At 35.2% G+C, this 266,796-nt stretch overlaps 2 protein-coding genes across 5 annotated transcripts; both read left to right on the forward strand.

The window, feature by feature from the left end:
- The first annotated feature begins 24,258 nt into the window (after window positions 1–24,258).
- On the forward strand, window positions 24,259–237,712 carry LOC126968705 (collagen alpha chain CG42342). The gene is made up of 24 exons (XM_050813833.1): window positions 24,259–24,726; window positions 202,096–202,166; window positions 202,790–202,825; window positions 203,165–203,200; window positions 203,720–203,755; window positions 204,604–204,675; window positions 204,853–204,918; window positions 205,895–205,948; window positions 208,802–208,981; window positions 209,519–209,624; window positions 214,357–214,445; window positions 214,923–215,057; window positions 215,638–215,664; window positions 216,759–216,806; window positions 218,328–218,432; window positions 220,035–220,079; window positions 221,197–221,259; window positions 226,937–226,963; window positions 227,041–227,094; window positions 228,089–228,115; window positions 228,188–228,223; window positions 229,817–229,951; window positions 231,512–231,791; window positions 234,103–237,712. Exons 1-23 carry the CDS (start codon window positions 24,384–24,386, stop codon window positions 231,749–231,751), a joined length of 2,031 nt encoding a protein of 676 aa, XP_050669790.1. The 5' UTR covers window positions 24,259–24,383; the 3' UTR covers window positions 231,752–231,791; window positions 234,103–237,712.
- A 3,771-nt stretch (window positions 237,713–241,483) lies between these two features.
- LOC126967846 (protein toll-like) lies at window positions 241,484–264,900 on the forward strand. 4 transcript variants are annotated; one of them, XM_050812567.1, is made up of 9 exons: window positions 241,529–241,933; window positions 251,310–252,204; window positions 252,863–253,053; window positions 255,261–255,406; window positions 255,897–256,031; window positions 257,324–257,692; window positions 259,675–259,989; window positions 260,717–260,952; window positions 262,339–264,900. In XM_050812567.1, the coding sequence occupies exons 1-9, from the start codon at window positions 241,762–241,764 to the stop codon at window positions 262,604–262,606; spliced, it is 2,727 nt and encodes a 908-aa protein (XP_050668524.1). In that variant the 5' UTR covers window positions 241,529–241,761; the 3' UTR covers window positions 262,607–264,900. The 4 variants fall into 4 exon arrangements, 3 of the variants coding, with proteins under 3 accessions (XP_050668524.1, XP_050668594.1, XP_050668725.1); XM_050812637.1 differs by having other exon boundaries at window positions 251,765–252,204; XR_007730101.1 differs by lacking the exon at window positions 262,339–264,900 and having other exon boundaries at window positions 241,484–241,933; window positions 255,897–257,692; window positions 260,717–260,866.
- Window positions 264,901–266,796: the final 1,896 nt, after the last annotated feature.

Raw genomic sequence — 266,796 nt, forward strand, 5'->3', positions numbered from 1 at the left:
ACATAGATACGGCAGATATTTTCATAGTATTATGTCCTTTTGAATATTGCTATGGAACAAAGCTACCGATATTAATACAATCTTTGTGCTGCAGAAGAGGGCTGTTCTCGCAATTCATGGCATATACATATGCTATACATGTTATACATTCACTATATATGTTAAATAAATCAATATATATTATTATATTATAAATTAGTGAAATGAAAAAAGTACTTTGAAACCGCGGTTTTAAGATTTCCTTGCGCACACATTTACTATTACAGCTGGCCCATAGTTCTATACGGGTGTGAGGCGTGGACTATTAAAGAAGACCTCAGAAAACGTATAGAAGCTTTAGAAATGTGGGCATATAGACGTATATAAGGACTGCGGAGCGTCAATCGAAAACTCGAATTCATGCAAATCTTCAAGATGAGAAAATTTGCGCCACGTGCTTAGGCACGAGAAGTACGAATTCCTACAACTCATCACTATGGAAAAAATTGCCGGAAGAAGAGGCGTAGATTGCAGAAAAAGTCTTGGCTGCGCAACATCCGAGAGTTGACAGGAATCGCGAGTGCCGCAAGTCTATTTCACCTCGCGAAGAACAAAGTTGAATTTAGAAATGTTTAAAAACGTCTGACTGCCAACCTTTGCTAGTCGGAAAGGCATACGAAGAAGAAAAAGATATTATAAATATTAAATAACCTCTTATATATACCTCATAACCTCTATGAAAATTCATACAAGTACGCCTTTACTTCATGGCCCTATCACACATATTAAGCATATATCTTCGTGCCAGACACAAAAATAGTCGGTAAAATTACGAAAAGTCCACATGAGAATTTATGAGGCAGTTATATTTTCGTTAACCGACGCACTCGCACGAGGAAACAGAATGGAGAATAATTTATGAACGTCTAAAAGTTTCCTTTCACCGTGATGAAGCCACAGCTTGAGTAACTCGTATCGCCTTATGTACATTACACGCGGCTCGCAGGGATTCGATCAAACGCAAATGTTTGTCCTACATTACTAAGCCCTGTTTCAGTAAAGGAGTACTCACACATACTGCATCTTAAACATTTTTCACCTAATACTATGTTTCCTTTCTACAGAATTATTGTCGGAAAAATTATATCCATATTGTGTAGACTATAATTAGTAGCTACAAATCTAATCTAGTAAATGGAGAGCCGTTCCTTCGGTTTTACTGCGAAAACTACTAAAACGATTGGAATAATACTAATACCATAAGATACAGCGCGTTTCGGAGAAGGTTTTAGTATAATTATATAAGTATAAGTATTAGAGTTCTGTGCATTGGCATGACAGTCAGTTTTATTTAGAAAAATGCAAATAAAATTGTGAAGTATTTTAAAAGCAATGCATGGCTAATTATTTCAAGGTTTCATGGTTTTAGCAATAACAAATTCACTACAAGTGACGCTGCGAACTGAACAGATTGACCTACTAACAACGATAGCGATGGCAAAACAGAATCGTTTCAGATAACAGGAGAGTGTGTGAGGATACCTTTGTTGTCAGCTTGAGTTATGAAGACAGTTGTTTTAACAACAGATGCCTTAGAAGCCTTGGCTGGGGTCAGGCTCTCAAATTTTAACTCTGCATTCATTAATTATTCCTGATGAGCCACGTCACATCGATCCTGTGCTTAAAATAATACAAAAATGATGATTTGCTAGCACTTGTTCTAAATTTAATGGTCTCCTTTAGCACCAAGGATTGAATTCAAATTCAAGTAAAAATTAATGAAAGTAACATAAACATGAGACGTGTGTACCGTTGTAATGATCTTGGCACCAAGTACACCCTAAAACACGATGTTATTGGAATCAATGTGAATTCATCAATTTTAAACGAAGCAAATCCATACTGTTATAATAGTCATTCATTTAAAATGGCAATCAAGTCCAGCAGATTATTAAAAATGAATAATTGAGAGAACCAAAGCATCCAGCATTTTCCAATAGCATTATTCAAGATTAAAAGCAATATATCATAGTCCGCATTGCTAGGAAGTGCATCGGAAGCAATAGGACCGAGATTCATCCATTAATATCTGTTCAAATCATCTTTTTCGCGGTCGGTTGGAAGCTTGGTAATAAATTGCGACCTTCAGTGGACGCACATGAATGAAGCCTGATAAAAGAAATACCTTCGCAGATCAAACAGAGGGTAATAAATGGTCGCAACTCGCAGCCCCCAGTCAATTTCTGTTTTATCTGGACGAGAGACTAGTTATACCTGTTCGTATCTATTCGATGTATTATTTATTTTACCACATATACGCTTCTATAGTAAACTGTTGACCATACTTTGCGACATTTTTGTATAAAAAGCATTCACAGATTCGATGATATAAAGTCATGATTCTAACATTTATTTAAGCAGATTTTAATTCATTAGGAAGAAATAAATAAACATTTTTCATTAGTAATTTAAGAGATGCACAATAATCAGCAAATCCATCATAATGAATGTATTGTTCGGTAGCTCTATGTAGCTATGATTCTCTGGTGCTGCAAGAGATGGTAGGAAGTGATCACCTACCATCATGATATGATACCTCTGATTTGTCTCCCTATACCGTAAAATGATATTCTTAAAACAGTAAATATTGAGCTTTTTACTCCCTTCTAAATGGACGTTCCTAGCTTGGATTAAATATTATAATAAAAACACTTTGTTGAAATCATGAATGTACAAAAAGTCATGGCTTACAAAAAGGATTATTTTACGTTAATAGTTTCTTACCTTTACCTTGACTTAATAATGATTGAAATGTCATTTATAAATACTAATTATACGGTCGCGGTCAGATGTAGCGAGTACCCCGCAGCAGAGTTCTGTTGGTTCGATTATCTGCGGAAACGTCTCACGAGCCAGTGCTACCTTTTCAGATTTATCCGTCATTGTCATTTCTTTTCTACTCGATAACTTACGGATTTATCTGCTTTCACCACGCGCCGTGGTCGCCTCAAAATATTAACAATAATCAAATTGACTGAATATTTACTATATTGATAGGAAAGTAAGTCACAAAGGAAATCTAAAGAGAATAAATTTCTTAACAAGAATACTCCAACTGTTTTTACTAAAATACAAGTTGGCCCGACAGACGTTGTTCTGTACATAACAAATAGAATACTATTTTTTTATGAATTTGTCAATAATATTTTATAACATCAAGAATTTAGATTAAGGATTGGTCACCGCTGCGCTCCAAAAACATAGATACCGCAGGCGTAGTCGCAAAAAGTGGCCTAATACTACGCTCAAGTGGGCGTACTCGAGCCAGTCTCGAACAATTTAGCCGAATGGTTGACGCTGGAGTGAGGCTGACTACTAAGATAAAGGTCCCGGGTTCGTATCCCGCTAGGTGCAATCATTTATATGATGAATATGGATGTTTGTTTGCGAGTCATTGTTGTAAAATATAATATGTATTTATGTATGCATAAGTAAGTATATTGTATTTCTATGCCTAGTTTTGTGCAAGATAAAATGTGTGTCAATAATAAAAAAAAAATGAGACGTTGACACATATTCCGTTAAACTTTGCTAATAATTGAAACTGAACCACGGGGTTGCGTAGTAAACCTTTGTAAAAATAATACTACAAGAAATAAAAAAGACATTTGGGTTCACATAATATCAACAGTAAGTATTTTATTAATTTCAATGTAAAATAACACGAAGCGTATGTTACAAAATTTGAAAGATGCCCTTGAGTGTCGAGATGCCACACAAAAAAGCATCTAATAGTTGCCGTAATAAAAAAGCAATTGTTTTAGGTAGTGCGGTTCTTAATCTAAGATCAAGAATTATTTCGTTAAATATTATGCTCTCTGTTATTATAATGAAATTGTTTCACAGCAGAAGTGTCAAACCGTGCGGCAATAAAATCTCGTAGAAGTATGTCCAAAGAAAGCAAACATTGGATATAAAAATATTATTATAGATCCCAAATCGAAATAAAAACTATCCTATCTCTCAAGTTGGACTTAACTGAACTCCACCAAATAATAATCCTAAAGAATAATAGAATAGTAGTGTTCGTACGAAAAAGTGAGTCAAAGCAGTAAGGGAAAGAATTCGATTAAATCCTGTCCGAAAGCATAAGATTTTTTTCGGGAGATTAAGATAGCACCCATAAAAAATGACTTAGGACTTGCAACCTGTAATAGACGTACTGGTCATTTCTTAACTGATACCTAATTTAAAAAAGATGGTACAAAGTGAAGAGAAATCTTATGAGCAGCTTTTTAACAAACCAAATGACCGCATTTATGCACAAAGCTCTAAGGAAGCTTCCGAATTAGTCGACAGAGTGCAATAGGAGCACTATCCGACTTCAGTGATGAAGGAGTGACTGAGCCATACTTTTGTGAAAAATGTATATTTTTGAGAAGGTAGTGTACCTTCCTTCTTCTCACTATCGTAGTCAAGCCCCTTAACAAAACCATGTTCAATAACCAAGAATGGTCCTTCCAGCAAGACTCGGTGCTGGGTCATAAAGCTCGGTCTACGCAGTCTTGGTTGTAAACGAACGTTTTGGACTTCATCAGAGCTTAAGACTGGCCGTCGCTTAGTCCCGATCTTAATCCGTTGGATTATGATTTATGATCAGTTTTAGAGAGTACGGCTAGCTCTAAAAGCCATGATAATTTTCCCATGGAAAGAGTGCGTGCTTTGCTATTGATAATTGGCCTCAACGTTTTAAGGACTGTATTACAGCCAATGGAGACCACTTCGAATAAGGATTTTATATTTTAAATCAATACTAATATTATAAAGCTGCAGTGTTTGTTTGTTTGTTTGAACGCGCTAATCTCTGGTACTACTGGTCCGATTTGAATGATTCTTTCAGTGTTGGGTAGTCCATTTATCGAGGAAGGCTATAGGCTATGTTTTTTTTTTTCAAAATAAGGGATCCGTAATAAAATTGCTATTTTGTAACACAAGGTGTAAAATCGAAAACCTATTTTTGCATGCGCTGCAAAAACAATTGACAATAGAACAAAATGATGTACAGGCTATAATATAGGCAATATTTTATTACTTATAAAACTATCGCGTGAATTATACTTTATATGGCAAAACAACGTTTGCCGGGTCAGCTAGTTGTTTTATATTTATGTATTAAACTAACATACATGATACACAAAATAATAAATACTGATACTGTAAAAGTAATAAATGTTATTTGCAATAGAATTTTTTGATTGTTTTAGTATTTATGACAAGACTATGTAATATGTACATAGGTATTTTGAAGTTTATGTGAATATTCGCTAAACCGGGTTGTAAACAACGTTTGAATTAAAATTACTGTTAGTAAATACATAATTTCTGAAAAAAAATAATACATACGTAATTGATAAGTAATTATTATAGTTAAAGTACTAATCGGGAATTTATGACAAGTATTTTACCAAAACTACGATTACTATGATTTTAGTCTATGCATTATGAGAAATTAGCGATTTGGATGTACTTAACAATAACGTATGTGGCTTGTTTTAACATTCATTTTACACTTCTCAGAATTAAGTCGGTAATAAAGAACATTTTAATTAAAGAGGCTTATTACACTGTAAATGATTGCATGACATAAGCGCGTGGATGCTTAGCGAAACACAAAGAGTAATTAATACATATATGTCACTGTCACAATAACATAAATATATACAATTTTTGACAAGTACAAGTATATGTAAATACCCAAGAGCTGGATGAATATGATTGTTTCAATCAGTATTCTTTTAGAAGGAACATTATTTATATATAAGTAATCGAATCTTAAAAATTACAATAGAACACAATTTCATGTGACCCCGACTCCAGAGAGGGACAACAAACATAAAAAAGGGTTGACATTGAATGCTCATCCGATTTTAATCTAAATGTGGCGAGGATGAATAAGGGCTGGTGGGGGATGTTATCACAACACGCACCAGCGAGCCCGTACAAGGCCCTTGTAACCTCCACCGCGGGACCTGACCCTTCTTGTAGTGTTTTTTGTCGCGAGGCACAGCTATCAATTCTGCTTGCTTTTTAACCACATCAAACATACAATAAAGACTGCTGTATTAATTTTTTTAATGGCTTAGGAGGAGAAGCGAACGTATGGGTCAACTGATGTTGAGTGATCACCGCCGCCCAATTTCTCTTGCAATAAATACCAGATGAATCAAGCGTTACTGACCTTTGAGGAAGGTGTACGCGCTTTTTTTGAAGGTACCCATACCGTGTCGTCCCGGAAACACCGCACAAGGAAGCTCATTCCACAGCTTTGTTGTACGTTGAAGAAAGTTCCTTAAAAACTACACTGTGGAGGAACGCAACACATTCAGATGGTGAGATGATATCCTAATTTGTTGCGTGTCATGCGAAGGTGCAATTCAGCGGCAGGTCAACAGAAATCTTTTTATATGTGCGCAAATTTTAAACCTCGTTTTTGAATCAAAAGCGTAAACTCCAAAGTCAAGAAAGAGCCTAATCTTTACTTACATTCTTTATAAAATTTACAATAAATATAATACAAATTAATGTTTATTGTAACTTTTATAAAAAACTAGTAGCTTTACAATAAGAAGATTTGGCGAGAATGTAATGTGCGACAAAAGTACACAAATAAATGAAAAATATTATTATAATTATACTTTTTCAACAATTACATAATAATTAATATGTATGCCTATGAATAAATAAGTTTACAATGTAATTTTATCATTTAGAGCAACTGTAAGTTTATAAGCTCTCAAAAATTCTATAATTTGATGATATGAGACAATGAGATGTATCCTTACGGTCTTACAAATAAACTTGGTATTAATTTATGCCTGAAAATAATAAACGACTAACCACATTGATAACTGATATTACAATTCTGAAGTTTTTCAAATGTCAAGCAGCCTTGCAAACAAAAGTGGGAAACGTTATACGTCCGACTAAACAAAAGCAAAATGTCTATTTGTAAACATTTAGTATATTCTTGGTATAACTTCAAGTATAACTTTATTCCAAGTTTGTTTTTAAGGCCTAATAGGTTTTAGGTTTCTACAACTCAAATATTTATACTCAATACAAATATAAATAGAGTATAAAAAACTAAAAAGTCTTATTTATAAAAGCATTAATATAAAGTTACTCCGATTATAAAATTTAAAACTTCTCTATGTTATATCATTCTGTAGCGACAAAGGTAAGATAAAGATAAACATTTTTAAATTTGCAGTTCCTTTACTTGGCGTTTTTATATAACACAGAAAAGGTTTATCCAAAATTATAGCTAAACCAACAAACATTGTAAAAGATAGAAAATATTGCATAACAACTTATTAACCATATCATAACGATTGCAGAGAGTCAATATATTATAAATGAGATCATTTAACAGTATTCAGTATTGTAACACAGTCGATTAGTTCCGTGTTATTAGTATGCAATTTTCGAAGTCGTGACACTTAAATATCAACTACGACTATCGAAGTGATATCGGTATAATATCTGTAGTGATAATAGTTGACATACAATATTATTGCGTGCGGTATGGCGGGCCGGCGTGGGGAACACCCACTCTAACTGTTGCATTTATCTATATAGAAAATGAATATTAAAATATTTTGAAGTGAAAACTTCTTTAGAGGCGGTGAACACTTTTATTGGGATTTATTGGGACTCGCGTACGTGGAAGACAGCTCCTTGAAAATCTCACTGAGGAGGAAACCACACATGTAGATGGTGGGGATGAAATTCTAATCTGTGGCATGAATCTGGTTAAAATGCTCTTCGAATACAGTAGAAGACACTCCATGAAGTAACGTCTCTACGCATCGCCAATTAGTGATCTAGCCGTTCGCAGAGTACTGGGTTCCCGACAATTTGAGCAGCTCTGCGTTGAATGCGGTCAAATGATTCGAGTTGTCTTATCTATAAAAGTAGGGAACAGAGATAGTTTTTCTTTCACAAGGAAGTGTAATCGAGTGGACAATGAACTCGGAGGACGAAGGTAGACTAAGATTAAAAGTATATGACCACAGATAGTTGGGTAGCTACTTAGTACTAAGATATATATCAATCAAAAATATTTCGTTTCGTAGGTAAATTGCATTACACTTGAAATATCTCAATCTTTCACACAGCTTGTTCGGAAGGCAGATTTCCTTAGAGAAGATCGAGCAGGTAACTCTAAGGTTGCTCTTTTATAAACAAAATGGTATTACAAGTTCTTATTTTCAATTAAATTTACATGATTTCAATTACAATACAGCGTGTTGCAAAACTACCCGTAAAGCCTTAAAGGGGGGCCTTATAACGAGTCCATTCACAATATTTAGGAACCGTAGTAACGCTCTATAACGTATCCCAAAAAATATTATTATTTTCACTGATGTGCAAATCTTATATCAGTAAAATTAAACAGTAAACTACACAGAATCTTATACCTTTAAAGGAGCAATTTTTGTATATGGTATATAGTATATAATCAGTGGCTCGGAAACGGCTCCAACGATTTTAATGAAATTTAGATAGTTTCGGGGGCGAGAAATCGATCTAGCTAGGTTTCAATTTTAAAAAATATAGTTTTATCCGTGTTTTAATGAGAAACTGCTACAATAACATTAGAATACAAAGGAAAATTTTGCCACTGTATACAAGATTATAATAGCTCAGATATGGCATTGGGTGATCCGGAAAGCAGAAGACTATTAGTTTTTTTTGTTCATTTTTTTTACATTCTTAAAAATCTGAGCAAGGCTCGGTCATCCAGATTGTATAATAGACTGCCGTATAATCAGTTCTAATTATAGAATTATCAGCAATACTTTGAGTGTAGTAGAACAGAAGGAGTATCAGTGAGGACACGAAACACAACGTTGTGTCAGCTAGTTAGCGACTTAGCGGAAATTCGTGACTGAATCAACATTGATATCGCTACTACCCGCAAAACCGCCGCCCGATCCAACACATACATCATGAAACATATTTCTATTATATTTGCTATAAACTGACCCGGGGTCGATTCGTGACTGTCGTTCTAATGCTATCCAATATTATTAACATATCCCATTCAGCACATTAATGACAATATTGTCAATTTGAGTCACATTATCTTTATGTATATAAGAGGGGCAATCGGGCAAGAGGATCGCGTGATCCCATCACGCGTGCGATCGAGTTGAGGTAACTGCTCATGGACATCCGCAAAACCAGGATCAAGAGATGCGTTTACGGCCTAAGTCGGGAGTGTGCTCTAAGCTTAGCACCCTTAGTTCCCCGTAGTTATCCGTAGAATCAGTGCGGAAAATTTTCAGCCGGTAATTGATTCCACGAAGTGGCCGCGCGAGGCAAGAAGTTTCTCTTTCGCGCGGTTTTAGAATGCCAGATATTAACATGATGCAGTTGGTATTTCGCATTTTGGTATCAACCTGAACAACTCTGAGTAATCCCCGTGATGAATGCAGTGGAAGATGCAGAGAGAACCTAATTTGGTGGTGGAAATGTATCACAATTATACTCGTATACTCTCGGGGACATCATTGGAGATAGGATGTATTGCTTGTGACGTAGTGTCTTAATCGTTACAGCGGGCCGCTCTATAACCGCCGCACGATCACTTTACTCAATGATTACTTAAACTTAAACAGCTTCAAAATATTCCTACCTATTAACAATAACAGGCCTTATTCTTTTTGAGGGTACTTTATTTACCATTGGGAGGCTCCTTTGCCCAGGTTGCCGTCTAGATTATTGGTACCACAACGGCGCCTATTTCTGCCGTGGAGCAGTAATGTTTAAGTATTATTGTGTTTCGGTCTGAGGGTGCCGTAGCTAGTGAAATTACTGGCATCTTATGTCTCAAGGTGACAAGCGCAATTGTAGTGCTGCTAATAAAATAATGGGTTTTTCAAGAATCCTGAGTGGCACTACATTGTAATGGGCGTATTAATTACCATCCGCTGAACATCCTGCTGCTCTCGTCTCTTACTGTCATACAAAAATATTCTATAGTATCTCATTCATACCTACTAGGCAAGACCCTTTATATTTTAATATCTAATTATAAATTTATCGCAAAGGCTCAATAAATCTTTTCTCTTTCTCGATTTTCCAGAGAAGTTTAACGCCATTTTGTTAATTTCATCTGAGATAAGACTATGGACTATTTATTAAATTCAGAATAGTGAGGTAAAGGAATGGGAAAGGGCAAATCTCAGAAGACTCGTTAGTATGTTCATTCATTAATTATGTATTTATTAGTTCCATAGTGTTAAATTCAGTTTCCAACTTAAATATTTTTATTCAAACTTAATTTTTGATTAAAACAGAATCTAAACATTTGAAATTGTGCTAGAAACTCAGCAGGCATCTTTATTTTTAACAAAATTTATTATAGCCTAGGGGAGGTTGCTTTTATCCCAAGGTGATAAAGTTATTAAAGTCATCTTTACCACCCATACGTTTATTATCAAATGTTTTGAAATTTGTAACACATATTTTGCTTTATACATTTTCTGGGATCATATTAATAATAATAATAAATTTATTTATTGAGGCAACAAAGGCTTATGACTGGGACTTCGCTATACTTTTTTTTGCCCCGACGGAGCACATGACAAATTCCCTATTCATATATCACAATGACAGTTAATACGTAGCTTGGCTTACTTTAACTTTGAATATATTAATTGACGACCCGTATAGCCGAGTGGTTAGCGATCCTACCTACTTAGCTAGAGGACCCGGGTTCGAATCCCGATAGGTGCAAGTATTTATATGATGAATATTTGTTTCCGAGTCATGGATCTTCAAATGTATTTATGTATGTTTATATGAATTTATGTATATTTAAGTAAGTATATTGTATTAAATATATCATTGTCTTGTAACCCATAACACCGACTATATATGCTTAACTTGGGGCAAGATAATTTGTGTAAAAAGTGTGTCAATATTATTATTATTATATAAGCGAATTATCATCCTAAAACAATTATCCTACTTTATGTTTATATAACCATAAAGTGGTATAGAAATATCAACTCACTGGGATTAAAGCGAAAAAGAGAGTGAAATTATGAAACATGAATAACTGTTATGAGTGAACAATTTTTAATGCAATCTATTTCAGATTTCAATTGCGAGGTGTAACTATTGTGTAAATTGTTAAGTTACTCGATGTTGCAAAAGTTACAACGACTTATTAAGTGAAGTAAATCTATTTATATTTTCTATGTTTCTAGCACTTAACTGAAAAGAAAGCTACCTAATAAGATACTCTAGTTAAGTTAGTTTTAAAGCGTATAGTTACACCATAACAAATAGTAATAAGCATATGTGGAAAGTTTCAAGTAGCCATCATTAACTTTAAGTATCTCATGAGTTATCATTGTAAGCTAGCTTTCCCAAATAATTAAGACAAAATAAGTTACTCTAATATACCAGTGGGAGGCTTATTTGCACAATTAACGTATTTAATATTTTAACACACACACATACTCACGCCTTGTTCCCGTCAGGGTAGGCAGAGACAATAGTATGCCATTTGCTTCTATCCTTACAAACCTCACGCGCTTCCTCCACATTCATTACTTTTTTCATACATGCTCGCCGGTTGCGGGTGCTTCGGACCTCTCCTTTTCTCAAAACGTCTCCAATTTGATCGACGAATATTCTACGAGGTCTCCCACGACCGACTTGCCCACACACACTTGCCTTATATATTTCATGCGTCATTCATTCTTCACTCATTCGCTCCACGTGTCCAAACCATTTAAGCATTCCTTTTTCAGTCCTTGTCACAACATCCTCTTTAATATTTTTAACATTATTTTATTTGATTTTGTAGGGCGCGTTAGCTACTAAAATTACTGTGCTAGCGATAATCAACATCTTATATCTCAAAGGGACGAAAGTAATTGTGACACCGCTCAGAAATTTGGGTTCTGTTAAAAATCAATTTTAGTACAATAAAGTAAATTAATTTAATAATTTGACGAGGCACTTGTAAGTTGTACCGTGTGTAGAGTGTAGCCGTTTGCTAATGATATGAAGCATCTTGTACCATACAAGTTGTGTACAAGTGACAAGCTACAAGCGACGACGACGACAAGAGGAACAAGTTGAGGCGGGCCATGATTTATGACAGCTTCTTGACTTTCCCAGACGCAATGTGTGTCGTTCTCTGTAGAATGTAAATGCAGCAGCTAAACCGTTAATTATTATTGCGGTTTTGGCTATTTGGAAGGCGCTTAACCTAACTTTAACACAAAATTTGGCTTCGAGTAAGGCTACGTGCTAGGGGATAAAGTAAAAAACAGCGATGTCTTTTTTTCTTCCGCATATCAATGATATGCTAAAAGTTTGTCGCATTCATTATACAGGATTGCATCAATACATTTCGTGATAACGTTACCGAATAACACTTCAATGACTTTGCTGACGTGCATGTACCGCTGCTCTCCATCAGGCGATCTACTTACAATTTGTCTTGAATGTATCTTTAAAATACGCTGTTTCGTTCATGTAATGGAACCAGCGATAATCTGGTTATTGCAGGGTTCTCGTCGCGGACCAGTTGGACTCAGTACTTATTATTTTTAATTTTTAACCGACTTCAAAAAAGGAGGAGGTTCTCAATTCGTCGGTATGTTATTTTTTTATATTTTAATAATATTTATTACATTATTTAATTTACTATTTTAGGATTTTAATTAATAATGGTATTAAATGTTAATTGTTTTGTTGTGTGTTTTTTGTGTTGCTAATAAAGTGTATACTATTTTTTTTATTCTTATTAAAGTATATGTTTTGTAAAATATATTCTATAGTATTGTTAATATGAGCATTAATTTTTTTTTGTTTATAAGTAATTATAAGATTAATTTAACTGACTTTGTATATCTAATTTAGTGTTTGTTTTACGATTAAGTACTGCATCAAGATTTGTAATATAAAACATAAGGTGTCTGAAAGTATTATGAGATTAACTTGCCTTTACAACGTAAAATGATTAATTATAAATAAGTTCATTCAAGCGAACGTCAGACGATGCCGCGGTGGTTGGCGACAGGAGAATACCAGCTCATTCACTTTCAATTTCATTAGTCTTTTCATACAAGCTTGCTGACCGAGGGACCGACTAATAATTATCTTTATATATAACCTTAGTTAAAAACAATTTGTAATTTTTTAAAGTGATCACTTCTGGTAATAATTACACAAACTAAATTTAAGCTTTAAAAAATAACAAATTGTGTAGATTTGAAAGAGCGACATCTTGAGTAAATTTCCTAACTTTCGATCAAGACATACAAGACTTATCAACGATACATCACTCCAACGGTTGACTCAGTGGATAGAGCGCTCGCACTTGAGTGGTCGCGGGTTCGAGTCCCGCATCGTTCATTTTTTTTTTTCAAATTTAATTTGTATTTATAACTTTTTTGTGATAATATAAAATTTATTTTAAGCATATTTGTCAAAATATCTAGATGTATTATATTATATTAGAGTTAAAAATACATAATATATTTAAAATAATATCCTATAGTAAGTAGTTTTTATCAATGCATTCAGTGTTGGTGGACATATTTAATAAATAAGTAAATAAATATATATTTCTGTAATTATTATAATTTCCTGTATATTTTTTTACAATATTATGCACTATGCCATCGTAGCGGGAATTAAAGTTTAGTCAAAGTTCAAAAATGTTCACATAAAAATTATAAATGTAGAAAACTTTCAGCAAAGTTGGTTCATGTTAAACCTCACTGCAAAAGAATCTTTTGACTCCAGCTGAAATATTCAAATACTGCAGTACAAGTAAATTATGAGCTCAAACTTTTAAAGAGAGGATCTCTTTAGTACAGCAGACACTTTTGCCAACAACTTCATCAAAATATACCAAGTAATAATATTTAAATTTGATACTGTTTCTGAAGTTTTGTTTCCGATACAATTTTGAAAATGACTTTGAGCGTGGGGTCACCTCGTGACCAGTTACATACTGATTGGGTAACAGCCGTTCTCATCATACTATCAACAGATAGAGATAAATTACTACCTTCTACTGTCAGTAATTAGTTGTCAATAATCTGAAGCTGTCCCAATATACCCGATAAGTCATTCTTATCGCCTTATATTGGGATGCGTGAATTACAATTTCCATACAAACTTCTATCCGGCCATTGACAGACAGCGTGTACGGATAAGGTTTGTTACCATAGATAAGTTTATTGGGACGGAAAAGTCAACCATAGTCACGATTTTTATCTCAAGTAGGCCACAACCGGAGATAGACTGAATATTGGGTACAGCTGTAAGTGAGTGAGATTTCTATGTAAGTCAAGTGGTATAAAATTGCGACAGTGTAATATATTTAATACACAGCATAGTACGGATTCGTAGAAATTTGTATAAGCTATAGGAGAACCAAAGTCACCAACATAGCCCAAATGATTTCGAAGCTGAAATGGCAGCTGGCAGGGCACATTTTAACACAGCTTCAACGGATAGATGGCCATTGGGGCAAGAAACTCCTGTCCTCGAATAGCGATCGCGTACCGGAGGAACCGATCATCTGGTCGCCGGAATACATTGAATGAGGGTAGCGAAGGAACGATCGTCATCGAACGTGGTGGAGATCTTTGGGGTAGACGTATGTCCAGCAGTCGACGTATTCCGGTTGATATAATATGATAGAGGCCTATAGCAACTACACGTATATCTACTGCAAAACAGCGTTGCAAGTAGTAAATAGTAATACAACTGTCAATGAGATATTCCATCCTATGTTTTTGGGGGACGGACGCAAATTTTGTAAAATGACGTATTATACTTACTACTAAAATAAAATTATTATACGATAAAATAGCTACTATGATACTGATTGGTTGAAGTTGTTCTTTATTCAATAAGTATATCGCATAATATCTGGCCATTTTTGTTACAATGTTCAACTTCTTGATCTCGCGACTTACTGACAACACAACATTACTTACTGAGGCTAGTAGGCTCACTAGGTGACTAGCGGAGTTTTTGGTTAATTAATTCATCCAAGTTAAGTCCATCTATAGAAATACTTATATGATCTGTAGATACACGGTCCGATGCTACAAATATTTAATTTACAAATATAATAATTTCAACATATTTTCCCGTTGTTGGGATCGTGGTCTCAATTAAAAATCTTAATAATAAAGCAGCTTGGTACGTGACACGTTTTGTCAGTAAGTAACTGTGATTGCTAACTGCCTCCATTTGTCAGCTCATCTCCGGGCTGCTATAAAGTGGCGGGACTCCGTCGCTTTGCATTTAAATGTTTTAAAGATAGGGTGTGGTTGTACTACGAGCGAGCGTAAATATACGTCAAACCGGGGTGCAGCTGCGGTATTCGAGGGCGGGGGTTCACATTTTTCCAATTCGCACGATTCTATTCAAAATGTATGAAACCCTTCCTGTATAATATCTTTGATTAAGTTAAGTAGTATGTGAATCTGTGACTCAAATTTATAAATCAGTCTTTAAACCCGAACGGCCTTACAAATAAACTTGGTATAAAGTTATAACTGATGATAAACAAAGAAAATGCAAAATTTTTACAATATTGTTGACAACACTGTCAATACAATGATAATTCTGAAGTTTTCGGAATGACAGGCTGCCTTGCAAAAAACCATTCGTAAGCAAAATGTCTATTTGTAAACATTTTACATATTCTTGGTTTATGCTTATTTATAACTTTATGCCAATTTTATTTGTAAGGCCGTATTTTTTATATAAACACATATAGTATCTATGTAATATTAAGACACAATAAGTTTCCATGGTTTGAAAGTCGTTAATTAATTGAATGCTCAAGTATATTGCAACCTTGCCTTAAAATGTATTAATGTGTAAGAATACCTTAATTTTCAACGGCTGTACCTGGCAAATATATAAAAAAGCAGATAGGAGCAGAATGATTGGTGACATTTAAAAATGAAAAATTAGCTTAAATTTAGTTGTAGTTAGTTTAGTATTTCCTATATATGTTTTTTTTAACTCTTATATTTCCTGCAATCTGTCAATAATAACAATTAGCTGGACTTCAGGTATTTGTATGAAGGTTCGTGTTTGGAGCAGAATCCTGTGATTTGCCCAAATATTATTCATAATCTCCTTGTCCATCAGATCTTGTGGAAATCGTCTTTTCAATCTTATAAATGTTGTGCCGGGTTTCTTTTTCATTAAGTTCCTTGCAAGTTGGTTTGGGTACTACTTCCTTCTTTATAGTTTTTATATTTAACTCTCGATGTAGACGTTCGTTTTTAATGCACCATTCAAATTCAAATTCAAATATTTTTATTCAAAATAGGATGTGAAATCACTTATTGAAAGTCAAAAAAACTACCACCCATTCCAAAATGAATGCCTCAGGCCTGAGAAGAATGGGCGCAACAAACTCAAAGTAACATTGTACAATTAAACTTATTATTTAATAGCCTGAGGGCAATCGCTCCATTCCCAATCTGTGGTATCATTAAGAAAGTCATTCATGTTATAGTAACCTTTACCACACAAACTTTTTTTAACAATTCTTTTGAATAACGTAACAACTTTGTTTTGAACATTTTCTGGGATCTTGTTGTAAAAGCATATACATCGCCCCACAAAAGACTTACTAACTCGACTTAGCCGAGTAGTAGGCATCATCAGTTTATGTCTTAGTTCATGGAGCATTAGTGATCATTCGAAGCATTTTGGATTGGAACCGTTGCAGTATTTCAATATTCGAGTTTCAGGCTGTGCCCCATAGTTGTATTCCGTATGTCCATATCAGTTTAATTATGACTTTGTATAGAAGAAGCTATATATTTAGCTTTAGGTCGGGCGTGGCGATGGCTGGTCCATGCGTCATGTACGTAAGCGGGCGCTTATTATGGTTGCTGGATGATCCTATCATCGGGAACTGTGCTTCATGTTGTTAAAATTTAAAGTTATATTATATGTTTTCATACGTATTCGTCTGATAGCGGAACGGCAAAAGTGTGCTTAAAGACAATGTAAGCAAACATTTTTCCTTAGTCATGTGTCAACTGTCACTCAAACTTGAACTTAATAAATATTGTACATTGCTGCTTATTGACCAAGTATTTTAAACAGTTGAAATATAGATATAGCAGTCGAAGCGTACAATGGTATCTATAGTTTGTGGTATGTTCCATATTCCAGCTTTGTTTTTGTATGATTTGTGATTTGTATAATACGTGATTTGTCTATATTATGTAGAGAACGTCATTGACTGTACTCAATAAATTAATGTTTTTTGAAGTGAAAACGTGTTTAGCGGCGTTGAGCACTTTTCTTGGGATGGATAGAAAATGTTAAACGAGCGTCAGGACACGTGACCTGATCGAAAATTCGTAATACATTGGAATTATGGATGATAGTTGATTTTTCTGAGAGATAAACTTTTTTATGTAATATAAATTGTCATTTTTGTGCACGATAGCGCAATAAATGAATATTGTATTTAACCACATAAGTGCAAGTACATTTATACTAATAAATAAGGCAATTCGTGCGAAATTATTCCTTAACCATTCCAAAATATTCAAAAATGCACAACGTTAATGTTCAAGTTTTCATTTACTTCCGGCACTCCCGGAGTGCAACCCGTTATTTTTTTAAAACCTTACAAAGCCTACAGTTAAAGTTACAGAGTCTCGTGCTAGATTTTGCCGAGTCAACATGTCTTGAGGATGCCTCGTGTAAAGGCGAAACACGTGTCAAATTTTTTAAAGATAAATATTGGCGGATTTAACACTAAAGAAAACTCAAAACATTTGGATAATTATGGATTTCCACAAAGTAACGCCTACTTTAATATTTTTTTTTACCTTACAAAGTACCTTATATCTAATAATAAATAAGTGTACAGAGTCTGGCGTTTAATCATATCCTCCTTTAAAACGCGAGATAAATCGGCGATCAAAACGGCAGGAGTATTTCTTAAAGAACATTGATGAGTTGCATGCTTATGGTTTTATTTTATAGTAATTTGTTTTTTTTATTTAATAGTAAGTCATAGTGAAGCTGCTATTAAGTAACCGATAGCCCCAACATTATTAAACATACCATAAGAATATCCATTAAGATAATGACCGAGGATCGAATGACGTGGGCCGCTTGAAGGTGCTAGCTTTATGTTTTTAATTTTATTACCTAATCAATATATCTTTATGATTATTGCTCTTTACCATAATGGGTATATTTTATATATCCTTTACATTATAATATGCTATGTATTATCTCTATAAGATAAGTATAATATTTTTAGATGCAAAAATATCATGGCGGAAACAGTAAGAAGATATTTTATACTTTTTTGGAAGAGGCCAGGACAAGCGAGCGTACGGGTTATCTGATGTTAAGTGATCACTGTCCCCTAAATTCTCTTGTAACACCAGAGGAAGCGGTTTTAAGAAAAGTGTACGCGTTTCTTAATGTACCCATGTCGTAGGAAATGCCGTATCGTCCTGGGAACACCGCACAGGGCAGCTCATTTACCAGTGGGAGGCTCCTTTGCAAACGATACTGGCTAGATTATGAGTACCACAACGGTGCCTATTTCTGCCATGAAGCAGCAATGTGTAAGCATTATTGTATTTCGGTCTGAAGGGCTCCGTAGCTAGTGAAATTACTGAGCAAATGTAACTTGATATCTTATGTCTCAAGGTGACGAGTGCAGTTGTAGTGCCTCTCATAATTTTTGGGTTTTTCAATAATCCTGAGCGGCACTGCATTGTAATAGACAGGGCGTATCAACTTAAATCAGTTGAACATCCTGCTCGTCTCGTCCCTGATTTTCATTAAAAAAAATCGACAGCTGTGATGTACGTGGGAGAAAGATGCTTTCACAACACAATTTCATACAATTAAGTGTTTTAAAACCTATATAATAATTACCTAAGTTAAATACGAGCCATAAAACAGTTTGATGATGATACCTCTCCCACTTATATATACGATATGTCCAATGAATTCGACATTAATATTATACTACTCACATCCAGTAGAGTTGTATCCGTGGGCGTCTGGTATACAGTAATATATAAAAACGCTGAACGTATTTCTGGCTGTTTAGAGACAGCGGCTGCCTCTTGGTTTTTAATGACTCTATTAAAAAGATTAATAGGCGCGATCGTTGAAAAAAATATCTAATCTTTTTTCATTCCGTACAAATTTAATTAATTATTGAGAGTAAGGAGCTACGCTCAACCCTTGAGGGTTTTTGTGGCCAGTGCTGTCTTGTGGATGTTAAGATGTTATGTGACTTAATTATAGTTACTTTCTCACGCGTTGCCTCAATTTAAATGATTGGTAAAAGCTTATGAATTGAAATTCTTTCTAGAGAAGAGGCGTCGCTTCGATGTGTGTCTTCTACCGCATTTATCACGGGGAGTGTTCCGAAGAGCTATTTCACTCGATTCTTGCCACTGAATTCTACCTTCGCACGACACGCCACGAATAAGGATATCATTCCCATCATCTGGATGTGTGGCGGTCCTCCACAGTGCGCTTTTCACAGAGCTTCCTTCCACGTACTTCAAAGCTGTGGAATGAGCTTCCATGTGCGGTGATACGACATGGGTACCTTTCAAAAAAAGCGCGTACTCCTTCCTTAAGGGCCGGCAACGCTCCTGTGATTCCGCCTGTGTTGCAAGAGAATGTGGGTGGCGATGATCACTGTACACCAGGTGACGCGTACGCTCGTTTGTCCTCCTTTTTCCATAAAAAAAATGAAACATTTTCTATTGCTGTTTTTGCTAATAAAACTCACGTTATGTAATTTACAGAATTACTCATACATTTAACTCGAACGATACGTTTACATATGAAATATGTAGATACAGAAAGACTTACACTTTTACGAGATAATCCGGGCACGCAGTAGAGTATCGAGACCTAACAGACTTAATGTTAATACGGAGAACATCATTTTAATGTTCATATTATGTAAAGTGTGTTATAGAATAAAATCAAATCAAAATCAACAAAAAAACACTTATGAATGTCAAAACACCTGCACATTCCGGGATTACATGAGTAATCGTTTAGTAGAACGTGTAAAACAATTTATGATTGTTTGTTCCTTAAAATAATATCGACTTCAAACAGGGTTTCATGGTATAAAACAAAATAAGTAAAAACTATAAGGGGGGGAGGCTTGTTTGCACAGGAGGCCAGTACCTAAGTTCTGTATATCTAAGTGATTGGACAGCCTGGGATTATGATTAGTTTATAGCGATAGAAATGACTGTACAATATTTTTTTTTTGAAAATAGCTCAAAAAAAAGAATGCTGGGAGAGTTTGTTGCGCCGCACCTTCTCTCTCAGAGCGCCATTTGTTTCCGAGGCGGCAGTAGTATCTAGTTAATTAGAAATGACATCAAAAAGATTTCTAAAGGACTAAATTTTGAGAAAATATATTCCTTTTATGCCTTTTTACCAAATATCGATATTGAGACCAATTTAAACATAACAATAACGATACTACATATATTACATACCGAAATATGTCTCTAGTAGAAATTAGTCATGACATCAACTACAATATTACGTACAGACGTATTATATTGTTGTATTTTCTTTGAATAACGCGAGTGTTACACATTGAAATACGACAATTTTTAACGGATTAAAACGAGTGTCATTGTAACTTTGCCTTTACATTCGATTTTATGTAAAAGTTACATTTGATTCTTACTATGATTGGTAAGACACATCATCCATTACTCTTGTAACTATAACTGCTTTTGACTTTATCTTACAAAGTGACATATATATCGCGAATGTAATACGTAGCTTGCACACTAAAGTAATAAACCTGGCCTTTTATCATCGGTTGTCTAGCATCTAGAGGCTGTATCTCTAGACCTATATACTATCTATGCCCACTGTTTACTGTGATGTAGTTAATAATGATTGTATATTTACTGTTGATTTTTAATAACTGTAATTTTAATAATACACTAGTTGACCCGACAGACTTCATACTACCTTAATCGATAAATAAAAGACCTAAACTTTTGTGTAAAATAAACTTAAAACAAACAAAAGGACTCCTTTTTTTAAGTGTTACCCGTGTTTGCAGTGAGAGTAGTAGTAAGAAAAATATAAAAATTCTAATTAGTTATTCATTTTAAACTATTATTTTTATTCGATTTCTCAACGACGGGGGACACGTCAAAGGAAAATCAAAATTGTTGTTTTTATTTAAATCCGAGAATTTTCATGTTTATTCAAACCTTTTAAACCTTCCCTGGACTTCCACAAATAATTCAAGACCAAAATTAGCCGAATCGGTCCAGCCGTTTTCGAGTGTTTTTTTTTTATATATATATAGATAGGCTAAGCCTTGTAGGTACCAGTTTATCTCACCCTCACAAACTCGGAGCCATTTGATTTGCTTATAAATGTTCCGCAGTCGTATCTCGACACAGTGCGACTCTGTCGAATAGTACATTGGCGGACCATTCCTGAACAAACACACATTTATCCCTCCATTTATTTTATAAGGTTATCGCAACTAATGCTCATTGATGCATTTGTACTAATTATTTTAAAGTAGAACTTAGTAGAACTAAAGTAGAACGGATATGGCCGGACCAAATCCGAACTTGTGTTTAGGCTATTTATTACATCGCCTCATTTTGTTTGTCTATCACGTGTCGCATTACAGCCGGCCGCGTAGCAGGGGTGAAGTTGAATCATTAATTTCAACTACCTTTGGCCGAGAAGACTAAGGTGCCAGATTAAAGCTTTCTTTACCGAGAGGGAACCCCGCGCCACGGAAAAGGTTATTTTTTGTTAACTTACTTTTTTATTTTTTAAATAAGTGAAGCATAATTTCGTTTTATTTATTTTTTTCGATTATTTTGCTGATATTTATACGTTACTTTGTGACAAAAAGTTTCGTTTACATGTTTTCGTAAAACGAAAATTATCAATACTATGTTTTCTTGTGATATGACATAAAATTATTTACCTTGTTCATAAATTTCTGAGAGCTTAAAGTGACGGTCACGAGATTTTTTTATAGTATTATTAACACACTTGTACACAATTATCTAGCCCCAAACTAGGCGAAGCCTATACTGCATATGGGTGCAAGAAAACGATAATATATTCAATACAATATACTTACTTAAACATACATAAAGTACATATAAACATCCCATGAATCCTAAGTATAAGAGCTAGGTAAATTTTTCTGTAAAATACATGTTAAGTGAAACTTAAACAATAATAATATTGACACACTTTTTACACTTTTTGCACCAAATTAGGCATATAATAGCCTGTGTTATGGGTTGCAAGACAACGTTATATTTAATACAATATACTTACTTAAACATACATAAATACATATACACATCCATGACTCGGAATCAAACATCCATATTCATCATATAAATGCTTGTACCTACGGGGATTCGAGCCCGGGACCTCTAGCTTAGTAGGTAGGATCGCTAACCACTCGGCTATACAGGTCGTCGTAATAAGTAGTTACGTTTCCTTCGTTAGTCAAAATAATTGAATTACCAACATCTAATAACAGCAATATACAAATGCCACTTGCCTTTGATACCATCAAAAATCTAACTCACTATATCATAACATCTCTATCATTATAAATGGAGAGCTGGTTTTTACCTTCGGCTATACTTCGAAAACTACTGAACCAATCGAAATAATACTTATACCATAAGATGGTGATTACTTATCAGGAACCTATATTTTTTTGACATAGAATATTAATTATAGCATATTCGCAATACTAACAATAAGTAAATGACATTTCATTAGATATGACAGTTCATACAATAAGCAGGCGAGGGATATTTAATTTATATGGCATAACAACGTTTGCCGGGTCAGTACTTGTAATTATTATGTCACTCGTAAAATATCTTGATACTCTTAAAAATGTTCCCGACCACCGTATAAAAAATTTCTATTTTATCCAATTAAAAAATAAAATATTAAGGCAACAACAACTGAAGCATCAAATTCATTAAACAAAAACTTCCAAATTTTATTTGTATACAATTTTCTGAGCCTTAAATAATCTTCAAAGGTTTGAAGTGAAATGAAAAATAAGTAATCTTCTAAATATCCGACCCTTGTCGTAGCTAACTAGACGCGCCCCCCGGGTTGTTCCACGTGGATACCCTTGCAATTTACCAAGGAGCCGACCCGCCACTATCGCCCGGCGGCGTTTTGTCTAACGAAGTTTTTAGATTTCGAGAGACAAAATTACTTTAATAAATTTATATACTATTAAGGCACGTATACATTTTTCCCTTCAATTTTTATGTTAACTCCTCGCACTCACATACTAGCATTATTTCATATTAAGCTATAAAATTCTTCAATTGATTCTCTAATAATTCCAGTCATGTGTCTATATAATTATGAGAGATACGATCTTTTGGTATTTTTTAAGGTTAATGAATTCCTTCTCAATCTGTCCCTTAATATCTTTTAATTTTCTTATCTTCTTATCCTTGTTGTATTTGTTCTAAGTATTAAAGAGAGATGAGATATTTTTTCAGTGTCAACAACAGTAAATTTTCAAAGTGTTTTAATTACTTGTACACCGCTCAGAAATCGGGCATTGATACCTCGTTCGGTCGTTTTTATTCAAACTATTCTAAGTGTCAGACGACAATCACTCAAATTTTCTTATCCATGCATTTACTTAATCTTCTCTAAGTTCCGTAAGTTAGCACTATTAAACAACTTGAAATGGTGAGTCCATTTGATAGACCCGTACTTTATCTTACATATATTTTGTCCAATATATGAACGAATGAAATATACTGGAATTATGTGCAGTTAGAGATGCTATAAATTAGTTTACAGTAATTATTACGAATTAAAAGCCTATGCTCGCAATTAAACATGTTTTTTTTTATTATATCGAAAGTATTAATACTGAGTTAATCGTAGTTGTAATTAAAAGAAAACATAATATAAACATACATATAGTATATAATACGTAATCTTGCACAGAAGCGGCATAGTTGTAACTAGAATCTACACGATGCGAAATAAAGACACTAGACATTTAAATTTAGTCATAGAGTGAAAAAGCTGCGTGGTAAAAAGTTCGCAGAAAGCTCGCGTCTAAGTTGATACGAGCGCGGCAACGGGCATGTCGCTTTAAAGTTGACTCAGTGAGTATAGAGCCGCGAGCGAGAACACGCGTGTCCGTCGTTCAGTTGAGCGAGAGTTGATCGCGATACGTGTCGCGTAGCGAACTGATGTCGCGAATTGTGATGATGAGGGATCCGCGGTAGCCTCATGACAGCGACATGATATTCAAAGCGGGCGGGAAGCCTCCGGGCAAGAGCCCCCCGGAGAAGAGTGAACAGACAAAAGAAGTGGAAAAGTCGGATGAGAGCGCGAAGGTCGAGCGATGCTCGGAGGTGTGTGGGGCAGCGTGGGCAGGCTGGGTGCAGTGTGCGGTTGTGTGTGCGTGCGCTATGAGCCTGCTGTGCAGCGGCTATGGCGCGGTGCGGCAACGGGCACTTCGGGAGCGCCTGCTAGTGCTGGAAGAGCAGACACGAGCGCTTCGTTCTGCGCTGCTGGAGCCGCAGCAACCGCTCGCCCGCTTACGTCGTGATCTGCATTATTCTGACTGCATGTGCCCCCCAGGTACGTGCCTGCTACTTAATGACAGTGTGTTGCTCACCATGAAACTGCTAGTGCTGGAAGAGCAGACGCATGCGTTGGCTTCCAACCTACTGGAGCTGCAACGGTCATACGCGCTTATTATAAACAGTGTGTCGTTCATCATAAGCCTGCTTGTGCTCTAAATAAATAATAATAATAATAAATCATAGGACACCAATCAAATCATAATGTCATCCAGGGCAGATTATTTCAGTTCATGGAGATACTCTTACCGTCCCTATATCCGATTTAACTAATTCTTTAATCATAATAAGCATTCTCCAACTCTACCTTAGTTACGGAAGTTATTTTTCAAAAACGCATTGTAACATACATATTACACAGGTATCGATATTTTCGATCACCAGACTATGGAGATAACTTAGAAATAAATAAATATCACCAAACGCATAATTGTGATGTTACTAGAACATTAGAACGTGTGTTGGGTTGAAAAGAAATCATTTTTGTTTCCAATTTCCAACTCGTCATGTACAAAAATAAAAGTGTGAATAGTGGTGGTGGTGAATATCTCAACATCATTTGTTACAAACATCAACATATTTATGACGAGGTTTTTACAACGAATTGGGGACAAACCTAAACTATATTGTAATAATTTAACGGATCGATACCAAATAGCTCATTAATATGATTAAAGTCTACTTAAAAATACTTTTTGGAAACTCGGATCAACCAAAATAAAGCAAAAAGCCTCAGATTATATATATGTCTAGATAGACAGTGACATCTATGAAAACGTCAAAAAAAATTGAGTTCAGAATTAACCTCTATTTTGAGCAATGCACGCACACTAGCACAAAGTGACATACAAATCGCGAGTGTAAGACGTAGCTTAACACGCACACAAAAATAATAAACCTCGTCTGTTTTCATCGGCTGTCAAGCAGCAAGTGGCACTATCTAGACCTATAAATTATCTAAGCAAAAAACTAAATCCAACATACAACAACATAGTCAATACATGAATGAAACCACAAATTATAAAATACAATCAAAAAGTTATAAAAATATTAAAAACAATCAAGTGAAAGTGACTAGTATATAGATTGACTTTGTATGAAAGCTGTAATCAACCCAAATTATAAATCGAAAATTTTCAAAAGTAAATAAGATATTTTTGAATTTTATTAAAAATAATATACTGCACTAATTTATTTTAAATTTAAGTACGGTCCACGTATAATTTTTGATATGTACAATTTTTCGTGGCCTTACCCAAGTGCCATGTAGCACCTGGACCCAATAATCACGAGTTAATTAACCTTGACGTGAACGCTGATGCACCAGAACCATAATGAAGTAATCATCGTAAAATGAACCACAATTATGAGAAACCACACAATTTGACAGTTTGCTGATTGATTGACCTGAATGATTTATCAAAATTATTTTGTTTTACGTACATATTGTACACTAAAACCAGGCCGTCAAATTGTAAGAAATACAGTCTATTGACAATCTTCAGTTTTATTATAATATGACAAGTGAAATTTTAATATCACGGATTTAACAATAATATATCTATGACATATAATATTTATGTCTCCATGCTAACTTCATAATGATTAATAATTAAAAGGTTTTAATTTGGTTCAAAAAGTTGACAGAAATCTTATAACTAACTGGCCGTTCCGCCCGCTTTGCTGGGCGTATTTTAAAAGGAAATAAATTCATGAAGGAACGTTGAAATTCAAAAAATAATTAAGTAGCCATAACCCATCAAGGGTAAACAGTGGTAGTTTCATTTCGATACGATCAGTGGTTTAGGTGTGAAAGAGCCTCAAACAACGACCATTTTCAATATACATATATTTAGATAGAAGATAACAATATGTACATAAAAGAACCAAAATGGTGTCTAGTCCGCATTATGTTAGGAATTCTACTTCTCAACGCTGGTATTCTCTAGACACCGTAGAAGCCAGACTTCGAGAATTAAATGTTATCGGAGACAAATAATATTAAATTTACACGCAACGAAGTTTGTTCTTTATTGATAATGATACTTTTAAATCGTATTAATTCTATTCTATAATAAAAGATAGATAGATAAACACTTTATTACATACCACAGACTAAAAATTTATAACAAAGATCTTAAGCTAATTACATTCATAGGTATGCTATGGGTGGTCTTATCGCTTGAGCGATCTCTTCCAGATAACCCAAAATGGTACAGGATACAATAAGTTATTAAAACTGGTATATTGAAAATATCGTCTGTAACTATTCATTTATTTAATTTAAGTTTAATTATAATTTCAATAATATAACATATAAACTTATAATTAATCTAAAATTATGATGATTAAGGGATACAAATATAATCAAGTATTAGTTATTAAAGTTAGCACGTATCCATTGCGTTTTTTTTAAAAACACAAAACATGAAAACAAATAATCAATTACTATGGTATGATAAAAAGTACCCAAGCCAGTGTAATGTCCACAAGTTATGCTGAGTCAGTTACAGCCTCAACGATTCCAATTTATAAATTGAATTCATTTGAATATGTTTGCCTCCATTATAAAAGCTATGACATTTTTTATTAGATTCCATACAAAAATTGTTATTAATGCGACTAGTTTAGTAAGTTGGTAGTTACGTAAATAGCGCCACTTGACGTGGTGATAATTAGAACTATAGTTTTTATCTCTTCTTCTCATTAGTATTAAAGTGTGAGAAATGTATTGATTTTTATTAAGTAAAATCCCTTATTTCTGGGATAAAATATAGGCATTTAATTTTTACCAAATTTGAACAAGATATACCAAGATTCACGATCTATGCGTCACTCGGACGGTTGGCTCAAATGGTAAGAGCGCTCGGACGGAACCTGCGAGTTTCGAGTACGACGTCGTCATTAATTTTGGTTTAAATATTGTTTATTTGTATTGATTAAAAGCTTTTCGAAGTTAGTTCGCTCATTGAGTCTTTTTGTTCTTTTTAATCTGATGGCTTTGAGAAATTCCTATATCCAAAACTTTAGAGGATATGCAGGTTTTCTTATAGGTTTCGAAGAAAGTATACAAGTTTTTGAAGAATCGGTTGCGTTTGTTCGACACTATAAGGTTGCAGCGCTGTGATATCGCTGGTATAACATGAGTGTAAGGGCCGCTTTAACCATAAACCATCAAGGTATATATGTATATGTACGATCGATAGATTTCCCCGTTGATTAAAATAAATATATAAATACTAGCTGACCCAGCAAACGTTGTATTGCCATATAAAGTAATAAATAAAAAATCCATTGCCACCTCGTAACCCTATTGCGGATCTGTGGATGTAACAGAATAATATAAAAATCGCTATAGAAAAATAGGTGTTTATCGTAGACAGGTGAAAATTAGAAGTTCTGTGTATTTTTAAAGTTGTATCATAAAAAATAAATAATTTATCTAAAAATAAAAAAAAAACTTTGTGGTGGACTACCCTTAACATTTAGGGGGATGAAAAACAGATGTTGTCCGATTCTCAGACCTACCCTCTATGTACACAAAATTCCAAGAGAATCGGTCAAGCCGTTTCGGAGGAGTTTAACTACAAACACCGCGACACGAGAATTTTATATATTAGATTGACACACTTTTACACAAATTATCTTGTCCCAAACTAGGCATAGCCTGTACAAGGGTACAAGACAACGATATATTTAATGCAATATACTAACTTAAACATGCATAAAAATATATTAACATCCATAACTAAAAAAACAATTATCCATATTATTCATAACAAAAAGCTTCGTAATAGCATTCTTGAAAAAAAAGATTGTTAAAAATGTATCTCGTTTTCATTAAATATTATTTATTTGATAATTTAATTGCATTTACAATTATATGTTATTGTAACAGCGTTGTAGGGTAACAATACGTTTATAAATATTTAAATGTTTCATGTTAATTGACGCAAACAGTTCCGAACGCAGACCGAATGACAAATATTGGATAACATTTATCCGATCGGCGCAACAATTAAGGTTTGGTAAATATGAGTTATAGTTTGTAGCCGCTATTCGAGTGATAACACGTGGACAAGCCACCATGCGAGCCTCATGCAAAGATATTCGGGATGTATATAGTGAAATTACTGGGCAAATGAGACTTAACATCTTATGCCTCAAGGTAACGAGCGCAATTGTAGTACCGCTCAGAATTTTTGGGGTTTTTCAAGAATTCTGAGCGGCATTGCATTGTAATTGTCAGGGCGTGACCTTCAACTGAACGTTCTGCTCATCTCGTCCCTTGTTTTCATAAAAAAAACGCAAACTAACAATACTAAATTATACAAATCGCGAGTGTAAGACGTAGCTTGTCACACACACTAAACTAATATTCCTGGCCTGTTTTAATCGGCTGTCTAACAGCAAGAGACTCTATCTAGACGTATATATTATCTAAGACTTACTTGGTTACTTTTATTTTGTAAGATACAGGCTGTAATCGCTAAGTGTGTCCAATCGATTATTCTGTTACTATTACAGATCAAATATTTTTAACTGATATCGAAAAACGTTACCAAATCAGTAAAATGATATTAATATGTATTTAAAAATCAAACGAGACATATCCTAAATTTTGATATTAAATACTCCCATACATTTTGTATGAGATTAATAGAAAGGTCATTGTATCGCACAACAAGAATGTCACTTCGAACATCTGCTTTGAATACAAATTGTAATACTTACTAAGAAATAAATATTATTCAATTAAAAGATAGTTTTTTTACTCTGTCAGGTTAATGAGTAGTTTCTATTAATATCAGTACTAAGCCAAAATAACCTTTTCAAATAAGGAATCTATATTATTGAAAAGAGCGCAAAAAAAGAATGCTGGGAGAGTTTCTTGCGCCGCTTCTTCTCTCTCAGAGCGCCATTTGTTTCCGAAGCGGTAGAAGTCTCTAGTAGTATAAGAAATGACATCAATAAGATTTCTTAAGGAATCAATTTTGAGAAAATAAATGCCTTTTATGCCTTTTTATAAACTTTCGTATCAAAATTTTGGATACATCTCGTATGATTTTAAAGAAGTCATAGATATCATTTAACTGATTAGATTTACACAATAATTTAAAGTTTTTTGATATCCGAAATAGTTAAGAAATACTAGCCTGGTCGCACTAAACTTAACCAGGGGATCTTTTGCACAAGATGCTGGCTAGATTATGGGTACCACAACGGCGCGGCAGTAATGTGTAAGCATTACTGTGTTTTGAAGGGCGCCGTAACTATTGAAATTACTGGGCAAATGAGACATAACTTCTTATGTCTCAAGGTGACGAGAGCAATTGTAGTGCCGCTCAGAATTTTTGGGTTTTTTCAAGAATCCTGAGCAGTACTGCATTGTAATGGGCAGGGCGTATCAATTACCATCAGCTGAACGTCTTGCTCGTCTCGTCCCTTATTATCATAAAAAAAACGATAACATCTGTATATGACCCGGCAAACGTTGTTTTGCCATATAAATTTAGTAACCCACGCCTGTTCATTGTACGAGTTGTCATATGTAATGAAATCTGATTTATTTGTATTGAGAATATGAATATTTCTAAAGAAATCTACTTCTCCGTAACCCACTGCATCCTTTGGTATTATTATTCCGATCGGTACAGTAGTTATCGCAGTATAACCGAAAAAATTAAACCGCCTTCCATTTATTTGTATAGATTTTTTTGCTACCCGTTGTTATTTGACATCCGACTTTAAAACATATATGACTTCAAATAAAAGTGTCTTAATTTTAAAATAAACATGTTTTGTTAAAACTTAGAAGGTGGTGCGAATTTAAGGATACGATAGATTACGTGATGCAGTACTTATGCGATATTGTTACAATACTCAAGTTACCATCAAGTAAATGTTTACCATCAATCTCAAAATATTGTAGAGAATGTGTAATTCATTTAAATTAATATTACATAATAGCTTTAAGGGTAAATGTATACACTTCTATAATAAAGTCCCAGCCACTGTTTAGCCATTATCTATAAATAAATTTAAATGTTTTATAAAAAAATGGCTCTGTCGTAAATCCTATTACTCCACTGCTGAGTATCTAAATGATCGGACAGCCTGGGAATAGATTGTGATTATTTTTATAGCGATAGAAATTACTGTACAATAATGTATTTTTTATTGGAAAGAGGTGCTTCTTCTCTCTCAGACCGCCATTTGTTTCCGAACCGGTAGTAGTATCTAGTACATATCAGATATGACATCAAAAAGAATTCTAAAGGAATCAATTTTGAGAAAATAAATGCCTTTTATGCCTTTTAAAGTCGCTTAGGTTTTATATTCTTATGTACCGGTGCAATACAATATGTATTTCCGGTACAATAAAATGATAATAATAGTATAAAAATTTTTGAATAATTATGGTGTAAGTCACATGTTCATCCATTCAGGGGAGGATTTCGACATTGTCCTTTCGTCAGTCATTCTGTTGTACATTTAAATTTATCAGTCAGTAATAGATAATTTTAACAGCCCACCAATTTAATTAAGATTTGTATTCAAATTCGAATATTTTAATTCAAAATAGGACACATCCTATGTCACAACATCAATTATTGAAAGTCAAAAACTACTACCCATTCCAAAACGAATGCATCAGACCTGAGAAGAATATTTAAACTTGAAACTTTTTATTCTTCATCAAAAAATATGTTTATAAAGTAATATTGTACAATAACTAATTCTTATTATTTAATAGCTTGAGGCCGGTCGCTCCATTCCCAATCTTTAAGAAAGTCATTTATGTTATAGTAACCTTTACCACACGAACGTTTTTTAACAATTCTTTTGAATGTCGTAATACTTTTGTTTTGAACATTTTCTGGGTCCCTGGTGGCTTGGGCACGGGGAAGGGCGCTGGTGTGGGATGCGACTTACGTCGACACTCTGGCTCCTTCTCATGTCCAAGTTACATCAGGTGGTGCTGGGGCTGCTGCTTCGACTGCCGAAGACAGCAAGCGTCGCAAATATGTTGGTCTCAGTGAGTCATACATCTTTGTGCGGTTTGGTGTCGAGACACTTGGCCCAGAGGCGCGGAGAATGTTCAAAATACTATCTTCGCGCCTCAATAAGGCTACTGGAAACCCAAGCACTGGCAGCTATCTCGGTCAACGGATCAGCCTAGCTATCCAACGCGGAAATGCTGCCAGTATTCTTGGTACGCTTCCACGTAATGATAGTTTTAATTTTATGTAGTCATAGTATTGTAAATATAGTTATAAGATTTGTTTTGTTTGAATAAAAGTACTTTTCTGGGATCTTATTGCAAAAGCATATACATAATCATTTTCATCATTTATTCACAAACTCAATTGTGTATCACTTATAAGGCGCAGTAAGTTAGATATTCCGTAATTCTACTTATTTCTTCAACTTTAATAGTGCAATAAGGCAAAAAGTTATGCCTTTTCACACGGTACGCCTCTAACAAGAATGGGTCATATGCTCTATATTATTAGGTGCTGAATCGAATATCAAATGATTATCAACTACCTAATAGATGTTGGGTTATTTGTATATTACTAATTTTAGATCATTTATACGTCTAGATAGAGTCTCTTGCGCTAGACAACCGATGAAAACAGGCCAGGTTTATTAATTTAGTGTGCGTGACAAGTTACGTCTTACACTCGCGATAAGTATGTCACTTTATGTTAGTGTGCGTGCATTGCACAGAATAGAGGCTAATTGTCAACCTCAATTTTTTTTTCCGTCTTTACGACTGTCACTGTTTATTAGACGTTTAAATCATCTAAGGTCCTATTTACATTTAAGTATTTAAAATTATTATTTTTAATTTCCTTACCAAAAAAATAGTTCAAAATTTTCAGCCCTATGCTCCAGCCTACCTCAGTTAATATAGAGCAAATGGGTATATTGATTATTGTTACAGTAACATGTCGATAACAAATGTTAGATGATAAAATTGTATGTATTATGACAGTGTTAATAAATGCGGGTACTTATGTAATTTAACAGACACGTGTCTCTTGTAAGCGGTAATGGCTTATTTATTATTTCCCATGCTTGTCTTAATAGTTCGAGACTTATGTGGTTTGATAGAATATATAATTGGACTGCATGTGCAATTCTGAACTCCAGTTTTTCTAACTAAACTTAGAACTAGAACCATTCCCTTTGTAACAGGAAAATGTGGATCATATTTTATTCTTCCGTTGTCCTTTAATGCATTCTTCTTTGTATAATTTTATACCCCCTGAAATTTACCTATAAAATGTAAATACTTTATGTAAATATATTAAAACAAATACGCTATTAATATCATAAACTACTTATATTGAATAATTTAAGTATTTTTTTCTGTGTATAACCTATATAGTATAACTGCATGTATATTATTTGTTTCAGATATGATAAGAAAATAAAACTTTGTTAAATCTTAGCACCGATCATTACTCATAAACTTAGAAAACATACTCCAAGTTTGGTAGTCTACTTTAAGGTGATACATTATGTAGATAAATTTGAAAACAGAATTTTATGAACGATGCGGGACTCGAACCTACGACCTCTCGCGTCCCGTGCGAGTGCTCTGCCAACTGAGCTAACCGGTCGAGTGACTTATCGTCATAAAATCTTGTATGCTTTGTTCAACTTAAAAACATAACAAATTGTTTAGATTTACAAGACCGACATCTCAAGTCAATTTTCTAATATGCAAATATTGGGGTTCAGCAGGTTATCGACTGTAAACTAGATACTGTAGATGAAGTTGAACCAACCAAGAGTTGCACAAATCATACAAGATTTTATCAACGATACATCACTCGAACGGTTGGCACAGTTGGAAGTGCGCTCGCACGGAACGCGAGAGGTCGTGGGTCGAGTCCCGCATCGTTCATAAAATTTTGTTTTCAAATTTTATTTGTGTATTAATCCTAGAAGTGAGGGTTATCACTTTAAAAACATGACAAATTATTTACATTATGTAGAGTTTCCTTACAGCTAAACATATAATCGAGCTGTTATTATAGAATTACTAGTGGGAGGCTCCTTTGCGCAGGAAGCCGGCTAGATTATGGGTACCACAACTGCGCCTATTTCTGCCGTGAAGCAGTAATGTGTACGCATTACTGTATTTCGGTCTGAAGGGCGCCGCACCGTAGTTAGTGAAAATACAGGGCAAATGAGACTTAACATATTATGTCTCAAGGTGACAAGCGCAGTTGTAGTGCCATTCAGAATTTTTGGGGTTTTTCAAGAATCCTGAGCGGTATTGCATTTTAATGGGCAGGCGTAGCAATTACAATCAGCTGAACGTCCTGCTCGTCTAGTCCCTAATTTAAAAAAAAAAAAGATTATATTTTTAACACTAAATACTTTCAACGAATAAATAACCTCATCAAAAGCAATTAATATCCCGATAAAATACCTCGAGCATTCCGAGTTAACCCCTCCAGCAAAAACAACCCCTTATTCGAATCCGTTGGGTCTGGTCTCTTCAAAGAGGCTATTAAATTTTTTCCACTACAAAGTTAATCCCGGATCGAAAGCTGTCAACCAACCCATACTTATCAGGTCCACAGCCGCTGATCGAAAAAATGATAAACGGCCTCGTTCGCTGCGAAATGGGGGCGACAGTTTTATTTAAGGCGGAAGATAAGTCGTTAATACTAGAGTTTTATCGCTTAAATGTGCTAATGGACTCCTATTTTTTAAGTCTTAATGTCCCTTGAAAGGTGTAACGGTCTGCTATTTATATTAAACAAGGCAGACTTAAAAAATATTTTTGATATAATAGTATATGCAATGTTCCTTGGAGTTATTAAATATCAAGGCTTCAATGTAATCTAATATATAAAATTCTCGTGTCATGTGTTAAACTTTGAACTCCTCTGAAACGGCTTGACTAATGCTCATGAAATTTTGAGTGCATATTGGGTAGGTCTGAGAATCGGACAACATCTATTTTTCATCCCCCTAAATGTTAAGGGTGGGCCACACGATTTTTTTTTTAATTTTTTTGACATTTTTTTTAAATTTGTTTGATTATGAGTCAGCATTAAATACAAACAACTTCAATTACTTTTGTATCGCGATTTTAATATCAGCAATACAACGTTTGCTGGGTCAGCTAGTTCTATATATCAATTCTTCACACTCCTCAAACTAATAAAAGCTTAGAGTAACTACCTACAGGAAAGCATTTATAATGATATTATCTCATAGAACAATTCTTTCTTTCTTAAGGCGACACTAAATGCCGGCGACCTTGAGCGATATGAGTTCACGGCTCCTATGTAACAAAGTCAATATTTTCAAAATTCTTGGGTCGAAAATGTAACATTTTAACAGGCGCAAACTGCTTAATTGCTTACAATCCTCATTATTGATTACTAATCTGAATAAATGTACTTACATAAAAATATAAAATCTATAAGAACAACTTTTATGATAGTAGTATACTAAACAAATGCATGATGCCGACAAAAAACTTGTTTAACTGCAAAGAAAACTGGAAGTTCATAATAGCTCTGGAGTGCTAACTTTAACCAACAATAAGTATTAGCAACCTACAAGTAAGACTTAAGGGTATGTGTAACAGGATATAGTAGTGTTCATAGCTCCAAATCCTATATTTTCACCACAAAACTTGTCTAAAAACACATTGTTTACATGTTTTCTGTTTACCCTTCGCCTTAAGGCTGGGGACCGACTCGATGGCCTTGAGGATTCAGCGGAGCTACTAGGTTACATCTCTCTAAGAAGATCGCCATAGATTTAACCCAGAATTAGAAGCATTTTTAATTTATTACAAATATAGTACAAATTTTCTTTATAAAACTTACAAAAATATGTCATGTTAAATAGTATTGGTGTACAATTAATACATTTTCAAACAATTATTTCTAGATTGAATGATTAGCATTGTAAAAGTTGCACTTTAACTGTCCAAGTTAAGTATTTTTTTCAACAATTAAATTTAAAGATACAAATGTAAATTAAAAGTGAATTTTCATCTCATATTCTGTAGACATATAATAATTTTTTGTAAAAAGCCTTATATAAACCGTTAAGAAATGACTTCAATTATGGGCTATTTTGGTGACTTAGTGTGATAGCGGCTTAATTGCATACCTATTTTTCAGTATAATCTGATTTTATAATATCAATATATTTAAACGGTTTGTAATTTTTAATTGCTATCCCTCACCTCTGGGATTTAATATACACACAGCGACGACTTGAGAGTTGAACAACATTACAAGATTTGCGGTGGATGCGTCACTCGGACGGTTAGCCCGGTTGGTAGAGCGCTCAGACGAAACGTGAAAAGCGCGTGTTCGAATCCCGCACACATTTTAAATTTGTATTATTATAATTAACAATTTATATTGTTATAATTTGAAAACGCCACACGCGTTACAAATTTACTTAAAGTTAAAAGAAGACAAAGTAGAACGAGAAGGGTGATAGTTAATTTAGTATATTACAAGGCGTGTCAATACAAAATCCGTAATCAAGTATATTTTGTCTCTTTTGTGCACAGTTATGATGAGGAGAGAACATAATTGATCACGTATTAAGAACTTAAAAGAATTCTAGAATACGGACGGATGTGTAGGATTAATATGACGTCACATCATGTGTATAATTAATTAGAATGGCTAGTCTTGTGTGTGTGTGTTCAGTACACAACACGTCGATATAACATTGCAGAACAAGATGAGGCATTTGGGGTTTCATCGTAAACTTAGCAGGCTTCACCCTTTCATTATTTATGGGCTCGCTTCCGGGACAAACTTCGATCATTTTCGGTTGAACAAAAGGACAGAACATTCACCACATCACTACTTATATATATCCTTATGTGTGTGTACTACATAACTCGTTTTCTGCAACAGGAAGAGCAAGTAAATGTTCTTAAACATACTTACTCGTAGTAACATTGTAATGACAATGTTACTACGAGTATGTTTAAAGTCATAATATTGCATAATAATTTAGAAAAAATCATTATATTTAAAGAAATTTGTTAGCATAGGTGTTAAAATATAGGCCGAAATATGAATTGGCGACAATGTTATAGTACAAGAAATGAATTAAACACAAATTCTAAAAACAATTCATTATAACATTGTGTCGATTCATCTCGTTTCCCAACCTTTATAACTATTGTAACAAAAATAGGGCACTTATCCCGGAGTACAAATTAGCGCACCTCACGGTCAGTCACATCGCAGCCAGAGATATATGCAAAAACACAAAGTTATACTCACATAGCCTGTGTTAGTAAACGCTGTCAAACACGTGGGGATGAATCATGGTGTCAGTACTTACAAAGAGAACATTCGGTAAAACGAATTCATGTCAACAGACTTCGCTGTCTACGCAAGTGACATCGTCCACTATTTTATTAAGTAAAACTAAATGATATGTTGGCTATAGTTACGAAATCTTATATTGTATAAATTCATCTTATAACTTACTTTACTTACTTTATTATACTCAAGACTTTTGCTTCTAAATGTTTCGAGAGAATTTTATTCTATTATGAGTAATCGCCAGATTTTGGTATGAAGTATGGCTAACTCTTGCCTATGTTTGTATTGACGTTTGTAACCACATTTGATTGATACATATCGTCTTTGAGGAGTACGTCATTGCAAAACAAAGCAAGCAAGTCTACGTTATTTTTAAACACTGTCAAATAAGCTGGCGCGCTGTGATTGGTCGGCTACTGTAACCTACCTCAGAAGAAATACGAAACAACGGTGCGAGAGACCAAATTTGTTTGTTCATTTAACAGTGTAAGCATGTTATTTATGTATTTTATTATTTTCAATTGTATCGGTATCCATTTTCAAATGATGTATTTACCTAAATATGAAAACTATTATTGTTTCTGAGTGAATGGTCAGTGTGAATTAAATTTGCGAAATATGATTTGTCGGAGGATATTTGGAATACTAATTTACTATTCAATCTTGTCACAGTTTAATCGTAAAAGTTCAGAAAACGTTTAATTCTTATTCCAATTTTTAACTATATATTTGCGTAGATGTAGTTTATTTTATTAAAAAGATCAATTTGGCATTAGGTGCCCATCCAACAACGAAAAACTCACAGAAATTTTATATATTTTATCTTTGACATTAATATTATATATATCCTTAGATTAAGGATTGGTCTTTGCTGCGCTCCAACTAGATACCGCATTACCTGAGAATAATAGCTTTTTTATTACGGCAACTATTAGATGCTTGTGTCCGTGGCATCTTGACACTCACTAGCATCTTTCAAATCTTGTAACATACGCTTCGTGTTCACTTTGAAATTAATAAAATACAAAATACTTACTGATAATAACTGATCCCAGTATCTTTCTTATTTCTTGTAGTACTTTTACAAAGTTTTCCAACGCAACCCAGCATTTTAGTTTCAATTATTAGCAAAGTTTAACAGAACATGTGGCACGTCAACGTCACACATTGATCGAGACTAGCTCGAGTACCCCTTTGGGCATAGTATTAGGGACTAGGGACTCTTTTGAATGGGTGGTAGATTTTGACGTTCAATAAGTGATTTTAAATCCTATTTTGAATAAAAATATTTGAATTTGAATTTGAATTTACGCGAACTTATTCAGCTCCATTCGCGTTTCGCTGAACGATTTTGGTCACACTTATACAGATCTGCTTCTATCAGCCGCGTACGGCGTCGTAAAATGAGAATAATAACTTTAAATCACGTCTGCACTCTTTAATCTTTGCGTGCATAATGATTACGTCAAATCAATGCAGGAACAATACAGGTCGCAACTTATCGACAAGAGTCGCGAACCATCCCTGTAAAGAGCTATTCCGCCCCATTCGACGGCGAACAGCGCTGTACGCGGCGGAACAGCGCCGAACGCTCTCTATAGCATTTGCATAATAAAAACACATTTATCCTCATTTTATGCTGGTTTGCCGCGAAAGCAGAATGGACGCGGAAAGCTGAATCGACGCGTACACGTCTCCATACAAAATTGTTGTTTTCTATGGACAAAAGCTGAAAAGAGCTGAATAAGTGCGCGTAGTCCCTTAGTTGCCGCACTTTGCAACTACGCCTGCGGTACCTATAAAATTGAAGCGCAGCGGAGACCAATCATTTATACAATATTGTACCATCTGAAAGATTTTTAAGCTATTGCATAGCTTCTATCGCGGGCCTTGAGCGTGGAGACCGAATCCAGAAATTCCGTAACGAAAATAACCTAACACTTAGTTACTAGATCTATATAGATATTTCTATGTCTTTTTGTGCAGAAGGTCTCAGGTTCGAGCCTGGGGTACGTCTTGATGTTTTTTAATTTTTTTTTATCACGTTTTTTAATTTTTATTATTATGACAGGCATTTTAATTTAATTTCACCTGTCCCGTTGTCTGTCTGTAATCAAATCTTGCAAGTTAAATTTTACTCACTTCCCGTTTGCTTTTTTTTATATTAATTTTATCAAAAGAAAATACTGAATAAATAAAATAAATAATTATAATTGCATAAGTATATAAGATAAAAAATGCTATGCAATAGCTTTACCGCGGCAGTTCCCGGAGTGCCACGTCTTTGTTTTTATTATTTTTCTGGTACTTAATGCAGATGATGCCAAAAACTCTTCATTTTAACACGTCTTTAGAGCATTGTAGGCGAACACATGAACAGATATTTCTATATAATAATATCTTTATGGAATGTTAGTGATAACCGGATCTATTAAATGGATAAATATTCAAATGCCAGCCATAAAACTTCAACTTGGAAATTATAAAACATTTATTCCAGATACTTAAATTTAGTATATAAATCCCCACTTAATAGGCTGTTACATTAACAAAAAAAACTAATTTTCGGATAAACTAACTAAACAGACTAGTGAAGAGTGAAGACAAAAGATGGATTACGATCCGGAGCTTGGCGGCGGTCGAGGCGTAAAATGTATTGCGCTCGTTTCTAATTAAAAATCTAAGTTTCATTCAACGTGTGAAATGAAACCTATAGATTCAATTTGTAACGCTCTAAATTAGTTTTATTCAATCCTTTTAAGCGTGTAAAAGCATCATACAAGCAATATATAATTATAATTGAAGTGAAACTTGTTTGCGCGCATGAGGGTACAATTTTTACGGATGAAACGCAATAAAATGACACAAAATGTGGGACGTTTTTAGTCCAAGAAGCCAGAGAGAGCGTTTGAGACCGATCGGGAGAGAGTGAGAAAGGATGAACGTAACTTGTAAGTAGAACATCTTCCCTACTAGCGTTGTATCGTGCAGGTTTAGTGTGCGGCCATGAGTACTTAGAACATCTTCCTTACTAGCGTTGTATCGTGCAGGTTTGGCACGTGGCCGTCAGTAATTTAGGATACAACGCTAGTAGGGAAGATGTTCTGCTTACTAGCGGCCTTGAAGAACTTAGAAGTATATATATAAAAAGCAAACTATATTTTAATTGATGCCCACTTGGATAAAGAGTAAAAAAAATTTTAGAATGTCAGTGACGTTTCAGATAAATATGGTAGAGTATTTTACTATAAACTATTATTACTTATGAAATGGTCAGATATATATATATATAGGGCTATATATAGGGCTATATTGCACCGGGACACCCGTAACCACCACCACCATACAGACACCAGAATCATGAAGCGTCCGAGCGACATGGTGGCGCAACCAACCGGACACCAGTTAGTTGGTTCGAAAACTGAAAACATGGCAAGAATAGAAGTGTCTAACATAGATAAATATAGAAACAGTATTATTGAAAACAGGTCACTTTTACAAGACTAAAAAAAAACACAAAAACAACCGACTTCATATAAAACTATATTAATTATAAACATAAGTTATAATAAGCACTTAAAACTTAAAAAATAAGTGCGTATTTTATTTATATATTCTAATTAATTAATCTAATTCTAGTTACAATAGTTATTGTAATGTTTTAAATCGGTGTCCTTCCGCCGCGGCCAAAACCCTCGTCTCTCGCCTTGTCACGTTACGCGTGCGCCACAAGCACATCTCACTTACCACTTTGTATATAGTTACAAACCTACCTTGGCTGAAATCGACTATACCGACACTTACAATGGCACCACACGGGAAGCACCAGCTTTCAAATAATAAGAGAATTATCAAAATCGGTTCACCCAGGCACCAGCATAAAAAAAGCCTCTTCCTCTTTTGAAGTCGGTTAAAAATATATTATCGTGCAGTTTACAAATACAGCATATAATTTGTTGTCTGTGAATTAGCTTTAAGAATAGTTTATTCCAGTTTAATGCCTTTAGCAAAGTTTCTCACAAAGCTGCCGAGTTTTCGTTGCGGCTCGGATTGCCCTGTTTAGTAATTACCACCACTCCTACGTGTGACTACTTACTTAATTGTTCTGGCCATGTTCATAGAAGATAACAATAATTATAACGTTACGATAAATTACCTATATATAGTTTTTATATATAAGTTATTTGCGTAAAAGTTACATTTTATCCCCCCAAGAAAATGTGTTCTGCAAGGTCCCGAAACGTCGGATTATATAAATTAGGAATAAGAATGTATCTTCTACGCAAAATGAATTAATATGTAAAAATACAGTTACAATTACACGCGTTTAAATCCTTTAAAAGTAATTTTCTTTAAGGGTGTAACACTCGCGTTAATCAAAGGAAATATTACTATATACAAATATTTATTAAATTCACCGTTTATAATCAACTCAATAGATGAATTCATCTACTTAAAACTCCGTTATTAAAGTGAAACTTTTAAAACACTGCCTAAATTTTTTCGTACATCTATCGCATGTCGCTGGAGTTTCAACTACTTTCACCTCTCGGGTTTGCCTGGCTCCTACGTGTGCTAGTCATAGTTGACCTGACAAAGTTTTTCTAGTAAATATAATTTATAAATTTGTTTTTTTTTTTTATTCGCTGCTACTCATATTTCACTTTGTGAAAGAAAGTTTCACTTTCATCGTAGTTCCATAAAACCACACGATTGCTTTGTTTGACTGTCGTACTAAAACGTGTTTTTATCTACATTTACATTACATACATCAAGATCCAACAATCCATTGAAAAATTATGACGTTTTCAGACTTGGCGTTTCAACCGAATACATTAAACCTTGTCTAATACCTTCTTCTAATCTTTTTAAAAACCATTATTAATGCTACTGCATTGGTTGTTCTGTGATTTATCTAATCGGCCTTATTTTAACCGTGGCAGCCTGGCAGGCCTCCAAAATTCTGACAACGATCATATTTTCAACCTCAAACGTGGTATTTGATGGGTTAGAAAATATGAAAATTGCTGCCTAAAATTGACAAATATCATTATTCATCTGAGTCATTTGAAGTCAGATATGAGCTTATTTTATTAACAACTAACATATATAATTAATTCATTCAAAGGGCTTGGAAAGATGATTTTTATTCGATTATACAGTATGTTACAAAATTACCCTTAAAACCGAAAGTAGGTTAAATAACATACACACACACACACACAAATAACATACCCCAAAAAAATAAAAAAATATATTTTCACTGATGTGTAAACCCTATTTCAGTAAAATTAAATAGTAAACTACGCAGAATATACATTAATACCTAATTCGCGAAATGACAAAATTTTTAAAAGACCTAACCTAACGTAACAACCTTACGAACTTACTTTTTCATAATAAACGTCTAATTTACAAAAAGTGTGCTCCACCTTACTCAATACACAACCTCGCTAGTTGGTTTGGTTGGTTTATTGATGCGGAAACCGATCCAACACGCTGTTCCATCTTGGAAACCATACGGCGATCGGAGAAATACACTATTAATATTGTTTCTTATTGAATTTACCGCTACTTCGTAAAGGGTTGAGCTAATGAGAAGAAGTAGCAAGAAACTCATTGCCACTCTTTTAAGTCAAGTTTATTTACATTTTAGTTGTTTCACAAATCATTTCAATTACATTGCAAAGTGACGCAACAAAAATACTCAAATATCAAAAACTGAAAGGCTTACATGAGTAAGTCAAAAAAAGAAAAAAAAGTAAATTAATACTTATAAACACTAGAGTTATTGAGTATAGTAGATGCATCAATCCACACATACCGTAAATAAAAAGAGGCATTGTGTGAGCATTTCATAAAATAAAATTTATAATAACTTCCTTTAATGACATCCTTGTATTGAGGTAGCAAACATTTATGATTGAAAAATATACAAACTCTAAAAGTAGACAATTATTTGGTAAAATAGGTACGTAGGCCTTTCTGTTTAATAATCTAGTTCCCTTTCATGACAGCTTACTAGCTAGGTTTTACAAAATTTTTGGCTTTGATAATTAATTATATTTTTTACGGGGTATTTTGTATCCCGTTGTATTAACGGTAATATCTGAATACTCACTAACATCAAAACACAATTCACTGTATCGTCGCCTTCTGACGCTCATCAGCTTGAAATTTTGTTTAAAAAGGCTCCATGCTAGTTATGATAAATTATTATAGCATTTGTCTTTCTGCCGTTACAAAATGTATTGCAAATTGAAAACTTTTTCTTAATAACCTTTAATTTTATAATGTAGGTGTACGAAGTGACATCGAAGTGAAGTCGAATAAACAACATACATGAAAGCTCATCCCATATGCACATTCAAACGTTATTGTATTTCATAGAATCACAAGAGACTATTTATCTTCTATTGAGCTCAAATTTCATGTTACTTGAAGTTCAATTTCACGTTAAAATTATTGGACAGGTTCGCGAGATAAAGTCGTGAATAAATACTACAAATAATGGAGTTATCTAAGATGTATTGTGTTAGCTTTGTGACAAGTTTATGAACATTTGTATTGTGTAATAACATTGCATCCGACAGATCATTCTCTTTAAATTAAGGTGGTTACATTTTTTGTGAAAAAATTTACAAAAATACAACCGACTTCAAGAAAACTATTCCAAAACAAAATAATATGCACTAAATAGTAAAAAAAAATATTTTCGTAATCGTAATCAATATAATCTAGTTTCAATTATTGTTATTTTTGGAATCGGTGTCCTCTCGCCGCGACCCTGCTCTCGCCTCTCGCCTCGTCACGTCGCGCGTACGACACAAGCACATCCAACCTATAACTATGTACATGTAGTTACAAACCTACCTTGGCTGACACTTGGCTTAAAGGCTCTTTTCTTTCTTCAATCACCTAGTTTTTGGCCTACACCTTTATTATGTATTTTTTCTGTATTTCGCTGATTAGTGGAGATTGCGCGACAAAATTTTTCCGAAACAGCCACACAATAAACTCACTTGTACGAATTATCGGCTTCCATTCAACTTAGTTGAATGCTTACGATAACAGAGTCGGTTTTCTAATAGGCCCTGGTAATTTTATTTAATATAATTTGATCCTATTTAACATGCTACTTAATAATAATACTACAATTTTTTTTAGAAGAGAGAACAAAGTCATAATGGGCCTTACAAATAAAATTGGTATGAAGTTAAGTATGTTAGGTAAGCAAAATGTCTATTTGTAAACATTATACATGTGATTGGTTTATAATTCGGACGTACTTATAACGTTTCCGCGTTTGTTTGCAAGGCTTCAAAATTATCATTGTTTTTGAAAGCAATATAGAGAACATTTAGCTTATTACCGGCTTATATTAAGTTTATTTGCAAGACCGAATGTGTTTATGTACTTTATGACAGTAGACGATTAAAAAGTAGATTAACCAATAACATTGTCTATAAGTCCGTTCAAACATCCAATCTTCAGTTTCACTGTACGAGTTTCTGTATATCATTTGCCTGACATTGTAAAAGGTGACCAGCTCCAATCAATTTACTTTTATTGCAAAACCAAACCCTTCATCGAAAGGGGTTTTTAACGTTTTAATGTCTCCCAGCTAATTGAAATGGTTTTATTCTTTTAAATGTTAATTTATTGGTGGCATTTCGTTAACCCTCGCTTTACGACATATTAGTAGGACCTGGTTATAGCCTTGTTATTGCTGTTCTTTATTTTATGAGTTCCTTTTTATGTATCCACATGTTTATACCTACGTTGGTACCTATGTAGTACGTGCACAGTGGCCCATAATTACCGCTGCTATTTATTGCTAATTTGGAGGACCTACAAGTATTAAATAAGAAACATATTTTCTACTTTTGATTTTTTTATTTTATGGAAAAGGGGTAAACCACCACCACCGATCACTGCCGCCCACATTCTCTTTCAACACCAGAGGAACCACAGGAGCATTGCCAGCATTTAAGGAAGGTTTACGCGCTTGTTTTGAAGGTTCCCATGTCGTATCGTCCGGGAAGCACATCAAAAGGAAGTTTATTCCACAGCATTGTAGTGCGTGTAAGGAAGCTCCTTGAAAACCGCACTGTATAGGACTACCACACATCCAGATGGTTGGGATGATATCCTAACTTGTGCGTGTCGTAAGTAGGTGGAATTCAGTGGAATCAGGTGAAACAGCTCTTCGTAACACTCCCCGTGATGTAGAAGACACGCATTGAAGCGACGTTTCTACGCAACGCCAAGTGATCCAGCCATTCACAGAGCACTGAGTCACCAACAATTCGAACTGCTCCACGTTGCACGCGGTCAAATGGATCAAGCTGATACTGGGATACGCCAGGCTATTATAAATAGCACTTGAAACGCTACTGCTACCAATAGCACTAATAGTAATGGTTAGTAAAGTGAAATGCAAATAGGGTTGTTAGTGAGGTATTGAGGTTCAATCCTTGGGATAGCCACTCTGGAGAACCGACGGCCCTGTACTACAGAGACAATGACCCCTCGCGCCCTTCATGTAGGGGTGCGGTCAATCAACCCTTTGTGAGCATTTCATTATAATTTGTTTGTACAATCATTTATGCAATCATATTTAACGACCCGGAAATGATTGCATTTAAATGTTTATATTCGTTTGACACACTTATTTCAATAATAAAAAAAAAGTCGAAATTGTAAAATATAAAAATATTACAACTATGCTCAGATAATCTGTTGGGATGTTAAAGATACCGTGAAAATCTCTACTAACAGTATAAATGTGAATGTGTGTTTCACGCCTAAACCACCGAACCGATATTGATAAAATAAGTACAGATATAGACTAGAGCTTGAAAAAGGACATGGGCTACCTTTTATTTCAAAAAAATAAATGGAGGGGTCGAAATAGGGGATGGCAGTTTGTATGGAAATTCGTCACTATCGAAGAAAGGCATTGATAAGAAATAATTTATAAACATTTGTTTGAGCATTTTTGAAACTTTGACCTATATTATCCCAATGATGAAATAGGAGATTAAAGTTCACAGGGAAATACTATTAAAGAGACTGTCAACAATAGCAAGGGATATGCGGTGTATCATAGAAGATCGCTGCCAGCAGCGGAAAGAGCAGTTTAAATGTGTATTAATTGAAAAGTATCCAAAAAAATAAAAATATAATGCCCATAGTAACTATTCAACGCGGACGAAGTCGTGAATAAAAGCTAGTGATCAATAAAAGTGATTTGAGGTGGCTTTTGAACACGTGGGTAACATTGACAATTAATCTTAGTCAGTAAAAGACTGAATAATACATTGAAATGACGTCAAAAGTCAATTTTGCTGCCATCTGTTCAAGAGACTACCAGAAGGACTTGTTTTGAGAAGAACCGTTTTATTCAGTTGCTTTACTGTCTTTCGACAAATTTTTCATTCCTTTTTAATTAAGTTAATGGAACCACTGAGAAAAGCAGTGAACCCACTCTTCCTTAGTAATCTGTTTCACCTCCATTTCGATCACATTCACTGCATCTTCAGGGTTTATAGCAAATGCCTCGAAGTTTACCTTTGATTTTTGGGAATAAATAATGTAGCGAGGTACCGAGGTAGGAGATGTTGACTTGCCAAAATCTGGCAAGAGACTGAGGAATTGGCAAGTAAACATCTGCTGAGGATGCCTAGGAGGAGATGCAAAACATATGTCGAATTGATTGAAGACAAATATTAGCGAAATTTACACTATGGACACAATTATGGATTCCGCAAAAAAATCAATAAAACCGCCTAATTCTGTTTTTTTTTTTATGGAATAAGAGGACAAACGAGCGTACGGGTCACCTGGTGTTAAGTGATCACCGCCGCCCACATTCTCTTGCAACACCAGAGGAATCACAAGAGCGTTGCCGGCCTTTTCGATAAAAAAGTGATATTTAAACAATTTAAATTACTCCAAATACTTACATAAATTTAGTCTAAATAATTAAAAATATTTATTCCCTATGTGATATATTCTCCGGTTGGTAAAAGTGTTTCTCAACTTCCAGAGCTCAGCAATGACCTGATTGGGTTGTTTTGTCCGAACATTGGCAAGCGTGAGCTGGCAAGTTTTGTTTTATTTGAACTATAAAGGAACAAACAGCTATTTTCGATCCAACATCACTGTGAGAACACCCTTCTATATAAAACGTTGGTTGATTCTAAGTAGATTGTTGCGAGCGGAGGGGCGTACGGGGGGAGGAGGGGGGGGGGGGTATGGGAGTAGTGTTTATTATTGATGTGCGAAGTTAACTACTGCTACTTACGAGCCGTAGTTCAAACAAACTATTATTAGGCTTTCTTTTAATACTCTGTACTTAACGTACCGTTGTTCATTGTGATTATATAAATATTATATATGTGATTGAGGAATTGTTGCGTCTGTGAATACAATATTATACGAGACGCATGTATTTATGTTTTAATGCATGTATTTAAACACAATCGGTGTTATTACTAAATCATACATAGACACATGTTTTGTTAGACAGTGATACGAGTATAACTTTAACAACGTCAGTGACCTAACTGTAACGAATTCTAAAAACAGTCAAAAAAACTTAAAAGAGTAAAAAGTATCATACGTGTACACACAATTCTATTAGTAGATTCGTTTTTAAAATCTCGAAACAAGTTCAAGCAATTTGAAAAAAGTTTTTACGCCCAATCCAACCCAATACAATAATTCCGTTGCTATTTATAAGGACTAATTATATGTAGTACGTTGTGTGTAGTGACTGTAGATGAGACTGAAATAAACAAATCTGAATTGAATTCATTGGAGGAGGATTTTGCCCAATAGGGGTCCATTCAAACCAGAGATAGTAACATTGAAGAAAGATTAAAGTTATTTTAATTTTTTGCATGGAATCAAATAATCCAATGCACCTTATTTTCACCGTCTACGATGCAACAGTTAACATCTATTCAACCGCCACTCCTCCTGGTCCCAACAATACCAGGTTCACCTCTCGCCGCAGCTGCCTCGCTTTGTTTGCATGTATATCTGCGTGTTTATACAACACAGCATTATTCTATCGCTACAATACACGTTAAGGGTCACTGCGTTTCAATTCAAACTGCTTTTTGATTGTTAATAAATTGACTGTCGGATTGAGTGCGACAGATGCTGAATCAAATGCTGATCTCCCGATAACTTATGACAGTGTTCTATCTATCGTAGCTGCAGCTGACGGCAAACCCCGTTGTCCTTAGTACTAATCAATAAGTTAATTTTTATTTACATTTAACATCTCTTAAATAGTGTAATATCCGAACGACCGAGCCTTGCTTGGATTTTTAAGAATGTACAAAAACAAACAAAAACTAATAGGACATCTGTATTCAAACCGGGGTCTTCTGCTTTCCGGATCACCCAATGTCCCATCTGAGCTATTATAGTCTTGTATATAGTGGCGAGATTAACCTTTGTTTTCTAATGTTATTATAGCTGTTTCTCATTAAAACACAGATAAAACTACATTTTATTAAAATTTAAACCTAGCTAGATTGATTTATCGCCCCCGAAATCCCCGGTATATACTAAATTTTATGAAAATCGTTGGAACCGTTTCCGAGATTCAGATTATATATATACAAGAATTGCTCGTTTAAAGTAAAACATAATAAAATAAAATAAGCCTTTATTGCTGTTCTCAAATATTATAAATGATGCTTAACTAAATATAAACTTAAATCTAAATTATATGTTAGGTTAAACAGCTTGTCTTTCGACAAAGGCCTCTTCTAAAGATTTCCATGCCTCTCTGTCTTTCGCTATTTGGATCCATTTAGGCCCAGCTACTCTTTTTACTTCATCTTGCTAGCGTTTAGTTTGTCGCCCTTTTCTTCTACTACCATCTCTTGGATACCAGTAGGTTATTATTTTAATCCATTTTTCTTGTTTTTCTCTTAACATATGTCCTACCCATCGCCATTTTAGTGTTCTGCAAGTAAAACATAAGTGTGTAGTTAAAAAAATCCACAGTGTGTGTTCCGTGTTTAAAATTTACTTTAAGATCGTCTCTCCTAAAAGATATTGATTTTACTCAATAAACGAATATTATCAAACGAAGTGGTAACTGGTACCAATACTATTTTTACCAATAATATTATATTTTGTTGTGATTATTTTTACTACATTATCTCTTAGTATTTCATTTGTTATTGTAATTTTGTATTGTAGAGTCTTTTAGTAGGCTTTACGTTGGACAAATTAAATGTAACAGTAATTATTGATTGTGTTAGGTTTATAATATTGTGAAGTGAAACCACAAAAATATTTGCATGACTGTCAAGACAAAACATGTCCCTGCTCTTAAATTTGTAACAACTTTACTTGTGAATGTTTCTGGCCAGTAAAGAACTCTGACTTTTGACTTGGACTTCCTGTTTGCTTTACCTACATGTCGAACTAATGTAGAAGATCTATTGGAAGAATGTGCTGTGTTAAACTGTATTTTAATTGGCTTAGGTTTATTTAATACAAGTAGAAACTCTTTTTAAGGTGAGTATAAGGCAACTTACCAAAATAGATTTACGTCGGACAGGTACGGAACCTATCTTTTATTGATTTTTTCTTTATTTATCCAGTAATTTGTATGTTTTCTTACATATTTTATATTTATGTAATGTTAACTTTGTTTACAAACGTCTCGTTTTTATAATTTTATTGATAAGTATAATATTATGGTCGTTGTGTGAAATAGTTAAGGTTATATAATTGCATATCTTTTATATTACAGTATTTCTATAATTAATTGCAACCGCTTTTTCTCCAAATAAATAATTAGATTTTAATAGGTATTTACAGCGGTCACGAAACAATAATAAAATATTTGTGATTTAAAAAAAAATAATTAAGATCAATTGAAAGAAGCTATCCTATAGAAGATGATCTTCTCTCCTTAGAAAAGTGATATTCCATTGCTAATTTGATGCAAGTTAATGTGATCGTGGACATAAACAGAACGTTAATGGAAACATAACAGCAATTAGCGACGCACTAACGATGCGATAATATTACAGCAATACTATTATATCATATTGTATATTGGCCTTAGTGTAGACGGAATAGAGTCGAGTTTTGAATGCGTGTGGCGGCACAATATGACGGCATGGCCCATTGATCACATCTGCGGAACAAACGGAATTCGTCACACGTAGCAGTCGGAACATTGAGGCCTCGCACGCGATCTGATTCGCAACTACAACAGATACTTCCTAAGGGTTTTGGAAACGCTTTAAATTTTTTTTTATGACAATATGGGACGAGACGAACAGGAACATGCAGGAACAATGCAGTTTCGCTCAGGCTTCTTGAAAAACCCAAAAATTCTGAGCGGAACTACAATTGCGCTCGTCACTTTGAGACATAAGATGTTAAGTTAAGTTCAGACCGAAACACAGCAATGTTTATACATTCATGCTTCAAGGCAGAAATAGGCGCCGTTGTGGTACCCATAAACTAGCCGGCATCCTGTGCAAAGGAGCCTCCCACTGGTATTGTATATTTACGGCCTTACAAATAAACTTGGCATAACAAGTAGATATCGTTGACAACACTGTCAATACAATTATATTTCTAATGTTTTCTGAACGTCAAGCAGTCATACAAATAAACGCGGAAAACGTTAAACGTCCGGAAAAACCAGTCATAAGTAAAAGTGTCTATTTGTATACATTTTGCATATTCTCAGGTATAACTTTAATCCAATTTTATTTGTAAGGCCGTAAAGTTGATATCATCAGTTAGACACACGTATCTCATCATTATGTATTATATTCGAAATTATTAATACCTGTAGCATTAATAATATCAAATAAAAAAGTTATCAATAGTTTAAATGGGTTTTACAGGCTGTTGGTGGATATACAATTGAGTATCGATTATGAAATAAGATGACTTTTAAACAATTCATTATTGTATTACATTTGTGATAAGTAGCGCTGACACTTCGACAGAATAAATAGTAGTTAAAAAAAACTAAGAAACACGCTTTCAATAGAAAAGCGAACTGTAATATACAAAATATTTCCTACTTTTTAGATTGGTTTATATAGGAGAGCATGTATTTTTAGTTTTTTTAAACTATCATTTGCATGGTTGCATTACAAATTCTTTTTGGTATTCGAAAATTTCCATAATTAGATAAATCGGTAGAAGATTTAATATTAACATAATTTCCTGCCATATTGACGATAGATGAATATTATAAATACTAACAAAAAACTTATTTTCAAAATTTAAAAATGTAATCATTTTATCAAATTAATCGGACTTCGATAAATCTACGAAGTTTGAAGGAAATCTGGCCGTATAAAGTGGGTCAAAATCGCGCCCAAATGAGTTGGATACAAATGAATAAACATACATAAGCTAATAAATAGCATGTTAAAAAAATGAAATAACCTTGTGCTATCAAAAATATATTGTTTTATTTATAGTGTATTTGAGATAAAGTAAACGATAATTTAACTCTTAAACACACAAAGGACCGAGGATCTTTCCTCAATAACTCTCTTTAGATTATGACGATAAAACCTCTCATCCAACGTCCCTTTCCCTTAATAAAGCAATATTTCATCCCCATATGCCTTCATAAATGGAGAGCGGCTTACCCTCCGTCCCTGACTTCGACACGACAATGGCCTCGGGCGAGCCTGATGCACTACACAATGTACTCCAAACACAATACTCACGACAATACACAGCACTGCGTCATTCTTACTGTCCGATGTCCACTGTCCGACATCCCACACTTCACTCTATCTTACAATATAATATTTTTTTTCTATTATAATCTTTTTTTTGAAGTTAAACTTCTTTAGACGCGTTATGAAAAAATGATGAGAGTGAAATTTTAAGATACGCGCGCATCACTATAACACAAAATTATTTTTCTTTCCATTTCGTCCATTAAGACAGATAAAGGGTTCAAGCCCATACTAATATTATTATATTATTAATTATTATTAATCATTTTATTGATTTTTGCTTCGTTAGGCCAAAGAAGTGTGACTTCTTGCGTGCATACATAATTACAAACACTTTTTTTATTTCTGTGACAGTATTATGTTCAAAGTTTCACATGTCTAACTAGTAACGAACTTTATATTATACAGAGTAAAGAAATATTATTTTAAATTAAAAATATCTAAAGTGAAAATCTTATGGGTTCGCGTCATCAACATGTTCATGACTGGCACACACGGTAAATAAATAATTAAAAAATTAATATAAATAAATATAGTTCCACACTTTTTAGATGGGTGAAATCTCGTGAGTTCGCGTCACCGAAATGCTTATAGCAGTATATCTGTAGCTATACGGCCGACGTATTGTGCAACATTAGTACTGTGCTGTGTATATAAAGTTAATAATAATATATAAGTTATAAGTGAAATTTAATGGATTTAGTGAAATGTTATACACACGTATTTAAAAATAATATATTCAAAAAGGTCGGCAACACTCTATTGTTTTCTCTGGTGTTAAAAGAGAGTATGGGAAGAGCTTGTTTGTTTTCTATTTCCGTAAAAAAATAACTTGAAAAAATTATGAATTTTTGTCAATTTTGTCAATTTGTCAAAACCTTTCGTAAAAGTGCTAAAGAAAGGAGTTCTACACGTTATCAATAATAAAAAAAAAATTAATGATAACTATTTTTTTAATTTTTATTATAATATATTATGAATGTAATAGAATGAACTATTTGTGCCGTGAAGCAGTAATCTATAATCATTACTGTCTTTCGGTCTGAACGGCGCCGTAGCTGTAACTGGCGAAATAACTGAGCAAATGAGACTTATCATCTTATGTCTCAAGGTGACGAGCGCAGTTGTAGTGCCGCTCAGAATTTTTGGGTCTTCCAAGAATCCTGATCGTCACTGCATTGTATTGGGCAATCAATTACCATTAGCTGAACGTCCTGCTCGTCTCGTCTCTTATTTTCATTAAAAAGAAAAACTTTCAAATTCTAAGATTTCTGTAATATATTTATAAAAGTTATATATTTGCGGAAAGTGGGTAACAATTTCGTTAATTTGACTGGCAAGATTCTAATTTTTGTAGGATCTCTTGGCATAAAAATCCCAGAATGTGGAAATAGGTCAAGGAGCCCGCGAAACTTTCCCGCTAATGTGATTTATTCATGAATATTTCACGTGCTGTGACATTTTCTCGAACCAAACTCACTTTTATGTCGTTCCGCAATCAATTATGATAATTCTGTTTTCTGAAAATGCTGTTGTTCATTTTGACAAACGTTCAAATCGATTTAACAAATTAGATTATCTAGAAAAATTTCTCTTACTTTATCATGAACTTACTTCACTTATTAAGAATTATTGACACTATTACATCTCATTAGAATTTATTGTATTAAATATTCCAGAACAAAAATAAATATTATGAAAATTTGAAATCTTATCTAGTTTATTAAGGCTGTGATCTGTGAAGCATGCTTAGTTACATGTACTATGGGCACAAGGCAACGATATATTTAATACAATTTACTTACTGAAACATACATATAAACATCCATGACTAGGAAACAAACATTTATTTATAGTTACCCCTAGCTCAGTAGGCAGGGTCACTAACCACTGGGATATAGGGGTCGTCATGTCTGAGCAAAGTGTAAGAACGCGTAAGTATAGATCTCTGCTATCAGATTCTCACGAGGAACATTATAAATGTAAAAAGTGCATGTGTAAGCGGACACACATACACTTATTTAAGTAAGTACTACTCAGCTTCCATTTTCAGACGATATCGTAATCCTGGCAGAATCGCAGAAGGACTTTAAAGACATACTTGGTGGTTTATCAAGCAAGTAACATAATATAAAAGTTTTATAGAAAGGAAAGTTATATTAAAATTATTTAATTGGAAACGGTGAAAAATCTTGCTCAAAAGTCCATACAGTGCAAATAAGCTATCATCAATTACTTTATAATTAATTACGTATTAAAAAGAAACAACTTACTAGAATTAGATTCAGTAGTAGTAAATCATATATTTTTTACAGTTTTATCATTCTCTTATTTTAGAAGATACAGTTGGGGGGACACTCATTTTCCACTTTAGAAGTGTTTCTCGCGAAAACTATTCAGTTTAGAATAAAATGATATTAGAAACCTCAATATCATTTTTGAAGACCTATTCATAAATAATCCCACACGTATGGGTTTGATGAAAAAAATTCAGTTCTAGTTCTATAATTATAGAACTAAAACTGAAAACTATTGTTTTAAGTTATTATTTGATTGGTACCTATACACTTATTTTTATTTTATATTATATAATTGAATTATAACTATGTAATGTGTATTACTGACGCATATATATAAAAAATAATAAAGACAATAAAATATTTGTATGCCGATATATTGGCGATTTATGCTATGCATCTACCAATTGTTAAGAACTGTGTTACCACGATTCATACAATTAAATTCATTTCATTTCAAATAATTAGATTATTATATGATATTATAAAATTAATTAATTATTGCAGACAAAGATAAATCTAATAAATATGAATAATTGTAATGCAAAACGCGATTTCCTCTAGTACTTACATTAATTACTTAACGGAAACCATTCGAGCAAAATAATTATGTTTATGTCTCTCAAGATTAATAAAATACTTTTTTTTTTTAATTTAAATCACACAAAGCTTTAGAAAGGTGTGAATTCATTCTCATAATATTTTTCCAAACACGCAAAAAGTGCTACATCAAATATTTATGACGTGATGTGCGAAATACCAAAGAATATGTAATAGTTACAGTAGGATATTATGTACATTAAAATACATATTATAACTTTGTCACTTGGAGTGATCCCGTCTGTGAAATTGGTAGATACTCCGTGAACAATAAAGTGACCCCTTTATTCCCTCATTTAAGATATCAAAATTAGATTTGAACACTATTAGGAAGGGGAGATTGGAAATGAGAACTAAATTGGATTTTGTCTTCAATCTCCGAAATAATTCTATTTTAAATTCACTGTAATTGTGCCTCTATTTAAAATATCAAGTTACCCACTTAAAGTTTTTGACTGTATCAATAACAAGTACAACTACATTTTGTAAGAGTTTTTATTTATTTATTTATTTGTATAAAGAAACTAACAGCTATTTATATTACATAAAGGTATGATAATCGATAAATATTGTACTAGCCTAAATAGTTCTTAACGATGCTTATTACATAGTGAAGTTTTAAGACTTATTAAAAATAATTACAAAAAAAAATACAAAAGTTTAAAGAGCCAATAAATTCACTGATACAAATATAACCTTTAGATACCAATTTTTTTAACAAAAGTTACAAAATTGTACTTATTACATCGAAATATGTCTATGTGGTTATAGCAGTCATTGTGTGTTCTGCAAGCTCTGATAAGAAATCTATTAGCTATATATATTTGAAATTACATTGTTTAATTTTAATATTATGATTTATTTAAAAAAATCCTTATTTTTATAAAATGTTATATCGTATAATAGAATCGTTTAACGTCTTTTTGTATAAACAGTTCAAATAAGCAGCTCTTGAAAGAATAACGTTTTGTCAAATAAAGGAATACAATTTTTTGTGATGTCTTGTGAGATCTATCGTCAATCATTATCCTTATTGTGAACGAAATGATGTACAAAATAACATTTTGTCCGTTCGCAAGATAATATCAAGTTATAACTCATTTCATTTTAAGAACGATTCGCCTGTGACACAGTTGAGATAAAATACACATAAGTTAGATAGTATAGAAATTATTTAAAATAAAATGGTATTTCTCTAAAGGCTGCATTTATGTTACTTCCAATGAATTTAAACGAATATATTATGTGATTATATGCTGATCCAAAAATATAGTTATTTACTAGTTATCGTTATTAACATACTCAAAATAAAATCCCTAAAACAGAAAGAGCAATAGTTTACAATCATCTTTAACCGACTTTTAATTATTTCACACATCTTGTAATATATTTATATAAATATGTAATTATTGATTCAATCAATACCATGCTAAACACTCATTGCAGTATTTGATTTGTTTTCAGAAGGTAATTCAAATTTAAATATTTTTCTTCAAAATCGGATGTGATATCACTCATTGAAAGTCAAAAACTACCACTCATTCCAAATCGAATGCCTCAGACCTAAGAAGAATGACCGCAACAAACTCAGCGGGCTTTTATTCCATTAAAAAAATATGTTTACAATTAACTTTATTATTTAATAGCCTGAAGGTCGCTCCATTCCCAATCTGTGGTATCATTGAGAAAGTCATTTATGATTTGTAACCTTTACCAATTCTATTGAATAACGTAACACTTTTGTTTTGAACACACTTCTCATTATCAAGAATATATTGAGAAGCAACAGTCAAGCTGTTAATTTCATTAATTTTTGCTCTCAAGGATTCTTTAGGACTTAGGTTATAAATAGCGCGAATAGCCTTCTTCTGATGCTATGTCATATGTATCAAAGTGACAAGCGCGCTATGCCGTTCAACGGCACTGCTTTGTAACGTACAGGGCATATAGGCCCGTTCATCGCAGGTCTGAGGCACACTTATTCGAATGGGTGGTAGTTTTTGATCCATCTCCCATTGTGGCAATGGCCTCTTACTCTAGAAGGATGTCTTTAGGATCTTCGTAGGCCTCTTGGTAAAATATGCATAGGCTAGATTCACTCAAGCCTATTTTCCTAATGAAATAATACCTAATGCCTTCCCCATATATATCACCACTTTTATTTGCTACAAATCACTTACGGCCTTCAAATCGATGACTTGATTTAATTTTAAATGCTGCGTATTATTTTTAATATGAATATAACATCTAAATCTAACACTTAACCAGTCTTAGCTCTGTTCTTATCAAAATAATTGTATATACAGTATCATAAATCCTGATGATGGAGCGCTTCCTCAGAGGTCGAAGCTCGTAAAACTCCAATATCCGTTTTGTCGCGTTTAATCTGGGATAAATTTGTCTTGTCCCCTCATCGAGTTACGCCCCTCCCGTCTCTCCCCGCGCCCGGTACAACTCCCCGCTGGGTCCACTATTTACTCCGGATGGTGCTGATGTTCTACCAACATAAATATTTTCTAAAATTTGAAGCTGAGGTATATCACAAATCAAATCAAATCAGAAATATTTACTTTAGATTATTGATGTAAGTGCGATATAAATAAATAAAATCAGTTTCGAGTGAACTGATTTTTAACCTACTTCAAAAAGGTTTCGATTGGTATTTTTTTTTTATGTATGTGCACCGATTACTCTGAGATTTATAATAAGATTTACATAATTTTTCTTTAGTTCGATGCAGAATATATGCCATTTGGTCCCATAAAAATTTTACATAGTTTGGCCTCGTAGTTTTTATTTATGAACATATTTTTATGAAAATTTTTGTTTACCTCGATGGTAAAATTGTTTTTTGTGTACGGCTTTTTTAGGAGTTTTTATTCGGGTTGATTATATATTATAATTATTAACTGACACTTAAGAATATAAAATTAAATAAGAAACTACTACGTTTAATAAAACCGACTTCAAAAACTGAAAAGTATCAAATAACTAAATATTTAATTGTATTTCATTACCTTTACCTTTAACATTAATAAAATACTATTATTTGTATGTGCTACATATTGATAGCTTAAAAGTCGGTGCCAAGCCAAATGTAATAGTAAGTACCTACACTCGCCACGCGTGACTTTGAGCGGGATGGCTTCGTCTAGAACAAAACAACCCAAGCGTACAGACACGGGTGGCCAGTCAACCATAAAAATTGGGACCGACTTAAAACCTATCAATAGGTAGCACATATCAATAATTGCATTTTAATAATATTAAACGCAAAGTTGTATTAAATTTAATTTTTAGTTATTTGATACTTTTCAGTATTTGAAGTCGGTTTTATCAAACGTAGTTTTTTTTTATTTGTATCGAGAGTAGAGCACTATGAGGCTTACAATAAAAAATATTTCCAAGAGCTCGTCGAAGGCCAATGAAAAAAATATCAGATGTAATATAATAAGAGGCTGGAAATAGTCGAAACAAGCTTAACCAATATCCAGAGAACAACCTACATTAATAATCCACAATTGTTGAGCAATTACGAACAACGATAAGTATAATTACTAAATGGAAGTAGCAATTTTGATATCCATTGATGTTTTAATTACAGATTCACTTTAGGGAAGTGTTACTTGAGTCGTAATGAATATATAATTAGATTTTGTTATCTTTGAGTTTCCGGGATGTTGTTTTGCGGTGAAGGTATCTGATCTACACTGCTCCCCAAGTTGATTGAAACAATAAATAAAACTCAATTTTGGAATTCAAATTCAAATATTTATATTTATATATATATATATATTTATATATAAAGTCAAAAGCAACCACGCATTCAAAAATAGTATCAAATCTGAGAAGAACGAGTGCAAGTTGCTCAACGCGCTTATTTATTTTTCATAAAAATATAGTTATAATATAATGTGTAAATGTACAATAAAATTTATAATTTAAGTCATAAGGCGGTCGCTCCATTCCCAATCTGTGGTATAATATAAGAAATTCATTTATGTTATAGTAATCATTACCACAGAAACGTTTTTTATAATTTCTTATGAATTTCGTAACATTTATTTGAACATTTTCTGGTTTATTGTTGTAAAAGCATATACATCGACCCACAAAAGACTTACTAACTAACTACTAACGACTTAGCCGAGTAGTAGGAATAATAAGTTTATGTTTGTTCCTGTTGTAAAATTTTGGTTACAACAATATCCATCAATATCACTTATCTATTAACATACTTACATAATATTGTCAAGAATAAATTGAGAGGCGAATGTAAGATGTTTATTTCTTTGAATTTTTTTTATGGAATAGGAGCGTACGGGTCACCTGTTGTTAAGTGATCACCGCCGCCCACAATCTCTTACAACACCAGAGGAATCACAGGAGCGTTGCCGGCCTTTAAGGAAGGTGTACACGCTTTTTTTGAAGGTACCCAAGTCGTATCGTCCCGGAAACACCGCACAAGGAAGTTCATTCCACACCTTTGTAGTACGTGGAAGAAAGCTCCTTGAAACCCGCACGGTGGAGGATCCAGATTTTAAAGAATTATTCTTTGAATATGCGTGTGTTGATTACAATTTTAGTAAAAGTTTGTAACTCTGTCATGTGTAACCACAATGGTTTATAATATATAAGTTTGATGTCGACAGTAAGTAATGTCCAACATCAAATTCAAATATTTCATTCAAAATAGTATTTAAAATCATTGAATCTGAGTAACTAAAGCTGTGTTGAGTGAGAGCATAGGCATAGGTGATCACTTACGATCTATTGTACCGTCCGATCATTTTTGTTCTCTTGTATTGTGAAAAAATAATTTGAGTTAATTTTGCTTATAAATATCATTGAATCTCATAAGGACGCGTCGTTGAAATAACTTGTATGACCAATTTCGAATGTTCAATATTGTTCCATCGCGAACACTGGTACTCAAAACACAAGTTAGATTTTGTCATGGGTATCAGGGTTTCAATTCAACACTGTATTTTATTTAAGATAATTTAAGTTTTTAGACGTAGTATATAATATATATTTAAGTGTTGTGAACCTCTGTTTTAGTGAAATAAAGTTTATTATTATTATCTATAGTTTGTCATACGTGAATAATTAACTGGAGGTAATTATTCATTGTTGCGTGTTCTAAAAATATAAGTTCAAACTGGCCATTTATATAAATTCATAAGCTTTGTAAACGGCTTTATTACGCTTTTATCCGCAACCGTTTGCTGTTGTGTTACTCGCCATAGAAGCTTTCCACAATAAATTATTGCTAATAATTTTTCCACAGTTCGTTGCAGATTTTCTTAAGTTGCACAGAACGTAGCCAAATTCTCAAGACTTAAGACTCAAAATACCTAAAGAATCCTGGTCTCATTTTTCATTAATTACAAAAATATTGGCTAAATAAGTGTTTGCACCTGCAAAGCTCGTCTAGGCACACCTTTTAGCCTTTTCTATTAAAAAAAAATAGCAAAGTAACATAGAAATAACGTGAACAAAATAATAACAAAATATAACTAGTTTTCAAATCAAATCAAATCAAATCACTTTATTCATAAAGGGGATAACTGACCGTACCTACGGGTCACTTAATGCTAAGTGATCACCGCCGCCCACATTCTCCTGCAATACCAGAGGAAGAGCATTGCCGGCCCTTTAAAAAAGTGTACATAGGTCAAGAAAATGACACTCATGAATGGCAAAACTTTTTTTTCCTCTTACATTTACCACCACTTCGGAAACACTTGAGCTTTAATGAGAATAAGTGGCAAGAAACCAATCGCCACTCTTTTAAATCTACATTTCTTCATCGTTTTATCAATCATTTCAAAATTAATGTTTGTAACTTGGGTGTAGTTTCTTATATGTGCTCACTTCAAACCGTGTTTTAGGGAATTGCTAGCTGTTGGATTGTTTTGTTTTTGATAATCGTATACTAGTATAATTATTATTATATTACTAGCTGACCCAGCAAACGTTGTATTGCCATATAAAGTAATTAATAAAAAAATATTATTATTAAAATTATTATAATTAAAACTTTTGGGTTATAAAAAAATCGATAACGAATTCACAGACCTACCAAATATATCGTACATAAAATGTATCGTACTACAATAATTATTATATTCGATTGCCATCTTGCAACCCAATTGCGGATCTGTGGATGGGACAGAATAAAATAAAAATCGCTATACATTAATCGTAGACGGGTGGAAATTTGAAAAAATAATTTGAGTTAATTTTGCTTATAAATATCATTGAATCTCATAAGGAGCGTCGCTGAAATAACTTGTATGACCAATTTCGAATGTTCAATATTGTTCCATCGCGAACACTGGTACTCAAAACACAAGTTAGATCTTGTCATGGGTATCAGGGTTTCAATTCAACACTGTATTTTATTTAAGATAATATAAGTTTTTAGACGTAGTATATAATATATATTTAAGTGTTGTGAACCTCTGTTTTAGTGAAATAAAGTTTATTATTATTATCTATAGTTTGTCATACGTGAATAATTAACTGGAGGTAATCATTCATTGTTGCGTGTTCTAAAAATATAAGTTCAAACTGGCTTTTTGTTATATAAATTCATAAGCTTTGTAAACGGCTTTATTACGCTTTTATCCGCAACCGTTTGCTGTTGTGTTACTCGCCATAGAAGCTTTCCACAATAAATTATTGCTAATAATTTTTCCACAGTTCGTTGCAGATTTTCTTAAGTTGCACAGAACGTAGCCAAATTCTCAAGACTTAAGACTCGAAATACCTAAAGAATCCTGGTCTCATTTTTCATTAATTACAAAAATATTAGCTAAATAAGTGTTTGCACCTGCAAAGCTCGTCTAGGCACACCTTTTAGCCTTTTCTATTAAAAAAAAAATAGCAAAGTAACATAGAAATAACGTGAACAAAATAATAACAAAATATAACTAGTTTTCAAATCAAATCAAATCAAATCACTTTATTCATAAAGGGGATAACTGACCGTACCTACGGGTCACTTAATGCTAAGTGATCACCGCCGCCCACATTCTCCTGCAATACCAGAGGAAGAGCATTGCCGGCCCTTTAAAAAAGTGTACATAGGTCAAGAAAATGACACTCATGAATGGCAAAACTTTTTTTTCCTCTTACATTTACCACCACTTCGGAAACACTTGAGCTTTAATGAGAATAAGTGGCAAGAAACCAATCGCCACTCTTTTAAATCTACATTTCTTCATCGTTTTATCAATCATTTCAAAATTAATGTTTGTAACTTGGGTGTAGTTTCTTATATGTGCTCACTTCAAACCGTGTTTTAGGGAATTGCTAGCTGTTGGATTGTTTTGTTTTTGATAATCGTATACTAGTATAATTATTATTATATTACTAGCTGACCCAGCAAACGTTGTATTGCCATATAAAGTAATTAATAAAAAAATATTATTATTAAAATTATTATAATTAAAACTTTTGGGTTATAAAAAAATCGATAACGAATTCACAGACCTACCAAATATATCGTACATAAAATGTATCGTACTACAATAATTATTATATTCGATTGCCATCTTGCAACCCAATTGCGGATCTGTGGATGGGACAGAATAAAATAAAAATCGCTATACATTAATCGTAGACGGGTGGAAATTTGAAAAAATAATTTGAGTTAATTTTGCTTATAAATATCATTGAATCTCATAAGGAGCGTCGCTGAAATAACTTGTATGACCAATTTCGAATGTTCAATATTGTTCCATCGCGAACACTGGTACTCAAAACACAAGTTAGATCTTGTCATGGGTATCAGGGTTTCAATTCAACACTGTATTTTATTTAAGATAATATAAGTTTTTAGACGTAGTATATAATATATATTTAAGTGTTGTGAACCTCTGTTTTAGTGAAATAAAGTTTATTATTATTATCTATAGTTTGTCATACGTGAATAATTAACTGGAGGTAATCATTCATTGTTGCGTGTTCTAAAAATATAAGTTCAAACTGGCTTTTTGTTATATAAATTCATAAGCTTTGTAAACGGCTTTATTACGCTTTTATCCGCAACCGTTTGCTGTTGTGTTACTCGCCATAGAAGCTTTCCACAATAAATTATTGCTAATAATTTTTCCACAGTTCGTTGCAGATTTTCTTAAGTTGCACAGAACGTAGCCAAATTCTCAAGACTTAAGACTCGAAATACCTAAAGAATCCTGGTCTCATTTTTCATTAATTACAAAAATATTAGCTAAATAAGTGTTTGCACCTGCAAAGCTCGTCTAGGCACACCTTTTAGCCTTTTCTATTAAAAAAAAAATAGCAAAGTAACATAGAAATAACGTGAACAAAATAATAACAAAATATAACTAGTTTTCAAATCAAATCAAATCAAATCACTTTATTCATAAAGGGGATAACTGACCGTACCTACGGGTCACTTAATGCTAAGTGATCACCGCCGCCCACATTCTCCTGCAATACCAGAGGAAGAGCATTGCCGGCCCTTTAAAAAAGTGTACATAGGTCAAGAAAATGACACTCATGAATGGCAAAACTTTTTTTTCCTCTTACATTTACCACCACTTCGGAAACACTTGAGCTTTAATCAGAATAAGTGGCAAGAAACCCATTGCCACTCTTTTAAATCTACATTTCTTCATCGTTTTATCAATCATTTCAAAATTAATGTTTGTAACTTGGGTGTAGTTTCTTATATGTGCTCACTTCAAACCGTGTTTTAGGGAATTGCTAGCTGTTGGATTGTTTTGTTTTTGATAATCGTATACTAGTATAATTATTATTATATTACTAGCTGACCCAGCAAACGTTGTATTGCCATATAAAGTAATTAATAAAAAAATATTATTATTAAAATTATTATAATTAAAATTTTTGGGTTATAAAAAAATCGATAACGAATTCTCAGACCTACCAAATATATCGTACATAAAATGTATCGTACTACAATAATTATTATATTCGATTGCCATCTTGCAACCCAATTGCGGATCTGTGGATGGGACAGAATAAAATAAAAATCGCTATACATTAATCGTAGACGGGTGGAAATTTGAAGTTGTATGTATTTTTTAATGCTGAATCATAATAAAATTTAAAATTTGGCCAAAAATAAAAAATAAAAGTATATTTAGGGGTGAGTCACCCTTATCATTAAGGGGTATGAAAAATAGATGGTGGCCAATTCTCAGACCTATCCGATATGCACACAAAATTTCCTACAAATCGCTTAAGCCGTTTCGGAGGAGTTTGGTAACAAACACGAGAATTTAATTTATAAGATATCACAACTCTCTGATTAATAATAAGTCAATATCAGTGAGCCGAGCTAGAATCTTCTCATAACCTCTATGTAACTTGCCTGTAGTATCCAAGCTTTAGTATCAGAATAGATATTATTAATGGATACAAAAGGCTGACATCATCAAGTGCTCTGTATAAAATGCATAAAACCACCGAGTACTCTCCCTACGAGAGCTCTCCAGTGCCGGGCCTCCTCTCATCACAAAGGCCTCTCCAACAGAAACCGTTTGGCCGTCGCTGCTCAGTCTAGACTGCGACACGCAACACCGAAACACGTTTCACATGTGACACCCACTCTACAACATAGATCACGTAACAGTGCAGCCTTAACGATCTCTTAAAATTTTATGAGAGGGAATTTAAACTCTACTTAATGAACGGAACGCCACTTAAAATATTTAAATTCATAGATAAATTAAACAGTTTTTTTTAAATAAGGAACGAGACGAGCAGGACGTTTAGCTGATGGTAACTGAAACGCCCTGCCCATTACAATGCAGTGCCGCTCAAGATTCTTGAAAAACCCAAAAACTCTGAGCGGCACCACAATTACGCTCGATACCTTGAGACATAGATGTTAAGTCTCCTTTGCCCAGTAATTTCACAAGCTACGGCGCCCTTCAAACCGAAACACAGTAATGATTACACATTACTGCTTCACGGCAGAAATAGGCGCCGTTGTGGTACCCATAATCTAGCCGGCATCCTGTGCAAAGGAGCCTCCCACAGTATCAAAACTAAACTAACAATTAATGTGCAAAGTTGTATACAGTATGTACCATTTATCACTTCGGAAAAGCTTGAGTTTTAATGAGATGAAGTCACATCACCTTTTCACTTGTTTTCATTCTTGTAGATCAACATTTGTAGCATCATTGTTTTACAAATTATTTCAATAATTACACCAGTATTTAAAAAATAAATGTCAATTAAAAAGAAGCACAAGTGTTATTATATACAGTAGATTTAATAGGTCAAAATATACACGCTACCAATGCTAGTTTTACTAATTACGAAACACCTGATGATCAATCTATTATGTTGTTGCAGTATATTAATAAAATTACGCAGTGTTTCTCTAGTGAGCATGACATTCCTTTTACACGAGTAATATGTTCATCAAAAATCGCGTGTGTACAAAGTACACATGTCAGAAGTGAAACCTGCATTGTCCATGAACCTCTAAACTGCATATGAAGTCCTGGTACATGTTGCTAGGATGACACATGATTTCAACCGCTATGAAAGACATTACTAACACCGCTACCATATTTATGTTCTCCTTGTGTCTATGCAGTTATAAGTCGTGCATATGACATAAGAATATATCAAGGTATACCTACTCGCGTCATACATAAAAGTAAAATTGTATTCATATTTCTGTCTTATTCTTTGCCGGCTTCATCCTACATATTTTTGTATTTGCGTCTCTTACCTGTCATTTTTTCCGTTGCAAGTTGCTGTTGGTTTGAAATCACAACGATTCAAACAAGTTTCACTTCAAAAATAAAACGTGCAAATTAATCTTCACTTCAGCCAAATAATTTTATTATTATTAACTCAATTTAAAAATAGCGAACGTGAACGAAGCTCTAAACGTGAGAATACATGTAGCGAGTACATGCTGCCATTGACTTAGCGCGCGCATTTGATACCTTAAATCATAACAGACTCTTATATTAAACAACTGGTTAAAGTTGTTCCACTGCTAAAATGATGTAAAAATTGCCAACTTGAATAGATCTTACCGTGACAAAATAAATAAAAGTACAGGTACATAAAAGATCGTGGCAGCTGTTATCGAATAGGATGCGTATCTGTATTCGGTCCCATTTTACTTTTTTGCCACATAGGCCCATATTGACGACACGAATAATGTTATAAATTACTGTACTTTACTGTACTAGTCTACACTTGTATATTTATGATAAAGATCTGTTTGAAGCGTATATAAAAATGTACGTTGACCTTAATAACCTGAACAAACATGATAACAACGAATTATATGTTTCTAAACTTTTATCATCGCTAAAATTTAACACAGTAATTATTATGACGGATACTCACGATATATATAATATTAATTTGGTGCCGATATTTCAATCCAATAGAGAATCCGACCACGATTCACCATAAAAATATATGTATCAGTTCTAAACGCTTGTAAAACCAAACTTTTATGTATGTTCTCTCTACCTGGTTGGAGGTTGGTGAGAGTATGTTTCAATACTTCACTACTGAATTACTTGAGAGTGATTCATATCTTAGCCTGGACAGCAAATTTAACTCGCTACCTCAAAGTAAAGATCAGAGAGCCTATTTTATTGGAAGCGTTACATGCGTGCCATCAACCAGAAAAAATATTTCAGCTTAGATCGAAATATACTTTAACTGCCATAATAGGATCTATAGTATTTTATTACTGTACAGATACCGTACATAGAGCTTGGTGTCAATTTTCATTAAATACTTCAAATACAAGTTTATACTACACTGGCCTGCTAAAGTAAGTATCACACTTTTCAAATTATTTTTTTTCTTAACTATAGAAGGTAGAGATTTAAGATTAAAAACGTTTTGTTGCAAATTTTTAATATAATAAATAAAAAAGGCTTTAATTCTTAGAAACTAAAATTATACATTAGTAACATTTTTAACTTAAAAAAGATAAATCAATGAAAATAGACATTTTTAGTTTAGTGTAAAAAAATTCAACTAAAATGTATTACATGTTATTTAATTTTTAATAACTGGTATTGCCTACTCGAGCTCTGATTACAGCTTCGAGCTGGTTTGGCATACTGAACACTAGGTTTCGGAGCCGATGTTGGGGAATATTCTCCCATTCTTCTACCAGGGCCTGCTTTAGTGCCCTGAGGGTAGTAGGTGGTGGTCTGCGATTTCTGACTAGCCTCCCAAGCTCATCCCAGGCGTGTTCAATCGGGTTGAGATCAGGACTTCTTGATGGCCAAGCCATCACGCTGATACCGACCTCCTGAATATACTCTTGTACGATATGAGCCGTGTGTGGCCGGGCATTATCATGCATCAGCATCGATCCATCACCCATATTTGCTAAATACGGCCCTGCATACTCATTGAGAATCTCTTGAGCATATCTTTGCCCAGTGAGGGTGCCATTTTCTATGGCTTCTAGCTCTGTCCGACCTTCTGAAGATATGCCAGCCCATACATGTACACTGCCTCCACCGTATTGGACTCTTTTTGAGATGTAGGCTTGAAGGTATCGCCCACCAGGTTGCCTGTAAACACTTCGCCTTCCATCAGAAGTGTAAAGGGAGAATCGAGACTCACCTGCAAACAAAATTCTTGACCATTCTTCTTCATCCCACTGCATGTGTTCACGGGCGTATCGCAGTCTCGCTACTCGATGCTGTCTCTCGAGTTTTGGGCCACTCGCTGGTCTTCGGGGTTTCAAATTTGCTTTAGCAAGTCTTCTTCTCACTGTACTGTCACTAATGTAGTCCCTCCGGGTCTGAAGTAGCTGGTGCTGGACTTCAACTGCATTTTGGTGGCGATTTCTTAACACAGTGGAAATAATATAACGATCTTCTCGGGCACTGGTACACCTGGGTCTGCCATTACAAGATCTCCTCAGATGGTGTCCAGTCTCTTCGTATCTTCGCTTTACCTTCTGGACCGTTCGTACCGTCACACCCACCGTTCTTGCAGTGCGACGCATACTGATGCCTAATTCCAGAAAAGCCATGATCCGAGCACATTCTTCAACTGAAAGAGGCATGATAAATAAATGATTTGTGCCTTTTAGCATAAATTTTTAAAACAAGACCCATCGATCTTAAAAAAAATTTAAAACAGAAAGAAAAATGTAAATGGTAAAATTGTAATTCGGAAACGTCACTTTGAAAAAGGAATGGTTTTGTTTTTGAAGTTTTTTTTCAGCCAATTTTTAAAAGAAGGTTACCGGCTATAAAGTTTTTATGTACAAAATTAAATTCCCTTTGGAGTCCATTTTATTTCGAAAGTATATCTTGTGAACTTAAAACGTTATCCCAATTTTAAAAGTGTGATACTTACTTTTGAAGGCCAGTGTAGTTGAAAACCGCAAAAGCTGTAATATCAACTATAGCATGACTTGTACATTCCAGGATACGCGCAATGCGTTCAGACAGATACATGCGTAACAATAACAATAATGCGCTGCGAATATCGCAACGTCACGACCCCGACACGTGCATCTAACGACCGCGATCTGATGTCGTTTGGACACTCGCCAGCACATCGCGCCTTGTCAAAGTGAACGAGAAATGTGTTAAGTTATAGATATTAAAATATAATCAAAATAAAATATCGCAAAAGTATCTCCCTAAAACTTCTTACAAAAAAATAAGTTTTCATTTAAATAAACTACTTTGTAGAGGAATAACACCTTATTTGACTTGACCTTGACTTTGAGTGTCCCTTAAAATGTGCTCTGCAAACGACACGAAACGTAAAAAAAAATAATTGAAAAATAAAATTTTTACGCAAAACCAAATATGAAATACAGTTTTTTTTATGAAACTAAGGGACGAGACGAGCAGGACGTTGATGTTAATTGATGCGCCCTGCCCATTACAATGCAGTGCCGCTCAGGATTCTTGAAAAACCCCAAAAATTCTGTGGGGCATTACAACTGCGCTCGTCACCTTGAGACATAAGATGTTAAGTCTCATTTGCCCAGTAATTTCACTAGCTACGGCGCCCTTCAAACCGAAACACAGTAATGCTTACACATTACTGCTTCACGGCAGAAATAGGCGCCGTTGTGGTACCTATAATCTAGCCGGCATCCTGTGCAAAGGATCCTCCCACTGGTTCCGGTCCCGGTGGTGGTTCCACTCGCAGTTACAAGTACACGCGCTTTAATCCTTTAAAAAGTATTTTTTTTAAATGTGACACACTCGCTTTAATCAAAGAAGATACTTTTATGAAACTTAAACAAAAAAAAAATTAAAAACTTAAACACTATAATAAATACGTCCATTCATGTCTCATTTTATTAAATATTTATAATATAAGTAAAAGTAGGAATTATGAAGAAATTAATAGGATTTTTAAGTTTGATTTTTATCATATTATTTAACTGTTATTATACTCAGGACTCCGCGAATTCTTAATAAATAAAAACAGAAAAGACATTGAAGTGCTTTAAAAAAATACAAACTTAATGATGTTTTCAATTAAATGAATATTTGTAGTCGGTATTGCGGCAAGACTGCATTCAATTCCCTGAGCGCTTTCTTCTGCATATAAATAATTTGATGCAAATCAACGGCATTCATTGAAATACGGTGTATGGTTCTTGCAGTATGCCAGTATCTCTCGGGATAGCGCCGGCGAGAACCGGAACAAACTAGTATCTGAAATCGAGACACAAGTTTGTTCCAGTTTTATGCTATGGAAGCTTGGAATGGGGTCAGCAAAATTTAATCCAGTTAAATCTTAAGAAGACACAGGTTTGTGTTTCCATTGCCAAACGCATCTATTAGACTTTACTCAGACTTTATTACGTAAAACTTAGCTGAGTGTTAGGTTATACTATTTTATCTACACCCATGCTTTAAATCCTCTATTAAAGATTCTGAAACCTATTACCAACATTAAAACACCCAATGATGTAATAACCATTACATCATCCAAAGGAGTGTTGTAATGTTGTTCTGAATTTCATAACAACACTCCTTGTTTTTTTTTTCCGATCTCTTCATGCACAAAGAGTATCAACAAACAGCCACATTCTTATTGCTCGATGCGTGGTATCTGAATGAATTTCAAAAAAAGAACATTTATGTTTACGCGCGTTCCACACTACCAGAACATGGCGCGCCGTAAATGAGCGATTCAAGTTTTGACAGTACACCGCCGGATATTTTAAATACTGCAAAATAACCTAATATTCAAGTGAATTTTAATAATTGCACTATACAAAATGTAAATTACTACAAAAATTAATAATTCTTTCATTAATACTTAGTTTATTTGTATATAATCAGTAAGGGATTATATTAGGTTACTACTAGGGCTGGCTGTTTTAATGTTAGCAGTAAGCTGTTTCAGAATCTTTTAGTGGATTCATATTCTGGGTGTAAATAAAGTCTTGTATGCAGCTGTTGATAATTAGGTATTAAAACACTCATGTGATACTATTATCACAAAAATAAATAATATAATATAATAGATAAACCCACATTCGTGTTTTAATACCCCTTATTACACAACAGTTGCATAAATAACTATTATTTTATGTTTATAGTCATTTGACAGAGAGAATAACAGCCCAATGCATAGTCAAGTTTGCGTTTTATCACACTTAGCTAAAGAATTTGTTATTTTTTTAAAGTGATAACCCTCACTTCTATGATAAATACACAAAAAAAATTTGAAGACAAAACTTTTATGAACGATGCGGGACTCGAACCCACGACCTCTCGCGTTCCGTGCGAGTGCTCTTCCGGCTGAGCTAACCGTTCGAGTGACGTATCGTCATAAAATCTTGTATGCTTTGTTCAACTCTCAGGTTGTGGCTTCATCTACACCTACAGGATCTACTTAACAGTTGATAACCACAGTATTTGCATATTCGGAAATTGACTTGAGATGTCCGTCTCGCAAATCTAAATAATTTGTTATGTTTTTAAAGTGATAACCCTTATTTATAGGATTAATACACAAATAAAATTTGAAAACAAAAGTTCCTGGGTTCGAGTTCCGCATCGTTGATAAAAAATTTAATTTTAAATCTCACCTTTAATCTCTACTATTGCTAGTGTCCATGGTTGGTTGGTCTTATTTATTAGGTAAATCACTTGCCTCCTCGAATATAAAAAAAGTATTTTTTACTCACTTACGTGAGTATGAACACACTCTGTAGGACTTTTCGCTACTTATTGGTTGCTTACACGACAGGCTTCGCATAGTGGACATAACATAGGGTCCAAATATTCTTTAAAAGGGGATGAGTGTTTATGACTTTGCAGAAATCAATAATTATCCAAATTGATCTAGACTGACTTTGAGTCTCGTGCCATAATGTCACGTCAACGTCTCCTGAGGATGCTTCGTGTAGAGGCGAAACACGTGTCAAATTGATTGAATTCTAATATTAGCGTACTTCACACTCAAGATAACTCAAAAAATTTGGATAATTGTATCTATTTGAATGAATAAATAAATTATTTCAAATGAAATTTACTAATCTTAATGAAATGAGACATGGAAACCTAGTATATAACATATTGGATCAAGCAAACATAAATTAAAAAAACCATTGAATTATTATTTATTGTAGCAGTAACATTTGTAAAATAAGTTTTAAGATTTATTTTATGAGAGTCGCTCTATCCTGTAGCAAACTGTGTAAACAGTTTTACAGGAAAGTCCTGTCTAGTTTTACAAGAAGAAACTGTATGTTTATAATAAATAATGCAGTTTTAAAAGTATATTCATAAATATTATTATGCCGTTAATGTGAGTGTTACAAGTGCAACAGTGCTGCGTCCGCCGGAAATGATGCAGGCGAGGCACTCGTAGCGAGAAGCAAGTAGCGACTGTAGCGACACTTAACGATGATATTCAAATATATTATATGTGTCGCAACAATATAGGATTGATGTTATAATAATATATTATTGTGAAGCAACTTTTAATTACAAGAGACGCTAAGATTTTATGTTTTAGTCCTAGTTGCCGGAAGTCCGGATGAAGACATAATTCTTGTGTAAGGGTCTTGACGCGAGGTTATACATTTTACGGGGATTTTATTAATAATAATAATAAATAATTTATTTTCAGGCATTTCACCCATAGATTTACAAACAATATTAACTTAAATTACTTTACATTGTTGAGTTTGATTTCATTTTAATTAAATTACAGATAAAATTACAGATAAAAATTTAAGATAATCTATTAATGTAAGTGTAGCAAAACCAAAATACGATTCGGATATTTTATAAATATAATTTTTGAAGTAAAAGCTTCTTTAGCCGCGTTGGACATTTTTTGGTTTGGGAAAATCTTATGGTCAGCGACATGCTCATGACAGCGCATGCGATAAATAAGTAATTAAGCAATATTAATAATAAATATACATAGTTAGACACTATCTGGAAGAGCGCTCGCACGAACGCGAGAGGTCGCGGGTTCGAGTCCCGCATCGTTCATAAATTTTGTTTTCAAATTTAATTTTTGTAATTAATCACAGGACCGAGGATTATCACTTTAAAAAATAACAAATTGTTTATATCTCACTTGTTGAAATAATTATTTGTATCAAATAATTTTCGGTGGAAATAAAAATGTGGTTTACTCTGGTACAGACAGTCAACAGACAGTGCGATCAGTGTGGACGCACACATGTATACTCTGCGGAGGACATAGTATAGTAAAGTAGTATCAAGTAGTGCAGCGCAGGCGTTCTTCGTGTAGCTTCTCAGACTGATATTAGTCGCCAACGATGCAATACTGTATAAAGCAGGGGTGCTCAAGCTTGGACTGCTGGCGATCTACCTCAAAACTGTTAGACTACAATCGATCGCCACTGAGAGGCTTCAAGTATGTGTGATGAAGGATTGTCGTCTAGGCCACGATGACATAGATATTAGTTTTGATCACAATAATATACATTTTTTTAGTCAATGTATGTGTAGGCGATCAGTGAAAAACAAAGATATATGCGGTTGGAAACGATCGCTGGTCCATGTGCGATGTTTGATATATGACAATATACCATTAAATTATTATACAAATGATTTGAGTTTTTATTAGTTTTTTTAAGTATATATTTGTCTTCAAACAATTCGACACGTGTTCGCCTCTACACGAGGCATCCTCAGGACGTTTTGTCTCGCCAAAATCTTGCACGAGACTGAATCAAATAAGTTAAGACGTTTGAGTCATTTTGATACATTACATTGTATAAAATGTAATGTAAAATGCTGAAACTATAAATACAGATTAAAAAAGAGGCAATGATTTTCTAGCCACTTCTTCACATCAAAGCTCTACTTTTCTGAAGTCATAGTTAAATCTTCGATATTCACATAATATTATGTAATTTTTACCTCAGTACATAAATGTTTCGTGTGGACCACCCTTAACATTTAGGGGGATGAAAAATAGATGTTGTCCTATTCTCAGACCCACCCAATATGCACTCAAAATTTCATGAGAATCGGTCAAGCAGCTTCGGAGAAGTTCAATGTTTAACACCATGAAACGACAATTTTATATAATAGAAAAATATATAAATATATGTGTGTATGTGTGTGTGTGTTCTTTCTCAATACAACTGCGTCCCACAGCACACCTACAATATATTGTGTTTATGGCCCATTTAAATATTTATCGCTTACACATATTTTATCAACAACTATAAAATATGTATTTCGTTTATAACTAACTTCCACATGAGTATGAGATAGTGTGCTATCCATGGTGATGACAAATAATTTAATTTCAAAAACTAAATATATTATCAGCCATTATTTTTAAACTTTTATTTTAAAATATATAGTTTTTTGCATACTAATTATTAAATGTATGGCAATCATAAGTAACTGGATTCATTAATAACATAGCAGCCGTGCAATTTGAAGAACTCATCGAGAAGTTGGAGGCGCCAGAGAAAAAAATTGATGGAAATAATATGTTCATAGAATTTTCGGCGAATATTGACGTATTTGAAAAGAAATCTATATATATATATATATATATATATATATATATATATATATATATATATATATATATATATATATATATATGAATTGCTGTTCGTTAGTCTCGCTAAGACTCGGTAGCGGCTAGACCGATTTGGCTAAATTTGGTCTTCAAGACCTTATTTGTGGAAGTCCAGAGAAGGCTTAAAAGGTGAATAAATATGAAAATGTTCGGAATTAAATTAAAACATAAGTATTTTAATTCCTTTGGTGTGTCCCCCGTTCAGAAATCGAATTGAATGAATAGTTTAAAATGAATAAACAATTAGATCTTCTTTGTCTTTGTATCTTTCTTTCTCAGGAGGTAAAAACCAAACTTAATTTTAGCTACCTATAGTTGGTAGATTAACTACAGTTGTTAACTATGATGGCAATACAACGTTTGCTGGGTCAGCTAGTAATTAATAGAAGTGACAAAAAAATTGTACAAGCAAACTAGTGATGAATATTGTTTTATCTCTCATTTTGGTCCTATATAAGTTAAAATATCCGATCGACCGAGCCTTGCTCGGATCTTTAAAAATGTACAAAACTTGAACAAAAAAAAATACTAATTGGACATCTGGATTCGAACCGGGGTCTTCTACTTTCCGGATCACCCAATGTCCCATCTGAGCTATTATAGCCTTGCATATAGTGGCGAAATTTACCTTTGTATTCTAATGTTATTATAGCTGTTTCTCATTTTTAAAATTGTAACCTAGCTAGATCGATTTCTCGCCCCCGAAACTACCTGTATACTAAATTTCATTAAAATCGTTGGAGTCGTTTCCGAGATTCAGAATATAAATATACAAGAATTGCTCGTTTAAAGGCATAATTATATGATGTTTATGTTCACTTAAATTAGACTGGTTGCAATTGCAATAATTTTATGTTGTATTACAGTAGGTATGTTAAATTAATTCACATTTTTCATTATTCATTACTTCAATAATATAAGTAATTCTGGTGCGTCATATTGGATATATTGTTTAAAACAATTTGTAAAATATAAAAATTATGAAAGCATAATATTAAAGTTAAAATAATTAAGTTAAATACATCAGTATTTTGTTCGCATGAGTTCTACTTATGCTCAGTACAATCATCATTTCGACAATCAAAAGTGTCATAAATAAAATAAGTAAATCCAAGGTTTTTATATTAAAACTAGCGGACCATGTCCAATATAGTTATACAGCCGTTTTCAATAACCTATCTATCCTTAGTTTAACTTACTAGACGTAGACAAATCTATCCTTTTACGCTTACTTACATTTCAATAACCTATTGACAGATAGCAATGGACTATTACTAAATTGGCCATTACTATGGATAGATAAGATTTTGTCATTAAACTGTGACAGCAATGTATCCGTAAGTTAAACTAAGGGTAGAAAGGTTATTGAAAACGGTCGAAAGTCCAATGCTATCTGTCAATAAGTTATTGAAATGTAAGTAAGCGTAAAAGGATAGATTTGTCTACGTCTAGTAAGTTAAACTAAGATTACATAGGTTATTGAAAACGGCTGTAAAGTGTACAACGCAACTTTTGTTTTTAAATGTTGATACATTTGTAAATAGTTTATTGCATGCCAGTCTGTTGGCAACATAACTAGTGATCGCTACGTAATAAATTTAACGTCTCAAATGATTTAATGTTTGATCAATTTTAATGTTTTACGCAGAAGAGATTCGCTCAGACAATAACTATGCATGATCATAAATCTCGTTTTCTGTTATTCTTAATTAGGTTTCATTATAATTTATAGTTATTTCGTGTTCAGTTTTACTACTTTATTTTTATGTGAATGTTATTTTGCTTATAAATCTACAATGGGTATAAAATTGTGTAATTAATAATCTTTATCTCTTTTCTTCCCTGAGAAAATAATATACGCTTTAATTAAGGTTAGTGTGTTAACCAACAAGAACCAATATTAGTGGTTAAAGCAGGGGCGTGCATATCATATTATAAACATTTAGGCAGTGCCTACTTCATTGAAAACCGAAAGTTTTACCGAATCTTTAAGCAACCGACGATCTGGTCAAAATCGCCGGATGGATGAGGGCAGCGCATGACCGATCGTCATGGCGATATTTTGGGGGAGGCCTTTGTCCAGCAGTGGATGCCTTCCGGCTGAAATGATGATTATGAAGCAATCGCTGCATATTCCAAAGCTCAACACCGACTAGTTAGATCTACAGTGCCTACCTTGCTAGAAAACCAATGCACGCCCCTGGGTTAAAGCAAGATTTTTCTTCAACTTTACTGTACTTAAAGCTGCGAGTAAAGTAGGCCATATTAAATTACCACAGACGCTAACTTAACCATAAACTACTTCTAAACTACTACTAAAAATACTTCCCTATTAGCGATTATTCATGCAAATTTAACGCGACACGTATGTAGCGCATATGCGAATCGATCTTCGATCTATCTTATTTGATCGCCTTCTCCAAAATCAAATCTATTAGACATACCTAAACTCCAGTGAATAAGTACCTTTTAATTAAAAATGTCACTAACTAAAATTATAGAAGATTATTAAATTGCTATGTTTCACGATGAGCTTCAATAAATAAAAACGTCAATTATACTCACTTCTTAAACTTTTTACTTTCGTGATTCATCGCTTCTTTTGAGACATTCTAATATGGATGACAAAAAGTAAACATAGTCGACTTATTTAAATGTTTATGAAGAAACAAATTTTGTATCTAAACATTACACGTGGGTAAGTGTAACCATTCTGTAGTCTTCACAAAACAATATGCTACGATTTATTGAAACGAATTGGCACGAGACTGAATCAAATAAGTTAAGACGTTTGAGTCATTTTGATACATTACATTGTATAAAATGTAATGTAAAATGCTGAAACTATAAATACAGATTAAAAAAGAGGCAATGATTTTCTAGCCACTTCTTCACATCAAAGCTCTACTTTTCTGAAGTCATAGTTAAATCTTCGATATTCACATAATATTATGTAATTTTTACCTCAGTACATAAATGTTTCGTGTGGACCACCCTTAACATTTAGGGGGATGAAAAATAGACTTATTTAAATGTTTATAAAGAAACACATTTTGTATCTAAATATTACACGTGGGTAAGTGTAACCATTCTGTAGTCTTCACAAAACAATATGCTACCATTTATTGAAATTAACGGAGGCCACACGCGATTGGATTATTCTGATATGGATGACAATAAGTAAACATAATCGACTTATGTAAACGTTTATATACAAACAAATTTTGTATTTAAATATTACAGGTTACCCACCTGTGTAGTCTTAGTACACCTGTCTAGTGTAACCATTCTGTAGTCTTCACAAAACAATATGTCTCCATTTATGGAAATTAACGGGGGCCACACACGATTGGATTATTCTGACATGGATGACAATAAGAAAACATAATCAAGTTACCTGAACGTTTATATAGAAACAAATTTTGTATCTTAATATTACAGCCGGGTAAGTGTAACCATTCTGTAGTCTTCACAAAACAATGTACCGCCATTTATTTAAATTAACGGGGGCCACACACGATTGGATTATTCTGACATGGATGACAATAAGTAAACATAATCAAGATATTTGAACGTTGTTATATAAACAAATTTTGGTTTTAAATATTACAGGTGGGTAAGTGTAACCATTCTGTAGTCTTCACAAAACAATATACCGCCATTTATTGAAAGTAACGGAGGCCACACACGATTGCAATACATCAATCGCGGCGTAAATTGACCAATATTAACCATAATTTGATGTGTCCGGAACATTCAATTAGGGCTGCGATCACCTCCTACGATCAACCGCACCGAACACAATAATTAACTTGGGCTAGTAGAAGGCAGCATTGAGTATTAAATTATTCATGAGGAGTAAGTCTTATGAGCGTCCGCGGCGTCGGCCATTGGAAACTATTAACATTTTAATTATCCGCGCTATTAGAAGACAACGGACGACGCACAAGTGACGTATCGTCATAAAATCTTGTATGCTTTGTTCAACTCTCAGGTTGTAGCTTCATCTACAGGATCTACTTTACAGTTGATAACCTGCTCAACCTCAATATCAGTCTGAAGATCTATTGTTAGTGTAACCGTAGTGATCACTTAACAACAGGTGACCCGTACGCTCGTTTGTCCTCCTATTCGATAAAAAAAAAAACCGTTGATCGACAAGTTGTCAACTGTCAGCCACACTTGGCTTTAGCTCCTTAGTATGTTAAATATTATGCCGCTAGTTAAAGTATACATTGATAAATAAAAATTGATCACGAATTATCGGCCTGCAGGTCGTCGATATCATAATAATTCTATATTCAAATTCAATTTTTTTTTCAAAATAGGATATGTAATCACATAATGAAAGTCAAAAACTACCACCCATTCCAAAAAAGTATGCCTCAGACCCGAGAAGAAGAAGACCGCAACAAACTCAGCGGGCTTTTTTTAACATGACTTTTTACCCCCTTTAAAACGTCGCGTCGGACTAACTCGAAATTTGGCATACTTATTAAGAACCGATGACAATTCAATATAACAAAAAAATTACTTTATTGTAAAAAGAAGCGTAGGGTGCTTTTCAGGATATTATCAAAATAACCCTTCTACTCATATCTGTTCATAAAATATTTCTAACTATTGGTATTATGCACCCCGCCCTTTTTGTACAATAAAATAAATTTATCTTACACTAATTTTAATTAAAAATTTATAAAGTTTAATTTCTTTTTAGTGCGATTTTCTAGAAAAGCGTATTTTTTTAGTTTTGTTTTAAACTCTTATTGATTTTTTTCATAAAAAATATGGTTACAAAGTAATATCGTAGAATTAAACTTATTATTTAATAGTTGCTAGGGCAGTCGCTCGATTGCCAATCTGTGGTATCATTTAGAAAGTCATTTATGGTATAGTTACCTAATTTACCAAGCACACGTCTTTTAATAATTCTTTTGAATTTCGTAATACATTTGTTTTAAACATTTCATGGGATCTTATTGTAAAAGCATATACATCGCCCTACAAAAGGCTTATTAACTCGACTTAGCCGAGTAGTATTATAAATTTATATCAATTCCTGGTGTTAGCATTATGGTTATGACAGTTTCTAGCAAATTCACTGGAGTTTCACATTCAGTTAATTTGCTAGAAACTGTACATAGGTACATACATAATATCAAGAATATATTGAGAAGCAACATTCAAGATGTTAATTTCTTTAAATTCTGCTCGCAATGAGTTTTTTAGGCTCAAGGTTATAAATAGCGCGAATAGCCCTCTTCTGCAGTACAATTATTGTATTAATATCGGCAGCGTTGCCCCATAACAATATACCATAGAACATAATACTATGCTTATAACTAACGTAAACTAGTCGCGCAGTATCTATATCAGTTTATTTATATTTCTTAAAACATAGGTACATATAAATTTATAGATTCTTGAAACTCGACCGAGAACATAATATTATGTCACCAGTGGTAGTCGTTCCTACGTCAAGAAACTCTCATCCTATTATCGTTATTCAGTCTAAGCCTCCTAAATTCGACAATGCTTTGGCATACACGTTCAGTAAATATCACGTTATAGAATAAATAGTCTCGTATCACGATATTGAACGTGTAAGCGTCCCCTAAATCCATTAGTAATATTTAGTGGGTCACCGCGACCGAGACAGTCAACTCAGGCTCAACATAAAGCTCTTGTTAAGTAGGTCTCGTTACGTGAACACTGCTACCGTAAGTTACTGAACTTAGTTGTTGATGTTGTTAAGGCACACGACTCGGACTTCCATAATAGCCTAAACACATAATCGGACTTGATATGGCTGAACCATCGGACGCGGTCTGGTAGCGGACCATATTATGTGGTTTGTCGCATTGTAAATCGCACAAAATTATTATTATTACCGTACGGACCATACCGAGTGCGACGCCGGACCAATTCATGCGAGGCGCACGCCGCACCGTCCAATGGTTCGGCCGTACCAAATTCGACCATGTTTTTATTTATGAAAAAAAACGAGCAGGACGTTCAGCTGATGGTAATTGATACGCTCAGGATTCTTGAAAAACCCAAAAATTCTGAGCAGCACTACAATTGCGCTCGTCATTTTGAGACGTAAGATGTTAAGTATCATTTGGCCAGTAATTTAACTAGCTACGGTGCCCTGCAGACCGAAACACAGCAATGTTTATACATAACTGCTTCACGGCAGAAATAGACGCCGTTGTGGTACCCATAATCTAGACGGCATCCTGTGTAAAGGAGCCTCCCATGTGCATAGGATATAAGCACGCCCTAAATACTGAAGAACTTGCATTTTTGTGTAGTAACATGTTCATTATTGTTACATATTTGATTTAACCTTAAACTTTAACATTGAAGAATTAAATATTATATTTTATGTTGTAATACTTGACATATATCATATGCTACAACTATCTGGTGAACCCACCGGGGGTTTCACTTCACCTATACAAATGCACATGTACAAAATTATATACTCAAAAAAAAAAATTTGTCTTTCACGAAATTAGTAGAAGTTTAATCATTAAAATTTTGATTATTTCGTTTGTTCCTATTATTGTAATGTAATAATGTAAAAACAGAACTATTAATACAGAAATAAAAAAATAATCTCTCAAGTTGCAGTGCAAACAAACTGCAGTGTCCGAAATTTGGTTAAAATCAATTCACTAGTTTGGGAGTTCATCGCGGACAAACAACGCCACAAGATTTTTTGTCTTAGTTTGAAAGGTAAAAAAATAACCAAGAGATTAACATTCAAAGTCATATACTATTCCATCATAATAATGTACAATTAACAACTCTATATTTATTTAATGCCAGCCCTTGTGTAGCACCAGAATTCCCGCCTATGGACCGCCACACGGCTCTAATTAAAAAGTATTTCAATTCGTATATTAATCACAGTCATATAAAACATTTTAAGCTACCCGTTAATCCTGATTTATGTGTTATTATATTTGGTGTAAGGGATAGTAACGAATTAAAAGCGGTGAGAAAAACATGACTGTTATAAAAATAAATATTTAGGCAGAGAGCAATAAAATACGGAATACTTTAATAGAAGAACAGGTTCTTCTAAACGAACGTTACTCGTGTAGGGCTGTCAACAGCACAGTGTATAGCTACACTAGGTTTATTAATCCTTGTGTAAAAATAGAGTTACAGAAATCGATTGCATTGATTGCAATCAACTTTTATTATTATAATAGTTTAATAAATTATTATATACAAATTTTCAAATGATCACAGTTATTAAATTAAATCAAATCAAACTCAAGTCTTTATTCATGTAAGCCAAAGTAATGACACTAAGGAATGTCGTAAAAAAAATTGTTTCTTATTGAATTTACCGCTACTTCGTAAAGGGTTAAACTAATGAGAAGAATCCGCAAGAAACTCATTGCTACTCTTTTATATCAGCATTTACATTTTCATCGTTTTACAAATCATTTTAATTACAATATAATATGTAAAGTGATACACTAAAAAACACTCAAACGTCACATAGTATGTACATACTATTTGACGTTTGAGTATTATACCTTGCATGAGAAAGCCAAAAAAGTCAATGTAAATTAATACAAACCATGAGTAATTGAGTACAATTTTAGCAGCATTTTATAAAGCGAATATAAAAAAAATTATAATAACTTTTAAGAATCTGAATAAAAATAAGGATCTATAACTAATTGAAAGCATACTTACTTTGACCTGATTTATAATATTAAATTAGATTGTTTCTTCGTGAGCAATATTCATTACTCTTGAAAAATCTACAATATTATAGAAATAATATTATATGATATAATAAATTCTCCGTTGCAAACGTTAGATTTAATTGCGATATCACATTTCATTTTAATTATTGCTTGAATTTTGTTTTACAAGTCAGCAGGAATTTGTGACTGCATTATTTTCTAACTACTTAACTGTTATGGAATGAAAGAAAAATATATATGAAACACAATTTTATAAGTCGTGGAAAGTCATTGGTGTGGGATGCAACTTGTGTGGACACGCTAGCCCCCTCTCATATTGAACATTCATCTAGAGCGGGAGGTGCAGCGGCGGAAACTGCAGAAAACCTAAAGCGGAGGAAATATGCATCACTCGGTGATGGATACATATTTGTTCCCTTTGGGATGGAGACGATGGGTCCTTGGGGTTCATCGGCACAAAAACTCATAAAAGAGATATCCAGGCGTCTAACCGATTTAACAGGTGACCCAAGATCTGGTAAGTACCTCTGTCAAAGGATAAGTTTGGCTATACAAAGAGGTAACGTTGCCAGCTTCATGGGCACCTTACCTGCCGATAGCGATCTTAATGATATTTTCTATTTGTAAGTAATTAATTTTATTAGATTATTTAAGTTTTATTTTGTTATTTTTTATATAAATAGCGTTATTAATTATAAAGTCATATTATTATTAGTATAATATTATTTTTTAATAATTAAATTATAAATAAAATGTATATATATGTTAAGAGTGTATATATAATAAATAAATTTTATAATATATATCCAGTTGTTTGATATTGGCAGCCCTGAGCGATGATACCATAGGTAAGGACATTATCGTCCACTTACCAATATTAAGTGTTGTGAGGGTGTCGAGGTGTTGATGTCGGTGGGGTTGGAATTGGTGGCGACTCTCGTGCAATCCATCATCATAAGTTCTCGACTCAGCTTGCTCTAGTAAGCGTAACCGTATGATATGTCAAATTCACCACACCCACGTTGATAGAATGAGCTAAGAATAGGTATACTTTTTTTTTGCAAAGGAGGAAAATACAATTACGTATTGAAGGCCCATTTGTCGGACTCATGTAATCTCCTACCGACTAAAAACCTCCTTTATGCTGTCAGCCCTGAAGGCTTTTACAGCGGCTCAGGACGTGGGCTGTGGAGGCCGGAAATACTACGCAACAATATTCGCAGAGCGTCTCTTACAGACTCGATCCTCGGACCGGCTGTGTGCGAGCTATAAAGCTATAAAGAAGCTATAAAGCAACAAAACTAATATGCGTGTATTGATCGTGATAATATTATGTAGATATATGCTATTCCGAAGTTTTGATAATTTTCATGTAAAATTTGAATCAAACATATTCAGTTTACTAGTGGGAGGCTCCTTTGCACAGGATGCCGGCTAGATTATAGATACCACGACGACGCCTATTTCTGCCGTGAAGCAGTAATGAGTAAGCATTACTTAGTTTCGGTCTAAAAGGCGACGTAGCTAGTGCAATTACTGTGCAAATGAGACATAACATCTTATGTCTCAAGGTGACAAGCACAATTGTACATACAGATATTGTTTATAGAAAGCAAGTATTTATTTAAAAAAAACAACAATGTTTTGTCGTTGATACGAATTTACTTGATATAATATATCACACCACACACAATAGACATCCTCGTCATCACAAAAAACACACACAAAAAGTGGGCCCGATCCCTTTTTGTTTTGGTAAACAAAACAAACACTTCATTCGAATCACAAATGGCTTCGTTTTTGCATAATGTCTTCATAAGGTTTAAAGTTATGGAAATATGTTACAAGCTACGATCCTGCACGTATACTTTATTAATAGACGAGGGTGCTGTATGCTGTATGTACGTAATATGTACGTCATATATTATTATAATGTTTTTTTTTTATGAAAGAGGAGGACATACGAGCGTACGGGTCACCTGGTGGTTAGTGATCACATCCGACAACATTCTCTTGCAACACCAGAGGAATCACAGGAACGTTGCCGGCCTTTAAGGAAGGCGTACGCGCTTTTCTTGAAAGTACCCATGTCGTATCGTCCCGGAAACACCGCAAATGGAAGTTCCTTCCACAGCTTTTTAGTACGTGGAAGAAAGCTCTGTGGAGGACCGCCGCCACACATCCAGATGGTGGGGATGATATCATAACTTGTGGCGTGTCGTGCGAAGGTGGAATTAAATAGATAAAAGATGTTAACTTGAGGTATTTTGATTAATAATCTTGTGAATAGTGAATTAGTACAAGCCAAACACCACACAATGTTAATAAACTGTAAAAACATTTCTAAGTAAGACCTTACTGCAAACGTTGAGCACGTTATATTCAGAACTATTGAAATGAATGAACTCAATCATATTATATGTTAACACAATTTTATTACTAAATCATATATAAGTTATTCTAAAAATTGTACTCCTGTGAAAATAATAGTGTGGTTATGACAATAAATTAGCACGGCAAAAATCTGTCAGGTCATTTTAATCTTGTGTATAGTTATTTTGTACATGCGAAACGCCACACAGAGCTAATAAACTTTAAAAATACTTGAAAGTAAGACCTTACTTAAAATATTGAGGACATCATACTTACAACAAAAAATACCAATTCATATGTACATTTTATTTCATTTAATTAACACACGTTCATACAAAAAATTATTGTTTGTGTGTTTTGGGCATAGCTAGCATAATTCATTATAACACATATAAATGATGTTAACTTGTGGCATTTTGTATCACCACGACAAGTATCTGTCATCTTATTATAATCTTGTCAATAGTGTATTTGCACAAGCGGAACGCCACACACAGCTAATATAACAATAAAAATATTTGTAAGTAAGACGTTAGGTCAAACATTGAGAAAATCATGTTTAGAACTATTTATATTATATCATACATATATAATACCAAATTATATAGATATAAGTAAAGTGTGAAAACTCTGAGCACTACACTTATATCATTAATTACAATAAAGATAAATGATGTTCACTCGAGGTCTTTTGTTTAAAATAATAAATCACCACGACAAAAATCTGTCATCTTATTATAATCTTGTGAATAGTGTATTTGTACAAGCGGAACGCCACACAGAGCTAATAAACTATAAAAATATTTGAGATGTTTTGTCGTCAGGCCGGGTGGCGGCTCCATTGTCGAGTCAAGCGATATTTTAGTAACGCCCGTCATAGCGTTGTCAAAGCAAATAAAAACACTCGAGTCCCGGAAGCTGGGACAAAGAGTTCCATAAATCACGCTCGGTAGTGCGCCGCGATACGTCATGGGAACAGTTTTTAGGGTTCCCTATCCCTAAAACTTAGAAACACTCCTCATTAGTTCTGTCAAGAGCTCACACTAAAAATTTTTTTACTATAAGGCGGATAACAAAATGAATAGATACGGTGTTACAAATAAATTTGGTATAAAGTTATACCTGAGAATAAACATTGTCAATACAATGATAATTGTGAAGTTTTCCGAATGTCAAGCAGCCTCGCAAATAAACGCGGGAAACTTTATGCGTCCGAATAAACCAATCATAAGCAAAATGTCTATTTCTAAACATTTTATAATAAATCTTGGTTTATCCTTAGGTATAACATTATACCAATATTATTTGTAAGGCTTTTAATGTTTTTAACTTTATTAATCACACAAAAAGCTTTATCATATAAATTTTATATTAAATAACCAGTAAAGTTTTTTAAAGTAGCAACTAGCAAGATAAGAGAGCAAATAATAGCCTGGCAAAAGCATAGGAGCTCAGTAAAATAGGATACAATAATATATGCATTCAATTCGACTGACAGATTTATAAAACAGTTCTTGAGATTATTTTAGTTTTGTTATTTTTTTTGTAATTGTAGTTATTAGTATTGCTAATTTAATAATTTTTACTATTTTATTACATGCCAAATTGAGCGTATACAAAAATATAAATGATTTATTTTAGTAAATAAACAGCTTTAAGTAGTTGCGAGATTAAGCCTGAGCATGGAAATAGCGAGCGGCGCCCGCGGGTGGTCAGGTCATAATTATGGGGCCCTGGTACAAATGGACCTCATGCCAACCTCCATTATTAACGTCACATTTTTTTCTCAACCACTTTCACTATAATATTGTTTGGATTTATTTTTCTATAACATGTATTAAGAATAGAACAGTTATTCGGTATACTTACATAATATTATCATATGTTTTTGTTTCAAATAAAAATCTCGGTACTTGAAAGTTTCCACATTTTAAATATTATGTTTGTCATTTTTTGTCGCATATTCATTCAACCAATCGATGAAACGATTTTTTAATGGATACCACATATTAAACTGACGCAACTCGCCTTCGTAACAGGTACTCAATCTAAATAGACTCTTTAATGTTGAGCTTGGCCAGATTTCGCCTTACCAAGACTACTTCTATCAATGTCCAAATACCAATAAAACTCCCAACTGTGTACCAATGATTTGGATAGGATCAGCATGTAATCGAAATGAATATTGACTTATATGACTTTAAAGGAAAAGCCAGTGGCTCATATCGTACTGCGTTTCTTGGAGTTATCTTGAATAACAATGATAAGGAATGGAGACGGAGGAATAGCATATAAAAATATAACATTTTTTTTACGACAGTAAGGAACGAGACGTGCAGGACGTTTCGCTGATGATAAATGACACACCCTGCCCATTATAATGCAGTGCCGCTCAGGATTCTTGAATAACCGAAAAATTCTGAATGGCGCTACAATTACGCTCGTCTTCTTGAGACATAAGGTGTTAAGTCTCATTTGCCCAATATTTTCACTAGCGGCGTCCTTCAGACTGAAGACAGTAATGCTTACACATTGCTGCTTCACGGCAGAAATAGGTGCCGTTATGATACCCATAATCTAGCCGGGATCCTGTGCAAAGCGAGAGAGCCTCCCACTAGTCGCCCTAAATCAACACTACAACTTGACATAGCCACTCGGGGACTTACTTGAATTGCGGTGTTCAGCTGGTTGTACTCCAAATTGCACCTCTACTGCACACAACAAACCCCAGGACATAAAGCAGTTGCAGCACAAAACTGAACTTACTAATTAGATTGAGGCGGTTCTGCCAATGTTCATTTAATCGTGCGAATTGGCACGCGAAGACTCACGAATCATTTTTAATAATGGCCGACGTGAAGTGGTTCTGTGATTCTTCACCCCAGATGTAGGGTGGTCACGATTATTATTAGGAAGTAAAGGTAAATGTCGCAAGCACTAGTATTAACGCCAAAACATCGTCCAACAAGTAAGCCCAATTCTTATTATGACACCAACAACATCCATGCAAACGGAAAGTTTATCGTCAATGGTTCGATTGGTTCATCCGTGTGAGTAGACTAATTTTTTTTCATCTGTGTGATGCTTGTAGCAAAAATACAATAAAATATAAACTATTATAATTAATTTTATAGCTACAAATTACAATGAAACGTACATTAAGGGTAACTTAAGTGTATTCAAATTCTTACATTTTTTAAATTGTTCGTGAAAATTAGCTTCGCGCCTTCAATCCAAAAAGTCAACAGTTGCGAGGGTATTTATAAAACAGGATAGTGTGTTTAAGTACACTAGCACTATCGCAGAGATCATGAACCAGAAAATAGAAGACATTCCTGCCACCTTATATCACACCAACCGTTTGTCAAACACAAATTGTTCTTTCATGGCACATGACGTCTCAATTAGCGCCAATAACATCATTATAAAGGAATCCCAATCTTACTTAAGCAGTCATGTGGGATCCATTATAGTTCGTATCTTCTACACAACAGGGGCTATTATTCGATGAATATGACCACTAATAAAATACGACGTAGATCATATAATAGTTGTAGTCATAGTTCACAAAATGTCAGGTTCATTAAAAAATGTGACCCATTATTACGTCCTTTATTACGTTAATACCTTAAAATGACTATTGTGATCATACATTTATAAATTTTTTTTAGACATACAAACAAAAATATCATGCATGACCACGTATGAATATTAAAATATCATGGTTCATACCGCCACTACAGAAAAGTTGAGCTTTAATGAGAAGTAGTGGCAGAAAAGTGCTTCAACATTTTACATTTTACATATATTTATAATGTATGCAAAGTGGTGCATTTTAAATACTCCAACTATTTCAACTGAACTTGCTTTTGTTTCTCCCAGAAATGGGCATTAACAGTTACTTCTTTTTTCCGCTATAAATATTATGCTCGTTAAGCATTATCTTCTTGACATTTTTATGGAACAAACAGTAAACACAATAGCTATAGAACATTTAATTTAAAGTTAAATCAACTGGATTTAACAGATGAATACCTTGGTCCTCAGCTGTATATTATAGCTCAATCAGCTCATTTTTGGAGCACAGATAGGATCAATATCAACACCTCACTATAAAATACCATACGACAAAATTTAAAGTATTATTTCAAAAATTGAGTCTATTAACGATCAAATATTTTTAATAGCGGATTGCAAAAGAATTTCTACTCGATAAAAAGTCCTAAAATTGAACCCTGTAGAACTCCCATTTAACAGCTTAGCATTAAGTTTACTTTGCATTCACTAGTACTTTTTGTGTGCTAAAGTTTAGATAGGAAATCATCATATTCAAAACTGTATTCCCTATTTTGTAATGGTGAAGCTTTCTGACCAATTTTTCATGTGCAACATAATCGAAAGCGTTGGGTAAATCAAAAATTGCCAAGTATATCCTGAGACTCCATCTAGGCCACAAACATAATTTATTTTAAAATTTATTAAATACTGATGTTTATTTACTCATTTTTTCTTATGTATATTTATTCTGTCATAATAAGTGGCATACCAATGAATGATAGTTTGTGCAAGTGCCATATAGACACGTCAATACTAAATACTAATTGGTTGGTCACCACGTAGAGAACTTTGCGATCACAATTAACTGATTGTTGCGAGCTATGTGTCCGGCCGTGTGGTGTGCTCTGTGTTTTGGCCCGCTTCGGGTCGCTACTGTTTGTTCAGTCGGCTTTCGGCACGTTTGTTTTGTCATCAACTCATCAGCTATGTTTACCGTAGGGTCGCTGTCGCTGCCACAGCCGCACACATCGCCTTTGATACCCTCTGTGTTAACTTTGTAACATTAAACTATACATTATACTGCAGTCAGTAATGAATCGAACAGACAATTGTTAACGTTCTGGTAGTCCCATTTATTTTTGTATACAATTTAAAATATCTATTTAATAATATTTCTTCAAGGATTTTTTTGTGAAACGTCTACCATATGCATCTTTATGCATATATGGCTTAACATTATTTTTTTATGAAAATAAGGGACGAGATGATCAGGACGTTCAGCTGATGGTAATTGTTACGCCCTACCCATTACAATGCAGTGCCACACAGGATTCTTGAAAAACGTAAAATTTTAAGTGGCACTACAATTGCGCTCGTCACCTTGAGACATAAGATGTTGAGTCTCATTTGCACAGAAATTTCACTAGCTACGTTCAGACCGAAAAACAGTAATGTTCACACATTACTGCTTCACCGCAGAAATAGGCGCCGTTATGGTACCCTTAATCTAGCCGGCATCCTGTGCAAAGGAGCCACTGGTGCACTGTCCACATATTAAATGATTTAAATACAATTCTTAAACGTTTGCCGCTGTCGGCAAAAAATAGACAAGTGTTATTATTGATGTTCAATGAAAGCGATAAAAATTAATAGTGCATAGCATGCATAGTTGGCAGTAAAATACACTAATTTAGAAATACAAATTTAGGATGCGCCAACTATTATCATTTTATCTTTCTTCCCATTTACTTGCCTCGCCGCTTTTCTCTTTCGTTACATAGTCTGACCATTGATTAGGTACGTGCAAAGTAGGTCATATCTTAGCCTCGATAACCTAAATGCGTTCACTAAACCCAGAGATATTTTTTGCCACTAGCTAATTAAATTGTTAAATAAAAAAATTATGCAAAAAAGATCGAACAAAGATTTTACCCTATTTCATTAGTGGAACACGGAAACTCTAATCGGTATTTCACAACTATATTTAGAGATTTTTCACTGTAGTAGGTTCTGATTTATCTACAGAAGAAAATTCTGTACGTAGGTACTAATTACGTAGGTACTTTAAACATATCTACATTCATTATGTAGATTCAAAAATATCTTACATATTTGGTTCATTGTAGTCAATCTCGAATAATGAATGAATACTCCATCACACAGCATGATGTATGAATGACGATAATCCGATGTATTTCACATTAAGTGATCGTGGCTCGAGAACGCATCAATCAAATATGAACGTCTCGCATCTACATAATGCGTTTATTGAAATTTATAATATTTGCCGTCGTTACTCGGTATTAGAGGTGATTATCTGTCGATTGTCTTTTATGCTTCTATGGGACTGTGTTAACGTAGAAATTTTGTATAATGTTATTAAGATTTAGATGTGTAATTGAAGTGCATACCAAGGAAATGCCGGATGATCATTCATGCCTTGTTTGTCTGTGTGTAAGAAATAGGTTCCTTGACACCCAAAATAAATTCAACCTTGGTCATTAGAATCGGTTCAAGCTCAAATGACCAATCTATGACTGACACGACTATCTAAAATTCGAATGTTTCGCGATATCAATGCGGGCGATTTTTTCTCTCCGCAGTTTTAAGTAGAATAGGTACTCTTTACATTTTAAAGCGACAGAAATATTTTCTGATAACTACACTATTTTCTCGATAGGTTATTGGTAACAATGTAGTAATGTGAACCTTCTTCCGAAAGTACCCTTTTCTAGTGAATCATCAATTGTTTTTTTTAGTGGATTTAATAGTTTCAAAAGACATGCAACGGCCGTTCGCTGTACAAAAAATTTCTTAGAGGCTTCATAACATAATATGATCTTTTTGTCTTATTGTATTAATTAATAAGTTTGTGGTCAAATTAAATAAAATTTAAAAAAAATCTGAAAGAAGATTTTATAAAAAGAAAAATTGTGTTTTAAATCGGTTAACCAGTGAATCGGGTTGCACCGCACTACCAACAACCAAACAGAAAAACCCGGTACCCGCAATATAATTCATATCACACGCCGACGCGCGCAATTTGAACAATGCGACACTAATAATTACTGTAGCACTCACCAACACTAGCACGTGGGTGTGTGATGATTTACGTCGTGGCCGTGTCAATTATTCTTGAGGTAACAACACACGTAGGTAGATAGGTAAGCAAAACATAATTGCATGCCTTAAGCGCGAAGCACGTCTGTATGTTCTACTAGGTATGTCCTAAAAATCAAAACTCCCACGTTTTGTCGCATAAAATATAAAAGCACATAGTTAGAAAAATAAATGATTTTACTTTAAAAATATCGATTAATTGCTATTTTTTAATAAAACAATGGTATTAGTGGCTTATGGTGTGGATTTATAGAGTTCGCTTGGGGGTGGGGTAAACACTTCTGAAAATATAATTTTGTAACTCAATCTTTTTTTCAATCTCTTTATTGGTTGGTGATAATATCATCATGGTTTAATATCATTAGTAATGTGTTTATTTTTGTACGTCTACGTTAACCCTATAAAACTATCAAGGCCCACAGTATATTTATTATTATAATAATAAATCACCTCATTCACTGAACAATATTTAAGTCTTTGGGTTTGACTTGACACAAATTATTTTAACTTTTGAAAAATATAGAATTTCAAGTAAACGGTGTGATTTGATATGTTGTTTTTGAGACAACCATCTCCATATTTCACCATTGGTTCATCCACTCACCTTTTGATTTCACGTCCCTTCCGTCGTTTTTCATTTCTTGGACTTCATTACGGCGTTCTCCTATGTAGGTACATTCCTTTTTTAAACTTCGAAAAAGGGGAGGTTCTCAATTTAATCGGATTTTTTTATGTATGTACACCGATTATTCTGAGATTTATGATACGATTACAAGCCAAATCTCATAGCAGGTACCTACACTTGCCACGCGTGACTTTGAGCGGGACAGCTTCGTCTAGATCCACATCCAAATAATAGTATAATATAAATATATAATAATAATATCGCCTGCAATTACATTTGCGCCCCTTTGGACAACATACCTAATACATAAAAAAGATAAATGGAAAAAATAGCAATTTGCATTGAACTTATTTTAATCAAATAAAACGCCGCAAGTATTACATGGTGTATGTTATACAAAAGTAACAGGGCCGCAGCAAGTTCGAGGAGATTAGAGTGATGGTGTTCAGTAGCCGGAAGCGGATGTCACATGAATAATTCCGCTTCACCAATCAATCTTCGCTCAGCTAGGTTCACTCCCGCAGCGCGTTGCTAATCCGTGTCGTCCAATCTGCACAAACGATAAACCTTATCTACTAGGAGTTGTAATACTTAAGTTGTTTGGGTTTCAAGATTCCGATTTCAAGGTTAAATGAAGTCAAAAGGTGAAAATTATTAATAAAATATGCAAAAAAAATCTATTTTATGCTAAAACTAAATAGATTTTAAAAGCAATTCTTTAAACTGAGAAGGCGTTCTTTTTTTTTATGCAATAGGAGGACAAACGAGCGTACGGGTCACCTGGTGTTAAGTGATCACCGCCGCCCACATTCTCTTGCAACACCAGAGGAATCACAAGAGCGTTGCCGGCCTTTAAGGAATGTGTACACGCTTTTTTTGAAGGTACCCATGTCGTATCATCCCGGAAACACCGCACAAGGAAGCTCATTCCACAGCATTGTAGTACGTGGAAGAAAGCTCCTTAAAAACCGCACTGTGGAGGACTTCTGTTAATATAATAAAAATAAACACCGAATTATTGTACTAATTTTTATTCTATTATGCATAAAACATGACAAATTAATGTATAGTTGTTTAGGATCCATTACATGTACTATGCTACCGTAAGTATTAATATTATAACGTTAACATAATTAAATTATTAATAAGCTCTACAAAATGAAAACTTCTATTTAGAATGTTTTTTTACATTAGTTGATGTAAAAAAGAGTAATTACTAGAATTTTCGCAAAAGCCAATTGACTCTTTCTAGCAACAAATAAAAAGATCTACTTATTGAGCGAATTGATTGACGGACGGCTTGACAGTTCTGCTGTGATACAATTTCATTATAACAACAAGGAGCATATTTTACGAAATAATTCTTGATGTTATGAAATATTATTAACACATTAATAAAAAACAGTATTTTATTTATGACGTAGAGAACAACGTTTGTCGGGTCAGCTAGTTCTGTTATAGATAGTAAGCTTTCTTTGTCAAAGAAGCTTTAATATATGTCTTGAATTTGTGCTCAGTGAGTCCTATCATAGTCTCGTTCTTGTATTTGTGGTCAGTGAGTCCTAGCATAGAGTCTCAATAGTAGATATATCTTGCACGTTGTTATTTGCCATCTTGTAAGTCATAATAAGTAAATCTTCATATAATATGGCCACACCATGTTCTACACTATTATAGCATGATGATAGATACCGTAATGCGGCGAGCTATATCATTATAATTAGTCACGGCCTCACATACTCATTATAAACTCGCCTAGATGTTACTTCAGACTATCGGTCGACAGGTTGGTACTTAATTAAATTAATTTTCAAATCATTATCATGACAACACTATAATTATTATTTTCGTACTAGCTATTACCCGTAACTTTCTCCGCGTGGAATAGTGGCGCTCTTCTCTGATACAGCGCATATCTCTTGTCATTGTGGACAGTCTCTTTAATAGTATTTCCCTGTGAAATTTAATCTCCTATTTTATCCCCATGCAGGTCAAAGTTTCGAAAATGCTCGAACAAATACTTTTAAATTACTTCTTATCAAATGCCTAAATACAAAGTTTATGGTGTCATCTTCGATAATGACGAACTTCGATACAAACTTCCAACCCCCCATTTATTTTTTCACAATAAAAAGTAGCCTGTGTCCTTTTCCACGTTCTAGTCTACCTCTGTAATAAATTCATCAAAATCGTTTGAGTGGTTTAGGCATGAAAGTGTAAAAAACAAACATACATTCAAATATTATAAATTTGGTAGTGTGGATTAGGGATTCATGCATCATGTAGGTGTTCAATGGTATCTCGTGATGTCATCATAAGACCTCAAGCATTTTGTTATGGACGAAGAAAGCTATTGTTTGTCAAGCTCACTAAAATAAACGAACGATGACTAGTCGATGCGTCAACTCGTGAACGAGACGTCACAGTAATCACCGCCCTCATGTTCACGACGCATCCTTACACATACAATGAATTCAAGATCTAAGGGTTATCCATTTAACATATGATAATTCATATTTTTACAGTTAATTTTTTATTAATTTTTATGATATATAGATATTCAAAACACTTTTCAGCTCTGAACATGATTCATATCTTACACGCGGCACCTACAAACTAATTTATTATATATTACAGCTATTGTAAATTATTCATTGACTTAAAAGAGTTTAGTTTCTCGAATGTTCTTCTCACGAGCTCTCCTTTCCGGATATTTGTAAGATAGTATTAATTATAAACTGAATATTTATAATGAATGTTAAAAAACGCTTAGCTTAAGTCTCTCTCTCTCTAGTCGTTCCCTCATGACTGATGGTGGTCATCAACAAGGGCCCACACTTGGAGTGAACTATTTTCTACTGCAGACCAGAACAATCACAATTGCGTTGTCCGCCTTTTAGGAAAGTGATTATTTTGAAGGTATCTATGTCATATCGTCCTGGAAACACCGAAGAAGGAAACTCATTCCACAGTTTGGTAGTATATGGGAGAAAAGTCATTGAAAATCATCGTCAGAACCATTTATTTAAAAAAACCATTGAATTAAATCCTCGTTCCACCCGATAACCGGATAGACTGGTTTATGGTCACTGTCCCAGAAAAACATTATACTTAAATAGCAGCTACGCAATGTGTTTAAAATTATTCAATCATCTACCGCTAGAAGAAAAAAACTTACCACAAAAATGACTTTCTGGACTCCTGTTTAAATGATTAATGGACATTATTAAGAATTTTAAGTAATATTTTTGGCTGCTTGTTTAAATTAGCCGAATAGAAGTCACTAATGCAGTAATTTGAAGATCTATAATGTATACTGTAGGTATTCGACGCAATATATAAAATTTATTTCATTTTAAAACCGCACTGTGAAGGAATGCCACTGTATATAACTCATGCGGACTTGGAATTTGAAGATTGATCGTTAAACTAACATGGCGTCCGGCAATGCTCATTTCGCAGTAAATATAGCACAATACTTTTTCCTGTCCTCCAAGTTGACAGCACTTCGAGTGACGAATATCGTACAGTCGCAAAGTAAATTCCCGTCTGGTCCGACCTGGGACGTGAAGATGAAATACAATTCTTTTTTTATGGAAATAAGGGACGAGATGAGCAGGACAATATTTTATGGTAATTGATTCGCCCAACCCATAACATTGCAGTACCGCTCAGGATACTTGAAAGACCCAAAAATTCTGAGCGGCACTACAACTGCGCACGTCACCTTGAGACATAAGATGTTAAGTCTCACTTGCCCAGTAATTTCACTAGCTACGGCGCCCTTCAGACCGAAACACAGAAATGTTTAAACATTACTGCTTCACTGCAGGGACCTGCAAAGGAACCTCCCACTGGTAAATGCTCTTGGTGTAAATTCATAGATAAAGAAATAGAAATATAATTTAAATATTAGTTAAATAGAGAAGCTTGCTATTTCAAAGTCAAATTCAAATAAAATTTATTCAATTAGGCTTTTAAGCTAAGCGCTTTTGAATCGTCACTATAAATATTTCTATACTACCCTATAAATTACTGAATTTACCATATACTCGCAAAAAGTTGAGCTTGTGAGAAGAATATACAAGAAACTTATTGGTCACTCCTTTATATTAATGAGTATTTTACAATAGCAGCTGTAATAAATATAATGATTTGTACACAGCGTGTTAAAAATCAAATATTTTATAAAAACGAATAAAAACAATCTGTATAAATATTTATAATCGTATATTGTATGCACCAACCCATAGAGTTTGAATTCATTGCTTGTGTAAGGATGCTTCGTGAATATGATGGTCGTGATTACTGTCATAATTAGTAATCGCATCCAACAAATACATAATATAATATTACTATATCATTTAATCAAATGAAAATGATGGAGTGTTTTAAATATACAATTAATATTATTTAAAATATTTTAATTCGTAAAATGAAACTTAATTAGGTACTAGCTTTTACCCGCGACGTAGTCCGCGTGGAATAGATGCTTTGGGCAGTTGTATTTTTTTTATTTTTGGGGATACTTTGCAAATATGATCTGATAACAAATAACTGAAACAGCGGATATCTCTTGTCGATGTGCAGAGTATCTTTATTATAATTTTCCCTGTGAACTTTAATCTCCTATTTCATCCCCATATATAGCAGGTCAAAGTTTCAAAATTGCTCGAACAAATATTTATAAATTACATCTTATCAAGTGCCTAAATACAAAGTTTCATGGTGTCATCTTCGATAATGACGTACTTCCATACAAACTTCCATACCCTATCTAATTTATTTTTCGCAATAAAAAGTAGCCTATGTCCATTTCCAAGCTCTAGTCTATCTCTGTACTAAATTTCATCAAAATCGGTTCAGTGGCTTAGGCGTGAAAGCGTAACAAACAAACTTACATTCACATTTATAATATTAGTAGGGATAGCGCCTCATACTTTACGTCCATCTATCGCATGTCGTATTATTTATTTATGTTAGGAAACATAATTCCTAATACTAAGCGGATACAAATAGACTATAAAATACAAATTAGCACCAACAATACAAATCACAAAAAATATAAGTTGTATCGCATTGAGCCCAGATACTTACATAATCGATCTTAACTTCGTACGAATCAGCTGAAATTGCGTGCAAACATCGCGGATCCGATCCAACAGTATTGGTAACGTTTGTTTGCTCTAGCGAGGATTGAGAAGGGTGCCGTGTCACCCCGCCCGCAGCCCTCGACACCTCTCCGCTTGACACGTTAACAGTTCACGAAATCTGGAAGCGTGTCTCCCGCACCTCGTCCCCTACACTCTGCACGAGGCAATCACAGACAAGTAGATATTGAACACTATCAATAAGGTATAGCGAGCCCCGTGCATTGCATAGTTAAGTATACTGACTATAGAGTCAGTCGAGAATAGCTCGACGCTGCAACTGACATGTATAGACGAGGCCATTCATTTGGTGATTCTTTTCTGATTATAAAATAGCAACACTTACAGCTTAACAAATTAAGTTGGCATAATGAAGTTATAACTAATCATAAACGAAGAAAATGCAAAATGTTTACAATGTTGCTTACGATTGGTTATGTCGGACGTATAACGTTTCCCGCGTTTATTTGCAAGGCACCTTGTCATTCGGAAAACTTCATAATTATCATTGTATTGACAGTGTTGTCAACGATATTGTAAACATTTTGCATATTCTTTGTTTATGCTTAGTTATAACTTTATACCAAGTGTACTTGTAAGGCCGTTAAAGTTTTTGAAGTATTACTTCTTTTGGCACGTTATGAAAAAAATAATGAGAGTGAAATTTTAAGATACGCGCGCGGTGCGCATCACTGTAACACAAAAGTGAAGTTGGTTCCTAAAATTTTCTGACGTTTGCGACATTCGTATTTTTTTTTGGTTTCTTCGTCCATTATTAGGACAGGCAAAGGGTTGAAACCCATACAGCCGTATTCTTTACTTAATAATTAATTGTCAAAGCCAACTTTGCTAGATTTTAACAATATTGTTCTTTCTACAAACGTAGAATAGCAGGAGGAATGAATAATTTTAAGGATTTTTGCTTTGTTACCCCAAAGAGTAATAATTTCTTGCGTGTATACATAAGTACGCACATACACTTTTATACACGGCTTATGCGATTATAGTGAAAGTGCAAACTGAACTGTTTTTGCTTTTGTTTGCCAAAAATTTCACGAAACCCTAATCTACTATTGACGACCTGTATAGCCGAGTGGTTAGCGATCCTACCTACTAGAGAGTATTAGCGGTCCCGGCTTTGAATCCCGGTAAGTGCAAGCATTTATATGATGAATATGGATGTTTGTTTCCGAGTCATGTATGTTTAAATGTATTAATGTGTGTTTATATGAATTTATGTATGTTTAAGTAAGTATATTGTACTAGCTGACCCGGCAAACGTTGTTTTGCTATATAAACTGTATTGATCTTTTTCTTGCTAGTCGATAAGAGATGGCGCTAGTTGTATTTAGTAGTAACAATCACACTTCTTTTATATTTTGTATAATTCACACTATAGTTTTATAAATTATACCCTATTTGTTATTCTGGTGTGTAAGCTATATTATTGTAAAGTTTCATCAAAATCTATTCAGTAGATTTTGCGTTAAAGAAGTTCAAACATACATCCAGACATACAAACTTTCACATTTATAATATTAGTAGGATTTAATATATCATTGTATCGTAGCCCATAACACAGGCTATATATGCCTAACTTGGGGCAAGATAATTTGTGTTAAAAGTGTGTCAATATTATTATTATATTATATTATAGTACAGTAATTCACCGAAATCGCGTAGGCTTTGTTAGATAAATTCATTCTAACATTGAAGCAACAAATAGTATTCATTTTCATAACGATATTTACCGATCGTCAGTTTCTATGTAGAAATCACGTCTGATTGTTATTTGTAGGTCCCTAACAATTACGTGAAATGGGCATCAAGCCTACTAGAGAACAAGGCCTGATTCGGCTCTTTAATGACTACGTTTTGTTCGTTTTATGTTTAAAAATATAGCGGCGAAATAACAAAAGCATATTTATTTGTGTGCACGACAATCATAAATTGCTAAAATTTTGTTAAGTTATATTATATCGAATATTAAAGTATTTGAATCGAGTGGACGTGGACGGTGCGCGGCTCAAGCGATAGGTAGATGAGCGAACGGTTTGAAGAAGAATCGCGGGGGGCATTCACGAGATCGACCACGGAGGACGGACGTGTCGGGTTGAATCGCTGATCGCTTGCGCTGCTCACAGTCCACAGCCACCAGACCACTTTTATTAGAATAAAAAAAGAAGCAACAATAATTTGAGTGAATAAGTATTATATACAATTATTAGACTTTATCCGAGCATTTTCTTTGATTCTCTTATATCTATATTCTTTTATCTATTTATAGCTTTCTGTATTTAATTTGCGCATTTCATTTAAAATCTAAATAATTTGTTATATTAACTCGTAGGTGTTCATCACTTAGGGAAGTTATGTTCCACTACTTTAATACAAAACAGTTTTCAGGCTCTCGACTCTGTGTCGTGGCTAAAAATTGCACCCTTGTAAGGAATCGCTTACATGGTGATCAATATATTGTTGTTCTTTCATTTTTACCTCCATTTGTACACAATTACTTATATTATGCTGTGGCTTGACAAATTCATAAATGGCAGGACCATTCTTTATTGGTGACAGAACAAAGTATTTCGTATCAGATAGTATAAGATAAACATCACTAACCTCGTTGATAGATATATTTTATTGTGTTGTGTATGGACCCATACATCCTGTTAACTGTTTAGATAACATTAAGATAATACATGACATTAACAACATTATTATGTGCATTGACAAGATAAGTCACTTAAAGTTATTTATTTGTTTCCAGGTAAGTCGCGCTGCGTTTGTTTTCGGCTTCACGTCATTCTGATGCTAATGTAAGTAATATTTCAATGGCTTCATCGTCTTAGTAATTTTTTTACACGTTTTTATTACCTTTACCTGTATGTATATTCGTTTGTAACTGACTCATTTAGGCGCGATTTTGACCCACTTTAAACGGCCAGATTTCGTTTAAACTTCGTAGATTTATCAAAGACTGATGACAATACATTAATTTCATCTATCGTCTATATGGCAGGAATTGATGTTAATTTTAAATTTGAACCATTAATTTTAACTGATTTATCTAATGTTAAGGAAATTTACGAATACAATGCAAATAAAGTGCAAGTAAAAAAAAACAAAAAAAAACACGCTTTTATAAATAAACATATCAAAAATTCCATAAAAAGCGTGTTTTTTAGTTTCTTTTTAAACTAATATTTATTATCGTTTCAAAACGTTTCTCAGGTTGTGATTCTGCTTCAATCTGTTACATTTGACACAAATTGTAATGAATCGATCATGATTAGGAGATCATTGAAAATGGGATTAGAGTAAAGTGGAGTGGGTGTCTGGTTATGTGAGTAATATATCGTTAATACAATACAAGTGATAGGCATATATATATGCCGGCTGAATTACGGGTACCACAACGGCACCTATTTCTGCCGTGAAGCAGTAATGTGTAAACATTACTGTGTTTCAATCTGAAGGACGCCGCCGCAAGTGAAATTACTGGGCAAATGAGACTTAACGTCTTATGTCTCAAGGTGACGAGCGCAATTGTAGTGCCGCTCAGAAATTTTGGATTTTTCAAAAATCCCGAGTGGCACTGTATTGTAATGCGCATGGCGTATCAATTACCATCAGCTAGCTGAACGTCAAAAAAAATTAATATTTATGTATGTTATATAATTCAAACCTTATCTGCCTATTAATACATTCGTCCTAGATTACGTTTTATTTAGTTCCATCTTGTAAAATGCTTTGATCCTTATATTACTTTCCAAAAATTGAAGGTATTATATTAAAAAAATATCATACATGTTTAGTAATTTAGTGCTTACCTATAATTCAAGTACATTTAGACTATTTTTAACCGACTTCAAAAAGGAGGAGGGTCTCAATTTGATCGGTTTTTTTTATGTATGTACACCGACACGTACGTAATACTTCTTTAGTTCGATGCAGAATAGATGCCATTTGGTCCCATAAAAATTTTACATAGTTTGACCTAGTAGTTTTCATTTTATGAACATTTTTTATGATTTTTTTTTAATTGTTTGCTTTAGTTAATATATAAATTAGTGAATATGTTAATAAAATTTATTTAGTTGATAAGACTTTTTGAATGAAATAAAGTAAATTGTTTTGTGGTTAAAAGACGGATACTATTTCAGTCTACATTGTAAACCCTATAGTATTTACTTTGAAATATAGTGTGCGATGCAACTATTGAACAGCAAGGATCATTTAAAGGAACAACCACGTCGAGTCTCATTCAACTGTCCACTGCTGATAAATCTTTGGTTTTACGCGTCCCTAACAGCCTTCGGACAAAGCGACATTAAACTAACAGCACGCTGTAAACTTTTACTGCATTATACCAGCGAGATAGCCGCAGGGATGAATCGCCTCTACTCTCCAGATAATAGAGCTTTGTATCGCCGGACCGAGGTGTCGCCAGTCATTTTATCTCGTATGCAGTATTTACTCAATCGGATACGTTATTCTTGAGAGTAAGTTTTTAAGAGCAATGTTGCGAGTTCTGTTTGAGATGCTCTCTGAAGAACTGTTGTTTCGTGTAAACTTGTTGTGTTGAACTAACAAAGTAGCTACTTGAAGTGGCCCCTCTTCTAACGAAATTTCGATCAATTTTAAAGACTGAAGTGTGGGAAATACTTGGAGACGCTCTCAGGGCTTTCGTCATCACTTAACATTCCTAACACTTTCATCGCGTCATCAGCGTTAATTACTTTTCATACAATAATTGTGAATAGTGCCTGGTTTATTTTCATTGTTTATAGATTGATTTTATAGAATTTTAAGTCAATGAAAATCCAGTTATAACAAACTGTAAGGAGGACAACAGGTGGTGGATATATTATGCATCTAGTCGAACCATAAGGCAATGATTTCTCTAGAGATTCTAGAGAAACTCAATATCCTTACAATCTAACCATTATTTGAAGAATACGGCATTGAGAAATGAGCTAGATGAAAGCTATCAATAGTCAGTCCAGAGGTTTCAAAACACCATTTTATCTTTTTTTATGAAAATAAGAAAATAACTGAAGAGACGAGCACGACGATGAATTTATGGTAAATGGTACGCCCTGCCCATTACAATGCAGTATCACTCAGGATTATTAAAAAACCCTAAAATTCTGAGCGACACTACAACTGCGCTCTTCACTTTGAGACATAAGCTGTTGAGTCTCAATTGCCCAGTACTTTTTACTAGCTACGGCGCCCTTCGGACCGAAATGCAGTCCTGCTTCACGTCCGTTCTGGTACCCATAATCTAGCCGGCATCCTGTGCAAAGGAACCTCTCACTGGTTTATATAGAATAAAATAAAAATCCGTATGTTAATTTCTTTTAATTATTTAATCGCTATTTTACTGACTGACTAGATAATTTTGCAGATTAAATTATGGTGTAATATGTAGTACAAATATTAGTTGTTTGTATGTATGTGTGTGAATTAAACATATTCGATACTGAAACAAAGCTGTTCCATCTTAAGTTATCAGTTGTCGCTCGTTATTTCTCATTATCCATTCAAAAAATAACATTGCGTGGGTGTGCCCTGTGCGTGGGAGCAAACATTCCGACACTCCGAGGCGATTTTTAAGTTGAACTCAAAAGATTAATGTTATTAATGAGTATTCCATTCTGCAGATGAAGTGTCGGCTTGTCATTCACTCAGGTGCGTGTGGGTTAGATTGGCGTGATTTAATTAACGATTTATGTTTCACGGAATGTGTCTGAGTGTGTTTTCGTTGCATTATGTTTATATTGCGTTTTAACATCTTCAGATCTTCACCAGTGGGAGGCTTCTTTATACAGGAAGCTGGCTAGATTAGAGGTACCACTACGGCGCCTATTTCTGCCGTGAAGCAGTAATGTGTAAGCATTACTGTGTTTCCGTCTGAAGGGCGCCGTAGCTAGTGAAATTACTGGACAAATAAGACTTAACATCTCATGTCTAGCGCAATTCTAGTGCCGCTCAGAATTTTTGGGTTTTTCAAGACTCCTCTGAGAGTGGCATTGCAGTAACGTTGTAACGGATAGGGCGTATCAATTACCATCAGCTGAAAGTCCTGCTCGTCTCGTCCCTTATTTTTATAAAAAAAAGATAGTCTTAGTCTGAGTTGCACCAAGTAACCTTAGCAATAACAAACATGTTAAAGTATCGTTTAAGCAATAAATGAGTTGCACAATTTGACAATTTTTAGATAGCGTCATAACTTTAACCGTTAACCGTAGCCGTCCAATCTTCGCCGGTTAACGGCCTTTTTCAATAACCTATCTATCCGTAGTTTAACTTAAAAATCTATCCTTTTACGCTTACTTACATTTGAATAACCTATCGACAGCTAGAATTGGACTATAACTAATAATATAACTATATTGGGCATAACTATGGATAGATAGATTGATCTTGTCATTAACGGTGATGTTTCCGTAACTAGAGATAAATAATTGAAAATCGCCGCAAAGCTATTGTTAATATTAAATAATTAAATAGCGACTTGATATTTCACTTTTTAACTTTAACTATTCCAACGAATATGATGTTGCAACACCTTTCGCAGTCTATGTTATAGTCAGCGTTACTGTTAACGTTAGATTTGACTTAAACCTTAACTATAACAGCTAATATGATTTCTTGCGCCGCTTCTTCTTTCTCATGGTGCCATTTGTTTCCGAAGCGGTATTAGTGTCTAGTATATTAGAAATAACATCAAAAAAAATTCTAAAGGAATCAATTTTGAGAAAATAAATGCCTTTCATGCCTTTTGTAGGGTGCCGTAAGACCATAATAGTAATTAGTATTAAAATAATTTACGAAAACTCAAAATTTATCTTAGATTTACTTCTTTATATTACAATAATTATTATTCTCTGTACTATATGCTATGACATCCTTTTAAAGTGGTCTTTATATAATTTTAAGAAAGGACATTTTAAAATGTAAGTCCTTCTAGGTTAAGTTGTATTTATGTTTTTAGCTGCAAGGAGCTGAACTATTTGTTACTTTTCAAAGTAATTTCCACTTCTGGGATTAATTACACAAATCAAATTTGAAAACAAGGTTTACCAACGACGCTGGACTTGAACCCGCGACCGTGCGAGGATGCACGTACGGAACGCGAAAGGTCGCTTAGAGGTTAGAAGTTTCGTTAAAGGTTCGAATCCCGCATCGTTCAATTTTGGTTTTAAATTTAATTTGTTCATGGGCAAACTTAAGTGACAAATGACACAAATGAAATGACATGTATGTATGTATCAATGTATGAAATGTATCAAATGGATGAAGTTATTATAAAAGTAATTTTTATCCTTTCGTGTTGCTATCTATATATATAAAAATGAATTGCTGTTCGTTAGTCTCGCTAAAACTCGAGAACGGCTGGACCGATTTGGCTAATTTTGGTCTTGAATTCTTTGTGGAAGTCCAGCGAAGGTTTAAAAGGTGAATAAATAGGAAAATGCTGCTAAATTAAATAAAAACAACAAATTTGTTTTTCCTTTGATGTGTCCATACATAATTTCTATGAGAGAATTTATTGACGCACGGTTTGACAGTTCTGCTGTGAAACAATTTCATTACGACAGCAGGGTGCATATTTTACGAAGTAATTTTTGATGTTATGATATATTATTGACAAATTCATATAAAAACATTATCTTATTTATTACATAGAGAACAACGTCTGTCGGGTCAGCTAGTACAATATAATTATCTAATATAAACAGAACATTGTGCGTTATTCAATGATATTTTATACGTTATTTCATACGCAAGTGTATCAATGGCTCACAGGTGAATGAAGTCAATAACGTAATGACGTAATTCAATTACTTGTAAAGTGATTGAATTATGTCCGGAAATTAACCCGTATTGAACTTCACGATTGTTTAGATATTTTCCAACAAACTGCTTCATCTTTTAAAAGAAAATTCAAATAATATTCACCATTTAGAAATGCCGTGTTTTTTTATTTATTCTCTTTTGCAAGTATTTCTATTTTTGGTAACATTTTTAGTAATATATGTTTTTAAAATTATTATTTGCAAAGAATGTATTAACTTTATCCAAAGAAAACATATCTTATAACTATATTTACAATACTACGACTACATAAAATTAAAACTATCATTAAGTGGAAGCGTACCAAGAATACTGGCAGCATTACCGCGTTGGATAGCAAGGCTGATCCGTTGACCGAAATAGCTGCCAGCACTTGGGTTTCCAGTAGCCTTATTGAGGCGCGAAGATAGTATTTTGAACATTCTCCGCGCCTCTGGGCCCCACGGGCCAAGTGTCTCGACACCAAATGGCACAAAGATGTATGACTCACTGAGACCAACATATTTGCGACGCTTGCTGTCTTCGGCAGTCGAAGCAGCAGCCCCAGCACCAACTGACGTAACTTGGACATGAGAAGGAGCCAGAGTGTCAACGCAAGTAGCGTCCCACACCAGCGCGCTTCCCCGTGCCCAAGCCACCAGCGTCATTCCATCAGGACGCTTGCCATCGCGGCGGGTAATACCTTTTGGCTCTAAAACAGCTGGTATACTAAGAGCGGCAAATGCCCTGCGGATGACTTCATTAATGCTGGCGTGACGACTGATACGGCCTGCCGATTTTAGACAGGATAATCCGTGGCGTCCAAGAGCTTCTACCTGAACGCCACATCTACATTGATGTGGTTCATCCAGTTTTATACCTAGCCGGAGTGATACGAATACGCAAGAATGTATTATATTGATTTTCAGTTCTAATCTTATATTTTCATTAAATGCATGCTCAGTTAGTCTGTACTGTTACAATCTATCATAGATAATAAAGAGTGTGCTCCAGAATAAGGATTAATATTGTAAACAACGTTGGTTTCCTTTCGTAATAATTAATTAAATTCTACTATAAAAACTACTAACTACAAAAAACTACTAAGTACTCCGCCATGATAAGAGCTATCAGAAAGTACAACGCTACGAAAACTTTCGGAGGAAATTCTACCCTAAACTATTTAGAATATCCTGCACAGTATCATTGTAATCGAATCTTGAAAGATACTCTAATATGGAAAGGGTCTGACTTATTAGATATATTTCATGGCCGGGTATCCTATCAGGAAGGACAAACTCGGGGCGGATATGATTGCAATCACGAAGGGCCCTTCGTGTTGTCGTTTGATGGTACACAGCGCTGCCCTTTTATAATACACGAGATGAACCGACAGAAGCTGTTCTGTCAATAATAAAAAAATATGTAGGTATTCGGGAGTAATGTAGTCTAACGGCCGTTGCCAATATACTATCTACAGATAAATTACTACTTTCTACTGACAGTAATTAGCTGTCAATAATCTGAAACTGTCCCAATATACCCGATAAGTCATTCTTATCGCCTTATATTGGGACGCGGGAATTGCAATTTCCATACAAACTTTATATCGCTGGTAAACTATACGTCGTCCTATTCACAGACAGCATGCACGGATAAGGTGAGTTACCGTCGATAAGTTTATTGGGACAGAAAAGTCAACGATAGTTACGATTTTTTTCTCAAGTAAGAGATAGACTGAATATTGGGAACGGCCGTAAAGCCATCGGAAATGTGAAATTAAAGTTAATAAGTTTAAAAAATGAAACAAAAACGGAATTCTGAAGTATTTTATAGTAATACTAGCTGACCCAGCAAACGTTGTATTGCCGATATAAAAATCGCGATACAAAAGTAACTGCTGATCGTAGATGGGTGAAAATTTGAAGTTGTATGTTGTTTTTAATGCTGACTCATAATCAAACAAATTTAAAAAAAAATGTCAAAAAAATTAAAAAAAAAATCGTGTGGACCACCCTTAACATTTAGGGGGATGAAAAATAGATGTTGTCCGATTCTCAGACCTACCCAATATGCACTCAAAATTTTATGAGATTCGGTCAAGCCGTTTCGGAGGAGTTCAAAGTTTAACACCATGACACGAGAATTTTATATATTAGATAGGAAAATGATAAGGATTAATATCGTATTTGTGTGAACAGCTTTTACATTACCACTTTATAATTGCATATTTTAAAGTATTAAAATGGATATTGTATTTAAATCCTTAATAGATTAGAGACATATGCCATTGCGGACTTTTCTATAGACCTATATAAGATACATAATTCCACTATACATTATTTTGTTATATATTATCAAAGGGTTTCCGTAGACAGCTACCAGACTGCTTATTTTTTTCCGACACCTCCAACAGATATCGTTAATGTATACAAAATATATATATATAAAAACTTTACAAATTATAAACTAAAACCTTCCTCTAGAACCACGCTATCCATTGGTGAAATCAATATGAAAATCGGTGCAGTAGTTTTTGAGTTTATCGCGAACAGACAGACAGACGCGGCGGAGGGCTTTGTTTTTTTTATATGTAGTGATAGTGATTCAGAGATAGCTACAATGCATACGTTAACACTCAGCAAAAAGAACAACCGTATCATTTAAATCCTTTGAGATATTTCACCGCTTCAGTTCACAGGTGCCTTTTTTCTCCAGCCTCTATGCGGAAAATTTTATTTCACACTTCAAGGTATAACGACACGTATGTCGGGCAGTAAGAGTTCATAATCGTCTGGGTAATGTGAGGTGTGTATTTGAATAGTTTTCAAAGGATTACCGAAAGCGAATAGTGATAATTTACAACTTAGGTTTAGCCCGCTCTGAATATTCGACGATTCGGTTTTCTCATTGCAAATGTCGGCACAGTTGGGCTTACTGCTCGTGGGGTGTCGATTGAAAGTCGGCGCTCATGATAAATCAAACTACGGGAGTGACTTCCGCCGGCGATTCGTAATGGTGAACAAAATAATCGTTGCATAGCTAGTGGTGTGCGGTATCAGAGTGTGATATAGATAGGTACTTCCTACTACGTAAACATTATGTAATAAGTAAAATATACAAAAAGAGGTACGTAACACGAAACCCAAAATCATTAATTTCTTTATGATAATAAGGGACGAGACGAGCATGACATGATAATTTATACGCCCTGCCCACTACAATCCTGAACAGTCAGGATTCTTGAAAAACCCCAAAATTCTGAGTGTCACCACAAATGCGCTCGTCACCTTGAGATATAAGATGTTAAGTCTCATTTCCCCAGTAATTTCACTAGCTACGACGCCTTTCAGACCGAAACACAGTAATGTTTATTGTGTAAATATACTGCTTCATCTTCTTCAAATAGGCGCCGTTGTGCTACCCCTAATCTAGCCAGCATCATGTACAAAGCTTTTATTTAAATAAAGATTCAAATTCAAATAATTGGACACGTGGACCTAATGAGTGAAGTAAGAATGACTATATATAAAGCAACTGTCTGTGGGCAAATTTGTCGCGGGAAACGTCGAAGAACATTCGTCGAGCAAATTGAGGATGTTTTGAGAAAAGAAAAGGTCCGAAGCACCCGGAACCGGCGAGCATGTATGAAAAGAGTAATGGATATAGAGGAAGCGCGTGAGGTTTGTAAACATAGAAGCAAGTGGCATTCTATTGTCTCTGCCTACCCCGACGGGTACAAGGCGTGAGTGAGTGTGTGTGTGTCAAATAATTCCATCCAGAATAGGATTTAAAAACAAATTGCCAAAAAAATCTACTAAATTTATAATTTAAAATAAAAGGAAAAATATACAAGCTTTCTGAAAAAAAAATATATTTAGAACAACATCTATATAGATTTAGATAGATAGATTATTCTAGATCTTAAAATACAATGATAATAATATTAGAAGAGCGTATTTAATTATGTTACTTTTATTGTATATTTTATACAATCATCTCTTGAGATTGCAGCCTAAAGCTGTGCCGTCAACAAACCTTTACGAGCTGTAAATAGTGACGGGCAAAGGCGACGAGCATAACCTGACAAACGGTCGATAAAAACTTGAATCAAGTTGTTATGGCAACAAGTAACTCAGCTTATAAAAATGTCATTCAAAAGTTGCCGTGTTCTATGTCGGAACTCGGAACACAAACAAAACACACAATATTAAAGTAAGATGCTGGTGAATTTTATTTGTATTGTTTCTGATGCGTATCTCTGAATGGGGCAGCTGGTACAATGGACTGGTATGTTTTTTTTATGAAAATAAGGGACGAGACGAGCAGGATGTTCAGCTGATGGTAATAGATACGCCCTGCTCATTAAAATGCAGTGCCGTTCAGGATTCTTCAACCCAAAATTCTGAGCGGCAGTACAATTGCGCTCGTCACCTTGAGACATAAGATGTTAAGTCTCATTTGCCCGGTAATTTCACTAGCTACGGCGCCCTTCAGGCCGGAACACAGTAATGTTTACACATGACTGCTTCACGGCAGAAATAGGCGCCGTTGTGGTATAATTAATCTAGCCAGCACCTTGTGCAAAGGAGCCTCCCACTGGTGTGTGTGTATTTTTCACAATTATTGTCACTTCATGTTGTGTATTTTTTTATTCAACTTATAAAATAATATACTGTCATTTTGTTACTTGAAAGTGATATTAGTCACTTCTTGGATTAATTATACAAATTAAATTTGAACCTGAAATTTATGAACGATGCGGGGCCACCTGACCTGAGAGTTGAACAAGACATACCAAGATTTACGATCCATGCGTCACTCGAACGGCTGGCACAGTTGGTAAGAAAGCTCGGAGGGAACCCGAGATTTTTTTTAAATAAAAATAAGGGACGAGACGAGCAGGACGTTCAGCTGATGTTAATTGACACGCTCTACCAATTACAATGCAGTGCCGCTCATGATTCTTGAAAAACCCAAAAATTCTGAGCGGCACTACAATTGCGCTCGTCACCTTGAAACAAAAGGTGTTGTCTCATTTGCCCAGTAATTTCACTAGCTACGACGCCCTTCAGACTGAAACACAGTAAAGTTTAGACATTACTGCTTCACGGCAGAAATAGGCGGCGTTATGGTACCCATAATCTAGCCAGCTTCGTGTACAAAGCTTTTATTTAAATAAAGATTCAAATTCAAATAATTGGACAACACAATGGAGCCTCCCACTGGTATATTGGCGCGGGTTTGAGTCCCGCATTATTGATAAATTTAAGTTACAAATTTAATATACTTGAACAATTCACTCTCTTACTTTTATAATAGATGACGATTATCTTTGTAAATATACTCAAAAAACTATCAAAACACTCTATAGATATAGATTACGAATTTAAGTTCTTTTTTAAATCCAATATGGCCGCTGCGCAGTAAATAAATACACAGGCTGATGGTTATATCATTTGGAAGTTTAAGTGACTTGTTTTATTAGGCTCAACAAAAACAACATTTGCATAAGGTCTTAAAATAATAACAGATTAGCATCGACAATATTTTGAATCTTTCGTATCTCCCAAAATATTCATGAAATCATTGCACCCTATATTTTTTATACCCTCTGAGTAGATAGCTTAGTGATCTAATGACTGGCACGTGCCGCGGTGCGGGGCTAGGTCGTGCGAGACGTGCAAGTATGACAGAGAAATAACTACGTCACAGTTCCAACGACACGCCGAATTAAAAAAATAGAAATGAAATGAAATTATTTAATTTCCAAGTTATCTTTCTTTGTCTGTGTGAATTGTGTTCTTGATTTTCTTGATTTGTATTTCAAGTTATATAGAGTTCTGTAATAGGCATTGAATGGGTGTGTTGTTTTTTGACATGTGGTTTATTTAAATATTCATTAATACAATAAAAATAATTTTCAACCAGTCATATGAAGAGTCTTGGTATAAACATTTTATTTGACAGTATTTTCAAGTTCTCAGGTAATTTGTTATATATTTTTATACACATGTTAAGGCTATTTTTGAAAACTTGTTGTTTTAGGACAATGTTTCAAAACCAGTCTATTTATCTTGTCTATATATGTCTTGCTACTCTACCATTCACCTCAACAGCTGACGTGAAAAGATATATCTATGGTTACGCACAAATTTGCAAAGTAGTTTGCGCACTAATTTGGAAAAATAATATACTATTAAATAAAAAAAAGAATATATATTAAGAATATACTATTTATATTACTGGTATTTATATTCTATTTATTTTGCTATAATTCTTCTCGAATTACAAGTTTTCATAACATAAGTTGTAAGGGTTGTTTTATCTTTTTGCCTAACATTGTATTGCATTATATTCAAACTAAAATCATTGTTTGTAAGCTGTATCTAATTTAAAGTAGGTATTTTATTGTTAAAATGTGAATTTCTCATCTCAGGTCTTAATGAGAATAAAGTTTATTTAAACCTAAGTCAGAATCCCTAGTCTTTACCGTTATTTTGTTTCAGCAGAATAAAATCGAACTTTCCCCAGTTGATGTGCGTTCTACCGTACATTCATAGGGTCGGCATTCATGTTATAAGTGATTGCTAGTAAAGGCATCCAATCAAGACTACGACCAGTGAGTCTACTAAGACTACAGAATCCATAACAATATTTTCTTTATTAAAACTAAAGTCTCAGTTATATTAAAGGCATAAAGGCATAAAGGCATTTATTTTCTCAAAATTGATTCCTTTAGAATTCTTTTTGATGTCATTTCTTATACTACTAGATACTACTACCGCTTCGGAAACAAATGGCGCTCTGAGAGAGAAGAAGCGGCGCAAGAAACTCTCCCAGCATTCTTTTTTTTTGCGCTCTTTTCAATAAAAATATACAATATTGTACAGTTGCTATAAAATAATCACAATCTAGTCCCAGGCGGTCCGATCATTTAGATATTCAGCAGTGGAGTAATAGGATTTACGACAGAGCCATTTTTTTGTAAAACATTTAAATTTATTTATAGACAATGCCTGAACAGTGGCTGGGACTTTATTGTAGAAGTGTATACATTTACCCTTAAAGCTATTATGTATCTTATGAAGCCTACTAGAATTAGTTACAAGCAATCCCTTATTTCTAGTGTTATAATAATGAAAATCACTATTAAGAGCAAAAAGGTGACGATTTTTGTGAACATATATTAAATTTTCATAAATGTACTGACAATAAACAGTCATAATATTTATTTCTTTAAATTTTTCTTTGAGAGACTGTCTATAACCAAGCTGATATATAGCACGAACAGCTCTCTTTTGCAGAGCAAACACTATATCAATGTCAGCAGCATGACCCCATAGTAATATACCGTACGTCATGATGCTGTGAAAATAACTAAAGTACACTAATCTAGCGGTCGCAACATTCGTGTACTCTCTAATCTTTCTAACTGCATATGCCGCAGAGCTGAGTCTATCTGCTAGATGGGTAATATGTGGACCCCACTGAAGCTTTTTATCTAACGTGATACCCAGGAAGACCGTAGTGTCCACAAGTTCCAATCTCTGGTCATTTATAAGTACGTTGGTTTGTACCTCCGCTGTGTTTGGTGTAATGAACCGTAACCGTATTTTAACTCTATCTTCGAAGTGCCAATTGTTTTTGTTTATTCGGTTTCCTCGACAAAGTATTTTATCTTCTTCTTCGCGTTCCTCTCTAACTAGCTAAGGTTGGCAGTCAGCTTTGTAAATGAAACTTTTTGTTCTTCGGGAGGCGAAATAGTTCTGCCGCACTCGCGTCCTGTCCACTCTCGGATGTTGCGCAGCCATGGTTTATTTCTGCGACCTACGCCTCTTCTTCTGGCAACTTTTCCCATCATCACGAGTTATGGAATTTCGTACCTCTCCTGCCTAAGTACCAGCACCAAATATTTAAAGTATTTTATCTACACCCATGCTTTAAATCCGCTATAAAAGATTCTAAAACAGTTAGCTTATTGCCAACATTGAAACACCCAATGTCCTATTAATCATTACATCATCCAAACGAGTGTTGTAATGAAATTCAGTACAACATTATATCATCCGTTTTCATAATAACACTCCATTGGATGATATTATAATTACTAGGACTGGTTTTTTTAATGTTAGCAGTGAGCTAACTGTTTCAGAATCTTTTATAGAGGATTGATATTGTGGGTGTAGATAAAGTCTTGTATGCAACTGTTGATAATTAGGTATTAAAACACTCATGTGATACTATTATCAATAAACCCGCATTCGTGTTTTAATACCCCTTATACACAACAGTTTCATAAATAACTATTATACCATTATCATATCGTACATAATTCTATCTCAAATACCTTAATTTATCAAAATCTGCTATTGCTAATAAGTCAGAATTCACGATTTACAAGAACAATATGACATACACATTGCCCTAGCTCTTATTGACTAATTATCTGAAAGGATTCATGGTTAAGGTTTCAACCGCATCGAAGCGAGACTTATGCCGCTCAAGCCGCTGCCAGACATTATGTCAGCTGTGGGGCGACACCTAGTCCAGGAGGCTTCCAAATCAATTGTCTGAACGCTCTAGCCATGTGTTAAGCTGAATACGAGGAATAATATAAACGTAGTTGATCAAATTCAATCTTCACTTAAAATCGAAGAAGTATAAAAAACTTCATTTACTTTAGCTAAGTGATACAGGAATTTGGAGAATTAATGATAAATCATTAAATATAAATGTTGTAACACATACATAAGGCTGATGACTGCTACTATCACACAGATAATTATTTTATTATTAAATAATTACAGCGTGGTTTATTATCATATTTGTGAGCATTGTAACGTGATTCCAAGAGTTTTGTCCAGTTTAAATAAATTGAGTTGCCTCCTGGAGTAATGCATCGAGTACGTTAATAGCTGTTAGTGGAACAGACAGACAGTAAAATCCGTTTAACTCCCTTCGGATATCAATTTACTTCCGCAGTTAATGACGTCACTGCATTATCCTTAGCTGTGTCTATCCGGCGATTCCATGTCAAGTTACCAATAATATTAAGGGTTGGTAAATATAACAGTCTCTATCACAAGGGTGTTTTTCCGCGTTGTTTAGGAAATATTTCCTTTCAAGGAGTAGATTACTCCTATGATGTTTAAGAGAAGTTATTTACAAATGTGTACGGATAGGATGATTGCGCGGCTAAGTTGGCAGTGGGTAGGGCACACTGCTCTAAAGATAGATGGCCGTTGGTGCAGTAAAGCTACTACTAGAAGACGCTGTGTTGGTGGATCTCTTACAAGATAGACCGATGATCTGGTCAAGATCGGCGGAATAGGTTGAATGACGACAGCGCAGGGCCGTCGTGAAGATTTTTTGGCCTTTGTCCAGCAGTGGACGTCTTTTAACTGAAATAATGATGATAATATATAGAATGTCTAGATACGTCACATTTTTAATGACTATGAAACAAATATTTATTAATATCTAAGCATATAGATATTATTAACCGACTTCAAAAAAGGGGGAGGTTCTCAATTCGTCGATATTTTTTTTATGTTTGTTACATCAAAACTTTCGACTGGGTGAACCAATTTTGATAATTCTCTTTTTTATTTTTGAAAGCTGGTGCATCCCGTGTGGTCCCATTGTAAATTGGTCCAGATCTGACGATGGCATCCATGAGAAAACCATAAAAGTCTTAATATATACTTATAGCAAAGTGGATGATAAATTTACGAATAACTCAATATATACATACATACATACATACATAAAATCATGCCTGTTTCCCGTAGGGGTAGGCAGAGACCACTTCTTTCCACTTGCTACGATCCTTACATACTTCGTTCACTTTCATTATTCCTTTCATACATGCTCTCCGGTTTAGGGTACTCTTGACCTGGCCTTTTTTCAAGACGTCCCTAATTTGATCTTGAAACGTCCGCCTAGGTCTACCCCTTCCAACACTTTCATTCACACTGGCCTCATACACTTTCTTCGTCAATCGTTCTTCATTCATTCTCTCGACATGTCCAAACCATCTCATCATACCTTTCTCAATTTTTGTCACAACATCTTCTTTCAGACCACAACGTTTCCTTATCTCACTATTTCTTATCTTATCACTCAGTTTAACTCCTATCATACTTCTCAACGCTCTCATTTCAACTGCATTTATTCTGCTTTCATGTTTCTTCTGCCATACCCAACTTTCACTTCCGTATATGAGTGTTGGAACCAAGACCCTCTCATGCACAGCTGAACGAGCCTTATTAGACACCTTCTGCCTATTAATAAAGGACTGCAAAGCTCCATTCACCATGTTTCCTGCATTTACTTTTCTTTCAATATCACTCTTATACTTTCCATCTCTTGTAAATTTAGAACCCAGATACACAAACTCATTCACCTGTTCAATTTTTTCATCTCCAATCACGATATTGCAGTCTGTCACTACCTCATCTCTTTCAAACACCATCACTTTCGTCTTCTTTACATTCCCTTTCTACCAAAAGCTCCATTCATAGCAGTTACCATCTCCTTCAACTCCTCGGCCGAAGATGCAAGTAATACTTGGTCATCAGCATAAAGAAAAAATTTGAGGAGTAACTCATTCATTCTCAAACCACTTTCTGTTTCTCTTTTTTCACTTTCTCTTTCAAATCTGTCAAGCAATTGTTCATGAACAGATTAAACAGCCACGGTGACGCTACACATCCCTGTCTTACACCTTTTTCGATATTAAACCATTCAGTGTGTGCCCCGTTTATCCTTATACAAACACTAGAATCCCTATAAAGAGATTGCAATGCTCGTATGAGGACACTGCTCACACCGTTCGCGGACAATGCTGACCACAATTCATTCCTTACCACTCACCTCACCACAGTTATAGGTGGGATGTGCTTGAGTCGTGAGGAGGCGAGAGGCCAGAGGCGAGAGCTGGTCGCGGCGGAAGGACACCGATTCCAAAAATAACAATAATCGTAACTAGAATTAGATTAATTAATTAGATTGTATAAAAATACGCAATTATTTTTATACTTTTTAGTGTATATAATATCTATTGTTTTGGAATAGTGTTTTTGAAGTCCGTTGTTTTTTTGTTAAAATATTTTTTTTTTCTTAACATAATTAAAAAAGGTATACGTTTACTAAGCCCAAAACATATCTGTATTTTCACATGATAAAACATTCGAATTTTCATTACACGAGTACCTAATACCTATACTGCCAGGAGGTATTGTCTATGACTGATCATCTAGTATCCCAGGTTAGCGCAGAAGGTGAAAATATTTGTATGACGAATGTGAAGTCATGAGTATTTTTAGAAAATTTATGCGTATTTGTGTACGCATATTTATGCATATTTATTAAATATATTACATAGTAAATATATACTATAACAATTGTATTCAATATATCGTTGTGTGACAACCATAGTACGGGGTATGGCTAGTCTTGTGGTCGATAATTTGCAAGAAAATGTACCAATAATTATAATTATTGGTACCTTTTTACAGGCGTAGACATATTGAAAATTCTTGTATTTGTAAAGTAGATGCCTGAGTGGTGATGGTGCTACTTATATTATGATTTTTACAAAATTACAATAGGAAAATAATAAATTAAAAAAGGACATATAATTCAGGACATAAATAAGCCAGGTACACAAGCAACTTCTCATAATTTACTGTAAATACCGCAGCTTATGATTATTGTACCTAGTGCAATCTCAGAAGAAATAAAAAAGTTAATACGGAAGGGCAACCGGTGAAGTGAAGCAGCATGCCTAAACATAGTGTCGGTATTAGGTACTATAATAATTGGAATTACCCCAAATTAAAAAAAAGAACTAACATCTGATAATGATATTATATTACAACAGGATTGCGCTGTAAGGTGTGTAAAAAGTAGTGGCAAGAAAATAGATAAATCGTTATAGAATAAATTTATTTGGAGTCCTTTAAGCAAATTTGCTAAACTGTAACATGAAATTAGTAAAGTAACTTTACGTATCAGATTACCCAATTATAGGGTAAACAAAATGGCTTCATACTGGCAACACTAGGTGTGCTACAAGCATTATCCTCAAATTTAATTTTGATTTACTGAAAATATTGGTTTCCAAGAAAATCACATGGTGAAAAAAATACCATCTTGCTTATTATCTTAAGATTAACACCTTTTCACAACACTATGTGTGACTTTATTACACGTTTTTTATTAGCTTCACCTGTATGTGTGTTTGTTTGTAACCGACTCATTTGGGCGCGCTTTTGACCCATTTTCAACAGCCAGATTTCCACTTTGAACGAAACTTCAAACTTCGTAAATTTATCGAAGACCAATGACAATATACATTAATTTGATAAAATTATTCCATTTTTCAATTTGAAAATAAGATTTTTGTTAATTTTGTATATCTATCGTCTACAAGCCAGGAATTGACGTTAATTTTAAATTTCAACCATCTTTAACCGATTTATCTAATACTAGGGAATTGTCGAATATTTAAGATATCAAATGTTTCTTCAGCATATCAATTATATTTTGGACACCTCCAACATACATTGCTATGCAGACGACAGCACTGGTGATACCGTATACATGGGCCATGCAAGTCTCTCTCGGAAAAACGTCGACCAGTGCCGGGAGAAACTTGTGCCCTCTATCGAGTCCTCTCTCGAGAAGGTCGCGAATTGGGGTAAATTGAATCTTGTGCAATGTAACCCCCAGAAGAATCAAGTTTGCGCGTTTACCACTAAAAAAAGCCCATTTGTCGTATCACCACTCTTCGACAACACTTCCCTTAAAGCCTCGCCTAGTATCGGATTACTGGGTCTCGAAATCTCGAGCGATTGCCAATTCCGTGGCCATCTGGAGGGCAAGGCCAAATTGGTTTCGAAGAAACTGGGCGTCACCAATAGAGCACGACAATACTTCAAGCCGGCCCACATTCTAGCGCTCTACAAAGCGCAGGTCCGGCCACACATGGAGTATTGCTGTCATCTCTGGTCTTGCGCACCCCAGTATCAGCTCGATCCATTTGATTTTAATTTTCGAAATTGGTCCAGTAGATTTTATGTGACATAATATTACAAACATACATATATATTATTCAAAGGCTGGCAACCGCAGGTTATACACGAATTGATGTCGCTCGTCCCCGTCAAAAACAAAACAAAAGTTTTATCGACACCGACTCTCGTCCCTCACTATTTAGATTTTAATGGGGCAAATAAGGAACGATAGAGATACGAACCTAATGGCCGGAATTTTGATTGGAGGATATAAAAGTTGTTGAAAACATGAGATGTGTGTTAGTGGGATGGAATGTGTGGAAGGAGTGGTAGGAAGTAGCATGTACTTGTTGTTCTGTCTAAAAGACATAAAAGGTATAACTTTTCTCAAAATTGATTTCTTTTAGAATTCTTTTTGATTATTTCTATACTACGACCGCTTCGGAAACAAATGGTGCTCTAAGAGAGAAGAAGCGGCGTAAAAAAACTCTCCCAGCATTCTTTTTTTGTGTTCTTTACAATAAAATATAACAATATTGTACTGTCAACTTGTAACTTTCACTAAGACAAAGACGTCACTTGATACTTTTTTTATGAAAATAAGGGACAAGACGAGCTGGACGTTCAGCTGATGGTAATTGATACGCTTGCCCATTACAATACAGTGCTACTCAGGATTATTGAAAATCCCAAAAATTCTCTGCGGCACTACAATAAATTCACTCGTCACCTTGAGACATAAGATTTTAAGTCTCATTTGCCCAGTAATTTCACAAGCTACGGCGCCCTTCAGACCGAAACACGATAACGTTTAAACATTACAGCTTCACGGTGGAAGTATCCGCCGTTGTGGTACCCATAATCTAGCCTGCAACCTGTGTAAAGGAGCCTCCCACTGAGAGATTGTGTCACCTTAAGAAAAATATGTGTGTATGAACTAAATTGTCCCGAACTTCTTGAGCTATTTCCATTCAACGTTCCTGCCAGGTCTCTACACACGCACAGAACTTTCAACCTACCTACTCCTAGAACCAATGTTCTTGCGCGCCTCTTCACAGAATGTATTCTTCATTGGATTCTCACATTAATGTCGACCTGCTTTCGCACTCCTCTACTGCGTCATTTAAGAAAAAATTAAAACCACAATTATAGTCCTTACCTTAAGCCTTGTATCTTTATTCATTATTATATCCACTAGTATGTCTGGCGGTTTCTTGATTTATATATTGTGTATTCGCCTAAATATTCTTTTGTTTACTTATCTTAACGTTCCGTTGTCATGTCTGTATATTTGTATTATAACACTATATATAAGGGATTGCCTGTAACTAATTCAAGTAGGCTTCATAAGATACATAATACGTTTAAGGGTAAATATATACACTTTTAAAATAAAGTCCACTTTTCAGGCATTATCTAACTATAAATAAATTTAAATGTTTTATTAAAAAATGGCCCAGCCGTAAATCCTATTACTCCACAGCTGAATATCTAAGTGATCGGACAGCCTGGGACTAGATTATGATTATTTTATAGCAATAGCAATGACAGCATAATATTGTATATTTTTATTAAATAGAGCGCAAAAAAAGAATGCTGCGATAGTTTCATGCGCCGCTTCTTCTCTCCCAGAGCGCCATTTGTCTCCGAAGCGGTAGTGGTATCTAGTATATTAGAAATGACATCAAAAAGAATTCTAAAGGAATCAATTGAGAAAAAATAAAATGCCTTTTATGCCTTTTGTATTATTTTGTGTTATCTGAGAAACTATTCTAGGATATATCCAATATTGTAATTATTAATATTAAATTTAACTTCATTTTTTACTCTAACTAACACTTGGTAGATACTTGGGTTTGAAGAAGCGTATACTTGTCAGTTAGTCAAAATTTCAATACCCGTTAACTCTCTAAATAAGATATAACAATAATAAATATTATATTTATTAAGAGTACAGATTACATGTTTTTATGTGTTAGTAACGTAAAAAATTTTACCTGAAAGTAATGACGTTATTACTTAAATTATAATCTTGATCCCATCCGGGTATATGCCTCCTCCATCTTCTTCCACAACTAAATTTTTTGCTGTCTCCAGCCAGTTTTTACCTGCCACTGTAAGAAGGTCATCACTCCACCTTATTTTGGGTCTACCTCGGTCATCTGTTACCTGAGGGACCACTCCATCTTGTCGCTTTTAAAGTCTATCTTTGGTTTGGGACCCTAGCCTAAATATTTATAGTACCACAAAAATATCGTGTATATGGATCAGGGACATGTATTATATAATCTAATATAAATTAAATCGAAAATATTAATATTTTTTACCTATTCGCTTCACGTGGAATACCCCTAATAGTCAAAAATGCCTTTGTAAGGCTGTATAAGTATAGATTACAAAAATAAAGCAAGTTAATTTAAAATCTACGCGCCGATGTCGAGTTTCTTATAGACGGACACGGTAGCAGACGTGTCCACAGAATCGATTACAATTCATATGAAATATTCAATAGTGTCGTTTGAGTCGTGGAGTCCAGCGAGCGCGAACGGTAAGTCGCTTATATTCATCCCGACGTCACAAAAACACTTTGTTACGGCTCTCGCCTCGTTGTTAGGATTCCGTTGCCAAATGGCAAAAAACGGAACCCTTATAGATTTGTCATGTCTGTCTCTATCACATCACAGCCACTTTTATCCGAAACTATAAGAACTATACCGTTGAAACTTGGTACCTAAGTAGATGTATTCTGTGAATCACACTAAGATTTTTACATAAAAATAGAAAACCAATAAATTTTGTGGGTAAATATTTAGAACTGAAACCTTAAAGTTTTTTTTTCATCAAACCGATACGTATCTATGGATTAACACCCCAACTTAACTTCTAAAATAAGAGAATGATCAAATTTAAAAAAAGAACGAGATCTAGTAATACACTATTACCTATTAAAACATCGATCAAAGTTACAACGAACTTTAAGAACTTTTATATTGTGTTACTTGCTGCTACGGAACCCTTCATGGGCGAGTCCGACTCGCACATGGCCGTTTTTTATAGTATCTGAGCCAATGAACTCACATGAGTATTGTTGTGGACAGCAGACACTTCAAGATACCTTTAAGGTTGGGGACCGAGCCAACGGCCTTGAGTAATCGAGCTAGTTTACCTCTCTCGCACTCTGCCAGTGGGAGACTCCTTTGCACAGGATGCCGGCTAGATTTTGGATAGCACAACGGCGTCAATTTCTGCCGTGAAGCAGTAATGTGTAAGAATTATTGTGTTACGGTCTTCAGGGCGCCGTAGCTAGTGAAATTACTGAACTAACGAGACATATTATGTCTTAATACTGAGCTAACGAGACTTAACATATTATGTCTCAAGGTGACAAGTGCAATTGTAGTACCCCTCAGAATTTTTGGGTTTTTCAATAATCCTGAGTGGCACTGCATTGTAATAAGCAGGACGTATCAATTACCATCAGCTGGAAGTCCTGCCCGTCCAGTTTTCAAATACGTAGGATAGTAACAATAGTACATCAATACTTATTTTTAAAATGTTCAACTACAGTTGGGAAACAGGAGCTCAGACTTGGTAGAACCTGTGCATATGTCCATATAATTGCATTTTATTGTCTTTATTATTAAGACTAAATATAAAATATGTTTGTGTGTGATTATGAATGCGGCCAAGAGAGCATAGTTTTAATTCAGAATAATAAGTATTTTTAATTTTAATTTATTACAAACATAAAACAATTTTCTTAACAAAACTATCTCATGTGAAATAATATTGGTGTACAATTAATAAATAATAAAATATTTAACTATGGTTATGGCTCCAACTGTAAATGTCATATTCTGTAGATATATAATTATTTTTTCTAAAAATATTAGCTTTATATAAACCGTCATGAAATTGTTTTAATTATGCGCTATTTTGGCGACTTTTTGGGATAGCGGCCTTAAAAAGCTTCCATATGAGATTCGTTTGAAGTCCCACCCAATTACTAAGCATTGTAATTACCAAAAAAAGTCGAACAGTGTAAATGTAGTGTACAAAAAAGCGTTTATTCACGAATATGTAATGTATTTCAGAAAAGTCGTCTGATCTGTATTGTGAGTTTTGGACATATTGCTTACAACCATATAGTTGAGATATCTAAGAAAGTAAGCGTATAAAAAGACTAATAAATACATTTAGATGTTAAGTGTGGACAGTAACCGGGATTTATATGACTACAATAAAAGGAGAAAGGTTTTATGTTTCCATACAATGGGAATGGCTCGCTATAAAGCATTCCTCTTGAGGGACCCACGGACAGACGAACAAATAGCATCGATCAGGCGGCGACCGCTGAGAAACCGACGCAATCTGTCACGTCACTTGTTTTGATGTCTCCAGGAAGGTGACCCTTCGCTGGTGACAACATTTCAACTAAACAACTCGAATTAACCAACTTCATTTGTTACGTTCTCCGACGTGACCTTTACTTATATTTCAACCGTTTACGTACCTACTTATACTCAAATTCAAATATTTTTATTCAAAATAGGATGTGACATCACTTTTTGAAGCCTGAGGGCGGTTGCTCCATTCCCAATCTGTGGTATCATTAAGAAAGTCATTGATGTAATAATTCTTTTGAATAACGTTATACTTTTGTTTTGAACATTTTCTGGGATCTTGTTGTAAAAGCATATACATCGCCCCGCAAAAGACATACTAACTCGACTTAGCCGAGTAGTAGGCGTTATAAGTTTATGTCTGTTCGTGGTATAAGTACGCTATCAATGTCAAATCATTAAACATCTCAGAATACTTTAATAACGGTTGGCGGCTTCCTTTTTAACTTCAAGCTAAGAAAATTTAAAATTTTCAAGGAAGTTATTAGTTTTGCTCCGTTTTGCAAAAGTCAGATTGTCACCAGATCTCGTTGTTCTGAGGTCTTAGGAAGCTTCCCTGACTACTATCGCGAGGATGTCACTATGTCTGTATGTGTGTGTGTAAGAATTTAAACTATGTATAACTTTTGAACGGTTTGACCGATTTCATTGCGGTTGTCACCATTCAAAAGGGGTTGGCCAAACTTGCCCCAAATGCCATCTGTCCGTCGAGCTATCAGCCCTGCAAACTGCATCTTCAGTTTCGCACTCATCTGTGTTATGTCGGTGACTTTGATTCTCCTACGGATCTCCTCATATCTGATTCGATTTCGTAGGAATGCTTCGGCAATAGCCCTCACTATTGCCCTTTGAGCGACCATGAGCTTCGCCAAAAGGCTCTAATTTACCAACCACGTGTGCATTCCGTATGTCATCACTGGCAACACACACAGATTAAAAACCTGCGTCTTCAGACACTGTTGCTCTCTATGTGAGATATATTAAAACGTTTGGCATGTTCTTATTACTTTAGATCGATATTTTTATACTATAAATTCGCACATTAATTAATAAGGCATTCAAAGTGATGACTTTTTCACCACTTAGAGAAATAAGACCCAGGAATCAAATACGGAATAGTGGTACTCTCTCATCAAAAAAAGAAAATTACTATAACGGCTAGAAACGCATAGACAAATGTATGCTTTTTCATGCTTTACTTTATTCAATCGATTTTATATAATATGAGCAGCGTTCTCTGTTTTACTATAATTTTAAGTTTAAAACGAGATATGTGACTTAAAATGATTAAAAAAATCTTGAATACTGTAGGAAATCAATTAACTTTCTGTTCTGATGAAGATTTGTTTGACTCACGCGATATTAAGCATTCAAAATTTTGATTTCTCTCATATAACAGCAATACTTCCGCATAATACCTTAAGACGCACATTGAAAGCTTTTATTAGTCAAGATAACATCTCCCTTTTAATAAAATATTTAAAAGCGAGAAACATCAGCTCCCCCATGACTCAGTGTGAATAGTCTGAAATGACTTACGTCAACGCTTTCAATGGGGCGTCTAAATGCGTTTCCCCACCGACTGCCTGGCTCTTAAGTGTCTACCCTCACTAAGCTATCTTGATGACAACACATGTGAAAGACACATACAATCGTAAATAGTGTAAACGTAGTTAAAGATTCTGTATGAAAATGTATGTGGACAAAAACCAAGCTTTTTCTGTTCCTTGGATAAAACTACAAGTAAAAGTAGATAAGCGAAATATGAAAATACTCGTAGGTGAAGTGCCTGCTAAAATCACCAATAGCAACTTTATTTAACGAAATGGTAGTATACGTTGTGATCTTAAAATATATCTTTGACATTCAAAGGTATTTTTTTTTATTTGATTTGAAACAAAACGACATTAGAAGTGACATTATCATTCACTTAAAAATTGAAATTTCAGACATAATAAAAATTTGTATTCAAAATTCTTTATTAAGATTCCGTAGCCGAATGGCAAAAAATGGAACCCTTATAGATTCGTCATGTCTGTCTGTATGTCCGTGTACGTCACAGCCACTTTTTTACAAAACTATAAAAACTATACTGTTGAAACTTAGTAAATAGATGTATTCTGTGAACCGTATTAACCTTTTCTCACAAAAATAGAATTGAATTGGGAATATGATTAAAATATCTAAATGGGTCTCCGACATTTTGACGTTGTTTGCATGAAGTAATTATTATATTTACTTCAATTTAGGTTTTTTTTATTGTTATGTAGGGCATGTACCTCACATGTTTAAAAGGCATAAAAAGGCATTTATTTTCTCAAAATCGATTCCTTTAGAATTCTTTTTGATGTCATTTCTAATAACTACTAAATACTACTACCGCTTCGGAAAGAAATGGCGCTCTGAGAGAGAAGAAGCGGTGCAAGAAACTCTCCCATATATACATAATATATGTTTCATAACATACATGTAATATAATAAAGTATAATTAACTTTTGTTTTTTATAAATTACTGTACCGAAATACATAATAATATGGAGTATGTCGTGTTTTCCAAAATTCTGACACAATTTTTGTTTATTTATTGCACCAACAAAGTATACATTAATGCAGACAAAATAAGATCAACAAAAACACAAGCTAAGTGCTACTTAAATTATAGGCGCATTCATAATTATTAATCAAGAAGCAAATAAGTATAATAAAAAGGAAAATATTGATGTTTAAAAACATTAATTATGTTATAAGCTGTTAAAAGTTGACTCACACTTAAATTGAATTATATTAATTATTATTAATTATAACTAATATAACATGTTTGGTATCGTTGTATTAATATATATTTTGTTTCACTAAAATTACCACATATTAATTTTCCATATGTGAGGCCGAAGTGTGTATATAAAGAGTTGCTGACTTGCCATCCGTTACTCTTTTTGATTGGTAAAGAGCATAAATAATTAATTTTGCGAATACAATTGCCAGGTATGTAGCAGTGTTAATTGTTTCGCTTTGTCAGTGTTTATAGTAATTGCGGGAGCTTTTGATATGATTTTGTTCATTTAACTTTCCTTCTTATTATTTTATATTTGAGTAACATCTCAAGAAATATCAACTGCAACAAGAATATAATAATCGTCTATTCTATTAAGTACACCAGTAACATACATGAGAAACAATATAGGACCCAATACATTGCCCTGTGGAAGCCATCTTGATAACTGAGCTATAATGGATTTGGTATGATCTATCTTGCCGGTCTCAAATTTCTGTTTCAAAATACTGAAAAAGAATATTCAGGTAAAATTCTATCAGTTCTCTAACAAAGATCAGATGAGAGATTAGCTTAGGCCTTACTAATCATAGGCATTGGATAGATTCGTATAAAAAAAAATCTGAAGGTGGTTATAATAAATTAAATCTTTTTGTAGAGATAAATTGTAATCCCTAAGCAAACAGTAAAATATAAAGCTAAGCTGTTTATTGTAGACTGCCAGGTGATGCACGTTTCTCGCTCGCATTACAACAGGCGGATAATCTCATTTAGCAGTTGTCACTTGTCAACTAGGAGTTGTTAACACGATACGCGTCAACTGCGCGTCGCTCAGGATTTGTGTGGAACGAGCAACCACTTTTGTGCAGGCATACTAACTAGTTGACACTGTATGGCATTATCCCAGGATTGATATCGTGCCGTTTGCCTTGGTTGGCGAGGCATGGACGCGGCGATATGGAATAATCCTGTTGCTAACCGACACGTGCAGATATTACTTAAATAAAAAAAAGCCCTATCGTCTTATAAAATATCTATACTAATATTATAAATAGGTAGAGTTTTGTGAGTTTGTGAGGTTGTAGGGGGTAATCTACTGAACCGATTTTGAAAAAATTCTGTAACCAACATTATTGTAGAAACCAACATTTATTGTGAGTGTTATAGGTTGTAAGTTAACCCAAAAAAAGAAAAGACACTTACGTCGTAGTCAGATTTAAAATTTAAGTAAGTGGAAAACCTTTTTCTTAAACCTAGTAGTAGCCTAATATATACTGTCCCCATCTATTATAATTTTAATTTACTTTTTTTAATTTACACCCCGCTACCCCTTTCGGGTGAAATTTCGAAAATGTTTAGCTGACCTCTATTCGATGAAAGAAATATTTCTACCAAATTTAGTTGTCGAGATGAGTTATATTTGCTTCCTATTTGACAGAAGCTTGAATATTATATTTTAATAACGACTTTCATGTAGTGGAAGCGAAACAAATCAGTGCCACAGAGATTTGTCAGGTGTGTGCAGCGTGAGTGTGTGTGAGTGAGCTACAGTGTCACGGTGTCACGGTGTCACCCGTCGAACTCGCCCGATTTATGAGAGCACTTCGCTTGACACCACACATGTGCCGCATGCAATAAGAGAGAGCCTTAAAATAACAATAAATGTTTCAGGGAAGTGTTGACATCCGCAGAGATGTGGGGAGACATTACTTTTATTTAAGGAAGACTCACACTAGAACTCGTATGTTTAACGTGTTGTAAAATATATTGACTGGCTAGTTGACAATCTTTGAATAATATTACAACAGTAAATTATGATACAGCTGTTTTAAATGTGTATAAATATTTTAAAAAGATATAAAACCCGATGTGTAAATATACAAGAGCTGACTCGGCAAATGTTGTTTTGCCATATATGTTAAGTACCACGCACCCGCTCATTGTATGAATTATCATATGTAATGAAATGTAATTGACTGAATTATTTGTATTGTGAGTATCTTATATCTTTAAACGAACAATTCTTGTACATATATATATATAATCTGAATCTCGGAAACGGCTCCAACGATTTTCATAATATAATTGAGTATACAGGGGATTTCAGGGGCGATAAATCGATCTAGCTAGGTTTTAATTCGAAAAATGTAGTTTTATCTGTGTTTTAATGAAAAACAGCTACAATAACATTAGAATACAAATTAAGGTAAATTTCGGTACTATATACAAGACTGTAATTGCTCAGATGGGACATTGGGTGATCTGCAAAGCAATCATAGTGACTATTCCGAAACTGAACTTTTTAAACATTGCAAAATTTTACCGGTGCAGGTACTGATGAAATATTCAATGTTAAAAGAAAACTTTTTCAATACTAAATACTGGGATAAAGTACAACATCCTGTATGCACGCGGGCCGTCACTCGGGGCTGTTTATGCGCTCCGAGCGCGCTCAATAGATATGGCGAACGAACGAATGCTTACCTAGTTCCTCGCCTAATTAATGAATTACCCACTGATGTACGGAACTGTATAAATCCTTGTAATATTAAGAAAAAACTGAAGTCATACTTTTTAAGTCACTTAAAATAAATATATTTACACAATTTATCTAACTGGCACTAATGTTCTGTAGATAATAGTTATATAATAGCTAACAAAGAGTTAAATCTAGGTAGATTTAACTCTTTGTTAGCATATATTACAAACCCGTGTGGTTTTCTGATGCTAGCTTTAAGTATTTTCTTTTGTAAACTTTAATGTAAATAAATAAATAAATAAAAAAAGAAAAAAAAAGATCCTGGTTCGAATCCAGATGTCCTATTAGTTTTTTTTTGTTCAAGTTTTGTACATTCTATGTCAAATTTCATGATTCGAAAGGCGAGCAAGGCTCGGTCGTCCGGATATTATTGGTATTTCTTAGTAAAAAAACACAGGTTTCGGATAAGTAATCCAAAACACGCTGCATCTTCTGGTATGAAGATTTAAGGATTTATGGAATAGTCAGACAAATGAGCCTCGAGGCAAGTGATCACTGCTGCTCAATCTCTTTTCCAACGCCAGAACAGTCACACTAGGCCAGGAGGTCGATCGACCTACCTGGAAATACAGCGCAAGGAAGCCCAATCCCCAGATGATTTGAACGTGGAAGAAAGTTCCTTGAAAATCACACTTTGGTGGTAGAGGAGGAACCACTCATCTATCTAGATGATGAATGAATACTACCACCAGGTGATAATCATATTCAAGTTCTTGGCATGTTGTGTGAGACAAATATAATGTAACTCCTTGTAATAAATGCAGTATGGGACAGCCGTTCACAGAGTCTGGATTCCCAACTGTTCCAGCACCTCTGTGGTGAATGTTTTGTTTTTGTTATCGGACAGGATACCACTAGTAGTCAGACCTGCGTGTTCAAAGTCAGAATAAAAAAAACATTATTCAATTAGGCTTAAACTAAGCTCTTTTGGATCGTCACTACAAATATGTCTTTTAAATTACTGAGCTTACCATATGTTCATAAAAAGTTGAACTCGTGAACTTTTCAATCAAATAGAGTAATTTACAATGGCCGTAATATAAATAACAAATTATTTTGTAAGGTGCTGCATCCAATATATGAGTTATCTTTAAGTGATATATGCTGTTTCATAAAAAGTTATAAATAATCAACTTAGACGTTAGAGCTTGAATTCATTGTTTGTGTAGGGATGCTTCGCGAACATGATGGTTGTGATTACTGTCACAACTAGTTATTGCATCCAACAAATACACTCATTTATTAACTATAAGAGGTCGACCTAGCACCACAAGCAGCACCCGTTCACGAGTTGACGTATGGACCAGCCATCGTTCCCCTCGCACATATTTGAGAAAAGGAGACTTTAGCTTTGCCTTCCAAATGACGGCGGAGTTAGTGAATCGTTCAACATTTGGAGACCAAGTATATTAATTTCATATATACTTCTCCATCCATTTTGTGTCTTGCAGTCTTTATTAAACTCCTAACCATAAAGAACATGAGACCGATCATCGGATCAGCATCACCGCTGCTCGTTGCTGAGAAGATCTGGCTATGGAGACTACCAGAAATTGTGATTATATACGCTGTGAGTTGTGGCGGTCTGGCTTTAATGTGAACATGACAGCATCTGACATCATCTTGCAACGTTGTCGTTAGTATTTTTTTTGAAAATATTCTTCTTCTTCTTTCTTTCTTTCTTCTTGAAAAATCCCCAAAAATTCTGAGCGGCACTATAACTGCGCTCGTCACCTTAAATCTCATTTTTGCCCAATAATTTTCCTAGTTACGGCGTCCTCCGGACCGAAACACAGTAATACTTACACATTGCTGCATTACGGCAGAAATCGGCGCCGTTGTGGTACCCATAATCTAGCCGGCATCCTGTGCAAAGACTATTCGACAAATTTCTCACGCAAATTTTTCAAATTGCACTTAATACGTCAAAAATGGCTACATAATTAAACTCCCTTTTTAATGAGAAAGCTTAACATGAACTGATAATATCTTCTTTCATGTGACTAATTCTCATTGTTGACGATATATTCACTCAGGACTTTTGAAGACTGGGTGCTTCACTCCTGTGACTCTTGTCACATTTCATAATGACAAAAGAGGTGTAAAAATCATTCAAATCTACGAATCCGTGATAATAACACCCAATGGAAATTATGTCCCTGCAAGGTACTGGTTTAGTTGTGTAGCTGTGGACGCTTCGTGAGATAATCACATGTTCATTGTATACAACTTGAAATGCCACTATTTGACACCTGTGTATCATTTGTGGCTGTTGCGATGACATTATCCTAAGCTACAGCATGTCAAGGCAGAAACCACTCACACAATTCCGTTTGACAAAGCTTCAGTGACAAAGAAGTCTCGCCAGTCCGGCCTACGCGGTCCGCGGTAATGATATTAGATATTGTGACATTTATCTATTGCGGCTGAGTTTATGGTATTTCTACACAAATAGTTTTATGTTTATTATAAATGTTATATAGGCAATATATTTCCTGAGAAATATTTTTGAAATATATTTCTTATACTTAAATTTATTTTACAAATGCTGAATACGGTCTCCACAAGGAATATTCTTTTAACTTGTTTGTTAGATTTCTATATAATACAATATTATATATTAACAATAAAATATGGTTTATTTACCGGATGCCTGTCAGTTTTATATTTTGAATAGAGCAATTGTAACGGATCTGTTAGACAGAATAATTGATATAATTAAGAAGACTTTGTGTATAGTTGTATAAAACAATTCTCCTATCATTTCTTAACGACATTTGAACGATAAGCTCGCACGCAGTTACCAATATTGTTTTAGTTCAAAATATTTCTACCGCTATTAAAAGTGCTATCTATGCTTTATTAAAAGTGAAAACTTCTTTAGCATCGTTGTGATTTGAATGTCGATGAAAAGAAAACAGTAAAAAGATTTAAGCCCAGTAGATACTATCTTTAGTCTACGTTTTGTAATAAGACAAATAATATTTTAACGTGGGAGAAATTGAGATAGGAAGCATTATACGGTATTTTGGTACCAGGCGATCATATTTTAAGAAGAGATTGTCTTATGTATGACGCGAGTATACCTTCATATATTCTGACGTCATGCGCACGACGTACTACTACATAGACACCAGGAGAACATAAATATGGTGGCGGTGATAATAAAGTCTTTCATAGCGGTTGAAATTATGTGTCATCCTAGCAACATGTACCAGAACTTCATATGTAGCTTAGAGGTTATTGCTCAATGCAACTTTCACTTCTGGTATTTTTCTTTTTCAGTTATCAACTCAACCAAACGTCAAAATTTTGCAGAATACGCTTCACTCAACAATCAGAAAAAACTTATCGTTTTTGTTTTTAGTATCTTCATCACAATCGGAACTGAATACTTTTTGACATAAGGTCGTTTCGATAATATTCATGTTTTATTACGAGAATAGGGCTACTGCAGTGACACAGTGAGCTTTAGGTACGATGACTTTCCTAGAGTCGCACGGAATCCTCGAGATAGCTAAGCGGTCGGTTGTCAGTCGCTCCCCTCAACGCGTGTGTTGCGTTTATACCAGCCATAGATACATAATTTCCTTTCCCTGTTTTTTTTTCAGCATAAAAGTCCCCTCAAACACGGAAGTATAAAAAAGTGTTAGATAAACGAAACTAAGGTAAACATTATACCTAGGTACCTAAAAATTCTGCCATCGTGCGATTTCTAAGGAATTTGGGTTTTTCATATTGAACCATACTTACCTTGCTATCTTATTCATGCGTCTCAGTCCTGTGTCAGCAAGAGTAGATAGTACTTAGTAGACACGTAGTGTGCATAAGCTAAGTTATCAATGTGTTACGAACCCAAAGCAGCTACGTACTGAGTACGGTTTAAAATTTATCTTTATTACGGGCAGTAGCTAGCAATCTTCTTTAAAAGGTATAACTTAGTGAGACTCCGGTTACTCGAGTATTTCGGAATCATTTTTAAGCATGTTCGGCTCTGGAGTGAAAACCACTGTTGGCATTAATGTAATATTGATTTAAAGTGTTCTGAGGATTCCTCCAACGTTGCTGCCATTATTTCACGGGCCATTTCTAACTTTTGTTATTCATCCAATAAAGCAAATCTTTACTTCTTGAGCTCGAAATGACTGAAAAATTCAAATTTCCGTCATATATTTAGTTTGCGGATAGTTTATTCATTATGTCGGCCTGTTACTGTTTTATTTCCGCTGTGCCTGTTTTTCAATACAGCTGACAGCCCAGAGGTTGTCGGGGCTTTGTATTCATTGCATTCAATGACCAAACTAGCCTGTTTTAGCTTCCGGTGAAGACTCGCAAAATGTTGCGTACTTCCGGTTTATTGATAGTGACATAAATATTGTTGTAAGAATGTATTTTTCGATCATAACTTTTTCACTTTTATATATTTATTATTTGGTCTTTTGTCAAGTTGAAATAGAGTACCACTAACCTAAATATATCAGGCAACAAACGTTTGCGTTTGCTTTACAATAAAATGCTACATTAATATTACGGTTTAAACAATGAAGTTGCCCATTTGTATTATTATTTTTTTTAATTTAACATATTTATTTGATCAATATAATAACCATTATTATCGAAACATTGCTGCTATCGAATAGGAAGGTAATTTATGCCTTTGAGATAGGTCTGTCCAAATCACGAAAAAGATGGTAGTCCGTTGGAGCAAAGTTTGGCGAATACGGAGGGTAACGAATGGTTTATAAGTGCAGTCTTCCACGTGGTTCATTCTTCAAATCAAAGTTTCCATCACGAAAACGTTTAAACCAAAACCGCACGGTGTGTTCATTAGCAGTCCCCTCTCCAAGCGCAACATTAATACTGCGAGCTGTTTCTGCCCTGTTAGTTCCGTGTCGGAACTGGTATTCAAAAATCATTCAAATTTTCAAAGTATCCACCTTTCTTGTCTCAGCTGAATAAAAACAACTGAAAGTCGATAATTGAATTTTAAGGAAGAACTACATAGGTATCATGTGAAAAGAGTTTCACTCAAAAATCTCAAACTATGAAGGTTCTATGATAATTCGAAGTATCTATTACAATAAAACAGAAATTTCATACTTTAACCCCTATTACTTCTGTAAACTTGTAATATCTTTACTTGATATTTAAGGTAACTAGTATCCCCCCACTTTTCCTTCTAAGGTCGGGCTAGTCACTCAATTGAAACTTAACTTGGAGAGCAATTGACTTCAAACTCCCAACATACATTAATCCTCATTACTCCAATTAATTATTTGCCTGCCTCAAGTGAAGTGATCCCTTGTAAAGCCCTAAATGTTACATCGACTCAAACGGCTCACTTACAAACATACATTAAATATTCACTCGCGGCCGCCTTCTGGGAAAATCTTTGAACTCTTAAACCCGCCATGAATATATAAACAAAGTGAATTTGTTCTCTATTACTTTCGTAAGAGTTAATTTTGAGATTTAATGTTCACCTTTAGCCTGCTCCCTGATTAAGATACATGGCTTCTATTGAAGTTGAAATTAATAATAAATCTGGGAACGTCCAAGTTCGTTATGAACCAAGAAGTTCAGAACTTTTTAGATAAACTTTAACATGAACTTGTTACACTGGTGTAATCCAAGAAAAACAATTAGAATATCGATGTCATCTTTATTAATATAAATGTTGTGATATTATACGTTAAGAATACATAAATAAAGAATAAATAAATAAAGACATAAAAAAACATCATTTATTTTATACTAGCTAGCCCGACAGACGCTGCTCTGTTAATAGAAAAAAATGTACCTAAGTATTCGGGAAAAATGTAGTCTTTAGCCATCGGAAATAAATGATTTTAAAACATGTAGTAATAAACTGATAAGGATTAATATCGTATTTATGAAAACAGCTTTTACATTACCGCTTTATAATTGTCAATTTTTAAAGTATTAAAATGGATATAGTATGTTATTCTTAAGAAAAAGAAATTTTGCACTTTTCTGTAGAACTATATAAGTAACTATGTAAGACTTTCAAACCCACCGTAAATTATTTTGTTGTATCTCAATGGGCTTTAGACAGCTTTTTCATTGAAGTCTCCCAGATGGCTTATTTCTTTTCCAACAGTTCCAATAAATATCATTAATGTATACAAAATATATCCAAAAAACTCAACAAATTATATTCCTCGAGAATCACATAATCCATTGGTGAAAAAATCATGACAATCGGTACAGTAGTTTTTGAGTTTATCGCGACAGACGCAGCGTAGAACTTTGTTTTATACTATGTAGTGATAAAACACTCATAACATAATTAATGACGCTATCTCCAGGTAGATAAAATAATGTCATGAAAACAAAAAAACAACCGACCTCAAAAACACTATATCAAAACAATAGATATAATATGCACAAAAAAGTATAAAAATAATTGCGTCTGCGTCGCATTACAATCTAATTAATTAATCTACTTCTAGTTACGATTATTGTCATTTTTGGAATCGGTGTCCTTCCGCCGCCAATCACTCTCGCCTCCTCACAACTCAAGCACATCTCACTTTTAACTATGTATGTAATTACAAACCTATTTGGATGACACCGACTCCAAAAATTACAATAATCGTAACTAGAATTAGATTTATTCATTAAATTGTATAAAATACGCAATTATTTTTATAAATAATTGCGTATTGCATAAAAAAGATTCGGCCGAGTATCGTTAATTTGCTCCTAAGAATTGAAAAGCAGAAGAACCTAACCAAACTCTCACCAAACTATCTTTGAAGTATATCCTTTCCAATAAAAAAATTATTATCGAAAACGGTTGGCGCGATATTGAGTTATTCGTAAATTTATCATCCACTTTGCTATACGTATGTATAGCAAATTTAAGACTTTTATGATTTTCTCATGGATGTCAAGGTCAGATCTGGACCAAATTACAAAAGAACCACACGGGAAGCACCAGCTTTCAAATAAAAAAAGAATTATCAAATACGGTTCACCCAGTCGAAAGCTTAGAGGTAACAAACATAACCTCGAGGCTGAATCTATATTGGATCAATATTCAAAACTAAAAAAAGGCTACAGCCTACACTTGGCATGTGTATGGAGATTGTTTTCATATTCTGTGACAGCTGTAAAAGTCGACCCGGCTTAACAGAGGTATGTACCAGACCGCGTGTTTCACCTGTCAAATCGGTAAGATGCCTGGATAAATCAGTTATTTGTTTTAGCGCTGATGAACCCCAAGGACCCATTGTCTCCACCCCTAAAGGAACAACGAATCCATCACCGAGTGATTCATATTCCCTCCGCTTTTCGATATTTCGCAGTTCCGCCGTTGCACCTGCCGCCTTTAAGGCATAAAAGGCATTTATTTTCTCAAAATTGATTCCTTTAGAATTCTTAGTGATGTCATTTCTAATAAACTAGATACTACTACCCCTTCGGAAACAAATGGCGCTCTGAGAGATAAGAAGCGGCGCAAGAAACTCTCCTAGCATTCTTTTTTTGCCCTCTTTTTAATAAAATATACAATATTGAACTGTCATTACTATTGCTATAAAATAATGATAATCTAATCTCAGGCTGTCCGTTCACTTAGGTATTCAGCTGTGAAGTAGTAGGATTTAGGACAGAACAATTTTTTAATAAAACATTTAAATTTATTTATTGATAATGCCTAAACAGTGGCTGGGACTTTATTATAAAAGTGTATACATTAGATGTGCTTACAATAGACGTATACATACAGTCTGGTTCGCTGTGTAAGTGATTTCCATTAAAATGTAAAAATCTATATTAATTGTAGTACATAATTTTGTATTATTAGTTAAATTGAGCTCACCCTCGGATGTAGAAGGTTAACGGAATACTAGATTTCATACGTTCGATCTGAGTTGCAACGTAGTGTAAAATTATCAGGAATACATGATCCCGGGCCACGCCATAAAGTACGCTTCATTCATTGAATGCTGCGGATGTAGAACCCAATGGAGCTGACAGATCGGAAAATGAAAGTTAAATGAGCCGTGGTCTCTCCATACTGCCCGCTCCCCGCAGCTCCCGCAAACTCCCCACGCACGTGTCACAGCGGAGCACCAAAGTCTGTTGAGGTCAAGCTAATAAGTCAAGTTTCGCGAATCTGGTCATTTGTAGCGGAGGGTAAAAACATATACTTACTTTTTTATGGAAGAGGAGGACAAACGAGCTACACCTGATGTTAAGTGATCAACTCCGCAAAAATTCTCTTGCAACACCAGAGCAATTACAGGAGCATTTCCGAGTCATATAAAGAAATAAACCATTTTCAATTAGGCTTTTTTTATGAACATAAGGGACGGGAGACGAGCAGGACGTTGAGCTCATGGTAATTGATACGCGCTACCCATTACAAATGCAGTGCCGCTCAGGATTCTTGAAAAACCCAAAAATTCTGAGCGGCACTACAATTGCGAACCTTGAGACATAAGTTGTCAAGTCTCATTTACCCAGTAATTTCACTAGCTACGCCGCCCTTCAGAATAAGGACCGATCGTCGTGGAAATCTTTGAGGGAGGCCTTTGTCCAGCAGTTCACGTCTTCCAGCTGATGATGATGATGATGATCCTTTCCATACAGTCCCCTTTTTGGTGTTACTTTTAGTTAGTTTTACTAAATAATCTATTAGAACAATCTAAAAATCACAATTTTCCGATAAACAAAAGTGTGTGCTTATTTAAAATTTTATCAGGATCCGACTGTCCCAGCATTCTATTAAGATAATATTAACTGGAAGTTAGCACATGGAACAACAGCGAGTGGACGCAAAGTTACTATTGTTGTGATGTTCTTTTGTTGGTTCCTGTATTAGTATACCTCATTGTGGCATATCTGTGTTCTCTTTACATGGGCACTGGCGGCCATTGTCTACGCTCAGCTTGAGTGTAATACATATACTGCGTCATAAGCGCGGACAATGAGAATTGAGATAGAAATGATTTAATTTCGAGATGCAATTTTACCAGTGGGAGGCTCCTTTGCACCTGATGCCGGCTAGATTATTGGTACCACAACGGCGCCTATTTCTGCCGTGAAACAGTAATGTGTTAAGCATTATTGTGTTTCGGTCTGAAGGGCGGCGTAGCTAGTGAAATTACTGGGCAAATAAGACTTGACAACTTATGTCTCAAGGTGAGCGCAGTTGTAGTGCAGCTCATATTTTTTGGGTTTTTCAAGAATCCTGAGCGACACTGCATTGTAATGGGCAGGGCGTATCAATTACCATAAACTGAACGTCCTGTTCTTGTTGTTCTGTCTTGTCCCTTATTTTCATAAAAAAATACTATTTATAATTAATTTTTATGATTTTGAATGTTATTAAGGTATCATTTTTATAAAGTTGTTATTTATAAAAATGATACCTTAATAATTATTATTTAGACACGCCACAAATTAGAATATCATCCCCACCATCTGGATGCGTGGCGTTCCTCCACAGTGCGGCTTTCGAGGAACTTTCTTCCACATACAACCAAGCTGTGAAACGAGCTTCCTAGTGCGTTGTTTCCGGGACGATACGACATGGCTACCTTCAAAAAAACGCGTCCACCTTCCAAAAGGCTGGCTAAGCTATTGTGATTCCTCTGGTGTTGCAAGAGTATGTGGGCGCCGTTGACCACTTAACACCAGCTCCTTTTTCATTAAAATAAATATATGTCATGTAATACAAACCAATTTATTACAATTACATATTGTTGAAGAATGTCAGATATGTTTGAAGCATTTAAGCAATAAGCAATCATATATCGTGTACTCAGAACTTTTATAACGTCAAGTCTGACTGTGAATCGACAAGCACCAACGATACATAGTATATTCTAGTTATGTCGTTATAACCCACTCTAACTCCGGCAAAGCCGCATTGAAAACAATAAATACACCAAGTAATCCATTATAAATTCAATTAAGGGCCTACGACGTAGACAATTTGAGTTTGGGGAGTGTCGGGTGCGGTGTCTTAACTCTTAACAATATATTCGGAGCTGTGCGGAGAGCCGTTCCTCCACCCTCCGGTCGTCCTGGAAATCAACGGGCACCGTTCCCTTAGCCACGTCCTATAGCCTCTGTTTGCCTTTTCGAGTGCGTGATATTGCGACACTTCATCTATGAACGTCTCATTATTAAACTGTTATCGAATGTAAAACTTTATTGCAACGAAAAACGAGCAATCGTTTTAGAATTATCTAATATTATGATTTTACAACATAAGTATGGGTGTAATATTGGAGAATCACTTACCCAATGAGTTATTAATTTATTGGAGAAATAACATAACAGATAATGTTGAACATTAGTATTTTAGATTAAATTAAACAAACTCAATAATTAGTAAAATATTCCTCGTTAAAACATTTTGCAGAAAACGATATTAGTGTAACAATAATATTAACAACACAGGATTTTGTTTCGTATTTTTTTTCTTCGAATACTGTTCTGTTGTATCGAATTTAAATTTAGTTTGAAAGAAATACCTACAATTAACCAGGAATATACAGTTCGATAGCTGAAATTTGTTTCATAAGCAGGAGAAGTTAAATAAGGTATCGTTGATAGAAATTCTTTCATAGTGGTGGAAATCATGTGTCATCCTAGGAACATAAACCAGGACTTCATATACAGTTTAGAGGTTCATACACAATGCAGGTTTCACTTCTGACGTATGAGTACTTGTACGCACGCTATTTTTTGATTGAGAAATATCTATACATTCGTAATACAAATAATTCAGTCAATGACAATCCATGCAATGAGCGGATACTTAATTATGGCAAAACATCGTTTGCCGGGTAAGAGCTTATATGTGAATAAATACCGAAGGAATCCGGCAAGATTATGGGTACCACAAGGGCGCCTATACATTCTGCCGTAAAGCAGTAATGTGTATGCATTCCTGTGTTTCGGTCTGAACTGCTACAGCGCCGTAGATAGCGAAATTCCTGGACAAATGAGACTTATGTCTCAAGGTGACGAGCGCAGTTGTAGTGCTGCTCAGAATTTTGATCTTTTCAAGTATCCTGAGCGGCACTGCATTTTAATGATCAGGGTGTATCAGTTGCTATCAGCTGAACGTCCTGCTCGTCTCATCCCTTAAAAATACCATCGTGAAATCTTACCATCTACACTGGCGATCTAGGAAGCGTGGCGGCATTGGGAGAGACTAGTACTATGTAATGTACGTAAAAATAAATTTGTTAGTAATAAATCAAATCAATCATTATGTTGTTAATCGTGAACTTATCAAAGCAGCGTAATTGTGTTTCACGTTCAAAAGAAACCAAACAATGTGTAATAACGCTAAGAGGAAAACTGTTGCGAATAATATCAGTAATTCACGAGACGCTCGGCCGCTTATTAGATACTAATGTATTGCATTGTGTAATATTGTGTGCGCGTGTTCCACGCCTCCAAACTGCTCTTGTTGTTCGAAAGTACGCATACTTCCCGAACTGTTGGTAAATTGTGTTCTTCCGACAGTTATATTAATGGCGCTCATTTTGATTGTTTCCAACTTTTGTGCTTCTGTTTTTTCTTTGGTCGTAAAAGAAGATCATTCCAATTGAAATTATCCTAAGTAATAACAATAAAATGTTTGACTTGGGGAGTGAAATGGGTAATGCGTGATTGGAGCGTAACAAACAAACGCTTGCGTTACGCGAACGGTTATTTCTTGATTTTTTTCATAATTTAATTTCTTTCTTAAACTATTTTATAAATTAATATTTTTGTTTTTCTTCAGGCGTGTGGTCTAAAGTGCCCTCATATTTTTTTGGAACAGGACAAACTAGCATATGGGTCACCTGATGTTGAGTGATCCCATCCGCCCACATTCTCTTGCAACACTAGAGGAATCACAGGAGCGTTGTTGGCCTTTTAGAAAGGCGTACACGCTTTTTTTTAAAGTTGTTATAATAAGATGTAGTCTATAATATATGTTGTCATTACGTCATAATTAAATCTATTCACAGTAGTATAGCGTTTTGACTGTCTGGTCAACATCAGAAATCGATATTTTCAACGATAATTCAAAAAAGTTTGTAAAAATTCTCGCACATCAAGCTAACCTGTGAACTTTTTTTTTTCCAAGTAGTATGTACCTATATCCTCTTCATTATAAAACCATATAAATTATATCCTTACTTTATATACATTTTTGTACTTAGACATTTTTGACTGTATAAATCACACTGTTCACTGTTACCATTGAATGATGTGTTCATCTTTAATTGTTACATATATCAGAATAATTGTACCTAGCATAAGTTTATATAAATGTGTAATATATGTAATGTTGATGATCCAAAAAAAAAAAAAAAAAAAAAAAAAAAAAAAAAACATACATACAGATAAATAGACAAACAGAGAAACCGACAAAAAATATGAATTATCGGTATTGCTTGCAATTAAATACACATAAATTACATCTGATTTTTTGTAATCACTGCCCATATTCTTTTGCAACACCAGAGGAATCAAAGGAGCGTTGCCGGCCTTTAAGGAAGGAGTACGGGCTTGTGGATGTACGCATGTCGTTTCGTCTCGCAAACACCGCACAAGGAAACTCATGCAACAGCTAAACTATTGCAGTTTCATATAAATTCTAGCGCATACATTATGTCAGTGATATTGCATATTTTTAAATCTGCTTTTCGCGTATTTATCTATTTAGTAAATACATAGATACTTTAAACTTTCGTGAGACGTTATAAACTTTATTTATTAAAAAGGCTTTACGAGTTTTTTTTTTTAATTCTGTGCACTCACGGGTGACGACTCACAACAATAGTGACGCAATAGTGCTTCCGTGCTCGTCATCACCGCCGCAGCTGGAGACCGGACATCACCGCGAACTTAATACTCACCCTGATGAAGGAGCTCTCCAAACGGTCCGAAACTAGTCGGTACCAACGCCGACAAACCGTGTTAAGCCGTTTTAAAAAAAATAACGTCAGATTTAGGTAGAGGGTTATAAAGTATGGCTTCTTGTGCGAGTACCTACCGTTACCGTAACTCTACACTAAAGGTGTAGATTGTGTCGCTAATTCGGCTCAGGCTACCTGCCGCCTTTCCGCCCGCCCATTACCCGAGACCCGAGACCCGGCGCTTGATCAAGCTGACACCTGCGTGATATTATATTATTCGAATTTAGCAAGATGGCGGGTTTAGTTCACGGAACTTGTTAACTATGCTACCTTTTAAATTTAGGTACTTAGCTCATTTTTGAAGTGAAAACTTCTTGAACCGTGTTGGGCACTTTTTGGTAGGGAAAAATCTTATGGGTTCGCGTCACCGACATGCTCATGACTCGCATATATTATAATGTGAAATTATAATAAATATTTTATATTATAATATATGCCATTCAATATATTATTAAAAAAATATTAATTTATATAGTTAGACACCTTTTGGATAGGGGAAATCTCGTAAGTTCGCGTCACCGAAATTCTTATAGCAGTATATCTGTAGCTATACAACTGACGTATTCTGCAACATTAGTGCTGCATATAACTTATAAATGAAATTGAATGGATTTAGTGAAAAGTTCAATGTGTGTATACTGTGCTTGCTATAAGCAGCAAAAATATTTACAATGATATTATATTTATTTTTTTATAATATTTATATAAAAATTTTTATGGAAGAGATAGACAAACGAGCACACGGGCCACCTGATCTTATTTGATCCCATCCACCCACATTCTTTTGCAACACCAGAGGAATCGCAGGAGCGTTGCTGGCTTTTTAGATAAATAAAGTTATGTACAACTATTGTCTTAATTGTCTTTTTACGACAGCGCAATTATAATACTGGTCCTGTTTCTTGCTTTTCTCCTTTCTCATTGCTGGAAGTAATTACACTGCAACGAAATAGAATACATAAGTGATCAATTTATGAGAATATTAATGGCATTTACGAAACACGATGAAGTCACACGGACACGGAGAGCCGATGTAGCCTTTAGCCGGCTCAAAGGCAGCGGCTCAATAGCGCTCTCTAATCGTGTTATTTCATAGGAGCTATTGGCAATGAAGCGATTCGGTAATCGATCCCTTCTCACTCTAGCTCAAATCAAGCGCTCCAGAATACAATGGTTGTACTGAAAGCGTTTATCAATTAAGGGTGCACAAAAGCAGAAGACCCCGGTTCGAATCAAGATGTTCCGGAAAGCAGAAGATCCCGGTTCGAATCCGGATGTCCTATTAGTTAGTTTTTTGTTCAAGTTTAGTACATTGTTTAATATACGAGCAAGGCTCGGTCGTCCAGATATTAAGTATATATTGGGAGAAAAAATACTTTTCATATTTAGATACACATAGTCAATGTCGGTGAAAATTGCAGTGATTGCTAAACATTCCTACCTAACCCACACAACATAATTAGGTGTCCGCTTGAACACAATATAATTAAGCGTTCACTTGGATGTAGAGTTAATTTAATCTCGTCACTAATAAATCAGTTATAAGTCGGCGGGCTCGCGATCTCGTTTATATAATTATATAATATAAATTATATTGTTATCATAATTGAATCATAACGTATAAAGTTTCAATAACTCCTTGCGGGTTTCCATCGAGTGGATTGCTGTTATTATGTATTGCGTGATTGATAGAGTTGTTCAGTAAATGTGCGGGTTCTTGAAAACCTGATTCAAGTACCTAGTCAACCGAAGGAATCCTTCTAAATCTATATAATTCTTTTTTGCTTCAATTACGTAATTAATCGGACTGAATTCAGTTAATTTTATTAGCTCAGTGCTGGAGTAAGCAAGCGCGGGGCCCGTAATAGATTCTAATGAAAAACTAAATACTGAATACTTCGTGTATTTGCCATTTTCGGATTTTTGAAGTTATACTTCTTCAGGCGCATTATGAAAAAAAATGAGAGTGAAATTTTAAGATGTGTGTGCATCATAATAACACAAAAGTAACAAGGTGAAGTTGGTTCCTAAAATTTTCTGACGTTTGCGACATTCGTTATTTCTTTTTGGTTGTTTCGTCCATTAATTAGGACAGGCAAAGGGTCCAAGATATGCACCCGTATTTAATAATTAATTGTCAAAGCCATCATTGCAAGATTTTTACAATATGGCTCTTTCTACAACCGTAGAATAGCTGGAGCAATAAATAATTTTACAGATTTTTGCTTTGTTACGTCAAAGAAGTATAACTTCATGCGTGCATACATAAGTGCACACACACTTTTTTTTAGTTAATTATCTGAAGCGCGTACACCTTCCTTATAGGCTGGCAACGCTCTTGTGATTCCTCTGGTGTTGCAAGAGAATGTGGGCGGCGGTGATCACTTAACACCAGGTGGCCGTACGCTCGTTTGTCCTCCTATTCCATAAAAAAATTAGACAAGCAATATCTACATTATAAGTATCATAAAAATGAACAATTAAATAGAGTGAGAGAAGAGTAGCCTACCTACCGCTGCTGTATGCGAGAGAGAAAGGGAAGCAAGACAGATTGGCGCCGTAACGCGTTACGTTATGAAGCGGTTTAACCTCCCATAAGAAATTACCACTTCAAAAGTCATTCATTAGTAATAAGTAATCATAGCTGATCTAGTTTTGTTCTCGTTTGTTTTAGTTCTTACAAAACATTAACATGTTAGTTATAATTAAAACAAGCAATCGAACACTTGTATTGAGACGTAACATTAATATCTACCCGCATTTAAATTACAGCTTGCTTAAGATATACCTTATGGTGTATCGTGTTATCATATGATCTATATACCGGTGCTATGAGAGCGGGCAGTGAGCAGCCAGTCTCGCTCATGGTATTGACATCTTGATTGCCGGGTGCTACTCATTTCGAGACCAAAGATTCAGGCATAAGTAAAACTCTGCTGAGTTCAATCTTAGCGCAATCTTTTAATCATTTACCAATGGGAGGCTCCTTTGCACAAGATGGCGGCTGAATTACGAGTGCAACAACGGTGCCTATTTCTGCCGTGAAGCAGTATTGTGTAAATATTATTGTGTTCCGGTCTGAAGGGCGCCGTAGCTTGTGAAATTACTGGGAAAATGAGACTTAACATCTTATGTCTCAAGGTGACGAGCTCAAATGTAATGGCGCTCAGAATTTTTGGGCTTTTCAAGAATCATGAGTGACACTGCATTGTAATGGGCAGGGTGTCTCAACTACCTATATGCATTTTCTCAAAAAAAAATATTTGATTTGGTATTTATAATCATTGAGAGCTAAGATTATGCTGATTCAGCTAAGGCAGCCCAATAGAAAGGTCAAGCGCGCGTTTTATTTTACACAGTACATTGTAGAATATTTAACAAACTTTTTCGATGGAAAGTATACCAAATTATAACAATATCCCAAACTCATTTGATTATTAGTTATATTGAAATAAGTGGAAATCTTTGAATGATTTATGCGTAATGCGGCCTTATTAACCTATTTGATATGAGAAAAGGAACTCAGTTTTAAATGCATGACATGGGTCACCGCAAAAGACAACTCTGTGAAAAAAAAAACAATTTAGAATAAGAGACATGACTATATCTGTTTACTGTTTGTCATATTTTTAATCGTGTACGTTGCGGAATCGAGTGATGCAGAATATGAGTCGCACATTGAAGGATTGGCTAAGCACCCGCATCTAAATTAATGTATAAGTTGGTTATGGGAAGTTTCATCCGCAAATATGCTATCCAATGTTTTATTTTACAAGATTAGGTAGATATTTAATGAAAATAAGGAAGAAGAAAGTCCTAGAATTGAACCTTGTGGTACCCCCATACTGAAAGGACTCATAGGAGATCTCCTGCCATTTACATAAACTTTCTGAATTATATTATTTAACTAAGATATCAAAAGAGCGAGCTCAAGTCCTTCAAGGCCATAGCGTATAAACCACTGAATTAAGTACATTCTGTTATTCCTCCTAGGCTTCAAAGATATTCTTGAATAGCTCAATTCGGTCATCAAAAGTTAAATTAATTATTATTAGATGTCTGGTTAACTATAATTTTTCTGATTTCATGTAGAACGTCCATCATTAAATATGAATACAAAGATACTCAAAGACACTTACTTTTGTAACGAAAGCAAAGAAAACATCAGTCAATCATTATTTCATTAAGCTGCAGTCCAAAGCAAGTGTAGTAGTGTGTTTAGTATTTCCGTTGACTCAGTAAACTCGAGCAGTGCCAGCTGTAAGCTAATAAAGTCGTCAACACTTCCAACCTGTGAAAATTGCCGGCGTGACATCTGTGAACTGATGCGCGCTGCAGCCGTCCCACACTGGATCACCCTCGCGACACGTCATGTCACGTAATGTAAATCATTCATCACGGTCATCGCAGGGCTGTCGCTCAAGATAAAAGAATATCGAGCTCCTTGAGCTTACACACATTGCCTTAAAATTCAGTTGTAATAAATTTGATTTCTATTCTTAAAACTCGCAACGTACAGGTCCCTCAAACCCTAATCCCGTAAAAATGCTATATTCATATTTTTTTTTTCATTTATGCGCGGAAAAACTACGGGATGGATTTCAATTTACCCCTCGTTTTCTGTGGCTCTCTGATTTTTTATGTCCCTTGAATAACGGGTGATTTTAGCGTGCAAGTTTCTCGCGTGCGCAAAAGTATCGACGTGTAAAGTGTGCGAATTTATCTGAAATCTATTTATTTTACACAGATCTTTCTTTCGAAAAAGTTGGTAAACAGTTATATTTTAGAGTAAATGAGTATTTTCAATGAGAACAATTAGTTTTTTTTAAAAGTGTTTAAGGTTTTATTATCAACTTTATTTGTTCTTTCTTTCTACAAAACTAAAATACACATACCAAAAGTAATAATTTTTCAATATTCATTCAGAAAGACCCACGAAATTGGCGATGAAAAGAGATCTAAACAATTTGTTATATTTTAAACTGATAACCCTCACTTCTGGGATTAATTACACAAAGCCACAACCTGAGTGTTGAACAAAGCATATAAAATAGATTTATGATCTCTACTTCACTCAAACGGTTGGCAACAATTCCATTGGAAAGAGCGCTCACACGGAACGTGAGAGGTCGCGGGTTCGAGTCCCGCATCGTTTATAAATTTTGTTTTCAAATTTTATTTGTGTAATGAACAGAGATTGCACGAGTTGGTGCCCGTACTTCCATAATCCTTTAATGATAGATGTTTAGTACCTAGACTTTAATTATTACATTTAAATACTGAATGACAGAAAATTTAATCTAGATTTTATTACATAATATAATGCCTTCTTCGAAGATTTATTCCTTAGCGTGTCTAAGGCCCCTACCAAAAAACAAAAACTTATTGTGATATTTTAATTTAATATAATGTTATTTAAGTTTTAAGAGAGCACTACGTTACTACAAATACATTAACTAATACCAAATTAGTTAATATTTATTACCAAGTTCAAAAGTTTATTAAATAGAAAATAATTACTTTCTTTTCATAAAGAAGCCGTGATAGATGTTTCTTTTTTTATGTATTGTTCAAAATAGACAAGAATCAAACTACAAAACCAATTTAAGCCATCCTCATAAAACTTAAGTGTTGTGAGGAAAGGCGAATTCACTTATGCTAAACTTAAAATATTTTAATATTTAATAATTATTATTAAAAAAAAAATCCAATAAAGGCGAAAAAATATTCGTAAAAAACATATCTGATTTAATTTGCAAAGCGGAGACAAACAAAATTCAAACTAAAAAAAAAAACAAAAGAAATAATGAACAAATCAGACACCCAACCTACGCTTGCCAATATACACTATTGGCAAGTTACACCTTACTTGGTTACGTGTGTTGGATATGAACGTAACTATAAGTAATGTAATTATGTCGTAGAGAAGAGGGTGGACAGTAGGCAGTGATAACACAGTGATAGATTGTCGTTGTCCACCCTCTACTGCCCCAGGCCAGTGAGATGGAGAGTGCTATAGTGTTATAATAATGTTTTTTTTTTTTCATTATTATAACACTAGAAATAAGGCATTGTTTGTAACTAATTCTAGTAGGCTTCATAAGATACATAATAGCTTTAAGGGTAAATGTATACACTTTTCTAATAAAGTCTCAGCCACTATTCAGGCATTATCTATAAATACATTGAAATGTTTTATTAAAAAATGGCTCTGTCGTAAATCCTACTACTCCACAGCTGAATATTTAAGTGATCGGATAGCCTGGGACTAGATTATGATTATTTTATAGCAATAATAATGACAATACAATATTGTATATTTTATTAAAAAGAGTGCAAAAAAAGAATGCTGGGAGAGTTTCTTGCGCCGCTTTTTATCTCTCAGATTGTCATTTGTTTCCGAAGCGGTAGTAGTATTTAGTATATTAGAAATGACATCAAAAAGAATTCTAAAGGAATCCATTTTGACAAAATAAATGCTTTGTATGCCTTTTTAAGACAGCCCCTGCACTTGAGTCTTTGAGTTATCGTGCTGAATTGTCGCACTTAGTTTAAGTACTAATTCGGAAAATGTCATCCCGGTATATCCCGCATAATCTGCCGCGACACGCATCACTGTAAGCCTCTCTCCTCCTCCAACCTCTCCCCCCAGCAACCGCACAGACTATACAGCACTGCACACCAGATGGGCGACGCTTCACTCACTCAGAAGTAATACGTTTTAGTCGACTCACACAGCCTGCTGAATTATTTTGCACTGTCTAACTAACTGCCTACATTATTTTGTGAGTAACAGAAGGCTTTTTTACGAAATTTCCAGACAGGCGTAAATGTCCTAAATCTACTTTTAGTAAACTATGAGCAGCGAAACATAAATTTTAATTAATCATTATTTTTTACAAACATTACATACAAATGGGTTTAAATGAAGTCATCTGCAGGGCATTTGCCGCTCTTACTATACCAGCTGTTTTAGAGCCAAATAGTATTACCCGCCACGATGACAAGCGTCCTGATGGAATGACGCTGGTGGCTTGGGCACGGGGAAGGGCGCTGGTGTGGGACGCTACTTGCGTCGACACTCTGGCTCCTTCTCATGTCCAAGTTACGTCAGTTGGTGCTGGGGCTGCTGCTTCGACTGCCGAAGACAGCAAGCATCGCAAATATGTCGAGACACTTGGCCCGTGGGGCCCAGAGGCGCGGAGAATGTTCAAAATACTATCTTCGCGCCTCAATAAGGTTACTGGAAACCCAAGCGCTGGCAGCTATTTCGGTGAACGGATCAGCCTTGCTATCCAACGCGGTAATGCTGCCAGTATACTTGGTACGCTTCCACGTAATGATAGTTTTAATTTTATGTAGTCGTAGTATTGTAAATATAGTTATAAAATTTGTTTTGTTTGGATAATAAATATATACTTATAAACAATGGATTTTAATTGATATAGGTATATCCAATATTTTCCTAGTTTATGATACTTCCTTAGCCCCTCTCTGTAATTATATTATTTTTTTATAAAATTTTGTGAACGATTTTGTGACTAACTGATTAAGTGATTTTTTAATCGGATATGAAGACTGGCATAAAATATAAAGGCTATGTGATGACAAAATTATGCCTGACGCATCGCTAAAAATTTTTATTTGGGAAATATTAAAAATTTCAAGATATCATAATATACCAGACCTACCAAATATAACTATTTTGTGTAAAATAAAATTAATTATTAATAATTAAATAATTAAAGCATAACTAGGAAACAATCATACTCATAAATAATTTGAGTTTTGTTTTGCGACTGGACTGTATAAAAACGACCCTACGTTCAACAACAAAATTAAAAAGCTATAATAATAATAAGAAGAAATAAATTCCAACATGTTGGAAAATTAAAAAATTTATTGAAATAGGCGTTACTTTGCGGAAATCCATAATTATTTAAAATGATTTGAGTTTTTTTTTGTGTTAATTCCGCCAATATTTGTCTTTAAACAATTCGAAACGTGTTTCGCCTCTACACGAGGAATCCTCGGGACGTGTTGTCTCGCCTAAATCTGGCACGAGACTGAACTTTTAAATGAACACTAAAGAAAACTCAAATCATTTTAATATTAAAAAAATTTGAAATTTTTGCATAGGAAGAACGTGTGATTGCTTAAATGAGACACATTATTACATAATAATTGAACATCTACTAAAAATTATAAAAAATAATTATGAGAGTACTTTCACGATAGTTTTGCGTACCCAAAATTTTATAGAATACGATTGAAAGTCAAGAGATACAGACATTTTGACAGGTTACAACACGGTAGATAGTGATTTTATACCTCGAATATATGATATTACTAATAATTTCCCATTTCATTATAAGCATACACGTATACTTTTCCGTGCCATAACGTTACACAGTAACCACAAAAAAGGACAAAGACCAACCTTATTTTTTTTTATATACGAGAGGGGGCAAACGGGCAAGAGGCTCACGGGATGGGAAGAGGTGAGGCAACCGCCCATGGACATCCGCAACAACAGGTGTGTCAAGAAATGTGTTGCCGGTCTTTAAGATGGGTATGCTTTTTTCTTGAAGGTACCTAAGTCGTATCTGTTCGGGAAGACCGCTGCCGATAGTTGATTCCACAAAGTGGCTGTGCGAGGCAAGAAATTTCGAACAAAACGCGCGGTTCTGGAATGCCAGACTGTTTGCATTGCAGGCTTTAATTTGAGTATGAATTGTTTTTCATGCGTAAATAACTGTTATGTGCACACATTCTTGGTTATTCGACTTCTGTTCATCTGTTTACTTTAGTGTTGAATTAAGTGTAGTAATCGTAATTTGAATAACTTTATGATTACCTTATCATTCTACTTATCAAAAGATGTCCTACTACTCCAAATATTGTTTGGTAGCTTGAACAAATATATAGCGTTACTGAAGAATTTAGTAATTGATCTACGTACAGCCTCTTTGTCACTATGTCCATGCTACTATAGTGACTATAGGAGTGATGATAAGGTATCACATCGTTGAATATTTAAAACGTTTTATCCGTTATCCGGTTGATTTATTAGACGGCAGATTGCAACATTTCGTGTCTATAAAGTTGAGTGATACTCCGAGATGAATGGAAATGGTTTACTCTGATTTATTACATCTGTAGCGATTTATAAGCGATACTAAATCAATCATAAAACTTTCCCGAGATGTGTTACGCTCTACTTTCTTTTCCATCAATATATTAAAATCTAATCTCACAAATTTACATAAAAGATGAAAATATCATTAGTGAACGCAGCGAAAACTGTCCAGGTGTTTTTTTCATTGATGATTTTATGCCTAGTCGCCTACCACTCAAATGCCTAGCTAAAGTTAATATGATTTACTATTCATAATTTAGATATTATGTTAATTAAACTTATTACTCTAGCTCTAGTTAGTACTTTGTCACTTTTATTATCATGGTTTAAATATTAGATTATAAGCATCAGCCGGAAGACTTCCACAGCTGAAAAAAGGCCTGCCCCAAAAGTTGGTCCAGAACTAACCTCATTCAACGTTTTCCTCCGATCCTAACCAGATTATAGGTACATCTTGTGGGAGGCCTACCAACACTGCGTCTTCCGGTACGTGGTCGCCATTAGAGGACTTTACTGCACCAAAGGCAATCTATCCATCGAACTGTGTGCACTGCCACTGCAACTTCTATTTCACAATCATCTGGTCTATGTCGGTGAGTTTGGTCTCGCACGGATTTCCTCATTTCCGATTCGATCACGCAAGTAAATTTAAGCAAAGTTAAAAATTAGGAGATAATTCTCCTTCATTATGGTAATTGTAACTTAAATAGTTGTTACCTTTTTCACTGAGTGCTGATCTGTTATACTTTCTTTTTTTTTAAGTGATCTTCCTAACTTCGGTGAATAAATATACAAATTTATGTGAATCAAATTTATGGACGTTGCGGGCTCAAAATTACATCTCTCGGGATACACCCCAGTGCTCCTACCATCTAAGTCGACTGCCGCATGCTACTCTTGGTATGTTTGTTCAACTCTTGGGTTGTAGCGCCATCTACAGCATCTACTTTACAGCTTATAACCTCACTTATTGATTCGGCTTTACTCACGATTTATCGGTGTGGACACGTTGGGCGCTATCACCACCGGCGCCCCCCGCGCCCCCCGCCCTGTCCGGCTGCACACAACGAGCACAAGTCCGCAGTAAGAGACGGGACGTTATCACGAACCCATACCGATAAATCGTGAGTAAATCCGTATCAATAAATGACGTAATAATGTCGCACAAAAGCTTACAACCTACTCAAAAAATTCAATTTTTGGTGTACTTGTATCCCGAGAGGCGAAGGATCGAGTGTCTCGACATCCATTATTTTTGGTAGAAATTAAATTTGCATATTATAACTTTTTTCGCACAATTGGCTCGGCAAATGTTATCATCAGCTCATATCTTTAAAATGACACCGACGAACTTTATAATCATGTACTATTTTAAAACATAATATATAGATAGATAGACTTACCTTAGCGTAAAGACAAACAAAGCATCATTTTAATGAAAATAAGGGACGAGACGAGCAGGACTTTCAACTGAAGGTAATTGATACGCCCTGCCCATTACAATACAGTGCCACTCAGGATACTTGAAAAACATTAAGTCTTATTTGCCCAATAATTTCACTAGCTACGGCGCCTTTCAAACCGAAACACGGAAATGTTTACACATTGCTGCGTCACGGCAGAATTAGGCGCCGTTGTGGTACCCATAATCTAGACAGTATCCTGTGCAAAGGCGCCTGCCACTGGGAAGTCAATGATTTTAAAGAGTCTAGGATTTATACTGGCTTCCTTTGTAGCGGTAGACAATAGACTTTCTTTGTAGAAGTGATATACGCGTGGCGCCTGAATGTAAAAATGTATGTAGTAAGATCGTTACGCAGTATTTACATGACATACACGTCGCATAACCGCTTTGATCTCCCGCCATTAAACGAGCATACGTGTTTGATTCCGCCCCTCGCATTCAGCTCACGTAGCTTCGTTACTCCCTCACTAACTCTAAAAATTCCTCTCGAATATTCTAGAATTAAATTATTCGAAGGTATTATCTGCGGCCGATGACGGCGCATCATTCTGGTCACGTAGCTCGATTAATACTGCTCTCCACTCTCCAGTCTCCAATCTTAATGAGGCGTGGCCTGATCGTTTGACGACGTTATACAAATTTTAGGGTTCCGTAGCCAAATGCCAAAAAACGGAAGACCTTATAGATTCGTCATGTCTGTATGTCTGTCCGTGTATGTCACAGCCACATTTTTCCAAAACTATAAGAACTTTACTGTTGAAACTTGGTAAATATATGTATTCTGTAAACCGGATTAAGATTTTTACACAAAAAAAAAAAAAACTTTTTTTTTTTTCTATTTATTTTATATTGAAGTGCTATTATCATATTTTTCTAAACTGGATAGTTTGCGCGAGAGACACTTCCAAAAAAAGTGTCAGTCCAAACTTCTAAAATAAAAGAATGGTAAAATTAAACAAAATATATAAGTAATAACAAAAATATAAGTTTGCATGATACATCATATCATGCAAACTTCTACCGAAAATTGGTTTGAACGAGATCTATTAAGTAGTTTTTTTTTAATACGTCATAAATCGTAAATCTACAAGAACTTTTGTATTATGTTACTTGCTGCTACGGAACCCTTCATTGGCGAGTCTGACTCGCACTTGGCCGCATTTTTGTTTTTTTTTTTATAGGAGGTTGCCAAGGTACTGCTGACAAAAGATTATTATTTAAAGCACTTACTATGCTTATTATGGACACCACAGATTCGTGGCCAGACGCTAAATTTTTAAAATTAATACTTACTTACCTGTAAATGCCGGAAACGCTCCTGTGATTCCTGCTATTGCAAGAGAATGTAAGAGGCGGTGATCACTTCACTTCATCACTCGGCTCGTTTGTCTTCTCTATAAATCTTCTAATACTAATCTTCCGTATAAAAAATGGAAGGGAAGGTCTTATCTATTTGAAAATAATATTAAATAATTAATAGATAGAAACAAAATTACACATAGTAGTGGCAATTCACACTAAAGCCATAATCCTGGCCTATTGTCATGCGTTGCCTAACTGCAAGAGACAATCTAGATGCTTAATTAATCTAAACTATGAAACTGCTGTCTTGTACTGAAACAAAGAGCGGAAAGCGATTTGTCTTTCACCAGTGGAAGGCTCATTTGCACAGGATGCCGGCTAGATTGTGAGTACCCCGACAGCGCCTATTTCTGCCGTGAAGCAGTAATGTATATACATTATCGTGTTTCGGTCTGAAGGGCGCGTGAAGCTAGTAAAATCTCTGGGCAAATGACAGTTAACATCTTTTGTCTCAAGAAGATGAGCGCAATTGTAGTGCCGCTGTGAATTTTTGGGTTTTCCAAAAATCCTGAGCGGCACTGCATCGTAATGAGCAGGGCGTATAATACCATCAGCGGAATGTCCCGTTCGTCTCTTCCCTAATTGTCATAAAAAAAACAACCGTGATAATATATAACCAGCGAAAGTTGTCACATAGACTCCGACACCAAGTCTGAATGACATCCATAATAATGCCACAATATCTTTTATTAACTCCACTCCTCCTCAACCGCGAGTTGTATTCGCATGAAGAGGCTCTCGCGACGAGAACCGCTATTGTTCAAACAAAAGATTATTGAGCGATCTGTCTTTGTATTGTCTGCTAATATCATTTCATTCGCGTCTTAATAACGAAACCAAGTCCCCCAACCACTCCCGTCCGCCTCAGCCCGGGTGGAACAATGAGCTCCAGTGTGAAAAGCCTATTTCCATCATTTAAATAACGCCATTAACGCGCTGCTAATCCAACGAGACTTACACTTAATATTTATTATTATAGTAATTAAATATAATATTCATAATTAATGTAGGCATAGTTCCAAAACTTTTTACATTGATAAATATTCTAAACTAAAGTTATATACAGCCTTTATGGTTGCGAAACTGAATTGGAAGTGTGCAGGGTATGGCTCGACGGACAGATGGCCGGTGGGGCAGTTAAGTCCTCGAATCGCGACCACATACTGGAAGATGCAGTATTGGAAGGCCTTCCCACAAGTTCTACCGATGATTCGGTCAAGGTCGCCGGAATAGGTTGGATGAAGGCAGCGTAGGACCGATCGTCATGGTGATCTTTCGGAGAGGCCTTTGTCCAACAGTGGACGTCTTCCAGTTGAAATGATAAAATATTCAAAGTCACATCGATACGACTGTGCTACGGTCGGTAAGTGATTCCAACGAGTGGTTGTGTGGGTTATTTTGACGGAACGTCCGATAGTTAAATTCGGCAGCTGGTATCAACCTGAACGATTCCTCTTAGGACTTCTTGTGATATATTACGTAGAAGAAGCAGAGAGACCCCAAATCACGCAACGCAAAACAATCAACCTGATCAGAGATGCCTTGATATGACTCGTCGATAATTCAAGCCGCTTTCGACCCCACTTAGAAGTGAGAATAGTACTCCATGTGAGGCCGAATCGCGCATAGTTTTTAAGGTACTATTTGACAATTTCGCCTTCTTCAATCTTACCTTAGAAGGCTATGATTATGTTTATCAATCAGATCTTACGCCATTAATTTTATTAAGTACATTTTAGATAGATAAATCTGAAGTCTACTTTATTATTATAATTGAAATAGAGTGATTTATACCACATAAATAAATTTGAAATCAAATTATTATTATAATTGAAATAGAGTGATTTATACCACGTGAATGTAATTGGCACTGAGTAGGTAATTGTGTAACCGCTTTAGTCTAGAAATCTTGTATTAGCTAGAAAAGTAGACTAGCTAATTGGCTAGCCGTGGAGAGCAAGTCTCTGCAACGACTTTTCACCATTTACCTACCACCTCACGCCGTCAAAGACTCGTCGCGCTACTCGACGACAAAAATAATCGTATCAAGGAATTGGTCACATAAAATTTTCCAATCTACATTGTTGTGGCGAGACATCTAGCTAATTAATGGAGTTGCAAGAAACAAGCGCTCCTCACTCGCACATACTTCAAGCTAATGAGACTCCTCTATCAGTGTCGCCGACACACTTCACACTGCTCACCGTCACATGCACTCACACACTTCTTGCACTGTTTGTGCCAACTGTGACAGCTTTTATTTTATGTAATTAAAACTACTAAGGCTACTAGAAACCCATGCGCTGGCAGCTATTTAGGTCAACGGATCAGCCTTTCCTATCCAACGCGGTAATGCTGCCAGTATTCTTGGTACGCTTCCACGTAATGATAGTTTTATGTAGTCGTAGTATTGTAAATATAGTTATAAGATTTGTTTTGTTTGAATAGTAAATTAAAACTCATTACCCATATTATGATCCAATGACTTTATACAACTGCAACAGATATTACCAATTTTAGATTACATCTAGAGTGGTATCATCACTCAGTTTATACTTCGTGATAGGTAAAGGGCGTTAGAAAATATCTTAAGTAAGTATTTATTCAACTTAAGATGTTGGTTGCAACTAAAGATCCAAGGCTTAGGTCACTAGCTAGGGCATTCCTTTCGGCTTCATGTTTAAAGGCTACCGACAGGTTAAGGATTATTCACACAAACAAGTCTTCATTAATTGAATCATCTGAAACGTGTGTTTGTAAAACAGATGTGAATAATAACGTTTTTAACCACGACCAGCAACTACCGATGCTGGTGTTGAAGTAATTAATAACATATTTGAGACCTGGGTATATATAGGAGTATCGACATGTGTTTGGCGTGTTTTGTGATTTATCCAAAGCTTTCGATTGTGTTGAACTCGATGCATTGGATAGAAATCCCCAAAATTACAGTATTATAAATATAGCATTGAACATAATGTAGTATTATTTTATATTAGGCATTTCAGTTACTGAACTAATGATTATAACTTGTCAAAAATTGGAAACTAAATTAAATTACTTATTACGATATTGTGACAGTATGTAATTTTTCTTTGTGTTGTTTCGCTAAGCAAGCACGCGCTTTTGTCATGCAAGTAACCATTTGCAGTGTAATAAGCCTTTTTAATTCAAATGTTCCTGATTATCAATTTTTAACCGACTTAAAAAACGGAGGAGGTTCTCAATTCGTCGGTTTTTTTATGTTTGTTACATCAAAACTTTCAACTGGGTGAACCGATTTTGATAATTCTTTTTTTATTTGAAAGCTGGTGCTTCCCATGTAATTTGGTCCAGATCTGACAAGAAGATCTGGCACCCATGAGAAAAATCATAAAAGTCCTAAATTTGCTATACATGCGTATAGCAAATTAGATGATAAATTTACGAATAACTCAATATTGCGCCAACCTATTTCGATGATTCTTTTTTTATTGGAAAGGACATACTTCAAACATTGTTTGGTGAGAATTTGGTTAGTTTCTGATTACGAAATCTATGGCAAAGTAACGGAACTCTTCAATTAAGCGCTTACGTTCATTGCTGCATTGAAAAATTTCATATTTAGACAAGTTGTTAGTACACCAATACTTCAAATTCACTAAAAATCAAAAAATTAAAGGAAATTTTTAACAAACAAAACAACCGACTTCAAAAACACTATTCCAAAAAAATAGATATAATATGCACTAAAAAGTATAAAAATAATTGCGTATTTTTACACAATCTAATTCTAGTTACGATTATTGTAATTTTTGGAGTTATTTATTATTATTATCTATTTAGTATTATATCTGTTGTTTTGGAATAGTGTTTTTGAAGTCGGTTGTTTTTTTTGTTAAAAATTTTTAATGTATTAAAAGGTAATTCCTGCAGGCAAATTGGTATTTTATTATAAACGCAGACATCCATTCCCACAAAAGAAGAATGTACTTTTTGCAGACCATAATAATCAGTACACAATTTGTTTTTTTTTTTCGAGAAAATAAGGGACGAGACGAGCAGGACAATCAGCTGATGATAATTGATATTCCCTGCCCATTACATTGCAGTGCCGCTCAGGATTCTTAAAAAACCCAAAAATTCTGGACGGTACTACAATTGAGCTCGTCACCTTGAGACATAACATATTAAGTCCCATTTGCCCAGTAATTTCACTAGCTATGGCGCCCTTCAGACTGAAACACAGTAATGTTTGCACATTACTGTTTCACCGTAGAAATAGGCGCCGTTGTGGTACCCATAATCTAGCCAAAATCCTGTGCAAAAGAGCCTCCTACTGGTTTGTATTGAAGTTGTGAATATGACCTACTAGTACTCTGGGTATAACGGCATATTTTAAAGAGACTATTTCAATCGACTTAATAATACAGGGAAAAGCATAATAATGAAGTGCTTTAATTTGTGTAATGAATGGCACTCGGCGGGCCACTTGCGGGCTGAGCTCATGTTAGTAATAGTACGTAAGTAGTTTCTACGTATTAACTTACATTTATTAACTTTTTTGACTTCACGTGCAAGGAATTGACTATTTTTTGGCGTTTGAGTATTTTTATTGCATCACTTTACATTATATTGTATTTGAAATGATTTAAAAATGACGATGAAAATGTAAATGTTGATTTAAATGAGTGGCAATGAGTTTCTTACTATTTCTTCTCATTAACTCAACCCTTTACGAAGTGGTAAAGTCAAGTCAATAAGAATTTTTTTGTTTTGATATATATATATAGGTCACGGATCTTCATGAATAAAGTGATTTTGATTTGATTTGATTTGTACCGTACTCGCATCATCCGCAATTCGCCCGTATCACAATACCCTAAATTACAATTATAACAACTCGCGCCTTGGTATCTGCTCACTAATTAGCGGCGGTGCTGTCATACATAGGCTGCACTAAAAGTATCGGGAATGGAATATTTCCACTGTTCCTCTCATATTAAAATCTTTTTAATTTCACCTGAAGAAGCTGTGGACGCCTACAAAACGGCCATTTTGGAGACCCCAACTTCCGAATGGAATGGTTGCTTCAATTATTGGTTACATTGTATGGAAAAATGTGTCAAAGTTCGCGGAGAATACTTTGAAAAGCAATAAATACATTTATAAACAGTAATGTTGTGTCACTTCCTTGATTCCCGAAATTTTCAGTGCCGCCAATTTTATAAGCCGAAAAGTCTTTCGTGAACTACGAAAATAATATCTAATCTATTATTTCTCACACCATACATACTTTTCTTCCAAATTATCCACACAATGCAGAAAACCCGCAGCGTCCGGGCCATACTTCAAAATTACATCACATCGCAGCGCTACTAGTGTTCTATGACTAAGCTGATCTCGCTCAGCCAGGCTATAGGTAACTTCAGATATTCTTCCTTTCTTATGTATGAAATTTTAGAGTTCCGTTACCTAAAGGAAAAAATGGAATCGGATCATTTTGGTGGCCGCCCCTCTGTATATCTGTCTGTCTGTAAAGACTCTTTATCACGGGAAGGCGTGGTGGTATCGAGTTTAAATTAAAAGCTGTATAAAAATCAAAATATTAAGTTATCGTAAAAAAAGATACGGTTGTTAATGCCGCAAAAAGCGTATATTTCCACTTAGAACTATGAAATTTGGCAAACAAAACGTTATTTAACAAGTATAGAGAAAAATCGTCAACTGCCTAACCTTCTAAAAAGGAAAATAACTTTCGTGCATTTAAATTTTATAATGATACTAGAACCCCGCCGCAGTTGTGATTTATAGAAAAAAGAAAGAGGACTGAACAAAATAAACAAATTTTGTTCAGGAGTGATTAGTGCTTGGGAAATAATGCAACGTTTAGGTCTAAGCCTGACATTGAAAGTCTGAATTCAAAAACGTGTGAATTCTTTTAAAATCTAAAGTATAAATTAGAATGATACACTGCAGATGTAACCTTATACCTATAAATATTATTATGTATTTGAACAAAGATAAATAGCGAACAATGTAAATAGTGCTGCAAGTAAAACAATTTTTAATTAAAGGAATGGACTTTGTGAGTCCAGCCGTAATAGATGAAGAAATGCTATTTAGTAATTTTTTTAGTGAAAACTTCTTTTAGCATGGTACGCATATTTTTAGATGAGACAAAATCTCTGGACTCGTGACACCGTTAAGAGATGCGGCTATAGTGTGTGTATATATGCATGTTCATAATAGCATGTTCATAATAGCAGACCGCGAACACGTCTAGATAAATTTAAATAACTTGGAATCAAAATTGTTTATTTCCTATTTTAGTTACCATGAACCTATAGTTTCTATTTTAGATTATAATAATTTTAATGATAATGATGATGATACATGAGTTTTCGAAATTGGTAACGATGATTCATAAAATAATATTAAATGTATTTTAAAGTTTCCAATAATCAATAAAATACAATTCATAAATAATATTCGGGTCGAAATCTATAAAATGTAAATATGTAATGTAATGTAACGCGCCAAAATAAGTTATCACGTCTGTTGACACTTCCGGAGTTCAACCCGTAATTTTTTTATTTTATTTTATAACAACTAGATACAATTATTGATACAACAAGATTTAATTGCAAAATGTTGTCATTTTTTCTATTTACAGAAAACTTAGTCACACGACTTTACTATAGTATATACGAACAATATAGTGAAAACCGTAATAAAATCTATTGCGTGGTTTAGTGGGAGAAGTTAATGGATATACACAAACATCGGAAAGAGACTTAGTTTTATACTATGTAACAAGACTTTGAAAGGAACGGAACATCTCAATGTCTTATTTTGTTTTCATTTTTGTATATCCAGGGGAGAAGACAATAAAACAACATTTACTGCAAGTACTTCTGAAACAATCGAGACGGGATAAATATCTTACTTGACAGTCACAAACTTTGCATGAACGAGTTTTTATAGCATCACTGCTGGGGTAATTTTATTGCACGGATACGTTTGCCCTTTCTCCGGTTACTCCATCCTTGCCCGGCGACGATATATTGTAGACTACATTTCAGAGACCATTAAATTTTACGACGTCAACTTTTCAGACACTGACAATGCAGTTATTTCCTGTTATTAATATGATTATGTATGAGTCGGAACTCTGCCTTCACCGAGCTTTTTGCTTACAATAATATGAACAATATTATGTTATGTTTTTGAAGTGATAACCTTCACTTCTGGGATTAATAACACCAAAAATACTGAAAATAAAATTTTATCGATGCGGGACTCGAACCCGCCACGTCTCGCGATCCCTGCGAGTGCTCTTTCCAACTGTGCCAACCGTTCGTGAGACGTATCGTTTATAAAATCTTGTATACTTTGTTCAAGTTTCAGGTTGTGGCTTCATCTACTGCATCTACATTACAGTTGATAACCTGCTCAACCCCAATATTTGCATATTAGGAAATTGACTTGAGATGTCGCTCTTTCAAATCTAAACAATTTGTTATTGTGTGAAGTGAAGTGAAAACAGTGTTTTCAGTTTTCTTTTCAATATGAATTTTTATAATTTAAAAATGAAGAATAGTTACCATTCAGTGGCAATACCAATATAGCATTAACGTATTTAATAAACAATTCATTGCACATAGAAGAAAATTTTAATAAAAACCATCGTTATCTAATTGCCCTGTGTGCTGCAGTTCGAAATTCTTATCTATGTGAAAGCATTAAGGGTGGGTTTGCAATAGCAGTTGCGTTAAACTGCAGTTCAGTACAGTATTTAGATCTCGCAATTAGGAGCGGCACAACGAATATCAAAATGTTGCTTTTCCCAGTTCCGACTCGCACCAGCCCACGGCTCTTGGATAATGTCTTTATAATGTTATAAAAAGGCATAAAAAGTAACATAACATAATATTATTATGACTGTTAGTTGAATTTATATACAAATATGTACATCTATTGCATTCTGTACCCACCATAATCATTGTTGTTAAGTACCTACTTCCATTTGTAAAATATTAATTTCTCATGTAAGTGACAATAGGTCTTAATGAGAATAAAGTTATTTAAACCTATCTATAGTTCATGGCATCTTTTTAGGTCAGAATCATATCGATTCAGTAATTTATAGATTCGTCTATCTACCAAGGGTCCCACAGGGTTTCATATTAGGCCCTATTATTTATTTTGTACTTCTACTACTGTAGACATAATATTATTGTGAAATATGGGTATAGTAAGTATCCAATGTATACAGATGATATTGAACTATATATCATACACATCGAATCGATGCCGCAACAAATTAAATTAATTCAGAATTAAATGAAATTAGCAAATCGTCTGAAAAAGTTCATAAATTCTCAAGACAACTAAAACAAAAGATTTTCGGCATGCGGAAAGACTTAAACGAAACTTAATGAATATAATAAATAAATAATAAATATTAAGTAAGTAAATTGAACGACACGCCACAAGTTACGATGTTATCCCCACCATCTGGATTTAGACGGTCCTCCACAGCGTGGTTTTCAAGGAGCTTCCTTCCACTACAAAGCTGTGGAATGAATTTCCTTGTGCGGTGTTTCAGGGACGATACGACATGGGTTCAAAAGAAGTGCATCCTTAAAGGCTGGCAACGCTCTTGTCATTCCTCTGGTGTTGCAGAAGAATGTGGGCGGCGGTGATCACTTAACACCAGGTGACCCATACGCTCGTTTGTCCTCCTATTCCATAAAAAAAAAGCTAGAAACAATAGCAACAACCACATAAAAACCAGGGAATCAATAATAATAATCCTTTATTCAACTAATAATATGTGGTACAAAAAATAAAAAGACTGTTTTTTGCTTAGTCAAGTTATTCTAGTTATTATTATTGATTTTACACTTCACTCGTTTTTCATTTCAAAATTTATAATATCTGGTTTTTGGGCAGGCAGAATACGATGGCATAAGAATGGGGTGTGTCTATTCTGTTCTATTCTTTGCATTGTGGTTTTTGTGGAAAGGTCAATGTCAGGTTGAGGTAGGCTACCAAGCTTTGAGTACGATTTTGAAGACTATTCCAGTTTTTACGGTAATGATGAGTGCTTATATACAACAGTTTTATAATTTAATTTTAGAAGTGCGCCTTCCTAAACTCTACTCTACTCTATTTCAACAAAGCATAAAATATTTTTATGAGGATTCGTTACTCGAACGGTTAGCTCAGTTGGCACTCGCACGGAACGCGAGAGGTCGAGTCCTGCATCGTTCATAAAATTTTGTCTTCAAATTTTATTAGTGCGTCTACTATTAACTCAGCAACCCCTCAAATTCAATACACCTCCGTAATGTCAACCTCAGATATTCTATTAAGTAGGCAGTTAAAAGTTAACTTAACTTTATACCAATTATGTTCGATTTATCTGTAATAGATAATCTTAGTTATGATATCAGCCTTTGATGCTTTATATTAATTAAATGAAACATAGTATTTATTTATAAATTCTTATTTTATTATAGATTTAGTTTTAATTGCTAAAGAGTGATTGCTTTGAGCTAAGAATAGATATTATTACACTTACAGACACTCACAAGTAGTGGAGGAAATCTGTGCTGTAACTATTATTAAATTCACTACAAAAAATAATATAAAATCAAGACTAAACTTAAGTTTTAAAACATGTATACGATGTTTTTTAACATAATTTAATTATATCAAGGATAGGTAACACGAATAAATTTGAAAAAAAAAATATGAACGATGCGGGACTCTACCCCCTCCACCTCTCGCGTTGCGTGCGGGCGCTCTTCCAACTGATCCAACCATTCGAGCGACGTATAATTAGTAAATCTTGTATGCTTTGTTCAACTGTCAGGTTGTGGCTTCATCTACTATCTACTTTACAGTTCATAACCTGCTGAACCCGAAAACTTACGCAATAGGAAATTGACTTGAGATATCGCTCTTGCAAATCTAAACACTTTGTTGTTATTACAATATTTATTTCGGATTCATTCATGAGATTACATCCATATTTGTTAGTACAATTTGCAAACTTACAAATTAGTAATAACTTATTAAATCACATATTTAGAAGATAAATCAAATAAAATAACAGGCTGGTCCGGGTGGTGGCTCCCGATGATGACGGTAAATTACTTTACGACTGCATGCAGCCGTATCCAACGATCCAGCATCGGGGAGTCCCACCGGTCCGACAGCTTACGCAGTATAGTGTTGGGACTGTCGTGCATACTGTCGAGCTATATTTTAAAGTGATAGCTTAGTTATACAAATAAAATTTATGAACGAACGAACGGGATAAGTAACCTTAAAATGCCGTACAGTGACTGCGTTAGAATTTGCTGGAATATTCCACCCCTGTAGTCACATTTCATCGTGTCACAAAGAGGCACTTCAAATACTACTAAGAGAAAACATTTACACCGTACTGTGTTGCTCTTTCACCTAATAGCTTGGAATATACTAGCAGGATAAACATGCTGCTCGTAACTTTTGGCACAAGTAAACAAAAAGTTAGAATACTTGGCCAAGGCAAATTTTTGGTCCACAACTATAGGTCCGTTTTCTATATTTGTGAAAGTTTAAGCCACTAAAAAGTAAAGCTAAGCGTTAAGATAAACTAAATATAAAGATTATGATATGTTGATGATAATGTAATGTAAAATATTTACCTATTAATATTTTAATTTTGGACTATGCCAATTACGCATTGTATGTTTCTTGTTTATATTGATATTTATTATTTCAAACAAAACTATATTTTTAACAAGCCGTTTTAAACGTTATATATAAAATTTCGTGTCCCGTTGCTTGTCCGCGATGAACTCCTATAGTACGTAAACGATTTGAATCAAATTTTGCACGCTTGGCAGTTTAACCCATCTTAAGAGATAGGTATAGCTTTTATTTCGATTCGTAACTAATTATTCTAATAATTCTATGAGAACTTAAAATTTTTAACCACAGTTTCTGCCGTGAAGCAGTAACGTGTAAGCATTACTGTGTTTCGGTCTGAAGGGCGCGTTGCTAGTGATATTACTGGGCAAATGAGACTTACCATGTTAAGTCTTAAAGTGATGAGCGCAATTGTACTGCCACCCAAAATTTTTTGGCTTTTCATGAATTCTGAGCAGCACTGCATTGTTATAGGCAGGGCATATCAAATGAACGTCCTGCTCGTCTCGTCCCTTATTTTCATAAAAAGAATTAAATAAATAGTGCTTTACACCATCTCAAGTAGTGTTTTTTACTATGTACAAGACGTACTGCTTATCGCCATGAACATAATATTCGAAGTATATCTCTTTGTTTAAAACGTTTGACATGAAAAACTATTTCGTTTCTATCCCACTCATTCGCGAATTATATCACAGCCTCAGCGAATACGTTCTCGATAGATTTACCAGTACTGCATTTATTCGGGCGTCTTCTTGTCTTCTTTGCAGTCGGAAAACGTCTATTAAGTCCTAAAGCACAACGACATATTTTATAAGTTTTCGGAACTTTAAACCAGTCCATTATTAAAGGCATTGGTCGTGGTCAAGTTCAATGTAACAATAATGCACTAAAGTTAACTTCAGAGATTCTATGGACGTATTTGTTGTTTTCTCCCCCCCCCCCCCCCTTCTTATGTTACGCCCGACAGTTAATCCATCAAGTGGTTAGTGTGATCCCAATCCTCGCCACCCCACCACCCTGCCGCCCGCTTCACTGCAAACGTTGCTAGATTTTGGACGCTTTAGTATTTAATCAGACCTCTATAATCAGAGAAATGATCAAGCTAAGTATAGTCTAGTTATGCTCAATGGACTGAATATCGCAACTCATAGGTACCAAAAGAATTAGCTAAGTGTGAGGGGGGAGTGAGATGCAAAACCACAGAACATTCGGATGCAAATAAATTTATTTTTGTTGTATTTTCACCAAGGGAATAGGGAATGGAATGGAATGGAATCCCAGGCCCGAGAGTGTAAGTTTTACGGCGGTTATTTCTGCCGTGAAACAGTCATGGGTATACATTATTGTGTTTGGGTCTGAAGGACGCCGTAGCTAGTGAAATTACTGGGCAAATGAGACTTAACATCTTACGTCTCAAGGTGACGAGCGCAGTTGTAGTGCTGCACAGAATTTTCGTTTTTCAAGACTACTGAGCGGCACTGAATTGCAATGAGCAGGACATATCAATTACCATCAGCCGAACGTCTTGCTCGTTTCATCACTTATTTTCATAAAAAAACTCATAGGATTTGTGTGAGGGGGGAAGTAAGAAGTAAAACCACAGAACCTTATAGATGCAAATGAATTTCCTTTTATTGTATATTCACAAATAACTGACCAAGAACCAGAACCAAGAACACGACATACAAAATTATTTCAAATACCAAATACAAGGGTGAATTATGCTCGAAACTCAGCTCTATACCGTATTGCACAAACACATAACAATGATTATTCTGAGATCTATTTAAATTGTCGAAATATTAACTAAAATCTGAAACAAGAAAAATGCACAGAATAAAATAAACACGCATACACACAAACACACACACACACACACACACACACAACACAACACACACAACACATCACAGGAACCGTTTGACCTTCTATTGTAAATTTTAATTTTGTAATCCACTTTTGGCGATAATATACCTAATTATGTTTTTATATTTATTCAACTGTATCGCTGTAAAATTACCAAATGAATAAAACAAATACATAGGATTTCTTATAATTGAAATAAAAAATCTTAAATCTGAAGTTTTTTAAATCTCGAAATACTCTGTCAAGTCAAAAGCAAATTATGTGCCTCGGTGACATTTTCATTCAATACTAGCTGACCCAGCAAACGTTGTATTGCCATATAAAGTAAAAAGAAAAAATCAATAATTAAATTAAAGTTTGTTTTTTACCTCCTGAGAAAGTAATAACGATCCTTATTAGTTATTCATTTTAAACTATAATTTCAATTTGATTTCTGAACGACGGGGGACACATCAAAGGAAAAACAAAATTTTTATGTAATTCCGAGCATTTTCATATTTATTTACCTTTTAAACCTTCTCTGGACACAAAAAAATTAAGACCAAAATTAGCGAAATCGGTCCAGCCTTTCTCGAGTTTTAGCGAGACTAACGAACAGCAATTCATTCTTATATATTTAGACTAGCTGACCCGACAGACGTTGTTCTGTATATAATAAATAGAATAATATTTTTTTATGAATTTGTCAATAATATTTCATAATCCCTTGTTGTTGTAATGAAATTGTTTCAAACGTATGATTTATCAGTCTACATATGGTTGTCAAATGTCAAATACATATTATGGTTGCGAAATTTAAATTGTGAAAACTTGAGATTTATCAATCTACATAAAAATAATCTGATCGATAGTTAACAACTGTAATCTACCAACAATAGTTAGCTAAAATTAAGTTTAAGTTTATTTTTTACCTTCTGAGAAAGTTAGAAACAAATGTAAAAATTCTAATTAGTTATTCATTTGAAACTATTCTTTCAATTTGATTTCTGAACGACGGAGGACATATTTTTATATTTATTCACCTTTTAAACCTTCTCTGGATTTGTAAAATGAAGCGGAGTGAAATGGTCATTCCGCGGCCATGTGGCTGTTGGAGAGGAATATCGACCGAAAGCTGAGCAGACCCGAGGGACGCGGCTCGAGTCCCGCTCGTGATTTGAAACTTGATGTGCTGCTTTGCATGTCGTTAGCAAAATCCCTTCGTACCATCTAACATAATATTATCATCGAGGAGTAAGATTTCGTCGTTGTCAATGTATGTTCAATCACTCAGTCATTCAACACATCAATGTGTCCGCAGATTTGTACCCTTTGTCTCAACTGAATTTCTGATCTCGTTCAAATTGTTGATTGAATGCATCCAACATGAAGCACTATCTCGACTTCAAGGTACTTGTAGAGACATAACTCTTACTAACGAGCAAGAAAGAGTACAATAACTATCTTGTAGTACGCGTATTATAAATACAAATAGTTTAAATTTTCTCAATCTGAACTATTAAAACTTCCTAATGATTTGAGTTTTTCTTTAGTGTTCATTCCGCAAATATTTGTCTTTAAACAATTCGACACGTGTTTCGCCTCAACACGGGGCATCCTCTGGACGTGTTGACTCGCCGAAATCTGGCACGAGACTCCAGTCGTTGGCGGAATAAACACTAAAGAAAAACTCAAATCATTGTCCGATGCTCAGACCTACCCAAAATGCACTAAATATTTTATGAGAATCGGTCAAGGCGTTTCGAAGGAGTTTAACTACAAACACCGTGACATGAGAATTTTATATATTAGATATTGCTCTGTTATATTAAGTGGGTTTAATAAAGAACTTGTTGGAATTATTCTAGTAAAAAGTAAAATATTTAAAGTTCACCGGACGTAACAACAACAGGGACTAATTTGTAGACATATTTGTTGGACACAATACAAGATTGATAGTTCCTATTAATCCGGAAATTACCAATCTTTCAATGATGCTGTGTTTCACGAACCCTTACAGGGTTATCGGGAGAATTGAATTCCTTCAAACGCAGGAAAAACATTAGATAGTTTTCATATGAACATGTGTCCAAGAACGCTCTCACAATTCAGTTGAAAAGATAAAATATGAACTCATTCACTAAAATATCATGTTACAGTCCTCTACTACTAGAGCAAAATTCCATGAATGCCTACGCATTCATGGAATTTAATAATCAATAATCAGTGCTGTTTTGATGCACCTATGCTAAGAGATTTCATAGAAATTTGAACGCTCCAAATTTAAACCATTTGAGCAGAAGGTATGAATTATTTTATTTATGTAGCAGTCTAACGGCCGTTTTCAATAACGTATCTCTAGTTACGGATAAATTGCTATCACCGTTTAATGACAAGATCTTATCTATCCATAGTTATGTCCAATATAGATTACATGTTAGATGATAGGTTATTGAAATGTAAGTAAGCGTAAAAGGATAGATTTGTCTACCTCTAGTAAGTTAAACTAAGTATAGATAGGTTATTGAAAACGGCCGTAAATTATTAGCAGAATGAGATGGTTATTATCGAGGATAGTGACGACATATAACGTTCATAGTGTGTAGGATTTCTGAGTCTGGTGTAGACGACGGATACTGTGTGTGAGTTGCAGGTCACGATGGGTTAAATGAACTAATTAGTTCACAAACAGGAACCATAGTGACTCGATGTAAAATTGAGTGCAACAATTAACAATGTAGGGGTTACCTTAAAAGTTTAATTGACTAAGTAAATATGGTTGTGTATGAATGACATTTTTAATTAGAACATATAACTAAATTAATCAAAAAAATACGGGCTGCACTCCAGGAGAGCTGGCAGAAGAGAAAACTTAAACAAATTATAATATTGTTATCCGTCTTAAGTAGAACAATTATTTCATGCGGTATTTTTTAATTAAAATCATATGGTTGGGGCAGTAAAGTATTCGAATAGTGACTGTCAATCACCAAATATGCAATACTGCGGTTGAGTAGGTTGTAAGCTTTCGTGAGACATTGTAACGTAGTTTATTAATACGGCTTTACTCACGATTTATCGGTGTGGGTTCGTGATAACGTCCCGTCTCATACTGCGGCCTTGTGCTCGTAGTGCGCAGCTTGACAGGGCGGGAGGCGCGGGGTGCGCCGGTCTTATCAGAAATGAGGAGATCCGTACGAGAACCTAAGCCACCAACATAGCCCAAATGATTGCCAAAGTGAAGTGCGAGTGAGCAGGGCAAGTTCAATGAACAGATAGCCGTTGGGGCAGTAAAGTCTACAAATGGCGACCACGTACCGTGAAACGTTGAGTTGGTAGGCCTCCCACAAGCTGGATCGATGATCTTAACAAGATCGCCGGATCGTCTTGCCTTACAATATACATACTGACTATATATTGTCAAATGAATTTTGTTTTACAAATAAACTTTAAAGTGTGCGTATAAGTGTATTACTGCTAGGTGTAATCCTCTCCAAGCTGTTTCTAAATATATCTGAAATGAACAATAATCCTGGGCTTGACTGGCTGTTGGCGGCGCCAATGTGTGGAAGTAGTACGCGCGGGCGGAATGCTCCAAGTAAACTTGAAACACTCCAGATATTTTAATTGGTATCGGAAATCTTCTGTATCGGTTTTCTTAGTACGTGTTATTTTCGTTACTATCGAGTTCCATTGCTTCATACTCTTAACTTTATATTTTCGTCTCGCTAGGAGCTGCAACATCGTATCGGTACTAATCTATGCATAAATAAAAATAAACTGTATTGCTAAGTAATGCAAGTAAATATGAAAAGTTCTTGTATTTAATAATTGAGTGATAAAGTAATAATAATATTTTAATTTTTGTCTCTTTCACCTAATACGAAAATCGGTTGGGTCATTTAGTTGACACTTATAATAACCTAAACACAGGGTCGGATTTTGTACGGTTGGACCATCGGACGGTCCGGTGAGCGCTTTGCACCAATTGGTCCGGCGTCGTACTCGGTACGGCCCGTAGGATAAGAATAATAATTTAGTGCGATGAACAATGCGACATATCATCGAATAAGGTCCGCTACCGGACCACCTTGGATGGTTCGGCCGTACCAAATCCGATCATGTTTTTAGATTCATGTTTAGGCTATTATATATTTTAATACTATGTTATATAAAGTATCTTCCAGTCTGAACTACTTTCAAGACCATTTTAAAGCGAGGCTATGAATCGACATGCCAGATTGAGCTGAGCATAACATCAGTTAATGAGTAGGACGTAGTAGAGAAAGATCAAATAAAGGAACAAAATGCATTATCAATAACTTTAACAAATCTATACATACAGAGAGAGAAAAGATTTGTATGTTTGTTTGTAATAAACGAACTCAAAAACTATTTATCTATAATTTATTATTATTTCAATATTTGGAAGCTTATTGTTCAATGAGAAATATTTTAATTATTACTAGCTTTTATCCGGGCCATAGTCCGCGTTGAATAGTTACTTTGGGCAATTCTTTTTATCTTATAAGATACTCTTATATATATAAGTGGCGCTCTTTTATGATACAGCTTATATCCCTTGTCATTGTGGACAGTCTCTTTAATAGTATTTCCCTGTGAACTTTAATCTCCTATTTCATTCCTATGTAGGACAATGTTTCAAAAATGCTCGAACAAATATTTATAAATTATTTCTTATCAATGACCTAAATACAAATTTTCATGGTTTTATCTTCGATAATGATGAATTTCCATACAAACTGCCATCCCCTATTTCAACCCCTCCATTCATTTTTTTGCAAAAATACGTAGGCCATGTCCTTTTCCTCAAAATCGATTGGGCTAAGGCGTGAAAGCGTAAAAAAACAAACTAACTTTCACATTTATAATATTACCAGGGATAAGTCAGTTTATCAGCTAATTTAAATTTTAATAGTATGCACCATTATATCAAAATTCTGCCTGTTTAAGTCAGTATTGGGTGTGCTTTATCTTCTTGTTCAAATGAAGAAATGTTCTTAAGAAAAATTATTTTGTTTGTAAAGTATTAAAAAAAAATCAACAATAAAATCACCGACTTCCAAAAAACTAATTTCTAAAACAATAGATATGATATGCACTAAAAGGAATAAAAATTATTACGTATTTTTATACAATCTAATTCTAGTAACGATTAATGTTGAAATCGGTCGAACCGTTCAAAATATAGGAGGTAATCATACTTACACACACCCACATACAGGCACACACATACACATACAAATACATATAGACATAGTGACACCCTTGCGACAGTTGTCAGGGAAGCTTGCTAGAACCTCAGAACGTCGAGATCTGATGAGAATTCTATTTTTGAAAAACGGGGCAAAACTAATAACTTCCTTGATCAATTTTCTAATTAGCGGTAAGTTAAAAAAACCAATCAGGGCTAGTTGTCAAACTATAGTTTACCGACATTGTAATGTTTCTCAAACAACGAGTGGAAGATATAAAGTATTAATTTGTATTCAGGCTACGACGCAACTTTGTCAGTCCCCCAAATAGTTAAGTACGTAACCGAGGGTTGCTTGTTTCAAATTCAGTGATCTAGCAACATATACCGCGTGCTATGTTTTGTGTTTGGGACAAGAGGGATCATGGTAAATGATCACCGTTGCCCAAGCTCTCTTGTAACCTCTGGAGGAATCTTGCTTTGCTTATGTGGAGTGAGTATGGTGTGACCAGTTGGGAGTGTGACATAAGGCTTGTGGCATGACGGTGTAAAAGGCATACAAGGCAATTATTTTCTTAAAATTTTTTCCTTTAGAATTCATTTTGATGTCATTTCTAATATACTAGACACTACTACTGCTTCGGAAACAAATGTCGCTTTGAAAGACAAGAAGCGGCGCAAGAAACATTCACAGCGCCCTTTTTTTGGGCTCTTTTTAATAAAATATACAATATTGTATTGTAATTTCTATTGCCATAAAATAATCATAATCTAGTCCCAGGCTGTCCGATCACTTAGATTTTCAGCTGTGCAGTAGTAGGATTTACAACAGAGACATTTTTAATAAAACATTTAAATTTATTTATAGATAATGCCTGAACAGTGGCTGGGACTTTATTATAAAAGTGTATACCCTTAAAGCTATTATGTATCTAATGAAGCCTACTAGAATTAGATACAAGCAATATATTATTTCTAGTGTTATAATAATGAAAATCACTATTATAATATAATATATTGAATTAAGTACTTTTTAAAGCATTATAACGCGTGTGATTGTAGTTTTTTTTATATATGTTAAAAACTAACCTTTGCAGGGTTACGTTTTCAGAGGGACAGGAAATTCAAATTCAATTATTTTTGAACGTCAAAAACTACCACCCATTCAAAATAGACTGCCTCAGACCTGAGAAGAACGGGCACAAGAAACTCAACCGGCTTTTTTTATAGAAATATGCATTGCAGTGTAAAATCGTACAATAAACATTTATAATAGATTTACTAACTTGACTTTACCGAGTAGTAGGCACAACAAGTATAGCTAGTATGTTTGTTCCACGTGTTAACATTATGATTGACAAGTAAGTAAGTAGAAGGCCCTTATAGATATATAATATGTATATATATAAAGTATTTAAAATAAATTAATGTGTTAGACTCGCGTTAGTAAAATAAAATACAATCAACGTTGCGTTTCAACGTTGAGTTTCAAAGTTTCAAACTCTTTCAAAATAGTTTTTAGTTATTGCACGTACACGTGTTGTCATCTCAGGACACTGACATACGCCATTTTAATGATAATTTGATAATGCCGACCGGTGAACTAGTTATGTAATTCTTCTACCATAGCGATAATTATCTAGTTGCCCACGGTACTCATAACATGGAAAGTATCGAGTCAGACATCTTTAAGTATCAGCTTAAAAACAAAAATCACTTTCATATATAGCTAAGGAAATTACACATTTTACATTTACCGCCACTCCAGAAAATATTGAGTTTCAATTAGAAAAAGTGGCAAGAAACTTAATTACTCTTTTAAATATATTAACATCTTCATCGTCTTAAAAATTATTTTTATCGAATTATATGTAAAGTCACCCAACAAAAATACTCAAACGCGAAAAAAGAAGAGTTATTGAGTATGAGTACTTACAGTAGATGCATCAATCAACACACAACGTAAATAAATAAAAGAATTTTGCGAGCATTTTATTAGCGAATATGAAAATATAATAACTTGAATTTTAAAGGCATGAAGCAGTGTTTCTGTTAACAGGAGCTACAGTCTCACCGGAAGGTGTCCATCATAGCAGCAGCTTGTGTTGTCAACGATTAAGAAAAAGTAACAAATCGTCGACTTCCGCACAATCCCGTGAATTAGCAAAAACCAATTCGACGACTTGATCAGAATTCTTCACGAATCGCTTGTTATTGCTACGGTAGCAATAAATATACATTATACATTCTGACGGGGCCGGGGGATGAAGAGGGGGGGACCAAGTCAACTGGAAAATGATATTAATAAAACTCATAAAAGGCATTAATTTTCTCAAAATTTATTCCTTCAGAATTCTTTTTAATGTCATTTCTAATATACTAGACACTACTACCGTTTCGCTAACAAATGGCGCTCTGCGAGAGAAGAAACGGCGCAAGAAACTCTCCCAGCATTCTTTTTTTTTGCGCTCTTTATAATCAAATCCTATTATTAATCCTATTAATATTATAAATGTGAAAGGTTGTATGTCTGGATGTATGTATGAACTTCTTTAACGCAAAAACTACTGATTGGATTTTGATGAAACTTTACAGTAATATAGCTTACACACCAGAATAACACATAGGCTATTTATTATTTGTAAAACCATCGCGTGAATTATACTTTATATGGCAAAACAACGTTTGCCGGGTCAGCTAGTATACAATATTGTACTGTCATTGCTGTTGCTATAAAATAATAATATTCATAATCTAGTCCCAGGCTGTCGGATCACTTAGATATTCAGCTGTGGAGTAGTAGGATTTACGACAGAGCCATTTTTTTATAAATCATTTAAATTTATTTAAAGATAATGCCTGAACAGTGGCTGGGACTTTATTATAAAAGTGTAAACGCTTAAAGCTATTACGAGTATGTATCTTTTTAATTATTATTATATTGTGTAAATCACCAACCGAAAGAACCGTATGCTTTGGGTTAATCCCGAAAAATGGCTGATAGCTGGCAGTCGACGGATTATCTACAAATGATGCTCAGTTAATAAGAAAATCAAAGTCTAATTTTAATCCAATCAAACCTCGGCCATTTTCTGCACTTTCCATTGTAGAGAGCAATGCGTTTCCACATCGTAAAGTTTATTTATCTGTGCTGAACTCACGCCCATCGGAGTTTCAATTATCGTAAAACTGCTCGAATCGTTAGAATATCGAATAAGGCGAGGTTGATATATCGACAAGATTGGTAATTTATTACGAGACTCCATTTGCACAAAGATATTTCAGTCGATGCAACACCCGCAACTTTGGTGGAACGAAGATCGCGCCAGGTCACTTCTAGGCAATCTAATCTCTAGACAGAGCACGATATATATTCATTGAAGTGATAAGTTATTTGAACAAGTCTAGAATTCAGAGTAGTCTAAAAGTTTTTAGACTTTTTTTAAGAAAAAAAATTTTTTAACAAAAAAACAACCGCCTTCAAAAACACTATTCCACAACAATATATATATAATGTGCACTAAAAAGTATAAAAATCATTGCGTATTTTTATACAATCTAATTATTTAATCTAATTCTAGTTACGATTATTGTTATTTTTGGAATCGTTGTCCTTCCGCCGCAACCCGCTCTCGCCTCTAGCCTCCTCACGACTCAAGCACATCTCACCTATAACTATGTATGTAGTAACAAACCTATCTTGGACGACACCGACTTTGATTGAGTTATTCGTAAGTTTATCATCCACTTTGCTATACGTATGTAGAGCAAACTTTAAGACTTTTATGGTTTTATCATGGATTCCACTGTCAGACCAAATTACTATGGGACCACCCGGGAAGCACCAGCTTTCAAATAAAAAAATAATTATCAAATTCGGTTCAGCCAGTCGAAAGTTTTGAGGTAACAAACATAAAAAAATACCGACGAATTGAGAACTTCCTCCTATTTTGAAGTCGGTTAAAAATAAGGGACGACACGAGCAGGACGATCAGCTGATGGTAATTGATACGCCCTGCCAATTACAATGCAGTGCCGCTCAAGATGATTGAAAATCCAAAAATTCTGAGCAGCACTACAACTGCGCTCGGCACCTTGAGACAAAAGATGTCAAATCTCATTTGCACAGTCATCTCACTAGCAACGGTGCCGACAACTTCTGACCGAAACACAGTAATGCTTACACATTACTGCTTCACGGCAGAAATAGGCGCCGTTGTGGTACCCATAATCTGGCTGGCATCCAGTGCAGAGGAGCCTCCCACTGGTAAAGTTTTATGTAGCGGAACATTTACATAGTAATTATTATGACCAGTACTGTCGTGAATTAGGGAATCAAAGACCAAAACGAATAAGACACCACGTGGGCGTTTGATATAGGCACCTACTATTAGTGTCAAGTGTCAATATGTCAAAGGTTTCTCGCCGCCTCCGCAGTTCCGCCGTGACCACGATTCATGCAATTACCCGTATATTATTATAAAATTACTACAATATATAGTCTGTGAGTTGTTAACATGCCTTCCTATCTTGCGGGTAATCTTCTATATATATATAAAAATGAATTGCTGTTCGTTAGACTCACTAAAACTCGAGAACGGCTGGACCGATTTGGCTAATTTTGGTCTTGAATTATTTCTGGAAGTACAGGGAAGGTTTAAAAGGTGAATAAATAGGAAAATGCTCGGAATTAAATAAAAACAACAAATTTGTTTTTTCTTTGATGCGTCCCCCGTCGAATTTATTGACGCAAGGGTTTGACAGTTATGCTGTGAAACAATTTCATTACAACAACATTGTGCATTTTTACGATGCAATACTTGATGTTATGATATATTATTTACAAATTCATAAAAAAACATTATTTTATTTATTATATACAGAACAATGTCGTTCGGGTCAGCTAGTGTTACATATTTTATCAATTGGAGATTTCTTGATTATTTTAATAGCAGTCTGGTACCGGCAGCGATGACCGGAAACTCATTCCATCTCATAAGGAAATGTGCATTCGGTGAGTAGATCACTTCCCACAGCGCTTGTTGGCTGTGGAACTACGGCCGCACATCAAAGACACCGCTCACCAGTATTACTTTGATATCAGATTCATTTTTTCTTCACTGAGCGGCTCCTTATAGTGTTCGTTCAGTGTACCAAATATCCGGCAATGATTGATTCAGCATATTTGCAATATCCAGTAGCAGGTCTTAAAAAATGCCAAAATAAGTTTCAAGCCAAAAGTGTTTTTTGGGATTGAAACTTTTTTAAGGACTTGAGAGTAATTATTTTTCAGATGGAAGCAACGTGCTATAGTAGTCCGTTGACGCGGTTTGGACTATTTAAAAACTAGCTTTATATTGTTGTATTGAGTACATGTGCATACGTCTATATTTTATAATGTAGTGTAGTAAACAAGTTAAATAACGAGTTAATTCTTAAAGCTCCTAAAAATATTAAAATAACTTACAACACTAATGAGTTGAGAGGGTAATCCCTCCCTTTAATACTCAGACAACAAACAGGCAACAATACCTTCTGTACGAATGTCAAATCCCATTTAATAAGTGTCACTTAACTTATTTTTTGTGTTTACTTTGTGCCTCATCTCTTGTTTACACGTGCCAATGAAGTAAAGTGAGATAATGTTATGTGAATTTATCTGCTATAGAAAGGGATGTGAAAATAGAGAAGAACGCAAGCAATTTTTATATTTTATTTTTGGGTGGTTAATTATTTCAATGATTAATGATGGTCTAATGATTTCTCTGTGAAATGTAATGCCATCTATCGTGAGACCAGACGTTGTACTATAATTTCCACAGTATTTCACTTTTATCAATGTTAACAATATGACCATCGGCGGCGGACTGAGAAAGTAAAGGGGTGGGACCGCTGGTTATGCAGCGTCACTACCAAACCTGTGCTAACGCAAATCTCCAGTAGCACGTAATTTTTAGGTAGAATTGTCTGTGTAAAGTAAGTAAAGCGTAGTAAACAAACAAACAAAAAAATTATGATTAAATTCGCATCACATGTTTTTTCAATAAATAAAAATTTGGGTACTATACGGCATTTTTATAAAGATCGCGGAAACAACAACGTGACACTCTTCTTAACGCGACACTGGCGACTGGAACACCGCGAAAACCACTTAGGGGCCTCGTAGATACCCATGTTTGTGTGAGTGTATCATTCCGAACGTTTGTAGATAGTTTTCATTCTGTTATATAATATGTCTACTGTGACACGACTGTGACCTATATTTCAAATTATGTGTCAATGTGACAACAAATGCATGAATTAAATGAATTTTTTTTAAATAAATTTTCATTAAATGTTTATTATAAATTTGAATGATTATTTTATTGGAACGAATTTTCTTTTCAACTCGAGGCTGCGTTCCTAACATGCACAAAGTTCAGTTTTTTTTATATTTTTATTGCTGAGTCATAAAAAAAAGCATTTTTGAAGTTGTACTTCTTTAGGCGCGTTATGAAAAAATTATGAAAGTGAAATTTTAAGATGAGCGAGCATCGCTGTAACACAAAAGTGGCAGGTTGAATTTATTTCCTAAAATTTTCTGATGTTTGCGTCATTCGTTATTTTTTTTTTTTGTTTCATCGTCCATTATCAGGACAGGCAAAGGGTTCAAGCCCATACAGCCATTATGTAATAATTAATTGTCAAAGCCATATTTACAAGATTTTTACAAAATTGTTAAACGTAGAATAGCAGGAGGAATAAATCATTTTAATGATTATTGCTTCGTAAGGCCAAAGAAGTATAACTTCTTGCGTGCACACACACTTTTTTATTTGTAACAGAACCTTATGGACAAATTAGGTATACTTGAAGTACCAAACTGCCTACTAGCGTTATAATTGTTAGTATCTCGATCATGTGCTTTGTGCGTTCCGCGAAAAAATACCAACAAAAGCCGATCGCCTCACCATAATATTACAAGTAATAGAGTAGTAGCATAACTCAGCGGTCTCTTTGATTTATATCTACAAAAGAATTGCGGTAGGGTTGGTACATACAAAAAGATTGACGACGCCTATGGCGCGGAGCAGCTAATTTGACTCGGATAGCGAGGAGTTCCGGCGGTGTACCTAAGGCCTTCAACAGTTTGGCCGTGAAAATCGTGTGTATGTGTGGGAGCATCGATTCGAGAGCTCTAGTATGAATCAAATCAAATGAAAAATATTTTATTTCGTAGTTAAATTGCACTGCACTTGAAATATGTAATTTTTCTCGTTCGGAAGGCAGAATTCCTTAAACTCTAAGGTTGCTCTTTTCAAAACAGAATGGTATTACAGGTTCTTATTTTCAATTAAATTTACAAATCATTTCAATTACAATATATGCAAAGTGAGGCAAGAAAATACACAAACGTAAATGCCTTACACGAGTAAGTAAAATAAATGTAAATTTATAAGTACAACATTGTTATAGTTATTTAGTACATACTCTAAGTACAATACAGTACATGCATCAATCCACACATACCGTAAATAAAATAAAGGCATTATGCGAGCATTTATTAGCTATTATATAAAAATATATAATAACTTTAATTTAAAAAAATAAAGAAAATAAAAGAAATAAATAAACATGAAGCCGATTTCCCGGTGAGAGGATCATCCAGCCACCACAAGCAGCGCCCATTCACGAGCATGACGCATGGACCAGCTATCGCCTCCCTCGACCATACTTTAGGGAAGGGAACTACCCTCACCACGTCGCCGCCACAAGCAGTGGCATTAAGCGAGCATGACGATGCGTATCACAAGAACTCTACCAAATAATAAAAGATAATGTTCCATCTACGTATAGCGATACTCACTAAAATGCCTTTACTTACAAGTGAATGAAGTTAAAGTACAGCAGACAATCAACTTTTAATTAGCGATGCGATTCCGATGCAGCTCAGTTTAGGTTCCTAAACTGAATCGCTAAAATTCGTACCATGATGTGCCTTTTACTGAATGGCGTTTGAATTGCTTATGAAGAATGAACGAAATAAATTTGTCTGTAGTGCGCGGTGTGAGAAAGAGATGACGCTATACAGTCGTTGCATAAGTTTGTCTCTCTTACTCGAACCATATGCGTTGCGTTTCGAGACATACAATGATATTATGATTTTAGCGGTTTTATTGCGTAGAAAATGCATTTTTTTATGGAATAGGAGGACAAACGAGCGTACGGGTCACCTGTTGTTAAGTGATCACCGCCGCCCACAATCTCTTGCAACACCAGAGGAATCACAGGAGCGTTGCCGGCCTTTAAGGAAGGTGTACGCGCTTTTTTTGATATATATTAATTTTATTAATAATAATTTAAAATAAATAAATTTATATAATAATACATTTTAAAATTGCGCTTTATAGCGTCAAATTATAAACCATTAAGCCCTTTTTTGTACTTATTAAATAATAGTTATATAAATATACATAGATCTTTAAATTACAAATTAAATGTTTTCATTTTCATAAAATAACGGGTTATGAACGCATATCCATTGATGTTTGAATTGACAGGAGCACAGAGTACATTTTTATTAATTAATCGTTATTTTTTTCAATTTCGATATTTATTTTCAGTATTTTGTTTTACAAAAAAGTCTTCTCATCTCATCTTTCATCAATAAAATTTTCCTTTTCTGCATGTTTTCACTATTTTTTAAAATTAGCAACTTTTTTTGAATCGCTCACTTTGACACATTCAGTTTGAAATATTATCTCATGTTACGAATGAATGAACGAACTAAATCAGTTTGCGATTCAATTTCTTGATTTGACGTCAACCTAACATGGATTGCTGTGATGACGTCGTAGTACAAAATAGCAAAGCGGTTCATTTTAGGTTGTCAATTGAATCGCAATAAGAGTTCATGGTAAACCCGCTGCTCTGTTACAGTATAGTGGCCACACCGTCTGTTACATCAAAAATATCGATTTAGCAATAATTCTAAATTATATCTGTGATACCTATTGATTTTATCGAAATTAAGACAACACAATTCATAAATAACGAAATCTATTCTGTTTCAGGTATGTACTGAGGTGCTGGCCAATGTCGCGGCCTTAGTGTACATTCCACGTAGCCTTTGAATTGAGTTAAGTATCATTTAAAATATAATATTAACATTTTAATAAAACCGTACCATGACGCTCACTTCTACACACTTACTTATAACAGCCCCAGTATTACTATTGTACCAGTAATACGTCAACGCCCAACAACACATGATAAAATTCTAAGACTAATAATGTAATAACGTAACTTTACAGTGATTTATTTTGTAGGAGGTAAAAATAAATGTAATAAATAAATCATAAATTTGTTTAATATGTTTCCATAAATACTTTTAATTAATTATTTATTATTTTATGATTAATATTACTGACTTATTGTAACTGTATTTTTACATTGAGTATATGCGTAAAACTTAATTTTTTATTATAATTTTATATAACCCTACGTTTCGTGATCTTTAGAGACCACGTTTTCAGGGGCGATTGCTCTCTCAGCTTTTTAACACACGTTTACCAAGTGTTTTTGCAATAATATGTTACGTTATTGTCACTCTCTATGGTATATTTATCACGGAGAGTGTTCCGAAGAGCTGTTTAAACTGATTCCTTTCGCCGAATTCCACCTACATACGACACGCCACATGTTAAGATATCATCCCCACCATCTGGATGTGTGGCGGTCCTCCACAGTGCGGTTTTCAAGGAGCTTTCTTCCTCGTACTACAACGCTGTGGAATGAGCTTCCTTGTGCGGTGTTTCCGGGACGATACGACATGGGAACCTTCAAAAAAAGCGCGTGCACCTTCCTTAAAGGCAGGCAACGCTCTTGTGATTCCTCTGGTGTTGCAAGAGAATGTCGGCGGCGGTGATCACTTAACACCAGGTGACCCGTACGCTCGTTTGTCCTCCTATTCTATAAAAAAAAATATACATATATTTCTATTTCTAACAAGAGACTAGATCCAGCAAATAATATTGTGAGGATGGTAGCTTAAGACTATTTCTGTAAATGATTAATAGTATAAAAAAACAAGAATTGATAACAGGGCTTCTTTTTGGAGGTTGGTAACATGTACGTCGGTAATCTCCATTGCGCGGATTTAGATAAACTTATGAAATGTCGAGTCTGAAGATTGACAAAACAAGTCATGTCCCAGCAATTTAGTATAAGAGCCAGCGTTCTTACAACGTAAGCTGTCGTTATCTGAAGACGTCTTTCTGGCTCTGAGTGCGTTACGAAGTATCGTGAAGGGCCCGGCTCGGTGACTTTACATACATTTACATAATAATCACAGTCGTGACGCTTGCTCCTGGCTCTCATGTTGTTTGAACTTAAATACACACTTACAGATATGTTTGGTTAATCATGATGTAAACTTTAATTTCTGCTTTATAAAAAAAAATATGATTATAAGGGACGAGACGAGCAGGATAATGTAGTACCGATCAGGATTCTGGAAAAACCCAAATATTCTGAGCGGCACTACAACTGCGCTCGGCACCTTGAGACATAATATGTTAAGTCTCATTTACCTAGTAATTTGACTAGCTACGGCGCCCTTTAGACCTAAACACAGTAATGCTTACATATTACTGCTTCACGGCAGAAATAGGCGCTGTTGTGGTACCCATAGTCTGGCCGGCATCCTGTCTAAAGGAGCCTCCCACTGGTCGCCAGCAATATTATATATCTAGCTGTTACCTGCGACGACAAAAACTATCATATATCTCATATCGTTGAGGCAGCGTTCATATAAAACGTTGTCGTTTAACCGTTTTCTCTCCGACTTACTTTGCAAATCCGACTACCAAGAGAAAGTCTATTCATTTTTCGGGTTAATATATAACTTATGACGCTCATTTAAATTGTGGCTTTCAATTGGTAATAGAATTTTCTAAATTAGTTCCTTAGATCCTGAGATTATCTCCTACTAAGATGGGGCTCTTTGTACCTTATTCTAGTAGGCTTCATAAGATATATAATAGCTTTAAGGGTAAATGTATACACGATAAAATAAAGTCCAAGCCGCTGTTCAGGCATTATCTATAAATAAATTGAATTGTTTTAATAAATAATGAATCTGTCGTAAATCCTATTACTCCACAGCTGAAACTAAGTAATTGGACAGCCTGGGACTAGATTATGATTGCAATGACAGTACCATAGTGTATATTTTATTGAAAATAACGCAAAACAAAGAATGCTGGGGAGTTTCTTGCACCGCTTCTCTCTCAGAGTGCCAGTTGTTTCCGAAGCAGTAGTAGTAACTATATGTTATATTAAGTCTTAAGTAATTAAAACAATTATTGTAATGCGAACTTACCGCTGGCACATAAACCTTAGAGGTTTTTCGAGTATTTCTCTATTATATATTTTAAGATAATTTTTGTTCATTGAATAAATAAATAACTAGTATATTAGAAATGACATTAAAAAGAATTCTAAGCGAATCGATTTTGAGAAAATAAATGCCTTTTATAATATGTATTAGTATAGTATAGTTACTGACCATCATACATCAAACTGTAAAACAAATTTTAATAAATTTTCATTTAATCAAAAATACAATATGATACTTATAGCTAACAGTTGGACGCCTAAGCTTTAAGGTCATATAGGAGTGCATCTGATTTTTGTTAAGTTTGCTAGTGAGTTATAAGATTGGTGAGACACAGGGCGTTTTTTTATGTAAGAGAGGGCAAACGGGCAAGAGGCTCAAGGGATGGGGAGAGGTGAGGCAACCGCCCATGGACATCCGCAAAAACAGGTGTCAAGAGAAGGTGGGAGTATGCTCTTTTCTTGAAGGTCCCTAAGTCGTATCGCTTCGAGATTGATCGCAGCCGGTAATTGATTCCACATATAGGTTGTGCGAGGCAAGAAATTTCTTGCAAAACGCGCGGTTGTGGAATGCCAGACGTCAACGTGATGCGGGTGGTACTTGGCACGTAATGTCCAGTGGTGGAATTCGGTCGCTGGAATCAACCCGAACAGCTCCTCTGAGCACTCCCCGTGATAAATGCGGTAGAAGATGCAGAGAGAACCCACATCTCTATGCAACGTCAAAGAATCAAGCCGATCGGAGATGGCTTGATCGTCGATGATTCGAACGGCCCTTCGTTGTATGCAGTCAAATGGAAGAAGCTGGTACTGGGGAGCACCCGCCCAGAGGTGAGAACAATACTCCATGTGAGGCCGAATTTGCGCCTTATATGGTTGCAGGCGGTGGCTTATAGTGAAGTACTGTCTCTCCATACTTAAACCAAGCTTTTTAGAGGCCAGTTTGCCAGCGTGTTACGACTATACCACATGCAGGGGAAGTACTTTAAATATTGTAGATGTAACATTTAATTTAACATTTCACATCAGATGCACTCCTTAAAACCTCCTGAACACCGAGGTCAGTTCTCTAAAAGCATCCTCACTCATATCGAAAATAATCACTGATCAAAATTACAAAAAAATTAAATTTTAAATAACGTAACGAGACCTCATTTAGCGCATTAAATAGAATGGAATCGAATTCCGTGATGGCGCGGTAAACGAACCGAAAATACCGGAAATGTGGAGTAATTTCAATAAAAATGGAGAATGGTAGAATGTCTGTGGAATTATCAGAATCCAAGGCCATCGTGGCGGATGAAGCGCGCTCGACTTGCTCACTCAGCTTTATGATCAGCACATTTTAATACGATTTTGCTCTGCAGTATCGGAAACAGCTTAGCGCGAGCTTCCGTCTTCATACTTGCAGTACATACTATTTGACCATTAAATGTTTGGTTTGTTCGTTTGTCAAATATCACTGTAACTATATAATATGAATAACAAATATTATTTTAAGACGGATATAATATTATTCTTAACAATAAAAAAGACACACAAGACTTTTACTATCTTATTAATAAACGTAATGTAAAGTTACTCCAAGTTTAAAAATACTTCTCCCTGACATGTAATTCTGTAGTGAGAAAGGTAAGATAAAGGCAAAAAGTTTTAAATTTGGAATAACTTTAATGAAAAGAGCAGTTTCCTTTTTCGTTAGTGTAAATAGGGAAATTTTTGACCATGTCCGAGTTTTTTGTTGAAGTGAAACTTCTTTAGAATCGATGTGATTTGAAACTCGATGAAACGAAAAAGGGAGACGAAAGAGGCACTGTTGCTAGCTATTATTTATAAAACTATTATTTTGCCTGCCACGCCAAATTATGATTTCAACAATAAAGATATCCAATCTGAGGTTCTCGAGGGTGCAGAGAACGAATTTGAGACCATTTTTGAAATCCAAGATGGCCTCTGCGCAAAATTATGATTTCAACAATATGTATATCGTATCCGAGGTTCTCCCAAATGAGAATTTAAGTGACGGATATATTATAGATACTTAACTTAGAAGAAAATGGAGGCATAATGTCTCGTTAACTATATCATAACCGAGCTTGTGCAATATATAATATAATATAGAAAATAGTTGGATATGTAACTGGTTTTGTGGTGAGATGTCTATTTCACCATTTAAAATGCATGGGTTGCATTCGACGTTTTCTGTGAGTAAATTTGAGTACCACAAATTAGTAAGCTCACAAGATGGAATAATATATGCCTCATGCGATGTACATGAGGTTTGTAAAGCTACAGAATTTGTAATATATGTAATATAACTGTTTACATTAAAATAATAAATATTTTTTAAGCTTGGTGAAAAATAGTAAACCTTTTATCTATCCTGATACTCTATATCTATCTCACTCTCTCATAGCCTAACCCTGATTAAAAATACTCATTATTGTCAAATTAATATCATTTAATTTATGTAGGTATGTCACTAACTACTTCGTAAAGGGTTGAGCTTGAGAAAAGTTAAGTTAATAAATAGTTGAGGGAGAGTAATAATGACACACTTTTACACAAAATATCTTGCCCCAAATAAGACATAGCATATAATAAGGCAACGATATATTTAATACGAAATGCATACTTAAACATACATAAATATATATGACTCGGAAAAAAACATCTACATCTATCTTTCTATCTATATTATATATATATTGAAAATTATCGTTGTTTGAGGCTCTCGCACGCCAATTCCAACGTTACTTCATTAATTTATTTGCTTTTAAAATTATTCGCTTAACGAAGCGGTCGGGAACGGCTACGTTCTATATAAATGCTTGCACCTACCGGGATTCAAGCCCGAGACCTCTAAGATCAGAGGCAGAATCGCTAACCACTGTGCTATATACGTGTAGTCGTAATTAATACATAATAAGGGGTAATCGTAGTCTCAGTAATGAGAGCAATGTGCTTGCGGTATGTGAGGTATGTGTTTGTCTTTGGGGGTGGGGGGGGGGGGGGGGGGGGTTAGGGCAAGATAATCAGCATGTGGTCATAAGTTCTCACCTAATCCATCCGCTGCCACAAAGACAGAATTACTACAGCAAGCGATATAAACTTTGCTACAATGTTTGCTAATTGCGTGTCAGCAAGGACTTTGTGTCGGTGATGTATTTACTTAAGGCTGCTATGCCAAGAAATCGCCAAATATTATGCATTTCTTTTATGGTAACCTAGCTTCGCTCGATTCCTCAAGGCCATTGGCGCGGTCCCCAACCTTAATGTTAAGGAACCAATGAGTTTACTCGCACACGCAAGTCATATTGATGGACGGCTTGTCCGTACAAAAAGAGCGTAAATTTGGAACAACGTACGCACCCTTTAACACAGGAAAATCCAAAAAAATTAATAAAACTTGGTATCAATTGATGGTATTGTCATTGGTAAATACATTTTTTTTATTTAATATTTGCAATAAATAGATCGAGGCGATCGCTAGTTGATAATATACACATACAGGGGATGTTACACAAATAAAACTTGGAAACAAAATTTTATGAACGATGCGGGGATCGAACCTGCGACTTCTCGCGTTATTAGTTAATTTTATTAGTTATTTCATCATTTTTTTGATACCAGAAGTGAGGGTTATCACTTTAAAAAACATAACATATTGTTTAGATTTACAAGAGCGACATCTCAAGTCAATTTCCTAATATGCAAATATTGGGGATGCGCAGTTTATCAACTGTAAAGTAGATCCTGTAGATGAAGCCGCAACCTGAGAGTTGAACAAAGCATGCAAGATTTTATCAACGATATCTCACTCGAACGGTTGGCTGAGTTGTCTTCAACTCGCACGGAACACGAGAGGTCGCGGGTTCGAGCCCCGCATCGTTCATAAAATTTTGTTTTCAAATTTTATTTGTGTATTTATTCCCAGAAGTGAGGGTTATCACTTTCAAAAACACATAACAAATTCCTTGTATGTTTATTATAAATTCATTAAATTTTTTGGTGAGCATAAACACACCAGTTCAGAGTTCCATTTAAACGGATGCCTTTAAGTTTTGCACCGCAAAATATCCAAATTAATTAACACGAGTCAAATGAATCATCGTTCTCGTATGAACTGTTAGTTCACTTTGCAAACTCGTCGATTGAGGGGCGAAGTTGTAATTCAAATGTGATTACGTGTTTCGGAACGGTTCACTAACTGCTCCTAGTTTATCGCACCTACGTTCACTTTGTGGTCAGGTGATGGATTGGACATGGCCATCCACGCTGTCGTTTCAATAAACCTCTACCGATCGATATTTTGAACCTAGTTGCCTAGCGTTCACTTATTTTTTGATAAATGTAAACACAACCCAGTGTTTGCGTAATGTGATGTTAGCAGAAAATCTCTGTAAAGTTTCGGACGCGAAGCCAACATAAGCTACTTTTCTGACCGTAAGATACAGATAACTTATAATACTAACTGATCATTCAGCTTTCAGTAGTAGATAGTATTAAAAGGCATAAAAAGCATTTATTTTCTCAAAATTGATTCCATTACAATTCTTATTGATGTCATTTCTAATATACTAGATTAGACCACTACCGCTTCGGAGACAAATGGCGCTCTGAGAGGAGAAGCGGCGCAAGAAACTCTACCAGCATTTTTTTTTGCTTTTTAATAATAATAGACAATATTGTACTGTCATTGCTATTGCTATAAAATAATCATAATCTGGTCCCAGGCTGTCCGATCACTTAGATATTCAGCTGTGGAGTAATAGGATTATCTGTGTATTAAGGGGCAAAGTATAGAATAACCATTTCGTATTATTTTTTTTTTGTAAAATCACACCTGTAGGTACACTATAGTATATGTAGGCCATTTCACGGGAGGTAATTTATGCGGTAGAATTTTGGGTACTTTTTCAGTTTTTCATGACAAAAAACGTGACAATGAAGCTTTGTATTTTGTGATAGTTAATTTAAGTAAAATAAGATTTATATTTGTATGCAATTTAAAGATTTAATGTAATCAAAGTATTGCAAATATAGTTATCAGTTATGTTTAGTGTTAATAAATACAATATATCATTGTAAGAGTTTAGTATCTAATATCAAAGTAAACGTATATTTAATTAAGTGTTTACAAAATAAAAAATTTAAGAAGTGTGTGCGTCAGCTGCAACGCACGACTGGAGTTTACTCCTCAAGAACGATTGTCTTTGAACAGGTACTAAACAAAATCAAGTCCAATGGAGTCGGTTACAAACAGACATACAGCAGAAGCTAATAAAAGCATATTAATTAAAAAATCAAATAAATCCTTAACGCTCAAAATATGGCTGGAAATGCCCAAACACTAAAGGTCCATCAAGGAAGTTACATTTTGGCACACCCTTATAGATACATAATACTACATGCGTAAGCTATCACGCAGTATACTTTGTATGCTGGCTACACACAAGTATACACACACACACACACACACACACACACACACACACACACACATTAACGAAAAGTGAAAGGTGCGCGAGAAATGATGCGCACCAAAAACGTTACTATCCCATTTGATGAGTAGGTTTTACCCTCCATATTTTTCCCTTACCCTATTACTCCAAAAAGTGATATTGTGTTTAATTATATTTTAATATTTACATAATCAACAATAACCATCATTAAAATTATGAGACACAGGTGAATATTTCTCTAGCTACAAGTTAGCAGACATGTAACTAACAGTTCACTGACACACAAATGCTGTAACAAGGAGTTCTTATCCGGATATAAGAACTCCTTATTATAAGGTTGGCCGTAAAGATAAAGAACGAAAATGATTCAAATTTAAACATTGACGCGGATGAGAATAGAATCGAATATGACAGATGAGAGAATAAAGAGGAGTGAAAACGGTCGGCCCTTAGCCTAATATTTTAATATATATAATATATTATATATAAAATATTAGGCTATATATTACGTGACACGTTGTTTGTCTGCGATGGGCTCCTTAAGTAATGAACGGATTTTAATTGGGATGACTTCACGGAGTGCAGTTTAGTCCAACTTGAGAGATAGGATACTTTTTATTTCGATTTGGGACCCATAATTATTTTTATTTTCAATATTTGTTTTGTATGGACATATTTTCTATGAGAGAATGTAGACACGCACGGTTTTACAGTTGCACTGTGAAACAATCTCATTATAACAACAGGATGCATTAATTCTTGATGTTTTGAAATATTTTTGTCGAATTCCTATAGAACAGTATTTTTTTTCATCTACAGAACAACGTCTGTCGGGTTAGCTAGTTTAACTATAAAGTGTGAGAGAGGATTCACGCGCTACAATACCTAAGTGTTAAATCACCGTCACAGCTCTCGTTACACACTTTATCTGATGAGCAGGGGCGTAGCTACCACCGTATCTTCCGTATCAATTATAAGGCGCCCCTGGGCTACAGGGGCCCACGACGTGCGTAAACAAAGATTAATAAAAACCTTGTTGCTTACCGAAAGACAAGGAGAGTGTTCCTATATTTAATTTGATTTGCTTGTAAAATTTTTGGAAAAAGTGCAGGCTAGATAATTATGATGATTAAATATTTCTTTATTTTTTTTTTCCTTTGTCTGAAATCTATACTCTTCATATGGGCCCCCAAGCAAATTTTTATACGTGGCCCCGCCAAGGCACGCTACGCCACTGCTGATGAGTTTGTGGCAAATTTACGAACAAAACGGAAAATATCATTTTTCTAGTATGTTTTCTAGGGATTTTGATATTGAGATTATTGTATATCATGTGTTGTGTTGTTGTCATTCGGTACGCACGTTTATTAAATTATTACTGCATTATCTAAACTCTTAGCCCCTTTTTTTATGAAAATAATGGACGAGACGAGCATGACGTTCAGCTGATGGTTCAATTACCATCGCCCTGCCCATTACAATGTATGTACGATTCTTGAAAACCCAAAAATTCTGAGCGGCACCACAATTGCGCTCGTCACCTTGAGACAAAAGATGTTAAGTCTCATTTGGCCAGTAATTTCACTAGCTACGACGCCCTTCAGACCGAAACAAAATAATGCTTACACATTACTGCTTCACGGCAGAAATAGGCGTCGTTGTGGTAGCCATAATCTAGCCAGCATCCTGTGCAAAGAAGCATCCCACTTGTAAAACCCCCTGTTCCCAGGTTCGTACATACAGTTAAGCTGAATGATTGAATTACGTGAAAAAGTTAAACGTAACATTAATACCAATTAATTATCGAGCTCAAGTAAAAAGAGGGTTCATAAGTAAGTGAGAAACAATTTCAATTTGGGGAGCGTGGGTTTTGTACGCAGGCCTCAGCTAGTGTAAGTGGACGTCGGGCGATCACAGGTTACGGTGGTTTTGCTCAACTAATTGAAAAACTTTGCGAGACCGTTGTGACGTGTGTGGGGTGCGTATCTCCTAGATAAACTATAAAATGCAAGCAATAGTTATTAACAGCCTAAAGAACTCTATAAGAATAAAAGTGATTCACTGGATTGTATCAAACGTGCAGTCATTGATACATTGACAGATGACAACTATAATCTTGTAAAAAACGGAGATAGCCGGAAACCACTGCGTTTTAAGCAATTGTTCGCTTTCAAACTTAGCCGGATTATACTTCGTCGCCATATTGTAATTACTATGTCAAACTTATGTCATATCTCACTAATAATTTTTCAATTTTTACTTATGCAGCCCTCTTATTACGTAATATTTACATCCTCTTTGGTTTTTTTTAGCCAATACCAAGTAATGTGGTGCCATTGAAACATGAGTTCTAGTGAGTGAGTTATGCAATGAGGCGTAATATAATAATAGACAGCAAAAGCAGTATAATAGTTAATTACGTGCATACAATACGGTTCTACCTCACAAAAACCATCAAATTACTTATTAAAAAATAATTTATTTGGGTGCGCATTAAAAATAAAAAGAGGCCAAGTTCGAGTCGGACTCGCCCAGGAAGGGTTCCGTAGCAACAAGTAACATTATATAAAAGTTCTTGTAATTCGTTTTAATTTTAATCGATCTTTGAATAATTGTGTTTTTTTTTTTCAAATTAAGTTTTTTATGACTTATGAATAACTACTTATAAAGTAATGGTATTAGAAATCTATATCATTTTTGAAGACCTATCCATAGATACCCCAACGTATGTATGGGTTTGATGAAAAAATCCTTTGAGTTTCGGTGAACTAAGTATGGGGAACACCAAAATTTATTATTTTTTGATAGTCTTAACGCGGTTCACAGAATACATCTACTTACCATCCTATACCAACAGTATAGTTCTTATAGGATCAGATAAAAGTAGTTGTGACATACGGACGGACAGACAGACAGACATGACAAAACCATAAGAGTTCCGTTGCCATTCGGCTACGGAATCCTAAAAGAGGTACGCGAGTGGTGAGCGCTATCTGGCACACACACACACACAATATTGCTAGCGTAGTTCATGTTTAATTATTAAAATGAGAAAATTATTATCGGGAAGGAACTCTAAGTCTGTGCTGTGTGAAAGATCCTTACAGAGACTTTGAAAAATTGTTAACTAGACTCAAGTCTAGTATCGTGCCAGATTTTGGCGAGACACCACGTCCTGAGGATGCCTCGTGTAGAGGCGAAACATGTGTCGAATTGTTTAAAGATAGATAAAGAAGATTGATGGAATTAACACTAAAGAAAACTCAAATCATTTGTATAATTATGGATTTCCGCAAAGTAACGCCTACTTCAATAAATTTTTAACTTGTACAACCGATGTTCCAATATTATGTCTTCTCTAAAATTAAACTATTCTTTTTATTATTATTGGGGAAATGCGCACTTAAATCTGTAGATCTATTGAGCCCCCTACATACAACAAACAACGAATTTGTAGTTTCTTACATTTTCGCCGGAAGTAGGAACTTTTTAAATAAGACAATAAATATCTCGCTGGCACGAGAGGCAACATTTTATCGGAAGTGATGTTATAACTCATAGACAAGTGGAGCTGTATTATTGGTTTCTCGTCTAACACACCTACATGTATACAGGGTGTAATCGTTAAGTGTGACCAGGCGATTATTCGGTAACTATTACAGATAACAAAAAACTTTAAACTGATATCGAAAGCACTTTACCTAATCAATAAAATTACATTATTTTTTTTTAATCAAACGAGAAATATCCAAAATGTTTATACTAAACAACCATACATTTACGGCCGTTTTCAATAACCTATCTATCTTTAGTTTAAGTTACTAGAGGGAGACAGATCTATCCTTACATTTCAATAACCTATCCATATAAAGCTTTGAACTATCGGCCTTACAAATAAAATTGGCATAAAGTTATAACTAATCATAAACCAAGAAAATGCAAAAGGTTTACATATAGACATTTTGCTTACGTTTGGTATAACGTTTTCCGCGTTTATTTCCCGCGGCAGCCAGTAAAACATACGACGTTGTATGGGGGCCCGCGCACTAGGCAGCCACAAATTCCTGGCTGCGGTAGTCAATACGACGCGCCTGTTTGCACGGCAGCCAGAGCGTGTATAGGCGAATGTGCGGTCAGTCTCCGCGCACTAGTTGTAGCAGCCAGAGACGTATTTTGGGTTCCGAAATTTTTTACATGCTCGAGTAGTTAAAAAACTGGTCTGGGAATGCACGAACATCTTTGAAATAGATTTGAGTGTTTTTCTATAAAAAGAGGATGAATCCAGTGTCTTTTCCTTCTTTTGCATTTTTTACGAGTTAGATAGGCAATAATTATAAGTTCTTCCACGTCCATATCGCTCGACGTAAGGATCTAGACTAGCTGGCTGCTATAACCGGCTGCGCAAATATTCTGGCTGCCTAGTGCGCGGACGGCCTTAAACGCACTTAAAATTGAAATATCTGTATTTAACACTTTCCACTTATTTACTTAATACAATTTGGGTGGCGTTACCCCTTACGAATAACAATGTGTAATGTTCTCTGAGCGCTGTAGCTTATATAGGGCGCGACCGTCACAGTGATTATACCAACACCACATTCGTGTAAGTAAGTTGGCACTACAGTAGTGCCAATTATCAAGTTAACCAAAGATCAATATGCTATTATAGTTATTTCCAAAATTAAAGTTATAATTATATAAAACAGTACTAACAAAGTAAGTCGTTAAAATAAATGTTATAATTAATTGGGATGTCTAATCTAATCAATATTATATATATTATATAATTATATATCTTATGACAGTTTATGACATTGGTAGCGCTTGTATACACATCAAGCTGACATATATTATATTATGTTTGATTGTACTGGCGTTACTTTTATTTTTTAAATGGGTTTTTAAGCAATGGCTACAAACGTTTCTATATGTCAACGGTATAATATTACAACTGCACTATTACTATTCTCTAAAACACCCGAACCGATACGTCTCAGGAAGTTCTTTCAGGCATAGACCATACTCCTACCTTTGTGAAATTACAATTATAATCTTTATTCTATGGTGCCTGTCTGGTACAGGTATAGGTAAAGAATAAATTTCTTTCCTGTATTCGTTTTCTCTGGAGAAATAGAAAATCTTTATTACAAAGATAACAAAAATTTAAACCACTTTAAAATAAAAAAAATAATTATCTTTCAACAGTGCATAAAGGATTACTAATTTATCTTACAGAATATATGATATTTGAGATGGTATTTGAAAAAAAAGCGGCCAAGTGCGAGAGCGAAAAGGCAAAAATCTTTGGTCAAAATCATACAGTACAAAGGAGCTCTCATCATAAACACGTATTGAAAAAAACTATTTACTAGATCTCGTTCAAACCAATTTTCGGTGGAAATTTGCATGGTAATGTATATATTTTTTTTTGAGTTTCAGTTCTAAGTAACTCTTACCACCAAAATTTGTGATAATGTTAATTCGGTTCACAAAATACATCTACATACCCAGTTTCAACAGTATAGTTCTTATAGCTTTGGAAAAAATGACTGTGACATACATGGACAGACATGACGAATCTATAAGTGTTCCGCTTTTTAAGATTTGGCTACGAAACCCAAACAAAACAACAAATAAAAAGCTTAAGAAATCGAAACAACGGATCGAATTATGAGCCCAGCTGTATAAAAAAGAAAGCCCGTTTTCCTGGGCATGGGAACGCAATTATTGCGAATACTCTATGCAAATGTTTACCGAAACAAATTCTAAGCCAGTTTCATTAAGTTTCCCTCCCTCAGTAAAGATAAATTCCAATTGAGTTTTCGCTGAAAACAATCTGTTTGGACAAATCGAGAAGTTCGAGGGCGCACTGATTTGCATAAAATAATACTGAGTGGAGTTAGATGAAGAGAGACCCGCGTCAGCCGCTCGTGTGTACACAGCATTAGCACATTGCCCGCGTCGGACAGCGATCTCTCGATATTATTACGAGGTATTTGTTTAGATACAGTGGCTACGTTTTCTTATGTTACGGTTAATATATTTGTTGATTGTTGTTCTTTTATGCATTTAATCTTAAGAAAACTTATATGTATTTTTTTTTTCACAATCTGCGTTTTTTTATGGAATAGGAGGACAAACGAGCGTACGGGTCACCTGGTGTTAAGTGATCACCGCCGCCCACATTCTCTTGCAACACCAGAGGAATCACAAGAGCGTTGCCGGCCTTTAAGGAAGGTGTACGCGCTTTTTTTGGAGGTACCCATGTCGTGTCATCCCGGAAACACCGCACAAGGAAGCTCATTTCACAGCTTAGTAGTACGAGGAAGAAAGCTCCTTGAAAACCGCACTGTGGAGGACCGCCACACATCCAGATGGTGGGGATGATATCCTAATTTGAGGCGTATCATGCGAAGGTGGAATGAATGCCTGCAAAGAATAGTGCGATACTTTGGCCACATTGCTCGCAGAAATGCCAATAATTTGGAGCGTCTTATGGTGACAGCGAAGGTAGAAGGAAAGAGACCGAGAGGCTGGAGTCCCATATGGTGGTCTGATCAAATTTCCAAAGAGCTGGAGATGCCAATGAATGTTGCAATACATCACGCAACGGAACGCAACCAATGGCGATAGCTAGTGGACAAGATTAGAAGGAGTCACGATCCTCAGCAGTGAGGAAAACGACTGAGAAGAGAGATGTATTTTGTTTTATTGATGATTAGGTATAAGTAATATTTGGCAAATAATTATTAAGCTGCGTCTAGACTTTGAAGAGTCTCTAAATAGTATGTAGATAAATGTTTTAATGCTAAATACGTCCACGCGAACGAATAGGCGTGTAGAAACTAGTAACAAATACCTAAGTTATAAAATATCTCGATGAAGACAATAATTAAACGCGTAACCAAATTTTATTTCAAATATTGCGTGGTTTGTCAACAAAACTTTGTAACAAAAATATGTTTTGGCTCTTGTACAGTAGTTGTAGAGTGTAACAGGATTTACAAGCGCAGAAAACATGGAAGATAAAATAAAAATGGCTGTCTGTAAAGTCGGCTTGTGGACGGTAACGTAAAAAAACATCTTTTAATACGATCGTTTATATTAGTCATAATAAGTTTTTGCTCAAAATTGTAACATAACCTATAATTACTTCACTCGCACCGATGCTACTTTTTTTTACACGCTTTTTATTAGCTTCACCTGTATGTATGTTTGTTCGTAACTGACTCATTTGGGCGCGATTTTGACCCACTTTTAACGGCCAGATTTCGTTCATTTTGTAGATTTATCGAGGACCGATAACAATACATTAATTTGATAAAAGTTAATTTATATAATTTTCATGTATCGTTTATAAGACAGGAATTGATGTTAATTTTTAATTTTAAAAGAAATTTTCTATTTTTAGTTCGGTGTTCTTTAAAAAGCGTGTTTTTTAGGTTTTTTAACTACTATTTATTAATAATCAATGTACAAGATTCGGCAGAATCTGAATGCTTAGGCCGATCCTGCCTCTCTATCTCTTCTTCTTCTCTCTCGCTTGCACGCTCGTCTCATGCGGAATGCTCATCGATTTATAAGACGTTATGACGTCAATAAATATTCCTTAGTTTCCTTCAAAGTTAAATTCTAAAATACTCAAAATTATCTTATAAATAAAATTCTCGTGTCGCGGTGTTTGTTAACAAACTCCTCCGAAACGGCTTAACCAATTTGTATGAAATTTTGTGTGCATATCGGGTAGATCTGCGAATCAGCCAACATCTATTTTTCATGCCCCTTAATGATAAGGGTGACCCACGCCTAAATATTACTTGACATTTTTTTATTATTTTAATTTTATTATCTATGATTCAGCATTAAAAATACATATATACATCTTGAAATGTCCACCGATCTACAATCAACACCTATTTTATATTATTCTGTTCCATCCACAGATCCGAAATAGGGTAACAAGATGGCAATCGAATATAATAATTATTGTAGTACGATATATTTGTTTAAAATAAAATTCTTTTTTGTTACTTTATATGGCAATACATTTGCTGGACACGTTTGCTGGGTCAGCGAGCAAGCGAGATACAATATAATTAGAACAATCAATGCAGCCCGTGGGAGGCAGCTTTAAAAACAGCCTCTTCACATCGGATAGTGTTATAATAAAATCAGGTTAAGGCGCGCCACTCACGAGTTGTGACGTGAGGACCCTTGCGGTATCACTCCTGCAACTGTTTACTAAGTGCAGACAGTCAGCAAACACATTTACCCGGCTCGACACTCGCGCACGGCATTCTCAACTCTATACCTTTTGTTCAAATCATATAAATGCGTAGCGGCCGTGTTCCAACGTTGTCGGCCGTCGAGTGGCGACTAACAATCTCCTGGTTACATTTGAGATGTTCAAACTACTTCAGTTAAGTTTCAGATTCGCGCCGCGGCCGTCGCCCTGTGCCTCTCTCACCACGATTTGTGGGCGACGGACATGATGTGTGTTCTCATATCCATGGATTAAGAACATACTACTAATCTCAATAAATGTACAAGCTATAAGGATACTTCTTCAGAGTTTCGTACTTGTGTGGTAAGGGTTACTATAACATTAATGACTTAATGATTACACAGATTGGGAAGGGAGCGACCGCCCTCAGGCTTTTAAATAATAAGTTTAATTGTATATTATTACTTTGTAAACATAATTTTTAATGAAAAAAAAAACCCGCTGAGTTTGCTGCGCCCATTCTTCTCTGAGGCATTCTCTTTGAAATGGGTGGTATTTTTGACTTTCAATAAGTGATGACATTTGAATTTTGACATTTTGAATACAAATATTTGAATTTTGAATTTACTAAACAAGTGCGTCATACCGAGAAACAACGTGTCTAACTGTAAATAAAAATGGTAGTTAATAATAGCTCCGGAGTGTTAACTATAACCAACATTAGCAAGTTTCAAATAAGATTTAAGAGTATGTGTCACAGCAGTGTTTATTCGAGCTCGAATTACTATATTTTCACCACATATTTGTCATAAAACACCTTGTTTGCGTGTTTTTCTCTCTCTCCCCCTTCGCCTTAAAGAAGACCAAAGCCCGATATTGCATGACCTCTTTGATTTTTCAATGTGTGCGTTACCTAGGTTAATATTCAGAATAATACCTGACAGACAGACTAGAAAGATATTCAATAGAAAAAAAAAAGATATAAGTATTCGGGAATAATGTAGTCCAAAGCCATCGGAAATATGTAATCAAAGTTAATGAGTTAAAAATGAAACAAAACCGTATTTCTGAATGATTTAAAATTTTCTATAGTAATAGAATGTAATCGTATTTGTGTAAACAGCTTTTACATTACCGTTTTATAACTACCAATTTTTTTAACTATTAAAATGGATATAGTATTTTATGCTTTAAAGATAGACATATGCCATCGCAAGCTTTTTGTAGACCTATTTATGATACACAATTGCACCATACATTATTTTGTTATATCTCAAAGAGTTCAGGCAGCGTTTTCTTTGAAAGCTCCCAGACGGCTTATGTTTTTCCGATACCTGCAACAAATTTCGTTCATATATACAAAAATGTTTATTTAAGCTTAACAAATTGACGACCCATATAGCCGAATGACCCTGACTACTAACCTAGAGGTCCCGGGTTCGAATCCTGGTAGGTACAATCATTTATATGATGAATATGTATATATGGATGTTTAAGTAAGTATATTGTATTAAATACATCGTTGTCTTGTACCCATAGTACAGGCCATGCCTAGTTTGGGGCAAGATAATATGTGTAAAGGTGTGTCAATATTATTATTAAAAATTATACACTAAATCCTTCTTCGAGAACCACGCTATCCCTTCAAAACAGCAGTAAAATCGGTGCTGTAGTTTTTGAGTTTATCGCGCACAGACAGACAGTCAGACGCGGTGGAGGACTTTGTTTTATAATAATAATAAAAAAATATACTATGTAGTGATGATTTGTCATTTTCAAAATACAGGTAATAGTTTTGATTAAAATTTCAACTATAATTAAAGTCAAATAGACTTTCTTCTTCTAATCGGCTTGAAGCGCTTTTAAATAGTCATTATACATATTTATTTTAAATTACTGAATCTTCCATGTTTGAAAAAAGTAAAGCTAGTGAGATGAATATATTAGAACTTAACGACCACTCTTTGAAATAAATGAACTCAACTAACAACACTTACAACGGGTCAGCACTTGTATAATAATTTTAAGATGTGCATGGTGCATGAACCTCTAAACTGCTGATGAGGTCCTAGTACATGTTGCTAGGATGACACATGATATCAACAGCTATGAAAGACAATACTATCACCGCTACCATATTATTGTTCTCCTGGTGTGTATATAATACTACGTCGTGCGCATGACGTCAGAATATATTAAGGTTTACTCGCGTCATATATAAGACAATCTCTTCCTTAACTATGATCATTTACACTGTATAATGCTTTCTATCTCATTTTCTCCCTCGTTAAATCATATGAAATTAGGTGTCTCTCACATTCTCTGGCCGACTGAATCCTATATATTTACTTGTTAATGTCTGTATCGTCACGCTTTTACGTTTCATCGAGTTTCAAATCTGAAAGATTTTGAATTGGTGAAACTTGAAAACTTGAAAAATAAAAAACTTGAAAATCTTTGTGATTTAAAATCACAAAGATTCTAAAGAAGTTTCACCTAAAAATAAAAATGAAGCCTTAATTAGTCAAATGTTAAATTTTTTTGTTGGCAATGGTATAGCGTTTACATATTAGATAACATTAATAGACAACTAAATTTAACATATCTATTAATTCAACACAGGCTCGCACTAGATCCTCAAATCCTCCGTTGAACAACGGAACACTCTCGGATCACATTTATCAAACAACACAATACACGTCACATAAATACACTTCAATGATAATATTTATTAAATTATATTATGGTTCAAGCTCATAAGCGGGATAATATCGATAATATAAACAGGTTTTGCTCTCAATGAATGTCAAATGTAATGCTTCCCGCGGCCACTTGTTATAGGACAAATGACAGGTCGTATTGTTTATGTATTTACAAACTATTCTATACGTACAATAGCCTTGTATTGTATCGAAAATTTATATATAATACTAAGTTTATACACTACTTAAAGTCTTTTTTATAATTTTAAATAGTACAGAACCTATTCCTTATTAGAATATTATGTTGATTATCCGTAAATAGGTAGGGCAACCTGTTGAACCTTGACACTATGTGTACCTAGGCCATTAGGCTCGTTTCAAAAATTCCCGCGATGTAAAATTCTATTGTCTAGTGTATTCTGTATGTCACTACTGACTATCCAATGTGAGAGTAGTCGCTTAACGCCATTAAGCCGGTATTTGGTGTTATCGACCTTAAAAAGTTTTTTGGGGAAAAAAATAAGTATTTTTAATATACTTTGAAGTCTGATAGTTTTAAAGTGTTATAATAGTCACTGAAGTTTTATATGCCATTGGTTCTTTTCTTAAACTAGTATTAAAACAATAATAAAGTTACGAGAAAAATAATCTCAAATTATTTCAAAACCACCGTTCTGTTGAGTTGGGATAGTGTTGTACCTCGGTCACTGTCAATCAGTTGTACCTTGGTCAGTTGCCCAGATACATTATGGCCGATTCAATAACGTATCTCTAGCTACGGATACATTGCTGTCACCATTTAATGACAAGATCTTATCTTTCCATAGTTATGTCCAATATAGTTATATTTCAATGCTTTATGCCGATAGGTTATTGAAATGTAAGTAAGCGTAAAAGGATAGCTTTGTCTTACCTCTACTAAGTTAAACTAAGGATAGATAGGTTATTGAAAACGTCCGTTAGATGTTGTATCCACATACTAGTAACATATGCAACCTCTAGACAAGACAGTTTTGGGCCTATCAAGATTTATTTTAATACAGCGGCTCACGAGGTAAATGTCGTCTGGTTATCTGGGGAAACCATTAACTATTTCATTACAAAATATTAATTTATTAAACTTAACTTTTTTAATTATTAAAAGTTATTTTGTTAAAAGATTTTGTCTCAAAAGAAAAAAGAAACTATGAATATCATTTTGATTTTGTTCAGAATTTGTGAGTTATTTTTGTTAAATATGTTATTTAAACGAATAAAACGATTTTGATTAAGGTAAGTTATATTTTTTATAATGTACCTCCAATACCTCGATGTGTCCTAGGTACACCATAGTACTAGGTAGAAAGGATATGTTGTAGCTTGGCCATAAATACCTTTAACTTACTTACTTACAGTATTCAATATTTGTATTTGTCTATTATCCGTAAACAAGGGCCGGTTATGTTTTTTAAAACCTCAATAATTTTATACAATACATATTCACATCTTATAAAAGAGCCGGCGAGCATGCGGGCGGTCCTCGACTCTAAGCGTTCTCTACAATCGTCTCAACTCTCAGAAGGTATCTAACAAATTGATCTTCTTATCTGACTTATTACTCACAACTCTCGAGAATTCTCAAAAGGACCAGCTTAATCTAAAGAAAACGTATCTTCAAATCTTTGAATATATTCCGGACGATACACTTCGTGATTATCTGAGATAATCGTACGTATAACGTATTATGTATATTCACTTTTTTGTTATACTTATTTCGTAGTCTAAATTAGGCTACAAGTACTGATCTAGTAAACTTTGTTTAACCATATACATTAAGGAGAAGTAATTAAATTTTCAGCAATTATAAAATTAGGTGAGCCACAAAAAAGCAGCAATTTAATAATTTGGTCAGCATACAAAGATTTTGTTTGCAATAAAAAACATCAGGCAACAATCAAAAAATAAATCATAAATAGGCAGCTTACATGAGTTTTCATAATAAACAATCAGTCCGCAAAATAAATACTTGGTCAGCAAGATTTCTAAAATTTTTTATAATAATTGGTTAGGTTATGTTAGAACAGTTAAAACTGTTAAAACAACGCACGAGCCGAGCGCAACTGGCCGCGGCAGCGGCTGGCGACTGCCTAAATCGAAATCTAGGCGTTAAAATGAACTTTTTTGCTTACCCTCTGAGGGCTTACCAAAATTTTACTAAACAGGAGCAGCTCATTGCAACTAATATAATTAATATGCTGTATATAATTACAGCCATCCAGAATGACATAAATTGCTGATTGAATTTGAAATATTTGCTGGCCTTGAGTGCTCTATTAGCTATTTCTGCTCACAGATTATATTTTCTGCTCACAAAAATACCAATACTATGCTTACTATTTAAATAACACCCTAAATTAAGTACTCCGTACTAGCTCATTGTGTGAATTGTCATTGACAAATTGAAATGTCATTGACTGAATTATCTGTATTGCGAATATATAGGTATTTCTATATCAAAAAAATATGGGTCGCGGATAAGTAATCACCAACATGTTTTATACTAAAACGTTATCCGAAACAGGCTGCATGTTATGAAATAAGTATTAAGGGTTAAAACTTAGTATCCCTTAGCACGAATTTGGATGTAAAAAATATTGTAGTTGATACAGGTATTATTATTCTGATCGGCTTAGAAGTTTCCGCAGTATAACTGAAAGAAAAAAACCGGCTCTCAATTTATTAGTGTAAATGTGTTTATCCTTACCACAAACCTGCGTATGACCAGAATGGCTATAGGCTTATGAAAAATGTAGGGCTTACTATTTTATTCGTAGTTAATAAAACTATGAAAGGTCGCAGTGATGTTAGGGTTTCAGAATATGGCAAGCCCAGAGATACAAATCTAGCTGGTCTAGCGGTAAGTTCTCTTATAAATAAAAGTGCATTTATTTTTATTATAAGATATTACTATTTTAATTGTTGATCTCAATAAAACTTATATGTATTTATGTAAGTCTGAGCAATTAATAAATAATAACTCTATTCGAAATGGCTACCTACAAATTTATGGCTTAGGGTATCTGTTAGGACAGATGTTTACAAAATAAAGCACACGAAAAAGGTATGATGTACATGAACACATTAATTCAACATTATAAATATTTCGTATGTCTCGTTTCATAACCTTATAATTATTGTAAAAAAATTTGCTTAAGTGTGGTGTTCCGCGCGGGAATATAAATTAGCGCACCACACGGTCAGTCACACTCACAGATCGAGCTTTCACTAACACCATCGTGACCGTCCTCGAGACACATGCAAAAATACAAAGTAATACTAACATAGCCTTTATACTTTGACTGGCACAGATCCGCTGAGATACACTGACGTACATAAACAATTTTTTCATCAGTTAAAGCGATATTCGTAAATGTATACCCTTACATCGGGACAGCAAAACTTTTAATCTGGCCGTTCTCTTTATCTGTAGAGATTAATCACTATCATAAACTATACGGATAGACTTATGACATGTCTTGTATATTATCGAAAATAGGTACCAAGATTCAGATCTACTTTGATGATACGCGAAAGAGTCCAAGCGAAAATGATATGAAGACCCCAAATCGATTTCGATCCTCTTTTACCAGATTTATCTAGGAGTGCTCAGGAGAGTTATCCAGACTTATAGGTACCAGCGGCTGAATTTCATCACATGGCATTACGTTAAAATACAAAATTCCACTCTAATCATGTTCACAACTGGAATTTTACAACCTCGCGTTTTATTAAAAACTTTTTGCCTCGCACAGACACATTGTAAGATCAATTACCGGCTGCAATATTCCGTATTCATTTATTTTTTATAAATATACAGCTTCTTCTTATACTAATACAAAGTCCTATAAAACTGTTTACACAGTTTGTCTACAGGATCAAGCGAGTCTCATACAATAAATCCTAAATCGCATTTTACAAATGTTACTGCAACAATAAATAATACTTCAATAGTTTTTATATTTATTTTTGTTTGGTTCCCGTCGGATGTCCTCTGGCAAACTATTAAGCAGATATAGTAATATTTTCTTTAAAGTTCTATCGCCAAAGTAATTGTTTACTCTAGGTACTTCAAGTTTGCCCGATGTCATCGAACGGGTGCCATGATTATGACTGTGATTATTATCCTGCACCCATATGACTTAAAGAACTTCAAGTTTAAAGCAGACTCCTTATACTTCATCTCTGGCGGATGTCCATGGCCAGTTGCTTCACTTCCAACCCCGAGAGCCTCTTGTCCTTCATTTCGCAAAAAAAAATGCTTATTACTCCGTTGAACCACAGCTGAACCCGCTTGTACAGATATTCTGCTCCTTGTCTTTTCAATATCAAGGACGAATTTGCTCACGACGCACACTATGAATCATCCTCCTACTTTGTATTATAATCAAGTTGTATATGTATGTTTGCTTTAGTTTGTCTTGAAATTTAGAAAACCAAATGTAAATTGCAGGTCCGCCCGGCCCACCAGGCAAACGTGGCAAGAAGGGGAAGAAGGGAGACTCGGGTGAACCGGGATCTGCGGTAAATATAATTTGAAATAATATTAAATATATTTATTAAACACTAGCTAACCCGACAGACGTTGTTCTGTAGATAATAAATAAAATAATGTTTTTATATGAATTTGTCAATAATATATCATAACATCAAAAATTCCTTCATAAAATATGCACCCTGCTGTCGTAATGAAATTGTTTCACAGCAGAACTGTCAAACCGTGCGTCAATAAATTCTCTCATAGAAATTATGTATGGACACATCAAAGGAAAAACAAAATTTGTTGTTTTTATTTAATTTAGCAGCATTTTCCTATTTATTCACCTTCTCTGGACTTCCACAAATAATTCAAGACCTACATTTGCCAAATCGGTCCGGCCGTTCTCGAGTTTTAGCGAGAGTACCGAACAGCAATTCATTTTTATATAATATATAGATTATTCACAAGATTTATAATTATTATCTTTGGGGGAGGCCTTTGTCCAGCAGTGGACGTCTTCGGGCTGAAATGAGAATGATGATGATTCACAAGATATGTTACACATATACTTGCACTTTAAATTATACGTATATTTTTTTTGTAATTATTTGTTTAATTTTTTTTTATTTTTTTTTTTTTTTTATTTATTTTAGTTTTATCTTTCCAGGGACTTATGGGAGCACCTGGCAAAAATGGCTTCCCGGTAGTTATATTTTAATTTATTTTACTTTGTTTCTTCTTTTCTACCACTTTTTATATGTATGACAATATCTTTCTCAATGATAATTTTAAAAATAATATTGGGAAACACTTTCACTTCAACACTTTTCATACTATTATCTCTTCACAATCAGTAGGTATAGTCGCTGGACTATGGTTAACAAAACTACCTCTTACATCACAAGTTCGCTCTCAGTCTGCGGCTATATCACGTGTTTGGCCTTATGATGTTCAATCTGCAACTCCCACTCCACAAGAGTGTTCGTTTGTGTGAACTTTCACGAGCATTTAATCCACGTGTAAATTAGTGTAAATATTTCAGGGGACCAAAGGCGAGAAGGGTGAACGCGGCTTCATGGTAAGCCTCCAAGCCGCCTCACGACTAACCCTCGCGTTCCCGTCGCATAGATTAGATTCCACATAGCCTAGATCCATTAACATCCGTGTCGTACTTTGCACCTTCTCGAAATGATTGTATGTTTGTAATAAACTGGTGTTCACTTGCTGGTGTATTGGACCTCGCTACCATAATGAGTCTATGTAGCAGTTGCAAAGTATAAGAGAGCACTTACACTAACTGTAATGTGGTAACTACTGGTGTCCTGCTCGCGTAGTTTCTCCTGTAGGTAGCTGCACCTACCTCACGTACACGGTACAATATTTCTAAGCTTACCCTTTCGCTCTCTCACTTCTTTCTATTCTCCTTCTCTCTGTTAGAAAGTGTGTGTTTGACTGTATCCTAACTAATTGTAGATCACACTCGTAGCGCTGCTGCCAGAATCATAACTTGGGACATGGTTTAACAACTAATTAAACTTTTACACAACTAATGTTTTGTCTAATCTATGTAACACTGCGCTGATTTTTATTATTTCAGGGACCAATAGGATTAGATGGACCAAAAGGTGATCCGGTGAGTAGTCTTTTCACTCAATAAGAATATGAATTGTATAATGGTTTAACATTACTAAACTTCACTTAATAAGATACGAACTAGTGTACTCACGTTATGATAAGTGATCCCCATGAAGCGCCCATGCTACCGTACAACACCAATTACTAGAGCATAATATTTTATCGTTCAAAAAAAAAATCGGTAAGATATGGTATTTTAGTTCATGGGCTAGTAGAAGAAAACTTAAAAACTTTTACCTCAAACTTTATGAGTATTGTCAAAATTGAAATGAGCATCTCTCTAAATCCGCATCAATCTTCTAAAGCAATGTAACAATGCTATGTATCAGATTTTATTCTTGGTAACAGGTACCTATAATTTTTTTTAATGAAGGTAATGGTAAAGTAATATGCAAGAGGTAATCGCTTATTAGACTTTGATTTAACCCCCTATGTAGCAGATCATTTACCTCATTGAAGCCTTGTGAAGCACGGTAGTGTTACGTCGGAAGTTCGTTTTAAATTAGCTATTCTAGAAACCATCAACTGTGTAGTTTGTGCAGAGTTTGATAATGTTACGAAATTGGACAGCTCTATGTTCTTGAAAGTTTGAAGAGTATGTTAACACCAAGGCAGAAATGAGAAAAACACTTTAGTTTTGGAAAGATATTTGCTTTAGCGATCTATAGTCTTGTTAAGTTGGAGGACAAAGAAACTCTCTCTTTACCTATTGGTATGCGATTATCATTCCAACCTTTCTATCAAATGATGCGGCTAACTCTAGCCAAGCATGAAATGTATTGAATTATTAGTAGCAATAACCATTCCTCAAACACTCCAACATGAATCTATTTTACCATGTTTCAGGGACGTCCTGGTGAGAAAGGACAGAAGGGTGACCACGGCAATCCAGGATTCGACATAATCGCTGCAGTCAAGGTCATTGGCGCACTTAATTATCTTACCAGTAGATCGACAATATTCGACACACACACACATTTCGTGTGGACGGACTTTGTTCAACATGACTTCTTACTTTGACATTAACATAAATCGCGTTAAAATCTAAATGCAACAAAGATTATTCGTGTTGATGAGATAGCGGGGTCGTTACAGGGCGTGAAGCGGTCAGTGGCTGACAACATGGCTCCCCGCAGGACGGCTGAGATCGTCGCGGTGAAGGTACAGCGAGAGTAAAGCTAGTGTAGTATTGTAGTGGTCGTTGCCGCTGTTACGTATTTAGTGTTCTCCGCTCCCCGCGCCGCCCCCGCGCCTCTCGCCTGTTCCACCATTATTTGGCGCTTTTTTCTTTTTAGCTTCTTTCAACTGCAGCGTAGTTCGTGATACGTTACTTGTCCGCTGTTATTTTTTTTTTACATAATATACTTGAACGCCTTTTACTTGTGATATCAACTACTGCTGAATCAGTCACATTTGATTTTTCGTTGTAAACATTGCTAATATTTTACCGGATTTTAATATTTTGAGGTAAATACGTGTTTTAATTACACGCGACGTATACATTGTTGGGTTGGTGTTATATTTTAAAGCGTTCTTGTTATACTGGTATTTTTTTTAGTTTTTCTTTAAATTTATTTTTTAATCTTATTCCTGTCTACATTTCCACTGTATTATTATATTCGCAAAATATGTTATCTAAATAGTGTTTGAGTATCGAATTGAGTATCAAATTTTTTAGTTAGTTATTTTTATTCAAAAAAAATCACATCACATATCGTGCTGTATAACATTGTACAGTGGGGATGTGGTGCAGAGTTTGTAGCGCAGATATGTGCTTATTACAATGACGTTCGATACATACATAAGGACATATCATTCGCAGTCTGATAGCGGAACGGCAAAAGTGTGCTTAAAGATAATGTAAGCACACTTTTCTCCTTATTCATGTGACTGTCCGAATCGGGTTCTTAATTCAACATAGTACTTCACCTGAACTAAACAAATCATTTACATTGCTGCTTATTTACAATGAATATAACAATTGTGTTATGCGGCAATGTATAGATAATCAGTTGAAGCTTATTATGGTGTAATTTGTGGCATGTATGGAACATATCGGCTTTGTTTTTATACGAAATGACTTGTCTATGTATAGAACGTCAGTGGCTTGTCATGATGCATGTGTGTGCGTGTGTAGGGGCTGCAGGCGGCCGGACACAACATCTCAGCGCACTCGGTCATCCAGCTCAAGGTAAGCAATCATTTCTACCGCAACCTGCCGGCTGATACGTCAGAGCCATCATATCTCGTCGACTCACACATGCGTATACCTAATTAAAAAATATATATTGGCGATTGTAGAGACTGCCGATAACAGTGAAAACTTAAACTTTAAACAATTAAAATAATAATTTTCAATAGTATAATAATCGAACAAAAACACTATTTCAGTTAAAATACACAGTATGTAATATATATACATAGAACTTTTCACTTGATCCATTAAATTTCACTTATAAGATGTATATAGCATTAATGTTGCACAATACGTCAGCTGTATAGCTACAGATATACTGCTTTATGCATTTCGATGACGCAAAATCACGAGAGAGAGAACCCATCCAAAAAGTATCTTACTATATAAATTATCGCTTGGGCCAGTCATGAGCATGTCAGTGACGCGAACTCATAAGATTTTCCCCTACCAAAAAGTGCCCAACGCGGCTGAAGAAATTTCACTTTTATAACTTAACTTAATATTAACAGTGATGTAAGTGGCGTTAATATTTATCTTTTGTATTTCCATAAAAATACTAGCTGACCCAGCAAACGTTGTATTGCCGATATTAAAATCGCGATACAAAAGTAACTGTTGATCGTAGATGGGTGGACATTTAGGGGGATGAAAAATAGATGTTGTCCGATTCTCAGACCTGGGTAGGTGATATGCACTCAAAATTAAATAAGAATCGATCAAGCCGTTTCGGAGGAATTCAAAGTTTAACACCATTACACGAGAATTTTATATATTAGATATCGTTATACATAGAAATTACCTTAAACCCATAATTAACAAATACTCAAAGCTTACCTTTTTGTGATACGACAATATTTTAAAATATAGTTTGGGTAGTTTATTAGAACATATTCAGTTTAATTTATACGTTTGATATTTGAAGTGCTTTGCGAGGTTTTATTCTATTTTGTTTATCTTATGCATGGCCCTTATAAGAATTAATGAATACAACACTATAACCAAGATGAATAATCCGACACTGTTTAATGTAAAATTTGACCCTTAGTCTTACGACGAATATTAATTACAAATACTACTTGCCAAAAATTAATACTAAATACGGGAAGAAAACAGTCAATTACATAATACCAACTGCCCAAAGGGCTGCAAGAAATGCACATAAATAACACGAGAATCGAAACACACTTCTTTCTTTTTATGACAGTAAGTGATGAGACGAGCACGAAGTTTAGCTGATGGAAATTGATACACCCTGCCCATAACAATGCAGTGTGGCTCGGTATTCTTGAAAAACCTAATAATTTTGAGCGGCATTATTATTGTACTCGTCACCTTGAGACATAAGATGTTAAGTCTCATTTGCCCAGTAATTTCACTAGCTACGGCGCCCTTCAGACCGAAACACAGTAATGCGTACACACTACTGCTTCACGGCAGAAAACGGCGCCTATTTCTGCCGTGAAGCAGTGTATGGGTACCAACCCATAATCTAGCATTCTATGTAAAGGATGCCTCCCACTGGAAAGAAAGTTCCTGACTTTGAAGGATAGTTCCTGAAAATAGAATAGGTTTAATGAAATGAATGGCTCTGTGTACTCAGATAAACTCGTAAGGTTTTCGTGGTGCTTATTTGATAAAAATGTTACGTATTTATGTATCATTGGCCAAAAAACAAATAAAATAGATTTTTAAATACTTTAATCGGTACAACTAAAAAGGTTAAAAAAAAGAAATAAAAAAAAACAGAGCAAATATTCAACAGACCATATTCAGATTGCGTTAAAATCTTTTTACAATTGTTAATAATGTGTTGAAATACAAATAAATAAATAATGTTGTTATTCACGTCATTACATTCATTTAATATTTTATACAACATCAGCGTATAATCAAGTGGTTATTCACGAAATTATCAGTTGAAAATCGTCGAACAGAGCGAGATATGACATTTTTGTACAAAACTCTTACCAATTTTATAGACACTCCATTTTTGTTAAGAAATATTAATAACTTCAGATGTCCTAAGGTTAATACTGGAAATAAGTCACTGTTTTATATCCCAACAAAAAGTACAAAATATGTTCAAAATACATTACTACACATATTAATATCAAGCTCTTAATATAATATAATGTAAAATTTAATAATATTGATGCACATACTTGTTCGATTTTTACAGTTTAAGAAATATATTATTAGAGAATACTTGTATTTATAATTTCCTTTAAGCTAGCAACAATCTCTGTGACTGACTTCTCACTAAATATGTATGGCAGCTGTGAAATCGTCGAAAAAATGGATTGACAGTTAACCTCTAATTGAATAATGCTGGGAGAGTTTCTGGCGCCGCTACTTCTCTCTCAGAGCGCCAATACTTTCCGAAGCGGTGGTGGTGGTAGAAGGGACATCAAACAGTATTGTGAAGGAATATTTTATGAGAAAATAAATGCCAAACACAAAGTGCCATACAAATGGCGAGTGTAAGAAGTAGCTTGTGACGCAACTAATGTAATAAACTTGGCCTGTTTTCATCGATTGTCTAGCAGCAAGAAGCTCTAAATTTATGATATATTTTTCTAATGTTGTATCTTTATTAGAAGTCTATTGTATATAATACAATGTCGCTGTACTAATATCAAACACTGGCTGCCCGTAGGGAAATTTAATTTGCCGCGTGGCTCTCAGTTACACTGCAAAGAATAAATGTTAGTTCGGTCCAATTTTACTGTTGCGTTAGCCGGTGTTTCCTATCAATATAATTAAATTTTGCTATGGAATCTTCATGTTCCGGAAATTATAAGTAAGTGCTATCGGCTATGCGTGCCAGTGTAATAATATGTGACACAGGGAGAGCCTGGCGAGCCTGGGAGGCCGGGTCCTGCCGGGCCCCCTGGTATAAGCGGCGCGATGGGGGCAGAGGGCCGGCCTGGACCCCCCGGGGCACCGGGACCCCTGGGACCTGCCGGCCCGCCAGGACCACCCGGACCGTTGGGGCCTGTGGGACCCCCCGGACCAAGCGGTGCTAAGGTAACAATCACCGCTTCACATTTATAATATTTTATTCATTATTAATCTTTAATAATATAATATGTAGTTTTCTCTAGTGTTAATTCCGCCAATATTTGTCTTTAAACAATTCCACACGTGTTTCGCCTCTACACGAGGCATCCTCGTTAATTTAGCCCCTTCACCATTGTTACTTATCTCTTCCGGGGCTAATACGTCACAACAGCCGACCAATCACAGCGCGTCATTTCATGGGACGAGGGTATAAAAGAGCGGCTTCCGGCTCATTTGATTCAGTCTTGTGCCATTTTTGGCGAGACAACACGTCCTGAGAATGCCTCGTGTAGAGGCGAAACACGTGTCGAATTGCTTAAAGACAAATATTGGCGGAATTAACACTAAAGAAAATTCAAATCATTTGTATAATTATGGATTTCCGCAAAGTAATAATTAATTTGAGAATATAACATATTTATCAATCATGTCATAGTTACATCGTAATGCCAAGAATCGTTATAATAAAAAGTTATTTGAGTTTGGTGTGGGTGCGTGTTGCAGGGCGAACAAGGCGATAAGGGCGAACGTGGGTTCACCACCACACTGAAGGGCGACGCTTTCCCGACCGGCATCATCGAGGGTCCACCGGGCCCCCCTGGACCACCCGGTAACTCTCTTGATTCTCCCCTGTCTCTTCACTCAGGGTGTGCACATAGCACTAATTCTATTTATGTAAACAAATAATCGCAACGTAACAACAGCCAATATGCTTATCAGCACTCGACACGTGGTTGAATATAATAATTATAAATACTTAAACCTATACATCTCTTAATAGCAAACGTATGGTCTAGTGCAATGCTATTATGAGAACATTTAGTGAAAATATTTGCTTACAAAAATAGAAGGGTTGAAAGCGAACGATCCACAAGGCAGAGGTGTGGCCGCGGATCGCTAGCTCACGCTGTGTGGTTGATACAATGCAGTTGCTTAGTAATCTGTATTTAGTGTGGGGTGGCTTCCTAGTTAATATGCACTTTAACCACAATACGGTAATAGAACAGTACCTTAACTTCATACTAGAGCGCTCGAATTCACCGACATACACACGATTCACACCGTTGCCAAGCAATCTTGGGAACAATTTGTTATGTTATTAAAGTCATAACCCTCACTTCTGGGATAAATACACAAATAAGATTTGAAAACAAAATTTTATGAACGATGCGGGACTCGAACTCACGACCTCTGTATTCTGTGCGAGTGCTCTTCTAACGTAGCTAACCGTTCGAGTGACGGATCGTCATAAAATCTTGTATTCTTTGTTCAACTCTCAGGTTGTGGCTTCATCTACAAGATCTACTTTGCAGTTGATAACCTGCTCAATCCCAATATTTGGAAATTGACTTGAGATTTCGCTCTTGGACCCACGACCACTCTCGTTCTGTGCGAGTGCTCTTCCAACTGAGACTTCCAACTTCCAAATCTTGGGAAGATAAAACTATTGAGTGCCACGGCGTACGTTGCCGAGACTGGTCGCTGTCCGAGTTAAATAAGCTACAACGCGCCGTTCGCGTCGTCAATCTTCTTGTATGTACCAACCCTATCGCTCGGCCCAGACCATAGACAAAGTTCAAGGAGACAGCCGAGTTACGCTACTGTTCTATTACTATTGTGCTTTAACTGAATAATACCCACGCAGCTGCGATACAATCATTTAAAGATATGATTTGTCAGTAAAATTACTTTTTAATTTGTAATACAGAATACATTTAATTGATCAAATTCCATCAAGTGCACAGGAGGTCTATTACCAAAATCGAAAGCCGAAGTTTCAGTCCGAAACAAAAGAATGACGAATTTCAAATTAAATCCTATTTCCAAAGTACTTCGGATCCGAATAGTGTGGACGGTTATCGTTTCGGAACCATACGATCATAATAATGTCAAACAACGAAAAAGTAAATATCAAGTGGATATGGGGGGAAGTGGGAATAAGGCAAAAGAAAGACACAATGTCTAAACGCGAACTTCGTATCGACTTTCGGACCCTCAACACTTTCGTAATAGGAAAATTTACGATTTGTCGACCGAAACTTCGTATTTCGATTTTGGTGATACAGCTCCAGTACTGACCAGAACGCAGTACATCTGGATTGGGTAACGACCCACAGACTATACTGGGCGTACATTACTAGCATATAGATGGTCCAGAGTACACTTAATAGTCTTCTAGACTTGGATAGAGAATTTTAAGGCCAAGTCCAAAGTAAAAATTATTCCCTCAGATCCAAAATTAACACCTATGAAAGTTTACCATTCTTCTGTGTTTAACTTATTTAGGTATTTACTTTTTTTACTTACTCATGTAAGTATTATATTGTAATTGAAATGATTTATAAGTTGTTGTGCTTAGAGAATCAAGTGATTTTGATTTGATTTGATTTACCAAAACATTGTTAAAGTTGTCCTTCATTTAATATGGAGTAGGGAGAATACACGAGCCAATGATGATATTAACCCACTACCCACAGTCTCCAACAACATCAGAAGAATCACAGGAGCGTTGCCACAACACTCAGGAATGAATCGTATTACTTAGTATCCCTGTAATGGTTCGCTTGTTCTCTCCACAGTATAAATTGAGGGCCCAAATTGAAGGCCTATAGTCATATAGTCTTGTTTCAACTGTATTTTCTTTAATAAACGCGAGTGACGTGTCAACTGTCGCAAATGCCAGTTGAAAATATGTGGTTTTGGTCTGAAAATGATTTTCAAATATCCTTAACTAGAGATTTTTATTAATATTGAATGATTTGGTCGCGCTTGTGTATTTTTTAATTAAATTTTATTCATCGTAATGCTTCTGGTGGTTTTAAATTAATATTGCTTCGAATACAATTTAACAGTTGTTAAGGGAGTGTAATATTTTACTAGAAATAGAAATTTAGTGCATCATTGTATTTGAAGAATGGGATTTTATAATAACTATGTAAGTAGTAGTAATAAGTTTATGTCACAATGCATTACGAACTATAATAATATAGAAAGTATTTGTGCAGAGTTATTTTTGGTAATTGTTTTTCATGCTCAGTTATGTGTTATAATTATTAATAATGAGAAATAATTGTAAGTAACCAACAGGTAATTTAAAACAGCTACCGGCGAGGTCTCACGCCGTGCTAACTGTTAACTGAATAAATATTTTAATATTTATATCCAGTAGAACACGGTTAAAATAATATAGTTTGTTTTGTTACTTTTGTTATTATAGAAATTATCTTTAAATTACGTAGTAAGAAGATAAGAAGCGAGAAGCACGTACAAGAGCACGCAGGTCCCGGCTGCTCATGTCATGTCAGGGCTATCCAAAGATATGCTTTATCATAACCCGAGTACCTACTTGGGTGCTAAATTAAGGCCGCTGTCCCAAGAAATCGCCAAAATAGCGCTCATATTTTTCCAAAAAATAATGATATATCTACAGAATATAAGAAGAGATTTTTTTTTTCTTTACATTTCTATTTTTAAAGACAGTGCGATAAAAAACACCAAACTACTCCTAACTTTTACAGTTGGAGCCATGGTAATCATTCAATCTAGATAAAAATTGTACGAAAATTTATTAATTGCACACCAATACTATTTAACATGACATAGTTTTGTTAGTTTTGAAAAGAAAATTGTATTATGTTTGTAATAAATTAAAAATGCTTCTAATTCTGAATTAAAACTATGGCGATCTTGTGCGAGTGAGGTAAATTAGCCCCGCTCGATTCCTCAAGGCCACCGGCTTGGTTTCCAGCCTTAAGAGCTATTGGTAATGAAGTCCTGAGGAAGTAACTCAGTAACTCAGTATAGACAATCAGCAGACATGTGTTGTTTGGTTGGTTGGTTGAAGGCGCGGAGGGGTTGCGCGGGGAGCGGGGAGCGGCAGGCGTGCCTGGTCCACCCGGCGAGCGAGGCGCACGTGGCAAGCGCGGCAAGCGGGTAACACGCACACATACACCGACACACACAACACACGCGGTCTACTTTTTGAAGTTATACTTCTTTAGGCGCCTTATAAAAAAATTATGAGTGTAAAATTTTAAGATGCGTGCGCATCACTGTAACACAAAGGTAGCAGGGTGAAGTTGGTTCCTAAAATTTTCTGACGTTTGCGACATTTGTTATTTTTTTTTCGTTTCTTTGTCCATTATTAGGACAGGCAAAGGGTTCACACCCATACATCCGGATTCGTTAATTAATAATTAATTGTCAAAGCCATATTTGCAGGATTTTAACAATATTGTTCTTTCTACAAACGTAGAATAGCAGGGGCAATAAATAATTTTAAGGATTTTGCTTTGTTGCGCCAAAGAAGTATAACTTCTTGTGTGCATACATAAGCACACAAACACTTTTTTTTTAATTGTTTACCTACTATTAAGTTAAGTTTATAATGTAAATCACTCATATCTCGTACTTTACGGGTGTGACGACTACGTGACCTATCGACCACCGAGTATTTGACAGATTCACGCCGAAAAAATGTTCACATTTTAAACTTGCGAACATATTTTGTGCAGCAAATTGTGGATTCGGTTTTAAGTTTGGTATCAAATTGTGAATCTCCCAATTGCTTTACATTCAATTAAATTCTATCAACATGTCCACATGTTGATAGAATTTACTCTTTATCTAAACTCTAAATAATACGAGATTCGTAGACACACACACAAACATACACTGTACAATGTACCTACACACATCTGCCGCTCTCTTTGCAAATTCTTGTACGTATTTTTCGAGTTCTCTACGACAGTAACTTTCAGAAGTAGACCTTATCATTGTATTCGAATAACGCTTTTTGTCCATTCGGTCTTTACTGTCATTTTGTTTGTAAACGATTCGTGAAGGGTCCTCCTCTGAGACTCCTCTGTCGCATCACCACACTCCTTTCAATCTTCAACTTCCTACGTATATGCAAGCACTTGCTCGAGCACGGCTTGCATGTCGCATGTTGCATGTTGCATGACACTGGTATTTGAAGCGCGTAGATAACATGTGGTTGCGGTACAAGTGTGGTGGAACGTGAAGCATCCCGCGGCTGGGCTCCGGTATCGGCGCTGCGGCTGCCCATTGACGTCACTGAGCCATTTACACGCTCTAGGTAATATTATCTAATTAATACTAACACGCTAAATTAACATTTTATATAATTATCGGGTTTAATAGTAAGTTCTTTTGCATTTGTAAATATATATATATGGTGAAACATCAGCACCGAATAGCATAAAATTTAAAATTAAAAGCCAATGCTGGTCTACTTATAGTGAAGTGCTACAGCCTCATTACGCAGCTGAGCATGTATGATATGACAGAATATGAACATGTGTGTGTGTGTATGTGTACAGGATTAGCGGGGAGCGTGGGGCCGCGGGGGCCACCTGGACTAGACGGCCGCCCCGGAGACACAGGTCTGCCCGGCCCACCTGGCAAGCCGGTAACTATCGACTGTTTTATTTAACTAACACGGCTTTACTCAAGAACTTCAGTGTTTGTACCGACTAGTTTCGGACTATTCGGAGGTTCTCAGGGTGAGTGTATTGGGTTAGCGATGACGTCCCGTATCATACTGAGGACTTGTTGAGCGCTCGTAGTGCGCGGCATGACAGCGCGCGAGATGCGCCGGTGGTAATGATGAGCACGGTATCACTGGTACTATTGTGTCACTGTTGGTGTTCACGGGTGCACAGAATGTACACACAATGTCCACTATGTAATCATATCATAGGTCTTATTCCGAGATTAGTTTTAACAAGATGGATTTCCAAGTTAGGTCGACATTCAATTTCTATGGCTTGAAGAAGCTTCAGAGAAACAAAGTTTTTATCGTGTGAGTGTATATAATGTGAGTTAGAAACTAGTTTGATGTTTTTATATCCAATATCTATATATTAGATTATGATTAAAATTTCAGGGTGAACTGGGTCCTAAGGGTGGGAAAGGCGATTACGGTGACATGGGGTCCCCGGGGATGCTGGGTGCACCCGGGCTGCCTGGCCCGCCCGGCTACCCTGGCCTCAAGGGGGAGAAGGGAGACAAGGGCGACTCGGTGAGAGCGGAGCATATTCACACAAAAACACCTTCACATATACACACTAGTATTTGTATATAATGGAAAGAGCGCGCGAATCATCTAATGAACCACTTCGCCTTAATAAAATTACCCTTCGTAAAATTATTGAATTGAAAGGCAGGAATTGATGTTAATTTTAAACTTCAACCGTTATCTTTTCAACCAGTTTTAGTTTTTTTAAACTATTTTTATAGTCATTTGACAGATAAAATGTATGTTGGGCTCAAGCTAAGACACCCAATAGAAAAAAGCAAGTTCGCACTTTATCAAACTCAGCTAAATTTTACGTAAGTAAATTCTAAGCAAAGTCTATGTACACTTTAAAGATATCACTGGTGATCCAAACGATAAAATTCTAACCGACCAGAGGCAGAGTTGTAGCACTGGTCTTTCGATGCTTAGGTATATTGACACCCTACTATTTATTGTTATTTAACATATCATAACTGTCAAATTGTCTTTGGTTTCATTTGTCTACTCTTGGGTGTATTGCTGAATGTTGCTATCACTGCTGCCGTTGCCGTTACTGTTGCTGCTAATATTGAATGGACTACAGAAGTACAGGAAGCTCAGGCGAAGACAAGTAAATATCAACTCTTTTAATTTTTTTATACATCAAACATACAAACATTGCTACTTCATCAACAATTTGTTATGTTTTAAATTGACAACCTGAGCAGGTTATAATCTGTAAAGTAGATCCTATTGATGAAGCCACAAAAGCCTGAGAGTTTAACAAACCATACAAAAATTTATCAACGATACGTCACGCGAACGGTTAGGTCAGTTGGAAGAGCACTCGCATGGAACGCGAGAGGTTGCGGGTTGGAATCCCGCATCGTTCATAAAATTTTGTTTTCAAATTTTATTTGTATATTGCTACTTCATAGTTAGGCTTCGACTTTGTTTTGTAAAGATTGTTTTATATTAAGGAGAAACAATAAAATATATTTCTTTTTTATCTATGGTCTATCTATGCAATCAAAACAACTGTATATTTATAAAAACTGCCCGTTGCCCTACTTGAACAATATCCACAATGAACATTATTCTTGTGACAGGATTTTTGCAACAAAGTCGTCTGGTCCTTCCTATCCCTTAATATGATTGAAAGTAACGATGCCTGGTCCGTGCATCATGTATGTGAACGGGCGCTACTTGTGCTGGCTGGAAAAACAGATAAAAATCGTGCTATCTAAAACTCTCCTTTTTATTATTAAATTTAAAGTGATCCAATACATTTATAGTTACATCTCTTCATAATTGTTAATATAATGCTCGAATAATACATTTTGTTATGTAGGATATTTTGATGGTAATAATTCTTCACTTGATTATTATTGTGGTTTTCATAATTAATTTACATTTCTTAAGTAACTCAAACAAGTTGAAACGTTTAAGTATTTTGTTGCATCGCTTTGTACAGATTATTTTTAATATAATTTGGAATATGCAGAAGCTGTACCATCTATTGATTTAAAAAAGAGGCAAATAATTACTTGCCACTTCTTCCTAATACAGTTAATAACGCTCAACTTTTCCAATGTCCACCACATTAATTAAGACCTTAATTTAATCTGATTTAATTCTTTTTTATTTAAAGTTCAGCAGTTTTAAATTGTACTCCGAAAATAACAATATTATTTAAGGAACTGTTAATCTTTATACCCAGTGTTGAACTTGCAGGGAGACGCCACCGGGTATGAGCTGTACGGCCACGAGATCGTAAGTATTGAACTTATTGCTTGATTATAAAATACTAGCTGACCTGGCAAACGTTGTTTTGCCATATAAATTATATATGTAAGCCTTCCTCGAGAGTCGTGTCTAGCAGGTCAGTAACTTGATGTTTGACTGACGGAAGACACTGGACAGCTTTTATAACATTTTTTATTCTAAAGCTTTACATAACATAAAAAGTTTTCAAGAAGTTTTTCCACACCATGCTGTATAGCTCTATCAATTTTCAGCTTTCCTATAAATGGTAACACGATGTCCTTCATAAACGATCTACAGTGTCTAATCATATTCCCCTTTAAGCTTACATATTATTCACCATAGACCAAGATTACCAGGTAGACAGAATTTACGCAGATTATAGCAAAGCCTATGACCGAATAAACCATTCCATTTTACTTCAGAAATTGAAAGACTTAGGAGTCAGAAATAATATTTTACGTTTGTTTGCTTCATACGTTGATATTTGATCTCAGGCAGATGTCTTCAGTATTTATAATTCTGGCTGTACAGCTAGCCCTAACAGTGTTCCTCAAGGGTCTTTTCTGGGACCACCCGTGTTTGTCAATTTTAGGAATGATGTCCACGAATATATAAACCCAAAACTGCTCTGTTTTGCTGATGATATATTTTTAGTATCAGCATCATAATTCAAGTGACGCTTGTGCTCTGCAAATTGCCATGTCACGTTAATTATACTTGGTCTCTTACCTAAGTTGGGCTTCTACATCCTCATAATTTAACATTTTCTTATCCTAAAGTGTCAAGTAATTACCGGGGAGTAATCACAAGGTATATCAAATTGATTAAAATAGCTTTCACTGTGAAAACTCTCCTGTACTATATATTCACTGTAGAGCGCAACTGCGCCCTTGTGTGTGCTGATTTTAAAAACGAGAACCTATCATTGGTTTTTATGTAATCTAAGTTCAGGATGCACAATGATAGTAAAACTATTATTTAACTATCATTGTATTTGTGTGGCAAAGAACGCTCATTAATAGTCGAACTGATATTGAGTGCTACGTATCCAGGAAATAACGACGACATTTTCGTATTTTTATGGAATACTAACGAGCGTACACAATAAAATACTATCACTTTCCATCAAATGACCATACGGGTCATCTTTCATCAAAGTGATAATCTTTCTCGCTCTCTTGCAACAACAGGGGAATCACATAGCGTTGCTGGCCGTCGAGGTTGGATCGGCGTTGAAAAACCTGTTAAATTTATACTACAGTTTATGTAAGAAAAGTAGGAACGCAACAGAGTGCGACTTTGAAATGATAATATATTAGTTTCTTGCAGCTAGCGCATTAATACATCTCATCATTGATAAAATTCAATACCAGGAATCATCAGACAAAATGTATAAATATTTAAATTATGAAAGCTCGCGGAAGCACGGGTGTTCCTCTTTCCTTTAATACGATAACTAATTAATGGCAATTTGGAAGTAGATACAGTTGACTGTATCCTTAATAACACCAAATCTGTGTTTTTCAGATGATGGGTCCCCCGGGAGCGCCAGGACCCGCGGGTGTGCCAGGGGTCGCGGGACCTCCAGGCATCAAGGGTGACAAGGGTGACCCTGGCATCCGGGGCAAGGCAGTATGTAATCGATTATTACTAGGGTCTATTGATTAGTGCTTTTTGTTTTCTCACTACAGAAATTAACATCAAATCAACACAAATCATGGAGTTCTATTTACAATATTTCGAAGATTAAACTTGATAGTTTTAATAATCTGAGACGTGAACATGACCTTGATTGATTGCTATTATCTAAAGAGAAGAAAACATTATTTCTAATGGTTATGATTATATTATATATTTACCATGGGTTGGTCACAGGTGTTATCACATTATTGTGCCTCAATGCTCAAATGCACGTTTCATTCCCATGCTCTTGAAGGTGTAGAAATTGAGGCTTACACATAGGAAACAGCCTTACCACACTCTGCTAGATTTTTCACTATATCTGACCTCAAGGACTACTTACTGACTTTAAGAGGCGTTAATACTAAATAGTCATGTTCAAGTGAGCCGAGTTATCTTGCTCGAAGGATTTTTAATGCAACTCTCACGGTTCCACACTCCAGCAGGATATGGGGTCTTGGTTAAAATATGGATGGGCTGGATTCATTGAGATCTTGATGGATATCCTGATGTCATAAGAACCTGCGCATTGGGTCTACATTTTATGGCCTGCAGTAGTGAAGATATGCAGCAGCTTATTAACACTCACTACTAAGAATAGTGAGGATGTAACTCCCCTTGACGACTTCCTTAAGTGGTTTGTCTGGTTGTTTGAGCGACTAACATCCTTTTTGCTTGTGCCTACGGTTGCGCCTATCTAAGCTTAATCTATAAGTAATAACATTAAGCAGTTTTATTATAGCTTTATCAAAATACCGCCGATATGGACATATATAGTAAAGTTACCATACTACATAATTATAATTGAAAATAAATACAAATGAAAATGAAAGTGCAGTGACTAAATGCAGTCTATTAGTTTTCTGTTGTACAATAACATAAGTCCTGATTCAAACATCAGCAATAAATGGCATTTAAGTCGAATATAGCGGAAAAGAACAACAAAGTGATAGAATCTGTCAGATCTCAGGTTGATAAGGATAATGTTACCCTCGATTCTGAAATGATTTGACTTGACTAACTCTACTGACTTCCAAGGTATGGCATTAACTCAACGGAAATTTCCGCTTAATAAAAAAACATCAGATATCATTAGCCGTACGCTGGATCCTGAGGGTTACATCATTTATCCTTGTGATTAGTTTGTATGATCCGTCCCAACTTGGTTGATCCTTCGGAGACTTCCCCTTTCGCCTTACGGGATTGTGTAACCAAATCAGGATTCCCTCTTCAAAACTAGGAACATTAGCTCTTCGATCGTAGCGGTCTTCATCTGTTAACTTATCTTAAGCCCAGTTCGTCCAATTTCCTCGTAGATGTTAACCATCTTATTCCTTAACCCATCCACATACTCTGTTATAGTTTTTGGAGTATCCGGTGGACAGCTTTAGAGTAAATTAGCTGGCAATCTCAATTCTCTTCCAAAATTGGCATACGCAAATCATTGTCTGTCGTATTGTTATTTCGTATATTATATGGTATTATTATTTCGTCTATCCTAATATTCTACAAAAAAAAACATGAAATAATTATTGAACTCTTGTATTTTTGCAGGGAGAGCGAGGGGAGAAGGGAGACCCGGGACCTATGGGATTGCCGGTAAGTCATGTTGCTTTGTATTCGAATGATCGTACCGACTAACATGCAATAATCAATACTTTCACACTATTTCATAAAGTATTTCAAAATATAATGAGCAGTATTACAATATTCTCATTTGGGAATCTGTAAGAGCGAAATTCTGCAATATAATCTAATCAGATATAAACAATACAAAAATCGACTCTCATCAAGAAGTTGTTGGACGTTGAGAATTGTTATTCTACACGTCCACCACAAACATTATTGGCACCTCAACCAGCGTTGCTGAGTATCTTCTTCTACTGAAGTAAATATTATTTTAGTTTTAATAGCTCTTTAGAAATAATAAAAACGTTTAAATGTTCAGGAAATTTTCTTGCAGAACATTTATCTAGAAGTCGCTCCTTTAATTGCGGTCTATCAATTTTTTTTTTAAATTTGTTAAATTAATCATTGCATTCTTATTATATACTTACACACAGGTTTATTTCATTTCTTATTTTTATCCTCTGATCAACCTCTGATTATTTTTATTACCTGGCGTAGATAAAGACAACTATATAATAAAATACTACATGGAGGTGTTATTGTTTAAAATGACTCTCTTGGCACTTGTCAGAGCCACTTCTCCGTTGTAATTTTATTTTATTTTTATTTTACAACTTAAGAAAACTTACAGCTAGCTACACATGTTAAAAATTAATCTATTATAAAACAGAAAGCTATTTACAAGTTTTCACAAATAATAAGTATTTATTGTGTATAGTCGTTTACCTACATTTTATATAATATTATATAATCTACTTTTACTTTACATAAGTTAAAAGATTTTATTTACCTGACGTCTAAATTAAAATGGTGTTGTCTTGAATAAGTCAAGGTCGTATTCACTATTAACTTCATTATAAAGTTTGTATGCTCTTATAAGAAAACTGCTCTGTCTATAATTACATTTTGCTGGTTGTAATATTTTGTAAACGTAAGGTTTACAAGATATGACAATTTTGGAATTAAATAATGATTCGGTCACGCACAGAACAGTTTATAGAACTCTTTAGTATTTTTAAGATATGCTTTATTGGTTTGTTTGTAGTAGTGGTAACGCCATTTTAATATAAAATTTGGCAAATTGCAGGGACCTGCGGGGTTACCTGGAGACCCAGGAGATCCAGGACGACCGGGTGACTCCGGGCCGCGGGTGAGTGCAGTGGCCAGCGAGAGTCGGAACCACAATATATTATACACCACACACTACACACCAAACTGAACCACTACACGGTTCTAATCCCAGTAAAACTACTAACAACTAATTAAAGCATCGAAAAGTATTTCTATTGTAAGGAGAAGTGCTAGGAATGTTAGATTTAGATTTTATGTAGATGGTAGTCAGTAACAAACACTCGTATAATCTACTAACTGTAGACAACATAGAGGTTCACTGGCACAGTATTGACAAACATTAAGTGCGGGCATGATCCAACTAACTGTACAGCTGTTTAGCAGCGACCCAGCTTCCGTTTTACGAACCCCCGGTATTGCTATTCTAATGTTCACTCAAATTCATGAGACAATAAAGGCCGGACCGCATTAGAGCAGCTCTGCGCTGCGTGTCGTTTCACGTCGCTAGACGGTATCTATCGCATTACAACTGCAGTAAACGGTAGCTCGCCTCATTTCTATACCAGTTTGCGTGAGATAAACATTAGGATATGAGTGATAGAGACGAGGAGTTGATCCTTATTTCTTTATTTTGTTGATAAGAAAAAGGAATTATGGAAGAAAAAAGTAAGAAGAAATGGATTACTGAAATATCAAGAAGGCGAATATAACAATTTATTTACTTGCCTTCTTGATGACTCTGCACGATTTCATACTTACTTCAGAATGTCAGACAAAATTCTATAAACTGAAGTATTAACAATATGCATACTGAGGCGAAGCGCCGCTTGCTGTGTTGCACTGTGCGTCGCTGTTCCGCGTGTCGCGGCGCTGTAATGCGATAGGTACCGTCTAACGAAGTGAAGCGACGCGCAGAGCAGCGACGTTCTAATGCGGTCCGACCTTTAATATATCGTAATAATCTAATGAATTTCATAGAAATAGGTGTCGTAAAGCGTATGTTTGTGGTGTGGTGTAGGGTATTGTGGTGTGTACTAACCCTGGTGGCGTGTGGCATGCGCAGGAGATCGAGTGGTCGCGGGAGCTGAGTCTCACGTAGCCGCGTCTCGCCGAGCGCCGAGTGCCGCCCGCCGGCTGACTCCGAGAGCGCTCCGAAGCTGAGTGTTGTCGTTGTTACATCGTGTATATTGTATCGTTAGCTGTTACCAACGACCCTCGCGACTAGAGCCGCGTGACTATCTCAACTCTCGCACTTATATTTGTGACCAAACACGCTCGACGGCGTCATGCGAAATCATTACCATCCGAATGTCCCGCTAGTTATCGTTACCAAAGCGCGGGTGGCGTGTACAACCGCGGCGACCGGGGGTTAATGGTCAAGTACTGTGTTGTAGTTTTGTCGCTAGTCGTATTTGTAGTTATTATGTTGTTATACAAGCATTAAAAACTAATAATGCTCCCTTTTGGAAGTCGTCCTACTAATAATAAGATATATTAGATATAAATATAATGAGAACGTATTCAACGATCAGAGTGACTATTTTTAATATTAGATAGATGTGGATGCGATACCGAGTAACAAGCGTTCACACCAGCTTCGTAGCAAGCGTAGCAGTGTAGCCTGCTCACCTCTGTAAGCGTAGTCATGTTGAAATAACTAAAGGATAACTTTTATATTGAAGAATAATGAAAGTGAATTATGACTATTTTATTACTTCCATCTTTTATAGTTGATGATTAAATTGTTATTCGCGTTAATATATTATTTATAGTGTTGGTAAAAAGCTCTTTGTTACTTTTTACCGTCCTACATGTTGTTTGGAGCTAATAATTCTTGATGATGTAACATTTGGAGTTAGTAAATTAATACTTTCATTTCCATTTCTTGAAACACACATGTTTTGATATAACTATTTAAATTCTAAATTTGACTAAGCAATTAAGAATGAAAGCGGATACAATTTGGGCGTTTATCTTTAACCTTCACAAAAAAAATACATTTTTAAGTCGTGTTTGTTCCGTTTATCGTAAAGCCAATTTTAATATTATAGTCTCTTAGTCCCAGTGGATTAAAAGTAATTTCGGTTCCTATTTACGGAGAACAAAACTAGCTCTTTTCGAACTAACGAGTACTATACCCACTCGAGAGTCGAGATACAGTTCCGGAGAGATACAACGCTACTAGTTATTCTGTTATGACGTGAACCTTTTTTAAAATGCCACCGAAATATACGAGGACCATTTTCTTATTATGGTACCATGTAAAACTAAAAAGTGGACCATAATGAAAACGTTTAGGTATATGATTAAGCTAAGAACCATGACTTTTAATAAAATTGTTTATCTGATAAACATTAATCTGGGGTCGGTATTTATTTTTTACAGTAACTTTTCGGGAGAGGCGTTGCTCTGTAAGACCAATGTCGGCTATCGCAATCTATTGAGAAAATTCTATTGAGTATAACTATCATAGCTAAGGGTACGATGATTCTTTCATACGTTTTATACAATTTATTTCAATCCATTATTTCGAATAAAACTAAGTCTAATTTAGATTACATTTGCGTGTCCAATAAAAATTATTAAATTGAATGTAAAATTTTCAACCGTAATAAAAATATCCGAAAAATAAATCACTATTTTAGTATTAGAGTTTTTTAACGACACCAACACCTCTCCGGTATACATTTCTCTCTATAATTGTATCGACCACTGTATAATATAACGAATGAAATCAAAAATTCTTTAGAACAAACCTTATTTTTTGTTTCAATTTAAATATTAAGTGTGTCTCGCTGATATAGATTGAATATATTATATTACAGCTGACCCGACAGTTCCGTACATAATAAATAAAATAAGTACTGTTTCTTATGAATTTGGCAATAATATATTTTCATAACATGAATAACAATTATTTCAAAAAATATGCTCCCTGTTGTTAAAATGAAATTGTTTCACAGCAGAACTTAAAAACTGTGCGTCAATAAATTCTCTTATAGTAAATATGTCCATCCAAACAAATATTGTAAAAAAAGTAATAGGTCCCAAATCAAAATAAAAACTGTCCTATCTCTCAAGTTAGATTAAACCATTAAAATTCGTTCATTAGTTGATGTTGATAGACACTGGATTTGTAGACATGTCACCTGTTGTAGTTACTTGAAGCGGTTCGTGAAATGCTGTCTCTCGGTGTCGTATCTTTGTGAATATTGTGATATATAACTTGTAAGTACGTTATTAATAAGTGTTGTAAAAAATAATTCGTAATGTTGTTCGTAGTCACGTGCTCAGATCAGCCTGTGTCTTTGATTATTAACTCACTGTGCTCGTGTTATGGTTAGTGATGCAAAGGAAGTGTCAAAGCGAAACCAGAAACGGAAACAGATTTCATAAGTAAATTTTACCCGAAACGGAAACGGATGCAGAAACGGAAGTGTAAATAATATGAAAAAAAAAATACAAATATATTTCTTTATTAAGTATAAAATACACCAAATCTAGAATAGAAATATATATATTAGAAAATAATATTGCAACATCACGAAAACATAAATGAAACAAATGGCGAAAGGCAGTGCACGGACTGCGCGGCTGAAACGAATGTTGAAAAGTGCGCGGAACTTCCGCACTTGCGGAAACAGAAACAGAGATCCGTTGCATCACTAATTATGATAACAATCACTTAAAGGTGATATTAAACATGATTTTATTATAAATATTACGTTATATTTAAAATGAATAATTACGTAATTATTCATAATATCCTGGTTAATAATTGTGTACAGGAGTATACATACCTTACCTAAAAACTCGTAAAACGTATAGGTACAAGCCTGGGCTATCTGGGTCGTCTGGGTCGAGTGTATCAACTGCAGATCCAGAGCGAACCTTTTTTTGGGACGTTGATCAAACATTTCGTAGGAACTTATTTGTCTTAGAATATTGTTGTGACAAATTATTTAAATTATTTAACTAATAAAACCATGTTTATAATAACAATTGTTAAAAAAAGTGTGTGTGTTTACTTATGTATGCACGCAAAAAGTTATACTTCTTTGGCCTAACAAAGCAAAGATCCTTAAAATTATTTATTCCTCGTGCTATTCTACCTTTGTAGAATGAACAATATTGTAAAAGTCTTGCAACGACGGCTTTGACAATTAATTATTAAATAACGAATACGGCTGTATGGGCTTGAACACTTTGCCTATCCGAAAAATAATGGACGAAGAAACCTAAAAACAAATAACAGTTACATTTGTGTTACAGTGATGCGCGCGCATCTCAAAATTTCACTCTCATCATTTTTTCATAACGCGCCTAAAGAAGTATAACTTTAAAAATGATTAAACATGTAATAAATGCAACTAATTTGATAGTTAAAGGTCCAGTAGACCACAGTGCGCGCTATACAGTCCACTTTCCGTGACAGCGTCACGCGTAACCGACACCATGTCCTACTGTGTACATAGTTAGTGTAAAGAGTCCTGAGCACTCCGTCCGCGATGTGTAAACGTAAATTGAATCTCTTAATCCATGTACAGAATACATTTCTACGTCCCTATTGTCTTTTTATCGATTCTTCTCTAATCTATTCATATCTAGCCAATATAATTATATATACTATGTCTATACTATGTCTAATGTCTACCACATTTGATTGGCGGTGAGAAATCATTACTAATTAATGTCTACTTATCTATATATTATCGAACGAAATGTACAAACGTAGCTGCGTAGGTTAAGGTTCTATTGTTATCTTGTTGAGTGGCGTCGGACGCGAGTTGCATGCATAGACTAGGATATATTAGCGTATAGACAACCTTTTAGCCCGATGATGATGGACCAATGTTGATTTGTCAATATGTGCGTTGGCTAGTTAAGTATTTAAATAGTAGCAAATTCCAAGCGTGGCTGACTTTCCCTTACATCTTGGTCTGTCTCTATTTGAGATGTTCTTCTCTCTCGCATGTTTCGTTTGTCTATACGCTAGTCTATGGTTGTAAGCGTGTCAGCCGTATTCACGCCCTCAACTCGCTCGCCTGAACTATTATTGTATAACTACTTCTTCTTTCCAACTTCTTGTAATTGTAACTATAATATGTACTTAGCATAAGAATGAACTTTATAATACGAAATTTAATATGAATGTCATTTGTACCATAACCACGAGAGCGTATAAGATATTGTTGTTTACAGATTATTTTCAAGAAAAATAAAAAACTGCATGCTCTGCTACTACTGTCTTTCTCTTCCTTCCTCTTCATATTTAGTCTTAGAATGGCACTATGCATGACCCTAAATACTTGCCGCAAAAATGGTATCTCTATGTTCTTCTTCTATATATAGTACTGTGCTAACACTAGAATTGCGCTCAACAGCTGTCTCTGTTGCCTATAGTCCGACAACTACCGTCCCACGGGGTGACCCCCGCAACTCTACCCGCTACCCGCTGACATCTGTAGTACCCCGCCTCTCCACCGTCTGTCACCCCGAGGAACGGTTGCGCATGAAGTTGTCTGATTATAGGCACTGCGTCCTATGAAAAATTGATGATTTGTTAGGAGTGTGATTGTTTGCGAAGAACAATAACAATATAACAAGATAATTTGCCGAATTCCTTCAGAATGAGACCGCATATGTATTACCGCGACTCTGAACGGTTTTAACGACACGAGTGCAAAGAGAGCGGTGAGTGGACACAATACACGACACGTGCCAGATGTTAGTTGATACGTGCGTACTGTCCGCAGGGCCCGCCCGGTCTGGACGGCATGAAGGTGAGTACTCAGTGCGGAGAAGGTTACCTTGGCTGCAACGCTCTGGTCTCGTATGTATGTGTGTGTTTGTGTTGCAGGGCGCGCAGGGCGAGCCAGGCGGCAAGGGCGAACGCGGCGACCCGGGCCTGCCCGTACGTGACCTGTCTCTGTACTGTACACACTGCCTATACAGTATACACTACATTACCACATGAGTAAATAAACCGGTACAGATACTAAGCTTCATACAAACAAGCGAAATGGTTGCACTATTACAATTATCCGGGGCATGTTTGAGTGTCCACTGGCCGCTTGTAGCGTACTCGGCGGAACTGTTTATAACCGGTTGACGATCGCACAGTCAGTTGACAATCTCAGGGATAGCGCGACACACGTATTGTTTTATGAATTGCAAGCTTGAATATTTTAACATTTTTAAGTAAAAAGTGATATTATATACCGTTTATTTACTTATGTTGCATTATTACATACACTGGATATATGCAAAGGCTCGTTAGGTTTCCTTGTATCCAACAGCCGCCAGTCCGATACTCTCCCTAAATTGTTTTAGATTTACAAATTCGTATTTTCGTTTATCCAAAGCTCTTACGGTAAGGGAAAATAACGTCAGGATAACAACAAATACCTGAAATTCAAACAACAATATTTGTGTACAAGTAGTTAACCAACACGCGCCACGCTCCAAAAGGCTTTAACCTTCCGTAATCGGCAAGTGTCCCCGCGCCGCGGTATGCCATAGATCGGCGTGATTTTGGCGCGCGCACAGCCTCACGTATTATTTTACGTGTATTAAGAGATTGCTTATAATTAGGATGATATGAGAGAATGTATAAGAAAACCATTGAAACAAGCTATTAGTCCATGCAAAATAAACTATCTTATAAACAAAATGAGGATCAGAACTTGGTCAGCGCGTAGTGTGCCGTACGGCACTTTCGATTTTGGTGTATATGAAAAATCTGGTGCCAAAGAGCACTTCCCGATTTTGGATGCAGAATAGACGTCAAGGTGCGGAAAAATTCACCGAAATGCCTATAACTTCAGTATACATACTGTATTCACAGCAAATATTACATAGCGTTATTACAAACTTGGCCATAATTATCAGCATTTTAATTATTTCAGGGCACGGATGGTATACCTGGTCAGGAGGTTAGTGCTGATCAAATTGTGAGTGTTAAGATAATACATGATTTACAGTAACTAGTTTACTTAAATGTTTAGGGCCCGAAGGGTGACAAGGGTCATAAAGGAGAACCGGTAAGTGCGATCCATTCTGACTATTCTTGCACTGCTAATAGATCTGTCAACTTTGTACGTAACACTTATTCACTTGCATGTTCACTAATCTACGAGTCGATCTAACACCAACACTTCAAAAACACATGTATAACATTTTATATTTTATTTAAAAAACATATTTTATAAATATTTGTAATTATATTTAAGTATGCATTATTTATCGAAATAAACATTATTATATGACTTGACGTTGGTTCCTCCAGATAATCGTTTTCAGGCTGATTTAAGCTTCTTTTTGATAGTATTTAATCTAAATTATTGTTTGATGTTAAATTAGTTTGATATGCTTTAATTACTACAGGGTGATTTTAAATTCCGTATGGTCCTTTCACTCGCGCGTTTTTAACACGTTTTATATTAGCTCCACTTGTATGTTTGTATGTTTGTAACCAACTTCTTTGGGCGCGATTTTGACCCACTTTAAACGGCTAGATTTCGTTCAAACTTTGTAGATTTATCGAGGACCGATGGCATTACACTAATTTGATAAAATTATTGAATTTTTCAACTGCAAAATATGATTTTTGTTAATTTATATAATTTTTTAATAAATAAATCACTAATAAGCGCCATCTAGTAATTTATTGTAAACTACAAAGGAAACGCGCGACATGTCAAGATAGTTCCACAAAATTAAAGTATCTAATTCGTTTAGAAGCGAATAGATGGCGGTGAATTTATATTTCCATTATAAATTATTAATGCGTGATTTAACTGAGCTAATTATTATAAGAGCTAGTTCGGGGATCTCGGGATAGCTGAATTAAGTGATCTTTCAATTTAAGTAAAATATTTTTATTCGCAAATATTAAAATCCCTTCATTCAATCTAAAAAAATTAACTAAAAAATGAAAAATAAATAATAGTTTAAAAAAAAACTAAAGAACACGCTTTATATAAAATTCAACTAAAAATAGAAAATAAATTTAAACAAATGATTTAAGTTTTCTTTAGTGATAATTCCGCCAATATTTGTTTTTAAAACAATTCGACACGTGTTTCGCCTCTAAATAAATTTAAAATAAATTCTAATTGAAAATAGTGAAAAAAAAATATTACTTATATATTAATAAGTGAAAAAAAAAATATTACTTATTATATTATATAATAATTATTCCAACATGATAACCTTCAATTGAAAATTGTTAGACACTATCTAAATCGTGCTCAACACACTCTATAAGCACTTTGTGCGAGAGCGCTCGGTCAATACGAAGAGCCCTTTATAGCATAGACCTGCCGACATGCGTTCACGAGATCTTTTGAATACATTGTTTCATATTTTCCGCAGGAGTAGAGGATGCGCATGATTTTAAGTAAATTTCCAAAAAAAAAAACAATCTTCAAATTGATAATTTTGTTAGTAAATTAGTTGGTATAATATATTTAAAAACTTTTCTTTTGTTAAATAATTACACCATAGCGGTCTACTCCGATAAAATTACATGTTATAACCTATTTTTTCTGACGTTATAAAATCACCTGTACAATCAGAGTAGACGGATACTACCACACACCTTAGTAACGTGAGTACGTCGCGTGTGTACGCAGGGACCGGCGGGTAAGCGCGGCCGCAAGGGTGACCGTGGCGAGAGAGGAGAGCAGGGCGTGCCCGGTCTGGATGCTCCGTGCCCGCTCGGACCCGACGGACTGCCGCTGCCTGGTTGCGGCTGGCGACCCACCAAGGTACCTCACCGCGCCACCCCGGCTACGTCACTAAAATTAAATTACTACTGCTTCATTCATAATATTATAACCTAACAGTTGATAGTAATACTAAACAATTAATTTGCATAAAGCGGGCTTGGTGTGTTCAAATTTAATTTTGCATGTTTAGTTCTAGAAACATGGTGAATACCAATCCATTCTCATAATAGGTTTATGTACTTACATTTATTAGACAGTTGAAGGAATACAATTTTATAATTTCAAGTTAGTATAGAAATAAATTCGACGGACAGATAACCCTTGGGGCAGTAAAGTCCTCGAATGGCGACCACGTACTGGAAGCCGCAGTATTGGTTGCCCCCCCCCCCCCCCCCCTAAATGATGATAGAAATAAATTAGATAATAATTTTTACACCTTAAATTTATTTCACGTACTATTTCCGTACAAGGTTCCGTAATTTTTATTTCTAGATTTCTTGCCAGATAGTTTCAGGAAAACGTCAGCTGCTTAGACTGAACAAGACTCCCAATGCCGAGCATAATATTACAACATTATCCTTTAGGCACGATTGCATTTATTTGAAGAACTAGTAGTGTAATGTTTTAGTCTGCAGTGCGTCGGGAACAGATAAGTCGGAATGGATTTCCATTAGTTAACAAAAGTCGTAGAGGCTGCAGTGGAGAATTATGGTGTTGTTGCCTCGTTTGTCCTCAGCAATAAGTGGTACTGTGATCTCCCTTTTCGTATTTACAACGGATGACGTTTTTTCGATGGAACTTTACTACAAACTCGAAGCTATTTTGCGTAGTAGATCTTCCATGCAGTCTGCTTCAACTGTCAATCGGGGTGGTGGTTTTCAGACCTCTTATCACGATACCGTATGTCATATTTTAAATTCTTCTATTCTCCAATTTCTGTGGGCAAAAATGCTATGCAGCAGCGGTGAAGCATGAACTTTTGAAGATGTCCTACATTTTGTACCATTTAGGTTCCAGCAACGGCTGACTTAGAATATACTCGCTTACCCCAAAGGCTAGCAACGCACCGTATTTGAATAATACTTTTGGTCTCACTGGTACAGTTTCTTTTGGATGAGCCACTGGTCCTGCATATGCATTTTTGTGGTCAAAATATATTCTGATACCTGCTCATATTGAAGAAATTCATCACTGGCCTACGATTCCCTATGAATTATTTTTTAAATACAACTACTACTCGTACAAACGCCTGAACGTGACGGAACCTGTAAATGTGCATTGTGCATAATATCACGAGGGCAATCACAAATTCGATATTTTACGTGGTATCTTATACGTTGTATACGTTGTATACTTTGTGAATTTATATAAATCATTAAATATGCACATTCAATTATATTGAAAGTGAAGTGAAACAAGAAATTAGTCAAAATAGCTTAAATATAAATGTAACATATGATTAGTCTAAAATCAACAGCCAAAGCTTATACTCAAATATGCTATAAAGCTTTGTCGCCTTAGAAAAGAAAAGCACTCAGGAGTCTAGCGATCTAAGACTTCATTGTGGAAATGGATAGCGGAGGTAGTAGCGGGCAGTAGTTATCCGTTTGGCAGGATATGGGTCGCGACGACAGAGGGCGTGGAGCGGTGGGTGCTCCTCGGTCTGACGAGGAGGTCGAGGTGGACTTGGAGGGAGAAGTGGAAGGAGATGGGCAGGGTGAAGGTGACGGTGAGCCGATGGAAGGAGGCGAGTACGACACGAGAGACGACGAGCTCGAGCCACCGCGCGAGTACGACGACTACGTCGACAACGCGCACCTCGACCGCCACCGCGACTGACAGACGCCAGGCCGCCAGGCCGCCACACGACACGCGCCAGGTGCGATCTGACCTCACTCTCCCCTCGTCTAAATACTTTCTGTCAACACAACATTTCGTTCTCTATACTTTGTCAGATCTCTTTACCTCTCACTGTTTTTATACTATTTACTTTAAATATTGTAAGTGTAAGTCAGTAATTTAAAAATTATATTTTAATATAAGTTAAATTATTAATTAAGGTAAAGCGCTTTTTAATTTTAATATTAACTGAATAATAAGGGAGACTAACTTCTGGAATCAGTATTAACGAGCATGCTGCATGTTCTTCTACTAATAATTTAGTTGCGTGTGGCACTGTTGGTCGATATTTATATCAGTGCAGATGTTTGATAGTTTATTCGAAATCACAAATTTACGAAAAGGTCAATGGTCAATGGTAGTAATAGTAATGGTTGTAGTTATGCCCGTCAGAAGCGAATACTTCAGAGTTGTTAAAAATATTTTAGGAACAATTCTAATTAGATATTATTTTAACAATGATTTGAATATTTAAGCATCTTACAACATTTTTACTTAAGAAGTAGGCACTTACAATTTTTATTTATTTCACTGTTATTTAAAATAAATATTTTATCTTTAATAAAATAATATTGTATTACAAAAGATGTACATATTTTGATAGCATTTTAGAATCTTGATGAAGGCTTTTTCTTTTTCTGAAGAATCTTTTGATTAAACTTGCCTGCTCGACTAGTTTTATTTTTATTATTTTTAGTATTAATTTTTTTTAAGTACGAGTAGTCAAAGCTAAGGGATAATATATTTAAAGCACATTAATTCACGAAACATTTACTTATTTTTCTTTTTAAAACATATTTGTTTCCGATTAATTCGCTTATCCAACCAAAAGTTTGAAATTAAAACCTACAAACACTTCAAAGCTCTTGTCATCCTTTTTCGTCTCAGTATCGTAGATAGAAGATGAACAATAGATGCGTTACTAAAATAACAATAATAATGTGACAGAGACACATTACATTGGTATTGAGAGTAAGCGAGATGATATAATAATATAATATTGACACACTTTTTACACAAATTATCTTGCCCCAAGTTAAGTATATATAGCCGTTAAGTGCAGCAGTTAAGTGTCATGGGTTACAAGACATACATAAATTCATATAAACATACATAAATTCATATAAACATACATTTAAACAAACATACATCCATGACTTGGAAACAAAAATCCATATTCATCATATAAATGCTTGCACCTACCGGGATTCGAACCGGGACCTCTAGCTTAGTATGTAGGATCGATAACCACTCGGCTTTACAGGTCGTACAGCCAATACACTACCAATTCATCGGCTCCCAACAAGCAATAGTTGCCATGGTGCAATACCTACTAATTATTTTAAATTCTCATTGATTACATTCCGATTGTTAATACCTAATTGAGTGATTTGGTGTGAATTCAATTATTATTTAAATATGGGACGTTCTCTATTACGTTGTACAAATCGTCCAGAACAAAAACATGAAAATATAACACACGTCACAGACTATTGCTGTCTCACTTACACACGCTGACAGCGAATCTAGTGTTCATCTTCTATCTACGCCCAGTATCAATTCTGATAGTAGCTATTACCCGCGAATTCGTCAACATTTAGTACCAGTTTATCCATATCTGTTTGTTTTCCAATCCTGCCACATACATTAATAAAAAACATTCATATATCTCTCATCGTTAAGTTGGCATCCGTAAGATGCTCTTTTTTAATGAAAAGAAGGGACGAGACGAGCAGGATGTTCAGGTGATGGAAAATGAAACGCCTTGCCCATAACACTGCAGTGCCACTCAAGATTCTTGAAAAACCCAAAATTCTAAGCGGGACTACAACTGCGCTCGTCACCTTGAGACATAAGATGTTAAGTCTCATTTGCCCAGTAATTTCACTAACTACGGCGCCCTTCAGACCGAAACACAGTAATGTTTACAGATTACTGCTTCACGATAGAAATAGTCGCCGTTGTGGTACCCATAAAGTAACCGGCATCCTGTATAGGTAAAGATTCTCTAAAAATTCCCACTGGTAAAGATTCTCTAAAAACTCTTTGGTTCGACCGATCCTTCTACGACTTACGTTGCACATTCGACCACCATGAAAAAGTATTTTCATTTTTCGGGTAAACATATAGCCTTTTACGCTCACAAGTAATGTGGCTTTCAATTGGTAACAGAATTTTCAAAATCGGTTCAGTAGATCTAGAGGTTACCTTCCATAACCACACAAACTTTACCTGTTTGTGATATAAGGATATATTATAGAAAACATAATCATGACTAGTGTGTGTAACAGGAGGCGATGCTCTCGTGGGTGCGTCGCCGCCTCGATCTGGAGCCGGAGACCGAAAACAACCCACGCGCCGACCGCCTGCGCCCGTCCTGACCGATCTGCTCATCGACCCTCAGCTGAGCTCAGCCCGGGGCATGGGGATCGCGGAGGTCGTGTTGTCTGCCTCTCCTGACCTGTCTGCCGCCATCGAGTGTATCTACCGGCCTCCTTGTCGGCGGCGACTGTTCGGCTCCCACATCAAGGCTTTATTCAAAATTTAAGACAAGTTTCTTTTTAAGTTCTAATAATATATACAGCACACAGTTGAGAAATAAGCATTCCTTAAATGTATTTGTTATATCTTACATATTATGCGTAACACTACGTTAGAGTAAAAAATCCAATAATTGTTTCAAATCAGATAGTTTAATAAATTCAATTATATTAGAGATGGCGATGTAAATTTAAAAAAAAAGTTTTAAGAAAACAAAAATCCCTAAAAAGTTATATTTCTTGTGCTTTTCTACGTTTTTAGAACGAACAATATTGTAATAAAAACGGTTTTAAATACCTACAATCAACAAATATAATAAGTATAACGCAATTTTTTTGTATGAGATCATGTTTTTATTAATCTTTATATTATTGAAAGTATAATATTATGTATTAACACATACTTCGTGTTCTAGAGGTCAAGCGGTTATCGCTTGAGGAAAATTAGAACTGTTTGTGTATTGCCGTTGATGACCTGTCATGGTTCACGTTACCCACTTACTCATTGCAGGAACTTGTTTATTTAATCAACAATAATTTTAGAGTTCATCTAGAAATACAAAATATTTTATCAAAATATTTATCATTAACGTGAGGTTACCACAGCTCTATAATTTTAATTATCCAATGTAAAGTCTATAAAAGCTTATGGACGGAACTCCAGACTGTCACTGGAAAATAATATGCTTATATATAAGACCATCTTGAGGCTAATATGGATCTATGGAATTCAACTGCGGGGCTCGGCAAGTGACTCCAATATCAGTATAAAACAAAGATGTCAGAACTGCATCCTGAAACAAATTACAAATGCACCATGGTTTCGAAGAGTTTGTGATATCCATAGCAACCTAAATATCAACACAGTAAAAGAGGTAATAAGGAACATCAAAATTAAATACAAAAAAAACTGGTGACCCACCCAAACCAACTTGCTGTGAAATTAACTCTTCCTGAGACAATGTGCAGGCGGAAAAGATGGCATATGGCACTAAAATATAGAGAAATTTCTAATGAGGAATTTACTCTGATCGCCAATAATCTCAGAACATATCTGTTCATAGTCAATCGACAAAATACTCAAAAAAAAACTAATGGAAAGTACTAGTGCAGACTAGCCTTCATCGCTAACTTCTACAATTTTTTTTTAAATATAATTTATACGTATAACATCTTCCGTACACACTAGCGGCTGTACACTGTGCAGTGTTTCACTTAACACTATAAATAGCATGCTAGACAGAAAAACATCTCTAACATCGATATAGCAAGATAGAAAAGGAAAGCGAATATATTGGTACTCTATGACGTAAACAGTTACCCACGCTTGACATTAATTCCTTGGTATTTAAAAAAAATAAACTAGCTGAAGCACACGTATCTTTTTAGTCTATGGTTTCACCAGCTCTTTTACATAGCATGCCGATTATCTGGGCCTCACAGCGGTACCTTAATATCCCGCAAAGCAGTAGTGGCATTTATTACAAAACAGTGTACTGAGACAATCTTATATCTCTAGACGACGAGTACAATCGCGGTGCCGATCACAATTTTGTATTTCGAAGAATCCTGAGAGTTATGGGCATTGTGAGCAGAGAATTTACTTACCACTAACTGTTAGTATCGTTTTCTTCTGAAAATTTCTACTCGAGTCGACTTTAATGTTATTATTTATTTATTATTATAAAAAAATATCACTCGACTCTAAGCCACCTACACAAAACAATATGGTGGGTGTACCAACAGGGACGTGCATACCTATAGGCAATTAGGTAGTGCCTACCTAGTTAAGAATCTACATAAATATAGCACTAGTGTTAAAGTTTTAGTTCCGTTATTCTTTATCCAAACTTTTATTGATCAACCACTCATTAAATTTTACCTTGCGCGAGATACCTAACGTAGGCAGTCTCCAGATTGCATATTCGATATAAAACTTCAATACTTAGACCTCAAAACTTAGGACTTTTCGACTTACGCGCAACTACGTCTAGTTAAATCTACAGTGCGTACCATGCTAGAAAACCATATGAGTTACCGGCAAGATGAATAAATTTCGAAATTCGAAATGTAATTTACTATTGAGTAATCATTTTGCATCTTAATAATATGATCATGATGTAAATTATTCTCTAAATAGGATCGAGTTTGTAAATACTAATCAATATTAGTGTAAGTAACATTTATTGTTCGAGTAACATCTCTGATCTTTGTATTTTTATAATAATATAGCGTGTATATACATATAAGTTTAACTTAAGTGTTTTATCGGAACTTGTAAAATGTTTTATCTACAACCATGCTTTAAATCATCTATTAAAGATTCTAAAACAGTTAAATAACCATTACATCATCAAAACGAGTGTTGCAATGAAATTCAGTACAACATTACAACACTCGTTTGGATGATGTAATACATAGTTACTAGGACTAGCTTTTTTAATGTTAGCAGTAAGCTAACTGTTTAAGAATCTTTTATAGAGGATTCATATTATGGGTGTAGATAAAGTAGGTACTGTATGCAACTGTTGAGAATTAGGTATTAAAACACATGAGTGTTTTAATAACCCCTATTACACAACAGTTGCATAAATAACTATTACTTATAATGAAAGTGACAGAGGTACCTACATCGTCAAAGGTTAGGTACGCTTGGAGAAATAATTAAGATCTAATTCACTCATGCATAAGATAAATATGAACAATATTATGTCTAATATTATACTTATTTTCAATTATCTCTCAAGGGTCATGTTTATACAATTATTAATATTTTATTTCTATCTAGAACTTAATTTTAAAATAAAATCCTTGAAATCAATTCGAAACTTGTAATTTCGAATCGTAATTCACTAGATCAAATACAAACTGTTCTGCATGGCTCTGTCTGCACTCATTCCCTTACTCGCGTAATAAGTAGATACGCAGTATTTAGGTTCCATTGGTACCTAACTAAGGATGGTCGTAATACATACTATGAAACATTGTTGTTCGAAATGAATTCATAAGAAAACATATTATTGTAATTGCAATTTTATATAGTTTTGAAACAAATTTATGGTTCATGTGTTGAATATGGTTGGCTAGGTACCTCTGTTATAATTATTATTGTCCATTTTATGTCATTTAAATTGTAAATAATAATAATAGTGTGGTTGTATAAAGTGTAAGAAGATAATTAAATATCCGCGATTATTTTTAAGATGAGTAATTAATTAGTAACTACTAATCAGCTACGTAACATTGATAAGAATTCTCTCGAAATGCTGACTTTTGTGTTACCTACCTACTAAATAATATTGCAAGAAATTTGTGTCAAATCTTAGAATCACTTTTTGAGTTATTATAAATGTGAAATTGATCTGAGTTTTCATTTGAATAAAGTTCGTCCGGAACTATTCCTAGTACCTAACTATAATGGAAAAATGCCTATTACCTAATAATAGAATAAATAAAACAAAGAGAAATTATTAAAAAAAAAACATTGTTTTATTCTAGTTGTTACATTGAATCTCTTCATGCTCTTCTTGCATTGTGTCAGCAGCTCATCTGTCAAGACCTTCAGTAAGCCCTGGATCAGCCCACATCCAGCGCACCTTCACGCCGCTTTTGCTCCTTTTGTTCCATTTGAGCAATTTTGCGCATCTCGCCGATAAACGTAACGTTTGTCGATAAATAAATGTAAGTTAAGTAAATGTAACCTAATATGTAAATAAATAAATTATTTAACTATCCACTAGGGCGGAATCTGTGAGTAAATTGAACCGAAAGGAACCATAAAAGTTCCCGATAAAGATAATATATTTTTATACCGGATTTAAAAATACAAATAAAAAATCGAGTCTCCAAAGTACTAACTTCTTATAGCGTTAGAAATTGCAAAACATAATGTATTGAACCAAGTCGGTAGGGCGACGCGAAGACAAGACGATTTTCTGCCGCAGTGGAACGCATTGTACTAAGACCTAGCATGCACTTTGGATTTTTAAACGCACGGTATTTTGTTGCGGGTTTAGGCCTAGAAGGTTTTGCGGACATTCAATCACAAGAAAATGCGACGATATTTGGACTAAAATCCACGTACTGAATTCCAACATGCACGCACTGCGGTAAAATTCTGCGCGATTTGTCAGTTTGTACTCAGTTCTCAGTCGAGACGCATGTGGACAACAAATATTACTAGTTTGCTTTTCATTACACCTTAAAAGGTGTATTAATATTTCCCACCACTACTGGATGACGGAAAAATAATTTATATTATTTCCATAACTTTAATCTTACAAGTACCTTTAGAACATTATCAGTTTTTTTGCATGTCGTTAACCATTACGAAAGGTGGACTTTCTGTTCTAAATAAATAACAATGAATTTAAAATACCTGCATATTTTTCGGACATGAAATTTTAATTCAATAGGTAACATAAATTAAACAATTAATAATAAAAGAAAATAAAAATTCAGATAATCTCGAAATGTTTCTTACTTTCAAACTTAGCGTTTCTGTAGCAAATTTTCTTCTTCTATTTTAAGTCAAAGCTATAAAGATGCCTCTGTAACTATCCTTTAATCCCGCTCAATGTAGGTAATCGTAAAAAAGGACTACATAATTTGCACATCTGATTCCACTGAGTTTAATCCGAAGAATTGCTCAATATAAGTGGCTTAGAATAAATTTACTCGCAAGTAAATCATTTCTATGTGTGACGCGAAGCCCCTTAATTAATTTTTGACACTGACCGGCTTAAAATTCAAACGCATCTGGCACCAAGTTCTCTCACGTGTCCCTGTTCTTCAGATAGCAAGGTATATATATATATCTATATATTTATATATCCGGATATCCGTCTTCAATTCTTCCAGAAGATATCGAGAATAAAATAGCATATTCCATAGATATATGGTCACATCTTTGTATGACGAATGTTTTAAAAACCACAAAGATTTTTCAGTTCATTCTTAGTTCTGTCAGTCAAAACATATACCTAAACGCAGCCGCCTCTGTAAGCCACCAGGTATGTTGTAGATGTATTTTGCAGACCGATTGGACAAATCAGGAGGACACTCAGCACTTATTAAGGCAGAATATGTGATGTTTAAGTTTGAAATAATTTGTTAACATAACAATATGTGCCCTTTATGTTTTTTATTTATAACAAGTAGTGCTCTATACGCAGTCTTCCAGTTATTTTCAAAAGTCATCTATCATACTCGCACTAAACTTCAAAGCCCATAATATTATGTAGGACTACAAATTGTAAATATACATTAATACCATTTTATAATAAGTAGCTATCTGTACTCTGTGCTAATAACTGTGCTAATAAACATGTTTGCAAAACATTTCTCCGTGAAACCATTAGACGTGGCGCATGTGCCTGACTCCCAGCCATTGACACCATCGTCTGAAATAGTAACTTACTTACGTACTTTAGTCCAACGGTTATATTGCGAACGATTGAAGATATGAAACGCGGTAAGTCACCAGGCCATGATGGTTTGAGTGTTAAGCACATGTTCTACGCTGGAAACAAATTGTATGAGGCCCTTTCAACGCTATTTAATATGTGTATTAAATATGGCTATCTTCCTGCAGATATGTTAAAGACAGTAGTGGTTCCTGTGCCGAAAAACAAGATAGGTGGCATGTCCAGTATAGCTAACTATAGGCCTATTTCACTAGGGACAATTGCTGGTAAGGTACTTGAGCGGTTGTTGCAGCCTGAACTGATGAAGAATGTACAGATTAATGCTCTCTCTTTGGTTTTTGTCCCGGTTTCTCTACAGACTCGGCAATTCTGTCTCTAAAGCATGCCGTGAAATATTATAAAAGTCGTGAAACATCAATCTATGCGTGTTTCCTGGATCTGAGTCGCGCATTCGATCTTGGCAATTATTATATATTATGGAAAAAAATGCGTGACTCAAACGTCCACAGCGGTATTGTCGGGCTGATGAGATATTGGTACTAGAATCAAACGAACATTGTGCGTTGGGGTGACACAGCCTCTAGTGAGTTTAGATTAGAGTGTGGTGTACGTCAGGGAGGGCTAACCTCTCCGGACCTGTTTAATCTTTACGTTAATGACCTTATTGGGGAGCTGAGTGGTACTGGCATCGGTTGTAATAATGTAAAAAGACGGAGTTTGTTTTAACAACTTAAGCTACGCTGATGACATAAAAGGCATTTATTTTCTCAAAATTGATTCCTTTAGAATTCTTTTTGATGTCATTTCTTATACTTCTAGAGATTACGACGACCTTGACATAGAACGAGAGCGAAGGTCACTGGCAATACAGTGCAACATGCTCGCTCGCCGTAAAAGTTACGTTGTTTAAAGCGTACTGTATGAGTTTTTATACTTCACAATTATGGATGAACTACACCAAAACATCTTTTAACATCCTCAGGGTTCAATATAATGATGCCCTTTGCATTTTATTCAAAATGCCGAGGTATTGTAGCGCGTCGGGCATTGTCGCTGACGCTGGAGTCCCGGACTACTACGCTGTTATACGAAATAGAATAGCTGGTTTCTGGAAAACCGTCCGTAATTCTAATAATAAGATGATTAAAGTCGTCGCTGAGGCATCCCTTGACAATGTGTTTTACAAATACTGGCTAAGGGTACACCAGATCCCTAACGTAAAATGACTATTTTTTTTTTGAAGTGACTTTAATTTTATATTAATTAATTTTCTTTTACATATTTTTTTTTCATAATTTTAAAATATTTTGACTAACTACTTATATGTAAACACGTTTTATATGGATCCCTGACCTGCAATAAAATGATTTTATTTTATTTATTTATATAATAGTCTTACTTACGTACTTGTAGGTACTTATTCTTTGGTCATAACTCATATGTCATCTGTCAATCTGTCAAAGTCATCGCCAAATGCCAAACTCCATTATGGTTATTGTTTATTTTTAATATGAGTTAAAGAGATATTATTATGATTTATGATTAAAAGGTTTACCTACATACTTATTGTATTTAGTATTTACAACATCAAGGTACTTACTTAATTCACAGTTTTGTTTATCAAAACAGGTTCTAGGTAGGTAAACCTACGAGTAAACGATTTGACCACAATAATAATATTATGTAGGTAATTGTTATTTATATCATGTAGCATTAAGCTGTAGGCACTAGGCACGTATTTAGTATTTACATCAGCATAAAACAAGTTGATAATGCTAACAGGAAAATTGGAAATATCCTATTATGAGTACAGGTTATTGCCGTGACTCGCACGGCTTACATAAGGTTACATTAAAATCGATTACCATTATGAATTATTAGTGGATTGATAATTATATGTGTTTGTTTGTGTGCAAATTGTAATTTACATACTAGGCCAGTTTCTTAATAATCATATCCTTAGAATATGTACCTAGTTTAAATAATGGCAGTTTTACCACAGTGTATGGTGTCTGTTTGGAGTTTTGTACTATTTATATTATGTAGTATGGTTCATGTAGTGTGGCCACAAGAACTTGTATGCCCTGTTGGAATTTCTACAGATCTATGTCAACATAAATCCACATCTATTGATGAATACTTCTTCACTATTAAAGGTACCTATAATTGCTTAAATAATTATTTTGTAATAAATAGAAATTACTTCACTTTTCATTTTGTGGAGGACTTTAATATGTAACAATAACTATTGCAGGAAATCTTTTAAAATGTGAAGACACAAATAAATTCTAAATAAGTTGATATCTTAAAATATTGCTTCAATAAATATCTATTCAATGCTACATAGATATGTAATAACTTTATAATATATTATGCTTAGATCATACTCATAAAAAAGAAAAAACTGACACTTGACTTAAGAAAACATATCAAATAATTTGGGGGCCTTTTCGGTCACAGGCAGTCAACCACTTTAATATTGGTCTCGACATGGTAGATTATGCATCTTAATAAAATATAAACATCAAAAATATTTGTGCAATCAAGGAGCAAAAACAAGTCATATGCACATTAATGACTAGAATTTGTAAAATTTTTCTAGTCTTAACAAAGTTGTTGGGAAAATGTTTTAACCTTTCTAATTAGCAGAGGTTTTCTGATACCATGGTTACTGTGTGACATAAGTGACACAGTTTCTGTATTTTACTGGTGGAAGCTTCTTTGCACAGAAGGTCCCGTAGGAAATACTATAGTGGCACCTTTTTCTGTCCTCAACCAAATGTGCTTTAGCTATTGAAATTACTGGGCTAAAGAGACTTAACATCTTGTCCCAAAGTGAATTATTGTATTGTTAAGATTTCTGTTTGTTTTGACAAACAAAACTGGCACTTGAAAACTTTTTTGTCAATATTCAACAAAGTATTGACCTTAGGTATTGTGATATACACAGAGATATTATAACTAACTCATAGAAATATCCAAAAAATAACCTGAATGCATGCAGGCAGTGCTAGAAGTGGATGGTAGGTCGTCAAATAAAAGGAGAATATAGTAAAATGTTTCTTTAACATAATAATATATTAATCTATATTTATATATTATAACTAAACTGGGCAATCAGTATCTATTTAACAGTAAATGGTGTTTGTATGGAAGAGTTGGATAAAAAAGCATATGGGTCACCTGATGTTAACTGATCACCGCTGCCCACATTCTCTTGCAACACCAGAGGAATTACAGGAGTGTTGCTGCCCTTTTAGAATAGTATACACACTTTTTTTGAAGGTACCCATGTTGTATCGTCCAGGAAACACCGTACAAGAAAGCTCATCCTACAGCTTTGTACATTATTATTTTTTATGGAATAGGTGGACAAACGAGCGTACGGGTCACCTGTTGTTAAGTGATCACCGCCGCCCACAATCTCTTGCAACACCAGAGGAATCACAGGAGCGTTGCCGGCCTTTAAGGAAGGTGTACGCGCTTTTTTTGAAGGTACCCATGTCGTATCGTCCCGGAAACACCGCACAATGAAGCTCATTTCACAGCTTTGTAGTACATGGAAGAAAGCTCCTTAAAAAAGCTTTGTACATGGACCAAATTTATTATAAAACCGCACTGTGGAGGAATTCCACACATCCAGATGGTGGGATTGATATTCTAATTTGTGGCGTGTCGTAAGAAGGTGGAATACGGCGGCCGGAAGCACGTCAAGTCGGCACACTTCTCTCTGGCTTAGGTTTTCGACAATTCGAGCATCTCTGCGTTGCCCGCGGTCAAATGTTTCCAGACTAGAGATGACATCAATAGTCAATACTACATCTTATGTGGTCGGACGTGCGCTTTTTAGAGCGCTAGAATGTGGACCGGCTTGAAGTATTGCCGTGTTCTATCTATGACGCCTAACTTCTTCGTGGCAATCGCTCAAGATTTCAGGCCCAGTGCTCCGATTCTAGGCCTAGGCTCTAAGGGAAATGTTGTCGAATTCACAACTGCGTATGCTGCAGATCTGATTCTATTAGTCATATATGGGGGCAATACGTAATCTGTATGCCCAAAGACTGCGTTAGACATTTTATTCCTCAGCAAACGCAATAGGTACATACATATTACCTATAATATATCGTTGGAATGGTCTTGATGATAAAAGCTTAAAATAAAAATGAGTGGGTTTCTAGGTGCTTGGGATAAATAGCTATTCAGGTTGAAACATTTCCCATAGTTACATTGAAAATGAAATTTGTTCTCTAGAACGTCCCAACAATAGCAGGACACATGCGAAGACGAGCGGGTCGTCACTAGTAAATATTTTTTTTTCTGGTTAACAAGTTATTGGCACTAAATCAGTACATGATGTCAGACAGCGCATGGTTTACGTTGTCATATTGTGTAACTGGATTATTTTCACATTGAATTTAAGTGAAAGTGTCATCCACTAACAATACTACCTGTTGTTTCTTTTTTTTTTTCAAGACATTAGAGGGTTGCAAACGGGTTTACCTGATGGAAATTAAAAAATCAACCGTCCATGGAAATCAGTAATACCAGAGTTAAAAAGATTATATAATGATGCCGGCTTTTGAGATAGGAGTAGGTATGCTCTAGATTTGAACAGATGCTCGGTTCAGGAATACGACAGCCGGTAGATGATTCCACAAAGTCACAGTGCGTGGTTTAACGTTTCTAGTAAAACGCGCGATTGTGAAATGTTACACATCAACATGATGCGGGTGGAATTTTGCATTTTAACATAATATCCGGTGAAAACCGGCTGCCATTAGTATTCTGAACAAGTCTAAGCACTTTCCGTAATATATGCGGTAGAAAATGCAAAGAGATCACAATATATCTACGCAAAACTTCAAGCTGATCGGAGCTGACTTAATCGTCGATGATTCCATGCTCTTCGTTTTATGCAGTCAAATGGAAAAAGCTAGTACCTACTGGGGATCCCCCGCCAGATGTGCGGACAGTATGTACTCTATGTGGCGTCGAAATAGCGCCTTATAAAGTTGTAGGCGGTGACTCGTGAAGTGAAGTAATGTCTTGCTTGAGCACACCATGCTTTTTGAGGCATCTTGCCTTTTTCCAAGTGATCACGAATCTTAACATCACTGGATATATCAACGCCAAATATGCCAATACAGGATGTGCCAATTATAGCAGTTCCATTTGTCGACGCTATTTATTTACTGCTACAGTGATTTTATCATATTTTGAATAAAAAATTGACTTTGATAATTACAATAATACTAGAATTATCCAATATCAATTCTAAAGTTTTTAAATGCATTATCCTTTAGGCCGGTTTCAGTGCTACACCGACCGTCGGTGCGTAGGTACTGTACGTCCTGACGATACGTATTTACCAACCGTCAGTTTGTATCATTCAGTGCTCTCCTGACCAACAAACTGACCTGACTGGTACAGTCGTACAAGAAATGGACGCGAATTTCGAATAGTTTAATTACTGCTTATTATCTTCGTAGACGTTTTAGGAACAGAAGACGTAGATATCATGTTCACCCAATCGTCGCTAAAAGAGCATTACAACAATTCCATTTACTATTTCTATATTCATTATTTCGCGAAGGAAAAGATTTTTTTTTAATTACTTCAGAACGTTGATTAAAAGTTTTGATGAATTATAGGCGAAATTACAAGGCAACTTGAAACATCAGAACTTTTTCGAGTTCCTGTATTGGTTATCCTGTAGTGCTTCGCGAAGTCGAATTTCGGTGATTAAGCGTACGGTGTCGATATATTTGTTCATGTTCCGTACTAAACTATGAGTGAGTCCCCAAAAGGGTCTAAAATCTAACTGTCTTATTTATAATGACTTAGCAAAGATTTAAAACATACGCTTGTTAAAATTGGTATTTATAATTGCATGTTAGAGCTAAAACGCTCATTATATCTTCGATAAAGCTGACGTGACTTATAGTAGCTAAGACCCTTCATTAAACCTATTTTAAGCACTCGAACGCAAAAAAATCATGGCCGACATCGATCAACTGTTCGTTAAATAATAGCTTCCCGCTCAAACTGGTTTTATATCCGTCATAGATTGACAACCGACAGACTTCAAAACTTAGATTTTTGAAGTTTGAAATTATTTTGACATCGACTTTTGACAACTGACAAACCATTGACATTGAAAAGATGTCTGTTTCCATTGACAGTTCCTCATTAAGTTAGTTATAATCATGTTTTTTTTGTACAAAATGGCAACATTACGTATTAGTTATGGGAGATTTATCTAACGAATATGAACAAGGAATTTTATCGAACGTTCCATAGGCTTAAAACACGTTTTAACTAATATAGCTTTATACCTTCGAAAAGCATTTTATTATGAATAAGGCAGTATATGTTTGCAACTCGTTTAGTATTTTAGACATCCTGGAAATTGGTAAGTTATTGCCGAAAACAGTTTTTAGAAAAGGTCTTGTAAGAGGAGTTATTTTTTTGCGGAGATATCGAGAGGGAACATTAAACTTAATATTAAATCTGGATTATCATAGATATTGTTAAGACCTTTATATAGAAACATCAATACCAACAATTCTCTTCTTTGGCTCAAGCTATGTATAAGCTATGTTAATATGCTAGCGTTTCTTTGTACGACGAAATTTCTTTAGCCTTCTTTTGACGGTATTCTGTCCTAACCCAAGACTTGTTGGCACGGCTGTTTTATGAAGCATATCCCGTACTGTCTTGTCTACAAAGCGGTGAATGCCGTTGATTTGCATTTTAGGTATCATTGATATGCAGAAGAAACAGCGTAGGTGATTAAATTTGCCCTTGAGGGATACCAGCTCTTATTGGTTTTAAGTCTATAAACAAATTAATAGTATTTTGAAGCGAACAGTAACATATTACTTTGTATAAATATTACATTTTATTTTCATTTACAATTACATTTTTTTTTCATTTACATTTCCCTTTTTGACTTGACATGTATTTTTTTACTTTACGTAAATATTGATTTAAAAGCGTGGAAATGAGAATCTTACCACTTTTACTTTTACTTTTTTTCTCATTAAAGCTCAACCTTTTACGAAGTGGCAGTAAATTAATAAAAAAAGTACTGATTGATTGATGCCACCACGAACGTTATCCTCAGGCTCTTTAATGATAGTTGTTTATTGTACAATTCAAATTCAAATATTTTTATTCAAAATAGGATTTGAAATCACTTATTGATCGTCAAAAACTACCACCCATTCAAAAGAGACTGCCTCAGACCTGAGAAGAATGGGCGCAAGAAACTCAGCGGGCTTTTTTTTTAAATATAATATATGGTTTACAATGTAATATCGTACACTAAACATTATAATTAAAGAGCCTGAGGGTGTTCGCTTTATTCCCAGTCCGTGGTGTCATTAAGAAAATCGTTTATGCTATAATAACCTTTCCCACACAAACGTTTTTTAACAATTCTTTTAAATTTCGTTACACATTTGTTTTGTACATTTTCAGGGATCATATTGTAGAAGCATATACATCGCCCAACAAAAGACTTACTAACTCGACCCAACCGAGTAGTAGGCATAACAAGTTAATGTTTGTTCCTCGTGTTAACATTATGAATGTCACAGTTTCTAGAAAATTCCTCAATGTGCTTATGCACATACAGAACATTATCAAAAATGTATTGAGAAGCAACAGTCAAAATGTTTATTTCTTTAAATTTTTCTCTTAATGATTCTTTAGGACCTAGGTTATAAATCGAGCGAATAGCCCTCTTCTGCAGCACAAAGATAGAATTAATATCGGCCGCACTGCCCCATAACAATATACCATAGGACATAATACTATGAAAATAACTAAAGTATACTAATCTCGCCGTATCTATGTCAGTTAACCGTCTAATTTTCTTAACCGCATATGCTGCGGAACTAAGCCTATTCGCCAATCCTTCAATATGGGGGCCCCACTGCAATTTGGAATCAAGAGTAATGCCAAGAAATACAGCAGATTCCACTGGTTTTACCACCTCTCCATTCAATAAAATATTCGCATCTACATTTTTGACATTTGGCGCGGTGAATTTAATAAATTTGGTTTTATGACTATTTAACAATAAGTTATTGGCGCTAAACCAGTACCCGATGTCAGATAGAGCATTGTTTACTTCGTCATATAAAACTTGGCTTCGTTTCACTTTGAATATAAGTGAAGTGTCATCCGCAAACAATACCACCTTGTGTTTTTTTATATCAATATTACAATGAAATAAAATAAATTAAAAAACATATTTTTATCGATATAGAGAGAGATTAGATCATGAAGTGAAGTAGGAAGGGTCGGCCTTCGGCCTAGTATATAAAGTATGATATATGTATGTATAGTATGATGCAATGGAATATAAATAAAGAAGATAATAATATTAGAGTTAAAGTATGAAATTGCCGAATTGTACTGAAAAATTTATATTAGTTTTTTTTTAATTAACATATTTAATTGAAGTAATTACCATTATTGCTGCCATCTAAAAGGAAGATCATTGATGCCTTTGCGATAGAACTGTGGTGATCTAGATTCCACAAACTGTATGACAGCATTTTGTACTGCCTCCTGAGAAGAAAACTTTTTATCACGTAGAACATTGTCCAAATCACGAAAAAAATGGTAGTCCGCTGGAGCGAAGTCTGGCGAATACGGAGTGTGACGAATGGTTTCTAATTGCAGTTCCTGTAGAGTTGAAATGGATTCTCGTACTTTATGAGGTTTCTCGTTATCATGGAGTGTTTTACTGGTAATTTTGCTATCATTGTTCGCAATTGGAACAGTAGACATCTGCCGTTATTGCTTGACCAGATCGGAGAAAGCTTTAGTCAATAACACCATGCTGAGGCCACCAAACAGTTACCATAACCTTTTTCTGGTAAGCTTTGCTTTAGGACACTGTTACGGCGCTTGACCTGGGGCCTCAGCCATGGCATCTTTTGCATACGGTTATCGTAAAGAATCCACTTTTCATGGCATTTCTTTATCGATTCATCAAGGCAACACAAGTTTCAACACGCATTTATTTCTGCAGATCAGTCTAATCTAGAGGCACCTATTTTTCATATATTTTTATTTTGTTGATTTGACGGTAATGAATCAATATTATTAGTAAGGTAATGTTTAACCATGCCGCTAATTCCTGGGTAGTTTGGCTCAGATCGGCTTCCACCATGTCTTTCAATTCATTGTTATTCACCTGTGTATTCATTGTTATTCACGTCTTTCACGTGCTTCGTCCTTTCCATCACGAAAGCGTTTAAACCAAAATCGCACCGTGCGTTCATTAGCAGTCCCCTCTCCAAACGCAACATTGATATTGCGAGCTGTTTCTGCCACGTTAGTTCCGCGCCGGAACTCGTATTCAATAATCACTCGAATTTTCGAAGTAACCATCTTTCTTGTCTAAGCTAAATAAAAAAACAACTGAAAGTCAAAAATCTCAAACCATGATGGTTTTATGTCAATTCGAAGTACCTATTACCACAGAGTAGGAATGGATACTTACGTATAAAACGGCAATTTCATACGATACCACGTGTGAAGTAAGGGCTCACACGTTACCGTGACTATAGATAAGTAAATCAATTTCAAATCGATCTTGCGATCTTCCCGAATGATATAAAATGTACATTGCGATATAACGCGGAATAAATAAGACTTAAGGTTTTTACGCATACTTACTTAAGTACCTACACGAAAACACCAAGCAAGACTTATCCAAATCACAGCGGCCACTACAAGCCCACTACTTCACGTACAGAATAATGTAATTATAGGTTTCAACACAGGATACGCTGATTTTATCCATGCTAACACCAAATGTAAATTTAACCGTTAATTGATATGCGAAGAAACACGGGCGTGCGCGGTGACTGCTGTAGGCGCGGTGTAGACCTATGTGTAAATATTAGGCTTTTCATATGGAATATACTTCCCTCATCATTAAGCTTTCTTTAATTAAGATGCTGATACTAAAATCATTTATTTAAATAAATTTAACTCCAATCTTCCCCTCTCTAATATGTAGATAATAAGACGCCAAACAGACTTTGTAACAAGTCAGGGCCATGAATGAACGCCGCAACGAAAGCAATGCGGCATCGAGAGCCAGAGAAAATAAAAAAAAAGCGGCCAAGTGCGAGTCGGACTCGCCCCTGAAGGGTTCCGTAGCAGAAAGTAACACAATGTAAAAGTTCTTGTAGTTCGTTGTAACTTTGATCGATGTTTTAATAATAGTGTATTACTTTATTATTTTTAATTACGATTTATGACTAATTAAAAATACTACTTACGAGATCTCGTTTGAATCAATTTTTTCGGTGGAAGTTTTGCATATATTTTTTTAAGTTTATCATTCTCTTATTTTATAAGTTAGGGGGGGGGGGTGCACATTGTAAGTGTCTCTCGCGCAAACTATTCCCTTTAGTAAAAAATATTAGAAACCTCAATATCATTTTTGAATACCTATCCACAGATACGTACCTATTGGTTGGAAGAAAAAAAAGTGTGTGGCGTGTAATCTTTACGCGCGATTGAAGTAAGACTTAATTGTTATTATTAACTTTAGGAATAATTAACAGACGCATTAAATTTACACTAAACAAAGCCGTGTTACCAACTAAGCACTCACGTAGTACTGAAGAGCTAGGAGCATTGTTAGATTTTATGCATTTTTTTTTCGCTGGCGATATAACTTCATTATTGAGCAACGTTGGCATTTTTTCTACCTAAAATAAAAAATGCCGAATTTAAATTTTCACTCATTAATAAAATAATTGATAATACGAAATTGAAGATAATATAATTATTAGCACATTATGAATTTGTTATTGAATATTAACAAATATGGCTGTATGGGCTCGAACCCTTTGCTATCCTAATAATGGAAACGAAAAACAAAAACCAAGAACAAATTAACAAATGTCAGAAAGTTTCTGAAAACTTTCTGACATTCGTTAGAGAAACTGCAATAGTAGTATATAAGCAATAAAACTTCGAGATTTAAAAAAATATTACTGAACAAATTGAAATATTTTTTAAAACCATTAAATTATAACGGCTTAAAAAATTATTTCAATAGACTTTTGTACTGAGCTTTACTTCCGTCAGAAAAAATTCTGAGTTACCCCCAAGTCGCGCCTAAAGAACTTTTACTTCAAAAAATAGTTTAAGATAAAAGTGGCTGTGACATACGGGCGGATAGACAGGCAGACATGACGAATCTATAAGGGTTACGTTTTTTGCCATTTGGCTACGGAATCCTAAAAATGAGATAGGTACTCTTTATATTATATTATTATATTATAGTATATTCTTTCTTCTTATCTACGTAGGTTATGGTCTTATATTATATTAATAAATATCGGATAGTTGGTAGTCTTTATTTTTGTTCGTGAAGTTGGTATCAGTTTTTTTGTTCAGGTCGCGTTATGGTTCAATATGCGGTATATTGAAATTGCTCTAGTTTTGCAGCATAATCATTTAACGTTCGACTCAATATACTATTTGTCATTTCAGGAAACGACGTGAAAATATTGTATGCAGCAAGATATTTCCAGTTCAACTGTCCTGCAAACGTATCTTTAGAGAGTGACTTCCTTCCTCGGCTTGAACAAATTAGCTCCGTGCCCCGCGTCACATTCACCTCTTGCGTGCTACCCGTCTGGAGCTACGAAAGCGTCCTCCGCTCCTTCAATATCACGAATGTCGTGACCCTCCATCTGGAGAAACTACCGACGCATGCGGCGCTCACCCCACCCCTTTTCTTAGGTTTAAATATAACCGCATTGTCGGTATCGGGGGTAGCGTTGTTGCAATCAGAAGTTGGTTTTTTGGAATCACTCGGGTCACTACTCGACTTACGTCTGTCGAATGTTGACTTATCTGGTACTGCATTACACCGTTTGCCACACAACATCAGATGGCTGAGTCTCACCAAGTGCTACCTTGGTGAAGTAGTTGAGCTGCTACAGGCGCAGCGCGTGGAGCGACTTGTGCTGCGTGATGGCGGTGTACGGCGGGTGGATCTACGCGAGGCAGTAGCAGTGCGAGATGTGGTCCTGGTGGCACCACTACTGCAGCTCCACCTGCCGCCCGCCGTGGAGAACGCCACGCTGGCAGGTGTGCGCTGCGGTCCGGGCGCTGCCCCCTGCCGCCTGCGCCGCCTGTTGCTGCAGAACGTCACCACACGAGAGGTGACCTCCTGGGTGCAACGCTGTGATGGCCTCGAGAGCCTGCAGGTGGATCGCTCCACGCTAGGGGAGCTGCCAGCCACGTCAGGTGCCCTCCGCGCGTTACGGGAGCTGATCGTTCGCCGCAGTGGCCTGAGACGAGTCGCTCCCGACTCGCTCGCCTCCGCAGAACAACTCCGAAGACTCGATTTATCTTTTAACAAACTTGTTAGCTTACCCAAGTAAGTGCTGTCTTGTCTTGCAAAATATAACAACTGTAAAACATATAGTTATCCAAGATAGGTCAGGACTGCCGCACACACTCTTGTGACAAACAAACGACCTTGTAAAATACCGCTAAAAGTTCTTGAGGATACTTTCATTGTATCCTAAAAATACAAATAACTCACCATGATTTTTGAAGTTACACTTCTTTAGGCGCGTTATGAAAAAATTATTACAGTGAAATTTAAGATGCGCGCGCATCACTGTAATACAAAGGTAACAGGTTGACGTTGGTTCCTAAAATTTTCTGACAAACGTCAGCAACGAATTTTTTTTTTGGGTTTTTGGTCCATTATTCGGACAGGCAAAGGGTTTTAGCCCATACAGCCGCATTCATTATTTAATAATTAATTGTCAAAGCCATCTTTGCAAGATTTTTACAAAATTGTTCTTTCTAAAAACGTAGAATAGCAGAAGGAATAAATCATTTTAATGCTTTTTACTTCGTTAGGCCAAAGAAGTATAACTTCTTGCGTGCATTACAAACACAGTTTTATATTTTTCTATCAAAGTTGATATAAGAGTAGAAACCTTAAGTGCTTATACCTATTATTGACTTGGATTGTGTCACTGTGTGAAACGTGCTCTGGGTACAGTATGTCCGGTGTGCTGCAGGGACATGTTCGCGCGTTCGTCGCGGCTGCTTGCGCTGGACATATCGCACAACGCCCTGTCTGCGGCTTCCCTGGCGGCGCTAGCTCCGCTGTCCACGCTGCAGTCTCTAGACGTGTCATACAACCCGCTGGGCGATTTGTGCCCCGCGCGCAATCTCTCTGGCCCTGAGCCGTCGTTCTACGTGCCCAACGGCAAGTACTCTACACACAATAGACTTTAGTCCCATCACCAGTGGGAGGCTCCTTTGCACAGGTATAGTGATGGGTACCACAATGGCACCTATTTGTGTAAACATTACTGTGTTTCGGTCTCAAGGGCGCTGTAGCTAGTGAAATTACTGGCCAAATGAGACTTAACATCTTATGTATCAAGGTGACGAGTGCAATTGCAGTGCCGCTCAGAATTTTTGGGCTTTCAAAGAATCCGCAGCGACACTGCATTGTAATGGGCAGGGCGTATCAATTACCATCAGTTGAACGTCCTGCTCGTTTCGTCTTTTTGAGTAAGTTATGTCAACAACAATAATAGGCGTTTAATTATGTGGTTTCCATATTAACGTACTGGCTGTTTTATATTTTAAATCTCCTATTTTTTCATATTGAAACTTTTTTGATGTGAGCACATTCTAGAATTAAAAAATGTAGAACGCTTATTTCGTTTGCAATTCATTTAGCGCCATTACTTGCCGCTTTTAATACCCGTTTGAATGTCCTGTTTATTCGTAATTTGGAAATTATTTAATTACTAAGTGCATTACCAAAGAGGATGTAAATACTACGTAATATGCATTACTCTCATTAATGTCATTAACTTATCTGTTATCATTGAAAGTAACTTTCTTAAAGCAGATAGCGGAAACTTGCAGAAAGTTGATACCAATAATGGTAGGTATATGGATATAAAGCCAGAACGTTCTATTAAAAGTACGAGTATTCCAATCACTTATCAAATTCAGAAATATGTAGATGCGATAAATCTTTTGGATATAAGTATCTATATTGTATAGATCTTATAATGTTTTCTATCGTTCATAACTCAGGTTCTCGTTAATATCTACCTATATCACTACATCTATTATAATATATATTATTTCATATACGAATATACAAGTCAATCAATAAGCTACCAGTTTTTAAGCCAAACTGCGGCTTACGCTAGTTGCTGTTCTGAGTGTGGAAGCCGTCCTATTAGAATAACTAGTTTTTTGCCACACATTTTGGATCATTTTACTTAGACTCCACTTACTCTCATTGTACCAATATTCCGACCCCTAACAATAACATATCGCATAATTCCATAATATTTACAGAATGGTTCTAAATATTAAAAGATTTAAATTTGAATGAAGGCTCTCGGTAAATAATATACCACCACTATTTATCTAAAGATGTGCTATGTGTCTTTCTTATCCGCTGATTAAAATACAATTTCGATTCGATACAATTTCAATTTTGACTACATTTTCAAATCTCTTATCTCTAATTTACATGGGTTTTGAGTACTTAAGTGATCGAAAGTAGTCCCTTTATTCGAACTAAACACAATTACGACGCTTAATATACTATAATGCCCTTCTAGCAAAGCCACATTATATATTAATATGAAAACACTGATCCAAACCCTACAAAACCGAATTACAAATATTATATAAATTTTTTACACCTACACATGCAACCTCATTCATAAGCTCACTCACTCAAACATTAAATTTACGAATCGCAAAAAAGTAAGAAATGTAATTATATCGTCACCTTCTATTATAACCAACTGTAGCAAATATAGTCTAATATTTTCAGGAGCACAGCTATACAATCAGCTTCCGAAAACTGTTAGGGAGGTGACTACCCTTAACAACTTTAAAAGAAGACTGCTATATCAGATACAAACGCCTGATGAACATCCCATATATACCGATACCTCATTACGCCTTATTACATGTATACAAGTATGATTTAACTTCTCTCGTTTAATGATATGATCTTCCCATAAAACCTTACTTGACACTTAAAAATTTATTTTATCTACACCCATGCTGTAAGTCCACTATAAAAGATTCTAAAACAGTTAGCTTATTGCCAACATTAAAACACCCAATGTCCTAATAACCATTACATCATCCAAACAGTGTTGTAAAGAAATCCAGTACAACATTATATCATCCGTTTTCATAACAACACTCCTTTGGATGATATTACGGTTACTAGTACTGGCTTTTTCAATGTTAGCAGTAAGCTAATAAATAGAGGATACATATTATGGGTGTAGATAAAGTCTTGTATGCAACTGTTGATAATTAGGTATTAAAACACTCATGTGATACTATTATCAAATAACCCGCATTGGTGTTTTAATACCCCTTATTACCAGTTGCATAAATAACTAAAACGTTTGGATATAGTGATGTCAGCGCTGTGGCAATGCCGATCGCTGAAGACGCTGCGGTTGGAACGAGTGCGGGCGACGCGACTGTGTGCTGACTGGCGCCGGTTGCTCACGGCGCTCACCGATCTTGACTTACGGCACAACCAACTGTCTCTTATAGAGGTGTGTGAGGTGGCGGGTACAGCCTATTTTTGGTGAGCTAAGAAACTGGTTCAGAAAATGGAAAAAAAGGAATGTTAACTGCAGCGTTACTCTTCGGCAGTGCTCTGTGAACGGCTGTATCACTTTGGTGGAGTGTTCCGAAGAGCTGTTACACCTGATCCCTGCCGCCGAAATCCACCTTCGCACGACACGCCACAAGTCAGGATATCATCCCCACAATCTGGATGTGTGGCGGTCCTCCACAGTGCGGTTTTCAAGGAGCTTTATTCCACGTACTAAAAACCTGTCTAATGAACTTCCTTGTGCGGTTGCTACGACATTGGTACCTTCAAAACGCATATACCTTTCTTAAAGGCCGGCAACTTATAGGTATTTGGGTATAAATATACTTAGACAGATTTATATTATAAATTATGTCCTATATTTAATTATTATGTTGCCAATAAAATTCATAATTATTATTAATTTGGATTTGGTTTACTGTGTGTAGTATGAGGACCTACTGTGGGAGCGCGCGTCTGTCACCCACGTGGACCTGCGCGGCAATCCAGTACGCTCGATACGCTACCGACGCCCCGACTACGAGCGTTATGCCAACGTGACGCCAGGGACACCTGTGGTCCCGGTGAGTGCACGCACCACAATCAATAATTATTTACTCACAAATTTATATACAACGCCAAAATGGGAGCCTACCAGTGGGTGGCTTGCACAGGACGCCTAGTTTATGTGTACCACAACCGCGCCTATTTCTACCGTGAAGCAATAATGTGTAAACATTACTTTGTTCCGTTCTGAAGGGCGCCGTAGCTAGTGAAATTACTGGGCAAATGAGACTTAACATCTTATGTCTCAAGGTGGCGAGCGCAATTTGTAGAGCCGCTCCGAATTTTTGGGTTTTTCAAGAATCCTGAGTGGCACTGCATTGTAATGGGCAAGGCGTATCAATTACCATCAGCTGAAGGTCCTGCTCACCACGTCTCTTATTTTCATAAAAAAAATCAAGCTAAACTTTTGAAGTAGGTTGAAAACCTTGTGTTGCCAGTGATGATTTAAGATACACAGACGTGGTCGCTGACTATCGATGATCGCATCAGACATGACGAGATAAATAGGAAAAACCAAAGTTACCGACATAACCCAAATGATTGCGAAACTGAAGTGGCAGTGAGCAGGGCACATATTTGGACGGACAGATGGTCGTTAGGGCAGTAAAGTCTTTGAATGGCGACCATGTACCGGAAGACGCAGTGTTGGTAGGGCAGCGCAAGATCTATCGTCGTGGAAATCTTTGGTGGAGGCCTTTGTCCAGCAGTGGACGTCTTCCGGCTGATGATGATGTACACTAGCAGTACCCATACTCAGATTGAAATCCACTACCGACTAAAAATCTCACTTATCGTATAGTTTTCCTCAATAGTTTTTCCAGCGAAACGGGCAATTTGCTTACCTCGCTCATGGTTGTGGAAAAATACAAATTATTCCTCAAATTTCTGCGACTGATATTCTGTTTTCTTTATAGATTTGACGTGGTCCTGGTATTGTCTTATAGAAATAATAGATGTAGATGTTCAAATTAAGGAAAATGATACTTGAATTACTCTGGTTTTCACTTTCATTTTTTTTTATCTATATAATATATCCGGATGATGGGCGGTGTCCGTTCGACATGCGGCCACATCACTTGCAGTTGTTCTTTTTAATTGAGCAGTTGATATAAAAAAAAATAAACTTATCTGACCGTGGTATATCTGTTATGTATCCTGATGCCTTTTTATCTGTGGAAAGTTAAGTTAGTTCACAGAATTCATAATTTGAAGTGGTTATAATCAGGAAATTGGAGGTGTCTTTTTATTAATGGATCATCGAGCATTAGATGAGTAAAATTATTTAATAAATGGTATAGATACTTTATAGATGACTACGCTAGTGATAGACTCGTTGTTGGAGTGCGATTGTGGCGTGTACTGGTTCGCGTGCACGCTACAAGATGGCGGCGCGCGGGGTGCAGCCGCAGTGGAGGGAGCACGGTGCGGGGAGGGCGGTGTGTCGCTGGCGGATGTGCCACTAGAGGCGCTTGTGTGTGAGGTGGGAGCTCCTGCGTGCCCGACGGTGTGCCGCTGTGCCGTGAGCGGGGCAGGTGCCTCGCTCGGATGCGGCAACGCGAGCCTTGCTGCACCGCCCGCGCGCCGCGACATGTCCACTCTGGGCCCCGTGCGCTCACTGTCACTACAACACAACCGCATCGAACGCATTCGTGCTGACGATATCCCGCCCGAAGTCACCGTAAGTTATTTTCTGCAATAAATATACTTGGCTACATACCAACTAATAATATAATAATTCGAATTCGGTTAAAAAATATTTTCTACATTTGGGATACTTTTGTAATATGAATGACACTGCTACTGCTTCGAAAACAAATGGCGCTCTGTGAGAGAGAAAAGAACCTGCGTGTGAAGCTCTTCCAGTGACATTTATGCTCTGTTTTAAAGGTTTTACAAATGTTTTAAATTAAAATGCGAAATAGGTCAATGCTTATATACCACCTGCCTTTACTTCTCCTCATCACAAACAGCATCCTGCTTTTAGCGGTGAATCTCTCTGCGAATTCTAAGCACGTCCTCAGAATACGTGAGCAGCTTTTAAAGTATTCGTCTGGAAAACGGATTTTCTGGGCGTTAACAAAAGCTGCAAGAGCAGCTTTTGTTAACGCCCATCAAAGATGATGCTTCAGCCATCCGTCTTTGTCGTCGCTCCACATGAACCTGAATAACTCCCTCGGCTATGGTAGTAGATACAGCCGATCTTCTGGGCACTCTTTTTACCTTGAACTCGACTCTTTATGACTATGGAAAGACACAGCCGACCATCCTGCGGTATCAGGGACAGACGCCAGAAGAACTTATAGTTCCGGCAGAATCTGTTAGGTGAGCTCTGTTTTCCTTGGACGTAAAAAAGTTGGACGGATGGCATTTTCTCCATCGTACTCAATACAAGTGCCCCTGAATTAACGCCAGTGCTAAGTCTTTCCTTCTGGCACTCATATTCTAAAGGTATAATAGGGCCCAGACTTATGAACGTCAGTCCTTGTCCATCGGATCCCAAAAGAGGAGACAATTCGGATCCCGCTAACTACCTCCCTGCTCTCCAAAATCATGGTATACAGCGACTAGTGGGTCACCAGATGATCAACTACCAAGAGTACGACTATAGCTATTGTCGGTCAGCTAACGATATTCTGGTATAGCACATAGATGAGCAACGGCTATCTAAAGCAAGGGAAAAGGCCTGGCAGCTAGCAATAATTAGCTGAATATAATATAAATAAGCTGCCATGTTCCATTTAACCCCAGCAGACTCAAGTTTCCCCGTTTACCACATAAATAACCGCATTTGTCGTTTCACCGCTCTTCGAAAACACGTAATACTGGGTCTCGGAATCTCGAGCGATTGATAATTTCCCTGTCATCTGCAAGGCCTGAAAGAAAATCCAAATTGACCTCGAAGGAACTTGGGGTCATAGATAGAGCATGGCATACTTCAAGCCGGCCCACATTCTAGCGTTGTACAAAAGTGCAACCTTCGATTTTGACGACGTGCTTAAATTGTCGCTTAAACATTTTATGGATGATGAGTACAAACGAGCGTAGGTACCGATCACGTGGTGTTAAGTGATCACCGCCGCCCATATTGTCTTGCAACACTAGAGAAATCACAGGAGCGTTGCCCACCTTTTACAAATGTGTACGCGTCTCTTTCGAAGGTACCCAAGTCGTATCGTCCTGGAAACACCGCTGTGTCATCTATGAAAGTTTCTTGAAATCAACACTGTTGAGTGCCACACATCTAAATGCTGGGAATCATGTCCTAATTTATGGAATGTTAGTACTATTCATAACTTGCCAATATTTAGATTTAAATTCTTTTGATGGCGCGCCTTGTTCTTTATTTTGAACTTGGTTCGCATTTAAATATGAATGTTTTATTTTTTTATTTTTTATGACAATAAGGGACGTGACGAGCAGGACATTCAGCTGATGGTAATTGATGTGCCCTGCCCATTACAATGCAGTGCCGCTCAGGATTCTTGAAAAACCCAAAAATTCTGAGCGACACTACAATTATTGCGCTCGTCACCTTGAGACATAAGATGTTAAGTCTCATTTTCCCAGTAATTTCACTAACTACGGCGCCCTTCAGACCGAAACACAGTAATATTTACACATGTATCAGTCATTATAACTAAGATGTCTTCTACTCCACAGATGCTAGATCTCTCGTACAACCGACTACAGCACGTGGAGTCTACCCTTTGGGGATCGGGGGCTCGCTCGGTACTGCTCGCTGGCAACCCGCTCCAGTGCTCGTGCGAGCTCGTTGACGAGCTGCTGCAGCACCGCGAGGTTTTGCTTGACTGGGAGGAGGTGCGCTGCGCCGACGGCACCCGTCCGTTGCGCTGTCTCCTCCACCCTGGTCCCCCCCTTATGCCCACGATTGCCGGAGCGGTACTTGTGTTAGGTGTGCTGGCTGCGATTCTGGTACTATACTACGGGAGACCCGGCTTCGCTTATAGAATCAAGGTATACATAGCACACTAGAGGATAACCTCTATTATTATTATAAATTGCAATGGAGCCCCCATAGTGAAGGATTGGCGAATAGACTTAGTTCTGCAGCATATACAGTTAAAAATTAGACAGTTACTTTAGTTATTTTCATAGTATTATGTCCTAAATTGTTATGGGGCAGTGCAGCCGATATTAATTCTATCTTTGTGCTGCAGAAGAGGGCTATTCGCTCGATTTATAACCTAGGTCCTAAAGAATCATTAAGAGAAAAATTTAAAGAAATAAACATTTTGACTGTTGCTTCTCAATACATTTTTGATAATGTTCTGTATGTGCATAAGCACATTGAGGACATTTGCTAGAAACTGTGACAATCATAATATTAACACGAGGAACAAACAAAAACTTGTTTGGTATGTCTACTACTTGGCCAAGTCGAATAATAATAAGTTTAATAGTACAATATTACTTTGGAAACATATTTTTTGATGAAAAAAAAGCCCGCTGAGTTTGTTGTGCCCATTCTTCTCAGGTCTGAGGCATTATTTTTGGAATGGGTGGTAGTTTTTGACTTTCAATAAGTCACATCCTATTTTGAATAAAAATATTTGAATTTCAATTTGAATGATATATTCTTGGAGTATTTATTCTACGACATCCACAGCACTCTGAAATTTTATTGTGAACAATTGTACTATGATCAAGAACGTATTTACGGTGTAACCACAATGGTTCCCAGATGTGCCTCGTAGATCGCGGGGTATGTGGATGGCGGCGGGGCGGAGTGGAAATTGCTGCAGACGCGGAGGTAACATACGACGCGTTCGTTTCCTTCTCGCACCACGACCACGAATACGCAAGTGCGCTGGCGGCAGCTCTAGAGGCGCCTCCCCACCGGCTGCGATTGTGCATGCATCACCGTGACTGGCTGCCTGGCGAACTCATCACCAACCAGATCGTGCGCTCCATCAGGCGGTGAGCTCCAGTTAATATTCATTATTCCCGATCGGAATAACGCTTGATATTATCATTACTGTTTCGGTGATCATTGCTCTTAATAGTGTTTTTCATTATTATAACACTAGAAATACGGAATTGCTTGTAACTAATTCTAGTTGACTTCATAGGATAATGTGTGCACTTTTATGATAAAGTCCCAGCCACTGTTCAGGCTTTATTTATAAATAAATTTAAATATTTTTTATAAAAAAAATGGCTCTGTCGTAAATCCTACTACTCCACAGCTGAATATCTAAGTGATCCGACAGCCTGGGACTAGATTATGAATTTCTTATAGCAATAGCAATGATAATACAATATTGTATATTTGATTATAAAGAGCGCAAAAAAATGCTGGGAGAGTTTCTTGCGCCGCTGCTTCTCTCTCAAAGCGCCATTTGTTACCGAAGCGGTAGTAGTATCTAGTATATTAGAAATGACATCAAAAATAATTCTAAAGGAATCAATTTTGAGAAAATAAATGCGTTTTATTAAAGGCGGCAGGTGCAACGGCGGAACTGCGAAATATCGGAAAGCGGAGGAAATATGAAACCTCGGTGATGGATACGTTGTTCCTTTTGGGGTGGAGACGATTGGTCCTTGGGGTTCGTCAGAGCTAAAAAAAAATAACAGATTTGTCCAGGCATCTTACCGATTTGACAGGTGAAACACGCTGTCTGGTACATACCTCTGTTAAGCCGGGTCGACTTTTTACAGCTGTCACAGTATATGTAAAAAATCTCCATACACATACTAAGTGTAGGCTGTAGCCTTTTTTTAATTATGAATATTGATGCAATATAGATTCAGCCTCGAGGTGACAGTGACACTTGACATGTGACAGGTGACAGAGTATGAACGGACGGTCATAGGTCATCGCTCACATAGACAAATTCTGACAGATTGTGTTCTGTCAGGGGTCTGAATTTTTTAAAATAGGATATATTTTGTTCAACCGACTTCAAAAAAGGAGGAGGTTCTCAATTCGTCGGTATGTTTTCGAAGCGGTGGCAGGATCTAGTATATTAGAAATAACATCAACAAAAATTCTAAAGGAATAAATTTTGGGAAAATAAATGCCTTTATGCCCTTTAAAAAAATACTTAAAAAAAGGCAAATAATAGAGCAAAAGGCATTTTTTTTTTTTTCAAAATTGATTCCTTTAGAATTATTTTTCAGTCAGTTCAAACACTACCATCGCTTCGGAAACAAATGGCGCTCTGAAATAGAAAAACGGCGCAAGAAACTCTCCAAATGATTTTAATTTACATTTTTTAATGGAGTGGTTACAGCTCAGACCCTAAGGTCGTAAACGATGATTTTTCCCGAGGCTGTGTACTACTTCCTACACTATTTATTCAGGTCGCGGCGGACGGTGGTACTACTGTCGGACTGGTTTGCGGCATCCTCCTGGGCGCGTGCCGAGTTCCGTTCGGCCTTCACACACGCGTTGAGCTCGCCTTCCGCACGGCCTCTCGTGGTGCTGTTGCCTTCACTGTCACTGGATCGCGAGCGGCTTGTACAAAACTTGGACCCTGAGCTGGCACTCTTTGTGGCCAAAAACACCTACCTCGAGTGGAGCGACCCTGCCTTCTGGGACAAGCTTCCGCGCGCACTGCGACCCTCCTAGTGACGATCCACAGGGCTCTAAGCCCTCATTCGTGCCACCTAATACTTGATGAAAGGATTGTTAATTCCGTGGTCGGAGAAAACGGAGGTCATCAATAAATACTTCTTACCAGTTTGAGGCTCTTTTGCACAGGATGCTGGCTAGATTATGGGTACCACAACGGCGCCTTTTTCAGCAGTTAATCATTTAAGCAAAAAGCATTTACTCAGTTTGGGTTCAATTCGGACAGTGACAGTTGACACACGACTAAGGAAAAAGTGTGTTTACATTGTCTATCACACTGCGAATGATATGTCCTTACTTATATGTCTATAGAATGTTATGTTATGTTAGTATGTTATTATTTTACTTGTAAATTTTTAATTATGTACTACGTTTAAAAAAACTCATTTTTTGTCACAGATTGACTACGGCATTCCTCGTTTGATCTCATGATGCCGTAAGTAATCTGACGCGAACGCTGCAGCATATATTCTGTGGTATTATCTTGCATAGAAAGTAAATCTGCGAGCAAGTGTTCTATATGAGACAACTATAAGATCTGTGCGCTCGTCCAAACTAATAGTCTTAACACATGATCGGATTTGGTACTTACATTGAAATATGAAAATTACTTACAATACATATACACAACTTAAAACGAACATCCAATTATAGGTAAACACGGCATAATTAAGTTACCTTAGTTGTAAGCAGAGGTGGAGAAGAATATGTTATGGATAAAATAATATGCATATTTAATGTTATCTACTTCGCTTTTGCTTAAGGTTTTACAAGAAAAAGGAATATTTATAAATATACATTAAAATTTACACATACAACAAGTATTTGCTGGACGGGGAAATTTCGGTGGAAGAACGTCATAAAGGGGATGAAGAAGTTTAGGACAGGAAAATACAGATATGAGATACAGTACCGTCGTCCAAGCCGCATTCACATAAGGAGTGATCTCTAACTCTGATCTTGTGCAGGTGGACAGGTGTGCTGGAATGACCAAGACGTAAACGACATATTATGGAGGTAATCCACCTGTCTGCATATCTATGAGAAAAAAACCATGGTCGCCTTGGTATATCTGGTTGGACTGAGGCATAGAATTTACCTTTAGCCAATTTTGATTCATTCCAGTATGTATTCCAAGACTTGTCGAGATAAGTTTTAGAAAGTGCACTCAGATCTTGGGAACTATTTTTAAAATGTTCATAAGAACCCGTTTGTATGCAGATTTAGCACAAGAGTCTGCTGTTTCATTGCCTGCAATGCCAGAATGACCTGGAATCCAGACAAGTGATTTAAATATTAGTTATCCATCTCATATTCTAAACATGCTCTTTTAAACTTGATTAAACATAATACTTTATGTCGATCAACATCTGTCGTTAATGTATGCGGTAAAAGACTGTGGAATATATTCGATGGTATTTCGCATTTTCCATCGCACAAAATTATTATTATTACCGTCCGGACCGTACCGAGTACGACAGCGGACCAACGAGGCGCCCACTGGACCGTCCGATGGCCTGGCCGTAGCAAATACGAACATTTGTTTAAGCTATAACACCGCCCCAAACCATCACACAGCCACATCCACATTTGTTATATTCCTGGATTGGTGCAGCACTGTATCACTTGACTCAAGCCTATAAACATAGAGACGACCTTCGTGACGTAGGTATAGGGCGGAATCATGATTTTTCAGTAAAAAGCCTTGAATGTTGAAGTTGAAAATTAGCATTGATTTACCTAGAATCCGTCGCTTCAATGAATTATAATACTCAAGAGTCTATTAATACCTAAAATACTAGAAAAAACACTTAAAATACGTAGTGTTTCCTTTAATAAAAAGTTAAGAAAATTCAATGGCGTCATTTTGTTTTTAGGTATTTTAAGACTCTAACTTACTTTATTGAGGTTATTATTACTTTTAGGTAACTTTATTGAGAACCACGTAGAAAAACACCGATGCTCTTTTGTTTTTTTTTTCTAATTCATTCGACTTTATTTTATTTTATATAAAAAAAAGGAAGCCCGCTGAGTTTGTTGCGCCCGTTCTTCTAAGGTCTGAGGCATACCTTTTGGAATGGGTGGTTTTTGACTTTCAATAAGTGATATCATATCCTATTTTTAATGAAAATATTTGAATTTGATCAGCGTTGATTGCGCTAGTAATCAGCATTATGCTGAAGTTTTACCGATTTGTGACAAACACTTCACGTGCTGATTTGTTAATGATTGTACTGTGTTATGATGTAAATATTATGTTTAATGAAAATAAATATATTTCTATTCTTTGGCTAGAAGTTTTATCAAAAATAACTATATGTATACCTACCTCAACCTTAGATTAAGGATTGGTCTTCGCTGCGCTCCAACTAAATATCGCACTACCTAAGAACAATAGCTTTTTTTATTACAACTATTAGATGCTTGTGTGTGTGACATCTAATGACACTTAATGGCATCTTTCAAAGTTTGTAACATACGCTTCGTGTTATTTTACATTGAAATTGATAATTTACAAAATATTGATGATATGTGAACTCAGTGTCTTTCTTATTTCTTGTAGTATTATTTTTACAAAGTTTTACTACGCATCCCGGTATTGTTGTTTCAATTATTAGCAAAGTTTAACAGAACATTGTGGCACGTCAATGTCACGCATTGTTCAAGGCTGGCTAATTTATTATTATATTAATATTATATGAGGTAGTATCACGTAGAAACACTTAAGGCCGCTGTCCGGAGAAATCGCTAAAATAGAGTATAATTGAAACTATTTATTAAAGATAAAGCTTTTATTTTTACAAAAAATAAATGTCTACAGAATATAATAAGAAAATTCATTTTTTGTTTACATATCTATCTTTATATTATTATTATATTATTCTATACCGAATGGGTAAAGGTCGCTCAGATAAGACCAAAGGTTCATTTTAGATCACGTTTAACCTTTAATTAGGCGCGCCAATAAACTAACATTGTAAGTCGCGCGGGGTCTGCAGTTACCCCAAATTGATAGCTATGAAATAAGATACAATCAAATTAGTAACCAACTTTAATTGCTTTTATTCTACTTGTTTCTTATTAAACTTTTAGCAAAATACAAAAAAATCTAAACAAGATGTTTAATACAGTATAGAAAAATGTTTTTCGTAAGTACTATAATAATTCAACAATTATCACAAAATATATCCTTTGTATGATCGCCACAGATAAATTTGTTGCACTTATTACAGTTTGCGGTCGTTTTCCTGTCGCCTTTTCGTGTACACATGTAGCACCTTCCTCTTTTTATTGAATGCAATCCAGTGTTAGACGTTGAAGGAGTCCCAACTTCAGGTTCTGACAATCGCTTTTTCAAAGCACTAGGCAGGGACGGAACTATTGCTCGCGCTAATCTATGTGCTTTTATTAATTTTAGATAAATTAGTCTGTTTATGGTAGCCTCATTGTTGTTGAAGTTATAAATAACGAATGCATTTATAGCAGACACATTGAATAAATGAAAAAAGATAACCATAGGCCATCTCTTCGTCCGCCGAGCAACGTTATATGTGTAACACAGCTTCTCATTAGTGTCTACGCCACCCTTTGTTTTATTATAAAATAAAATCATCTCCGGCTTCTTCAATTCTCCCTCGTATATAATGTCATCAAGATGCATAGATAACAGTAATACAACAGCTTTAGATTTTTTTGAAACACAGGAGCACAAACTCAGTTCTTCATGATAACCAAATAATGTTGAGTGTGCTTTACGACGTCTGTTAGGCAAAAATGCTTGTGGTATTTCTTTTTAATTTTTTCTCAACGTACCTATTGTCAATTTGTTTTTCAAAAGGCTAACTCAAAGAAGAGAAAAAGCAAAACGTAAGAGCATGTGGTTACCAAGCAAACACATTAAAACACAATTTTGTATTTTATATAACTCTGTAATTATTATGTAAAGAAGGGTGATGAGCGATATATATATATTTGTAATTGACAATATAAGGTGTAAAAAATGCTTAAAATAATAATATTTACTTACTAAATACCTTAATTTTAATTACACTAGAAGTCGCGCGGGGTCACCGCGACCGCAAGCCTCTCCGCGCAGCACGTGCGATCAGCTCCGCAGCGCGACCGACACTGAATGATGAATCGAGTGGGGAGTGGGGACTAGAGAGTTAGGATTTAGGAAGCTAGCA

This window comes from Leptidea sinapis, chromosome 1 (genome assembly GCF_905404315.1).
Source record: "Leptidea sinapis chromosome 1, ilLepSina1.1, whole genome shotgun sequence".
Lineage (NCBI taxonomy): Eukaryota > Metazoa > Arthropoda > Insecta > Lepidoptera > Pieridae > Leptidea > Leptidea sinapis.

Excerpts from the sequence above, each read along its gene's own strand:
- LOC126968705 (XM_050813833.1), top strand. The coding sequence starts at position 24,384 with ATGATATTCAAAGCGGGCGGGAAGCCTCCGGGCAAGAGCCCCCCGGAG. Across the intron at positions 208,982-209,518 it reads CCGGACCAAGCGGTGCTAAG|GGCGAACAAGGCGATAAGGG; the intron begins GTAACAATCACC and ends TGCGTGTTGCAG. Across the intron at positions 227,095-228,088 it reads GCGGCGACCCGGGCCTGCCC|GGCACGGATGGTATACCTGG; the intron begins GTACGTGACCTG and ends TAATTATTTCAG.
- LOC126967846 (XM_050812567.1), top strand. The coding sequence starts at position 241,762 with ATGGCAGTTTTACCACAGTGTATGGTGTCTGTTTGGAGTTTTGTACTA. Across the intron at positions 252,205-252,862 it reads AAACTTGTTAGCTTACCCAA|GGACATGTTCGCGCGTTCGT; the intron begins GTAAGTGCTGTC and ends GGTGTGCTGCAG. Across the intron at positions 256,032-257,323 it reads CAGGGACACCTGTGGTCCCG|ATGACTACGCTAGTGATAGA; the intron begins GTGAGTGCACGC and ends GATACTTTATAG.